Source organism: Schistocerca piceifrons, chromosome 1 (genome assembly GCF_021461385.2).
Source record: "Schistocerca piceifrons isolate TAMUIC-IGC-003096 chromosome 1, iqSchPice1.1, whole genome shotgun sequence".
Taxonomy (NCBI): Eukaryota; Metazoa; Arthropoda; class Insecta; order Orthoptera; family Acrididae; genus Schistocerca; species Schistocerca piceifrons.
This window is the reverse complement of record NC_060138.1, coordinates 839,341,720-839,630,077: the sequence shown is the minus strand read 5'-3', so window position 1 is coordinate 839,630,077 and position 288,358 is coordinate 839,341,720. Positions and strand designations below refer to the sequence as shown.

The window sequence follows — 288,358 nt, the reverse complement described above, 5'->3', positions numbered from 1 at the left end:
CTCGGCGCGCTGAGCAGCGCTCCGCAGGTGTTGTTTACTCGCTAGCGCGCAGTCGTGCGTCACTGTATTGACTTATAGTACCGGTACCGGTACCGACCCACCATAGCGTTATCATATCGACAAGCCACAATCAAACTAACGTTCAAAGCATCGTACATCAGACCGAAGGCCCATGAAATAGAACGCTTTCTTAGAGATGTCATGCACATAGAACCACGAGAACTGATAGGTATCCATTTGTCTATTGTATCTAGCACAGTGTACCTCAAACTGATTGACGAAGTGGCCTCCGACAGACTCCTCCAACGATCTAAAAACGGCTTCCGCTTCTGCCACGCTGACGGTAATGTGAGCGTGGTATTAATTGACCATGCTGGACTAGGGGTGCTTACCGTGCGCATCTTTGAACTACCGTTCGAAGTTCCCGCCAAACTTGTCGTTGGCGTGCTGCAGCCTTATGGCACAGTTGTGAGCCACACAGAGAAGAAATGGAATACGTTCGAAGCGTATCCTGTTCTTAACGGGGTACACGAAGTACGTATAGAACTTAAGAAGCATGTTCCATCATATGTTTTCGTTGGGGGCTGCCACGCGATTGATACATATGATGGCCAACTGAGAACCTACTCGGTCTGCGGCCAGGAGGGCCATGTTAGAACTGAGTGTCTGAAGCACCGCCTTGTTCAGGTGCCCCGCAATGAACTTCCCCAATGATCCACGGTGACCTCTCTCCCGCTCCCGCTAACGTATGATGTGACGGATGATCAAAACCTAATATCACCTCAAGCCGCTGCAAGCTCCGTTGGAGAGTCGGCACTGACGACGACGACGCCACCGCATCCAAACGGTGCAGAAGTTTCTGCAACCTCTGCCCAACGTGGCGTCAGGAGCACCCAGCCGCCATCACTCTCGGGATCGGACACAGGGATTCTCGATGACCTAGATCGTGTTGAGCCCCCGTCCGCTATTGGATGTCGAATCTCGGACAGGCAGGCAAAAATCACCCAAGCGACACAAGAAGAGACCATTGTCAGCTGAAGAACGGGAAAAGGGTGTGAGACTGATGGAAGACATCGACTCCATTGCCGTGTCTGAGGCTGCTGGAATCCGTTGCAACTGCAGTCGCCAGAAGGCGCCTGACGGTAAGGAACACTCCCCTACACCTCGTCGACCTGAAAACGAGGCGCATCGGGTAGACTCCCAAAATGTGGGTTCCTGTGAAAGTGGCCAGCCAGCATGACCTCCTAATCCTCTCTTGGTGATTGGGTGGACGACATGGAGGCAGATCATGCACAGAAAACATCGTTTACTCCTCCGGAGCCCATGGCTGACATTGAGCCCAGAGGGCCCTGCCAGTCAAGGGGATCATACGACACAGTAATGCACGTCATGCGGTCGGTTGGCTGTGTGGTGTACGAGCTCACCATGGTCTTGCACCCGTACATTGCCTCCACTGCTTGATACGTCTCAGGCATACCTTGTGGGAACAGTCAATGTCAATTGTGTTCACTCCATTGTTAAGACCTGCATGTTACACGACATGAACAGAGTGACAGACTTGGACACTGCCCTCCTCCAAGAGGTCCATCCCGAGCTGCGTTTAGACCTGTATGGCTACAACACCTACAGCCTACCATCTAGTGATGGCGCAAGAGGAACGGCCATCCTTCTCCGAGATGTCATGGAAACGACGGGCGTAACATACTTGCCGAACGCGCGAGGCATCGCTTTCACACTTGGCGCAGTCTGCCTCGTTAAGGTCTACGCTCCCTCCAGTACTTTACACTGCGGTTACAGGCACGTCTTCTATTCGGAGGAGGTCGTCCCACGTTTGCAAGGAAATGTGGACCATTACACAGTGGGCTGCGATTTTAACAGTGTTCTGCGGCCCAAAGACCAGATACCGCATTACGTTCCATGCCCGGCTCCACAAGCACCGGTACGTGACATCGCGCTCCACCACGCATGGCTCTTACATCATGGGAACCAGCACGGACATACGCATTTTACCGGCCACTCTAAAAGTCGTCTGGACCGGATATACGTCTCGCATGGCCTCCGCACAGCGACCCATGATGCAGAACTCTGGCCGACGGCCTTCACGGATCATGCATGGGGGCTTTATTAATTAAAATGCAAATATTTTTGGTAACTGTATGTCCGATTACGCAAGTCTCGTAAACGGTTGGCCCTGACTAGTATTATTACGCTATCTGACTGCATAGAACAACAACAAAGAATGAAATGAAAATTTTCGTTAACACAATTAATTAATTAAGTCCCCAGCAACTATGAAACCTACGAAACCAAAGCACAAGTATAACTGTTCTGTATGTGAAAGTATGACTCAACGCACATCTGGCACGGTTCTTCTTCAACAAGACAAGAATTTTTAAATACCAATTATACTGACGTGATAAAAGAAAATTAGAAATACTATAATTGCGCAAGAAAACCAGAATTACACTCTAATACAAGAACACACGCTAGATGCTTTGTTGACTGAACCTGTAATGACGCATTATTCAGGACACTGAAATAATGAGAGAGAAAAAGAAATTTTTTTTTTTACCTTCATTTATATTGATGGAAAGCACTCTAAACATTACAATATCTCCACAGCGACTTGCTACTACCACATCTCAACAAGAACTCTTCAGTATCACATCTCAGCAAGCACTCTCTGCTAGCACCTCAACAAGCACTCTCTGCTAGCACATCTCAACAGGCACTGACTACTACGAGACCTCGACAGGCACTCCAGTGGAGGCGGCTGAATAATACTCTTTGGCGCAATCTCTGGCGCTGTGGCTCAGTGTAGCCACCTTTCAATCATTTTGCGTATACCTGAACTATTCCCTTATCCCGACAACTCACTAGACGCATCATAGGTCCATGAATGCTAAATGTCACCCTCTTTGGCGAGGAAGTGTGTCGTCAATCAGTTAGTGACACGTGGCGTTGTCGTTTCAGGCGCCTGCCCATGTACGCTCCCACGTTGCTGTGGTAGCTGGGATGTGTCAAACCTGCACTCTGAAAGACCCTGATGGGTACGGGCGTGACAGATCGAACTGGAAATGGACAACATCGGAATTTTAAAGCATCAAAGCTCACGTACTTAGCATGAGGGCAGCTGGAAGGTGTTCGCATCCGTGCGCGAGTGCAAGACTGCATCCTCAACGAAAAAACTTACGTAATTATGACGAGCTGCTGCACGATTTTCCCTCTCCTAGGGATGAGGCAGCCGATGACACTCTGCTGTTGCCCATCACATCCGACGAGTTGACGTCGGCCTTGGCACGAGGAACGCTGAGCAAATCGCCAGGGCCAGACGGTTTACCCCTGGAATTCTAAAGCACTTTTTGTGACCTTATGGGCGATATGTGGTTCGCCATGATTTCACTGTCCCCACGGAATTCACAGACAGCATCTTGAGCCCAGTACCGAAACAGAGTGGTGGTTATAGGTGGCAGGACTTTCGCCCACTCCCGCATCCCGTGCGCGCGTCTGCACACTGCTATCGGGAAAGTCATCCACACCGATCAGACATTTTAGGTGGTGTCAGCAACATTCATACAGCGTAAGGAGCATACTGCGACACAATTGCTTTGACGGCGGCCTGCAAAATACGAGGCGCCCTTGTCGCCATCTATTTTGACCACGCATTCGACAGCGTCGACCACGGCTTCCTATGCGCATTTTTGGAATGCATCAGCCTCTCTCCAGAGTCTGCACAGGTCTGATCCACGGAGCGCGTTCCCTCATGATGGTGAATGGTTACCAGTCTGGCCACGTTGTTGTTGGACGGTCAGTGCGACAAGGATGCCCGTTGTCGGGTATATTATTTGCAGCAGTGCTTAAACTAGCTTTGCATGGTCTACGGAGGCGATTTGCATATGGGACGCGACCTTTCGTTGTGGTGCACTCGCCGATAATGTGGTGTTCCTGGTCAGATCAGACAATGAAATGCACATGGCGCTTCAGTGGCTACGACAGTACGGTGCGGTCGCTGTGAGCATCATAAACGTGAAGACGACAAATTACATGGATGTCGGAGGGGGCATTCCCACTCGACGGCAGTGCCCTTTGACGAGGTGCCCGTGCTCAAATGTTTAGGAGTGAAGTTCTATAGCATTGTTGACCGCGCGGCGGCGGCTACGTACTGCCGGCTGTTACACCAGACACGTGCTCAGATACAGGACAACAAACTGCGTCAAATGGACATGCTCCTACGAACACGTAATGTCAGCACCTATCTTGTCTCCAAACTGAACTATTTTGCGTATGTCATTCCCTTGACGGTTAAGATGGCTAACAGATTTCAGGCAGCAGAAGGACATTTCGTGAGTGGCTGTCTTGTTTTTAAAGTCCGATATTCCACCCTACATTGTAATTCTATCAGAGACAGTAAAGGACTTGGAAGAGCAGTTGAACGGAATGGACAGTGTCTTGAGAGGAGGATATAAGATGAACATCAACAAAAGCAAAACGACGATAATGGAATGTAGTCGAATTAAGTCGGGTGATCCTGAGGGAATTAGATTAGGAAATGAGACACTTAAAGTAGTAAAGGAGTTTTGCTATTTGGGGAGCAAAATAACTGATGATGGTCGAAGTAGAGAAGATATAAAATGTAGACTGGCTATGGCAAGGAAAGCGTTTCTGAAGAAGAGAAATTTGTCAACATCGAGTATAGATTTATGTGTCAGGAAGTCGTTTCTGAAAGTATTTGTATGGAGTGTAGCCATGTATGGAAGTGAAACATGGACGATAAATAGTTTGGACAAGAAGAGAATAGAAGCTTTCGAAATGTGGTGCTACAGAAGAATGCTGAAGATTAGATGGGTAGATCACATAACTAATGATGAAGTATTGAGTAGAATTGAGGAGAAGAGGAGTATGTGGCACAACTTGACAAAAAGAAGGGACCGGTTAGTAGCACATGTTCTGAGGCATCAAGGGATCACAAATTTAGCCTTGGAGGGCAGCGTGGAGGGTAAAGATCGTAGAAGGAGACCAAGAGATGAATACACTAATCAGATTCAGAAGGATGTGGGTTGTAGTAAGTACTGGGAGATGAAGAAGCTTGCACAGGATAGGGTAGCGTGGAGAACTGCATTAAACCAGTCTCAGGACTGAAGACCACAACAACAACAATGCCACCCCGACACCGCCGCGCCTCGCGGGCGGTATCGGTTTAATTCAGGTCTCTAACTGTGGCGATCGCTTTATCTCAACACTACACGTCGCACATAGACCTCAGCCCACGCCTGTCTGACGAGCACCCTGATAGCTGAAGTGGCACCACACTCTCTGCATTCCCCAGTTTCTGTAGGACACATTACACCGGCACTCGCCCACATTAGAGAGTTCTTTATTGACCTCAGCTACTTATGATCAGACCTTCCTACCACACGGATGCCCAGCACGAAAGACTATGATCGCCTTTATCAACAGCAGCTGCCTGTCAATATGGTGGCACACAGACATCCCGAAGTTGGCTGGAACACGGTGTGGCGAGCATTACACACGTCTTTTCTACCTACGACTGTGCGTTGCCGGCCGGAATGGCCGTGCGGTTCTAGGCGCTACAGTCCGGAGCCGAGCGACCGCTACGGTCGCAGGTTCGAATCCTGCCTCGGGCATGGATGTGTGTGATGTCCTTAGGTTAGTTAGGTTTAGTTAGTTCTAAGTTCTAGGCGACTGATGACCTCAGAAGTTAAGTCGCATAGTGCTCAGATCCATTTGAACCATTTGACTGTGCGTTCATTGTGGTACGTGGTTGTGAACAGGAAGGTTGCTACTCATCAGAGGCTACATTCCATTCATCTGACGGACGACCCCTTGTGCCCGACATGCTCAATCGTTGACACGGATGCACACCACCTGACTTGTGCCACGACCAGCGACTGCTGGCTATTCACGAAGCGCATGCTGGCATTACTCTTGTGGCGATTGCCAGAGTCTATCTCCCCTGATGGTATATTGCGCCCCGACGGCGTATACTTTCCACCGACCAGGACGAATGCCGTGAACTGGCTAAAAGGCATGGCCCTTTACCACATATTTCGTGATGCTCACAAAGGCACACTCGACTTTTGGCCCCTACTGATGTCGACACATGCAGGCTTCAGCCGCCACCCGAAGTACAGGACCCAACTCGCTAATTATATAGATTAATTATCTGCAGACCCTCCTGCTCACTGTGGCGTTCCGGGTATGAGATGCTGAAACTGAAGAAGGATCTTGGACCATATTGATCCTCTACGGACGGAATAGAAGGGGGGGGGGGGGGGGGGAACCCCTACCAACAGACGAGAAGACGACCCGGACAGTCGGCTGCGGAACTTGTGGAATCTTTTTTTTAATAAAACAAAATTCCATGTATACAAAAACAAAACAAAAAATAATATAAATAAAAATAAAATAAAGATAAATAAAACAAAATAGAAAAAGCCCGCTAAATCCTCTCCCCGATCCTTCGCTTCTAGAATATGTTGCGTGGATATGGCCTCGGGTGTCGACCCCTGTCCTACCCGTCATTCTGCTCCTGCAGCGGTTCCTTTAAAAAAAAAAAAAAAAAAAAAGTAAGGGGACTGCTTGCGTTGCGATAAGCGGAAAATCCGAGTTCGAGTCCCGGACTGGCACAAGTTTTCACTGTCGTCATTCCATTATACAATTAACAATTGTTCATATTCGCAACTACGAACACATGTAATGTATTTTATAACGGCTGTAGTCCCCGCAGTGCCTGTTTCTTGGGAAAAAATTAAAATTTTTCGTAAAGTCTTATGGAACCAAACTGCTAAGGTCATCGGTTCCTGAGTTTAGGCACTACTTAATCTAACTTAAACTAACTGACGCTATGGACAACAAGCACATACCCATGCCCGAGGGAGGACTCGAACATCTGTCGGCGGCAGCCGCCCGGCCTGTCTAACTTAAACTAACTGACGCTATGGACAACACGCACATACCCATGCCCGAGGGAGGACTCGAACATCTGTCGGCGGCAGCCGCCCGGCCTGTGACAAGACGCCTGGACCGCGCGGCTACCCCGCGCGGCGTTCATTCGGACACGCACGAATCTGTGAAGGAAATTCGCATCGTTCTTCCGAATAACACAGGCATTGCAATATCGTACACACAAATAGATTCTCGACATTAACTAGGTACAACAAAACGCTCAAATGTTACGTGTAAATATCGAATGAAGACGCTAGTTCTATTTTTCGTGCGGGAGGTCGGAAACCTCAACATAATCATCGACTGATTGATACCATCTCTTCACGACCACAGTCTTCGGCATCTTCGCTGCCGCTATTCTCATCGTCTGATTAAGAAATTACAATGGACTCTTCTCTTACGGCTTCTTCTATGTTCGCCCTTGTAAATTCTATCCACACATCGTTTACAACGTTCTTCCAAATTTCTCGCGTCATTCGTGTGGCAGCCTCATTGACCAGCTCCTCTGTATTTCACAATGTAAAGGTTTTATTTAATTCTGCGACATCTGATCTTATTTGAGCGCAGACAAGTTGGATGGCGTTCCAATGGCAGTGGTACGGTGAAAGACGTGTACCTTTGTGGCCGTGGTTCTCTTTTAACGTATCAATTAAATACTGCGTCTTCTTTGGATTTCACTAGTTCCAGAAGTTGCACTTTTCGCATATTTGTTCAATGTCTGTGTTACTGCTTTTCGACCAGCTGACTATTTCGTTTCTCCTTGCTGCAGCCTTGCTGCCTTATTTCTTTGTGCAGAATGACACGGAGCGTTGTGCATCGAGCAAAAACTACCAGAACTGACATTTCGTAGCAAACGAGTAACGAACTAGTCTTTAAATGTATCTGCATTCATTTGCTCGTGGTAATCGACAGTACCGGGCACAAAACCGTTCATAGAGCCAGCATGAAGAATGATTAGTCTCCTTTCCTCGCAAAGTTGGCACACTATTGTTCCGTGGCGCGTGTCATCTGTCCACGCGACGGATCGTTCATGACGCACGTTGACACATGTTTCGTCAATGCATATTACATTCGCCGGACTCACTGCTAGCAACTCAGGTCGGAAACGACACCTTCATGCCACAATGTCTCCGTGTTCCATTAGTACCTTTCTACCTGAGAACATTCCCCACCGAAAGCCAGTTTTCTTTAAAAAGTGGAGAGACTTGTCGATCTGCCTGTGAACACATCACTGTCCGACAATAATGCCAATTACTTTTTAAGTGTCATGTACTGCTTCCTGCTGTAGTACATGTATATATGTTGCCAGATAACACTTTTGCCAAAGTTGTCTGTTTCAGTCACACAACACGAGCTCTTCCTTGACTTTCCAGGCGCCACAATAACAGGACTCCCAGCTGAATTGGCAGCCTCTTTATCAGTTGTGACTCTCTGCACTTTCGCTGTAGAGCTGTTCAATGCTTTTACCACCCTGTCAGTCACTTTGATTACTGTTATCAAAGACCCACTATTGTCTCTTTCCCCTTGAAAGTAAACATGCAATCTTTATATAAATTCGCACGCTTGAGGTTTCAGTGTAGCTCTTTTTCCAAAAGATCACTTGTCTGTACTGCAGGACGCCATTCCCCACACATATAGCAAGAAACTCACAGAATTGGTGGAGTGCACACAAACCTGAAGAAAGCACGTGGCACCACTGTCTGAAAGCAGGGACCGCCTAGCGCTATGGCAACACTGTGGAGTTGCCACGGTAACATAAACAAAAGATCATGATCTGATCGGTCGTTGTGGACGTGCAAAGCCACTTCAACTGTCTAGCCGTACAGGAGTACAGGGTTGTGGAACCACAGTGTTTACAAAATTCTTTGCCAGTGTCGGAACTCGTGCATTGCCCTAACAATTCGCACCAGTCAACACATATGTGCTGAGCAACATCGCCGCAGATAGTGCAGACTTAGAAATTTACGGTAGCGGAGCATTGTCTTATCGAGTGTCACAGAATGTTGTATAATAATGAGACGCGAATGGCCAATGCGTCTCACTATTGGAATGCGTTTTAAAGGAATCTATCGAAATTAGGTTGCCAGGCAGCATTATAAATAGAGGCAAGAGTTAGCCTTTAAGTAAGGTTCATAGAATTTGGAACACTGTTTCGTCTTACATTAAAAAACAATGGCCATTGAACCGGCTGGCAGAATATATTGGCAGTGGTACTCCATAGCGATTCATCGCTTCTAGCCACCTTTCACCACTGGTATGCTGTACATTCACTTGCGCTAAGGGACAGCGCCGATAATTTCTGGCGTACGGGCTCTTGGCCTTCAGCAATGTATAAAGTGGCCCTCATGGTATGAAGCAGTTCCGGCGAGATTAGGATACAGCATTGTCACTGCAAGATGGTGGCCAGGTGGACCAGGAAGTATTACGTTTGGATGACTACATTATCCGGTTGCAGACCCGAGAAGAATATTATCAGAGAACACGCCGGCAAAGGCCATGCAGTCACAATATGGGTCAACATCTGAGAGCGTAAGGCTGCTCCCACACATCTGTTACCGAGCGACCTCTCTCGGACACCTCCACGGAAGATCTGCCAGCACTTACGCAGTCACTGCCCTCAGAGGGCGTAGCTTTAGTGTCCGTTATTGAAGCACAGTAGAGGGGAAGGTGTAGATCTCAAGCCAAGTAACACTGGCCCAAGTTGCAGTCCAGAAGAGAAGATGGAGCGATGTGAACAGCAGGGTATGAGTTCAGAGAGTAGCAAGAGTAGCGTTCGTCTACTGATGTAGGTCAGATACTTGTAACCTCCCCCTTACTAATCAGCCTACTCTGCTTGCGATATAAAATGTGACCATGGATCGCATGTATGCCTAATGGATTTTTACTAATTGGATAAGGCTATCTTTCCCGAAGAAATAATACCGGTAAGTACAAGGAGAGTGTACGACAGACCCTTCTGATGGAAAAGTCTACTAAAAATAAAAAGTAATTAAACTGAACAGGGTTGGAAAAATAAAAGTTATTTTGTGCATTCACTCACAAACAACACTGAACAGAAAAGGGGTACCACTGATCATGAATCCAAAAGTTACACTAATGAACGAAAAGGAAATAATTAACAGCCGCCTGCCCACTAGAGTAATTTACATCCAAAATCCTGTACAAGATGATGGGAAAGAAAAACGTGTATTATTAAACACTGACGTAGCAACTGAAGGTTGTCGCGTTTTTTTTATGCTAATTTTAAGTGAGTACGTAATGATACACAAAACTGAGAAGTCACTCTTACATTATGTTTGTCATTATATTTTGAAAAAAAAAATCAAGTAATGATTTGAAAATATGTAATTAAACTGTATGTTAGTATTAAACTTCATTACGTGAAAAATGAATTTCAGTGGCCTCAACGTAACGCCATCAAAGAAATTTAGAAAAAAAGCAAGCACTTTTAGTTTGCAGTTACTTATTTTGCTAATTGGATTTCAAATTATTGTCTGAACAACTGAGCCCTTTTTAATAACTTGAACAGAAATAAATAATAGAATACTTACCAAACCAAACAGGCATGTGCTCCAAGCTATATGTAAAATAAATAAAACTTCTGCACTCTTAATTCTTGCATTTCTTCAGATTTGGAATTTTTTTCCAGCGATTGATTCTGAAACTTGAGAAATGAAATTGATTTACTTCACTCATATACCGAAGCCTCTGTTGTACAACAGTTAATTGAAAGTAGACTGAGCCTAAAATTCTTAAAAGTGATATTATGCATTATTAAACTGGCTGTAACTATTCAATTTGTATCTTATGACACTCAGTTAGCATACAAGGGAAAAAAAGGAACAAGGACCGTGCCTGGTAACAATGATTGAAGACAATGAGGACACAATCGTCCTGAGTTTAACTGATTATTATTTAAATAAATTTTATCAATCAAATCACATTCAGTTGTGCTGCTGGGTTAGCCATTAATACTCTCTACCAATGAACAGTCTTCCTTCAGTGCTGTGCATACGACGAAACTCGGAGCCGACGACAAATCTGTGTTGGTGGAACTGCTACTGTTTTTGAGATGGTAGCATCTTGTGGAGCACGGCTAATTACAGGGACGGGCAATCGTAATTAATACAGCCTCTTCCGCCCGTCCACTGTCCTTACTGCTGCTACTAGATACCTGGCCGACGCGCGTACATGATGCCGCCGAAATGGTACACTCCACTGCGAGGGCGTTAACAACACTTTTCAGCACACTACAAGCGCTGGAACCCTTTCTCCGCGCGTTCCGCGCAGCAACTCCCTACCCAAAGACTTTACAACGCACAAGCACTGCTATTATCGTTGCTAGCCGATGCAAATAACAATTCTTTTAGCTTTTCCCCAGAGCTTATAAGTTTCACAGTAAGACACAGAAAAATACAGTGAAATTTCAACAGAGTTCTACCTAAATTTGCACTTACAGTGAAGCAATGTCCTTACTTATTAAAACAAAGCATTTAAATTACAAATATTTTCATACAATTCAGCAAAAAAAAAAAGTTATACATCGGTAGCAGGTGACACGCATCCTGCATTTTCGGTGTTACATTCTGGCACTCAAAATTTCTTCCACCATCATACATAGTTCACATTGTTTAATTTCATCATTCTGCCAATACAACCGATAATGAACAGTAAAAACAACGTTTAGGAGACGGCATCCTGTGGCCCATGATGTCATTAGATGTAGAGCACAAACTCCAATTTGGAAAGTATAGGGGAAAAAATCGGTAGTGCCGATTCAAAGGAACCATCCTGGCTTTCATCTTAATAAATTTAGGGAATTCCGCGGAAAACCTGGATCTGGATGCCAGGTTGGAGATTTAGCACCTCACCATCTTCTTCTGTTGATAAGAAGAGGCTGAGCGTAAATTTTCGTTTTTTCCTGTCTTTTCTGAACGATATGGCACTACAGATAAGGGTCATTACTCACTTTCAAAACTATCGTCTTTCGAATTCTTATCCAGAATTCACTATTTCAGTCATATGTACTCCTATGAACTACTTAAGGCATACACTGGGATGGTTCTATCAGAACGGACAGCCAATTTCCTACGCTCTCCTTCCAACTACACCAAAGTTCTACTTGCAGCGATAGCAATTTTTATTGTAACACAGCGCTGCTCTAACCATTTATTTGCTTTTAAAGCAGTCCTGCTGATTCGGGGTTATGTTCACGAGAAGTCTCAGAAGCCGACGGTACAGTAATCAAATGCAATGCGTTGATTCACAAAGAAAATCATCATTCTGCGCTTAGGTTCATCGAGAGGGAGACTGTCGTTAATAATATTGAAAATATGCACTTTAGAAATTGAGAAGCAATGCCGTAAGAATAACTGGAATGTTGGTGAAGAAATCAGTCGATTAGTGAAATAAAAAAAAAACTGCACTTAACTATTAGTACTGCAGAAAAAAGAACAAATCATTTTTGAAGGAAATTTGTTGTTGTTGTTGTTGTGGTCTTCAGTCCAGAGACTGGTTTCATACACCTCGCCATGCTACTCTATCCTGTGCAAGCTTCTTCATCTCCCAGTACCTACTGCAACCTACATCCTTCTGAATTTGTTTAGTGTATTCATCTCTTGGTCTCCCTCTAAGATTTTTACCCTCCACGCTGCCCTCCAATGCTAAACTGGTGATCCCTCGATGCCTCAGAATATGCCCTACCAACCGATCCCTTCTCCTAGTCTAGTTGTGCCACAAACTTCTCCCCAATCCTATTCAGTACCTCCTCATTAGTTATGTGATCTACCCATCTAATCTTTAGCATTCTTCTGTAGCATCACATTTCGAAAGCTTCTATTCTCTTCTTGTCTAAACTGTTTATCGTCCACGTTTCACTTCCATACATGGCTACACTCCATACAAATACTTTCAGAAATGACTTCCTGACACTTAAATCTACACTCAATGTTAAAAATTTCTCTTCTTCAGAAACGCTTTCCTTGCCATTGCCAGTCTACATTTTATATCCTCTGTACTTTAACCATCATAAGTTATTTTGCTCCTCAAATAGCAAAACTCATTTACTACTTTAAGCGTCTCATTTCCTAATCTAATTCCCACCCGATTTAATTAGACTAAATTCCATTATCCTGGTATGCGTTTCCGCTAGGGACCGTATTTTTCGAATTATTAAAAAAAATTAATACGTGGTAATTCTGCTGTTCAAATACATTAAGGTCTATATGTTTGGAAAAAAGGCGGTAACTGTCGTTTCCTCAATGCAGGTGCTTTATCTATGAAAAGCATGCAGATGGTATATCAAGGCGATCTGATGAGAAATCCAGGCCGGCCGTCACGAAACAGCTGTACAAATGACCCTACCAACCCGAGAAATGATCTATCTCTGCAGTCGGTATTATTCCTGACTCCCATCCTCGCCAGACACAGCTGTCTCTATCTCTGTGGACCTCTCGTCAGGACATTCACTTCGCTCTTGAAAGCTGTGTAAACCTGCAGAGCGTCGCCCTCGTCCTAGTGTAGGGCCTATTTAGCCACCCTGAACAACAAGCAGACAGAATAACTTTTCTTTTTATTTTACAAAAGTACAGTTTATTGGGTGGCAACGAATCAAACAAACAATTTGACAGTATACCAAAACATTCTAGCTTCTAGGTAGTGTAGTTCAGCATAAAAGAATACTATAATTTATCTGGAAGATATGTGAATCTGAATCTTTCTTTAAAAAAAAAAAGCCAAAAATCTACTTTAGCGTTAATTCTCTGTGACGCATGGCTCAAAGTATTTTTTTCGTACACCTAACATTTTTTGCTCAGCTTGACATTGTTCTGATCGGCGAAAGTTCACAAACTGTCTGTCTACAAGACGTATATTTCTTAGGCGTTCTTTTGTGGATCGAGGAGAAATGATCCTCCACACAGGCGGCCTGGGTCGAATCCAAATGTGTTCACAGTTTTTACATGGTAGGAGGAATGGGGCAAGCCTCTGGAAGACAACTGAGGATTTATACCAAGCGTATCTAGTGGCCACGATTTCGACAGCCGTCATCAACGGCCGAGAGAGCATTGTTCTAATTACAGTACATTGTTTTCCAGTGTGCTTAAGCTCCGGGTATGTCGTAAAATCTCTGAACTTTAAGACTGAAAGTAATCCAGTACACAGGGTGTTAGGGGTGTAAGTGCAGATGTTGTGGTCATTGGCATTTTAATATGTACCCATTTCAGTGTCTTAGTTGTTTTTTCCCTGTGTGTAACAATCTCTCCCTAAACACATCACACAATATACTGCCTGATGTTTTCTACACGGTCGTAATTGCCCCACGAGGTGGTCTTCGCCTGTCAGTATGGACTAGTTGTTCTGCGTCCAAGCCTTCACAGCTAAATACCCAGCCCGCTTCCCAGGCTGACTTGCTCGTGCCACGAGGGGAAGGGGAGTTACTAACGGACCTAAAAACATTCCACTCTTAGTAGCTATAATTATTAGTCTGCAAATTAAGTAAGTACTAATAGTATGTTGTTTAGTACACTGGCCACAGTCGTAATAGAAATACCTGCACTTATACCTCAAACGCTCTGCATATTGTTTAGATTCTGCTCTGACTTGTAGTAAGAGTTATCAAAATGCAATGAGCTTCTCATTTGAAAAATTCTGAACTGTAACACGAATTTAACCAAATCTATGAACGTTTTCCTCTGAACTCTAACAAATAAAATAATCTATGAAAATATAAACACCCTAACCTGTGTCAAAACTTCTCGGGTTGGTTGGTTGTTCGGGGGAAGGGACCCAACAGCGAGGTCATCAGTCTCATCAGATTGAGGAAGAAAGTCGACCGTGCCCTTTCAAAGGAGCCATCCCAGCATTTTCTGAAGAGATTTAGGGAAATCACGGAAACCTTAATCAGGGTGGCTGGACGCGGGTTTGAATCGTCGTCCTCCCGAATGCGAGTCCACTGTGCTAACCACAGCGCCACCCCACTCGGTGAGTTCTCGGGAAGTAGAATAAATCGCTAGTGGTTGCTATTTCTTATAGCAAGAAAGCACAACATTTGCACTCTCCTGTTAAAACGAGAAATAGCATGAAGGCCTTTCGAAATCAGGTCCCAAAGACACCCCAGCTCTATAGAGAACGATTTTGTGAGAAGCAAAGGTCTGTCGTTTCGTCTCTGCGCCTCGATAATGTGACTTGAATTATAAAGAGTGGTGGTAAGTTGCAAACACAGTGCTGCTTTTCACAATGACATGAAGTTTTCAGCAGTTAACTCTCTTCAAAATGTTGAGAAGTAAGGCAGCTTTTGAAGTATACGGAGCGAAAACGGTCAGTGGGCATAATATCAGGGACATAAGGGTGCTTGATCAGAAATTACGAGTGGAAAGTGTGATCGCGGTGCGGCTGGCAATATGTGACTCACAGTTTCCAATAAGTATCTTCATCTTGACACTTCAGATCCACACTGTCAAGAACAAGTAATTCAACGAAGTAGGAAGCGACTTCTTCATTCATACTCATTCAGCAGACGTGTACTGTCCCCCTTAGTTTGAGGCTTACCTAACGTAACAGTTGCTCAACAAGTTGCAGGGCGTAGCCTTGGATGGTACTGATCTGAGCTGTGTGAGGTTGATCTGTTATTCTGTTATTCTGCGCAACGGATTAATCTGAGATGTACCCTTTACCCTGTGGCTTCTGCAAGATGCAATTTCCACCCCCACACTACTACAGAAGTCAGACAGACGCTCCTAACGTTCTAAAGAGAAATGCCTGAAAATTTTTCAGCAATAAATATCTTCCGGAGTCGTCCGCTGTAATGAAATGACACAAAAAATTCACAAAATTTCTTAAGTAACTAGTGGGATACTTGGGTACTGGAGTAGTGCTAGTTAGTGTAAGAAAAACATGAAACTAACGAAAGTTATTATTTATTTTGCAAAGTTTCTGAGAAATCACAATGACACTTTTATTTATGAATTGAACAAGTTCTATCCTGGTTCTTTTCGGAATGTGAAGTTACCTTTCAAGGATAGGATTCGCTAATGAAATTTCTACACAAAGTTTAAGATGGTTGTTAACTTGGCAGAATGGCTAAGAGGCGCGCCTACTCAACTTGAATAATTATCCTTGTTAGGTACGGTCAAGGCTGTCGCGTGTGAAATGCAGTGAAGTGTACTGTTGTGGAGGAAATGTGGGGCTCGCAATAGCTGTAGCGCACAATACCGTAAGCTTCGATGACTGCTGTCTGCGCCGCTCGCTGCTGACAAATAAGATAACTCTCGCTCTATCTGGATTGACCTTCGCCAATCAAACTCTCCCTATGCCTTGATGAAGTCAAGGATTCCTATTCGGCCCTAGTCTGACTATTGGCGTGGTACACCGGTCAGATAACCAGTCCACCGCGATGCCACTCAAAATTCGCTCGCAGGCGTTTAACTATAACTCTGTCTGTTCACACCGCACAATAAGTGTGTCGGCCAACACAGTGAACAACGCTTAATTGCAAGGACTCCATATAGAGTCTCCCTTTAATTCGCTCTCGACAGAGGTGCTCTCCCAGTGAAGTAATGAGGAGAGACTTGTTCCTCGCTCTTTCGAGTACACGTACGAGCGCGCACGCTCTGCAAGAGCGACAACGGAACGGCGCCTCTCCATGCCAGACGTGAAGGGGTATATCTTTCGGTCTCTTCCATTATTCCTTCAGCTCAAGGCGTCAGAAATATCGTCTACCAATCAGCATTGCTCTTTTAAAACGGGAGAATGACGTTTCGTTTAAGGCGACCAATCTGGACACTTGTAGCTTTGGCGTCTGGCGTTTGCTGTCTCCCTGTGAAAATCTCTGAAACTGTGTGCTATGTGTAATGAATGCGTAGGCTGGCCACTCCCACACAATGTAGCGGAATTTGCTTTTAAGCCAAACACGGGGCTGTTCCCCCTTTCCACTCGGGCCCATGCTGTCTGCTACGAACGGTCACTGGCCGACATGGGCTGGGTCGTCCTCTGAAGGGCCTGGCGTCCCGTTGTGCGGCCTCTCTCCCGAACTAAAAGCCACTGTGACCGTCGTTTCTGGAATGTATGTATGCACGCCAGCCTCGAGTATTTCAACCACAGTGCGCTCACTTGTCAATTGCATATCGTTTACATGAATTCATACAACATTGACTTTATCTTATCGAGTTTGGGTTCGAATGAAGCGTCTTGATGTGCGGAACATGATTGTGAGGGCGGAATATGTAAGCAATGAAGGTCAGGAGACCACGACGTCTTACACTGTCTAAACTGTAAAATATTTCTATGAGGCAGCTGCTCGTCATCCTAAAATGCGAACATGACTAACTGTTGCAGCTCACTAGTTTATACGCTGGGTCAGTTGTAAAATGCTCTCACTGCTGCTGGGGTAATGACATGAGCTGCTGTAGTGAAATTAGCAAGTGAATCAAACGTTTTACCATTGTTTAAATACGAATGTTTTGGTTTGGGAAGTTTAGGCAGCACATCTAAGATAAATAAAAAACTGTTTAATCATTTAGCTTTATAATATTTAGTTATCGGTTTTAAATCAAGGGAGAACCAAAATACAGGAGAATCCGATAGTGTCTGATAAAAGGTGCATATTTTCCTTCATGAACATCAACGTGTTAAAGTTTTCAACAGAGAGCAAAGCTTATTTAAGAGACAAAATGTCTTTGCCAACAAAATAGTCGTTTGGCTGCAACACTCGAGGGTGTTGTGGGGGTATCATATTTGACAAATAAATTTAATAAAACCTGTTCCCCTGGAAACAACGCATCGTTGAATGAGTCTTTTGACTTCGTGCACAGACATATTTTGACTAGACTCTGGGCTTTACATTCTACAGTTGTGGTACTACTAGACTTTTATGTAGATTGTTGTGCGATTCCTTGATTTAGTTTCCGCAGTCAGTCCGCTAACTGAAAGTAGTACTTAATGCGAACATATTAAACAAACAACAATAAACAGCCAACACCCAGTTATCCTCGCTCGCATTCGATTGTTTACATGAATTCCGAGCACCACGGTTTAGCTTCATACCACTACATGATCAAAAGTATCCGGACACCTAGCTGAAAATGACTTACAAGTTCGTGGCGCCCTCCATAGGTAATGTTAGAATTTAATATGTTGTTGGCCCACCCTTAGTCTTGAAGACAGCTCCCACTCTCCCAGGCATACGTTCAATCAGGTATTGTAAAGTTTCTTGGGGAATGGCAGTTCATTCTTCATGGAGTGTTGCACTGAGGAGAGGTATCGACTTCGGTCAGTGAGGCCTGGCACGAAGTCAGCGTTGCAAAAGAGGTATTCTATAGGATTCAGATCAGGACTCTGGACATGCTAGTCCATTACAGGGATATTACTGTCGTGTAACCACTCTGTGCATTACGAACAGGTGCTCGACCATGTTGAAACAAGCAATCGTCATCATCGAATTGCTCTTCAACAATATAAAGCAAGAAGGTACTTAAAACATCAATGTAGGCCTTTTCTGTGATAGTGCCACGCAAAACAACAAGGGGTGCAAGACCCCTCCACGAAAAGCTCGACCACACCATAACACCATAACACCACCGAATTTTACTGTTGGCATAACACACGCTGGCAAACGATGTTCACCGGGTATTCGCGATACCCATACCCTGCCATCGGATTGCCACATTGTGTACCGTGATTCGTCACTCTGCACAACGTTCTTCTACTGTTCAATCGTCCAATGTTTACGCTCCTTACACCAAGCGAGGCGTCATTTGGCATTTACTGGCGTGATGTGTATCTTAAGAGCAGCAGCTCGACCATGAAATACAAGTTTTCTCACCTCACGCCCAACTGTCATAGTACTTGCAGTGGATTCTGATGCAGTTTGGCATTGCTGTGTGGTGGTCTAGATAGATGTCTGCCTATTACACATTACTTCCCTCTTCAACTGTCGACGCCCTCTGTCAGTCAACAGGCGAGGTCGGCCTGTACGCTTTTGTGCAGTACGTGTCCCTTCACGTTTCCACTTCAGTATCACATCGGAAACAGTGGACCTAGGGATGTTTAGGAGTGTGGAAATCTAGCGTACACGCGTATGACACAAGTGACACTTAATCACCTGACCAGGTTCGAAGTCCGTGAGTTCCGCGGAGCACCCCATTTTGCTCTCTCACGATGTCTAATGACTACTGAGGTAACTGATGTGGAGTACCTGGCAATAGGTGGCAGCACAGTGCACCTAATATAAAACGTATGTTTTTGTTAGTTTCCGGATACTTTTGATCACATAGTGTGCGTATATGACCCAAACTTGTCAGAATGTGATTTTGGCGGGCAGCGCGGCGTCATTTGTGTCATAAGTAGTAGGAACCTAATTAACGACTAACGGACTCAAAGAAAGTTAACGGAAGTTAAAGACTCACGTAACTTTTTCAAAAATTAAGTAAATAGTTAATACTTTACTCGAAAAGTTAACTTCGTTAATTAATGAGCTACGACTTCCAGTAATACAGTGTGTGCGCGAGGCTAAGTCCAAATAGCGACACAGTATTTGACTGTGCTGGTTGTAATAACAAGTCCGTTGCTACTACGATGTATTCCATGATGGCGTCCCAATAAATCCACTGCAACTGAACAACTGCCGGTCACGACTCCGTGATACGACTCCCTGATCTGAGCGGATCTGCAGCGTCGGTCACGGATCTGCAGCGTCGGATGACTACTGTGGAGTAGCGTGATTGGCCCCAACTATCGTAGATAGAAAGCTGGTCACTGATTACCTCTCCTCCCCCTCCCTGGCTGAATGATATCACCGTAGTCTCGGATTTGCGCTTGCTGCAGATGCGGCAAAGTAGTTCCTGCGCTGGAAGTCAGCTCTGTTGAGGAGCCATCGGATTTGCATGTTGCCTGCACGGCCTGCAACCCGGAACACAGAGATGTTAGAAGGGATGTATCGGGCAGGGGTAGCCGGAGTATCCAGCAGGTTCGTTAGAAAAGCACAGGTGCCGAGAAGCATTGCTATAAATCAGACGTCAGCATCCAGAGCACCTTGTCGGAGAAACGAGCCGCTGAGTCTGCCTCCACTGGGCCTGCTGCTAAGGTGTTGGTCTTGGCTTTGATTCCCCATTGATGTTATCTCAGTGGATTAGTTTGTAAGCGGTGGCGATTATATCGTGTCGCCAATGCTGGATCCTCTGCTTTCTTAGCTGAGACTGTGTGTATTTGTTAATTAAATCGTTAGCCTATGTATTTTGACTGCTTCTTTAAAGATAGTGTCCCAGTACGTGGAGGCAGACGAAAGGATCTTGCTCTCTCCGTAGTCTATAATGTGTACCCTATTAAGACAGAAGAAGAAACAGGAGTCAGTTTAGAAGAGATAGGGGATCCAATATTAGGATCAGAATGTAAAAGGGCTTTGGAAGACTTAAGATCAAACAAGGCAGAAGAAATAGATAACATTGCATTTCTAAAATTAATGGAGGAAGTGTCAACAAAACGACTACTCACGTTGGTGTGTGGAATCTATGAGTCTGGCCGTATGCCACCTGACTTTCGGATAAATATCATCCACACAGTGCCGAAGACTGCGAGAGCTGGCAAGTGAGAGCATCATCGCACAATCAGCTTAACATCTCAAGCATCCAAGTTTTTGACAGGAATAATACACAGGAGACTGGAAAAGAAAATTGAGGATATGTTAAACGACGATCATTTCGGCTTTAGCAAAGATAAAGGCACCAAGTAGGTGATTCTAATATTTCGATTGATAATGGGATCGTGGCTAAATAAAAATGAAGACACATTCATAGGATTTGGCGACATGGAAAAGTGTCAAATGGTGTAAGATGTTCGAAATTCTGAGAAAAATAGGGGTAAGCGACAGTGAAAACAGGTAATATACAATATGTACAAGGACCAGTAGGAAACAACACAACTCTAAAACCAAGAAGGAAGTGTTCCGAATAAAAAAGGGTGTAAGACAGGGATTTAGTCTTTCGCCCTACTGTTCAATGTATACATCGGAGAAATAATGGTGGAAATAAAATAAAGGTTCAAGAATGAAATTAATATTCAAGGTGAAAGGATATGGATGGTAAGATTCGCTGATGACGTTGCTATCCTCAGTGAAAGTGGAGAAGAATTACATGATCTGATGAATGGAATGAACAGCCTAATGAGTACAGAATATAGACAGAGTAAATCAAGGAGCCGTCCGGAGTGGCCGAGCGATTCTAGGCGCTACAGTCTGGAACCGCGCTGCCGCTACGGTCGTAGGTTCGAATCCTGCCTCGGGCATGGATGTGTGTGATGTTCTTAGGTTAGTTAGGTTTAAGTAGTTCTACGTTCTAGGGGGCTGATGACCTTAGCAGTTAAGTCCCATAGTGCTCAGAGCCATCTGAACCACAAATCAAGGAACGAAAGTAATGAGAAGTAGCAGACATGAGAACAACGAGAAACTTGGCATCAGGATTGGTGATCACGTAGTAGATGAAGTTAAGGAATTCTGCAAATCAACAACGGACGGAGCAACGAGGTCATAAAAAGCAAACTAGCACTGGCAAAAATGGCTTTCCTGGCCAAGAGAAGTCTACTAGTATCAAACACAGGCTTTAATTTGAGGAAGAAATTTCTGAGAATGTACGTATGGAGCACAGAAACTACTGAAACATGGGGTGTAGAATAACCAGAACAGAAGAGGATCGAAGCATTTGAGATGAGGTTGTACAGACAAATGTTGAAGATTGGGTGGATTGTTAGGGTAACGAATGGGGAGATACTGCGCAGAATCGGAGAGGAAAAGAATAAGTGGAAAACACTGACAAGATGAAGGGGCAGGATGATAGAAAGTCTGTTAAGACATCAAGGAATAGCTCCCATAGTACTAGAGGGAGCCATAAAGGATAAAAACAGTAGAGGATAACAGAGTTTGGAATATACCCAGCAAATTATTGAGGATATAGGTTGCCAGTGTTACTCAGAGATGAAGAGGTTGGCACAAGAGAGGATTTTGTGGTGGACCGCATGAAACCAGTCAGAAGGCTGATGGTACACGCAAAAAAAAAAAAAAAAAAGATGAAGACACTGTCCAGCGAAAGCAGATTTTTCTGGCTGGCTTACTTTATTGTAACGTCTATGTTCATCGCGTCTGTCTTAACGGTGTGAAACATCTGATTTCCCACACTGACATAGGATCCCGTTTTTTCAAGGTCTCCTTAGATCTATACCACTCTTCGATTCCCATGATAAGAACTACCCACTTTTTTTCAATGTACAAACACTTCATAGAAACTAAATGGACGAACAAAATAAATATTTTCTCTCTCTATCATTAGGTACAGTACAAAACGGTTTAGATTTTAGGCTTTCAAAGCATCCTCTCTTTGCCCTCAGAACAACTCCGCAAACTCTAGGCGTTCTGGAGACAAGATTTTGTAGTGTTTTTGCAGGTATTGCAGTCCAACGTGCCTGTAAATTATTCCATACAATTTTAACATTAGATAACCTCAGTTTTATGACCTTGTTGTCAAGTTCATCCCAGAAGTGTTCAATGGAATTTGAGTCAGGTACCTGACTTGGCCCAACCATATTCTTCATTTTCCCACGTTTCTCTCTAATACTGACATTCGCTCTGCACAATTTAGAAGCTTGTGTAGGATAATTGTCATACTGCGGAACAAACCCATGACCGAATAAGTCTCTCGCCAGATGGAACTGCATTGTAGAACCGTATCCTATGATAACCTTCCTTCATCAGTACTCCATTAATTCTCACTTATCACCGAAAAATATCCCCACTCCATGACCGACCGTCCACTATGATTCACCGTTGGCGTCACTCACTGATTCTTCATATGTCCTCCACGAAGTTGAGAAAAAAAACATTCGACAATGGCTAACAAATACTTCAAACTTTGTGACTAGCATCTTCCGCCATTGCTGCAAGCTCCATTTTTTATGTTGCTGTGCAAATTGCAGTCTTTTCATCTTGTCCGGTTTGCGTAATAAAGGTTTTTGGGCTCTATCCAATCCTTTAATCCTTGTTCACGAAGAAGGCATTGCACTGCTGAGACAGAGATTGGAGCTGCTCGTATACTATTTACTTTCTCGTGAATTTCAGGTGCAGTACGAGTCCTTTGGCGTTTACTCTGTACACATATGAACTGATCTTCTCTGAATGTGTTACTTGGTGTCTTCCACATCGCAAAACACTTACATTGGGAATTATTCCTGTGCTATAACACACTAAGTAATTGACCCAGCTGTTTTAATTGTTACCATGTTTGTTTCCTTGTTCTTAAGCGATGCGTTTCAATTTGCAACATGAATGGAAGCTTCCGTTGCGTTTTTAAATTTCTTCACTTATTTAAAGTGTCGTAAGCAGCTACAGTTATTGATCCAAGAAAACCAAGAAGTGTAATCAGTTTTAAATGTGAAATCACATGAAATAGGAACAATTACCGGGCTAAAAGAAAAAAGAGTCTTGAAGCTGTGTCCTTGTCTTCCACACCAACATATCAGCACGTGAGGTATTTGGGTCCACATATGTTCTAAAAGCAAAAGTAATTCCGTAATACTCGTGCTACTTGTTACATCACCCATCTCAAGAAGCAGATCATCATCAAAACAACATTTTCTTGACGCTTTAGGTAATACATAATCTACAACAGTTACTTAGCGTCTCCTCTGTTGTTGTTGTGGTCTTCAGTCCTGAGACTGGTTTGATGCAGCTCTCCATGCTACTCCATCCTGTGCAAGCTTCTTCATCTCCCAGTACCTACCGCAATCTACATCCTTCTGAATCTGCGTAGTGTATGCATCTCTTGGTCACCCTCTGCGATTTTTACCCCCCACGCTGCCCTCCAATACTAAATTGGTGATCACTTGATGCCTCAGAAATATGTCCTACCAACCGATCCCTTCTTCTAGTCAAGTTGTGCCACAAACTCCTCTTCTCCCCAGTTCTATTCAATACCTCCTCATTAGTTATGTTATCTAACCTTCTAATCTTCAGCATTCTTCTGTAGCACCACATTTCGAAAGCTTCTATTCTCTTCTTGTCCAAACTATTTATCGTCCATGTTTCACTTTCATACATGGCTACACTCCATACAAATACTTTCAGATACGACTTCCTGACAAATCTATACTCGATGTTAACAATTTCTCTTCTTCTGAAACGTTTTCCTTGCCATTGGCAATCTGCATTTTATATCCTCCTTACTTTGACCATCATCAGTTACTTTGCTTCCCAAATAGCGAAATTCATCTACTACTTCAAGTGTCTCATTTCCTAATCTAATTCCCTCAGCATCACCCGACTAAATTCGACGACATTCCATTATCCTCGTTTTGTTTTTGTTGATGTTCATCTTATATCCTCCTTTCAAGACACTGTCCATTCCGTTCAACTGCTCTTCCAAGTCCTTTGCTGTCTCTGACAGAATTACAATGTCATCGGCGAACCTCGAGGTTTTTATTTCTTCTCCATGGATTGTAATTCCTACTCCGAATTTTTCTTTTGTTTCCTTTACTGCTTGCTCAATATACAGATTGAATAACATCGGGCAGAGGCTGCAGCCCTGTCTCACTTCCTTGCCAACCAGTGCTTCCTTTTCATGTCCCTCGACTCTTATAACTGACAACTGGTTTCTGTACAAATTGTAAATAGCCTTTCGCTCCCTGTATTTTACCCTTGCCACCTTCAGAATTTGAAAGAGAGAATTGCAATCAACATTGTCAAAAGCTTTCTCTAAGTCTAGAAATGCTAGAAACATAGGTTTGCCTTTCCTTAATTTATTTTCTAAGATAAAACGTAGGGTCAGTATTGCTTCATGTGTTCCATCTTCTCTATTCAACTATAAATCAGTGAATATTATTGTTATGGAAATATGGGAAGGATTCGCTAATGTTCAATAACAATACTAGAAAATTACTACTAAAGCAGAGGTAGCCGTAAGTCAGATAAAAACAAAACGAATGCTGCCTCACAAACAATAGCTAAACGAAGTCAAAACTCGCGCAATGACAGCTACAGAATAGGCGCTATGCGAAATCGAAACAAAGTCTTATCTGCCTGATTTTCAAAAACTTCTAAAAAGGTTTTTTTGTACGTACACTAAGTTACCAAAATAGTGATCTGACCGAATGGCCATTGGTCTTGGTGGGAGAAAATCGGAAGATGAGAAACTTTGAGTTGAAATAGAATATTCTGTCTTTGGACACTACTTTATGGTAGAAAGAAAGAACGCAGATGAGAAATGGCTTATATACAAATAAATGAGCACGAAGCTTGAAAACAACTGTAATCATACACTAAAATAAAGGTCGCTGGTTTTGACGAGGTGACCATTACGTTGTATTTTGAATCTTTAGGCGATCTGGGACCTTTTTTGGCAACATATTATCACAAGGCACTGAAAAAACGTAGAGAGACTGGAAAAAAGCGTAGCAAATACCAATCCATAAGAAGGGTCGCTGGGCAGATGCGTTCAGCTCTAGGTGTGTCTCACTGGGTCAACATCGCATCTCAATATTTCTTCATTCTTTGAGGTTAGAATGCTTGCGTCGCAAGGAACGATATCCCTGAGATGCCGAGGAGTAGTTCCAGCTATCGAGCACGTACACGGTGAGGGCAGACTTACGGAATGTATTTCGTGCTACGAAATAATTCTGGACACCGAGCGATAATCTGTTATAAGATGAAAGCTGTCGGCAGGAAAAAAGAGAATAAGAATCAGAAACAGAAGCAATTGGACCAGTATTTCAAGAAAGTGATATTAAACCAATTGATATGAAATACGTTGTGTTTTAAGTGTAATTTTTTAGCCGGCCGGAGTGGCCGTGCGGTTCTCGGCGCTGCAGTCTGGAACGGCGCGACCGCTACGGTCGCAGTTTCGAATCCTGCCTCGGGCATGGATGTGTGTGTTGTCCTTAGGTTAATTAGGTTTAATTAGTTCTAAGTTCTAGGCGACTGATGACCTCAGAAGTTAAGTCGCATAGCGCTCAGAGCCATTTGAACCATTTTTTTTTTTTTTTTTTTGTAATTTTGTAAACAGAGTGTCACTTTCTTGATCGTAAGTTCGGGAAGCTGTTCCTAAACTGTGGCACTAGAGGCGAGCCGCACAACCGACGTGTTGAGTATACAGAAACAAAACTGTCACAGATATTAAATGAAAATGACGGTGCGTTTCGTAGTGACAGCAACTTATCTGTTTTTAATGAGTTTTTCAGTGCAAGCACTTGGGTTTGAAGTATTGTATTTTCTTTGGCACTACGTCATATTATATCTTCATTATATCGTAAGATAAAATTAACGTTATTCTCTATACTGCAGGCTGGGACAATGCCTGAAAATAACAACGAGGAAGCTAAACTACCAAACAGGTACACTCGGTTTGTATCGGACAGAGTAATTTCGGGTTTTACCAGATAACGCAGATAGCATATAGCATAAAAAGTTAAATTTTCACTGATTTTTTTCTTTAAAAGGCAAAGATGGAGAATTAAGAACACGCTTACGATGAAAACAGCATGAAAGAAATTTTAGGAAGAGGCATACTTTTTGAAATGACAGCCAGGGAAGTGAGTGAGAAATATTCAGTTGTAACACTCTTAAGGGTTTATGAAAAAATTCCCGTTCGAAGATTGTACAGTCCAAAATCATTATGTCAATCAGGCAAAATCGCCAAGAGGGCTGAGACAATCCTTCCACCGTCGCGCCAGGTTTAAGATATCCGTTTGATAAAACAACGTGTCCTGCTGCAATGAAGAAGTCGTCAAATACCTACTGCAGATCCTCGTCAGGTAAGAATCACCGACTCTCGAAGGCCCTTTTTAAGGGATCGAATGCGTGATAATCGCATGGCGCAGATCAGGACCCACACGTGCTGTCCCATATACACTCCTCATTGTCAGATGGTGTTTACTGGTGTTTGTCCTTCGTCAGCCAAGAATTAAAAACAGCTCGTTGGTGCCGTTTCGAAGCATTTGGCAATAACGTCGCCAAAGTTCACGTTTCCGCATTAACCGCACGGACTTCGAAAAGACACGAATGCCACACTGATCTCTTCCCTGCATGTCGGTGCTTATGCACACATAACAAAAAGTTTTGCATCACCCCGGTTCCCAGAACTCCTTAAGATAGATGTAGACTGTGGATATTGTATCACAGACACGGTCCATTTGACTGTTCAGAGATGTCACTAAACCCACCCGACGATGTAAACAACCATGTATGAGCAGCGTCTTTTCGACGGAGGGATTCCGATAGCCGATCAGTTACAGTCATTCCACCAGGAACGAGGTACACGGTTCGTGTTGTATGTAGTTCAACCATGCCTAGGCGGTCAATACCGCGATTCGATCGCGTCCACACTGTTACTTTGTGCCAGGAAGGGCTCTGAACAAGGGAAGTGTCCAGGCATCTCTGAGTGAACCAAAGCGATGTTGTTCGAACATGGAGGAGATAAGAGCCAGGAACTGTCGATCACATTCCTTACTCAGGCCGCCCAAGGGCTACTACTGCAGTTGATGACCGCTACCTACGGATTATGGCTCGGAGGAACCCTGACGGCAACGCCACCATGTTGAATAATGGTTTTTGTGCAGCCACAGGACGTCGTGTTGCGACTCAAACTGTGTGCAATAGGCTGCATGATACGCAACTTCATTCCCAACGTCCATCTTTGCAGTGCGGTACAGATGGGCGCAACAACGTGCCGAATGGACCGCTCAGGATTAGCACCAAGTTCTCTTCACCGATGAGTGTCGCATATGCCTTCAACCAGACAATCGTCGGAGACATGTTTGGAGGCAACCCGGTCAGGCTGAACGCCTTAGAGACACTGTCCAGCGATTGCAGAAAGGTGGAGATTCTCTCCTGTTTTGGGGTGGCATTATGTTGGGCCGACGTACGCCGCTGGTGGTTGTGGAAGGCGCCGTAACAGCCGTATGATACGTAAATGCCATCCGCCGACCGATAGTGCAACCATATCGGCAGCATATTGGCGAAGCATTCGTCTTCATGGACGACAATTAGTACCCCCATCGTGCACGTCTTGTGAATAACTTCCTTCAGGATAACGACATCGCTGGACTAGAGTGGCCAGCATGTTCTCCAGACATGAACCCTATCGAACATGCCTAGGTTTGAAAAGGGCTGTTTATGGTCGACGTGACCCTCCAACCACTCTGAGGGACCTACGCCGAATCGCCGTTGAGGAGTCGGACAATCAGGACCAACAGCGCCTTTATGAACTTGTGGATAGTATGCCACTACGAACACACGCATGCATCAATGCAACAGGACGTGCTACTGGGTATTAGAGTTGTCCGTGTGTACAGAAATCTGGACCGCCATCTCTGAAGGTCTCGCTGTACTGTGGTACAACATGCAATGAGTGGTTTTCGTGAGCAATAAAAAAAGTCGGGAATGACGTTTATATTGATCTTTATCGCAATTTTCTGTACAGGTTCCGGAACTGTCGGAACCGAGGTGATGCAAAACTTTTTTGATCTGCTCATATTCACATGAGAGTCGCGCTAAGTCGTGTATAGGCTGCAGCAACGCCCTCAAACGAAGACTTTCTGATCGCCCCTTATAATTGACAAACAATGAGTAGAGGCGGTTTGTTATTATTAAATACTTTAACTTGCTGATTATATTGCTCGAAGAGAAACTAGGAGAAATGATACTGAGTGACAGAACAGATGTAATATCTCAGCATGAGTCATTAATGGTGTGCTTCCATGTGTTTGGTGAGTTGTTGTTTCAGCTTGATGGATAAAATCATTAATAGAACAGATGATAGATTGTTCTCATGGAAGACTGGTATAATCGACTTTTAATTCGTTCTGAATATATTATATTGTCAGAATAGAAGGAAGCGAGCTAAACAAATAATCAGGTGGAATATCTGCCCTATGCTGGCTCTATTTCTGCCAGAATCAGTAGGATCCTGCGTAAACACAATATCAAGTGTGTTTTCTGTCCATCCAACAAGATCGGGGGACTGCTGGGGAGTGTCAAAGACGACCTGGGGTTACGAAAACCAGGGATTTACAATATACCTTGTCAATGTGGCATGTCCTACATTGGCCAGACGACAAGAACTGTGGAGATCAGGTGCAAAGAACATCAGAGGGACACTAGATTAAGACAGGTGACTAAGTCAGCCATTGCTGAACACTGTCTAGAACTAGATCATGCCATGAAGTATGAGGACACCAGGATTCTAGTACAAACACCCAGATTTTGGGACAGTGTTATAAGAGAATCGATTGAGATTAAAATGGCTGACGATCTTATGAATCGTGACACAGGGTACCAGCTAAGGAGAGCCTGGGATCCGGCTCTGGAATTGTTAAAGGAGCAACGGGGCCAGCTGCAACACTACACAAACAGAAGAACCAGAGACATGGAGATGGTAAACGAGCCCCTGACGGACTGCCTGGAGCACCAGACCGAAGATGGAACACCCAGAAGTGGGACTGGTGGGCGCGGACCGCAGAGGGAACATCCAGAGCCGCAGCAGACGAAAAACGGAGCGGCAACGCTCCAACAGGTCGTGGTGAGCGGGCGCGGACCGCAGGGGGAACGCCTGGTACCCCAGACCGTAGATGAAACCCCCAGGAGCGGGTTTGGTGGGCGCGGACCGCAGAGGGAACACCTAGAACCGCAGCGGACGGAAAACGGAGCAGCAACGCTCCAGCAGGTCACAGGGAATGGGCGCGGACCACAGAGGAAGCGCCTGCAGCCGTTGGTGGAGGGGGAAGGCCATAGGCATAAATACTGGACCAGGTCCACTCGAGGAGCAGTCTCAGGTCGCACCTGATGAAGGTCTCGAGCTACGTGACCGAAATGTAGTGCAAGTACGACGCTGATATCCGGTAGAACACCCGACAACCCAAGATGTCAGTTGTAAAACTGTTATACTAAACAGATATTTATTATTCTTATTTGTTAGCCAGTGCATAATATATTTTCCTTGTGTTCCTTTTAGACCATACATAGCACACTTTATCTGGAGATTTAGAATAAAAATGTTATAGATGAAGCAATGGTCTTGTACACAGCTAGTGTATTTATAACACTAAATGTGCGATGTTAATTCTCTGTAACTTTTTTTTTGAAAGTAGGCCAGTAGCAATTTTTGCATAACTTTGTTACTTAAGGCAATATTTCTTTTGGTATGTCTGTTCATTGACCTGAGGATGGTAGTTAAGCAATCGAAATTGCTCATCCCTTTGCAAATAATTTTTTTAATGTTAGCTGCGAAGGAGATACTATGTAGAAGGATTTTGAAAGTTTTAAAAGGTTTTGTAGACAGTTTTTAATATTTTTATAATTTCTCCTGAAAGAAAGGATACGTGGAGACATGGCTTAGCCACAGCCTAAGCCATGTCCCTGCATATCCTTTCTTTCAGGACTGCTAGTTCTGCAAGGATCGCAGGAAAGCTTCTGTAAAGTTAAGAAGGTGGGAGATGAGGTAGTGGCAGAAGTAAGGCTGTGAGGACAGGGCGTGAGTCGTGCTTGGGTAGCTCAGTTTGTAGGGCACTTGCCCACGAAAGGCAAAGGTCCCGAGTTAGAGTCTCGGTCTGGCACACAGTTTTAATCTGCCAGGCACTTTCATATAATATGTATGGTTCCTAGGTCTACCCTCATCCTGTGTTCGACTGGCACACTTTGACACTGGAGCCCTTTCTGTTCTTTCTCAAGAAACAGTCAATTCCACACAGCCCCCATTATCTGTGAAGTAAATTCTAGTGTATAATGGACCTCTGAACTATTAAGTGGAACTGAACACCCCAAACTCCCTAAAACACAAGTCAAAGAATCTGCAGCAGACAGTCACAAAACCATCTGAGCCTCTGATTCAAAACCCCAACTTGGCTCTGTACCAAAGGACCACAATTAGTGCTATCAAAAATGCTACTGATAGAGAGTGAGCTCTGCCTTCCTCTCACAAGCAAGAATTCCAGCAGTCTTTACCAACCTTGGATGACCAGCACTACAACCCCTCTTCCCCTCATCTCCTCCCAGCTGTTATGCCCATATATGAACAGAATGCACACTGAACTTCTTCCCCTCCTTGGCAGCTATATCAATGAAGGGAACAAATATTTACATAACACTGGAGCTCCAGCTACCATTAATCCCACCCTCTGTGAATACCCAGTTCTTGCAGGCTGAGAGGCTTCCTCTGAAATAGGACAATTGATGATGTCTGGCTGAGGATCTTTATTACCCACAGACAGCACCTGAAATACGTTTGTCAAGTGAGCTGGAAATGACTTTTACTTGGGACCACTGCCCATCTGACCATGAGTGCAGAGCCAACCTCAGTGTGGGTAGCAACTGGGTAGCCACAGTGATGCACAACTGGCGGGCACTTGGGTAGTGATGGATGTCTATTGGCAATACCCTCAGACAGACCAACAGAAGACAGCACCACCAAGTGCTGTGAGCAAGGAGTCACCAACTCAACTCCTATCTGAACACAGCAATCACAATTCCTATTCATATTAAATATGGTGGAACTATACGCTACACTGTTATTAAAACATGAGTCTGTGCCTAGCAAATACACAAATGAGCAAGAAATTCAAGAATTAAACTACTAAGCACACAGGTAAATGAAAATAAGTCGCTGTCAGCTTGTCTCCATGCCGCAGTATAGGTGTCGAGGAGCTGTTCCCATGGAAGACAATGGAGTTGCAACCTCCCATTGGCATGATGAAGAAGGTGTCAGGATTCATCAGACCATGGAGCAGTCTGCCACCATCCAGTGCCAATGGTCATGTGACCATTTCAGTCATCGTTCCTGATGCTGTTGTGTTAACTTCGGTACATGCATGGGTCGTTGGCTGCGGAGGCCCATCATTAGGAGTGTTTGCTGCACTGTTTGTTCAGACACACCTGTACTCTGCCCAGCATTAAAGTCTGATGTTAGTTCTCCCACAGTTCACTGCCTGTCCTGTTTTACCAGTCTGCCCGACATCTGACATATGTTATAAGGAAAGGCGCACAACCCCACAACATCTGGACGTGGTTCCACCATGTGCTGAAGACACTCACCACAGCATTCCTTGAACATTCAACAAGTGACAAGGTTTCTAAAATGCTCATGCTGAGCCTCTAGGCCATGACAATCTGACCTTAGTCGAACTCAGATAGATTGCACATCTTCCCCATTCTACACATTGACAGTAGATCACAGATACCGCATGCACTGTGCATGTGTCTGACTGACAGTCATTCTTCACCAAGTGATGCTTTTATCACTGGGACAGGTTTATATCAGTGGTAGGTCAATGCTCATAATGTTCTGTTGGTCAGTGTACGACGATTTTAATGAGAGGTCTCAAACTGAGAGAATTTAATTTATGCACTAGTTAGTTGTATACATGTGAAATTATTGTTTACATTGAAATGGTGGTCGTTTTGTAAATATTTCTATTGAATACAGCAGTAATCACATTATTATGAGGTTAATGTATTGCACAGAGCAGTACATGCTGCCTTTTGTTAGTGAGTTTTCAATGGAGGAGGTTGATGAGTGTATTTGGGTGGACAGAACACCACACTGCCTAAGACAGTGTCTGTAAATATCTGATGTCTCTTAATTGTATAATTAGAAATCTTTCAGGAATTAGAATAGTTTTGTGGGAGTGAGTTTTGAGCTTTAAATTCTGTTGGGCCTTAAAGATGTTCATGCGGCTTTCTTGTTCTTGTGTGATCACACAGACTTTGTTGACTTTGTTGTTGTTAGTCTTCAGACAGTTTAAGGCAGCAGTGAACTATAACATTTCAGTGCATTTGTTGTTGATAGTTGTGTGATGAACTTGTTAGTATTTGTCATGATGGTAATGGTGAGTAATAAACTGTAGTTTTCAATGTTACTGAGATTTCATGCTAATGAATTTTAAGATTTTGCTATGGGTTTTGGAGTGTTAAAGTGCATCTGTATGAATATTAAACCACACATTCTACTGTATTAAATAGTCTGCATGCGTAAACATAACATTTTGCACCACTGGTTTGAGTGCTGTTCAACTGAATTATCATTTGTCCTTGTAAGGCTCTCATTTGCTCATTTAAGTGCATATGTCTTGAACAAAAATTTATCTTGGATTTTAAACAGTTTGATTTAGCCTACATTAGTATCCTGCAGGATTTTATTAAACTCTATGCTCACATTTCAGCTATGTGTTTAATATTTTATGATACATTTTTGCCAACTTTTTGTTCTATAATTAAAATATTTGGAGAATATCATTATTACTTGCGTTAATGTTAGGCTTAAAATGACAATGCACAATTGCACCTGTAGACTTCAAATGATCCATGCTAAAATTTCAGATTGCACACACCAGTTTGCCAGACTGAAACATTGATGGGATTGTGGGTAGTGTTTCTTCTGGTTAGATGGTAGCACTGCAATTCAATTGACTCATCCAGATTTAGGTAGTACAGTTGTAATTGGATTGAGTCGTCCTGACATCTGATTGTTACATTGGACCAGATTTTGTACAGGGCCTTGTTGTAATGTGTACATTCCACTATTGGATGATAGCAAACAGGTGAAAATAAAAAGTCCAAAAATGCACAGGGAACATGACTACTAAATATGCTTGCTTTTTGTAACATATTTAATTGGTATTTTGCCACCTCCCCGTCAGCCTGGGGAGGAGCACAACTTTTTATTGTTAATTCTAAATTTTTCTACTTAAATTTACATCTTTAGAATTGAAGTCACATTTATTGTGGTCTACATGCTAAACAGAATCATCACTTCAGCAGAAGATGTTTGTTTCTCTAAAATATGCTGCCCAGCAATCCCCTATGCATCATTTTTTGAACAGCCAATAAGGAGTGTGGCGCAAGAAATTAAACCAAGAAAATTAGGTCTTTACAAAGCGGTGCAACACTGTTTTATTGTATAAAAGACAGGCTGGGTATCTCAACTGTAATTTTTGGTATCTTCTAGAACTTTTTTGTTAAATTATTTCTAGAGTATTCCTCTGCAGTGCTATACTTTAACAATATAATCCATTCTTATTTGCAAAGAACTTATTGACAACGTGAAAAGTCTTGATGCTACACATCCTTCGACAATTGCTATGACTTCAACCTATGAAAATCTAGGTAAGCTAAAATAAATTTCCTTTTAGTATCTTCTTCTACTTTTCACAGATTAGGCCAATTGACCTGTTTTTGTTACAGTTCCTTTGTAATATCTTTTAAATACAGGGTCGAGCCTAGGTAATACATGTCTTTTAAACTGATAGTGCTCAGTGGAGAGTAGGTTATTAACCTTGGACAACAGTTCAGATAACACTTTCTATTATTATGGAGCAATGGAGCACAGAGTATCATGTGTTTCCTGTTAAGCAGTTTTTATTAGAAACAATGATTCTGTGGCCATGATTCAACTTCAGTTCAACAGAAATTTTAATACTAAACATGAAGAAGGTGCACCTCAGATCGAAACAGCCTACTGTGTTCAGTTGACCCATTTAGAACTACTGGATCTGTGATGAAGAAAAATCACCAGGTCTTCCCCATTTAGTAAAAACTGTGGAAAATGATGACAGAGTGGAGCACTTCTTGCTACTCTGAAAGGATCCACTAGGCAACAGGGTATCAAACTGGGTATACCACATTTTTGATTCGTCACATCTCCATGATGATCACGAATTTCAGCCTACAAAACAATGATCATGCAGCAGCTAAGTGCTAGGTTTTTTTTCGCAACACTAAGAATTTTGTGGCAAAACAGATGCCTCTCTTATGGAAGATGTAGATGTCCTAACAACGATGAGTGATGAAGTCCATTTCCATCGGCATGGCTATGTTAATGTACAGAACCGTCTGTACTAGAGAACCCATGTGAACTACACCAGAGATATATACAGCTCAAATGTAAATGTGGTACAGTGTGTCTTTGCTTTTTTGAAGGGGGAGTGGGGCAGAGGAGAGGAAACCGCAGTTACTGTGATATCAGTGCAGTACATTGAAATGCTAAACAACTTCCTGTATCTGGAACTGGAAAGGTGAAGGAGAGAAAAATATGGTTCCAACAAGATGGTCAGGCAGCTCAAATGGTGAGAGCATCTATGGAAGTGGTTCAACAAATGTTTAACTGGATGCATCATTTCGTGATTCAGCAGTGTATCTTGGCCTGTGCACTCTCCCAGTTCGTCAATATGTGACTACTTTTTGTGGGGTTCCCTCAAATCAAGAGTGTATGTAAACAAGCCTTGCTCAATCACTGACCTGAAAATTCTATTCATCAAGGAATTGCAGCTATGTCAAATGAAATGCTGGAGAATGTCATGCAGAGTTTCAAGGAGGGACCCTAAATTTGCATCTAACAAGAAGGGTGTCATCTTAATGACATTATTTAATGAACCTCATTAATGAATGTATATTTCAAAAATGCAATAAAAATACTGTTAGTCTGGGTAAAAGTCTTTTCTGTTTGCAAAACAGTGGAAGTTATTCAGCACTGGCAAACATGCATTGTCTGTGCTTCACCCTTTTTATATCCTTTACTGGTGCCACTATTCTATCTTATTACATCAATTTTGTTTTTCACATTACATTATTGATTGTAATTAATTTATATATTTTAGTAAGAGTTAATTACATACTCACTGAACTACCAAAGGTAAGTGTAACAAGTCAAAGATGTAGTTATAACACAAGAATCAGTACTGCTCTGGTCTTACCATAAAAAAGAATAGCAAAAACAAACAATAATCACACCTACATGGCAGTCAAAATGCATAGCAGACTGTGTAAACACATGACAAGTATACCAATCAAAATTTAAGGGAATGGTAGCTAACCCACTTTATTTTTAGGAGATTTTTACAAATGCCAAATACAATAACATAAATAATGTAAGCATGTATTTTGTAATATCAGTAAGTAAGTGTACTGAAAAAGTGTGTTACATGTACAAATGCTGACTGACTAGTAAAGAATCTGAATCTTGTCATAGATCTGATGTCATAAATATGTAGAGTGATGACCCTTTAATGTGATGAGTTGGATATTTAGAAAAAGTAATAAATATCAGTTACCAATTTTATAATATGATTCATACAAGATACACAAATGAACTACTGCTGATCTTACAGGGCTAGTTTTTGGATATCATTGGTGTGAATCGCTATAATGCATTGTACTTTGACAGTGGGCTTACAGGAATCATAGTTCCCAAGCTGCTTGAAGAAATGGAAAACTGGAGGGAAAATTATAATAAACCAATAATGATGACTGAATATGGAGCTGACAGTATGGTGGGGCTTCACATGGTAAAACAAAGCATAGTAACATGAAAGTTTTCTGCTGAGAACATGAAAGGTATAATACAATTATGAGTTTCCTGTTACAGGCCTGTCAACAGTATAGATATTTAACTCCTTTTCCTGGGTTATGTGAAAAATAAGCTTTTGATGTCATTCTTATTGAAGGACAGGTTATTTTGTGGCTCTTGAAGTAGTGTAAAATCACCTTTACTGCTGTGTGGACCCAGTGTTAAAAGTGCAAGAACTTCATTGAATTTTCTCATGTTGAGACATGAGAAGGAACAATGTGTTTTACTTGGTAAGAGAATTTTCTATATCCAAGATCACATAAATATTTCTTTATTTTCAACAACCAGTTTCAACAAACTTTGCTATCATCTTTAGGTCTGTAACATAGTGCACTTAGATGGAATATATTTCACATTATGAATTATGACATGGTGTTTGAGAAAAGGAAAAAAAAGCTTTCGTTTGACATTGCAAGAAATGGAAAAGGAAACTGTACATTGCTAAAAACTGTGTCCATTGTGAGCTGGAGCGTCATGCCAAGTTATCATAGTAGTGGATAAAATCAAGCGACTTATGGAAAGATTTTTCACCAATAAAACATTTACAATCAAAAAGCATCTTGTGTAGATGGCCTTGTCCATACATGTAGCACTCACAGATGATTGTTAAGTCATAAAAATCACAATATACAATAAAATGCACAGTAGCACATCTGTTTATGTTGGTTTGACTTTCCCATCAATTGCTGATCCATCTTAGATTGATTATATGGTACAACTGGAAGTCAGTGTTTGCAAAGATAACATGTGTACAGTGTTGCAGCCATTAGTTGGCTCTCACATCGTTATCATAAGACCGTAACATAAGTTATTACATTTTCACATTTAAACTTACTTACTTTTCTTAGTGGTCTTTAAACATTGTTGTCATTGTGGTCTTCAGTCCAAAGACTGTTTGATGCAGCTCTACATGTTATTCTATCCTGTTACGGCATTACATTACATTTATCGTTTTCCATAGATCCCTTGGAGAGGAGTCTCTGGGATGTGGAAAGAGTCAAAGATTTTTTTTACTCAGGTACGTGGATTATACAATTCTAATGCAGACAGAGTTATGAGTTATAATCCTTGTGAAGATATTCATCAGTGGAGTAGAAGGAGTTGGCCACAGGAAGTTCTTTAATTCACTCTGAAACCGATCTTTATCACTTACAAGATCTTTGATATGCTCTGGTAAGTTATTGAATACTTGAGTACCCACGCATTTGACTCCTTTTTGTACTAATTTTAGACTTTTATGGTCCTTATACTGTTTTTGGTTCTGGTAATATAATCATGTTTTGCACTGTTTTGTGTAAAAAGAGACATGCTGGAAATGACAAAGGACATCAATGAGTATATGTACTGAGAAGTGGTAGTTAGACTACCAAGTTTCTTAAAGACATCTCTGAATGATGATCTAGGTCTAACACCAGATATAATTCTAATGACTCGTTTCTTGACAGAGAAGTTTCCCCAAAAGATGATTCCATAACTTATTAGTGAATCGAAGTAGGCCAAATTATCTAACTTTTTCCTTTTTAAGTCACTGATTTCTGCTATCATGTGTTCTGAAATGCAGATGGGCTAAGGTGTTTGTTTATTTATTTATTTATTTTATCCGTCTTTCAGCATTAACATGCAATCAATGTCATCAGAAGAATTACAGCTATTTGTACCCTATTAGCTTATAGCTGCCTCTACACCCATATCTATACGTAACAGTAAGCCTTAATTTATCAATAAATTAGGTCATCTTTACAACTATTCTGAAATTCTTCTATACTATAGAAAGCATTTCCTTCATCCACATTTTGGTTTTAGTTTTGAAAATATCCAGTGAAACCCATTGAGCCTGTAGAGGTAGTATGTTGAATAACTTTATGCCTATGTATTTATAGCTAGATTGGCTTTTCTTAAGCCTCATTGTCTGTCTATCAATCATATTTATTTGTTGAGTATTGTGTTGACGAACAGATTTCCTTATAGTGTAGTGGTTTAAGTCTTCTTTTATGTTTAATAGGAAACAATATATGTAAACACATGGAACTGTGAGAATTTTTAAGTCTTTAAAATAATGTCTACATGAGGTCTTGTTGTCAGTGATTCCATAAACGTGTCTAATTGCTTTTTTCTGTAAAGTGAAGTTTTTTTGCCTCCTGGGGAGTTACCCCATAAAAGAATGCCATATTCTAGATGGCAGTGAAAAAGGCATAGTATGAATGAAGTAATAAAACTTGTGTAACATGTGTGTAGTTTGGCTAGTAGGTAGATAACTCGTGACAACTTTCGACATACATAATCTGTCCCACGTTAATTTCAAGTCAACGTGTATTCTTAGTAGTTTAACAGATGATAACTCAGTATTACTGTTTGATAGACGGAAGATTATCTTGACAGTCTTTTCATGGTTCATAGTTAACTCATTAGCTTTAAACAGATAGGCATATTAGATATTTTGAGACATTCTTCACTTTTCTTCTTCAATTTGTTTATATCCTTTCCAAAATTAGCTAATGTTGTGTCATCAGCATAGAGGGTAGATTTACAGGCTAAGTTACTCGGAAAGTCATTTACAAATACTATAAATAGTGGAGGGCCCTGAGCCCTGAGGAACACTTCATTTTATACTTAGAGTCTGACTTTTGGCCATTACGCTTTACAATTTGTTTTCTATTTCTGAGGTATGATTCAATTAGTGAGAGTTCCAAATGTTCGATTCCATAGCAACACTGTTTTCCTAATAATAATTTGTGGTTAACTGAGTCGAAATCCTTACTCAAGTCAATTTCAATAGCTTCAGCAAATAATCCTCACTCGAATGAGCATAGTAAAAAAGAGATATGGTTTCCAACTGCTTTGACTGTTGATAAGTTTGACCTAAATCAATACTGAGAATCATTTAATATATTATTGCCTGATAGGTGTATGCATATTTGGTGCAGTATGCAATATTCTATTATTTTTGAGAGAATAGGCACAAGTGAAATTGGTCTGTAATTACTGATATGGGACTTGTCATAACATTTTACCAAAACAGGTGACAACTGTCTTTTTGAGACATTCTGGAAAGTGTCCACTAGAGAGCATCCAGTTTATCAGTAAGTAAAGAGGATACGATATGAGATCTACACTTTTTTTTAATTACAAAGTTTGACAGGCCATAAACATCTTCAGATCTGGAGTATCCTCATTAAGAAGTTGCTTTATTTATATCAATTACTTGTACTTCTCTCCATTTACAAGCTGACACTATGTTTGTAATGTTTTGTTGAAAATTTCTGCCAGATATGGGGTGAGAAATATATGTATGTGTAGAATTGGAATTCTGGTTGCCCTGAGTTGAGAGGCTAAGTTTGGCAGAGTTGACAAAAAAGGGATTGAAATCGGCAGCAGTGATGTTAGCAGCATTTTTGTTGTCTTTATAGTTTATATCCATACCTAGCTCTGCTTTTATTACTTTCCATGCAGCATTACATTTATTGTGTGATTTTTTAATGAAATCAAAATTTGCCTTACACTTGGCTATTTTAATTTCAGATCTGTATTTTCTTTTCAGGTTTTTGTAAGTTGCTTTATCTACTGCTCCCTTGCTGACCTTACTGTAACAAGTAATTACCAATAGTCTCCGTTTTAGTAACTGAGGTGAAAACCACTTCTGTTGAGTGGCTAGATTTCTTGACTTTTTTGTTTTTTAATAAGTGGACAGCATTTTTTGAAGATTTCAGAAATGATTTTGAGGAATGTGCTGAAGGCGTCATCAACATTTTTGGAGGAATGTATAACAGTATTCCAATCCATAGACTTAAGTTCTTCTCTATACTAGCTAATATTTCTACCTGTAAATAATCTCACACACTGAGTTTGTTCCTGGTCTTCTTCTGATGTTTCAGTAATTAGTTTCACCCATATACCTCTATGGCCCAACAAGCAATCGATATTAAATAAGCCTAGCTCAAAATCACATTTGTTATTAGATTGTCAAGACAGGAGAAATGTGTTGTAGGACTTTCATTAGCACAAACTAGATTATAGGATCTTAACATATTTACTAAATTAACATTTCTGGCTGTCATATTCCTAATGTCTATGTTTAGATCCCCAAAAATTAATATTTTGTTTTTAGTATACTTTTGTAAACTGCTCACAAGTTTTTCTAAACATTCTATAAATTGTTCTACATTACTTTCAGGAGTGTGATATAAAGAAACAGTTATGAGCTGTATACTAGGTATAATCAAAGCAGCTGCTTCAAAAACACCTTTAATGTGTAAGTCACTAACTTCAAGACCAGAAAACCTTAAATCTAGATCATTGCTAACATATATGCATGAAGCCCCATAAGATTCACTGGGTCTGTAGTACTTTCACTAAGTCTAGAGTGTGATTTTTCCAATTTAGGTTGTGGTCAATTTGTAGCCCTAAAAATTTGACACTATCTACAACTTTAATTTCATTGTTTGAATAAATTATACTTATAGGGCCAGGTAGTCTTTGTGAGGTACTAAACTGTATGTACTGGGTCTTGTCAAAATTCAGTGACAATCCATTTGCTGTGAACCACCCATTGATACTGGCAAATATTTGATTAGATGAGTGCTTAGTGAGATCATGGATACTGTTTTTTATACCAATACTTGTATCATCTGCAAATAAGACAAAATTTGCGTTTTGTGACACTGCTTATGGAAGGTCATTGATATACACTCCTGGAAATTGAAATAAGAACACCGTGAATTCATTTTCCCAGGAAGGGGAAACTTTATTGACACATTCCTGGGGTCAGATACATCACATGATCACACTGACAGAACCACAGGCACATAGACACAGGCAACAGAGCATGCACAATGTCGGCACTAGTACAGTGTATATCCACCTTTCACAGCAATGCAGGCTGCTATTCTCCCATGGAGACGATCGTAGAGATGCTGGATGTAGTCCTGTGGAACGGCTTGCCATGCCATTTCCACCTGGCGCCTCAGTTGGACCAGAGTTCGTGCTGGACGTGCAGACCGCGTGAGATGACGCTTCATCCAGTCCCAAACATGCTCAGTGGGGGACAGATCCGGAGATCTTGCTGGCCAGGGTAGTTGACTTACACCTTCTAGAGCACGTTGGGTGGCACGGGATACATGCGGACGTGCATTGTCCTGTTGGAACAGCAAGTTCCCTTGCCGGTCTAGGAATGGTAGAACGATGGGTTCGATGACGGTTTGGATGTACCGTGCACTATTCAGTGTCCCCTCGACGATCATCAGTGGTGTACGGCCAGTGTAGGAGATCGCTTCCCACACCATGATGCCGGGTGTTGGCCCTGCGTGCCTCGGTCGTATGCAGTCCTGATTGTGGCGCTCACCTGCACGGCGCCAAACACGACACGCATACGACCATCATTGGCACCAAGGCAGAAGCGACTCTCATCGCTGAAGACGACACGTCTCCATTCGTCCCTCCATTCACGCCTGTCGCGACACCACTGGAGGCGGGCTGCACGATGTTGGGGCGTGAGCGGAAGACGGCCTAACGGTGTGCGGGACCGTAGCCCAGCTTCATGGAGACGGTTGCGAATGGTCCTCGCCGATACCCCAGGAGCAACAGTGTCCCTAATTTGCTGGGAAGTGGCGGTGCGGTCCCCTACGGCGCTGCGTAGGATCCTACGGTCTTGGCGTGCATCCGTGCTTCGCTGCGGTCCGGTCCCAGGTCGACGGGCACGTGCACCTTCCGCCGACCACTGGCGACAACATCGATGTACTGTGGAGACCTCACGCCCCACGTGTTGAGCAATTCGGCGGTACGTCCACCCGGCCTCCCGCATGCCCACTATACGCCCTCACTCAAAGTCCGTCAACTGCACATACGGTTCACGTCCACGCTGTCGCGGCATGCTACCAGTGTTAAAGACTGCGATGGAGCTCCATATGCCATGGCAAACTGGCTGACACTGACGGCGGCGGTGCACAAATGCTGCGCAGCTAGCGCCATTCGACGGCCAACATCGCGGTTCCTGGTGTGTCCACTGTGCCGTGCGTGTGATCATTGCTTGTACAGCCCTGTCGCAGTGTCCAGAGCAAGTATGGTGGGTCTGACACACCGGTGTCAATGTGTTCTTCTTTCCATTTCCAGGAGTGTATAATAGGAACAATAAGGGACAAAAAATAGAGCCCTGGGGCACCCCTTGTCTGATGGTTCCATATTTTGAATCAATATTGTTATGTGGTAAGCCTGACACACTGTTTTCTATTAAAAAGATAGAATGAGAACCATGAGCCTGCTACTGCTGTTAGCCCATAATATTTTAACTTTTGTATAAGGATATCATGCTTAACACAATCAAAAGCTTTATCCTGATCACAGAATATTCCAAGTGCTAATATATCTTCAGTAAAAGTGAATATAGCTTGATCAGTTGACAATCCTTTCTGCAATCCAAACTGATTGTGAATGAGAATATTTTTCAGTGCTAAGTGTTTATAAAGTCTATTGTACATAACCCTTTCAAAAACTTTTGGAAATATTGACCATAGTGAAACGGGATGGAAATTTTTCATCTCCCTTTTCGTGTATTGAAGCCCATCTGGAAAAGTACCACTGTGGAGGGAAACATTACATAAGTAGCTCAGTATGCCACAAAGTTCTGAGTAGCGACATTTAATTATGGTAGTCCCGATTTCATCATAACCAGTGGAACATTTCTTTTTACGAGAGATAATAATATTAGAAATCTCTTTTGGTGAGGTAGGCTACAGTTGAATTATGTCAAACTTCTGCGGAGATGCATTTTTGAAACATTTTAAGCTGTCTTTTGAGGAACTATGTGAACCTAAGTTGTCTGCTACTGAAAGGAAAAAGTTGTTGGAAGTGTCTGCAATTTTGGAGGTATCTATAACCAACTCATTATTTATATTTAACATAATGTCCTCATTTGCCTGATTAATATTTACTGTTTTACTTTTTACTATATTCCATATAGTTTTTATCTTCTTATTAGAGGCACTTATTTTTTCTTGAAAATAAATACATTTTGAGGTTCTGATTACTTTGTTTAGAATTTTACAGTATAATCTGTAATGTTATTTAGCATTGTAGTCATCTTTTTCCCTTGACATTAAGTACAGTCTCCTTTTTATTTTGCAAGATACTTTTATTCCATTTTTAATCCAAGGTTTTGAGACATTTAATCTGTGCAAACTTCTTCATCTCCAGGTAACTACTGCAAACTACGTCCTTCTGAATCTGTGTACTTAGTGTCCCTCTATGATTTTACCCCCCCCCCCCTTTCCTCCAGCACTAAATTGGTATCCGTTGATGCTTCAGAATGTGCCCCACCCACTCATTCCTTCTAGTCAGGTTGTACCGTAAATTCCCCTTCTCCCCATTCCTATTCAGTACCTCCTGATTAGCGGTGTAATCTACCCATCAGATTTTCAGCATTCTTCTGTAGCACCACATTTCAAATGCTTCTATTCTCTTCTTGTCTAAACTGCTTATAGTCCATGTTTCTCTTTTACACTCCGTACAAATACTTTTGGAAAGGACTTACTGACTCTTAAATCTATACTTGATGTTAACAAATTTCTCTTCATCAGAAATGCTTTTCATACCATTGACAGTCTGCATTTTATATCCTCCCTACTTTGACCATCATCAGTTACTTTGCTTCCCAAATGGCGAAATTCATCTATTACTTTAAGTGTCTCATTTCCTAACCTAATTCCCATAGCACAACCTGATTTAATTACACTATATTCCATTATCCTCATTTTGCTTTTGCTGATGTTCATCTTATGGCCTCCTTTCAAGACACTGTCCATTCTGTTCAATGGCTCTTCCAAGCACTTTGCTGTGTCTGACAGAATTACAATGTCATCAGTGAACCTCAAAATTTTTATTTCTTCTCCCTGGACTTTAATTCCTAATCCAATTTTTCTTTTGTTTCTTTTGCTGGTTGCTCAATGTACAGATTGAGTAACATCGGGGATAGTCTACATCCCTGTCTCCCCCCCTGCTTAACCACTGCTTCCCTCAATCCTTATAACTGCCATCTGGTTTCTGTACAAATTATAAATAGCCTTTTGCTCCCTTTATTTTACCCCTGTCACCTTCAGAATTTGAAAGAGAGTATTCCAGGTAACATTGTCAAAAGCTTTCCCCAAGCCTAAAAATGCTATGAACATAGTTTGCCTTTTCTTAACCTATCTTCTATGAGAAGTCATAGGGTCAGTATTGCCTCGTGTGTTCCAAAATTTCTATGGAATCCAAACTGACCTTCCCCGAGATCAGCTTCTACCAGTTTTCAATTCTTCTGTAAAGGATTTGTATTAGTATTTTGCACCCATGACTTATTAAACTCATAGTTCAGTCATTTTCACACCTGTCAGCACCTGAAAAATTTTCTCATTTAAACTTACATACTTTGGTGAGTGGTCCTTGAACATTGTATTGATTACAAAACTGTACTATATCTATAAATCAAACATCTTTTGCATTCACACATACATACATAGTACAGTTTCATGTACAGTTGTTGTACAGTTTTGTAATTGTTACAGTGTTTAAAGACCACTCACAAAAGTATGTAAGGTTAAATGTGAAAGTTAATAATTTACTTTCTGGTCTTACGATACTGATGTTAGACCCATCTATTGGCTGTAAAATGCTGTAAACATGTTATATTTGCAACACTGCATTCCAGCTTTACCATACACACCATCTAAGATGGATCAGCAATTAATGGAAAATGTCAAACTAATATAAAAAGATGAGCTACTGTGCATTTTATTGTATATTGTGATTTTTATGAATTATCAATCATTTGTGAGTGCTACATATATGGACATGGTCATGTACACAAGGTGCTTTTTGACTGCAAATGTTTTATTATGACAAACCTTTGTATAAGCTGCTCCATTCCATCCACTACCATGACAACTTGGTGTGAAGTTCCAATTCACAATTAGTGATTTTGTGGGAAAAATTTTGAAGGTATGTAAATGTACAGTTTGCTTTTCCATTTCCTGTGATGGCAAACATTTTTTTTTTCTTTCCTCAAGTATTATGTTACAACTCATGATATGAAATATATTCCATGTATGTGTTCTATGTCACAGACCTGAAGATGACACAAAAGTCTGTTACAACTGGTTGTTGAAAATAAAGAAATTTTTATGCGATCTTGGCCTTAGAAAGCTTTTCTTTTACCAAGTTCTTATTAGTAAAATATGACTTTATTAAAAGGATATCAATTATTAGCATTATTGCTAGTTGTTGATGGAGCAATATCATAAATCACAGCCCTGCCTGAACTGAATAGAGCCAATTGGAAACATTCACACAGTTAGGCTTTTTATCAGGTAATGGTCATGGTATCTTTTTGACGGCCACATTTGAAAATATGCCTGTGTCTCTGACTCTTTCATAAAACTATCAAAGACCTATGAATCCACAATAGCTCTAAAATGTCTGAGTGCACGACTTCCGAACATTCTCCTCATGACTGCACTTTTTAATCTCGCTCATGAACGTATAACATTCAACCTCAGTTCCCACAGCTTCATCTTCTACCTTCTTTTGAAATTGTTGAATTATCCTTTTATACCTTGTCAGTATCCACCCTATTCCAGGTAACAGTTAAATTAAATGGGAAAAGCTACACTTTACTGTTTCCAGACTGTTCTTGCCATGGTGGTCACATGAAGAGGTAGTGATGATTTTACTTCACTCAAGAGCTTCAAGACTTTACATCCACTATTAAGCTGCTCACAGGTTATTAAATGCACCTATATTCTCTTACATCATAACAGTCATGCCATTCTCCTCGCACTGTGTGTTTCTTTGTTTTTCTTTCCAAAATGCAGTTCTTGAATGATATGATGAGAAAGTGCTGCAAATTTGGATAATTATGACTATAATGTCTATCCCTCTATCCCTATGTTTGATATGGATTTTTTAAAATCAAGATATGACTCTTGATACCCAGCTGCCATTTCCACTGAGTATTTCCTGAATTTTTAACATCAATATGCACTAAACGTGGATGGACAACAGCCTTTTCAGCAGTTGTAGGGGCAACAGTCTGGATGATTGACTAATCTCGGCTAGTAACATTAACCAAAATGGCTTTGCTATGGTGGTATTGCAAATGGGTGAAAGCAAGGGGGAACTACAGCCGTAATTTTTCCCAATGGAATGCAGCCTTACTGTATGGTTAAAAGAGGATGGTGTCCTCTTGGGTAAAATATTCTGTAGGTAAAATAGTCCCCCATTCTGATTTCCATGCAGGGACTGCTCAGGAGGATGCCGTTATCAGGAGAAAGAAAACTGGCGTTCTATGGATCGGAGCATGGAATGTCAGACCGCTTAATCGTGCAGGTAGGTTAGAAAATTTACAGAGGGAAATGGATAACATAAAGTTAGACATAGTGTGAATTATTGAAGTTCGATAACAGGAGGAACAAGACTTCTGGTCAGGTGAATACAGGGTTATAAATAAAAAATAAATAAAAAAACGCTAATGTAGGAGTTGGTTCAATAATGAATAAAAAATAGGAGCATGGATAAGTTGCTATGAACAGCATAGTGAATGCATTATTGTAGCAAAGATAGACCTGAAGCCCATGCCTACCACTGTAGTACAATTTTATATGCCAACTAGCTCTGCAGGTGAAGAGATTGAAGAAATGTGTGGTGTGATAAAACATGTTATTCAGATAGTTAAGGGAGACGAAAATTTAATAATCATGGTGAACTGGAATTCGATAGTAGGAAAAGAAAGATGAGAAAAAGTAGTAGGTGAATATGGAATGAAGGTAAGAAATGAAAGAGGAAGTCGCCTGGTAGAATTTTGCACAGAGCATAACTTAATCACAGCTAACACTTTGTTTAAGAATCATAAAAGCAGGTGGTATATGTGGAAGAGGCCTGGAGACACAGGAAGGTTGCAGATAGATTATATAATGGTAAGACAGAAATTGTGGAAACAGATTTTAAGTTTTAAGATATTTCCAGGGGCGGATGTGGATGCTGACCACACTTTATTGGTCATGAACTGTAGATTAAAACTGAAGAAACTGCAAAAAAGTAGTCTTGTTTTCACACAGCTCAATGTTTACAATGTCACATCTCCTATAATACATGTTGTACAATGACATAATTGTGTCGGTACATTCAGTGGCACATGTGGATACTCTCTGCAAAATTTGTTGCAAGTAGACTTAGTAGCAAAGAAGTAAGAAATTTAGACACCACACATGATCTTTGTGTTTATGATGTATTGCCTCCTTAGTATGTGTCACAAAATGATATAATTTTGTAGGTACAAGGGTCTTTTTAAAGTAAGAACCAGTAATGCATCATGTTCACACATCCTGTCACAAGACATATGTTCACGGTTGGCCTCTCTTGGCCAGTCTCTCACTACACTGCGATTATGTTTCACATCTCTGTTGGTGCTAATTGTATGGTTATACTGCTTTGTTTGTTGGCAAGTCAATCAGTTATCCCACCCATTGCAAAGTGTGCTCAGTTATTCAGTTCTTAAATGCAAAACAAGTTCATCCTGCTGAAATTCACTGATGTTGTTGATGTTTATGGTGCACGTGTAATGAATAATGTAAATATATCTAAAAACAAAGATAATGTGACTTACCAAACGAAAGCGCTGGCAGGTCGATAGACACACAAACAAACACAAACATACACACAAAATTCTAGCTTTCGCAACCAATGGTTGCTTCATCAGGAAAGAGGGAAGGAGAGGGAAAGACGAAAGCATGTGGGTTTTAAGGGAGAGGGTAAGGAGTCATCTCAATCCCAGGAGCAGAAAGTCTGATTTAGAAGATCAAAGTCTCTGGCAAAAGGAAGGAAAGAATGCTACTTGATAACAATGACCTAATAATTTGTATGTGAACTGCACTTCAGTCTTGCATATTTTACATAATTTTTCTTTGTACAAGTTACATTTATATTTCTTTTCTGACTTTATATAATTTTCTTCTTTTGCTAAGGAATATTGTATGTCACTTCACAACATGCAATAGATGGCAATAATCTGCAATTGCCTACGGGAGAAGAGACAAGGGAAGGTATCTATTAAATATGCAAAGCAATCATCTTCTGAGCTACCACTGACGTACACAGAAAAGGCCTCAGTCTTGGACTGAGATCCTTTTTCATATAGTTATGAAACATAAGTCCCATTTTCTCTGCTTTATGAGCTTCCATAGGAATATTATTTTGGCAATAACTCAGTTTCTTCAAACTTGTGACAGTGGCCTTTCAGTATGAATTGATTCACTTATGAAGGACAAAGCAGGATAAAATGAACCACAAAATAGATGTTTTCATATTTGCAAATAGCTGTCTCTTGAAAAAATTTTCATCGATAAAGAAATATGCCAATTCTTACCAAATTAGTGGAATGATACCATAATATATAAATGACAACATCTACACATCATTTTAATAATTTACTAAATTTGCTGAATTGCAAATGATGAATCGGTGATGTCATGCCTAAATGCCCCAATTAATTAAGTAAAGCCTGTAGAAACAATATCACTGTCTCAATATTTGTGTCAATAAGAGGTAAAATTTCAGTTTTATCACAATGGAAAAAACCATTTACTTTCTGTTTGCATAGGGAAGTTTGAACTAGCAATGAGATTTCTTCCCATATTTCTACAAATATTCAAGTAGGCCCTAATGCAGTAAATTTCTAAAAGATACACTTTGGTTGAATATTTCTGCTTTCTCATTCCTCTTTTACAAAAATAACAGTAAATAATATGTATCAAGATGAATTATTGGACTGGTTTATAGTATATGATCAAGTCCTTAAAAGCAACATACTGAAAGTGGAGTCAAATATATGCTCACATAATTCTAAAGTGATTTCTCCAAATTGTGAATCATTGTTGAATTATATTCTTTGCAAATCTGGAGTTATTTGTTGATATTGATAAACTGTCACATTCATTCACAGCAACCTGGATATCTTCGTTCTGAAGAGTACCAAGTGGTTCTGATGTCTGAGCACTTTAAGGCTTTTGACACTCTTCAAGGGAGATGTTACTTTATTGTAGAACTGATATGGTCCTTTGCTGATTTCCAAACTGGTCAGTGTAAGTACAACAGCCTTATATTTCCTATTCGTATGTTATTTGTCTAATGAAACATCATCCTAATGAAATGTCATCCAGAAAATGAATGCCAATGAAAATGCTATTAAGCCTAAATTATTCATTCTTAAGCTTTATAAATCCATGGAAGAGTGAACAAACATTTTTCGTTTGTCATTTGTAATACTGACATCTAATATGTAAAAGAATTAATTTTTGTCACTTGTGACAAATGCTGTAAACTAAATTTGTGTATGGGTTTTTTGCTTGGTGGGTACTAGATATCTCTCACAACAAACACTGCCAAAATATGGGATAGTGTACATTTTGATTTGTTTGTTGTACACATTATAATTAACAATGTAGTCAAGTGTGACAGCTACAGTACTGTGCAGTTGTGAAGGATATAAAGTGTCAGTCTATTGAAACTGACAATTGAATAATAAAAATCTATTGTAATGAATGAAGGATTTATTAGGAAACAGTTCCTGACATTTATTGAAGGGACTTTAAATGTATATGATAAACAATGCCAGCAGAGTATGTTTGAATAGTCAGCTTGGGTAAGAAGTGACTGAAGGACTGCATTAATTTTATGAAGCTGCACACTTTTTTACAAAAATTTTGAAGTCTCTTCTTCATGAAGTTCTTAGTGTCAAACAGAAAATTTGTATTTAACCTCCTTGAGCCAAAGTAAGAAATTTGATAGTGAATGTATAACCAGGAGATTTTTCTGGGATGTTTGGAACATGTGGAGAAGACTCAACAGCTGTTCAATCCAGCATCCTTACAAAGAAAAGAGTTAAACAAAATTATAATCATGTTTCCAATCACAGATCTGTATTGTTTAAGCAATCGTGAAGTCACTGGCAGTAATTATGGACCTATAAATCAATTAATTAAAATGTCAGTGAAATTAACCCATGAGTTCTTGCATTAAAACCAGTTTTCCCTGGCCAGCTGAAACCACTGATAGCCTGCATGAGTAGTGGGCTATCCAATGGTGGGGGAAGAGCAGTTTTTGGATCATCAGACAAGTAATTAATAGAATATGCAAGATAGTGAAAATGAGTAGAAGTTCTGGGGCTCTTACTTTCAGATTCTTGCCACAGCAGAACTGGTGTCGCCTCATGTTCACCAACCTGATCACTAGGGGTTTGAGATGCCTCCTTGGCTGGAAGCAATAAGAACTGTTTCTGTTAATGCCCTCAGTACAGTTGGCTACAAGGACCTTTTTCTATTGGAGGAGGCTCACTGCTGTGCTGCATCTTAGGATACAAAATTACTGAAAGACACTCACCAGCTCCATTTCACAGCATCTGTTAGAAGGTTCCACTTCATGAGTAGCAGTGGGTTGGTAGTTGCCACCATTTCCTGATACATGCAATGATGTGTGTCATTTTGGAAGCTACCATTTGCAGATAAAGTCAGTTCTAGTTAAAAAATTTCATTGTACGATGGTTCTGGCAACTTTGCTATTAAGCAGAAGATATGAGATTTGGACAGTGAGCATCCATGGTCATAGTTCTACCAATGTTAGAGCAGTATGCTTTGCCATGCTGACCCTGTCCATGTGCTCACATTATGTGACTCCTTGTGGTCAACTGCTTTTCTTTATGATTTTCAGGTCCCAAAATTCATCTCTGTTTTTCTGATTTTCACTCTCTCTAGGAATTGGACTAATTATTGCCATTTCTCATTTGATTCTGTATCTGTTTTAAGCACATTTGGCTTGACCTACAGTAAGCCAGTGGCTAGCCATTTACTGCAGAACTGTGTCAGCTAAATTCCATTCTTTGTGTCAAGCCTGTCTCACATTTGTGTGTTTTTATCAAGAATATAACTGATTTAATCACAGTTCTCTGCCTGTTACTGCTCTGTAGTTTCCACTTGTTCCCATTATCAATCAAGTCATTTACCTCAGCCAATGAATTTCCTGCTGTGGGTAATATAGCCTAATGTCTCCATGGTCCAGAGAATAGAAGATTATCAGGTGAGGTCATTTTTATCTGCTGGTAGGGTAAACAGTGTCAGGCAGCCACTTTTAGAGTCCAAAGTAACTCATTGATAACCTGAACTCATGATATTGTATGGTCTGTGCTGCTATTTGAACAGTCAAGTCAGAATATGATTTCAAGTTTTCCATTTCTGTCACTTTCCTTCTATGCTCTTCATTACTGAAGCTAATATCACCACTGATGTTCTTTATATAGTCATAGTTAGGCCTGTCCCTTATGTTGTCATATGTGTCCAATCATTCTGCCTCTGCAATTCACTATGTTCTTTAACATGTTGACTGCTGCATGCTAACAATAGATGTTTCATCACTAGGCCAGACCAAACACATGGCATTAGGTGTCAGGCTTTGCTGTGGATCTGCTAAGGCCACCAGTGGCCATAAGACAGTTAATGTGTTAAAAGCCATTTTTTGCTTACCAACTCACTGCAGAATGTCTTCATTCCTTACTCAACAATGTATCTTGTCTTGTAAATTTGAAACACTGCTGAGCCTTTCATTTCTCTTCTACCCATCATCAATGTTTTGCACCTATACAGAGCTAACCTCCAAACATAGTTTCTCATGAATATTTTTCTGGATCCAAGGTTTGTATTTTTGCACATTTCAGCTGTCTCTTTTTATGGAAAGCCTGTTCCTTGGGCAATCCATGCTACTATGTCATCACTGCACTTTACTTCTTTATCAATTATCCTTCTGAGATAATACAATTCTTTCACTTCTTTATGCAGTCTGCACCATACTGAATTCAAACTATCAGCTAGAAATTCATGATGATATGTCTTTTCTGGGAACACATGTGCTTCTAAATTTTTGTCCTTATTCATAGGATGTGTTTTGATGACTCAGTTATTTAATGGTGAGTAATTATGCTCCACATTATCTAAAATTTGTGTCATCCTCTGTTAAGGAATGTTCCCAAGAGTCATATATTGGCCAGGGATTAAGGAATTCCAAAATTTGGTACAAGGTAGAGTGTGCAGTTCATTTAGTACCAAGATTATTCCTCCTCCAAATTCCATAAGGTCAACTCACCTCACCATGTGGAGGGAGCCCTAGCTGTATTTACAACCTGTAAACAAACAAGTAGGACAAGCAGGATAGGTCTACACAAAGGCTAATGAAAGTTTTGATTATTATCTCTGAAAAATTGATAATGATAGTCCTCAACTGCAAATTCATCGTTCGGTGTGAAAAAATTTTCGCAATAATGGATGAATTGGCAGAGTGCTGTGTTGAACACCTTCATTTTTACTGTTCATAATACCTTCCATATCAAAAATCACTTTGTCATTGTGCGGAAACATCTGCCACTGAATGACTCCCTCATACAAGGAAAGAAGAAGTTACTGAGCTCAATGTAGGGAGTATACAGGGGGAAGGCAACATTTCATAGCCCAAAAAAGTAGTATGTGTGAATGTGTCCTGTGCGGAACGAACTGTGACACTGGGGATCCACATGGGGATGCCAGCCCAAAGCAGCAACACACCACCTATGTAGCCATTACTGGTGAGTGGCACACCAAGTGGATGACGCACAACCACCCGAAGACATCAATATATACCTAGCCATCACTGCCAACTGCAATGAGCTCTGAACACACACATGCTTTAAAATCTAAATAAATAACTAAACAAGGAAAACTTCTCTTGTTCTTAATGTCCACCTAAAAAGTAGTGTAGTTTATCTGCAAATTGGAAGCACAAGTAGTAGACTCCCCACTCTTTATAACCACTTATATCCATCAACATCTGCATCTACACTGTCCAGTCATATTAATGTGACTACTGCCTATGTTTGACGTCAGTGTGCAATAACTACTCGCAGATGGCAGGTGGTAGCACTAGCGGTAGAAAGTATACAGGGTGATCTTTAATAAAACCAACAAACTGCAGGGATGAATTCCTAACTGGAAATGGAGGGAAAACGGTCATGTGAATATGTGCCTGGAAATGAGTCATTGCCATGGTACATGGCGCTGATGAATGAAAGTTCCTCTGACCACATGTTGTATGTTCTTTGTGTGTTGCAAGCTGTGTGAGCAACATATTGCAAGCAGCAGAATGGTCTGGTATGCATGTTGGGAACAAGCCGAGACGATGTTTGTGTACAGCCAAGCAGATGAAAACTGTTGAGAGACAGCACAGCTATACCAAAACAAGTAGCCTCAAAGACACTAACTCTGTAATACAACACTTCAAGCCATTTTGGGCATTTGTGTGATCATGGGTCCTTTCAGACAGACGAGTTAGCAGAGAGGGTGCAGATTGTGCATACACTAGATTTGGGGCACAGGTTTCTATCCTGTAGGATTATTTCCATCTGCTTAACTGTACACAAACACCATCTCTGCTTGTTACTGACATGAACACCAACTGTTTGCATCAAGCTGTGTCAGAAACACTTCACGTGGTCAGAGGGACTGTCATTCATCAGTCCCACCTACATGGCAATGATGTGTTTCCGCACACATGTTGATAGGACTTTTTTCCTCCATTTCCAGTCAGGAATTCGTCCCTATAGTGTTCGGGTTTTTTAATGTTCACCCCGCATAAAGGATGTCCAGTGGACGTGGAAAACTGTGTAGTTGCTGTTGTAATGTGGAAACAGACCAATTTATCTTACATTAAAAAAAGGCATGGTCACTGGCTTTCAAGCCAGTGGTGGAAGCATTTCAGAGACGGCTAAGTCTGTAAACTGACTGCATTCTGCCATGGTTAAAGTATCATATTTTATGCTCCACTGAACAGATTGCCATTGGTGCCTATGGCATGAAATGTCTGAAAGCAAAAGCCTTGCAACAATCATCAGAAGATTCCAGGCCACAGGAGGAAGAATAATGGTCTAGAGAACGTTTTTGTAGCATTCCCTGGGCGATCTCATCATTCTGGAAGGTGCAGTGTATCAACAGAAGTATGCATCTTTCCTTGGGAACCATGTCCACCCCTACATGCAGTTTTCTTTCCAGCACGATGGCATCTACCAGGAGGACAATGCAACATGCCATGCAGCTCGCGGTGTACATACGTGGTTCTATGAGCACCAGGATGAATTTCCGATACATCCCTCGCCATCAAATTCCCCAGATTTAAACCCAGTTGAGAATCTGTACGAGTACCTCTATAGGGCTGTCTGCGCTATCGAGAAACTTAGTGCAGCTGGCCACTGTACTGGGGGTGGCATGACCCCACATCCCTGTCGATACCTTCCAGATCATCACTGACTGTCAACCTGCATATCTCGCTGTGATCTGCACTGCAAAAGGTGGTCATTCAGGATTTTGACAGGTGATGACATTAATTTGGCTGGATAGTGCATATTCTGCAAACCACTGTGAAGTGCTTGGCAGAGGACATGCCCCATTGTACCAGTTATTAGGGCTTTTTCCTGTTTGATTCATGTGTGCAGTGTGGGAGAATGACACTCTGAAAAGATGAATGAAATAAGTATTAGTGTCACTGGGCTCAGGAGCAGCTGAAATTGTTAAAACTGATCAAAGGTCTGGGGCCCGATTGAATTCCATTCATATTCTACATTGAATTTGCGTCTGAGTTAGCCCTTCTACTGTAGATCCCTCAAACAAAGAATCATGCTCAGAAGTAGGAAGAAAGCAGGGGTCACATGTTACTAGAGGGGCAGCAGAAGTGTTCCACAAACCCATTTGTTGTAGAACCTTCAAACATATTCTGAGCTCAAATGTAATAACTTAAACAGAATGACCTCCTCCGTGTCAACCATACCAGATTCTGAAAAATATAGATCACGTGAAATCCAACTTGCATTTTTCTCACCTGACATTCTGAAAGCCTTTGATCAAGATAGCCAGGTAGATACATAGATACATCTGTCTCAGTATCATATCTATGCTTATTATCAAAAGTAATATTATATGGGGTATCAAGCGAAATATGTGATTGGACAGGATTTTATGGCAGACAGGACACAAGTTATCGGGATGAACAGTCACTGACATGTAGAAGTAACTTTGGGTGTGTTTCTACCTTTCCTTGTTCATATTGTACGTTAATGACCTTGTGGACAATATTAACAGAATTCTCAAACTTTTTGTAGATGATGCAGTTATCCTTATGAAGAATGATCTGAAAGAAGCTGCAAAAATGTTCAGTCACACCTTGATAAAATTTCATAGTGGTGCGAAGATTGGAAATGTGCTTTAAATATTCAGAGATGTGAAACTGTGCGCTTCCCAAAAGGAAGAAATGTAATATCCTATGAATTTATCAATGAGTCATAGCTGGAATCGGTCAACTGATGCAAATACCTGGGTGTAAAACTTATTACAGATATGAAAAAATGGTTCATATAGGCTCAGTCATTGGTAAAGCAGGTTGCAGGGTTCAGTTTATTGATAGAACTATAGGGAAATGTTATCAGTCAACAAAGGGATTACCTGCAAATCACTTGTGCGATTCATCCTAGAGTATTGCTAAAGTGGGTTGGACCCTACAAAATAAAACCAGCAGGGGATATTGAACGTATAGGGAGAGAGGAGCAGCATGTATGGTCACAAGTTTCTTTAATACGTGGGAGAGTGTCACGAAGATGGTGAAGAAACTGAACTGGCAAATCAAAATTGTCCCAACATGGCCTTCTTACAAACTTTCAAGAAACAGCTTTAAATGATAACTCAAGGCATAGGATCTGAGTTTCTTTTTTATTGCAACAAATAAACTACCTCTATTGTTTAATTATACTTTTCCTCAAAAATTTCACTGCTTCTTAACTTGGTTTTTTAATCAACTTTGTGTGTCTAGTAATTATGCAAGCTTCAGTGCTTTTTAAGGGCACTTTAGATTTCCACACTTCATTGCAGATGTTTAGGTTCTGAACCACTATGATTTTAATACTCTCACCTGTGTGTGTGTGTGTGTGTGTGTGTGTGTGTGTGTGTGTGGTGTGTGTGTGTGTGTGTGTAAAGCTACCATTATCTAGACTTGGTGGAGAGTTGGCTAATCTAAGAAACTCTTGTATCCATCTCACACAGAGCCAGCTGCCCAGATAGCACCTCTTATGTGTAGTGCACACCTGAGCCATTCACCTTATAGTTCTCTACCCTATGGTGCTGGTCTAGGACGTTACAGCCTAGATTGTCACAGAACCTACACAGTCTCTTGTTCCTTCTTTCAAATCAACTCAAAAACAGGTCCCATGATCCATTCCTGGGACAGTGCTGCAGATTGTTAGGTTCGTTGGAACTCCAGGAGGAAACCTGGTATTCTCAACTTTCTCTGTCGGCCAGTCGATCCGAGTATGACCTTGGAGCCCAGACGACAGGCATCGTTAATCAGAACGTGTGCCACAATCTGCAGTTTGTTACACCCTGTTCACTAAATGGCTGCAGGAATAACCGCTTCAACACGTTAAATGAGTCCTGTTCCCCACCTCCCCCTCCATGTCCCCGGTCCCACCCCTTACCATCATGTCCTGAAGAGGTACCATTATTCGCCGTACATTTCAACTGCTGATGATGAAGAGGCCCCTATCCGATTGTGTTTTCCTCCTCTTGATATGGGACACAGGGTGTTCCCAACAGATAAAGTGAGTCTCACTGGCTCAGTTTCAGTTTGAAACAGCACCTCAGACGTTTTGGTCAGGAGGATAGGTATGACATCCTTAGTACTTCCTGGTACCTATTTTTCATGAACAGAATGCCTAGACCTACCACAGACACACCACTCACAGTTAAGTGGATGAGTAGTGACAGATCCTGTACTTCCTGAAGAAGACAGTGTCCACAGGAGAGGGTATCTCTTTTACATGACTTGCAGCAACCGTCCCAGCCCATTCATGCGCAGCAGACACCAATCACTAGAAGGTAGCCAGGGTGATTTCCAGTTGCTTTGGAACAACAACTATCTCATCCCATGCCCAAGAACACCACACAGTGGAGCTGCATTGCCTGGTGCATTTTTGTACTGAACAGTAAGCGAATCACTTTAACCCTTTCACACCTGATTTTTTTCTGGAGGATGGAAAATTTATCTTTATGTGGTAATTCTCGTAGCTGATTTGAATGATTTTAGGTGCAAGGTTTATATAAAAATATGTACCCGTTTCCAAAACAAACTTTGTACAATTCGCATTTATTTTATGGGCTGAAACAGCTATTAAACACCCTGCTAAACCTGCAGGACAGGACAGGTAGTTTAAATTGTGGAAAGGGGACAAAATAAGCGGCTGTCAGTTACACTCGAACATACAACTCCATTTATTTGACCAAATATTACAAAAGCCAAGAAGATTTAAAAAAAAAAACCCCACAGCATTATTATTTGGAACTTAACTATCCGCTGAATGCGCCGTATAATCTCATGCCTTGAAGGCAAGACCACTTTAATAAAAAATTGGCTGAAAGCCAATAACTTAAGATTCAAACCAAAATCAGAAATTGAAAGGCAGAAGGCCTTATCTTACATCAGTTCTTTCAATTAGGCTGAAGACAAAAACAATCTTAATCCATAAGGGCAAAACAACCTTAATTTTAAAATTGGATAGGAGCCATACAAATACAAAAAACAAGAACAAATAAGAAAAGGCAGTACACCCAACGGCGCTCAGAAGTTTCCAAGGGTTGGCCTGGAATTCAAACACTAATGCTCACTTAGGTGAGACAGGCAGTCGGAACAACCATTCTTGATCCGACGACAACCCAACCAATATCCAGTCAACGGACCCACCGACAAGATAACTCCACTCCAGCCAACCAGCACCCAACAGGGAGTTGAATGGAACAACGTAGAAGGTATTGGCACCCACAACCAATTATAAATTGAGCTATCAAACTACACACCGTGCTGGACAACACAATGAGGAAAATACACTGTCTGAATTTACGTCGATGGCCAGGGCAGGTAACCGTAACGTTAACGGCCACAAGGCAGAAGATTCCGCTGGTGCACTTTAATTCAAAATAACCAAGTACAGTTATACTCCACCGGAGGGTGGCTAAAATTTGCCAAACTGAAAACACATGTTGTTGCTCACGGGCATGTCCCAAAAGCCGACAACCAAATACAAATGACAAAATGTGAACAGTCATGACTTGCTGGTAAATAAAGTCAAAACTCAACTTGTGTGTCCAGGATCGGTGAGCCACGGACGCCGTAGCAATGAGAACAGCACCACACACTCCGACTGCGCGTGGACGCTGCCAGTGGCCTCGACCAAACTACACGCCACGGAGATTTCCTCATCTAGGGGACGCCAAGGAATTGGCTTTGCTGATTGGCCACGTCGTGCTATGACGTCATCTCCCACACCATCCATTCCAGATCGTTGCTACTTTCTGAAACGCGCTGTTCTTTAAACGAGGCCATTCGTCTGTCCGCTGTCGATACGTTGTGTGGGTAACTCGTTATAGTACTTCACTGTTGTGTGTTCTAGGCCTATGTCTATAATGGCAGATTGCAACATGTGTTTTGTGTGCGATAAAGCATTTCAACTTCAAAAAACTTTATACGTGCACATCAGGAAAATGCATGTAGGGCCAAATACAGAAGGTAAGATTAATTGCCCACAAGATGCCTGCAGCTATTCCTTCAATACATTGGCTAGTTTGAGAGCACATGTGGAGTAAAAGCAGTGCTTTTAACTACGGTCAACTGTCTTCAGGCTGCTGCATTCAGGTGTAATGGTGGCGAAGAAACTGGTGCATTGCTTGGAACAGCTCAGGTATCATTTGTTTCACCATAGGATCTGCTGTTGAGGCACCTTCTAGTGTATCTGATGTGGTGGGTCTGCCCTGACCATAGAGTGAGTGGCAGTCAGTAATACATTTGCATCACTTGAGGTAAAGGGTCAACGCTGAAACAGATCATTGGGACGGGGGGATGGATTGCTCATGGTAAAGTGAGCATTCATGATCAAGGAAAGATGTAATCGGAACATGGATTAAAGGTTGGGGCATGGAGGTGTACGAAATAAGAGCGGAAGAGAGGAATATCTTTGTTTGATTGTGGAACTACACTCCAAAAAATACCCTCTATATGTTTTGATGGCTATCGATGTCAACACTAATAGGTAAATTTGGATGTCATCTCATAATGATTGGTATTGGCAGTCATTAGGAGTAGTATGATGGTCTTTGTGATACTAGTCTGCCCTGTGATTTTGGAATCAGCTGAAGGCATTTTTCCTTCTACACTTGCTTTGATGTGTGTGTGTGTATAAATAGTATAAACAATGTTTTTTATCCTCATGATTATTATTGAATTGTGTGTGTTTGCATATTCAGCAAAGTATGATATTGTTTATAATGTTTGAATTCTTTGCAGTATTAGGCATGTAATATATGTATTGACTATCTGTGCAAATTCCCAGTTGGAAGTAAGTTCGCTATTAATTCAGATAGAACACTGCTGTATAAACTGGGATCATGCCTTATGACATGTAGTCTGTAGTCTTGTCATAATGCTGTGACATAATCTCTTTTGGTATTGTATTTATTATGACTCAGAACTACCCCCTGCCCCCTTGCCATCACCATTTAGTCACTATTTATTTTACTTATACCCTTGGCCACACCTCCTCACCTTCCGATTGCTCTTGCACAACCCCCCCCCCCCTCCCCCCAAACAAACATTCTGCATATGAAATTGGGTCAAATCTGTTCAAGAAATCATCAGCCAAGTCATTAGATTAGATTAGATTAGATTTACTTTCATTCCAATTGATCCGTAGTGAGGAGGTCCTCTTGGATGTGGAACATGTCAGAAAAACAACAATATATGACAAATATTTACAACTAAAACAAATAAGCTAATGTACCATTCCACAGGTCCCAAGTGGAATGATCGTCATGAGGACAAAGGCACAGCATGACTTCCATTCTGTGGTGCAATGGATAAGTTAGAGTGTATACAGGCAAGGAATCAGAAGAGTCTTTTTGTCACCGAGGAAAATTAAAGAATGGTTGTGACCTGACAAATTTACTCTCAGGCTCAGTGTACCAGGGATTTATAACATTCCTTGTGAGTATGGTATCAGTTATGTGGGACAGCCTATAAAAACTACTGCTAATTGCTGTGTTGATCATCACCTCAAGCATGAAAAACTGAAAATCAGTAGTTTTCGAGAACTGTTTAGTGAGTAAATGCAAGATAGCCTTTAAGTAGATGAGGATCTGGCCCATATTTCTAGCTGTTGGGTCTCTGTAATTACGGAAGCAGCTGAAATTAGATTATATGATCACAACAATACACACACTGGCTATGTAATTATCAGTTTATTTATTTGCTATTTTCTAATACAAGAACAGACCACATGTTGCACATGAGGCAGTATATATCAATATAACACAATATTTTCACACAATTTCAAATTAATTAGTATAATTAAGCAATGCATGTAAACATGCACTTCGGAAAGAAGAATTACAGAAAAAAACTTCACATAGTTCACCACCTATTACAAGTGACAGCACTGCAAGCTATGCTGGATAGCTTGCAAAAATGTGACCTATGGATGCAGATGGTGTTGCTTTAGCATATGCTTTCTCCATGATGTAATTTAGCCAACTGCATTGTGTCCATTGGGCATAAGTGTGAACCTCATTAATTTTATGACAGTCAGACTTGGCCCCTGACAATCGTGATGGAGGCAGTAATCAAATGCATGGGATTCTATTCAGATTTGATGTGGAATCTTATGAGAGAACTTTTTATCAACGTGAATAAGATTATTGTGTAAAACTGATAGTTTGACATCTTACAGAAGCCTCCTCATTGTCCTTGAGTTACACTCTCATGTCAATATATTAACCCCCTAATTTCATTTGGTATTAATAAGAAGTGTGAATTTAGGATTATTTGTGAAATTAAATGCCATAATACTTGCATAGACTGTTTCTCTGCCTGGGATTCAGAACAGAAATTTACATTCTGGTGCAAAATCAGAATTTTATCCATGATGGATGGTGCTGATCTCCATGACTGTTCCTTTATTTAAACCCTGTAGTCTAACAGGTTGCTGACAGGCATCAGACAGAAAACTGGAAACCCCAGATATTAAATAAATGTAAATACTTCTGAAACAGTGATTTACTGCCATATGGAGTTCTACTCCACAGACAGCCACTGCCAATGGGTCTGAAGATGACCACATACGTGGTTGAAACCAATGGCCACAAATAAATTCAAATTGTGATCAAGAATGATTTAAAGTAAATTATCCAAAAAGTAAAATAAAGTAAAAGAGTATCTCATTAGCCTCCACTCCTATAACTAATCATAATGTTTGGACTAAAGGATGCATGTACTGGATAACAGTAATGTTCATATTAAACAGATATTTTACTTTACAGTTCTAGGAACAGCTGATGGTGCTCTCTAAAAACTATAAAATGGTTTGTATGAACTATTAGAGGAAACAACAATTGAGAAAAAAAACTGTTTCTAGCTTTCTGTACTCGTAGTTCCTTCCTCTGGGAAGGTGAATACATTTGGGAAGACTGGGAATGAGGGGAGTGTCGCTCAGACCACAAGTTGAGAGAAACCCACCTGTATTGAACACTGATGCAATTCATTCTGGAGTACCACTTGAATTTTTGGGATCCCCACCAGCTCAGTTTAAGGAAGAAACCAAGCAGTTCAGAAGTGGGCTTCTAGATTTCTTACTGGTAGACTCAATCAACATGCAAGTATTATGGAGATGCTTCATGAACTCAAATGTGGTAACCTTGGAGAAACATGTTCTTTACATGGAACACTATTGAGAAAATTTAGAGAAATGTCATACAAGGTACCCATCACCACATACCGTATTGTAGCTAGCAGATTAGGTCCTATGCTTGTAATACAGAATATGGAAAAGAACTCAGAGTGAATGTCTAATACATTAAAACATATGGCATCACTCTGAAACTCTGTGATTTATTTCAAATGTTTTGTTACACATTTCACTGTAACTGATAAACTGTGATGACCAGTGACCTACATCTGTAACAGTCTCACGATTTGGAGATGTGAGTATTGTCTAGACCTATTAATCTATCCTCATTCAGCATTGTTTATCACAATGCCATATGAACATAACCCGGATTCTGAAAAACTAGATAACGTATAGGAAGATGCAGTTCGTGCATAACACTGACATATAGTTCTTTGTTTACATAACAACGACCAAAATGGAAGCATAACACATACTTTGCCAGAAGCACATTATTGGGACCCCCGCCCCCCCCCCCCTCCCCGTGGAATTCTATGGACTTCTCTATGATGTTGTCTGAGGCCTAGGTTTGTTGAAGGGTGATAATTTCGTTAGTTGTGGAACTCGTAAAGTTTGAGTGTGGGATAATTGTTGTGGTGACTAAAGGACATATGGCATTGCCTAATATTTACGTTTGCGTTATATTTGAAGGTACCATATTTATCGCACTTCTCGCAATAAAACCTAAAAGAACAAGGTAAAATCGGAAAACATAGTTAATGAATAAGCATTCAAAAATATTTTTATAATATTATGAACAATATCATACATAAACTGCAGCAAATGCAAGGAAAATGTATGTAACTTTTACATATATTTGGTCCGCTTTTCCGCATTTGCCACAGCAGCAACCGGGTTAGTCTGTCACCGCATTCGAACCAGGTTTTTACATTTAATTCCCACAAGTTAAGGTCCATTGAATAATATGGACTTATTTGACGTTCCAAAATGACAGCTGTGTGCAGATCTGCATGTAATAGCTTTTTGAACAACAGGCGAGCAACGTCACTAATGTCAATAGAGCTCATTACACTTCTTGTCACCAGGCGGCACTACTACACACGTTCTGTCTCCCTGATGACGTCATGAAACTCAACCAATCAGCAGACCCAATTCCTTGGCGTCCCCTAGACGCAAGTCTCACCAACCGAACAATTGCTTGCTACACCACAGCTGGAAACTATAAGCGCCGGCCCAAAGATAGTACAAGGTGGGAATATCGATACACACAACTGCTGCCACTCGTGGAGAGAGAGGATAACAGCATAGTTGCGATAACCGCGGGAGACTAAACACAGAATAGCAATCAAGGTTTTATCCAATGCATAACATGAGCCAGCCACGGCTGAAGTTAATTACAAAATACTCTCTACTGCAATACATAGTAAAATGGTGATTCAACAATTACCATGCAAAATAACACTAACAGTATTCAGTTATACAGTGGAATATAGCGAACCAACCACATCCATCTATTCTTATGGTCACGAGTTCATGCACACTTCTACATTCACTTGCTGATATTTTCTTAATAATGCCTATCAGTTGGCAGCACTTGTGCACGATGAAATGGTTGAACATTCTCAAATGTACAACTTGGGTTTCCATTGGGAAAAAAATGCTTGTGTTGCAGGTAGACACAGTAAAAGTCAGTGTACACATTTATAGTCTGAGAGTCTGGATTCTATTTGAACTTAAGTGTCTGGTATGCTGCAAATATTACCAGTAGTCTTTTATAACTGAAGCAGTTAAGAGCCAAAACAGCGTATCTATTGGGGGGGGGGGGGGGGGGGGAACTTGCCAGGGGGGCACTGCAGTTTCCGGTCCTGTGCTTCCATGTGTTTGTTTGATGTAGGTGTGAACCTCCATCACTGACTGTCTCGATCGCCACACATTTATGTTACCATAGTTATTTGGTGGAACCTGAAAATGAAACTTTGTGCTTCGAAACCAGTCGTGGAATAAATTAAGAAATTACTGGGAAGTGAAGCGGATTTTTATTCTATAAATGTTTAGTAACATTTGAAATTGTTACTAACTGGCAATGCTTTAAGACGGCCCGTTTTCGTGACGACAACTGTAGCGTGCGTGGCACATCTTCTCGTTTACAGACTTGGCGTTCATGCGTGCGGGCGGCAACAGGAAGGGCGCGTTCACGCGGTCGCGCCAGCCCAAGGCCGCGGCGCACCACCTGCGTGACCGCTACTGGCGCCTGGCGCAGCAGCTGGACAGCGCCCAGCCGCCTGAAAACGTCGACCCGTACCTGGCCGCCGCTGCACCCCGCGACGAACTCTGAACGCACTCGCGCTGTAAACTCCAAATAAACAAGTAAACACGGAACACTACTCTTGCTCTTAATGTCCACCTGAAATAGAATATACGAAGGATGCTCAATAAATAATGCAGTACTTTTTTCTTTCTTTCTAAAAGTAGCTCGGCTTTAATCAGCTTTAGAACACAACACATTATTCCCCAATCTTTTGGATACAAAACCCAGTTTCTAAACATAATCCCCGTTCAATGGGACTGTCTTACGCCACCTTACTTCGAGGGCCTGTATGCCTGCATGGTACCACTCCACCAAGCGACGTTGGAGATAACGTCTTGCACCATCAATAACCTCCCCCCTCATCCACGTACTGCTTCCCGTGTAGTGTATCCCTCATTGGGCCACGCAGATGTAAGTTGGAAGGTGCGAGATCCAGGCTGTAGGGTGGATGAGGAAGAACAGTCCAATGAAGTTTTGTGAGATCCTCAGGTGCGCAGACCTGTGTGAGGCCCTGCTCTTAGAAGTAGAAGGTCGTTTGCATTTTTGTGGTGGCTAACACGCTGAAGTCGTTTCTTCACTTTCCTGAGGGTAGCACAATATACTCCAGAGATGACTGTTGCACCACGAGGGAGGCCATCAAACGCAATAACCCCTCAGAGTCCCAGAGGACCGTCGGCATGACTTTACCGGCTAAGGTAGCAGTTTCAAAATTTTTCTTGGGAGGAGAGGTGATGTGGTGCCACTCCCTAAATTGATGCTTTGTTTCCACTTGAAGTGATGAACTCATATTTCGTTGCCTGTGATGTTTTTCGAGAAAAAATTATCATGATCAGCCTTGTAGCACACAAACAATTCCGCAAAGATGGTCCATCGTTGGTATTTACGGTATTCTGTTAGGCGGCGATGAGCCCAGCTGTTGGACGAGTATGTCACCATCACCAACAGCGACTCCCAGTTGTGCGGCGAGGTGTTTGATTGTGATCTGTCGATCAGTTCGAATGAGAGTGTCCGCATATTCCAACACTGTAGGAGGCACAACCGTGTGTGGTCGGTCGGCACGCGGGAGATCGAACAGGTTTGCGCGACCTGGTTGAGATGATGGCAGACACCTCACCCAACGACTGTCCGTACTTTTACTCACTTTAAAGTCTCCGTAGATATTCTGCAGGTGCCTATGACTGCAATGATCTGGTTTTCCACGAAAAGAAACTCAATGACAGCTCTATGCTTGGAACAGACCTCCATTACAGACACTATTTCGAAGTTATACAGGGTGTTACAAAAAGGTACGGCCAAACTTTCAAGAAACATTCCTCACACACAAAGAAAGAAAATATGTTATGTGGACATGTGTCCGGAACGTTTACATTCCATGTTAGAGCTCATTTTATTACTTCTCTTCAAATCACATTAATCATGGAATGGAAATACACAGCAACAGAACGTACCAGCGTGACTTCAAACACTTTGTTACAGGAAATGTTCAAAATGTCCTCCATTAGCGAGGATACATGTATCCACCCTCCGTCGCATGGAATCCCTGATGCAGCCCTGGAGAATGGCGTATTGTATCACAGCCGTCCACAATACGAGCACGAAGAGTCTCTACATTTGGTACCGGGGTTACGTAGACAAGAGCTTTCAAATGCCCCCATAAATGAAAGTCAAGAGGGTTGAGATCAGGAGAGCGTGGAGGCCATGGAATTGGTCCGCCTCTACCAATCCATCGGTCACCGAATCTGTTGTTGAGAAGCGTAAGAACACTTCGACTGAAATGTGCAAGAGCTCCATCGTGCATGAACCACATGTTGTGTCGTACTTGTAAAGGCACATGTTCTAGCAGCACAGGTAGAGTATACCGTATGAAATCATGATAACGTGCTCCATTGAGCGTAGGCGGAAGAACATGGGGCCCAATCAAGACGTCGCCAACAATGCCTGCCCAAACGTTCACAGAAAATCTGTGTTGATGACGTGATTGCACAATTGCGTGCGGATTCTCGTCAGCCCACACAAGTTGATTGTGAAAATTTACAATTTGATCACGCTGGAATGAAGTCTCATCCGTAAAGAGAACATTTGCACTGAAATGAGGATTGACACATTGTTGGATGAACCATTCGCAGAAGTGTACCCGTGGAGGCCAATCAGCTGCTGATAGTGCCTGCACACGCTGTACATGGTACGGAAACAACTGGTTCTCTCGTAGCACTCTCCACACAGTGACGTGGTCAACGTTACCTTGTACAGCAGCAACTTCTCTGACGCTGACATTAGGGTTATCGTCAACTGCACGAAGAATTGCCTCGTCCATTGTAGGTGTCCTCGTCGTTCTAGGTCTTCCCCAGTCGCGAGCCATAGGCTGGAATGTTCCGTGCTCCCTAAGACGCCGATCAATTGCTTCGAACGTCTTCCTGTCGGGACACCTTCGTTCTGGAAATCTGTCTCGATACAAACGTACTGCGTCACGGCTATTGCCCCGTGCTAATCCATACATGAAATGGGCATCTGCCAATTCCCCATTTGTAAACATTGCACTGACTGCACAACCACGTTCGTGATGAACACTAACCTGTTGATGCTACGTACTGATGTGCTTGGTGCTAGTACTGTAGAGCAATGAGTCGCATGTCAACACAAGCACCGAAGTCAACATTACCTTCCTTCAATTGGGCCAACTGGCGGTGAATCGAGGAAGTACGGTACATACTGACGAAACTAAAATGAGCTCTAACATGGAAATTAAGCGTTCTCGGGCACATGTCCACATAACATCTTTTTTTTATTTGTGTGTGAGGAATGTTTCCTGAAAGTTTGGCCGTACCTTTTTGTAACACCCTGTATGTAGCGCCGCCACTTATCGGAACTTCATGAAACATTTCCGAAGTTCAGCGTCCACCATAGCGTGCAATCAGACACTGTTGACAATATTGTGAGCAAGCTTTGAGCGTAGCACGAGACATGGACGACGGTAGCAGTGATATTTAGGGGATATATTTGGAAGTGTATCATCGGCACTCGAGCACAGCTGACAATGTCCTGTGGCAGCACAGCAGGTGAGGCGACGCTTTCGGCAGGCTCCAGCGGGGCGAAGCGATGTCGTAAGCAGAGTTCAGAGGCACTGGCGGTGAGAACACTGTGGCATAAGGGGCACTCATTCATTGAACTGCCACTATATGTATTGCCCGTGTGATGGCGCTTATTGACGTATTGTCAGTACTAGAAATATTGGCGAGCAGTATTTATGGCCCTCATTACGTTCTTAGTATTGTCAGTACATACTGAATATGTGAGTATTGGCTACCTGACAATATTCTCCACCTCGATGACTGAGGTTCGTGAACCAGCCACTAGGCGTTAGTGTGCACTGCTTATGTTTTTAATTTGCCTTTTTTGCAAATCATGCCTGAGATTCCACTTTTCGAGCAGTTCTATAGTACAAAACAATCTTAATAGGTCTATACCACTTTAGCACGGTAAAAGATGGATTTTGTGTGACATTACTCACTTCATTAATTCGAAAATATGGTACGGTATAGATTGGCGAATAACTTAGGAGTTTGGAAAATGCTTCCAATTCCGAAAATTCATCACATATCTGCAATGACTAGTAAAAGGTCTGCGAAATGCATATTAGTTTCACCAAATTATCACAAAACGTAAATAAATTGTTGAACATATCATAGCTACGTCCATGTAATTGCTTCACAGATTTCCATACAGTTTTACTGATTGTATTTGCGGATATTACAGAACTTAATTTCAAGCACTCGAATGACGTGCCTGTGGCCAGAAATCTCAAAGCTGCTGCTAACATCTCGTCAACAGCGACTCCTCTCTCATTAATGTACTTACTTCTCTGTTTGGATTTTCCTAGATTGCTGGGATGGTTCCTTAATCAAGGGCACGACCGACCACCTGCCTCATCCTTATGGGCTACCTGTTCTATCGCCGTAAAGCAAGTAATGTACGCTGTGTTGTATATTTTGACTTACTGATTTGTATCGTATTACCTTGACAAACCATGTAGCATTGTCAGAGGATCCTTGGCTGAATGAAGATAAATAAATAAATAAAACGGTTCGAAATTAATAATTTTTCGTACTTTGCAGGACCGATTAGCATGTTATGAAATCTTTCGGAAAAACGAATTTGATTTTAGTCAGTAAATTAAAATGTGATTTGTAGCTCCACTTTTTCGGTCATTCTATGACCAATTTCCTCTCTTTCGTGGTTTTCTGTTGTTACAGCTAACATAATTGGGGAACACGCTTCATTCTGAGTGTTCAACATCTTAACCTTGTAAAATCCCAACGACAGCTGACAATACTGACAATAATATTGATGATGTGTGGTGGTTTCCTCAATATACTGAAAATTTGAAAAACTAATATTTTTAAAACTAATGAACATGTGCAGGTTCCTTTAGTGTAGGTGGGAACGTTCTGTTCGAGGTTGTAAAATAATTTTTCCTTACTGGCAGAATAAAATTTGGGAAAAAAAATCTGGACTTGGTAAAAACATATGCAATGCATTTGAGAATGGTTTGTCACCGGAATAGCACATCACAAGTGCAATGGGACGATGCAGCTATCAGTGTAACAAGTTGAATTTTTGTATTTAACCTCACTGAATTACTTTCTACCATACTACTGCCATCGCGTGATTTTTCAGATCATGGCGACAGTTGTACTTTCTTAGTTGGTTGAAAGTATTCTTTGGCCGCGTGGATACTGTATTAATTTAGACGTAAGAAATGTATTGATAAGCATCAGTGCAGGTTCGACTTCGTATGTAAGCAATATTTAAATGACATGACGCGATATAGCATTCGGTAGTTTTGCTCTCAATCAGCACACAATCCTGATACATATTAATACGAACACAAAGAAACTGATATAACAAATTAATGTGACCAACTAAACGATTTTACAAATGATTTGTAAACACCTTTTAAGTATGAAGTTAACAGTTGTTATTGAACAATAAGAAGTGAAAATCAGAAAAGCAAGACGACGCTTCCTTGCTTTTGTTTCAAAAATGAATATCATTTAGATATAGTCTTTGGTGGTTTTCGCTATACACAATCTGTGTATAGTGGAGTGATAATGGAGCTTCTCCCGAAAACAAGGCCCCTCTGTTTAAAACAGCGCAACATCTTTCGGTTTATTCCTAGTGTGTTATACTGCAGATAATCCGAATGAGGTTGCATGTAATATGGGTAATATCGCAGAATCTCTGGTGTACAGTATTGCATTGTGTGCTGATATTCATTTTGGCTCGTGCGACGGGTAATCAGTAGTTAAGATGACAAAGCAGTAGTCTATCCTCCCTCAATTCTGGCTGTGCTATCAGGTGCGAATCGGAACCACATCTCAGAAATATCCACATATTCCGGAAGAACCCACAGTGGTCGGCGACAATAACTTTGCTGTTCGCCTGCTTCACAGTAATTGGAGCTGAACAATGAGGTTCCAATCTAAACACCACCTCGGAAAAACTGGCCAAGTGCGAGTAGGACTCAAGTATTGAGGGTACCATATATATAGTTCATCTTTATTTATTTATTGTTCCGTGAGACCAAATTAAGGAGACGTCTCCATGGTCATGGAACTAGTCAATACATGAAATTATAACACGATAGTAATCCTGGGAATTGAGAAGCTCAATGCTTTTTGGCCGTTATCGATTTCGATCTTGTAAGGTATCGGTCGCAGGAATCCTAAGACCGTATCAAAATCTCTGTGGTAGTTGCTCAACTAGGACGAGCATACGAAAAGAAGCAAACAGGTGACTTCTGTTTATACAGGGTGAATCACCTAAAAATTGGATCGAAAACGTTGCGGAAATGGAAAGTGCTGTTAATGTGCGGTTTTTACAGGATGGCCTGGTAGTCAGGGGCTCGTATTATTAAGACAAATAACAGATTGTAATAATGCTTAGAAACTGTATGTTTGTGCAAACTTACAACTTTTTCAATGGAACAACGCCTATTGACATTAGCAGACTAAAAGTAGAGTAAATTAGAATGTCAGTGGTGTTTGTTGCAGGGTTCTTAAGCGATTTGTTTGCGAGGTATCGTTTGGATTAGATTAGATTTACTTTCATTCCAATTGATCCGTAGTGAGGAGGTCCTCCAAGATGTGGAACATGTCAGAAAAACAACAATACATGACAAATGTTTACAACTAAAACAAATAAGCTAATGTACCATTCCACAGGTCCCAAGTGGGATGATCGTCATTTTTTAATGAACACTATATGAAAGTCATCTTACAAATACTAATGCACTGAATTTAAAATAAAAAAGTTTTTTATTTATTTATAAGGTAATAAAATGTAATACAACTACTATAACACTTATTTACAATGAACACATTACTGCACTGAAATGGTGCAGAAGTTAGATTGTACTTACACACACTGCACTGCACTGCACTGCACTGAAATTGCGCAGAAGTTATATTGTACTTATATATATAAATCAGTTGGTTTTACTGAGAAATTCATCAATGGAGTAGAAGGAGTTGGCCACCAATAAATCCTTTAGGCTTCTTTTAAACTGAATTTCATTGGTTGTTAAGCTTTTTATGACTGCTGGCAAGTTATTGAAAATGTATGTTCCTGAATAATGCACACCTTTTTGTACAAGACTAAGTGACTTTAAATCCTTGTGAAGATTATTTTGGATGTTCCCACATCGACCCTTGTAGAATACTGTGGTAGCACTGGTAGCACATGCTAGTTTCGTGGATTCCGTCCAGTAATGAGACAAGTGATCATCAAAGGTTGTATTCAAAATGACCACTGGAAGCCGAAATACACGCTTCATCTGATATGGAACGGCTGCGGCAAAAGCGCTAGCATTTCAGCGGAGATGTCCAAGCTGGCTGCAGTAATGTGTCGTTATATAACACCAGGTGCAGTTGCTGCGTCCATTTAGAATGCGTATTTCAGCTTTCCACGCAGAAAAAGTCTACAGGGGTCAAATCCGGGGAATGGGCTGGCCGAGGTGCAGGTGGTCTGTGTCCAGTCCAACGATTTGGACACAACTCGTGAAGAGATGTTTTAGTACATCGTGCACTGTAGACTGGACGGTCATCATGTTGGTACCCACTCTCGTAGCCTGCAGAGGAACGTCTTCTAGCTGCCGTGGAAAATGGTCCGTTAGGAGGCTCCCATACTTCTGCACTCTCAGTGTTTCGCCTGTGAGAAACGGGCCTATGATATAGTGGTTTATTATCCCACACCAGACGTTTACACTCCATGGGCGTTGATGTTCCACCTGACGAAGCCAATGGGGACTGTCAACAGACCAATAGTGCAAGTTTAGAAGGTTTGCCTGGCCATGATTGGTAAATGTAGCTTCACCGCTAAACAAGATACACGATGCATCTGGAGTATCCTGTCGTAATGGCCATGCATAGAACTTCACACTATTCGTATAATCGTTTCCATGCAGAGAGATGTGACTGGGACTGAACCCATGTCGATGAAGGATGCAAAGAGCACTTGCCTGACTCCTGCCACTCCCTCGCACGATTTCACAGGAGCTAACGCGAGGATCAACTGCAACAGCAGCAAGAACATTAATTTCCCCCTCTTCTACCCTCACTTGTACCCTCCTGTTAAGTTGTCTAGAAGTTTCTCTACAACTTCCACGTAACTGGTTGAAGAGGTTGATAAATAGTTGCCGAGATAGTTGACATCTATTGGGATATCTTGCTGCACACACCATACAAGAACGAACTGCATTCTTCCGTCCTAAACTCTCCATACACCACGAGCATGTCTCCTTTTGCCGCGTTGGTAAATCGCACCGTCCACTCATGACCTGCTGCTTGGACTGCCACACACTAACCAACTAGCAAGTCGCAGTGCCCTCAAGGAACACACAAGCACACTGTAAGCTAACATAACAGCGTACACAGCAGCTACACAGGTTGAATGGCACAGAGAAGTGTCAGTATGGAAATTTTCAAAATACGATATCTCTTAAATGCCTCCCACTAGAATCTTGCAATAAACACCACTGAAATTCTAATTTACACTACTTTTAGTTTGTTAGTGCCACTACGCATCGCTCCACTTAAAAAGTGCACACCTCAAATGAATTCGAAAATGGGAATAATGACTACCATCAGCTGTAGAATGGAACGATGACAATGAAAATCTGTGTCGGACCGGGACTCAAACCCGGATTTCCCTCTTATCGCGAGCGGTTGCCTAACCATTTGGCTATCCTTGCATGACGCACGGCCAGACCCAAACTTCCATGTCGTCAACCATACGTCTACGATCTGTACCTTATGTGTATTTCTGTACAGATCAGACGTTGTGCTTGAAAGTCGCATCCCCGGTATTGGCAAATAAATGCGATGCTTCAGTGCCTGTGTTATTCTGATGACGATGCACTGTGGCGACGACAGCCGTTACGAAACACATCAGATGAATTCACAAGTGTGAATAATGGCTGTCATCAGCTGTAGAATGGGATGACGAGTGAGTCGTGCACGGATAGCCAAATGGTAAGGCAACCGCTCGCGATAAACGGGGAATTCGGGTTCGAGTCCCTGTCCCGCACAAATTTACATTGTCGTCATTCCATTCCACACCTGATGGTAGTCATTATTCGCAATTGCAAAATCATCTGATGTGTTTCATAACGGTCGTGGTCTCGCAGTGCACCGTCGTGAGAATAACATAGGCACTCCAACATCATATAAAAAAGTGTATGTTTGCATAAAAATAACACATTCTAAGTATTATTACAATCTGTTGATTTTTTGGACAGTACAAACCCCTGACTACCAATCAATTCCGTGAAAACCGCACACCAATAGCACTTTCCGTTTCCTCAATATTTGTGGTGCAAGATTTAGGTGATCTACACTGTATATGCAGAGAGAGAAGATTTAATAAAACATTTATAATTTACCTGCTAAAATATGACTACAGCTTATATTTCATATTTGCATACAGTAATGTTCGTCTATCACGCTTTGGACTGCAATGTGTGTTCAAATGTCAAAATAGTTTTTTTATGTGGGATGATTATAATTTAACAAGTTTCAGACTTTTTTTATCTACCTATAACGTGAAATCTTGCTTCTTGCCGAATTTCATGATTCTAGGTCAGCGGGAAGGCCCTATGGGTTTTGATGAGCGAGTTTTAGAGTATCAAAATGTGTGAAATACCCTGAAGCTCCAAAGAAACTGGTATAGGCATGCGTATTCAAATACAGAGACATATGAACAGGCAAAAACCGGAACTGCGATCGGCAACGCCTATGTAAGATGACAAGTCGCTGGCACAGTTGTTGGATCGGTTACTGCTGGCAGATTATCAAGATTTAACTGAGTTTGAATTTGATGTTATAGTCGGCGCATGAGCGATGGGACACACCATCTCCGAGGTAGCAATGGAGATTTTTTAGTACAACCATTTCACGAGTATACCGTGAATATCAGGAATTCGGTAAAACCTCAAATCTCCGACATCGCTGCGGCCAGAAAAAGATCCTGCAAGAACGGGACCAAAGACGACTGAAGGGAATCGTGCAACATGATAGAAGTGCAACCCTTCCGCAAATTTCTGCAGATTTCAATGCTGAGTCATCAACAAGCGTCAATGTGCGAACCATTCAACGAAACATCATCGATATAGGCATTCCGATCCGAAGGTCCACTCGGGTACCCTTGATGACTGCACAACACTTGATGACTGCACAACACAAAGCTTTGAGACTCGCCTGAGCCCGTCAGCACCGACATTGGACTATTGATGACTGGAAACATGTTGCCTGGTCGGATGAGTCTCGTTTCAAATTATATAGAGATGATGGACGTGTACATGTATGGGTGCAACCTCATTAATCCAAGGACACTGTATGTCAGCAGGGGACTGTACAAGCTAGTGGAGGCTCAGTACTGGTGTGGAGCGTGTGCAGTTGGAATGATATGGGACTCCTGATACATCTAGATACGACTTTGACAGATGACAGGTACGTAAGCATCTTGTCTGATCTTCTGCATCCATTCATGTCCACTGTGCATTCCGACGGACTTGGGAAATTCTAACAGGACAATGCGACACCCCACACCTCCGGAATTGCTACGGAGTGGTTCCAGGAACACTCTTCTGGGTTTCAACACTTATGCTGGCCACCAAACTCCCCATACATGAACATTACTGAGCAAATCTGCAATGCCTTGTAACATGCTGTTCAGAAAAGATCTCCACCCCCTTGTAGTCTTACGGATATATGGACAGCCTTGCAGGATTCATGGTGTCAGTTCCCTCCAGAACTACTTCACACATTAGTCAAGTCCATGCCACGTCGTGTTGCAACACTTCTGCGTGCTTGCGGGGATCCTACACGATATTAGGTAGGTGAACTAGTTTCTTTGGCTCTTCAGTGTAAACGACAGTATCTTTTGGCTGAAGTTACGTCGATGCCAAAATTTTTACATTTACAGGTTACCATAGATCTTAATGCGTAACATAAATTTGAACATGATACGTCTACCCATTCCTGAGAAGAGGCTTCTGAACAGTAGGACAGACAGATAGACCGGCTGGTAGGCAGGCAACATAGCGATCCTATAGGGGTTCTGCTTTTACAGATTGAGGCACGGAACCCTAAAAACGACACAATTCCATTAAAGCGGTGTGAATTACATCACTTGATAATGTCTCGCTGCGTATAAAAATTATTATATTTATACATGAAGTATTATCCCCACAGTTTCCCATTATTACCCATGGCATAAGCAAGAGAACAGAAACATATGTTATCAACCAAACCTGAAATTCCTCAAAAGAAGATCAATACCATTTATTCTATCACTCACCATAGTGCGAAAAGAGAAGATTGTGTTCGTGTTTCTCGGCGGAAGGCCATATCTACAGTTTCACCTTGTTAAGTAGTTATTCTGTCTTCCACAGTTGATACTCTACCTTCTACTTCAGTGAATTTTGCTTGGAATGCATCTACTTATTTTTATTTTCCTCATTAATTTGCTTCACCAGTGCTTGGCCTCATGTAAAGTTCGGTTTATTTACTTGTTCTTTAATTTCTTTTATTGATTTATCCAACCCAGCTTGCACTGATTTCTCTCAGCTTAAGTTATGTGACCCGAAGCATCATGTTTTTTTTTCTACTTGTTACAACTTTCATCATTACCTCACACACAACCAAATATTCTCTTTTGCTTATTCTCTAAATTACACTTTTCTACATATCTACATAAATTATCAACATTTAGAAAAACCCTCTTTCACAATTCTTTTAACTTATTGTCCAGGTACACAACTATTATAATACTATTATGATCTATTATGATTCACCACAGTTTCTATAACTACTTTTCACAGCATTTTCTTCTTCTACCATGTACCTAACACCTCAAATTGTCATTTCTTTTATGAAACACTTAATTTTATTTAACTTATTTCCTACACCACTGTTCCTTATTTATGACAGTTCTTGGTTCACTCCTCTTACTTATTACAACTGTTCAATCAATATCTATAGGTATCTTAATCTCTTTTTCTATACAGTTTCAGCTCAACGATACTTCGTGTTCAATATTTATTTTTTGATTTTGGAAAAATTAAGTAAAAAACTTTGGTATAAAGAATGTCAGCTACCTCAAATGGACCTTTATGTGTTGTTGTTGTGGTCTTCAGTCCTGATGCTGGTTTGATAGCAAAACTCCTTTACTAATTTAAGTGTCTCATTTCCTAATCTAATTCCCTCAGCATCACCCAAATTAATTCGACTACATTCCATTATCCTTGCTTTGCTTTTGTTGATGTTCGTCTTATACCCTCCTTTCAAGACACTGTCCATTCCGTTCAACTGCTCTTCCAAGTCCTTTGCTGTCTCTGACAGAATTACAATGTCATCGGCGAACCTCAAAGTTTTTGTTTCTTCTCCATGGATTTTAATACCTACTCTGAACTTGTCTTTTGCTTCCTTTACTGCTTGCTCAATATACAGATTGAATAACATCGGGGAGCGGCTACAACCCTGTCTTACTCCCTTCCCAACCACTGCTTCCCTTTCATGTCCCTCGACTCTTATAACTGACATCTGGTTTCTGTTCAAATTGTAAATAGCCTTTCACTCCCTGTATTTTACCCCTGCCACCTTCAGAATTTGAAAGAGAGAATTCCAGTCAACACTGTCAAACGCTTTCTCTAAGTCTACAAATGCTAGAAACGTAGGTTTGCCTTTCCTTGATCTATTTTCTAAGATAAGTCGTAGGGTCAGTATTGCCTCACGTGTTCGAACATATCTACAGAATCCAAACTGATCTTCCCCGACGTCAGCTTCTACCAGTTTTTCCACTCGTCTGCTAAGAATTCGCGTTAGTATTTTGCAACTGTGACTCATTAAACTGATAGTTCGGTAATTTTCACATCTGTCAACACCTGCTTTCTTTGGGATTGTAATTATTATATTCTTCTTGAAGACTGAGGGAATTTCGCCTGTCTCGTACATCTTGCTCACCAGATGGTAGAGTTTTGTCAGAACTGGCTCTCCCAAGGCTGTCAGTAGTTCTAATGGAATGTTGTCTACTCCTTGTTTCGACTTAGGTCTTTCAGTACTCTGTCAATCTCTTCAAGCAGTATCATATCTCCGATTTCATCTTCATCTACATCCTCTTCCATTTCCATCATATTGTCCTCAAGAACATCGCCCCTGTATAGACCCTCTATATACTCCTTCCACATTTCTGCTTTCCCTTCTTTGCTTAGAACTGTGTTTCCATCTGAGCTCTTGATATTCATACAAGTGGTTCTCTTTTCTCCAAAGGTCCCTTTAATTTTCCTGTAGGCAGTATCTATCTTACCCCTCCATTTCAATTAAAATGTCATTCACATATACAGTTACTTTTTTACTCAACTCCTTCCATAAGACTTTATCCAGTGCTCTTATAAAAATTTACACTGATTCGTTGAGTCCAAAGGGTACCACACAATATTGGTAACATTTACCTCCAAACAAAAATGCTGTGTATTTTCTAAATTCCTCAGCTAATGCTATCTGCCAATACCCAGCGTTTAAATCAAGAAATCAAGACTACTCAAATATTTTACTCCATTAGAATTTTGTCTACATCTACATGACTACTCTGCAATTCACATTTATGTGCTTGGCAGAGGGTTCATCGAACCATAATCATACTATCTCTCTACCATTCCACTCCCGAACAGCGCGCGGGAAAAACGAACACCTAAACCTTTCTGTTCGGGCTCTAATTTCTCTTATTTTATTTTGATGATCATTCCTACCTATGTAGATTGGGCTCAACAAAATATTTTCGCATTCGGAAGAGAAAGTTGGTGACTGAAATTTCGTAAATAGATCTATCCGCGACGAAAAACGTCTTTGCTTTAATGACTTCCATCCCAATTCGCGTATCATATCTGCCACACTCTCTCCCCTATTACGTGATAATACAAAACGAGCTGCCCTTTTTTGCACCCTTTCGATGTCCTCCGTCAATCCCATCTGGTAAGGATCCCACACCGCGCAGCAATATTCTAACAGAGGACGAACGAGTGTAGTGTAAGCTGTCTCTTTAGTGGACTTGTTGCATCTTCTACGTGTCCTGCCAATGAAACGCAACCTTTGGCTCGCCTTCCCCACAATATTATCTATGTGGTCTTTCCAACTGAAGTTGTTCGTAATTTTAACACCCATGTACTTAGTTGAATTGACAGCCTTGAGAATTGTACTATTTATCGAGTTATCGAATTCCAACGGATTTCTTTTGGAACTCATGTGGATCACCTCACACTTTTCGTTATTTAGCGTCAACTGCCACCTGCCACACCATACAGCAATCTTTTCCAAATCGCTTTGCAACTGATACTGGTCTTCGGATGACCTTACTAGACGGTAAATTACAGCATCATCTGCGGACAACCTAAGAGAACTGCTCAGATTGTCACCCAGGTCATTTATATTGATCAGGAACAGCAGAGGTCCCAGGACGCTTCCCTGGGGAACACCTGATATCACTTCAGTTTTACTCGATGATTTGTCGTCTATTACTACGAACTGCGACCTTCCTGACAGGAAATCACGAATCCAGTCGCACAACTGAGACGATACCCCATAGGCCTGCAGCTTGATTAGAAGTCGCTTGTGAGGAACGGTGTCAAAAGCTTTCCGGAAATCTAGAAATACGGAATCAACTTGAGATCCCCTGTCGATAGCGGCCATTACTTCGTGCGAATAAAGAGTTAGCTGCGTTGCACAAGAACGATGTTTTCTGAAACCATGCTGATTACGTATCAATAGATCGTTCCTTTCGAGGTGATTCATAATGTTTGAATACAGTATATGCTCCAAAACCCTACTGCAAACCGACGTCAATGATATAGGTCTGTAGTTCGATGGATTACTCCTACTACCCTTCTTAAACACTGGTGCGACCTGCGCAATTTTCCAATCTGTAGGTACAGATCTATAGGTGAGCGAGCGGTTGTATATGACTGCTAAGTAGGGAGCTATTGTATCAGCGTAATCTGAAAGGAACCTAATCGGTATACAATCTGGACCTGAAGACTTGCCCGTATCAAGCGATTTGAGTTGCTTCGCAACCCCTAAGATATCTACTTCTAAGAAACTCATGCCAGCAGCTGTTCGTGTTTCAAATTCTGGAATATTCCATTCGTCTTCCCTGGTGAAGGAATTTGGGAAAACTGCGTTCAATAACTCCGCTTTACCGGTACAGTCGTCGGTAACAGTACCATCGGCACTGCGCAGCGAAGGTATTGACTGCGTCTTGCCGCTTGTGTACTTTACATACGACCAGAATTTCTTCGGATTTTCTACCAAATTTCGAGACAATGTTTCGTTGTGGAACCTATTAAAGGCATCTCGCATTGAAGTCCGTGCCAAATTTCGCACGTCTGTAAATTTTAGCCAATCTTCGGGATTTCGCTTTCTTCTGAACTTCGCATGCTTTCTCCGTTGCCTCTGCAACAGCGTTCGGACCTGTTTTGTGTACCACGGGGGATCAGTTCCATCTCTTACCAATTTATGAGGTATGAATCTCTCAATTGCTGTTGCTACTACATCTTTGAATTTGTGCCACATCTCGTCTACATTTGCATAGTCAGTTCGGAATAATTATTATCTCATTTAAACTCTCTGGCTTATCACACTCTCTTTCAATGATAGTATTCAGTTTTCGAGCATCGAGTACTACTCGAATACTCCCATCTTTTTTTCTCCACACACATAATTGGGTTATTATAATTACTATCACTTCTTTCAATTACTCATAACTTTTACATCCCATATAGTTCCTCATATACGAATGCTCTCTTAGCTATTGGTATCTGGAACGGTTTCTTATAAAGTGGTTCATGTGTTTTCACATGCAACCTACATTCAAAATTTACTATCCTTCCCGGTTCTTCTGAAAAAGTCCTCTCATTATTGGCTAATATCTGGTATAATTCCTCTTTCTGTTCTTCACTAATAGTCTGAATATTTTCTACTTTCTCTCTCATTTGTCCTCGCTTAGTGATTACCTCTCGATCTTCATCAAACAAGAGGTTCTCTGCATTTACCTCAGCAGAATAGTTTCCATATGGTAAATCTACTATTTGCAGACAACCTAACTGATCGCTTTCATTTATCACTTGTCCTATGAATTTAACTCTTTTCTCTTCATTTGCATTTTTAATAATTATCTGCTCTTGATCACAATCTATAATTATGAGGTTGTCATTCATCCAATCATATCCAAAAATTATGTTGATACTTGAGTTCAGTGTCACCAGAAATACACTTAAGAAATTTACATCGCCAATTTTAAAATATAAATACACCTGTCTTTTAATAGGTTTACTTAATTTATCTGTCGCACTGATAATGTTCAGTCCTGATACTGCCATATCAGCTATCTCATTCGTCTCCTTCAAATGTTTCCACAGTACTTCTGATATACCTGTTACTTCAGTTCCCGCATCCAACAAGGCATTTTCTTGACTCCCATATAACTCTACACTTCTTAATAGTTGTCTTTTAATTTCAGTTGGTTCTATGCAAGGTTTGTCAAGTAAGTCCTGTTCTATAGCTTTATGAGTCCAATCCGCTATCATTCGCTGTACTGACCTTTTACTCTTGTCTGGAGGTTTTTTCCTCCTCCCCTGTCTGTACTCTTCTTGGGTTATTCGTTTATTCTTACCTATTCTTTTTAATTCATCTTACTTAACTCTTATTATCTTATCTGGAGGTTTTGTCCTCCTACCTTCATCGAATTCCTCTGCTGTCCCTTCTTTCTCCTCGTCACTTGAAAATACTCCTCCTACACCTTCCTCCTCCTCTTCTGCCTCATCTGCTTCACCCTCACTGAACTTCAACTTTTTGTGTTGCTAATTTATCATTTGGGGTCTTTCACTATTCCTAATGTTTGAGTTTGCCTCTGTAACACTTTCCTTTACTTCTTCTACCTCTTTTCCCTGTAATATTTCATGCAATTGTTCTTTTTCGTGTATCGCCTCATCTAACTTTTCGCTAATTTCCTGTTCTCTGCTCACTTCTACTATTTCATCTTCATTACTCACAATACTACTATCTCTGCTACTATGATCACTATCACTAGTTATTTGGTCGTCTTCTTCACTACTTAATTCATTATTACTTTCAACCTTTTCTTCAATAACTGCAATGTCTACCTGACATCTGTCTCTCATTTTCTCCTCTCTGTTTCTTATATCCTCACCATTTTCTACTACATATTCTAAGACCTCCTCTACTGACCTACATAACTCCTTTGACCAGTGATCATAAATTTCATTTTCGTCAACATTGCTCGTTCTTTCTCTTATTATACTACCTACCTCTCCATTCAGTTTACAACCCCCCTCCTCTTTCGGTACACTTGATTTTTCAATCACGTTAATATTTTCTTCTGGGCATTGTTCATCATCTACATCAATCTGATACCTAATTCTCCAATTCTTGTATAGGCTCAACTCTTTTTCCCTGATATCTGTTGGTAATATTTGTACCCATTTTAACTTCCAATTCCATTCCCTTTTACCCCACTGCTTGATGTCTTTTTCACACCATGCATAAACGAGCTATCTCTAACCTTTATGCCTTCTTAAATTTCTTGTTTTTGCTGGTTTACATTGTGTCTAGATTGGGGGTTCTCTCTATCACCCGCTTCAGCTTGGCCCTTGTTGTGGCCGTTTTCCGATTCACTATTTTGGTAATGAGATCTGGCATGATTACTACCTCTGTTGCCTTGACCTCTTCCCCCCCTTCCTCTCATCACTCTAACATTATGATTCCCTTCATTATTATTATTGTTGTTATAATTTTGGTTGTAATTAATTATTATTTCTGTTTTGGTTTTGGAACTGGCTTTCATTCACCCTATTCCAAACATCCATTTCTCCTACTTGTCTCAAGAATGTAGTTCGGTTACGATCTCCTAAGCTCACATACCCTTGAACACGCCATGGTAACTTATTGTACAACACATGTAACAGATGTTCTTCAGTCACTAAACCTTTAACTGTTACACCTTCCTACATAGATCCTCACAATAGGTTCGCATACTTCGATCTTGGTATACTTCACTTTGTTTACTCTTTTACCAAAACTCTTCCTCAAATTGCGTCAAAAACTCGTCCAACGTTGTACAATTTTCACTTGCTTTGACAGCCCAATTCCTAGCGTCTCCTGCTAATTTGGATTCTGCTATTAAAATGCTATTGTTTTCAGTTATTTCTGTGGGGATCAATCTCTTACAGGCGTTAATAAATGTCATAGAGTGGATGCTGCCTTTTGGGTGAAATTTGTCCAACTCAGCTCCTATTTGATTTCTACATCCCCCTCCTACTGATAAAACGGTTTGTAACGCTTTCACAGTCTCCAGCCCTTTAATACGTTCGACAATACTGGCTGTGGCTATCTGTAACTCCTCTATTTCTTTCACATTAAACTTTGTGACTTTACGTTGGACCTACTCTTCTATCGCCTCGGTATTGTCTTTACAAATTTTATCTACTTTTGTACAAATGGTTTCATGGCCTGGAGCTAGCTTATCTACCTTCTTGCCCATATCTACAATTTCACCTTCTTCATTAGTTATTCTGTCTTCCACAGTTGGTACTCTACCTTCTACTTCAGTGAATTTTGCTTGGAATGCATCTACTATTTTTCTATTTTCCTCATTAATTTGCTGCACCAGTGCTTGGCCTAATGTAAAGTTCTGTTTATTTACTTGTTCTTTAATTTCTTTTATTGATTTATCCAACCCAGCTTGCACTGATTTCTTTGGTCTTCCATTGATTGGTTTAACCTTTCTTCCATTTTCTCCATTGATTTATTTACTTGGCTAAAACCCTTAATCATCATATCCATCATTGCCGCTAAGTCGCTATTTGTGTTCACATTCGACCCTATCGTAGTATTCAAACCACTGTCTTTGCTTGTAAACATGTCTTCAGACCCTCTTTGCCCTCCATCTTCACTTTCCTGAGTGAATTCACTTTCGTCTAAATTCCGAAATCGGAGCGTTCTATCTCCACTACTTCCAATTTTTGGCATACTAATTCGGGGCCCTGCATCACCTATCTCTCCGAGTCTAGCGCACCTTTTTTCTGCTTGTCGGCCATCTTGAATTTACTGTATTAGTTAATATGCAATTATTTCTACTTCCGAACTTCTGAAGTTCGTGGACACTAATTTCCTCAAATTAACGTACTGTCCACATGGTCGCCATGTGTGGCAGTCGCTGCACTCCCCTTGAATATTGATAATGTTACTAGGGCTAACCCGATAACTCATCGGACTTCGTATAGCGCGATTGCACACAGGCGCGACAGATTGTACCCAACGACCTGTCTCTTGGTGCCTGGAGTTTACAACCTTCATGCTATGTTTATATGAGTCAATTTTTAAACGTGGGGAATAATCTGCAAAACTTCACACAGTAAACTATGGGGCTGGCTCCTCTTGAGGTACGCTACTTTAATGATTCTTCCCTTAACCAGGGGTCTCGTTCACAGACTCGAACTTCCTTCAGCAAGGAACCTAACTTCTCTTAATACATCACCTGTCATATTGGTTACATTACACATACGTTATAACAATAAATAGTACTTGAAAATTACACATACTAATCTACAAAAATTTTTTCACTAATTACTAAATGTCTACTATGCTGTGGTGATCATTTTCGGTTTTAATCAAAGCAAATGTCTTTATACTACAGTTTTCATCACTTTACGGTTTCTAGTTGTTACTCTTCTCCCTAGTTTTGCACCCACAGCGTAGTATCCTGAAACTTGCAATTACAGTACCTTTTGTTATCTTCTGCTCCCAACTGCTCGGTGAATTCCACAGTTATCACTCAGCGTAGATATTTAAATAGCCATTTTCAGCCTCAGTAGACTGACCATGCTTCCATCGTAATTTTGTTGACACCATGACTTGTACAAAAGCCATGTATCATGTGGCAGGGGAAACGAGTTAACCATCGATAAAATTTACTGTTACTGCACTTTGATGTTAACTGTTTTAATATAAACTTTTCAGCGTAGCACAATATAATTACACTTCATTACACTTGAACATAAGTACTTTGGTTGGTCTTTGATACATGGTGTGGTTTCATACTTTTCTATCACAACACGTTGCGGGAAGCATCTTATTTGAACAAGCTTGACCAAGATAGTGCACATAATACAGTTCCTCTTAGTAGTTGTGGCGCCATACGCAATAGAGGATTCCAATTATGTGGTCATGCGCAGTTGCACTAGTCATTGCATTATTGCGCAACAACACACTTTGCCCATAAATGCTCTTCTTCTCGTTCTGCAACTTTGTGATATGTATCTTCCACGGAACCCCTCTATAAGACGTCGATTTTGGCGCTGTAATTTTAAACCATTAGCAACTTTTAGTGCACTTCTTAATCAGTCTTGGCCTGCTCGCGTACAATACGTCCACTGCCTTGCTACCCCACAGCTCAACTGCGCATTGTCCTTTTTCCCCACGGCCAGTTCGGGTGTTCCGTTTTGTTTACCTGGGTGACTCATCACGTTGATACTTTCATAAAATTAAATGGTACATTTACTTATATCCTATTTACTTTCATACATGCTTTTTCCATTAGTGCATATTAATTATTTCTATTCATTGACTTATTATGTATATGTCTTAAACACTATTGAATATTTACTAGGGGAGTACGGGTCGTATAGTAAGGCTTGCAGTTCCATTCATCTTTTGGCCGCTAGAGAACCTATATAGGGAGAGAGTGGCCAATCGGCCCGTAGCCGCCATTTTTTTTACCAGATCGCGCTCGGGACACGCAATTAGGTAGCGATGCAAGCAGAAAGCTAGTCACTTCACAAGTAAAATAAAGCACGTGTTTGATGCATGATACCAAAGCAGATCTTCTAGCTTAATACTTGTTACATGATTAAAACAAATGCCATTCGTCTATGTTTATATAGGCCTAATAAATATGTGAGCAAATGGAAGTATCGTGAAGCAGTGTGTATGTCTGCCGAATTTCAACAGCTGTATTTTATGATGCTATATAAACATTGACAACTGATTAATGAGAAAAAGAAGTTTCATTTAATGTATCTCAGAGTACTTCTGCCATCTAGCTCCGCTCCTTTACACTAATACTACTACTCTCAGAATTAGGAGCGTCTTGTAGCGGCACAAGCAGTAGTTAGTATCCTTAATTCACTAAACAGGCCTCTGCAGATTGTTCTTGAGTTGGCACCACGTATAACTCTTATTGCACGTTTTTGTGCCCGTAAAACTTTAGCTTGGCTTGATAAAATACCCAAAAAATAATCCCATATGAGATTATGGAGTGAAAGTAAGCATAGTATGCCAGATTTTTCATTTTTGTATCCCCCATTTCTCACAGAATTCGCATTGCAAACAGAGAGTTATTTAGATGCTCAGAAGTTCTGTGGTGTGCTCCTCTCAGATGAATTTATTATCAATCTGTAATCTGAAGAATTTAACACTGTCCACTTCTTCTTTCTGCTTGTCATCATATGTTAGGCATATACTCGTGGGACATCCCTTACAAGTTCTGAAATGCATGCCGTGAATTTTTTCAAAGTGACAAAGAACTGGCTATGAACCAGTGATTAATGTCCACAAATATTTTAATAGCCAATCTTTCTAAGACTACAGTTGATTTGCTCTTTATTTCAATGTTTGTATCATCGGCGCACAAAACAAACTTGGCACCTGGTAATGTTACTGATGAAAGGTCATTGATATACACAAGAAAAAGTAAGGGCCCAAAGATGGAACCTTGTGGGACCACACATGTAATTAATTCCCAACCGGATGATGCCTGATAGCTTAATACATGTCTCTTTCCGAATAACACCCTCTGTTTCCTGCCAGAGATGTAAGATTTGAACCATTTTGCAGCATTTCCTGTTACACCATAATATTCTAATTTACTTAAAAGAATACTGTGATTTACACAGTCAGATGCCTATGACAGATCACGAAATTTAATAGTTGCCTGCAATTTTTTGTCTAATGAATTAAGTACATTTTCACTGTTAGTGTAGATAGCCTTCTCAATATCAGAACGCCTTAGAAATCCGAACTGCGACTTTGGCAGTATGTTACTTGTAATAAGATGGTTATAAATCCGATTGTACATTATCTTTTCTAAAATTTTTGGGAATGCTGGCAGAAGTGAAACTGGACGGAAATTTGACGCTATTTATCCCAAAATTGGCTTAACTTCGGCATATTTCAACCATTCAACGGTTGTTATTGGCTATCACCAACTTGATGCGAGACGAAATTGCCAACATCCGCAGAATATGAGACGTCACCACCGCTCCTTCAGTTTTGTCGAAATGTGGACCAGTTCAAGTGCTGAAAAACGCTTCTCATCATTTCACAATTTGTCACTAAAAACCACTTTACAGGACAGCAAGCGAGTACAATGAGTAAGCCTTACTACTCATTCGACCTGTACATAAAAAAGGAAGACGCCAGTTTCTCCATTTATCGAGCATTCGGCGAAAAGAAATGTGTTTTTGAGTCTTCTGAACTTTGTTCTCTGTAACTGGCGAACTACGACAGTTACAAAAGCTTGATGAGTTTAGTGCATATACGTATCTGTTATGATTAAGTCAAACGGGAGGGGTGTACAACTCGCTACTGAGGGAAAGATAGGTGCCGCCTATAGGAGAATTAAAGAAATCTTTGGGGAATGGAGAAGTAGCTGTAAAAATATTAACAGTTCAGATAACAAGACAGTTCTAACCAGACAAGGCAAAGCTGAAAGGTGGAAGGAATAGACAGAAGGGCTGTGCAACGGAAATGAAGTTGAAGACTTTTTGTAGTACAGAAAGAGGGATTCGATGAACATGAGGAAAACAAAAGTGATATCTACCGTTCCCCAAGGAAGTGTTACAGGCCCTCTGTTGTTTTTGAACTACTAAACGATTTAGGAGACAATCTGAGCAGCCCTCTTAGATTGTTTGCAGATGAGGCTGTCATTGCCGTCTTATAAAGTCATCAGGTAATCAAAACGAATTGCAAAACGATCTAGGCAAGATACCTGTATGGTGTGAAAAGTGGCAATTGTCTCTAAATAATGAAAAGTGTGAAGTTATCCACATTAGCACTAAAAGAAATGCGCTTAATTTTGGTTACACAATAAATCACACAAATCTAACGGCTGTAAATTCGATTAAATTCTTAGGGATTACAGTTACGAATAACTTCAGTTGTGGGTAAAGCAAACCAAAGACTGCGATTTATTGGTAGAACACTTAGAAAATGCCACAGATCGACTGAAGAGACTGCGTACACCACATTTGTCCGCCCTCTTCTGGAGTATTGCTGTGCGGTGTGGGATCCCCATCAGACAGGACTCACGGAGGACACTGAAAAAGTTCAAGGAAGGGCAGCTCGTTTCGTATTATCGTGAAATAGGGGATAGAGTGCAACGGACATGATGCGTGAATTAGGATGGCAGTCAACAAAGGTATTTCTCGTTGCGGCGGAATCTTCTCGTGAAACTTTAATCAGGAACTTGCTCCTCCGAATGCGAAAATATTCTGTTGGCTCCCACCTACATAGCGAGAAATGACCATCACGATAAAATAAGAGAAATCACAGAAAAAAATACGTGCTCGTTTCTCCCGTTTCTGTTAGAGAGTGGAGCCGTAGAGAAATAGCTTGAAGTTGGTTCGATGAACCTTCTGCCAGGCACTTAATTGTGAGATACAGAGTAATCATGTAGATGTAGATGTATGTAGCATGTTTTGGGTATTTTTAGATGAAGATTTTTGCACAGGATAGAGTAGCTTGGAGTGCTGCATCAAACCGCTGTTAGGACTGAAGAGGACAACAACACACAAAAATTCCTGGTGATGCTTTTGGTAAACTAAACAGCGACAGAAGTATCTGAGAATGATAGTTTATAATCAGTATGTAGTACAGGTTTTGGCATGTTCCGGTGAGATGCAGACTTAAAATGTGATAACCAATCAACAACTGAGGGTTATTCAAAGACCAATGGCGAAATGGACGCTGGGCATTACTGCAAGATGGAGGAAAACGAACAAACAGATAATGGAACAGACTGGAGTGTTTGCTAGAGTACGGGAAATGGAATGGAGTTGGAGCGGGGGGGGGGGGGGGGGGGAGAAGGTGCGAGTACGCAGACAGATAGGCGCTAGATGGACCAAGGAAACTTTTCGGTGGATTGCGAGAGATATGGACTCACCGAGATGACGCCCTGTTGGCAGATGGATGGATGGTATCGGAAGTAGCAGAGGTTTAACATGGATGCACATTTCTCAAACCGAGACAACGTCTTCATGCAGCCATTGATGTAGAATGGCGGATGGTGGGCCAAATTTCAGACAATTTCCTAGTGACTACAGGATTATTGTGGCACCTACAAACGAGTCCCCTTAGAGAGACTTATTTTTTACATTACGTTATTGTCATCTTGTGTTTCTGAACTTCATAGGTTTCTTTCATTTCATCGTTTCCATGGGCAGCGTTACATACTTACCCTAAATAGATTGAAGAGAAACTGGCACACCTGCCTAATATTGTGTAGGGACCACCGCGAGCACGCAGAAGTGCCGCAACATGACGTGGCATGGACTCGACTAATGTCTGAAGTAGTGCTGGAGGGAATTGACACCATTAATCCTGCAGGGCTGTCCATAAATCCGTAAGATTACGAAGGGATGCAGATCTCTTCCTATATAGGCGCTGCCTATAGCAGCGCCGTATTCTTCCTGTTTACATGTCCCTGTATTGGAATATGTATGCCTATACCAGGTTCTTTGGCGCTTCAGTGTCAGACACTGTGGAGAGGCCTGGTATTTACGCAGGGACATTTTCTTTCATACCGACGGTCAAGAATCTCTTTCCTTTGGCGATGGGATTCTATTGATGAAAACAGTTTCACGACTAGGATTCGTACTTATTCGTTCGTGATGGAACATCACCGGTTTCCAGAACGTATTCTAAGTTCTAGATGCCTTTTAGGTGGAAACAAAGTAACTAGATATATATTGTGGATTACAAAAATAATGATCCTTCGAAACTCAAGTGGCGCTCTGCACGCGTGGTAGCCAAAGTTCTAAGGATAAAATGGAATCAGTCTACAAAGGAGACTGCTGACAAAACGGTCGTGTGGCTGATACTAGAATGATGCACGAAGTGTGTGGATTGACACCAGATAGGATTATCATGGGATGTTGACTGTGCGCTAAAAACGGCAGTACGAATGGACTCAGGCTCGTTTGACCCATGAGAGAGTGTCATGGAGGTCCATATAAACCTGAATTGGTAGATGCTGGAGGATAGACGTCAGCTAAAAAAATGGTTCAAATGGCTCTGAGCACTATGGGACTTAACATATATGGTCATCAGTCCCCTAGAACTTAGAACTACTTAAACCTAACTAACCTAAGGACATCACACAACACCCAGCCATCACGAGGCAGAGAAAATCCCTGACCCCGCCGGGAATCGAACCCGGGAACCCGGGCGTGGGAAGCGAGAACGCTACCGCACGACCACGAGATGCGGGCATAGACGTCAGCTGTCCAGATTAAGTGAAGAACCTAGGAATACTGCTGTCTCATACTTGTCGCTTATGTAGGGATCACGAAGACAAGATTAAATTAATTGCAGTGCGAGACATTTAAGAATTCTTCTCGGTTTCATACGCGAACGGACTGGGAGAAACCCTAAAACGCTCTACACTGTCCAATCACATTAATGTGACCTGCTGTCAAAAGCCCGAAGAACCATTTTTTGCAGCGCGCACAGATACGGGACATGCAGGAAGAGAGTCATTGAGGTTCTAGGAGTACTGGCGGGGATGTGAAGCTGACTCGTGCCGTGACCAACTGCGCTAAGTTTGTAGGTTGAAGATCCATGACAGATGCAGCCCAATCGAGGTGATCCCACAGATTTTGGCTGGGTTTAAATCTGGGGAGTCTGGTGACCAAGAGTGTCCTGGTGTTTTCGAACCACGTACATACACTTTGAGCTGTATGACACGTTGCAGTGTCCTACTGGTAGGTGCCACCATACCAACGAAAAACAAACTGCATGTAGGAGTGGACACGGTCCACAAGAGTACATGCATAATTGTGGTGATCTATTGTCCCTTCCAGAATGAAGAGTACACTCAGGGCGTGCCCTTCGGCCGGCACTGCTGCAGGGTGTTTGTTTTTTGACGTTTCACGTCGTACACGCCATAGGCCATAAAATGGAGCATAAAATGTGATTCATTTGAAAAGGCCACATGGTGCCATTCAGTGGACGTCTAGTTGCAGTACTGGTGTGCAAATTCCAGACTTTGCTGCCGGTGAACAGCAGTTAGCATGGTTGTTGAATGAACGAGGCGCCTGCTGTGGAAACTCATACGCAGCAACGTTCGTTGGGTGGTCGTTGGGGAACCACTGGTGGTAGCCTCTAAGTTCATTTGGGCGGTCAGTTTGTAACGCCGGAAATGCATATCCTCCTATTTCCATATATTGTACTATAATTTTTTTTCCTTATTTTGTTGCCTGAAGATATGAAATTTCTATGTCTTTATATATTGTGATTGTTTTACTATATATATATATATATATATATATATATATATATATATATATATATATATATATATGTTGGTTTGTTTCGTAAATACTATTTGTATTTTTACGCTGGGTCTTGCCTAGGGAAAACTATGCTATCGAACGAATACATCGATAGGTCGTGTGGAGAACCAAAGTGTTTAGGATCTATGGTAGTGTGAACTCTGCCGCGTGGAGCGCGGGCAGAGCAGAGTCTGGGTGGAGGAGGTCAGTGGAGCAGGTGTGTTGTGTGAAGCTCCCGCGAGTTGCCGCGCTTTCGGTGTTTGACAGCATGTAATTGCGCTCGACTTGCTATGTTAGTTTCTGACATGGTGTCGCGGACGGGAAGCGTTAGCTGGCACACATCAAGAACCCGTTTCGGCTGGAGACGGTGTCGAGAAGAAGGCGCGCCAACATCCAGCTTCTGCAACAGCGACGGCCGACAATGAGTGACTGTCGCCACCTCCTCGATCGACGACTTCAAACCTTCAATCAGCCAACAAGGAAGACTGGAAGCACGTAAACTTTTAGAACTGTATGGCAGACCTCAGATTTTCAAACTGTTAAATTTTTCTCACTAAATTACAGCAACGTAGCATGAACCTTTGTTGCTCATTGTCCCAATTGCATTAGCAAGCAGGGCCCCTTCCTTTTCCGAAATGAACCCGAGTGTCGTTGAAATTCAAACGCCAGCATTAAAGTAATATCATTCCATTTCACTGCTTTAATTTCAAAGTTCAGTTAAAGTATTCATAGCTGGCTAGAATATTTAGATTACACAAGCACAAGTTAAGAGTGCGAGTTTTGTTACCATATTTCAGCTTACCTGTGACTGCAGCTCAGCTTTGTACGTACTAAATTTTACTGTTGTTAATTGTTCAGAATCATTTAATTCAAGTTCAAAGTTAAATCTCTTATTTCTAAATTGCGTAGATTCAAGTAGCTTTTGAGATGATTGTTGAGGTAGCTCAAGACGAAGCTTATTTTATTGAATTTCGTAGTGCTTTAGAAACAAAGTTTACTATTAATTTCAGCCACTAAATTAACTTTCAATTTTCCGGTTTAATTAATTCTTTTGCTAAATTAAGTCAGAGTGTAGCGAAATTTATTACTTCTGACAAATATTCAGTTTTCACACAACACATGTCAACCTTCAGTTGCCACGCTTTTAGTGCTAATTAAATGTGCAATAAACGTTCTTTTTCAGTTGTTATAGTAGTTGTCCACAGGACTGGCGACCGTAATTTTCCGCAAATCTCAAATATCTAATTAACGCCAATTAATTGTTAACGTAACGACTGCACATTTACTTTCTTTATTAATTTTACCCTTTTCTCGAAATTAATTTCCACCAATTTCATTTGTATTTATCCTTTCATTTAGATGTAACCCTTTCCTCCCTCTTTACCGACAGATTAACTTCGGTGACGATTGCTTTCCCAAATTTTCATTAGGTACACGCGGTTTAATTTTTCACTGTCATTAAGGTCGATAAGTGAGGAGGAGGTTACAAGTTGCCCAACAGTTGCACGTCTGTTCTCCCGTACACATCTACGCAGCCGTCGTTCACCCCTGTCATCTATGACCTGTGGCGCACCAAGTTCCCTTGGCGCCAGTTTTGGATAGAACATGGTATACTTTAATTACGGCAGCATGCGAATAATTATCGGTTTCGGAAATGCCTCCGTCGTTGGCGTGAAAGCCAATGATATTGCGCTTGTGGCTGCCAGATAAATCTCTTCGTTCCCGAATGACGACAGTACTGAATTGTGTTCGACGTATCCCCGACACACTTTACATAGTCGTAGTAATGCCACCTGGCGTCTGTGAATGAGTATTACACGTTGACGTCGAACGTAAGCGGTGGTCATATTAATGTGACTGGATCTTGTACAATGGGAAGTATCCTCTGCCGTGCACTTCACAGTGGTGAGATACACTGTTTGACAAAGAAAACTGAAGCACCGAGAAAGGGAGGAGGAAACGAAATGAAACCTAGTGGACTGATTAAGGGACGTAATGTTGTTTCGGTACTTATAAAATCGAGTCGAATTGAGAAATAACTTGGCAGTGAGAGATATTCTTATGAGTATGACATTATACCCCTCTGGCCTGGATGTATGCATTGATTCGGTTGGGAAGGATGTGATATCTACATCTACATCTACATCCATACTCCGCAAGCCACCTGACGGTGTGTGCCGGAGGGTACCTTGAGTACCTCTATCGGTTCTCCCTTCTATTCCAGTCTCGTATTGTTCGTGGAAAGAAGGATTGTCGGTATGCTTCTGTGTGGGCTCTAATCTCTCTGATTTTATCCTCATGGTCTCTTCGCGAGATATACGTAGGAGGGAGCAACAAACTGCTTGACTCTTCGGTGAAGGTATGTTCTCGAAACTTTAACAAAAGCCCGTACCGAGCTACTGAGCGTCTCTCCTGCAGAGTCTTCCACTGGAGTTTATCTATCATCTCCGTAACGCTTTCGCAATTACTAAATGATCCTGTAACGAAGCGCACTGCTCTCCGTTGGATCTTCTCTATCTCTTCTATCAACCCTATCTGGTACGGATCCCACACTGCCGAGCAGTATTCAAGCAGTGGGCGAATAAGCGTACTGTAACCTACTTCCTTTGTTTTCGGATTGCATTTCCTTAGGATTCTTCCAATCAATCTCAGTCTGGCATCTGCTTTACCAGCGATCAACTTTATATGATCATTCCATTTTAAATCAGTCCTAATGCGTACTCCCAGATAATTTATGGAATTAACTGCTTCCAGTTGCTGACCTGCTATATTGTAGCTAAATGATAAGGGATCTATCTTTCTATGTATTCGCAGCGCATTACACTTGTCTACATTGAGATTCAATTGCCATTCCCTGCACCATGCGTCAGTTCGCTGTAGATCCTCCTGCATTTCGGTACAATTTTCCATTGTTACAATCTCTCCATACAACACAGCATCATCTGCAAAAAGCCTCAGTGAACTTCCAATGTCATCCACAAGGTCATTTATGTATATTGTGAATAGCAACGGTCCTATGACACTCCCCTGCGGTACACCTGGAATCACTCTTACTTCGGAAGACTTCTGTCCATTGAGAATGACATGCTGCGTTCTCTTATCTAGGAACTCTTCAATCCAATCACACAATGGTCTGATAGTCCATATGCTCTACTTTGTTCATTAAACGACTGTGGGGAACTGTATCGAACGCCTTGCGGAAGTCAAGAAACACGGCATCTACCTGTGAACCCGTGTCTATGGCCCTCTGAGTCTCGTGGACGAATAGCGCGAGCTGGGTTTCACACGACAGTCTTTTTCGAAACCCATGCTGATTCCTAGTCTCCAGAAAAGTCATTATACTCGAACATAATACGTGTTCCAAAATTCTGCAACTGATCGACGTTAGAGACATAGGTCTATAGTTATGCACATCTATTCGACGTCCATTCTTGAAAACGGGGATGACCTGTGCCCTTTTCCAATCCTTCGGAACGCTACACTCTTCTAGAGACCTACGGTACACCGCTGCAAGAAGGGGAGCAAGTCATAAAGCCGTTGTGTACCCTCTTGAGGCAAGCTGCCCCACAGATATTGTAACTGGTACTTGATACTGTGAATATTGCCAGTGGGATGGGGTTGACGTCCGAGCTGGGGCAGATCTGGTGATCTTACTGGCCACAGAAGTAGCTCAACGTAACGCAGAGATGTGTCGTGTGCGAACGAGCATTGTCCAGGTGGAAAATGGCGCCACTATAGTGTCACAGGAGACATAAGATATGACGACGCAGGATGTCTGTGATGTACCATTGTTCCGTCAGAGTTCCTTCAGTCATTACCAGATGTGACCTGAAGTCATGCTCGATGGCTCCCCACACATGATACCACGACTAACGTCAGTGTGGCTGTCCAAACTGTTGGAAAAATGGGACCTCTCCCGAGATCGCCGCCATACTCGCCGATGATAGTCGTCCAGGGTAGTAAAGAACAGCGATTCGTCTCTGACAACAAAGAAAAGCCATTCATCAGAAGTCCTTGTTTCTTGGTCACGGCGCCACTCCAAAAACAGCCATTTCGATTGTGGTGTAATGCCAGCTTACGCATGGGACGGTAATTTATAATCCGCTGCTGCTAGACTCCAACCAATGGTACAAGATGACATAGAACTTTACAGGCAGTCAGTTGCTGTTTCTCGGGTTGCTGGCGGAGATGTGAAGGGGTAACGACGAGCTCGGTGCACAATACCGCAATCCTTCCTTGTGGTGGTCAGGACTGGTCGACCTGAACCTTGGTGATGAGTATGCCTGCCCTCCCTTTCCCATGCAGTCCAACAAACATGGAGCCACTGTCACATCCGATTGCGTCAAAAATATGGATACTGCACAATTCGACCAACTGGACAAATGAAGACCCACAACGTAGCCTCCTTCAAACCTTGTAAGATGCTGATAACGCTCTTTCACACGAGTTCGTACCCTTCAGAGTGATCACTCACCATCTGCCGCTGTTCACGTCCCTTGTGGATCCCACCACACCAGGTAACAACACTAAACACTAACAACAATGTACTCGGTGGCCATTCAATCTGTCACAGAGCATTGCAGCTCTAATAACTTACATATATGCCTATGGTATTTAGCCCTACGTGTACGAAGTTACATTGACATCTGACCATGTCTTCTGGGTGCTTCACTTCTTTGTCAGAGATGATAACTAGGCACAGACAACGTTTCTGAACTTCTGAAACGCTTTTGAATCACAAACTAGCTGATAACTACTAAAGGGCTGGATTGAAAATTTCTTGATGTGTAGTACAGTGCACATCATTCTTGTTGCTGAGTAATCTACAAGTAAGTTATGTACTTTACGTAATCTGAAAATGTAGCAGTGAGTCACCGTTAGGAACATTCAAGTCACACAAAGCCAGAGAATAACAGGGAGTAGAGCTACGAACAGTCCCGAATTGGAATATTATTTTCGGATTCTGTTATGACTTGACGAAACTACCAGGTGTACCGGTATGAAATGAGCGTTAAGATACAAATGTGTCGATAGGGAACATTTGTTGTGAACGAGTCTTAATTTTGTTTGTTTGGTTGGTATGACATCTGTCAAAGATATTTAGTATACATCAAGTCATGGAACAAACACCATCATATGTTTTCATCGTGTTAACAATGTCGAATTTTGTACCAGACAGTGATGATTTGCGGAAAGCATTAATCTTTTGTTTTCATTTGAAAAAAAAAAGTGCTGCAGAGTCGCATCAAATGCTTGTCGAGGCATATGGTGATCATGCTCTATCAGAAGCAACATGCAAAAGATGGTTTCAACGGTTCAGAAATAATGATTTTAATGTAAGAAATGAAGAACGTGGAAGACCACCAAAAAAGTTCGAAGACGCCGAATTGCAAGCAATAATGGGTGAAGATGATACTTTGAGTTAGAAGCAAATGGCAGCAATGCTAAATGTTGCGCAACAAACAATTTCTGACCATTTGAAAGCTATGGGATGGATCCAAAAGTGTGGAAAATGGATGCCACATGAATTGAATGAAAGACAGATGGAAAACCGAAAAACCATTTGTCAAATTTTGCTTCAAAAACATGAAAGAAAGTCAATTTCGCATCGAATTGTTACTGACGATGAAAAATGGATTTATTTTAAGAATCCTAAACGGGAAAAATCATGGGTTAATCCGGGACAACCATTCAACATTGATTGCAAAACCAGATCGATGCGGCAAGAAGACAATTCTCTGTGTTTGTTGGGATCAGATAGGTGTTGTGTACCATGAGCTTCTAAAACCCGGTGAAACTGTGAATACTAATCGCTACAGACAACAAATGATCAATTGGAACTATGCACTGATCGATAAAAAACCAGAATGGGCCAGAAGACATGGCAAAGTAATTTTCTTCCCGACAATGCATCAACACTCAAAGCAAAACTGGTTCAGGATACAATCAAAACACTTGGCTGGTAGCTGCTACCCCACCCGCCGTATTCACCAGACCTGGCCCCTTTCGACTACCATTTGTTTACATCAATGGGACACGCATTGGCTCAGGAACACTTCGATTCCTACGAAGAAGTCGAAAATTGGGTGTCCCATTAGTTTGCTTCAAACGACGAACATTTCTATTGGCGTAGTGTCCACAGATTGCCAGAAAGGTGGTCAAAATGTATAGAAAGCAATGGTCAGTACTTTGAATAAAATATTTTTACTTTTCAGTTCAAAATTAGTGTTTCATATTCACAAAAAACCGCTCATTTCATACCGGTACACCTGGTACAATAGTCCAGCATAGCTGTGGATTTTTTGATTACTCTGAGAGATGGTGGAGCATAACTACGACGTATCAGACATTAGTTCACTTAATTACAAAAAAACATAAGAAGATTTACTTAACTTCGTACAATCCATTGCCAAAGCAATGTGCCGAATATTTACAAATGTCTTTGAATATTACAGCTCCACTTGGTACACACATTTACTAAGCTCATCTGTTGAAATATAAAGTTCACGAAGTCCAGAGTGACAGTTCAATCCAAGACACGAGTAACACACGTGTCCTAATTAGTCGATGTTGTCTTCTTAAGCGGAGGTCACGAACTGGCCTGAGCCTCCCCGTGCTCGGCTGTACGTCAGCCTCCGTGTGGTGGCGCTGCGGAGCTGGCAGAGAGGGTGTGACGTCATCAGCGCCTCCCACTCGTCGTTGCGAAATGCAGCGAGACATCGCTGGCTTCTGTGGTATCGCTGCGAGGTTCCGACTTCGTTCCGTCATCCCGATCTTGGACAACAGCACAGATGCCACACGAGGTCGAATTAACAAGGTATATTTAGTGCTTACTCGCACCATATTGGGCGGAGGCATACAAGCAGTCTTCCATTGATCAAAGAAAGGAACGGTAAAAAGGAGTACACGGACAGTAACGATGGTGGTGACGTTAAGTACTATATCTGCGGAACAAAAACAACTTACATGTACTGCTGCGTTAAGTATAGGCACCATAATGTGATATTAGATGTGCCTCAAATCATCATCATCATCATCATCATCATTTAAGACTGATTATGCATTTCCGCGTTCAGTCTGGAGCATAGCCCCCTTATAAAATTCCTCCATGATTCCCTATTCAGTGCTAACATTGGTGCCTCTTCTGATGTTAAGCCTATTACTTCAAAATCATTCTTAACTGAATCCAGATACCTTCTCCTTGGTCTACCCCGACTCCTCCTAACTTCTGCTGCTGAACCCATGTGTCTCTTGGGTAACCTTGCTTCTCCCATGCGTGTAACATGACCCCACCATCTAAGCCTGTTCGCCCTGACTGCTACGGCCAGCCGGGGTGGCCGAGCGGTTCTAGGCGCTACAGTCTGGAACCGCGCGGCCGCTACGGTCGCAGGTTCGAATACTGCCTCGGGCATGGATGTGTGTGATGTCCTTAGGTTAGTTAGGTTTAAGTAGTTCTAAGTTCTAGGGGACTGATGACCTTAGAAGTTAAGTCCCATAGTGCTCAGAGCCATTTGAACCTGACTGCTACATCTATAGAGTTCATTCCCAGGTTTTTCCCGGATTTCCTCATTGTGGACACCCTCCTGCCATTGTTCCCATCTACTAGTACCTGCAATCATCCTAGCTACTTTCATATCCGTAACCTCAACCTTATTGATAAGGTAACCTGAATCCATCCAGCTTTCGCTCCCATACAACAAAGTTGGTCGAAAGATTGAACGGTGCACAGATAACTTAAGTCTTAGTACTGACTTCCTTCTTGCAGAAGAGAGTAGATCGTAGCTGAGCGCTCACTGCAATAGCTTTGCTGCACCTCGCTTCCAGTTCTTTCACTATGTTGCCATCCTGTGAGAATATGCATCCTAAGTACTTGAAACCGTCCACCTGTTCTAACTTTGTTCCTCCTATTTGGCACGATGTTTCTCAAATTAATAAAATTTTTAAAATTAATATGCGAAACATTAACACAATAGCGAAAACAACAAGCAAATTACAGGTGACAGTATCTGTTCTTTTAAGTGTAGCTTCGATATGGTTCACGCTGAAAGTAATCAGTCAACCAAACCGTTCATTGACTGATAGTAATGAGCAACCAGAATCGCTGTAGATCAGACCAAACTAATGAATAGCACAGGGATTATTTGCCACTACTTCCGCATTTAGGAAGCGAAATCAGACCTACATCGAAATGGTGTATCGGGCTAACGTGTTCATACGGTTTACTGCATGCGATTATCAATCACCTCGCACTTCTCTTTATCGTGCTTTGCTTCTGTCTCATATATACATTACTTTTTCTGAACATAATCATTAGTTGTCACCGTACGTTTTTCATGACTGTTTTGGTTCCCTTATTTTCTCAGTGTTGTGTTTCGAAACGGAATAAGAGCTTAGAGCCCGGAAATGGTACCAAGGAGGTCGTAGAACACAATGCCTCCGCCAACACACCAGTGACAAATGTTCTCACCACGTAACCCATCAGGAAGATAATGATCTTGAGGTTCAAACTCTTTTGTCTGTGTTTGCTTTAATAATACATATGTTTCTGGATGGGGTCCGCCTTTAGCAAATCACAATTCAGTGACACTGACAGCTCGACACACTGAAGTTCACAGTGAAGAAGATGAGAAGAAAGAAAACGTAAGTGAAACATAATGTAAATAGATACACACACACACACACACACACACACACACACACGCACGCACACACACACACGCACACATACACACACACGCGCACACAAACAATCTTTCACATAAAGTTAATTAATGTCAGGAGTAGCCATAACAGTTTAGAAATCGTAATTTTTGCGTAAATATTTAGTCTACATTAAGATGTATATGGTTGCAGATGACAAACTGTAAAAGAAAAACAAACTCTGTAAAAACATAATACAGCAGAAAAACCACACCATGTGCTAAAAAGGTATGAATAAATAAATTTATGTGCTCATCAAAAATCTGTAATTCACATTTAAAAACTAAAATTTACATGTGTGTAAACAGTAAAGAACATTCTTTATGTTTAACAGCCATAAAATAAAAAACCCACTGATGATGCCGCAGCTGCAGTGAAATATGTTTCGGATAAAAGACAGAACTGCGTTTTGCTAAAGGCGGACCCCATTCAAGAACATCTGCATTGGGAATATATTAGAGTTCTGGCACTGGCGCACAGACCGATGATCAGGAACAAAACACTATAATCCGTGCTCCTATCGTGAGCCAAATATATGTATGAAAATATCTTCTTAGAAATTTGGAATCTGATATCGTTATTAGAAGCTCCACAGCATTAAATGAGAAGGTAACCTCGGTATGGAGACGAGTTAGTACGAGACAAAAAGTGGTTTAAGTGAAAATCGCTGCTTCTGAGTGTTCACGACTTTCCTCTGCAGCCTAAGTAAAGATTACATTTGGCAGTAGGGAGGGTATCGCGGGTACAGAAATGAACGTCAGCCTTTGGGCGGCCGTACCAGTGAGAATTAAGAGAGAGAGAGAGAGACAGAGAGAGAATTATCGGAAGAAATGGAAAGCCGAGCGTACGACGATGTAACAAAATATTCGGACGATGCAGAGCGCTAGGTCGTCCTTGTTTGCTTTACCGCAGACCGCAGTGACGGCCCAAAACGCTTGTAGCGACTTTCTCCAAGCGACATTTGATACACAATGAGGCGGCTGGAGTCTGCTCCAGGGGGCTCCCAGTCTTCTGAATCAAGTAGAGGCCATTGTTTACAATCCACTTCCATTCCGGAGGAGGACTGCGATGTTACTTTTCAAACGTGGTGTACAAATGCACGAGGATAGGAGATGTGGTACGTGTTTTCCATTTAACGTACAGCGACGTAGAAATGAACTTTAGAAATGAACACATGGCACCAAAAAAGCTGTGACGTCTGCATTTGGTGCTCGTTTTACTGTGCAGTTTGTACCTCACAGCGCACCAGTATCGCTCTGCCCCTTCTACGTGATTGGCAGATCGTGTGGGCGAATAACGGTTCAAATCTATTTAATTTTAACGTTAAGAAACTTACGCGAGGTGTGTGTGGATGAAGTTTTATTATTATTGATTCAGCTTGGAAATTATGGTCTGGAAATTATTAAATTTTAATTATAAAATAAAATATGTGAACCTTAACTATCAAGAAAAAATCTTTTCGTAAAGCATGTATTGCTTATAGCAGCTTGTTGAGCATTTCTATGGCACTTTAGAGGCAAGTAAACAAATCTGTGAGCAGTCGTGCAGATCTTCTCTCTCTGCTCCGTTTATCCAACTTGGTCGGGGACACACAATGGCTCACAACACTCAATAATTGGTAAATATCCTCCTTCGTGGCTAACGAAAGCTTCCTTAGGATTTTTCCAATGTATCTCTCTTTGGAAACTGCCCTCCACTTCCTGCAAATATACTATCGAATGTGTCACGAAATGCGAAGACGTAAATTCCATAAACAACTGAAAATATCGAATCGAACTTTTCATTTAGTCGCGGTACATAAAAAAATAAGTATCTAGTTGCCTTCTAATATATATATGTACCGAAATCTGTGGCAGTTTGAATGAAGCGAGATACCTTTTATTAAGAGATTGAGTAGTTATAGAAACGAGAAGTTTAGAGGTATTTCACTCGATAATTTTGCTGTTAAATATCTCGCTTTCATAACCAGAGAAGTGCTACGTGTGAAGATGGAGTCTACAAGCACACTGAACTGTACGTACATGTGGCATGAAGCTGCCTCGTGTTTAATACTCCACCCAGTTGCTTTTGAGAAATTTTTAAGTTGAAAAGATGGGGACGCGCCGCATCTATAGAATTTTCTTATACGGAGATATGAACACCTATGCACTCGAGAAGACTGTGAGTCCTCCCAGCTACAGATCATGGGAGGTCTTTTCAGTTGTTTACATGCGTTACAGCAGAGTTTCTTAAAACGAGAATGAACTGCTACTAATCTCCATCCAAATATTGTTCATGTAATCTCTCTTAATGTAACCACTTTGTCCACGAACAGTCCAATAGAGCTGCCGATGTTAGCTGTACGGTCATTTATACTAGATAAATATGGATAAACAGAAATTTAACGTCAAATGGTACGATATTGGACAGGGGGAAATCTTATGAGCCTATGTTACCAACATGGCGGAGATTCTGAATGCGGCCATCTTGAATTAAACTTTTAATTTTCAAATGTAAGGTGACCATGTGACATAACAAATGGAGAATTACCCCTCAAAAATAATAGTGCCTTTTACTTGAGGACAGCTTTATTCATTCTGAGTAACTAATTAACTAACTCAACGTATCGGTGCTGTCATTTTCAAAGGAATAATTTCAACAACTGCCCTAATGGATATAGGGGAATCAAGGAAAACTTAAATGTGGATCTTAGGACTGAGATTTGAGCCTATCAACTGCAAGTCCAATTTGTAGTTACTTTCTTCGGTCGCATGCATACTCTGGTACTGCCCGTTACTGAAAGAACGTAGGTATGCGACGTAGAACTGTGTCATCCAAATACAATGTCCGAAGTTTAGCGATGGAATCTGACTGATAATATATTTTTATGTGTTAATGAGAAGTAACACCCAAAGCTGATTCTGGCGGTTATGAGATACCCTCATTTAAGTAAGGTCAGATACAAGTTAACGATCATTAAAAAAACAGCCATTTTACTTTTCTACTTGTGTTCCGCCCATCATTGTCTCCAGATGAAATGTCAAATGATGACGCCATTGTCATTTGACTGATGATCAGAGACGATTTCTCACCTTGTATAAAATAATTTATCATTTGAAGTGCTCTTTTCGATGTTTATCATGAATTAGGGGCGTTTGTCTTTCTACAATTATTTCGTTGTAATATACACATTAAGCTACAAAAACCTGGAGAGGTGTTGCAGTAAAATTCCTTCTTCTGGGCGATAAATGAATAACAAATCACCGAGTGTATGCTATTAATAGTCACAATAGTTCGAATGGAGAGATTTACTTCATAATTAAACAATAGTCGATACGATCTCTAGTTTTACTTTGACATAGATGCTTAATGGAGAAGTTAGAAAGTAAACCTTTCCACATGAAAAAGTCTCAACAATAGTGCGATGCGGAGAATATGAGTCTGTTCTGGTCAGCTACTGGCATTCCTCTAACATAGCTGCAGGCACTGAGGCGCCTTATATCTCTCCTCCCCCCCCCCCCCCCCCCCCCCACCATGAACAATAGACCTTGCCGTTGGTGGGGAGGTTTACGTGCCTCAACGATACAGATAGCCGTACCGTAGGTGCAACCACAATGGAGGGGTATCTGTTGAGAGGCCAGACAAACGTGTGGTTCCTGAAGAGGGGCAGCAGCTTTTTCAGTAGTTGCAGGGGCAACAGTCTGGATGATTGACTGATCTGGCCTTGTAACACTAACCAAAACGGGCTTGCTGTGCTGGTACTGCGAACGGCTGAAAGCAAGGGGAAACTACTGCCGTAATTTTTCCCGAGGGCATGCAGCTTTACTGTATAGTTAAATGATGATGCATCCTCGGATAAAATATTCCGGAGGTAAAATAGTCCCCCATTCGGATCTCCGGGCGGGGACCACTCAAGAGGACTTCGTTATCAGGAGAAAGAAAACTGGCGTTCTTCGGATCGGAGCGTGGAATGTCAGATCAATTAATCGGGCAGGTACGTTAGAAAATTTAAAAAGGGAAATGCATAGGTTAAAGTTAGATATAGCGGGAATTAGCGAAGTTCGGTGGCAGGAGGAACAAGGCTTTTGGTCAGGTGAATACAGGGTTGTTGTTACTGTTGACTTCAGTCCTGAGACTAGTTTGATGCAGCCCTCCATGCTACTCTATCCTGTGTAAGCTTCTTCATCTCCCAGTGCTTACTGCAACCTACATCATTCTGAATCTGCTTAGTGTATTCATCTCTTGGTATCTCTCTACGATTTTTACCCTCCACGCTGCCCTCCAATGCTGAATTTGTGATCCCTTGATGCCTCAGAACATGTCCTACCAACCGGTCCCTTCCTCTTGTCAAGTTGTGCCACAAACTCCTCCCCAATTCTATTCAATACCTCCTCATTAGTTATGTGATCTACCAATCTCATTTTAAGCATTCTTCTGTAGCACCACATTTCGAAAGCTTCTATTTTCTTCTTGTCCAAACTATTTATCGTCCATGTTTCACTTCCATAAATGGCTACACTCCATACAAATACTTTCAGAAACGACTTCCTGACACTTAAAATAATACTCGATGTTAACAAATTTCTTCAGAAACGCATTCCTTGCCATTGCCAGTCTACATTTTATATCCTCTCTAATTCGACCATCATTAGTTATTTTGCTCCCCAAATAGCAAAACTCCTTTACTGCTTTAAGTGCCTCATTTCCTAATCTAATTCCCTCAGCATCACCCGACTTAATTCGACTACATTCCATTATCCTCGTTTTGCATTTGTTGATGTTCATCTTATATCTCCCTTTCAAGACACTGTCCATTCCGTTCAACAGCTCTTGCAAGTCCTTTGCTGTCTGTGACAGAATTATAAGGTCATAGGCGAACCTCAATGTTTTTATTTCTTCTCCATGGACTTTAATACCTACTCCGAATTTTTCTTTTGTTTCCTTTACTGCTTGCTCAATATACAGGTTGAATAACATCGGAGAGAGGCGACAATCCTGTCTCACTCCCTTCCCAACCGCTGCTTCCCTTTCATGCCCCTTGACTCTTATAACTGCCATCTGGTTTCTGTACAAATTGTAAATAGCCTTTCGCTCCCTGTATATTACCCCTGTCACCTTTAGAATTTGAAAGAGAGTATTCCAGTCAACATTGTCAAAAGCTTTCTCTAAGTCTACAAATGCTAGAAATGTAGGTTTGCCTTTCCTTAATCTATTTTCTAATATAAGTCGTAGGGTCAGTATTGCCTCACGTGTTCCAACATTTAAGCGGAGTCCATACTGATCTTCGCCGAGGTCGGCTTCCACCAGTTTTTCCATTCGTCTGTAAAGAATTCGCGATAGTATTTTGCAGCTGTGACTTATTAAACTGATAGTTCGGTAGTTTTCACATCTGTCAACACCTGCTTTCTTTGGGATCGGTATTTTTATATTCTTCTTGAAGTTTGAGGGTATTTCGCCTGTCTCATACATCTTGCTCACCAGATGGTAGAGTTTTGTCAGGACTGGCTCTCTCAAGACCGTCAGTAGTTCCAATGGAATTTTGTCTACTCCCGGGGCCTTGTTTCGACTCAGGTCTTTCAGTGTTCTCTCAAACTCTTGACGCAGTATCGTATCTCCCATTTCATCTTCATCTACATCCTCTTCAATTTCCATAATATTGTCCTCAAGTACATCGCCCTTGTATAGACCCTCTATATACTCCTTCCACCTATCTGCTTTCCCTTCTTTGCTTAGAACTGGGTTTCCATCCGAGCTCTTGATATTCATACAAGGTGCTCTCTTTTCTCCAAAGGTATCTTTAATTTTCCTGTAGGCAGTATCTATCTTACCCCTCGTGAGATAAGCCTCTACATCCTTACATTTGTCCTCTAGCCATCCCTGCTTAGCCATTTTGCACTTCTTGTCGATCTCATTTTTCAGACGTTTGTATTCCCTTTTGCCTGCTTCATTTACTGCGTTTTTATATTTTCTCCTTTCATCAATTAAATTCAATATTTCTTCTGTTAGCCAAGGATTTCTACTATCCCTCGTCTTTTTACCTACTTGATCCTCTGCTGCCTTCACTACTTCATCCCTCAGAGCTACCCATTCTTCTTGTACTGTATTTCTTTCCCCAATTCCTGTCAATTGTTCCCTTATGCTCCCCCTGAAACTCGCTACAACCTCTGGTTCTTTCAGTTTATCCAGGTCCCATCTCCTCAAATTCCCATCTTTTTGCAGTTTCTTCAGTTTTAATCTACAGTTCATAACCAGTAGATTGTGGTTTTAAATTGTAAGACATTTCCAGGGGCAGATGTGGACTCTGACCACAATCTATTGGTTATGAACTGTAGATTAAAACTGGAGAAACTGCAAAAAGGTGGGAATTTAAGGAGATGGGACCTGGATAAACTGACTAAACCAGAGGTTGTACAGAGTTTCAGGGAGAGCGATGGGAACAATTGACAGGAATGGGGGAAAGAAATACAGTAAAACAAGAATGGGTTGCTTTGAGGGATGAAGTAGTGAAGGCAGCAGAGGATCAAGTATGGAAAAAGACGAGGGCTCGTATTATATATATTGAATATAATTGATGAAAGGAGAAAATATAAAAACGCAGTAAATGAAGCAGGCAAAAAAGAATACAAATGTCTCAAAAATGAGATAGACACGAAGTGCAAAATGGCTAAGCGGGCATGGCTAGAGGACAAATGTAATGATGTAAGGCTAGGGGTAAGATAGATACTGCCTACAGGAAAATTAAAGAGACGATTGGAGAAAAGGTCAGATGGCAACCCAGTTCTAAGCAAAGAAGGGAAAGCAGAAATGTGGAAGGGGTATATAGAGGGTCTACACAAGGGCGATGTACTTGAGGACAGCATTATGGAAATGGAAGAGGATGTAGATGAAGATGAAATGGGAGATGTGATACTGCGTGAAGAGTTTTGACAGAGCACTGAAAGACCTAAGAGGAAACAAAGCCCCGGGCGTAGACAACATTCCATTAGAACTACTGACAGCCTTGGGAGAGCCAGTCCTGACAAAACTCTACCATCTGGTGAGCAAAATGTATGCAACAGGCGAAATAGCCTCAGACTTCAAGAAGAATATAATAATTCCAATCCCAAAGAAATCAGGTGTTGACAGATATGAAAATTACCGAACTATCAGTTTAATAAGCCATGGCTGCAAAATACTAACACGAATTCCTCACAGACAAATGGAAAAACTGGTAGAAGCCGACCTCGGGGATGATCAGTTCTGATTCCATAGAAATATTGGAACACGTGAGGCAATACTGAACCTATGACTTATGTTCGAAGCTAGATTAAGATAAGGCGAACCTACGTTTCTAGCATTTGCATACTTAGAGAAAGCTTTTGACAATATTGACTAGTATACTGTGTTTAAAATTCTGAAGGTGGCAGGGGTAAAATACAGGGAGCGAAAGGCTATTTACAATTTGTACAGCAACCAGATAGCAGTTATAAGAGTCGAGGGACATGAAAGGGAAGCAGTGGTTGGGAAGGGAGTAAGACGGGGTTGTAGCCTCTCCCCGATGTTATTCAATCTGTATATTGAGCAAGTAGTAATGGAAACAAAAGAAAAATTCGGAGTAGGTATTTAAATCCATGGAGAAGAAATAAAAACTTTGAGGTTCGCCGATGACATTGTAATTCTGTCAGAGACAGTAAAGGACTTGGAAGAGCAGTTGAACGGAATGGACAGTGTCTTGAAAGGAGGATATAAGATGAACATCAACAAAAGCAAAACGAGGATAATGGAATGTAGTCAAGTTAACTCGGGTGATGCTGAGGGAATTAAATTAGGAAATGAGACACTTAAAGTAGTAAAGAAGTTTTGCTATTTGGGGAGCAAAGTAACTGATGATGGTCGAAGCAAAGAGGATATAAAATGTGGACTGTCAATGTCAAGGAAAGCGTTTCTGAAGAAGAGAAATTTGTTAACATCGAGTATGGATTTACGTGTTGTGATGTTACAAAATAAAAGTGATGTTGTTATTCAATGGAGAGTTGGAAATTGAGATTTAGCTTACTGTTTTATCAATCACAATTGGCGTAAGAATCATGGATTGACCATTGTCATAAAATATTGCATTATGAGATGTGAATAGTTTTTACTTGCAGCTTCGCGTGGCTTGAGGCAGTCACAACTAGCGTGCTATTGATTAAGAAATCGCATTATCGTCTTTCTAATTACTTCATGATCGTAGATACGATCATACCCGGTTGTGTAGTTATTGTTATGACAAAACAATTTCCTAAGGGACCAGAAAGTTCTTAAGGGCGCAAAAACAACTGTAACATCACACAAAAGGGAAATTCAATATTAAAGCTGATGCAAGAAGACGATAAAATAGTTTTCTTTTTATCAATGTAACACGCACATTGGACTGCTGATCTCCGTGTCTGTAATCTTAGCAAAATGCATAATTAAAATGGAAATAATACTGAGGAGATGATAGGAATGAGCACTGCTAAATGATTCAGTATTCCCAGAACAAATATTTATTATAAACTAAAACATATATCGTACCTTAAGCTTAGTACTACAATGACGGTAGAGTTTTATGTCCGTATCACGTCCATTGAGCGCTCTTCTATATAGCCATTGTCCTCTTGAGTCGCTCGTGCGTCGTCACGATAAGTTATAACAGTTCTTTACACTTCACTCAAACTTAGACATAACACGTTTTTATACATTTAGTAAAAAATTAGATCAGACTGCCACAAATCTGCGTCCGTCTTACTTGAGAAAAACAGTACAAGTCTTTAGCGCTCAAGGCTTCATTTGTTCTCCAGCGAACAAAATAGTGAAGGATCGCATATCTATCCGTATTTTTCTGTTTGCCGCCCAAAGACAACGAATTACATTATTTAGAAAATTCCAACGTCGCCATGCGACGCCTCATTATACATTAATCATTATTTACAAACAAGTATTTGCCTTCTGGCTGAAAGTATTAACTACTCGTATTTGCTGTTTTAATGTAGTCAAAAATAGCGAATATCACATTGCCTCCCATGAGGAGAGAGGGAATGCCGAAGGATTACCTCGATCCTCATGTCCTCATGAGATATTCGTGATTTTTGGTGTGACATTTACATAATGTTACTGGCGTACTATGTACTTAAATTGAAATTACATTTATAAACATATATGAGATATTTATCATTTTTCAAAATAAAGTTTTTCATTCTTTGTTCATCAGTCACTTCATTCCATAATACCAAGATTAAAATTATTTGCATATTTAAGTTTGGTTCATATTTGCTTATAACAATAAGTGAACGTTCATTTCGCTCTTCAGGGGATAGAATTCAGAAATTACTTTCTCTTGAGCTTAACAACTAATACATGAGTACAGTGAGTGCTTATTTTCACTAAACTAGAATGGACAATGTTCGAGCATCTGTTGACTCATTGTGGTTCAATTACAGTTTAATAACGTAGCACTACACTTCGTTATGCTTTCACTTTCTGTGTTAGCTGTCTACTTCGTTCATCATGCAGTACATCTGTCCTTTCCACTGTGGTGCCAGGAATTCAAGTGGCTTCCCGGGTTTTTATTTACAATATGAAACAGAAGAAGTGGAAAATTATTAGTATAACTTACAACCTATTGGATACATTTGTTAAGGATCGGGACTGGTCTGGAGTTTAGGGTCTTCCTATGGTACACATTCATTTTCTTTGTCCATCAAGAGACAGGATTATAATTCATTTTAGCTGTGTTCAGGAGTGCCGGTATTAATGGCTTTAAGGCCTGAGTAATCTAACAATCTATTTCTCACTCATCTTAACTTCAACTCAAGAAAATTGCTTAATTTACGTATGAAAATGTAGTCATACAAGTGTACAAATGTCTTTCCTCCAGTATGTACGATGGAAGTCATGGCGGTTAGCAGTTTAAAGTTTGGATTGTTTCGTCACCCACACGTCAGCCACTCACAGCAGCTGCACAGTGTTGCGTGAGCTCCAATACTCAGTATCCGTTCGCCCTCAGGCTGTAACAGAGCTGCTGGTCGTCGATTGCTCCTTTTTTTTTTTTTTTTTTTTTTGTGAACTTCGTATCACACGCGTGTATCGACACAAACACCTCGCGCGCGTTTTCCATCGGAGGAGCCGGACACTGAAGCTGCCTCCATACTTCTCTGTCAACTGCCTCCCATGAGGCTCACAGGTAAGTGACGACGAATGTTTTAGCTGTCGCTGCACTTAGAACAACACTGAACTTTGCGTTGCACCTGTTGTCGTAGCCTTGACTTCTTTTTACACTTGCAGTACAACACTACCACTAATATACAGTGAACAGTTATTTTTATTATGCACGTCGCACATTAGTGTGCATCTTCACACAGCATTCGTGCTTAGTTCCTTCGCCGATAGAGTTCATTTACAAAACAATCAATTTTGCAGGTTTCCTCCATTGGTACAGAAAGACTTATATTCTACTATTTACAAATGATCACTTACGAGCTAATATTTACAATTAATGGTCACTCCTTTTGTTAAGTCCAGTGAACAACTGCTTTATGAATGGACTCTTTATATCTCAAGGTTTACTTTCACTAGTGAACCTAAAAATATTCTTTCAAACTTTCTTTTAAGGGCTCATCTCCTCATTATGAAAACTACAGGTTTCGCAACACTCGTTGCATTTATTCTTTAGTGCACCCAAGATCATTTTCTACTGCCACGCAGCATATCTACTACTTAACGAGTACGCATTTAACGCTGAATCTTTTTTTTTGTGCTTTCCTTTGTGCTTGCCAATTTTTTTTTTTTATATTTGAGGGCAGACTGGATAACAATAGGTCTCCCTCTTCGCTTCATGTACTCAGCAATCGTTCTCTGTTAAAAAAAAATGGATATCGTGTGTCTATTATTTTTCGCATGAATGGAATTACCGACAGTTCACTGGGTTTACGCAACCGGTCCATAACAAACATTACCAAAGCTAGCGAAGTTCATCACGCTACGTGTCTCATTTCTCATAAGCAATGCTTTGCCCCGAAGCACACGTGCCTTTTACAAGTCGACCCTTGGTCTGGGTTAATGAAACAGGATCAAAAGGAACGGGCACAAGGAAAATGGATTTCATAAGAGGAGTGTCTTAGGAGACATTTTTGCAATAAAATCTGCATGTAAATAAAATTATCATAATAAACATAGGCGCATATATAAATTTCAACCTCTTTCATTACAGCATGCTTTGCTACTTCTACGACTTACTCTGGTTATAGTCAGTATTAAGTTTAAACATCACTGCATTGCTTGTTCTTTAGATTAGCCTTCAATTAGGGTATTGAATGGTCGCTAGATTACACTACAAATCTTCTGAAGATCTTTACTTGGACTTATTTATGATACAGGGGGCTTGCTGTGTGGTTATTTAGTACCTTGATTCTACTGAAATCAATTCGTCAGCTAATATTCCTCATATACTCTTTACATTGAGCTCAGATCACATGGAAATAGTTTACTTTCATAGCAATTAATGGCCTCGTGGAGTACTTAGGCTACATTATTGATGCTTCTTGGTTTGCCTCTATTTGTACTGTATTTCACCTAACTTAGTTTACTACAGCTTATTGTCTCCTTGCGTGAACACATGTGGGTTACCACTTGTTTTTCCATTTAACAGCACACTTTAACTGAACTTTAAGCTATTTCTTCTACTCCTGTCCGCTGTCTGGACTGTTTGAACATGTACCTTTTTTTTTTTTTTAAGCAGGTAATTTGGGCTTTTACAACAGAACTTCAAGTACTTACATTACTAAAAATAAATCTATAAATCTTCTTGTACCTTGAGAGAAGTGCTTATTTACGCATCCTCCTCCATTTCTCACCTTTACATATTTATATAGATCCTGGCAGTCACCTCGCAAGCACATTTTTTTTATACTAACTTAAAGCTAAATTGAAATTCTTTCTGCAACCTAAATTTCCTGCTTCAGCTTGTTGAAGAAATATCAGTTCATGTCCATCACTATAAACAATTTTTCCATACATAGCATTTAATACTTAAAGTTTACATGTAGTAGCCGTTACCATGTAGTCAGTGCGCTGTTCAACACAATACTTATCATTAACAGTTCACACAAGGAAATTTCCAGTACGCAAGAGGCAGGAAACCGAAACAGATTCTATCTGCAGTTGAGGCTGTGTCTGTAAACTAACTCTTTGTTTCAATGGACCAATCGCTCCCGATGTGGAGCAACCCTGAATCGGCAATGATAAAACTTTTGAAACAGAAGACACCTGTCTGAAGAAACATGATGACATCACATTGATGTTTGCTTCTGTATAAACAATGGCTGTGACAGGAATGTTGGCAATAGAAATCTTAATCGAAGCCTGGGCCTGTTCATCATAAATGTCATTAATGTCTTGAGCTTCTAGGTCAGGTGCAAGGTCATCTCGTAAGTCGGTCTCATGGTCGTACCGTATCGCATTAACATACTCAGAATCAGAGTTTTCATTAGTGCCCCCACTCAAAATCCGCAGCGACCTCTTGGAGGCTGAAAGGCGCTGCCTCTAATTTTCCGCAGGATGTTTAACCTGTTTGTCATTCATGGCCTTAAGTGTTTGTTCCGTTTCATATTGGTGCTGGTTATGTGGTACAAATGCCGGTGTAAAGGGGTAAAATCCACTGGGTGCATTCACTTGTGAATACAATACCGAGACGGCTGCTGTCGCCCGATCTTTTGGTTGCCGGCAGAACCATTTCCTTGTGAAGGAAAGTTCGCATTTGGTACCGTTTGAAAATTGTTCCGCGGTCCTCTATCCTGTGAAAAGTTGTTCTGATGTTGTTCTGGGTGGCCTCCGCCTTGCCCATGCCACTTGCTCTTTTTCGACCTATAACTTTGATTGTACACTGGTCCATTTGAAAAATTACCACTCGTTTGTGGAGAATTTCCATACGGCTCAGGCGCAGAATTAAAGAGCCGGTTGCCATACTGCTGTTGTACCTGGTGGCTATAGATTGGGTGGTATCTCCGCTGATTACTGTAATCGGTTTTCTGCTTCCGTTTAAAGTTATTGCAGTTTGTGTTTTCATAACGGCTGGCAGGTTGGTACCAGCGATCGCAGTAGCGCGCTCTCTCCTTCGGCGCATTGTTGTCCGCGTGCGATGCATTCTGCTGGCTGCCAGGGAAGAATTTGCCGCTGCCAACCTTGGAGCGCACATCCTCGCTAATTAAATCTAAGGAATCCAGCACAGAAAGGAATGCATCCGTGTCTTCTTCGGACACATTTACTAGTTTCTCTCCAATAGACACAGGGAATTTGCTTTTGAGAATCATAATTACGTCCTTGGAAGAAATCGGAGAATCCCAGAATTTAATTTTTGCTAGGTACTTCTCGAAGTATCGCCGGAGACTTCCATGCTTCTCATTGAAAATTTCCGCGCCATACACCTCCTTCCTTAATCTTTGCTGTACCCCATTACTCCAAAATTTTGCCAAGAACATTTTCTCAAACTCTTCATAATTCCTACACGTGTCTACCATTTCCGTTCCCCATGATGCTGCATCACCAGAAATAAAGCCAGTGACGAGCTGAATACGCTGTCTGTCTGTCCAGCTCCTGGGAAATATGCCGGAAAAATTCTTTAGGAACACGATGGGGTGTATTTCTCGCTTCTGCGGATGAAAAACAGGAAAAGTGCGATGCTTAATCACACTTTCCTCTTGCATTAAACTCACGATTGTGGGCGGATCATTTATTTTCCCTACTTGGGACTCAACAGGACTGTTGTTTTGCATGTAATCAGGCGGTGAACGACAAGGAGTTGACTGAAATTCGTCACCGTCTAAAGAGTTGTTCCCTATAGTTTGCGTATGCGTGTGCGGATTTTCTACCCAGTTTCTCAGCATTCTGACTTCGTCCACTACTTGCTGCTTCCACTCGGGAAGATCCCGTGTAAGTGTCCTCCGAATCTGTCCCAATTAAGAAACCACTGTGTCTCCCGACTTACCAGGAGCAGCTAAGATTTCATAAGCTACATCCTTGACAGTCTCCCTAAGCTCCTCCCTGACCTTCTTTTCGATAAAAATATCTTTACCCTTTATCCATTCACCGTAGTGTTCCGACAATGCCTCCGCGTGTGCTTTCACGGTGTTCTTAACCTGTTCTTCAATATTGATTGAGTCTATCTGCCTCGACAGATCCTCCACTACAACTGCATTTCTAGCTGAGTTTATTTCTTTGGTAGCTGCCTGAATTTTTGTGTTTAATGTTCCATATACTTCAGCTATTTCACTTTTCACCTGTTTCTGCATTTTCTGAATTTGATCACTGATCTTAGTTTGCACCTCACCCAAATGGGTATTTAATTCAGCCGTAATTTCTTTATGCAGATCTGTTTTGATTTTGCCCAGCTGTGTTTTTAATGATTCGCTTACAGCATCTAATCGGACGTTAACAGCCTCAATTTGTGTTTTTACTGATTCGCTTACAGCATCGAATTGGGCGTTAACAGTCTCATTTTGTGTTTTTACTGATTCGCTTACAGCATCTAATCGGGCGTTAACAGTCTCATTTTGTATTTTTATAGTCTCATGTTGTGTTTTTACTGATTCGCTTACAGCATCTAATCGGGCGTTAACAGTCTCATTTTGTGTTTTTATAGTCTCATTTACTGCGTCAAACTGTTGTTTGAGCATTTCCATTAACGCACCGAGGTCATTTGTAGCTGCAGCGGGAAGAATTTGGACTTTAGGGTCACTTTCCCCTGTTACAGACATGGTTAGTTCAGTTTTCACACGGGAACCTACCGTTCGCGATCGTAAAGGGTATGGAATACTATTAACGTCTTCACTCCCGTCTCCTGTTGTCACCTGTCTCTGTTTACTATCTGCCATTTTCGTCAGTAAATTACGTGCTACGCAAGGCTTTCGTCGTTTGTCAGTGACGTGGTGAGTCCGCTAAGAGCACCGCTCTCGCGTGAGCAACAAATGAAATTCTATCCGGCGAGAAGACAAGATGGAACCTAAACGTTTCAGACAAATGAATGAAGATGCTCTTCACTGCAAATTGCACACACTATCCACCATGTTGAAAATGTAATACAGCTATACTAACAATGGGGGAAAAATAATTTCTATCATCAGACTACGAAGAATTTTACTTTCAAAGATAAAATAAAGCAGATTTTCTATAGCGGGAAGGAGATAGAAAGGATGTGGATCGACTTGGAAAAGCAACGTTGCTACTGAAGCACTACACTGCGTATGCAAAATTCTGACTTCCTTTATGATGGCTTGATTACCGCTATGTTGTCTCAGCAAATTCACGTCTCTTTTCTTTTCTTTTCTCTCGGTAATTAAACTGCGTTATTGACCAGCATATTTTCCGTCATTGTCACAGAGAGATGATGTGTACATGAAACGACAGAACATTTATTAACACAAGCACATAGAAAATTTTCCAAGAATTTGAACTAATTTTTGGTCACGTCCCTGTTCGGGCGCCAAGTGTGATGTTACAAAATAAAAGTGATGTTGTTATTCAATGGAGAGTTGGAAATTGAGATTTAGCTTACTGTTTTATCAATCACAATTGGCCTAAGAATCATGGATTGACCATTGTCATAAAATATTGCATTGTGAGATGTGAATAGTTTTTACTTGCAGCTTCGCGTGGCTTGAGGCAGTCACAACTAGCGTGCTATTGATTAAGAAATCGCATTATCGTCTTTCTAATTACTTCATGATCTTGGATACGATCATACCCGGTTGTGAAGTTATTGTTATGACAAAACAATTTCCTAAGGGACCAGAAAGTTCTTAAGGGCGCAAAAACAACTGTAACATCACACAAAATGGAAATTCAATATTAAAGCTGATGCAAGAAGACGATAAAACAGTTTTCTTTTTATCAATGTAACACGCACATTGGACTGCTGATCTCCGTGTCTGTAATCTTAGCAAAATGCATAATTAAAATGAAGATAATACTGAGGAGATGATAGGAATGAGCACTGCTAAATGATTCAGTATTCCCAGAACAAATATTTACTATAAACTAAAACATATATCGTACCTTAAGCTTAGTACTACAATGACGGTAGAGTTTTTATGTCCGTATCACGTCCATTGAGCGCTCTTCTATATAGCCATTGTCCTCTTGAGTCGCTCGTGCGTCGTCACGATAAGTTATAACAGTTCTTTACACTTCACTCAAACTTAGACATAATACGTTTTTATACATTTAGTAAAAAATTAGATCAGACTGCCACAAATCTGCGTCCGTCTTACTTGAGAAAAACAGTACAAGTCTTTAGCGCTCAAGGCTTCATTTGTTCTCCAGCGAACAAAATAGTGAAGGAACGCATATTTATCCGTATTTTTCTGTTTGCCGCCCAAAGACGACGAATTACATTATTTAGAAAATTCCACCGTTGCCATGCGACGCCTCATTATACATTAATCATTATTTACAAACAAGTATTTGCCTTCTGGCTGAAAGTATTAACTACTCGTATTTGCTGTTTTAATGAAGTCAAAAATAGCGAGTATCACAGTGTCAGGAAGTTGTTTCTGAAAGTATTTGTATGGAGTGTAGCCATGTATGGAAGTGAAACATGGATGATAAATAGTTTGGACAAGAAGAGAATAGAAGCTTTCGAAATGTGGTGCTACAGAAGAATGCTGAAGATTAGATGGGTAGATCACGTAACTAAATAGAATTGGGGTGAAGAGGAGTTTGTTGCACAACTTGACTAGAAGAAGGGATCGGTTGGTAGGACATGCTCTGAGGCATCAAGGGATCACTAATTTAATATTGGAGGGCAGCGTGGAGGGTAAAAATCGTAGAGGGAGACCAATAGATGAATACATTAAGCAGATTCAGAAGGATGTAGGCTGCAGTAAGTACTGGGAAATGAAGCAGCTTGCACAGGATAGAGTAGCATGGAGAGCTGCATCAAACCAGTCTCAGGACTGAAGACCACAACAACAACAACAATATCACTCCTGTCTAGAGCCTGTGCATCGGGAGAATAACTCATGCGTGCACAGTGACAGATGGTCTGAAGCGGGTTCGGTCGAGTACGTAGTTCTAATTTTCATCTGCTGGAGGACAGTTGTGCACAGAGACATTCAAGGAACGGGTCAGGAGAATGTTTTTGAGAATTGTTCTGTTTATTTCTTGAAGGATTTTTTGTTTATTTATGTTTGTACAGTTCTGTATATGCTTTTAGTAGTGTGAATGATGCGTGAATGTGGTCTGGAGTAAATATGATTAATATGTTGATAATCGTTCTAAACGCTGTACGAACTAGCGTGAGAAATTTTTAAAACAGTGTGAATACAGACGACGGGGAATTTTGTATCATAATATGTTAAGTAAGTTTATAGCAAAAAGAAAGCTAATTCGAGTGCAAATGAAAGTAGTTTATAATGTAAAGTGTAAACAAAATAACAGAATATATAATATTTATTTCGGGAAGAACTACAGGTGGAAAGTGTATTATTTTTTGATTGGTTAGTCACGAAAAGTGCGGATTAACGCGGGAGAATAATGTTTTTCTAGTGGCCTTAAAGAGAACTGACCAATCAGAACCGAGTATTCTTTGCTCGTCTGTTCTCTTGAACTAGAGAATGCTTACAGCAGTCTAAAGAGTCGGAGCTCAGCCTTTCAATGATACGGTCGTGTGTAGTATGAGCTCCGAAGGAAGTTATAATCTGTCGGTTTTAGTTGTGCTATATGTTCCAAAAGTGCTTTAAAATGAATGCATATTTGCCGGCCGAAGTGGCCGAGCGGTTCTAGGCGCTCCAGTGTGGAACCGCGCGATCACAACGGTCGCAGGTTCGAATCCTGCCTCGGGCATGGATGTGTGTGATGCCCTTAGGTTAATTTGGTTTAAGTAGTTCTAAGTTCTAGGGGACTGATGACCTCAGATGTTACGTCCCATACTGCTCAAAGCCATTTGAATTTGGGGGAATATTTATTTCGGTGTGTATTTTAGAAAGTATGGATTTTTAAGTAATTTTGTAATTGAGAAAAGGTAATTTCGCGTGGCATATTGAGGCGATCAGTGACAACAAAGTTGAGTGCATTATACACTGATAAACTTAACAGTATGGCGAGCATTTTCATTTAAGAACAATCCGTGCTTAGTAGCTGTACACATTTGGGGAACTACGTTACCATGAACTTGCTAACGTGAACGAAAGGGTTTGTGCCTGACTGTGTTAGGATTAACACGGGCTTGGCAGTGAACGTATAATCATCGTCTTCAGAATGTACCGAAGTTTTGCCAGTATTTCCACCTTTCATTCAAAATTAAGACTTTTTCACGATTCTTGTAATAGAAACATTGTATGAAGCCTGGTGCGTGTTGCAGTACGGTAGCTTTCTGCTCAGCTTTCCTACCGGCGATCTGCTGCAACGAGTTCACAGGTAGCTGCAGGTAAAAGGACTGTTCACTTTTGTACGTCAGCCCATTATACGAGTAGACTGCGCTTGAACTGGCACACGATTGTCGTTTGTCATCTCGCAAGTACTCCAGTGAATGAGCTCGGGAAGTCCATGGCGGTAGGTGATCTGCAGGGCATCGACCCAGGTTGACATCCTGCTGAGTAGCTTGTCCCGCTCGGCAAACAAGGAGGCTATTAATTCTGGCGTCAACTGCACGTCCATATAAAGCGGGATAAACACATCGTTTGGCCGTCGTTACACTCGACACATTGCATCGAATGAAAAGAGGCAAAATCATGACTAGTCGGACCACACTACATGTCCCTAGTCAGCTACCGCCCAGTTTCTGTGTTGTTGGCGGACTGAAGACGTGCAGCTAATTGAGGCACAATGAGCAATGGCCTCTTGCGAGGTACACAGGCTTCAGATGTCCACTGCATGCACTTGCCTTCGCAATATTCGCTCAGAATCCACTTGAGATGGACCAGCTTTCACTGAGAGCAGCGATTCTCATTGGGTTATCATTGACAAGTCTTGACACTCCACTCCGCTTCCTGTTGGTTTATATCTTTCTATGACCACTGTACTTACAATGAGGTGACAAACGCATGGGATAGCGATATGGACATATATAGATGGCGGTAATATCGCGTACACAAGGAATAAAAAGGTAGCGCATTGATGGAGCTGTCATTTCATTTGGCCTCAGGTGATTCATGTGAAACCGTTTCCGATGTGGTTATGGACGAACGACATTAACTAACAGATTTGAACCCGGAATAGTAGTTACAGCTAGATGCATGGGACATTCAATTTTCGAAAATCGGTAGGGAATTCAATATTCCAAGATCCTCGCTATCAAGAGTGAAACGAGAATACAAATTCCACACATTATCTCTTACCACGAACAACGAAGTGGCCGACGGCCTTCACTTAACGACTGAGAACAGCGCCGCCTCCGTAGTGCTAACAGACAAGCAACACTGCGTGAAATAGCCGCAGAAATCAATGTGGGACGTACGATGAACGTATCTGTTAGGTTAGTGCGGCGAAATTTTCCGTTAATGGGCTATGACAGCGGATGACCAAAGCGAGTGCCTTTGTTAACAGACCGACATCGCCTGCAGCGCCTCTCCTTGGACCCCAGACGACTGTAAAATCATGGCCTGGTCACATGAATCCCGATTTCAGTTGGTGAGAACTGATGGTAGGGATCGAGTGTGGCAGTTTCTACGAAGCTGTGGACCCACGTCGTCCACAAGACACTGGGCAAGCTGGTGGTGGCTCCATTATGGTGTGGGCTGTGTTTACATGGAATGACTGGGTCCTGCAGTCCAACTGAACCGATCATTGCCCGGAATTGATTATGCTCTGCTACTTGGAGACCATTTTCAGCCACTTACGGACTTCAAGTCCCCAAACAACTATGGAATTCTTATGGATGACAGGGCGTCATGTCACCGTACCATAACGGTTCACGATTGGTTTGAAGAACATTCTGAGCAATTCGTGTGAATGGTTCGGCCATCCAGATTTGGCCATCCAGATCGTCCGACATGAATGCCTTCTAACTATTATGAGACATAATCGAGTGGCCAGTTCGTGCACAAAATCCTGCACCGGCAACACTTTCCCAATTATGGACAGCTATAGAGGCAGCATGGCTCAATACTTCCTCATGGATCTCCCAACGACTTGTTGAGTCCACGCCATGTCGATCTGCTGCACTACGCCGAGCAAAAGGAGCTCCCATGACTTTTGTCGCCTCAGTGTGTGTCGTGCTACCTGGCTATGAGTGGAACACTATTCCTTTGTAGACACGCTGGGCAGTACACATTGGCGAGCCCAAAGAATCAGATACTTTCATTCACAGTGGATCTTGGGCACGAGGTATCAAGACCGCTTCTTTCTGACATTTTGCCACGTCCCGGCATCAACCCACGTTAATACGCCGATTCCATATAGCCGACTGGCACATACACACCAGTCCGCTGCTGTAACTTAAAACAGTGATCACATCACTGCCTGGTAACAGATCTGCACCATCCATTGCGCTAAAAATCCAGCAGTGTACTCCTTTAAGCAGATGTCTAATGGTTTTATTCGGTGGGCTTAGAATTGGTCTCTTTGCAGAGTTTACAAATGTTACAAACCCATTCGCTCAGACACCACTTGTAACTCTGTTATTTCTTCATTGTAGCAGCCTGCGATACAGTATAAAATAATAACAGCAGAGAATAAGTTACGTTATGATCTGTAGTTCTGCATTCAGGCTGACTGGGTCACAGTGGCAAAAAAATGGCTCTGAGCACTATGGGACTTAACATCTGAGGTCATCAGTCCCCTAGAACTTAGAACTACTTAAACCAAATACACATCCATGCCCGAGGCAGGATTCGAACCTGCGACCGTAGCGGTCCCGCGGTTCCAGACTGTAGCGCCTAGAACCGCACGGCCACACACAGTAGCAAAAAGTAAAACATCAGGCAAGGAATGGCTTTATTGCTCACACGACGCATTTTGGAATTTATCCATCATCAAGTACCCAGGAGGCGCGAACGGCCTTGCCACACTGGTTACACCGATTGCCGTCACATAACTGAAGTTAATCGCTGTCGGGTTTGGCCAGCATTTAGATGGGTGACCGCCCGGGTATTGCCTGTGCACGTGCATTTAAGGGGCGCTATGAGGTCTGTAGAGGTGAGTCGGTCAGTCGAGGCGAGTTTAGTCAGTTGGTCAGCCGGCTCAAGGTGGGGCAGTCAGTGTCTGTCTGTCGTCGGAGTACGAGTATGTCTGTCGTTTGGATTAACTTTAAGCCAGGAAATGAGAGTCTTGCCACTCCGCCAGTAACAGCTAGTGGTCGCACGGTCATGGCTCAGTTCCTGCATCTGAGTCTGCGCGTTAGGCCGCCAGTCTGCTCGAGTTTCTCGGGCAACGGTCATTGGCGGTTGGATTGGTCGGTTGGTTGGTCGCGCACTGAGACACGAGATGACTTGTCCGCCTTGAGCGTCGGCGCATATGAGGTCCCCACGTGAGTCCAGTGGGCAGCGCCGTATAGAAAGGGGTAGTGGTTTCGCGATTCACAAGAGAGCAACAGGAGCGGAACCACATCGGGCTGGCCGGCGCGAGCTGCGACGCCGTGCGACGGGAGATCGGCGCGCCTTCCTGCGTCCGTTGAAGCGGCTGGCAGCGGACGGTTCGGGAGAGCGTTGGGGGTGCTGCGCCAGATCTTCGCCAGAAATCGCAGTTTATTAGAAGTTAAGTGATTGGAGATATGTTGTTTCATTTACTTGTTAAATTCTACTTGTTTTGGGGTCGTCCCACCATTCTTCTCCGTTTGCCCACCCGCGGGAAGGTGATTATTGTGAATTAGGTAGTCCATTTCTCCTTTGTGGATTGGGGAGGTTTAGAGCAATCTGCGGTTCGGGTTGTTTAGTAACCCCCCCTGTCAATCTGCCATACGTTAATAGCTGCCTCTGTCATGTTTGTCGGATTCGGTGTTAACGAATTTATCTCTTAAAGGCCGAATTCTTGAAATATGTTTCTATCTTGCTTATCATCTTGTGAGGTTGTATATGTGTAATGTAGAGCATGTTGTACATTTTATGTAAGTCTGCATTTTATGGGTTTTATTTAAATAGTCATTTTAGTTTATAAGTTTGCCACCCTTCCACCATAAGAATCCTTTAAAAAAATTGCACTTTCGGTGGCAAATAATTTGAGGGTTGTACCATTTCCATTCCTCTTACGGGGTGCATAGTTTACATGTTTGTATGAGTTGTTAAAATTTTTCGTTTAAAGTAATCTGGTGTGTTGCAGATTTGCACCAGTGTACTCTTTCAGAGGTTGTTATGAGCGGTCGTGACTACGGCCGTGTTGAGAGGGAACAGGCAAGCATCTCAGCCCGAAGGCTCCTAATGTTAATTTTGTTCTTGCCACTAAATAAAACTGTAACTTGATATTTCGAGGGTGCTTTTCTGCTTACAAATTTAAATCTGTTTTGAAAAGGCTTTTAGGAATAAAATTCACATTTGTTAAATTGTGACTTGATATTTCGAGTGTGCTTTTCTGCTTATAATTTTAAACCTGTTTTGAAAAGGCTTTTAGGAATAAAATTCAAATTTGTTAAATTGTGCCGGCCGGTGTGGCCGAGCGGTTCTAGGCGCTTCAGTTTGGAACCGCGCGACCGCTACGGTCACAGGTTCGAATCCTGCCTCGGGCATGGATGTGTGTGATGTCCTTAGGTTAGTTAGGTTTAAGTAGTTCTAAGTTCTAAGGGACTGATGACCTCAGATATTAAGTCTCATAGTGCTCAGAGCCATTTGAACCATTTTTTTGTTAAATGCTGACTTGATATTTCGAGTGTGCTTTTCTGCTTGTAATTTTAAAACTGCTTTTAGGAATAAATTCACATTTGTTTAAGGTAATTTTCCATCAGTTACTTCCTGGCAACTACTTCCACGCTCACCTAGTGTGATTAAATGTGTCGATGTTATTGATGAATCGCCAGTAACTAAAGTAAATTCTTTAAGAAAAGATTTTGAAAGTAAATTCACGGTTCAATGTTCTGTGAAAATATTTCACTGTGTAACCATTTTTAAAGCTAAATCTTTGAAAACTGATATTTGGCTTTTCGGTTTCAAATTAAAAAATTCGTGTTTCAGGGTTTTTGGAAATTCAACCCCCAAGAGGGTGACATAAGGCCAGACACTGACTCTTTATCAGTCCGCTAGGAACAGAAACTTGAAATGTGGAGAGGATATGGATCTTATACTGGAGGCACAGTTCTGAAGGAAATTTTCGAAATTCAATTCCTAAGGGGGTGAAATAGAGGATGAAAAGCATTTTGAAAACATGTCGCTGAAAAATGTTTTTAGAAACGAAATACATAATGTGTTGTCATCACATACCCCTTCTGCTGTGCACATACCCCTCCACATAGTTTTCTTAACGCAGTACCACCTGGGTGAGGAGATTGGGCGATATTTTGCTAATTTGTTTATTAATGATAGAACTTTGAGCAATTTTTTAAAGACACGTAACCATCATCGTTTGGTGAAAATTTCGTGGATCAACACGATATTTGGGCGACACCAAAATTTTTATGCACTGATTTCATTTTAATGTTATTTGTAATGATGTTTACCGTTCAGTTGCCTTGTGAAACACTGAAAAACTACAACTCCAAAGTTGTGTCAGTCTTCAGACAACGACTCTAGTACTAAAATTAATCTGTAATAGATAGGTAATTAGTCTATTATCGTAGTGCGGACATATTTTTAACTTACCATAACGATAGTGGACGAATCAAAATCGGTTTTCCTTTACCTTCTTGTTACAAACTTATTCATAATTAGAAGCTGATACAACAGAACACAGCAATAAATAACTAAATAAACGCCAGCGCCTACGTTACATTTAAGCGCAAGTAAGAACTGGACTGATTACCAGAACAACAGTTGTGCTCAAGTTAGGCCAACAATGTACAATAGTTGGTCTTGGGTAAAGTAGGGATGTAGATAGCCGATAGTACTATCGATATATCGTCACTTTCAATCGATAGCTTTGTTGAGTATCGATTGTGTGTATACCTTTTACGTCGTATGATTGAAAATCAAAATATCTGAATTTCACCACACAGCAACTAGGTCGAGTGTAATTTCATTCAGGTGATAGGGAGGGTCCAGACACTCCAGCCCCCCCCCCCCCCCCCGCCCCCTCCCTTCCTTTTGCCTACGTCCTTGCGACGACGGTCTTATCGATCACTTACGCTTCGGCGCTCTCTTATCCTCCCGCCGGCAGTTGTCAGCCGGACAACGTACCAGTGTCCCTCAGAGCTGTCACGGATAACGGAGGAATCAACGCGTCGCGCTCACAACCTGACGCGACTCCGGAACTGTTACCAACACTGACGACTGCTGTTCCTCTCCCGGTCGGTAACATGAACGTCACGTCGCTTATCGTCTCCGCAACGGCCTTCATCCCGAACCGCCGCGACTCACTTCCGTCTTTCGACACAGAGGGATGGACACGCTAAGAAGGTTCACCTAAAAGATGCATGAGGAGTCGTCGCACGGTCTCGGAACGATGCAGCTCACCTCCTCCTCACCAGAGGCCTGGCGATCATCATCATGGAGACGCGTATCATCAACATGTAGACACGACAAAGCACGTTTCTACTCGGAAGAAACCGTCCCTTTATTTCTTGGGCGTTGCGACCATTACTTGCTTGGGCTGATTTAATTGTGTTCTGCACTCTAAGCATCAAATATCATACTTCAAAAACTGTCAATAACTGCAATTTGTCGTCCGTGATCTGTTGCTCCGCGACACTTACGAAGTTCGGCACGACGATGTACCTGGACATACTTACCACATAGATCACTTCGTGAGCCGCCTTGACGGGATTTACATTTCTCGGGAACTCACAACTGCACTCCAAGGTGCAGAACTTTGGCCCTTTGCCTTTTCGGACCACTGTCACTACATTTTCAATATTCTCCTGCCACAACAAGTGGGGTAGTGCAGTAGTGCGCCATGGGAGTTAAAAACCTCCCACCTGTATGATCCTGAATGTCTTCAATGCGTTACCAACACGTGGGCTACCTGTGAACGTCGCTTGCCTAAGTGCTGCACAACCTTGACTTGGTGGCTGGAATGTGCCAAATCCGTACCCCGATTCAGTATCGCAAGGATGTAGCTACGTGGCGCCGGCACACTACCGACTATTTCTACGCCGTTCTCCGCGACCTAGACGCGCAGTGCTCACCCGTAAAATGTAGAAGGAACGCAGCAGGATGAAGCCACTAATCGTGACACTGCCACACCGTAGACTGCAGGGGGAGGTGGCGAGAACCAGACGTCAAGTGTCGGCGGAGCAGGAACAACCCGCTATGCACCATAGCCCCTCCGAACGGAAACAGTAACGACGTCTCATTACTGAGACCTAGACCCGTCATGCCCAGCAAGTCACTTGTCAACGCCTTTGTAGACCACTATCACACAACGTACCAGGAGTACCATGGTGACAGGTTGTGTTATCATATGTCACAGGCTCCCTCGCCAGCAATGAATGGACGAACTGACGGGGCCAGTTACGTGCGACGAGTAGACAATGCAATCAACAAAGATGTTCTGAATAAGTCTCCTATCGTCGACGGATTGCCGATAGAATTTCGTTGCTGTAGACGAAATAGTTTCATGAACAGTTGTCGACGGACAATGCCACTCCGCCAGTGTTTGTCATAGGAATTACTGTGCCGATCCACGAACTGACTCCGGGAGTGAAGACAGCACATTATCGCCCCTAACTCTGCTTAATGCTGACTATAAAATTTTTGCACGACTCCTTGCGACGCGTTACCTCAAGATGCTCCCTTGCATTATATTCCTGGCACAGACAACTCGGCGTGGCCTACTTAACATACAGACAGCCACATGGGAATGTCGCGATTTAATCGCACTGGCAGCGGCGGGCAGATCTCGCGAAGCGGTTGTTACCGTTGACAGCCAATTCGACAAAGTGTGGCATCGTTTCTTATTCTCCGTAATGGGCCGAATGGGTTTTTTACTCACCATTTATTGCTATTATCCGGCACCTGTACGCAGTCTTGAATACCTGATTCAGGTCAGTGGCCATGTGGCGGGCCCATTCGCAGCTCTGTAAAGCAAGGCTGCCTGCTTGCAACAGAACTCTATGCCATAAGCCTGGAGTCTCTCAATGGGAGCCTGACAACCCACCTTTCCAGTCTCACGTTGCGACCGCACACTTTCCTTCGTCATGCTTATATAGATGACCTCCTCCTCCTCCTCCTAGTCAACTAAAGGACCGAAACACAAATGGTACTCAATTTGATATCAACGTATGGACTGCATCGAATAGCACTATGAATGTGGCTAAATCCTCATCAATGCCCATTGGGCGCAGCCTCTCACATGACGACCCAGTACCCCTCCCGTGCATGCAGAACATACGATACCTCGGTATCACTTTCGCTTCCACTGTGTGTCCCTCTCCTGCCATCAATTTTTGGCCTACTCACCAACTTTCCACAAGGCAGTACACAAAGTCTCCTCCGGCGACTCGATCCTTTACAACGTGTTGAATACCTCAGTCAACTTGTCGCGTCCAAGATGGTCCATATCGCGTAGATATTCCCACCGCCATCAGCTACTAGATACAGCCTCCAGGCCGCGTTCGGATACTTTATTATGGCAGCTATGCTCTTTATGGTCCACTACGAAATGCTCACCTTCCCCTCGCAATTGGGGGGCCTCGACCTTGTCAATGTGCAACTCCAAGTGACGTTTTTGTACATGGCCGCCATGCACATTCAATGGAACGGGAGCTCCTCCTTGATGCACAGATTGCTGGACATTCATATACCAACGACCATAACTCTGCTGATGTCAGTAGGCGACATCTGGCCCCATCTGGCGAACATTTCTGATTATATAGTTGACTTCAGTTACACTCACTTACCGAGCATTCACCTTCCTCAGACCAAGGACTTCTATACCCTAATAATTTGTTGCATATCCTGCAACAACGTCGAACTCAAACATTCATCGACGTGGTGGCTCACGGTTTGGCGTCATGTCCACCAGCCTTACCTTCCTTCCAACGTCTGGGCAACGTGGTACCGTGTCGCATGTGGAAAATTCGCCACAAGTCAATGTCTTCATGCAACCACATTGTCCGACATTCCGCTCTGTACTGTTTGCCATCTATTGGATGATGACGCACGCTACTTCACTTGTTCTACCACCAGTGATGTCTGGGAACTAGGTCAACAGTTCCTTGCCTGCTACTTTCACTTTCCACCCGACTCGATTGACTCAAGGACTTTCATCCATCCTGAGGATACTCATTTCCTCACAACCGAAAATCAAGCTATTGTGTGGGTCAAGGATGGACAATCACTTACCTGTATAGCGATTGCAATAAATCACTCCTTGACCTCTGGCAGTACTTGAAAACCACCCACAATGAAATCGAGCACCACTGTGCTACTGTCCCTTTTTCTCCAATTACCTTCGTGTGATCTTTACGTCACCCCCGCTCAGGTTAATGGTGCCACACACGGTCGACACTCCCCACTCACCCCCCCCCCCTTCCCCGGCACTACATTTCCATATCATAACCCACAATGGTGTAGGTGCATGGACACACGCCCCTTTCTTTTATCCACTATACCAGACCAAGCTGGGCATTCTCCCAACTCTACTGTCCCCTCTTCTTTGCTTCCAGTCTCCTCCTTTCATGCGCATGTGCCCTGTAGTGGAGCCAGGAGCACTGTGACCAGGTCTCACATGTTGACCACTGCCCACTCTGCCCCCATGCTCCAGCTGCCAAGCAGGTGGATACCTGTAAGTCTTATCATATCCCAGTCCCTTCTTCTCTCTTTTCCTATGGCATCACATTTCTTAGCTTACTTTCTTTTTCTCTTCATAGCTCCCGCACCTCATTAATAAAGACTTCTGCATACCTTGTTTGGGTGCAGCTGGTTCCTCTGGAAGGACAGACTCTACATTGTATTCATGCTTGTACGAATAAAGAAGTTTTGTTTAACCTGCTTCTTGATAAAAAAAAAAGCCAATAGAGCACTTGCCTGTGAAAGGTAAAGGTATCGAGTTTGGGTCTTGATCTACCACACAGTTTTAATCTGCCAGAAAGTTTTTATTTGAAAATTGTTTACGCTGGGAGAAAGCAAAAAGGCACCCTAATTCTGCAACGGCCTTATCCGAGAGGGTAGAGGAGTGGACAGAGGTTCAGGGCACTTTTTTATTCTTCGAGCGGCAAACTTCACCTATAAGGCAGAAGTATCAGCAATGGTCCACGGCATGAGAATGCAGAAGGTAATGGAAACCACAGCATTGAAGATACACAGTGTGTATTCTCATGACATATGGACTGTAATTGAAAAAGTGTCATGATGATGGTCTCTCCATTTGCAAAAGAGTCCAGACTAGTCCCCTACTCGGATCTCTGGGAGGGGACTGCCAGGGGGGAGGCGACCAAGAAAAGATAATGTTCCACGATTCGAGGCGTGGGATGTCAGATGTTTGAAACTGGTACAGACTCTATAAAATGTGAAAAGGGAAATGCTAAGGTTCATGATAGATGTAGTAGAGGTCAGTGAAGTAAAATAGAAAGAAGACACTGATTTCTCGTCGGATGAGTAAAGGGTAATATCAACAGCAGCGGAAAATGGTATAACAGCAGTAGTATTAATTGTGAGTAGGACTGTCCGGCAGAGAGTGAGTTACTGTGATAGGGTTGTTCTCATCAGAATCGACAGCAAACCAACACTGATACCAGTAGATCAGGTGTACATGCCGATGTCAGAAGCAGAAGGTGGAGAGATAGAAGGGATACTGAACGGTTAATTCAGTCTGTAAAGAGAGATGAAAACCTAAAAGTCATAGTGGACTGGAATGCTGTTATAGGGGAAGGAGCAGAAGAAAAAGTTAGGGGAGAATATGGGCTTGGTAGTGGGAAAGAGAGAGAGAGAGAGAGAGAGAGAGAGAGAGAGAGAGAGACTAATTGAGTTCCACAATAAATTTCAGTAGCGAATACTCTGTTCAAGATTTACAAGAGGAGGAGGTATATTTGGAAAAGGCCAGAAGATATGGGAAGATTTCAGTTAGATGACGTCATGGTCAGTTAGAAATTCTTAAATCAGAGGTTGGTTTGCGAGGTGTACCCAGGAGCCTATATAGACTCAGGTCATAGTTATGATGAAGAATGGGCTGAAGAGAATAGTCAGGAAGAAGCAGTGTGCAGGGAAGTGGGACGTGGAAATACTAAGGAATGGAAAGGTACATTTGAAGTTCTGTGGGGTCATAGAGTCTGTGATGGTGCACATGTCATTAGGCAGTTCAGTTGAAGAGGAATGGACATCTCTAGAAAAGTTGGTACAAAGAAGATTACTTCGAAGAGAGCATCGGTAACAGAAGAAATACTTCAGATGATCGATGAAAAAAGAAAGTAGAAAAATGTTTAGGGAAATTTAGGAATACAGAGAAACAAGTCAGTTACACTATGTGATAAAAAGTATCCGGACACCCACAAAAACATACGTTTTTCATATTAGATGCATTTTGCTGCCACCTACTGTCAAGTACTCCATATCAGCGACCTCAGTAGTCATTAGATATAGTGAGAGAGCATAATGGGGAGCTCCGCGGAACTCACGCACTTCGAAAGTGGTCAGGTGACTGGGTGTCGCTTGTGTCATACGTCTGTACACGAGATTTCCACACTCTTAAACATCCCTAGGCCCACTGTTTCCGATGTGACAGTGGAGTGGAAACGTGAAGGTACACGTACAGCACAAAAGCGTACAGGCCGACCTCGTCTGTTGACTGCAGACGCCGCCGACAGTTGAAGAGGGTCGTAATGTGTAATAGGGAGATATATATCCAGACCATCGCACAAGAATTACAAATTGCATCAGGATCCACTACAAGTACTATGACAGTTAGGCGGGAGGTGAGAAAACTTGGATTTCATGGTCGAGCGGCTGCTCATAGGCCAGACATCACGCCAGTAAATGCGAAACAACGCCTCGCTTGCAGTAAGGAGCGTAAACATTGGACGATTGAACAGTGGAAAAACGTTGTGTGGAGTGACGAATCACGGTACACAATGTGGCGATCCGATGGAAGGGTGCGGGTATGGCGAATGCCCGGTGAACGTCATCTGCCAGTGTGCGTAGCCCCAACAGTAAAATTCGGAGGTGTTGGTGTTATGGGGTGGTCGTGTTTTTCATGGACGGGGCTTGCACTTGCGTGGCACTATCACAGCACAGGCTTACATTGATGTTTTAAGCACTTTCTTGCTTCCCACTGTTGAAGAGCAATTCGGGGATGGCGATTGCATCTTTGAGCACGATCGAGCACCTGTTCATAATGCACGACCTGTGGCGGAGTGGTTACACGACAATAACGTGTCTGTAATGGAGTGGCCTGCACAGAGTCGTGACCTGAATCCTATAGAACACCTTTGGGATGCGGCCAGGTTGGCTAGTTGACGGTTTCTGGCCATCCAGTCATAGAGATGAGCTGTGTCACTGGAAAAGGGTACACTCCAGTGCTGGGAATTTGGACAGCTGCCACTCGCATGGCCTTTGTGCAACAGATAATGCTCCAGGAAATGGGGGAGTCTGAGACAATCGTAAGGATGGCCAAGTTACAGCTTTCTGAACTTCGACAGTAAGTCACAGTTACATATTAAAGCGAATCTGAATACATCTGCAGTCTGAGAAAAATGGGGCACACCCAATGACACAACCACATTTAATATAAACATCTCTGGATTAACAACTTTTAATTCTTCATGCGACTTCAACAAATAGTATTTCAGATGGTAGCATTGGACTATAGTTATCACCCCTGAAAGCTACGCATCTGTATCTATTTCATTTATTGATTTACAAGACATTTTATGTCTCTTTTTATTACACAAATATTTGTCATAACATCGAATTCTCCACATTTACAAAGAAAAATGAGCGCAGCATCAGTACCTTATATTTTGTCATACTTGTGTTTTTGTTTAATAAATAGTTTACCAATTTCCAGCAACTTTATTTAAATGTTGATTCCAAGTGCTATTAAAACATTGTGCCAATTTAAAAGTCGTCAATCGCATGTGCTAGCTGACACAACAATTGAAAAGAGAACTAAAAGACACTTGTTTCAAGAAGGCATGAATAATTATTTGAACAAAGTTTAGCGACAATTCGCTGTCATTTAACGTGAGCGCACTTGTGCAAGTATGCTGCCTTATTTATTTTTGGACAAACCTTTATTTACAATTACCGTAAAATATCTAAGTGTGATAGAATATTTATAACATTTTTTTATTTAACTATTTTTGTAATATATTAATGTGGGAAAGTGGTCAAAGTGAACAGATCATGTCTGTAGAGCTTAAGGACGATGTATTTTTGACGGGAACGGCCTTCAGCCAGTGGAGAGGTGGATAGCAGCAGATCACTCCGGGAGTCCAGCGCAGACTGAACTTTTCAAGTGACAAGCTCAAGGGAGCCATTGTGGACACTTTCACGCGAGTTCTGGAAGAAGGAAGACCTGACTAGATCAACGGGCGCGATTCCGTCGTCTAAGTGATTGATTCTGAGCAGTGAACGGCCGCTATCACATTTTCTTTTGAAGGGATTTGTATTTCGAGAGGTATGAATGTGCTTCAGAACAGGACTCTAATCCTTTCCGCTTACATTAAGGAACTGAAGATAGACATAGTACGAGTTACTGTTCCTGGTATTGCATGTGTTAATTTTTGAACCATCATACTGAATGCTGAACTGTTTTGAGCTGGTGAATATTTCGTGCGTTGTGGTTGCTAAGGGACTTAGTTTTTGCATGTCTTTGATCACTATTTAATCTGGGGAATTTCCTACCATTTTTTAACGCTCTCAACGTAATTTTGCTGCAGCTGATGAGGGTATAGCCCGTCTGTATTTTAAAAGAATATCGTAGAACCACTTCCAGTTTATTTGAGATGTCCTTTCTCGAATATACATTGTTCAGTGCAATTCCCTGCCATCTACAGGAATTACAGACGTTAGGACAGACCCCCTTTTATTAAATTATTCATTTATCTTTATTTTATATTTCTGGGTATTTTATTAACTCGTAGTCCTAGCCAATGCATAGGCTATTTGTACTGCAGGATCACAGCTACACGTTATTATTTGCAGTGATTTAACTGCAGGGCATGAAAGCAGATGTGCACGGCTCGACCCTATGCCTACATGAAGCTATTCTGCAAAAACAGAGCAGTCCATAGCCCAAGTACCTAAAGTACGAGTAAAGAGAGACTAATCACCGCTAACCGTTGGGTACCGCCGCACAGTACCAGAAGCAGAATTTAAAAGAACTTTCGGGGACTTAAGATCGAATAAGGCAGAAGAGGTAGATAATATCCCATTGGATTTACTATAATCTGGAGAATGTGCCAACAAAACGACTATTCACGTTGGTATGTAGATTGTATGAGACTGGCGCAAACATCATGCACACAGTTCCGAAGATAGCAATAGCCGACAAGTGCGAGAATTATCGCACAGTCAGCTTAACAGCTCATGCATCCAAGTCACTGACAAGAATAATACCCAGAAGAGTGGAAAATAGGATCTAACAGATGACGATCAGTTTGGCTTCAGGAAAGGTAGAGGCACCAGAGAGGCAGTGCTAATGTCGCAGTTAATAATGGAAGCAAGACTGAAGAGAAATAAAGAGATGTTCACAGGATTTGTCGACCTGGAAAAAGCTTTCGACAATATACAATGGTGCAAGATGTTTGTAATTCCGATAAAAGTAGGGGTAAACTATAGGAAAAGACGGAAGATATGTAACATGCACAAGAACCGGGAGACGACCACAAGAGTGGGAGACCAAGAATGAGGTGCTCAGATTAAAAAGTCTGTAGGACTGGGATGTAGTCTTTCGCCCCTGCTGTTCAATCTATGCATCGAAGAGTCAGTGACGTAAATAAAAGAAAGATTCAACTGCAGAATTAAAATTTAGTGTGAAAGGATATCAGTCATAATATTCGCTGATGACATTGCTGTCCTCAATGAAAGTGCAAAAGAATTGAATGGACTGAACAGTGTAATGGGTACAGAATGTGGATTGAAAATAAACCGAAAAAACACGAAAGTAACGACAAGTAGTAGAAACGACAACAGCGTGATACTTCACATCAGAATTGGGTATCATGATGTAGACGAAGTCAACGAAAGCTGCTATCTACACAGCAAAATAACACATGACGGAGGGAGCAAGGAGGACATAAAAAGCAGACTAGCACAGGTAAAAAGGGCATTCCTGGCCAAGAGAAGTCTACTAGTATCAAATATAGGCCTTAATTTGAGGAATAAGTTCTGAGAATGTGCGTCTGGAGCACAGCGTTGTATGGTAGTGAACCATGGACTGTGAGAAAACCAGAACAGAAGAGAATGGAAGCATGTGAGATGTGGTGCTACAGAAGAATGCTGAAAATTAGGTGGACTGTTAGGGTATGGAATGAGTTCATCCGAAGAGTCGGCCAAGAAAGGAATATATGGAAAACACTGACAAGTAGAAGGAACAGGATTGTAGGACACCTGTTAAAACATCAGGGAAAAACATCCATGGTATTAGAGGGAGATGGAGAGAGCTGAAACTGTAGTGGAAGGCGGAGATTGGAATACGCCCAGCAAATAATTGAGGACGTAAGATGCAAGTGCTACTCTGAGAGGAAGAGGTTGGCACAGGCGAGGAATTCTCGAAGGGCCGCGTCAAACCAGTCAGAAGACTGATAACTCAACAAAAAAGTCTTGTCTGTGTGTGAAATCTTTTAATCGATTTCAGATATTTTGATGAGATTATAATAGGGAAATTGTAGTAAATTTCAGTTCCTCCTCACGTGACTCAACCAATATATATTGCTTCCTCCTATGCATGTCTCGTGAAAAAACCCTGAAGATAAAAGTTAGAGAGAATCGATCTCACACTGAGTCTTACCAGCAATGGTTCACGCCGTGAAGCTTGTGCGACTGGGACAGGAAAAGGAGGAAACAGCAGTGATGCACAAAGTACCCTCCGCCACATGCCAGAAAAGAAAGAGCGTTAGTATTGCATTAACATCCAGTTCTGAGCTACCGGGTGATCAAAAAGTCAGTATAAATTTGAAAACTGAATAAATCACCGAATAATGTAGATAGAGAGGTACAAATTGACACACATGCTTGGAATGACATGGGGTTTTATTAGAACCAAAAAAATACAAAAGTTCAAAAAATGTCCGACAGATGGCGCTTCATCTGATCAGAATAGCAATAATTAGCATAACAAAGTAAGACAAAGCAAAGATGACGTTCTTTACAGGAAATGCTCAATATGTCCACCATCATTCCTCAACAATAGCTGTAGTCGACGAATAATGTTGTGAACAGCACTGTAAAGCATGTCCGGAGTTATGGTGAGGCATTGGCGTCGGATGTTGTCTTTCAGCATCCCTAGAGACGTCGGTCGATCACGATACACTTGCGACTTCAGGTTACCCCAAAGCCAATAATCGCACGGACTGAGGTCCGGGGACCTGGGAGGCCAAGCATGACGAAAGTGGCGGTTGAGCTCACGATCATCACCAAACGACGCGCATCTGTCGGACATTTTGTGAGCTTTGTTTTTTATTTGTTCTAATAAAACCCCATGTCAATCCAAGAATGTGTGTCAATTATTACCTCTCTATCTACATTTTTCCGTGGTTTATTAAGTTTTCAAATTTATACTGACTTTTTGATCACCCGGTATGTTCAAATTTTCTAGCTCATCGGTAAGTTAGTTTAAAACGAATTGTAACATTTTTACCGAACACACGAACAGACTAGAAAGCGGCCTAATAAAAACGTGCTAAAACACTAAGCGATGAGGAAGAGCTCGTATGATTAGATGCAGTGATGTCATCGAGCGTCGGCGCTGTATTCCTGCCGCATTCGGCGCGTGTTCTGACTACTCACCTACTAGCCGTGGGGCCTGACCCGGTTCTCCGAACAACCGATTTCCGCTTATGTGAATCGTGAAGGGATTAACCGAAATGGCGGGAGAAACACTGTGCCTTACGCAGGCCTACTGAAAGGGAAAGTCCTATCGTCACAAAACGGCGGACTAGTACTCAGAAGTAGAAAATAAACGTGAATCACAGAAATCCTCATCGGAGCTGTTGTGCACAACCAAATGCAATGGCGGTATGGTGACCAAACATCACAGTCATTAACCGTGAAACCATAACTGGCGAAAATGATGGTTTCCCATAGCCTGTGCTTGTTGCAGCGTATGGATCACTGTCCAAATCTACGCAGGTTAGAAGACGGAGACACAACCCACACCGAACAAAACTGAAATTCGTGACGTATTTCACATGCAAAATGGAATGAAACAAGAAAGGCATGGTGGGCAACAGAAGTGATAAGCTTTTGATCAATGTGCATGTTATTGGGAAACTGCAGTCTTGAAATGGGACTGCGTATTAAATGCTAGTTAAACCTGAACTACTGGTCTCAGAAGTGTAAAGGCCAAACCACGTAGGAGTGTGTAACGACGTCAGGATGTACAAAGAAGGGCAACGTGAACCAACATATTTTTTTTAAGAACTGACATTTCTTGTATAGATTGGTATTAAACACATTTAATAGCGTTGGCGATTTTGGCTACTGTGTCGTCCTCGAGTAACAGCTCATTATGATGATCGTCAGTGCTTGCTCACTCCTCTCAAGAGGACATCGCCTTCGTCTAACCAGTGTTTATATGCATAACAAAACAGGTTGGTTGGTTGATTGCGAGGTCATCGGTCTCATCGGATTAGGGAAGGATGGGAAAGGAAGTTGGCTGTACTCTTTCAGAGGAACTATCTTGTCATTTGCCTGAAGCGGTTTAGGAAAATCACGGAAAACTTAAATCAGGATGACCGGACGCGAGAATGAACCGTCGTCCTCTCGAATGCGAGTCCAGTGTACTAACCACTGCGCCACTTCGCTCGGTCTATAACAGGCTTGACCATGGTTTTGTCGTGCTCAGTCTGCCATACGTCTTCACATAGTCGATAGAAGCTGTTTAGCCATGTGTGTCTCATTATCAAATTCTCTTCTTTTACTTATCGGTATCTTCAAAGTGAATATATTATCCATGGTTGTTCGCCAAAATCTAAATCCACTCTGGTCTTCAGTTAAAATTGTTTTAGTTATTGATCTTTACCGTAGAGTTAAATTTTTTGCGTGTTCTTTAGATCCAGCTGTTTGAACACTTGTTTCCTTACGATTATGGTAGTATTTTCCTTCTTGTGCTTAAAAATTGAATACCTAGGGGGGTAGGACGTCGAACGGGCCGACTTGGAACAGGAGAGGCGCCACAGGACATTTTAATTTACACTGTCTATGCTTTTACAAATAAATTCATAAAACTTTGTCAGTATGACCAGGAAGGATTCAGGATTCACACTCATATTAGTGGAAATTCAAAAACATAACGAAGTATTTTTTTAGATGTGAATTTTCATCAGTTTTTCTCTTACTATCGACTGCACTTGTTGCTATAGGTACACTTTCCTTCACAAGTGAGACAGATTCTTCGACGGATTTTGCACGGCATACAAACCATACTTACAAGTGTATGAAACTGTAGAATTTATTTAATTTACACTGACATTTAATTTACATTTTAAACTTCATGTTTAGAAAAAAAAATTTGTAGTTAATTATCTCAATCCTTACCACAGTTTTAAGTAGATTTGGAAAATTCTAGAGTTAAAATGGTTCAAATGGCTCTAAGCACTATTGGACTTAACATCTGAGGTCATCAGTCCCCTAGAACTTAGAACTACTTAAACCTAACTAACCTAAGGACATCACACAAATCCATGCCCGAGGCAGGATTCGAACCTGCGACCGTAGCGGTCGCGCGGTTCCAGACTGAAGCGTCTAGAACCGCTCGGCCACAGCGGCCGGCAATTATAGAGTTTCATACACATGCAAGTATAGTTTGTATGCAGTGCAAAATTCATGGAAGAATCTCTCCTACTTATGAAGAAAAGTGTACCTATAGCAACAAGTGTTGCCAATAGTAAGTGAAAAATGATGTAATTTCACGTCTAAAAAAAATTATTTTGTTATGTTTCTGAACGTCCACTGCTATGAGTGTGAATCCTGAATCCTTCCTAGTCACGCTGACAAAGTCTTATTAATTTGTTTGTGAAAGTACAGACAGTGGAAATTAAAAATATGCTATGGTGCCTCTCTTGCTCCAAGTCGGCCCGTTTGACGTCCTACCCCCCCCCCCCCCCCCCCCCGCCTTACGTAAATAACTCGCTGCTAATGACATCTATACCAGCTGACTTTCTGTTTTCACTCTGGTCAACATCACAAGAAAATAGAATTCCTCGACATTTCATATGCTCTACAAACATGTTGCACAGTGAACCTACATTTGTAATTACAGCAGGGAACAAAATAAGTAAGAACGACATTATAACTAACCAAAGAGTCAAAGTAGTTTGCAGTCTTCCTCGTTTTTTTTTTTCAATTCAGTAAAAATGACACGATTAGAAAGAGGACTTAGCAAAAACCAGAAAACAACTAGATAAGGACCATCGTATGTACGAATATTGACGTGCGATGACGACCGGACTGTAATAGCCACTTAAGGAGAATTCTTAAATCAAAGTTATAATTTCAAGATATCTCTTGAAAAGGCAAGTAACGTCCTCCCGTGGTAAACAGCAGCTGTGATTAAAAATAGAGATAGAAAACAAAGTAATGGAGCAAGTAAATACTTTTGACTACCTTGGTTGCAATATGTCTTTTGATAAAGCTAAAAGTGTAAATAATAATAGGAAAGCAAAATGTCAGTAAAAAGAACATTAAATGAAAAGAAAGCTAAAGAAACGCACCTGTAATTTATAAAACACTAGCTGTCCCATTGATACTTTACAGATCCGAAGCTTGGATAGCAAACAAGATAGTCGTACATCGAAGAGTGCCGTCACAAATGAAATTTCTCAGGTCAGCTAAAGGATATAATCTAGAAGATAGATTAAGAAACGAAGATATTACAAGTGAGACATCTTGCGAAAAGATATTTAGAAAAATTCGAGACTCGGTTTTGTGGGAGAAATGTAGCAGTGTCCCGTGTGAGTAGAGATATCAGAAATACTGTATTAGTCTGATGACGGCTCGCACGTGCTTCTCACCCACTATCGATGAAAGGCACAGGCCGTCACCCTAACTGGTGCCATGCAGTTCACAATTTCGCGTATAGTACGGAGTACTACGAGGGACGCTGAAGAATAATGGTGCCGAATCTTTTTGTATGAAAACTCAAGCTTTTTAAGTAACACAATCATTAGTAACAGTCCACATCTTTATTATCCATGTCTACATATTAATTTCTTAAGATAGTTACCCGGACGACGGACACATTCCTCCCAACGAGAGACTAGTTTGTTGACAACGTCACTGTAGAATGTTTGACAGTGTTGAGGGAGCCACTTCACCTCTTCCTGCACCGCTTCATCACTATAAAAGTAAAGTTCTCGAAGGTGTTCTTTAAGTGTTGGAAACAGATGAAAATCAGATGGGGCCAAGTCGCGACTGTATCGAGCATAACCGTTGACAGACAACCCATGGCGTCAGATTGTTGCAGATGTCGCAGCTCTCCGTGCGCGGTCTCGCAATGCCGTGCTGAAGGTGGGGCTGCTCCATGTGTGGACCAAGTCTTGGAATTCGAAACTCGATTACATTTCTCTAATGCTCCGGAAATTACCTCTACATCTGTCGATTTTGTTTTGTTAAGAGCGACGTTATTCGAACCTTTTTTCTCATGGTCACCTATCCTTTGGCAGACCCCGTCAGGAGATACAAGTGGGGGGACTTTTTCAATTGCAAGAAATTTGTCCTGTACATACACATCACGTGTCTTTAATACAGTGGTTTCCATTGCGTTCTACACCCTCATGCCGTTGTTTATTGTTGATTCTTCGTCTTTCAGGAGCAGTTTTCACTCCAACCTCCGTCCGTCCTCTTTGACAAGGCCGTTGGCAGAACGAAGGTGATTTATTATGCCGGAAGTCTTCTGCGGCCATTGCTAATTATTTTTATTCAAAAGTCGAAGACGCTACCCGTAGGGCATGGGTCAGTACCATGATGGATGGAGCAAGAACATTAAAAGCAGACTATCACTGGAAAAATGGGCTTTCCTGGCCAAGAGAGAGATTTTTTTTTTTTTTTTTTTTTTTTTTCCGGTCATCAGTCTACTGACTGGTTTGATGCGGCCCGCCACGAATTCCTTTCCTGTGCTAACCTCTTCATCTCAGAGTAGCACTTGCAACCTACGTCCTCAATTATTTGCTTGACGTATTCCAATCTCTGTCTTCCTCTACAGTTTTTGCCCTCTACAGCTCCCTCTAGTACCATGGAAGTCATTCCCTCATGTCTTAGCAGATGTCCTATCATCCTGTCCCTTCTCCTTATCAGTGTTTTCCACATATTCCTTTCCTCTCCGATTCTGCGTAGAACCTCCTCATTCCTTACCTTATCAGTCCACCTAATTTTCAACATTCGTCTATAGCACCACATCTCAAATGCTTCGATTCTCTTCTGTTCCGGTTTTCCCACAGTCCATGTTTCACTATCATACAATGCTGAACTCCAGACGTACATCCTCAGAAATTTCTTCCTCAAATTAAGGCCGGTATTTGATATTAGTAGACTTCTCTTGGCCAGAAATGCCTTTTTTGCCATAGTGAGTCTGCTTTTGATGTCCTCCTTGCTCCGTCCGTCATTGGTTATTTTGCTGCCTAGGTAGAAGAATTCCTTAACTTCATTGACTTCGTGACCATCAATCCTGATGTTAAGTTTCTCGCTGTTCTCATTTCTACTACTTATTACCTTCGTATTTCTCCGATTTACTCTCAAACCATACTGTGTACTCATTAGACTGTTCATTCCGTTCAGCAGATCATTTAATTCTTCTTCACTTTCACTCAGGATAGCAATGTCATCAGCGAATCGTATCATTGATATCATTTCACCTTTTATTTTAATTCCACTCCTGAACCTTTCTTTTATTTCCATCATTGCTTCCTCGATGTACAGATTGAAGAGTAGGGGCGAAAGGCTACAGCCTTGTCTTACACCCTTCTTAATACGAGCACTTCGTTCTTGATCGTCCACTCTTATTATTCCCTCTTGGTTGTTGTACATATTGTATATGACCCTTCTCTCCCTATAGCTTACCCCTACTTTTTTCAGAATCTCGAACAGCTTGCACCATTTTATATTGTCAAACGCTTTTTCCAGGTCGGCAAATCCTATGAAAGTCTCTTGATTTTTCTTTAGCCTTGCTTCCATTGTTAGCCGTAACGTCAGAATTTCCTCTCTCGTCCCTTTACTTTTCCTAAAGCCAAACTCATCGTCACCTAGCGCATTCTCAATTTTCTTTTCCATTCTTCTGTATATTATTCCTGTAAGCAGCTTCGATGCATGAGCTGTTAAGCTGATTGTGCGATAATTCTCGCACTTGTCAGCTCTTGCCGTCTTCGGAATTGTGTGGATGATGCTTTTCCGAAAGTCAGATGGTATATCGCCAGACTCATATGTTCTACACATCAACGTGAATAGTCGTTTTGTTGCCACTTCCCGCAATGATTTTAGAAATTCTGATGGAATGTTATCTATCCCTTCTGCCTTATTTGACCGTAAGTCCTCCAAAGCTCTTTTAAATTCCGATTCTAATACTGCATCACCTGTCTCTTCTAAATCGACTCCTGTTTCTTCTTCTATCACATCAGACAAATCTTCACCCTCATAGAGGCTTTCAACGTATTCTTTCCACCTATCTGCTCTCTCTCCTCTGCATTTAATAGTGGAATTCCCGTTATACTCTTAATGTTACTACGATTGCTTTTAATGTCACCAAAAGTTGTTTTGACTTTCCTGTATGCTGAGTCTGTCCTTCCGACAATCATATCTTTTTCGATGTCTTCACATTTTTCCTGCAGCCATTTCGTCTTAGCTTCCCTGCACTTCCTATTTATTTCATTCCTCAGCGGCTTGTATTTCTGTATTCCTGCTTTTCCCGGGACATGTTTGTACTTCCTCCTTTCATCAATCAACTGAAGTATTTCTTCTGTTACCCATGGTTTCTCCGCAGCTACCTTCTTTGTACCTATGTTTTCCTTCCCAACTTCTGTGATGGCCCTTTTTAGAGATGACCATTCCTCTTCAACTGTACTGCCAACTGCGCTATTCCTTATTGCTGTATCTATAGCGTTAGAGAACTTCAAACGTATCTCGTGATTCCTTAGTACTTCCGTATCCCACTTCTTTGTGTATTGATTCTTCCTGACTAATGTCTTGAACTTCAGCCTTCTCTTCATCACTACTATATTGTGATCTGAGTCTATATCTGCTCCTAGGTACGCCTTACAATCCAGTATCTGATTTCGGAATCTCTGTCTGACCATAATGTAATCTAATTGAAATCTTCCCGTATCTCCCGGCCTTTTCCAAGTATACCTCCTCCTCTTGTGATTCTTGAACAGGGTATTCGCTATTACTAGCTGAAACTTGTTACAGAACTCAATTAGTCTTTCTCCTCTTTCATTCCTCGTCCCAAGCCCATATTTTCCTGTAACCTTTTCTTCTACTCCTTCCCCTACAACTGCATTCCAGTCGCCCATGACTATTAGATTTTCGTCCCCCTTTACATACTGCATTACCCTTTCAATATCCTCATACACTTTCTCTATCTGTTCATCTTCAGCTTGCGACGTCGGCATGTATACCTGAACTATCGTTGTCGGTGTTGGTCTGCTGTCGATTCTGATTAGAACAACCCGGTCACTGAACTGTTCACAGTAACACACCCTCTGCCATACCTTCCTACTCATAACGAATCCTACACCTGTTGTACTATTTTCTGCTGCTGTTGATATTACCCGATACTCATCTGACCAGAAATCCTTGTCTTCCTTCCACTTGACTGACCCCTACTATATCTGGATTGAGCCTTTGCATTTCCATTTTCAGATTTTCTAGTTTCCCTACCACGTTCAAGCTTCTGACATTCCACGCTCAGACTCGTAGAACGGACTTAATTTGGGGAGGAAATTTCTGAGAATCTACGTTTGGAGCACAGCATTGTCTGACAGTGAAACATGGGCTGTGGGAATATCTAAACAGAAGAGAATCGAAGCATTTGAGTTGTGGAGCTACAAAAGAAACTTGAAATTGTTGTTGTTGTGTTCTTCAGTCCTGAGACTGGTTTGATGCAGCTCTCCATGCTACTCTATCCTCTGCAAGCTTCTTCATCCCGCAGTACCTACTGCAACCTACATCCTTCTGAATCTGTTTAGCGTAGTCATTTCTTGGTCTCCCTCTACGATTTTAGCTGGACCGATTTGGTATGGAATGAGAAGGTTCTCCTTGGAATCGGCGAGGAAAGGAAAATATGGAAAACACTGGCAAGGCGCAGGGACAGGATGAGATCACGGAGTAACTACCTCGGTACTAGAGTGAGCTGTAGAGTGTAAAAGTTGTGCGGGCAGGCAGAGATTGGAATACATCCAACAAATAGGACGTAGGTTGTAAGTGAGATGAAAAGGTTGGCACAGGAGAGGAAATCGTGGAGAGCCGCGTCAAACCAGTCAGAACGAGTGATGACTCAAAAAATCGATGTGTTGAGTTCTTTCAGCAAGGAGGTCTTCAAAACAGTTCCAAACCTATTGCGATACTCGGTGAGCATGTGATTTTTCTTACTAAGCGGCAGTGCTGCATGGGGACAAATGCCTTCCTGAAATCAAGGAGCACTGCGTCAGCCTGAGCGCGGTTGTGTACAGCGCTATGGAACTCATGGACGAACAGACCTCTGTTTGCAGAATTCGTGTTGATTTTTATAGCGGAGATTTTCATTCTCCAAGAGCGTCATAATTCTTGACCATGTTTTATAATTGAGCAAAAGACTGACGTCAATCCCATAAGCCTTGCATTATGTCCATCAGTCCTGCGATCCTTCTTGGAAATGGAAACGATCTACAATTTTTCGAATATCTAGCAGCAGCTTATCGTAGTGTACCTTGTTTGCGCCATTGAAGTACGATAAACTGCTGCTAGATATTCGAAAAATTGAAGGTCGTTCCCATTTCCAACAAGGATCGCAGGAATGATACACATAATACACTATAAGCCATTAAAATTGCTACACCAAGAAGAAATGCAGATGATAAGCGGGTGTTCATTGGACAAATATATTATACTAGAACTGACATGTGATTACATTTCCACGGAATTTGGGTGCATAGATCCTGAGAAATCAATACCCAGAACAACAACCTCTGGCCGTAATAACCGCCTTGAGACGCCTGGGCATTGAGTCAAACAGAGCTTGGATTGCATGTACCGGTACAGCTGCCCATGCAGCTTCAACGCGATACCACAATTCATCAAGAGTAGTGACTGGCGTATTGTGACGACCAGTTGCTCGGCCACCATTGACCAGACGATTTCAATTGGTGAGAGATCTGGAGAATGTGCTGGCCAGAGCAGCAGTCGAACATTTTATGTACCCAGAAAGGCCCGTACAGGACCTGCAACATGCGGTCGTGCATTATCCTGCTTAAAGGTAGCGCTTCGCAGGGATCGAATGAAGGGTAGAGTCACGGATCGTATCACATCTGAAATGTAACGTCCACTTTTCAAAGTGCCGTCAATGCGAACAAGAGATCAGCACGTTGTAGGTGTCGCCACCGGCGCCAACGTTGTGTGAATGCTCTGAAAAGCTTATCATTTGCTTATCACAGCATCTTCTTCCTCTCGGTTAAATTTCGCGTCTGTAGCACGTCATCTTCGTGGTGCAGCAATTTTAGTGGCCAGAAGTGTATAACGCCTATGGAGTTGACGTCAGTCTTTTGCAGATTTATGAGACATGTTTTGTGGTCAAGAACTGTGACGTACCTTCGTTGCGCCATTGAACTACGATAAACTGCTGCTAGAAGAGGAGGAAGTTCTTTCGTATAATCTATGTAGAATCTCACAGTTATCTTATTTGATCCTGATGCCTTTACACAACTAAGCGATTGTAGTTGCTTCCATTGTGTGAGAAATCTTGAGGACGTACTCTCCAGGGCAACTATCTAAGACCCTCTTTGTAGTTAAAGATCAGGACAGCACGGGCAGCATACGGTCTTGCGTTATCTTGCTGAAAAATATCGTCACAGAGACTCTAAAATAGGGTGCACCCACTGGCCCACGGCTGCCCATATTACCGGCTATGCGAACCAGAGGTGACCGTATTGGGTACCCAGTGGAAACCCATACCCTAACTTCAGATACTGGACCCTTATGACGATGACGAATTCAATCTGGAAGCTCGAGCCTCCACACGTGGGTAAAATCACCGTGATGCTGCATGCAGAGTGCAGACTTGCCTGAAAAGACGACGCAGGACCGCACCAGCGTTCAGTGTTGTCGTTCGGCTCACAGTTGTCTGGATATCTCTCTGCTGCCGCTGACAATCCGTTTTGGATGTATCTAAAGCTTCCTGCCTGCTCCCGCGTGCCAAACATACATCCTTGATGATGTTACACATTTTCAGGAATGATGGAGAAGGGTAATCTATGTGAGTTGAGGGACCTTGGTACGTAAGCGAACGAGTCTAATGTTACAAGCGAAAATCGTTCTGATACATCTGTCAGTGGAATACATGTCGACACTGTCGTTGAAAAGATTGTAGAGTAGGTAACTTTCAGAGGCTGTAGTATGGACACAGCACTTCACCAGACATTCGAAAAGTGTGAGCCCTATGAACTATTCGCTTTTTGTAATATTCATAAGAGCAACCAACTGACAAGCAGAAAATATGTAGTAATATTCAATACTATACGAGGTGATTCATACACCATGACCCACAGGACAAATAGGGTGAACCAGAACTCCAGTGACAAACTTTCAGAGGTGGTGGTGTGGATCAAAATAAGAAAGAAATGTCTAATAAACAGGGGTTCTGAAACGCCTCCCTCAAGAACAATGATCACTTCTTCACCTTCGATCCCCTGAAACAGTAAGCTCTTCGCTTTCCATATTTTGAATGGTGGTAGTATGGATCAAAACAAGGAAAAAAAAACTCTAGTCAACATTGGCTTTAAAATGCGCGCCTTACGACCTACGAGCCCTTGTTCATCTTCGCTAATGTGGAACACATCACATTTGCGGCACAAGTGCTAATAGTTCTTAAGGTATGCACTTTAGAGCATTTGTTTTCTGAACATTTGTCTCCTGCTTTGGCCCATACTACCACCTCTCAAAATATGGAAAGCGAAGAGCTTGCAGTAGAAGAGATTTGTTTCATAGTCTCGAAGTTCGAAATGTGCTCATAGCTCTTGAATGTATCCATTTCCGAGCCTATTTTTACTAGCCATTTTTTCTTGTCTTTGTCAGTATTACCAGCTATAGATGTTTGTCACTGGAAGTCTGTTTCATCCTGTTTGTCCAGTGGGACACGACTTTTGAGTCATCCCGTATGATAGTGCTTCTTTTGTGGAATTTCTGGTGAAGCTGTGTATTTACGAAGCAGGAATATTTTCTAAAATATTTAATAACTACCAGGCTTGCTGATTGAGCTTTACATTACCAGTTATAATGACCAGCGATAAGATAAATAAGGTCACTGATGTACTGGGCAGCAGTCTGTTAGCCACATGTGTGATGCCTTGTACTGAGAAGGCTACTCTAATCATAATTCGAGGCATCTGTGAATAGTGGTCACCTGTTCTCTTTTTTCGATAATTTGCATGAATATGAAAACGTTTTTGCGCTATTTAACAGACCCAGCTTTGCAGACTGGCGGAGGAGCAGACTTAGGTATACACCGGACAACATTGTCACTGAGATTCTCAGCCGCTGTACCTAATTGACGCACAGGTCGCATCACGTGTCTCGTCCCTCTACGCATTGTTATTAGTAGCTAAGGATGGGTGTGCCGGGAACCGTCAATATGGGGACAAATGGTTAGCTGGTGTAGCAGCGCAGGCGAAGTAAACTTAAATCTATAACCGAGTAATCGAGCTCAAAAACACTGAAAATAGAGAAACTGCGTTGAGCTATGGCTCCTTGAAGCTGGTTAATAAAACTGGGAATGAATTACAATTACTTCTTACAGTCTCTGTGGTTCGTGTCAGAAGTGTTTGAATGCTACTGCCAGAAAGTGTACCCAGATATCAAAGTCGCGAGAAGTTTTATTAGAATGGAAGAATGGCATGTCGCAGTTTAACGTTTAGTCCACACTAAGAGCACTGTAAATGGAGCATTCGGTCCTTGGGATTAGATACAGGAATCAACTGAAGCATTGCTGAAGGAACTGTCCCAGCACTTGCCTGAGTGATCAAGGGACAGAATAAGAAATCTAAACGAAGGTCGCTCGGTGGGCTTACACTCCTGCCTTTCCTGAGTTAGAATTCAGAAATTTATCATTAAATGGTTCAAATGGCTCGAAGCACTATGGGACTCAACATCTGAGGTTATCAGTTCCCTAGACTTTGAACTACTAGACCTAAGGACATCACACACATCCATTCCCGAGGCAGGATTCGAACCTGCGACCGTAGCAGCCGCGTAGTTCCGGACTGAAGCGCCTAGAACCGCTCGGTCACAGCGGCCGGCCAAATGTATCATTAACCAACGTCGGTCGGTCATAAATTTAGGCAAGGTATAATGTTGGGAAGACAGGGACACTGTATCGGCTGTCTAAGACGTGCACGTCGTTGCCGATAAAACTGCAACGAACAGCATCAGTTAGCTTCGAAAACAACTCGTGGAAGATAGTTACTGTCAACAGATAGTCAGTCCTTACCGGTAAAGAGACAGAGCCACGGGGATTTGAACCGTCGTCCTCCCGAACGCGAGACCAGCGCGCTAGCCACTGAGCCACCTCACTCGGTATATTATTCGGAACTATTCTGCTATGGAATAAGCAACCCGGCCTCCCTCACACATTTCTTGGTAATAGTACGTCACAGGCAGAGGGATTAGCACAGGCACTGGAAAAGTGGGTCTCTTCAGGAACTCATTCGGCTCTGACTTCATTTTATGGATGATGATGCGCGACCCTATAGAAACAGCGTAGGTGGAGGGGCTCTGGGGATGATCGGTGAAAATGCCGCAGTGCCGTTCAATAACAGTAGGAAGGTACCCTGCGGTGGAATAATGTCTGCGGTGGAACGTGGGTAGTCTACTTTCAAAAATTACGGACGGGGGAAGAAGAAAATATTGTAATCACTAAACCAGATGAGAATGTAGATCCAGTGTCCTTGGAAGAACTGGAAGATGCAAATGGGTTCACGAGAAACAGGAAGTGCCCCAGAGAAGGCAAAATAAATTCGGAGCTTATTAACTACCTCCCCCCCCCCCCGATAATATTAACATTAAGCTTTTAAATTTTATAAATCTGTCCTGAAGGATTGGGTATGCTACAGTAGGTTCGCAGTCCTTGAGGAAGGAGACCGAAATGACTGCAGTAGCTCTAGATGCATGAGCCTACAAAACTGTCGGTATAAGATACATGTCAAGACTCTTTCCAAAAGATTAAATTCTTTAACAGAGGCCGGCCGGAGAGACCGTGCGGCTCTAGGCACTACAGTCTGGAACCACGAGACCGCTACGGTCGCAGGTTCGAATCCTGCCTCGGGCATGGATGTGTATGATGTCCTTAGGTTTGTTAGGTTAGTTCTAAGTTCTAGGGGACTGATGACCTCAGAAGTTGAGTCCCATAGGGCTCAGAGCCATTTGAACCATTTCAACCTTTAACAGAGACTTTTCTGACAGAAGAGCAATCTGTAGGATCACGTATAGATTGTGTTTTGTCTATAAACCAGAAAAGCATGGAATATATGCGACTTCAGTCTTTCTCGACATATTCCACTGATGAATTCTTCTCGGGTTATCAGCCGAGTGGTGGCGTCGTATTGTCGCAACGTTTCAATGGGTTTCGTACCCATCATCTTTTGGTGAAGATGATCTTCACCAGAAGATGATGGGCACGAAACCCATTGAAACGTTGCGACAAGATCACGCCACTACTCGGCTGATAACCCGAGAAGAATTCATAAGCATGGAATACTTAATCTCCCAACATACGTAGATTTTGTGATTACGGAAATGCCTTATGAGAAGTTTTAGGAGTGTATGGTGTTAACACGCTTCTGTTCCATGCCATGAAGACTTACGGGTTCTCGACTAGCCACCGTGTCATCCTCTGCCTTTCAGTGTCATGCGGATGTGGTATGGAGGATCATGTGGTTAGCACATCGTTCTTCCGACTGTTTTGCCAACTTTACAGAACGTCTAGCCGCTACTTCTTAATCAAGTAGCTTCTCACTTGCCATCACGAGGTCGAGTGCATCCCGTATCGGCCCTCTCAGCAAGGAAAAATCCCTGGCAAGAGGCCTACCGGGAATCGAACACGGGCCCTTCGTTTGGCAGCTGTCTACGCTGATCTGTCAGTTACGGAGATGGACAGCGTCTCCAGTTCCTCAGCATTTAATAATGCCAACTCAGAATTTGATTGCCGCTAGCAATGTTAAGATAAGTGTCGGCTCAACCGTTAGTACAGGAATGAGGTGAATCAAGCAAGGAATCAAACAGAGGTGTCCTCTATCGCCCACTACATTTAACGTATGCATGTATGTTACATTATCAACAAATGACAAAAGAAAAAGGAAGACTCCCACCCACCGAGATATTTAACTCACTCTTTTTTGCAGATGATCAGTGATACTGACGGATACGAAAGACAACCTGCAAAGTGCTGTATGGTATTACATACGATGGAAAAAGAATATAACTTAACTATACTCCCAAAGAAAACTACAGCTACAGACTTTTGTGAAAAAGAACATTTTAGAGCTGAAATCATAATCGAGGTTAACATACTGGAAGAAATCAATATATTCAACCACCTGGACTGCGATATATGTCATGCGTACGATAATGATTCTGAAAAGAAACTACGTAAAAGGTTACTTGCATATCTTAGCTACGATTTAGAGAACGATCCTGAACAAAATCAGGAGATTTCTATTGTACTATTACTGTGCCTCTACTACTCTATGGATCCGAAGAAAATAGACCTCAACGAGCAAACAATTACGGGGAATTGAAACGGCAGAAATAAAATTTTAAGACCTTTGGCTAGATACAAATTAGAAAATCATTAGACGAATACAGATAAAAGAGAAGCTCTATGTTGTAGGAACAGTAGGAAAGATTCTACACAACAGAACATAAAGGCATGAACATCTACTACATATAGATCAAAGCTGGATACTGAGCAAAATCTATGACTACAGATTCAATGGTAGGAGAAGGCTAAGACGACCACGAAGAAGACGGTGCGATCAGCTTTAAATTGCCGAAAATGTACATGATGATACTGACCAAGACCATGTCACACGCTATTAACATGATGTCTCCTGGTAGTGACTAATTTTTTGACCGATGTGCTTAGTACATTCCGGAGTTCCTGCGCTTGGTTTCTGGTATTTCACTTCTGGCCACAAACTACTGAAACACGCATCCATGTTAATGAATGCTTCGTACTGCATTAGGTCATACGAATAAAAGAATAAAAAAGGGAACAATCTTCTGAAAAAATTCTCAGAGGAAAAGAACTTCCTCTGGAAAAGTTACCAATTTCACATGACTAAAAAATTCGAAGCATATATCCTGACCAGGGACATCTTTCTCTCTACCTACCCGCCTCCTTGAGAAAGTTCTCGGTGTGTCTGTTAGCGTGCCACGTCCGTGATAAAACACACGCGTAGTCTTAAATTTCGTTCAACTCGATCAAACAGGCAAACTATTCAGTGTACAAATATGGAAATCCCATCAATGTGTTTTGGAAAAGCCGCCCTGTGTTTCGATTTTAGTTTTATGTGCGGTAGTAAATTATGAAGACGTTATACGGACAGTTTACGAAAATTCATTTTCCGAGGATGTAACCGAATTTTCGAATGCGGGAGCTTTCTTGCTACTGAAGTTAGATAAATACACTATGCGAACTAAATGTGGAGAATACATAATATTTTCATCTACTACGAACCGGAACTCTGTCAGAGTTTACCAACACAAGGTAATTTTGGTTAAATATGATACGCAATAGTCCACTCGTGCGTCAGGCACTAACTGGTTGTCCGTGTAGTTTCATTGTAAGTAACAGGTCGCTAGGTTTGTAATTAAACAGTTATTAATTTTTATGATTCATCTACTTGTTTCTAACATAACAGAAAATAAGATGTATGCTGTGAGAAGAATCTTACATAGGCCACATGGTATTGGGGTAAAGAACAAAAGCGATGAGAATGAATCCCTAAATTGAGCTTAATTTCGAATTAATTACTTACTTATAAGGCCTTCTTATTGTAATTTCAAAACTTGCGATAAAATAATTCTATGTAGCTACTTACAATTATTGTAAATTACGCACTCCAAACATACAGCTGAATCTGTGTTTCATTTCTATGGTGATAATGGAAAAACTCCACTGACCTCACTCTCTTCGCTATGACTGATACTTTTTAACTGTCCCTATTATCGAGACTGTAGTTATTTAATGAAATAACCAACTCCTTCACCGAATTTTCTAAAACAGCTTCATTCTGCCATGCTGAAGTCTGTTGTAAGCTCTCTCATCTGGTGTTTATGGCTTCTTGAATGGTGTCATTATCGATGGTGCAACGTCATAGTGTTCATCTTCTAAAATTAAAGCATTACACTGGTTCTCTCCTGTTATCTGGCATACATTAGCCTTCCATATCCTAGTACCATGTACAACGCAGGCCATGTAGCAAACACACTAGTAAACATTTAACTATAAACGCATATCGCCTGCGCATTGATACTAAGAAAGCCCTTTCGGTCGGTATATTCGTCTCCATGTACAGAAGGCTTTATGACTGGTATGTGCTTGGAATCGAGGGCCTCCACCAAGCATGGAAACTAATATGTTGATTGCCACCTAACTATTATAGTTTCCAGTTGTCCTACGTTTCTGGGAAATCGTGTCCACAAAAGTATTTTTTTGGTACCACGATGAAGAACCGAGAATTTCAGTGACAACGTTGTCTGGTGTATACCTAAGTCTTCTCCTACGGAGAGCTGGGTTTGCTACATAGAGCAAAAATGTTTTCACTTTCACTTCGTTTGAAAGGGCGCGCCTTCTTCTTACATGATTTTCGAGAAGAAAGTGATTCATAAGTCAAAATGTTTTCGTTGTTAAACATGTATACACTCCTACAGATTCTCTCTTCAGAATTTCTTCGGATTTCTTACTGGAATGGTCGTTATCGCTGAAACAACCGTTTTTCTGTTATATCGTTTTTTTTTTCAACGCTACTTTAACTTGAGCGTGGAAACCGCTCAAATTTACCAGTTTCTTAAGTAACCGATTTTCGATTTTTATACCCATTATTTCCTGTAATAAACGTAGAAATGGAAAAAAGATTGAAAAGTTTTGGCGTCCTCTGGGTTTGTGGTACATAGAATTAAAATATTAAATTAATTATGAAAAGAAAAAAAGAAAACTTAGTCCGTCAACTGCTCGCTGCTTTTCTCTAAAAGTGATAACAGGGTGAATACTACAAAATATCGCCAGTTTTCTGCTATTGATTCCAATTTTTTAAACCCTTCTCAAAACTCGTGTTGTAATCGAGGACAATATTACTGTTCGGCATTACGTATAGTCAGTGCTAAAGGGTGAAAACTGAGTTTGAAGAATTATATTTTTTATGTCGATTCGTCCGGTTTCAGACGTTACAAACAGGTAAAGCTATATTATGTAGACACAGGCAACAGAGCGGGTACTTTAGATTTTTATTGTAAACTATGAATGAATTGTTAAGTTTTATCTCCTATTGTTATGTCGCAAGTTTGTTTGTGGCTCATCCCGTCCTTAATCTTTTAAGCCAAGTGTGGCATTGTACTTCACTGATACTGCACTTTGTAAAATAGTTCCTGACTAGGGATGGTGCCAGTCTGTAACACAACTAATGTTCGACTGCAACAACGAGAAGCTACCATACAGACCATGTAGGGCAAGCCTTGCACACTGCAAGTACATGTGTGCCATCCAATAGACCATGCCACGATAACAGGTACATTATTATCTCAGCAAAGCTGTATCAATTCTTATGCCATGTGTTTGTTGCTCGTTTTTGTCGGTATTGTTATTGAAACAGGACTGGTCGCTTTTCCATTTTATATAATAACGCATTATTTAAAAGCAATAGAAATTTTGCGAATAAAAATTATTCGTTTTTTTTAAAAGTTTAACTAGGAACCAAAAATTTTAGCACTTTTGTTATGGCTAATTGAAATTTCGTTTTCTTTAGCCGATTGTTGGTAAAAAATAAAAAGTACCTGTTATAACCGGGCCGGCAGGTGTGGCAGAGCGGTTCTAGGCGCTTTAGCCTGGAACCGCGGGACCGCTACGGTCGCAGGTTCGAATCCTGCCTCGGGCATGGATGTGTGTGATGTCCTTAGGTTAGTTAGGTTTAAGTAGTTCTAAGTTCTAGGGGAGTGATGACCTCAGATGTTAAGTCCCATAGTGCTCAGAGCCATATCAACCATTTTTTTGTTATAACCGAGACCAAACAAATACCCAAAAAAACTGGTTATTTAGGAGCAAAATACGGGTATCGGTTTTAACCCTTCGATTTTTACCATCCCTAGTTAGGCACATGTCTTTTGCCTTCGGAGGAACATCAATTCTCCCATTTTCATTACAAAAAAATCTGTAAAACTTAATCTCAACAGAACTACTCAAATGAAGTTTGCTGCAGGGCCCATTTCAAAAAGTGTAGAACCGTTCTGTTGTGGGAAACTTCTCTAGTTTTCTTCATACGAAATCGAAGAATGTTCGTCGGGAGGAACTTTCTCTATTCTTTTACTCAAGCTAAGAACATTGTCGGGTGAAGTACTATATTTTACAAGTCGCTTTATTCCTGCGAACCTGCGAATATTCTCCGTAATTCTGTGAACAAAGTACATTCTCCGCTTTATTCATACGACTCGTTGAAACGAATGTTTGTGGCTTGGCTAGGAGTAGATTGAGGGGTGGGAAGAGGGGGGGGGGGGGGGGCTGACCAGTAGCGGGAAGCCGCGGCGCGACGTGTGCGGAACCACTCGACCGGCCGGCGGCCCCTGTGCCCTGCGTGGGCGGCTGGTGTGGTGTGTGGTGTGGTGTGGTGTCTCCCGCTGTGGCGGCCCCCTATAAAGCGGCGCTCCGCCCTCGCCGCCGCACACCTGTACTGCGCGCAGATACCCAGCCAGCGTCGCACGAGACAGAGGCGTCGCCGCGCGCACACACGTACACACACGCGCCACCGCAACCGACGCCGACGAAACCGCCCATGACTTTACGCAGGTACGCGCCAGCTTTGCCAAGCTAATATACTACTTGTAACGTTGTCTCTGCTCAGCTGCTTTACACAACACGGTTATATGCACAGGGGTAACGAACGTGCTGCCGTGCCACTTAAGGCATCGATACCTGATACTACCGCCAAAAACAAAAAATACACGAAATACATTTTCCTTTGCGAATACGGACGACTGTCCACTGTGCAGTGGAATAACGACAATGAAAATTTCGGCTGGACGAGGACTCGAACTGGAACTTCCCGCTTACCGTGGGCGGTCGTCTTACCATTTTTTAAATCTTTTTTTCACATTTTGTTCGTTGTTTATCGTTGTGTTTGGTCGTTGCGGACGTCACATGACATCCGCTACAGCTCGTTTGCTGATCCTTTCATTCAGATTTTTATTACAGAGGCCAACCAGCTCTCTGACCGAACACGCTGAGCTACCTTGCCGTCATATCAGACGCTTTTTCACAGGTCAGCACGTTGCCACAGAGCTAGCGAACAGGTATGGTCCGGGACTCGAACCCGAATTTCCCGCTTACTGCGGGCGGTCTCCTTACCATTAGGCCGCCCGAATACAGCTCGCGGCTAGACCCAAACATCCATATATCGTCAATAATGTGAATACAACCTGCGTCGTACATTCATTATGTATGTTCCCGTATAGGACAGCAATTTCACTGAGCGAGGTGGCGCAGTGGTTAGCAGACTGGACTCTCAGGTGGGAGGACGACGGTTTAATTCCGCGTCTGGCCATCCTGATTTAGATTTTTTCTGATTTCCCTAAATCGTTTCAGACAAATGCAGGGATGGTTCCTTCGAAAGGGCACGGCCGACTTCCTTCCCCATCCTCCCCTAATCCGATGAGACCGATGACCTCGCAGTTTGGTCTCTTCCGTCAAATCATCCCAACCCAACAGAAATTTCCTCTGTACTCCTATACATTGTGCAGTTTTCGCGTTTAATTGTATTCATGTTAGGCAGTCAGGCAGTTGTGCGTTCAAATTCAAGCGGCCCACCGGAGATGGTGTCGCAAAATGTGTTCTTCGTCTGGACCCCTTAGGGGTCCGCCGGCTCTTTCTAGGGGGTCCGCGGCCACCTCTCACCAAATCGTGTAAAATAATGAGTAAAATTATTGAATAAAAATGTGAAAATCAAATTCATCACTTTTTTTTCGTGTGAAAAACGTGTACTTTTACTTCAGGTCGTATTCCCAAGCAGCCTTTGCGGTTCCTAAGGGGAGAACGAATACACAGTTTAGTGCCGGAGAATGCTGCTTATCTGATCGACTGTTTCGCAACAATACGGGGGTCGTTTGTGCGCCGGCTCACGGAGGTAGATGCGCTGAAACCTTTTACGCATGCGCCGAGCGAGCTTTGTCGACCAACCACAGCGCTCTCTGGCACGTAAGCGGCCACAGGCATCATTAAATGTTAAAATTGCTTTGTCGGTGCACTACCTATTTCATAAGTCGATTTTTGACCTTCAAGTTGTTTTCATTCATCTCTAAACCAAAGACTATTGATACTTCTGGGGGGGGGGGGGGGAGAGGATGGAGAGGGGGGTCATTGGGAACATGAAACTTGCATTAAGAAGCTTTCAGTTCCCATGGGTTTCGCTCTGAAATTTAAAGTTACTGTGCTCTTGACTGACTAGGGGTCCACCATGGATTTTCGTCTGAAGATGGAGGGCACCAGCTGAAAAGGTTGGGAAGCCCTGATCTATACTATGAGAACAACAGACACTAACTGTTTCTGGTGGGCAGCTTGAATTTGCGAGGGCAACTGCCTATCCTGCACACCATTCACGCTGTTCCTGACCCATCTGTATGTACCGGGTGCCCCTTCTAAGAGTCGTCAGGCGCATTCGCTCTGGTGTTTCGGCAGACATTTGCAATTTCGTATTTGCAATGTGTAGGTGGAGTCAGACCAAATTACTGATGACGTCTTTCATGCAATGCCCAATGTCGACGGAAAGCGTCGGTTTCTTTCCCATCACGAACAACAAGAATTTTAAAGTGGAATTTTGTGCATCAGTTTGATAGAGTGGTCCCAAATTAACCCAGTGCGAGTGGTCCCAAATTAACCCAGTGCGATATTCGTTTCATCGACATATATTAACAGGGACTGTAAAACACGAAGAATAACCAGTACCGCAGCAGCGATGGCAGCTCCCGGGCCCGCGCAGACTGCCAACGCCATACAGCAGCGCTGAAGGGGGACTCGTTATTCTTCGTGTTTTGCTGTCCCTGTTAATACACACTGGTAAACAAATATCGCCAAGGTTAATTTGGGACCGCTCTGTCGAATTGGCGCGTAACATTCCGCTTTAAAACGAATTTTGTTTATAACGGAAAGCAAACCGACGCTTGCCATCGACGTTGGGCGTCGCACGAAAGACGCGATGAGCAGTACCTGTTTTGGATGACTATTGCTACACACCCCAAGAACGAAATTGTTAATATATGTGGAAACACCAAAGAAAATACGACTGACGCCTCTTCGCCCGGAGGACACCAAATTTAGGTTATCTTGTACTTCCATGAACTCCACGTGATGCCGTGATACTTGACACAGGAGCTCCCACTATGGCCTGAAAATTTGCGATTTTTGTAGCGGATGCACCACTAAGACAGCATCGACAATTTGTCATTGCCGTCAGATTTCTAAGATTCACAAATGGTGTAAACACAGAACTTACACTTTGTCCGGATCGTTTCAAATATTCGATGTCTTTTGAACCCTTGTAGACTTTTTGTGGAGATAACTGTCTAATTCCAAGTTCTTATTATATTCAGATTTGTAATACGTTGTAAGATTTGTTAACAGACGAGTCTCAGAGCTCTAGATCCATTACTGAGTTACTAATTTCTGCTACTCTTCTACTGCCCTGTGACATTATTTTTCTTTTAGCAGTTTCCAAAAGTTATATTGATAAGGGATTTATGAATATTTGGGTTGGCAGTGAACTAATTTAGGTGGATGTTTCGTGTAAAGCATGACAGAGATTCATCAGGAATTCTGGTCCTTGTAGAGTTTCAGAGACTTTCCAGCATTTGTTACTGTTGTTTACATGACTCACATTAAAGCGGTGCGATAGTCGGTGCTTCCTTAGTGAAGGACCGTTGGACAACATGGGAAAGATTTCTGCCATCATTTGCGACTGCTGGTTCCAACCTGGACACTAATATTAGTGCCATTAACAAATGGTTCAAATGGCTCTGAGCACTATGGGACTTAACTTCTGAGGTCATTAGTCCCCTACAAACTACTTAATCCTAATTAACCTAAGGACATCACATACATCCATGCCAGAGGCAGGATTCGAACCTGCGACCGTAGCGGTCACGCGGTTCCAGGCTGAAGCGCCTAGAACCGCTCGGTCACTCTGGCCAGCAGTGCCATTAACAACATTAACACAACCAAAATTGCATAGGATTACGTGAGAGATAATGTAGCCATTGAATGTTTGTTGTTCATTGGAGGCCGCAACCGACTTCTTACCTAGCGTCACATTTATTTTATCCGAAAATTCTTTGGTTTGTATGACTCTTGTGCCTCTTTTTTTCAAAAAGGACAGGTGCATTTCGACGTGTGATTGCTCTGCAACTTACTTGTTTCCAACTACTGGTATTCATGTATAACATTAGTTTCTTGGCTATTTTACATTGTTCTCTCAATGAGAACAAATATCTTTAGCATTTCTTTCTTTTATTTGCTACAAGCGGACCGGCGAAATCATCCACAGACAGGAGACGCTCTCTCCCTGGACGACCGAGCAGCTTCTGTGGGAGAAAGTGCCGTCCTCCCACGTCTCAGATGTCTATACTGCTGAGCAATGTCTGAGTTCTCTGCAGCATCAAGTTCTAATGTGGAGCGACAGCACTTCATGATGCCTAGAATTATTCCGGGATACTGCTGGTGTCATAGTATCCATAGTTCCATCGTGAATGAACTTTGTGGTGATGATGGTACCGAGTGGAGCTTTATACCTTTAACGTATTGCCATCATGGAAATGAAAATATGAATATGCTCTCGTCTGATAAGGGAAACTTGCAATAAAGCAATTTAGGACATGTCCTGCGACGGTTTGTCCGCACGTTAATACCGATGGTCGCTTTGTCCCCTGCTACTGACAGCTGTGTTCGCGATTTTTGAGGAGTGCTTGAGAAAACACTACGAGGAATGTCTTCTTAACACGCACAGTAACATGCGGAGATGTTGAAATCGTTCAAGAACAAAAAGCGGGAAGAGAGAGAAGGAGTTGATTCACTACATAATAGCGAAAGTCGAAAGTAAATTTATTTTTGTTGCTTAAGTCTCTCATGTAAAATGTGTCTCATAAACCCAGCGTTAATTGGATGTTGTATAAAATAAAAGTATAGAAAACCATTGATAATGAGGTAATTTTCTACAGTAACGACACATTAATCCCTAAGAACTGTCATCTTATATTTGCTCTTCGTTGAATCAGCTCTATTTCGGCTGTTGCTCTGCCATAAGTTCAGTTGCCAGTTACTCCTGTGCATTTGCAGTTACTGCTTCGTGCTGTTCTGTTTTTTGAGTTATTACTGACCTTGGAGTGCACAGCTCCTTATGTTTCATTGAAGTCAAAACACTCGAGAGCTGTTAAAGTGTCCTCACGATGCAGAACACCACAGCTACCGAAAGAACGAAAGGAAGATTAGAGTTCAACGTGCCGTCGACAATAAGCTTATTATAGGTGGAGCAAAGCTCGGATTACAGAAGGATGGAGAAGTGAATTGGCTGTGCACTTTTCAAAGAAATCAGCACGGGATTTGCCCTAAGTGATTTCGGGAAATCAGTACACAGCTACCGACAAGTTGAAATTTTCGAACGAAGTAAAGCTTCAAATACAACAACGGCTCGATGACGCATTTAACCCACATTGTATGGAGGGTATAGTGCAAACCGGAGATTGTTCTGTGATGTTTTGGGGCCCTCCATCGGTGTTGCTGGAGTTCAATCTGGTGTTGGCCCACCTTTAGTCTTGATGACAGCTTCCACTCTCGCAGGCATACGTTCAATCATGTGCTGGAAGGTTTCCTGGGGAATGGCAGACCATTCTTCACGGAGTGCTGCACTGAAGAGAGGTATCGATGTCGCTCGGTGAGGCTTCGCACGAAGGCGGCGTTCCAAAACATTCCAAAGGTGTTTGTAGGATTCAGGTTAGGACACTGTGCAGGACAGTCCAGTACAGGGATGTTATTGTCGTGTAACCACTCCGCCACAGGCTGTGCAATATGAACAGATGCTCGATCGTGCTCAAAGATGCAATCGCCATTCCCGAACTGTTGTTCAACAGTGGGCAGCAAGAAGTTGCTTAATACTTCAGTGTAAGCCTGTGCTGTGATAGTGCCACGCAAAACAACAAGGGGTGCAAGCCCCCTCCATGAAAAACACGACCACACCACCGCCTCCGAATTTTGCTGTTGGCACGACACACACTGGCAGATGACGTTCACTGGGCATTCGCCATACCCACACCCTACCATCGGATCGCCACATTGTGTATCGTGATTCGTCACTCCACACTAAGTATTTCCACTATTCAGTCGTCCAATGTTTACGTTCCTTACACCAAGCGAGGCGTCGTTTGCGGTTTACTGGCGTGATGTGTGGCTTATGAGCAGCCGCTAGACCATGAAATCCAAATTTTCTCACCTTCTGCCTAATTGTCGTAGTACTTGCAATGGATCCTGATGCAGTTTGGAATACCTGTGTGATGGTCTGGATAGATGTCTGTCTATTACACATTACGACCCTCTTCAACTGTCGGCGGTCTATGTCAGTCAACAGATGAGGTCGGCCTGTACGCTTTTGTGTTGTACGTGTCCCTTCATGTTTCCACTTCAGTATCAGATCGGTAGCAGTGGACCTAGGGATTTTTAGGAGTGTGGAAATCTCGCGTACAGACGTATGACACAAATGACACCCAATCACCTGACCACGTTCGGAGTCCGTGAGTTCTGCAGAGCGCCCCATTCTGCTCTTTCACGATGTTTAATGACTACTGAGATCGCTGATATGGAGTACCTGGCATTAGGTGGCACCGCAATGCACCTAATATGAAAATCGTATATTTTTGGGAGTATCCGGATACTTTTGATCACATAATGTAGGTGCTATCCTGCATATTTGACGTAGGAAATGTGAGGTTATGGGAGTGACAGTACAGAAGAGCAGGATATTTAGCCTGCATTTTCTAGACTGTGCTAGCAGACGATGTAGACGATCTGAGCTGTAGGATAACAAAGCTTTAGGAGGAATACAATAATGCAGGCCAGCAGGTGAACACCAAGAAATGTGAGTACTTGGCCGCTGGAACGGAAAAAGTAAGTAATTTGTAGGTAGATGGAGTAGTTACTGTAGATGTGGAAAAGGCAAAATATCTTGGGGTAGTCTTTAATAAAGAATGATGAAATCACTGGTAGGATTAACAAAGACCGAGAGGTGGCAAGAGCAATGAACTCTGTTTTGTGGAACAAAAAGATAAGAAGAACAACGAAGAAGAGATTGTATGCGTAGTGCAGCTTTGTAAGGAGAAAAAAAAGATATCTTGCCACTGAGGACTGAAATGGATTACCTAAGACGAAGTTCGTGCTGTACTAGGATGGACGGGATAAGAATCCGACAAAGGATGAACACTAATTGAGATATCTGTGACAACGTCCAACGAAAACAGCTGCTGTCGTTTGGCCATGTGAATAGGATGAATGACAGAATATCAAATAGGATAGTACGGTGGAAGAAAAATGGTCACCCACGAAGCAACTAGCAAAACGATTTGGAGGAGGCAATGGAAGCAAGGAATATGTACGTTGAGGAGAGTAGAAAATCTGATAAGAAATTAAAAGAGGGGACATAAGAGTATAGACCTAAAACCTTGCAAGCTGCAACGATATAGATATAATAAACCTGCTGACAGGTAAGAGGAAAGCTATGGACAGATCGAGAGAATATATTTTGAAAAATCTTGGAGGGCTATCACAGTAACAGGGAGCAACGGAAATAACGTACAGCTGAACCAAAAAGAGACGTGTCTTCTCCTGCAGAAGTATAGAACGTGGTCAATTTAATAAAAAATCACAAATCTCTGAGAAATGGTGGAATGAGTGCCGAGCTTCTAAAGAGGGGCGGCACTACTTTGAATAAAGGTACACATAAACTAATGTGTTTAATCTGGAATCAAGGAATAATTCTAGGAGAATGGACTACGATGTATTCCAGCCCCTACATAAGAAAGGCGACAACGCATGTTGCTGTGACTACTGAGGGACAGCTCTGTTGATGGTCGCATACAATGTTTTATCGGGAATCCTGTAAAATAGACTAGTCTCATGTGTAGAAGATATGGTGCATGTTTATCAGTGTGGCTTTAGGCCTAATACATCAACAATCAACCGCATATTTGTACTGAGACAAATACAGGAAGAAGTATATGAATATGATATAGAACTGAACAACATCTACGTGGACTTCAAGCAGACCTTCGATAGTCTAAATAGGGAAGAAATGTTAGAAGATATAAAACCGCTTGGCATGCATTCAAATATATTTCGATTATTATGGCAAATTTTGGTAGGTCCCAAGGCATTGGTGACAGTGGGTGGGGAAGTAACCGACTATTTCGATATCAATAAAGGACTTAGACAAGGTGATGTTCCTTCCGTTATGCTTTTCAATTTGCACTTAGAAGCAATTATAGAAAAACTGCAAATACCTGCGAACATAGGTATAAGGACCACACAGTTGGCTGAGTATGCTGATGCGTCGCAGTTATTAGTGAGCGATAGAGAGTAGTTGTGGAACTGTAAGAAGCCACATAGCATAGGCGACTGGAAATTAAAGAATCAAAAACTAAATTTAAGGAACTCCATAACAAAGTGACAGCAACATGGACAACCGATCAGCATCAGGTTTTAATTTTTAGCATATAGGGAAATGATGGACTCCTTAGAGGCAGTCTTGTTACATTGTCGTCTTCGTTTCTGGTGTAAGCAGACGTCACGACAGTGAGGGGAGAAGGTCGCGGAGACTGCTACAAGAAGAGCGGCATCACGCAAGTGGACCACTTAGCACATTAAATATTTTTGAAAAAAAAATGTGAAGAAAGGTGAGTTCATTTTGTTAAACTAAACTTAAACTCCGCCAGAACAGGCCTTGGAAGGCCCAACAGCATCGACCGGCCGCCATGTCATCCTCAGCCCACAGGTGTCACTGGATGCTGATATGGAGGGGCATGTGTTCAGCACACCGCTCTCCCGGCCGTAAGTCAGTTTACGAGACCAGAGCCGCTACTTCTCAATCAAGTAGCTCCTCAGTTTATCTCACAAGGACTGAGTGCACCCCGCTTGACAACAGCGCTCGGCAGACCGGTGGTCACCCATCCAAGTACTAGCCCAGCCCGACAGCGCTTAACTTCGGTGATCTGACGGGAACAGGGGTTACCACTGCGGCAAGGCCGTTGGCCTTGTTAACGTTTCAATTAATGATGAAAAGACTGTCACCTTCTCTGTCCAACAACCGTGAGAATGGGTAAGCAGCTCCAGACATTCGATTATGGACTGCGGGATTTCTTCATTTATGAGTCAACCTCCCTTCCAGATTACTGATTTTGGTGCTATACTACAAACAAAGGACAGCTGAAAATAGCACTGCCATCTCTGATGATACAGTTCAGTAAATGAATCAAATAAAAACAATTCAAGACGCTGATTTTGTCTGACTCCACTTCAACTCTTATGTACAATTTTTAAGTAAAAAAAGGAGCAATAGTCTCCAAGAAAATTTAGTTTCCCGCCAGCGTCTTTGTCTGAGGCTAAAAGATTATTTGTAAAGAATAAAAAGTTATACGATCATAATGACGCAAAATTCGTTATCAGCTTTAGGATTTGGTACCATGGAATCGACTGTGATCGTCAAATGAACTTCGATGCTATAATTCACATATTTTCCGACAGAGAAGTAGGAAAATTTCTTCATGTGCTTAATGGTCAATAATACATATAGCTCTCTTACATTCATTTACAACAGTGTACATTAGTATGTTGTGTGTTATAATATATGAGAAATGGCGCATCCCAAAGCATACTTTCCAATGTCATCCTACATACTTTTGCGATGTGAGAGTTGTTTGTTGTGCACGTTTATTTGTCGAAATTGTTTTATTGCGTTTTTACAGACATTGAAAACAAAGTAACATAGATATGAAATCAGTTAGACTTATAAGTTTTGACAATGGTACAAACATCGACAGCTTTGCTTTGTCTTATTTAAAGACACTCAGGTCACAGTGTCAAATTCTGTAACTGTGTTACAGCGCGCTCTGGTTCAACTGAATTAAGTACTCGAACAGTACAGTTTTAAAATCTGATTGCATTAAATATAATCTATTGCGTAATGTGGTCCATTTTGTTTGCTGCAAGTAGTTATTAGTTGGTTAATTACATATTCCATAGATTATTTGGACGATTCTTTCATCGAAATTATATAGAAAGAATCAGTTTACAGGCTATGTATATACGATTAGGGTTAACATTAACGAACAAATTTTTATTTTAGTTATACTAATGCAATTACACTTAAAAACAATTTTTATTATATTTTATTTCTTACTGGCAACCAGTTTTTAAGTAGAAATTCACCAATGAAATAAAAGGAATTGTTCATGAGAAACGATTTTATGTTAGATTTAAAACTTGCTTTGTTGCATGTTAGCCGTTTTATGTTATCGGAAAAATGATCAAAATTTTTTGTGCTGCATATTGAACTCCTTTCTGAGCAACTGACAGTTTTATTATGGGCAATAAAGGTCATTTTCCCTCCAGCGCTGTAGGTATGGACATCATTGTTCTTTTCAAATTGTGATGGATTAAGACACAAAGGAATTACAGACAATAGCTGCGAGTACTCATTGATTTAAGTCAATGGGGAAAGTGGAAAATTTGTGCTGGACCGAGATTCGACCCGGATTTCCTGCTTACTAGGCAGATGCGCTGACCATAGAGTCATCTGGAGATATTGGTCATTGCAACGGCATGTACATATCCGAAAGAACAAACACCACATGTATATGATGGATTATTTATGACGAATTTCACTAGCGAATGTATGTACTGTGACAGCACAGTTAAAATACCTAGCTCCTTGAAGAGGTGCCAATACGACATCTGCGTTTGTGAAATCAATACTTCATTTGTAAGTGACGAGTTATCCTAGAAAATTATTCGTCAAGACATTATTGAGCGCAAATATTAAACAAAATTTCAGGAGATAGATACATGTTCTCCAACATAAGTAGTTATACGAAGAGAAACAGTAGCTGAACTCAACTGTTTGAGAAGTTCAGTAATATGCTTCTCCCAGTTAAAATTTTCTTCAATGTATACAGCTAAACATATGCTACATCAATTGTTGGTATGATTCTATTTGGTGTACAGAATTGAATATAGTGCTTTTTTCAAAATTTAGAGAGAATCCGTTTTCTGAGAACAATTTCATAATTTTTTGGAAAAATAATTTACTATCTCTTCTGTTGCTTTATCTCTAACGGAACTGATTACAAAACTAATATTGTCTACGGAAAGTATCAATTCTGCATGTTGAATGCAACATAGGTCATTTACATTCATAAGGAATAAGAGTCGATCAAAATTGAACGCTGTGGGACTCCATTTTTGGTGTCTCCTCAGCTCAGTCACTAGAATTTTCTACCCTTCAAACATTGTTTGAATTAATTTGCATAACCTTTTATAATCTGTTTGTTAAGTATGATTCAAACCAGCCATGTGTAAAGCCACCAGTTCCACAAAACTTCAGTTTTCCTGAGACAGTGACATGGTCTACACAGTCTAATGGCTTGGAAAAATCACACATTCTCAGTTGAGCAACCCTTCTGGAATCCGGACTGTGGTATTCTAAGTAAATTGTTTCCTCTTTAGTGTGACTACATTACTTTTTCGAATATTTTAGAAAAAGATATCAGTAAGGAAACTGGGTGGTAATTGTTTAATTCTGTCTTGTCACCCCTCTTATGAAGAGGTTTAACAGTTGCATTTTTAACTTGTCTGGAAGAATTCCCTGTACCATTAATGTATTGCACATTTTACTAAGTACATTAGTTATTAAGGTGGATAAAATTTTCAGAATTCTGTCTGAAATATCATCAACATCACACGAGTTTACTTTTTTGAGAATTTTTGTAAATCTTTTAATTTCAGTGACGGATGCTGGTGCTAGTTCTAGTTGACTATAAGTTTTGTGCAATATCTTTTAATGTATTCTCTTGCTTCTTCAATCGAACCGTTTAACCCTATTTTTCCTGCTATATTTAAAAAGTAGTTGCATCTTATGAGTTATGAGTCACATCACTGTCATTTACTTTAATTGCTATGGTATCTTGTACACTGGCTGGCTTTCCTGTCTCCCATTCGACCTTATCCCTTATAGTTTTAATCTCATTATCTTCATTATTTATTTCTGGCAGGACGCGCAGACTTCTGGACGTTTTAATAATTTTGGCTTAAAATACTAGAGTATTTTTTGTACAGGGTAGTATGCAAATAATATGGTAGCTTGACTTTCGCTGGCCTTTATATAAAGATACCTCTCCCAATTATATGAGATTTTAATTCCCTTAGTTATCCATCACTTACTAATTTTTAGTAAATCTTCTGAATATTTTTTAGGAAATCAACTTTTAAAGTTTGATACAAAATTATCAAGGAATAAACTGAATTTAACATTAGCATCTCTTTCTATATATTCCTCATCATATACCACTTCTTTTAACCTACTTTTAAAACATTGCATTAATTCTCATTAATAAGCCTTAATGCATTGTATGAATCTGCCTGAGGGTTAGAAGGTGCTACACTGTTTATTTCTATTAACTGTGCATCGTGATAAGGTAGTCCACTAACAACTGGCTACACAATTGTTTCTATTAAAATTTTGTCAATCAGTGTCCTACTATCTTGTTGTGCACCAGTTGCAAAACTGACTTCTGAATTTAGATTGAAACAACGAAATAATAATTGTAGTCCATTTTTCCTGTCTATATCTTTTAAGAAATCTACATTGAAATCTCTGCAGACTACTGCTTCTTGTTGTCTGACAGGTGGCCCAAAAATGCATCTGATTTTTCAGAAAAAGCTGAATATTTCCTAGAGGAATCTGCGAATGTTTACTAGAGGGAATCCGTAGACTGTTACAATTATTAGAGAAGTATTCTGCAGAAACAATTCACAAGCACATGCTTCTAGATTATAATCAGCACAAAAACGATTTCTTGACTTTGTGTCAAACTTTTACTCATGATGCAACTCCTCCTTTTTACATTAATAATATATCAATTAAAAATTGCGTGACCTCACCCAATTTACTTTCGTTGGTTGCTCACTCTCACCTATTGATAACGAAACGGAAATTGGAAAACATTAACAGACTCTGTGGTGTAGTAAGAAGAACCCTCAGAAACAGAGAAAGGACGGAAACAATGCTGAAGTTCTTCAAGAATACGTTTGTGCCAGGTGGTTTCTACAGGACTGAATTTTGGGTCCTCACTAGCAAGTCAAAAGCCTCTGAAATGCAATTTCTTCGATCAGGCACGCGGTAAATATTCAACATTTGTAGCTTAAATGACGAAATCTTAGATTATTGTCAAAATTGGAGATATCATATACATGATTAGCGATGAAAGCTGGTCAAAATGTGCCTACAGGTATAAGCGTAGACGATTCCATAGAGTGCGCATATCAAGAAAAAAGGTGGAAAGGTATAGTTTGATACTGGCAATATGTCTAAAGTCCTAAGACATGAAGAAGAAAAAGAAGAAGATGATGATGATGATGATGATGACGATGGTGATGATGATAAGTACTTTTGTAGCCAAGTGACCGCCACTGCTATTTTTGCTGACATTATATGGTGTCATGAAGAAGGTAACCCGAGAGAAAAGGAAAGGTATACAGTGGACTCTATATGATCGCCCAGAGGACCTGGACTTTGCGGACATCTGCCTTCTGTCCCGCACTTTCAAGGATATGAGTGAGAAGCTTAAGGAACGTTCGCCCAGACATCTCTCGGAAAACCATTGCTCTCCTGCAACAGTATCAGTGGAACATAATCAGCCACCCACCCTGTAGTCCTGACTTGGCGCCCAGTGACTATCACCTGTTCCCTAGGTTAAAAGAACATTTGGCCAGAAAGCGATTCAGCTCCGACGATGAGGTGAAAGAAGAGGTTCATAACTTTCTGAACAGCATGGCGGCTAGCTGGTATGACATGGGCATACATAAACTGCCACAGCGTCTACAAAAATGCATCGGCAGAAATGGTGATTATGTCGGAAAATAGCTAAATGTTCAAGCTGTAAACTGATGTAAACCATTGTAGAAGGAAACAGGTCTATGTACTTATAAAAAAACAGGAGATCTTACTTTTGGGATTACCCTCGTACTATCAGAAAGGCAAAAGGAGCCTTTGCCGAGGTGCGACCAGTTTGGACTTCTCGTGAAATATTGTTGAAGGTAAAGCTTAAAATCTTTGACTCAGATGTAAAATTTGTTCTCTTTTACGTGTGTGAGACGTGGAAGGTGACGGCTCAAATTAAAACAGATGCTTGAGGACTATACTGGGAGTACGCTGGCCAAATGTTATTTCAAACCAAGAACTATTGCAACGCATCCAAGAACGGAAAGCCGAGATAACCGTCAAAGAAAGGAAATGGAGATGGACTGGACACACCCTGAGGAGAAACCCGCAACATATGCCAAAGCAGGCCTTAGAATGGAACCCACAAGGAGCAAGGACGAGAGACAGACCGAGGTCGACCTGGCGCAGGACTGTTGAAGCTGAGGTGGCAGCCTTTGGCCACTTCTGGAGTACCATGAAGAAGATAGTAACGAGCAGTGTCAGATGGAGAGCTCTAATATGTGCCCTATGCTGCACATCGGAGTAAAAGGAATTAACTAAGTCAAGACAAGGTATGACGAGATATAACCCAGGGTCCGCCGTGGCTCTCCACAGGTCTGGGCTAAGTACGGCACACGAGAGAAGACGCAATGGCTTCTAGTCAGGTGGTCGAGAGAGCCAGGACAAGAGCTGCGACGTTGCGGCAGCCTAGGCGGATGACACAGCGACACGAGTGTCGCGCCGAGCGGCTCCGGAGTCCCGAGCACGTGTCCTCTTCAAGAAGCGGCCGTCGAACTCTGCTCGGGGAGCGCAGTTTGCACAACTGTTTCCGAAACCCTCGAAGCACGTCCCGCTCTCGAGAAACCTAACACTCTTCCTCCCTGCGGCGCACTCCGGCGTCACTAGTCGTACATCTCGACTGACGGCGCCTGGGCGGGCTACAGGCCTCGGCTCTTTCAGAAAACCAAACAACTCCTTTGCGGTATTCCGTGAGACCACAGTCATCGAGTCCCACTCGCTAAAAAAAACCACGCCGTGGTATATCGACAACTAGGAAATAGGAATGTTAAGATGCAGCTCCCTGTAAAGAAGGGGGTCCACTTGGATTTTTCATTAATGGGTTTAGTGAAGCATTTTCTATAAAGAATTGAAATAACATACCCAGCACGTGTTTCATAATGATGCATTTGATATTTTACATCTTACTATGTAAATAACTTTTTTTCAAATATTAATTCGTATCAGTAACAAAGCTCAGAGCTAAAACTAGTAACACCAAGGTCATCAGAAATGGAGTATCAGTGCATTGAGGAAGGAAATAACAATAATGATAATAGTAATAATAATTGTCAAAGAAAATAATTAATGCCATAAGACAATCAATACGATTTAAAGGCCGGCCGAAGTGGCCGTGCGGTTAAAGGCGCTGCAGTCTGGAGCCGCAAGACCGCTACGGTCGCAGGTTCGAATCCTGCCTCGAGCATGGATGTTTGTGATGTCCTTAGGTTAGTTAGGTTTAACTAGTTCTCAGTTCTAGGGGACTAATGACCTCAGCAGTTGAGTCCCATAGTGCTCAGAGCCACTTGCACCATTTGAACGATTTAAAGTGTGAATCTGATATCATCGTTTGTTGCATTCAAATGTCAGAATCTTAACTATAGAACTCAAAAGTTCTACATTATTTTTGAAACACCCTTATCAAAATTCTAGTTTTAAATCCACTTATGAAACTTAAAATTTCCAGTATCTGGGTAAATAAAAGTGCCTCACTCGTACTGTAAGTGTTGCAAAGCGTGAAATGTTGAAGAAGCTTTTCCACAAAACAGATACCCTTAAAGTATTTTGTAAATTGTCAGTGATAAGTGGCTAACTTATATATATATATATCAAAGCTGTTCGTGAATTACCTATTCTAGTTTCCCCATATCACTTTTATATACCCAACCTGCTGGGAAGCTGCTTAAATTCGCAGCTAGTACTCTTATCACTCCAATATCCAGTCGCACTAAATTAAAAGAACTTAATTAGGCTTCAGGCTACTCCTGATTTGGATTTAGTTCCATATATCACATCCTTCATTTCGAGGAGACGTCCAAGGTCTTGTTCCGGCTCTTTGTACTGGACGACTACAAAGTACTGTATCTTCCGCGTACTCCTCTGTGCTTAGCCTCAGGCCGTAGCAGAACCTGGAGGGACTCTGGTTTATGTCTCACCAAACCCTCTGTCTTAGCTACGAAAGTACTTCACCATTCGTTTGATCTAATTGTGGTGTTTGGACATCCAATATTTCACTTTGTATGTTGTAGGCTTAGCATCTTTCGCAAAAACTTCGCTCAACAATTTCAGCAAGGTAAGAAACAATTTGGCGTGGTTATATGAACACAGACGTTTTGATACTTCACAAAATTTATAAAATTAAATCTCAGCTGACTGATCATTCAAGTAGTGAAGAATTTCTCTGCAAGATGTGTTAGCTACTGCCAAATCTTCTGTGTTGAACTTCATGGTCCATAAAACTTTCTCGTTCCTGATGCTGAATCCAGAGCTGCGCTGGACATCTTCGAAGGTGCTCCTTGTTCAGCTCATTCTTACCGACTGACGGGTCCGATGTACATACGTACTGTGAAGGGACGAGGTAGAAGTATAGACGTGATGGGCAGACATAATCCTTGTCAGAGATAAAGCTTAACTGTCGAACTGTCGTCTGTCAAAGGTAACACTTAGTCATTGATTCTGTAGAATCAGTTTCATGGCTTCTTCTTTTCTATTAAATTAACCCCAAGTTTATATATATCTCTATGGACTCTCTATTGTTCCTGTATATAAAATTTTGTTTTCGGAACATCTCATATTTTTTTCTGACTGAAGAGCGTGTTTCGATACAGTTGACTTTTTTTCTTTACCCAGTTGACAAAGACTTTCATGATCCTTCTGTCATGTATGTTCTTATTGGTTTTAATGCAGACCTCATTAGAGGTATATATATCTCGCATGCCGACAGAGGAGGGCGTCTATGCTATACAAATCTCAGGCGTTGACATATTTTCTTTGTTGATAAAATGAAGGGGAGAGAAACAGTCTTATTCCATCGTTGTGTTTTATTCTTGTCCTTCAGTAGACTGCTCTTTGTTCGTAAAATTCTATTTGCTTCTTTTCCTGAATAGCAATTTTTCTCGAGAACTTACTTCAGATATTTTAATTCGGAGTCCAGGAGTTCCAGCGCCCAAATTCCTTTCGCTCTACCGACAAGACTATTGATGACACTCCTCTTTTGTTGTGGATGGGCGTTAGTGTTCTTATGTAGACGTTTTCCCTTGCGTGTACTTAACGAAAAACTTTATATTCCGACCTTCTGTCTCATAACTAAAACATCCAAGAAGGATACTTCATGTTCACTTTACAGTTACATGGTAAACTAGATTATCTGATTTATGTTATTTTGATAGCAAACAGTTCTTCTAAAGCTGTTTTACCGTGTTACCAGGCGACAAATGTTTCATCCTGAAACCGATACCAATGATATAGTTTCTTATTTGCTTTTCCTAGAGCTGATTTTTCCAGGGTTTCCATATAAAAATTAGCGATTACGGGATCGAATTGTAGCACCATCAACTTGCTCATAAAATTCAACATTCCACTGGAACTGACTAGAAGTCAGGCAATGTATGAAAAGAAAAGTCAAATCCGATGGGGAAACTTGTATCATATAAACCATAACTTCGTTAACCGGATCATAGTAAATAAGGCAACTATGTCGAAACTTAAAAGAGTATCTCCAGGAACCAAAATATCCCTTCAAGTTTCTCGACGAAAAGGAGCGAGTCTTCCATGTATGAGCTAGTTTTCCCAATGTACGGCTGTAAACGAGTTGCCAGATATATTGCTATTTGATATGTGGGGGAACTGATAGAACCAACAATGACTCTCAGTGGAGGATCAAATGTTCAAATGTGTGTGAATTCCTAAGGGACCAAACTGTTTAGGTCACCGGTCCCTAGACTTACACACTACTTAAACTAACTTATACTAAGAACAACACACACCCCCATGCCCGAGGGGAGACTCGAACCTCCGGCAGGAGGGAGTGGAGGATCTATTTTATGAATTTTACGCAGAAAATTATGCCTGTAACACAAAACTTCAGGCTTAAATAAGGGTTTTTATCTTATTTTTGAATTGAAAGAGAACATCTGATTTCTTTAGTGCGCCAGTTGTAGGGTCTTGAGTTTTTTTCGTATAGTTCTGACGTTAAAAGATTCAAAATTTTGTTTCGATAATCTGCTTTATTCATAACAACAGTACCATTCCCTTTGTCAGCAGGAGGAAGCACTACCTCTTCATCTGTGTTTAAATCATTGAGAGTCTTTCACCTTTCGTGAAATTAGTTATGAAATGTTTACTTCGACTTAATACTCTTGGGATTTCGATTCGACTTGCATCTGCAATTTCTTTAAGGAGAATTTGTATAACTACTTCTACATTCGCGTTAAACTCAACTGAGACTTTCGTAGGTGTCATAGCACAGTTTGCTGTTTCTGCAAGGACGGAAATCTTGTCTTGAGACAACAGTGACTTACTAATAACAGTACTAGACATGACCATATTATTTGCATTTCCTACATTACTTTGCAGTTTTTCGAAATTCTTCTTACGCCGTGTAGTGGCTGTTTCCTTTATAACTTCCACAGTTCTATCTGTGTTTTACTAGCAATGAATAAAAGCAATTGCAGCAAGTTGTGATTAACAGAATCCATTTCCCGTACAGTGTATCCTTTCTCGGCCTAGTGCTGCTTTTGTATAAATAAATAGTAGAACTCCAGATGTCCAAATGATTCTCTTCAGTTTTAAATATATCGGTATAGAAGACGAGTCTCTACAACGTCACAAGAAAGTAAAAACACTAACTAAAAACCCGCTCTCTTCTTAAGTAAAACTTCCAGACGTCTGATTCATTTCCTCGTATAGTCTTTTGATCACACCGTCAAGGCTTTCACGACCAGATGTCATAGCGGCGGGTGAATCTTCCAAGTGTCGTGGAAATGAAACTTTTTAGTTCTTAACGTTTCGTCCAGAGCGGCACTATGCAGAGTAAATGATAGATATCAATTTTAAATAATATCAGTTCAGAAACGTCTTGCGATTACACACAGTTTCCGCCAACTGAGAGAAATTGAAATGATTTAGATTCTACTTATATCTGTCCCAGAGATATAAGGAATCCTATTGTTCATCGGATATTCGAGTAGTTTATTTTCCGGGAGGACGGAAGTTTCTGCAAGTCATGGTCTCCGCAATGAAGCCGCCGAGCGTTGACATCTGCGAACGCGTAGTAGCAATTAGTGACTCAGTGTTTGCTCTTTGGCCGCCGCTGTCGCTAGCAAATGGACGGGGGCAGGCGAGCTTTGTTTGGTGTTTACGACAGCGGCGGCGGCCCTGCACACACACAGCGCCGTGGGACATCGGGAGTGGCCCATAGCGACTTCCGCAATGCCGCGGCGCGTAGGCACCTCACATCGCCGGTGAATTTGCATTTCTTTAGTGTCGGAAATGTTACACAGTGTCCGCCCCCCATTGTAGCGGCATCAGGCGAATACATGAGATGCAATTTTGTCATATGATGACATGCTGGAGACCGTGGCTGTTTTTGAAGACAAATGTTGATGGTGTTAGGACAGTAACCAGCCACAAATTTACTTTGAGTTCCTTTATTCAAAGGAAACCGTTACCGGTTTCGAATCGTTGTGATTCATCATCAGACGGTTTACACGCTTTCTTTCTGACATTTGGTGTGTTTTTATAGATTAATTGTTCTAAAATATAAATACAACATAATTATAAACACGTCACACACAGATGGTTGCGTTACAGATTTTCGTTGCATGTGACTTACGTGAAACGTCGGTTTCAAAATGGTTCAAATGGCTCTGAGCACTATGGGACTCAACTGCTGAGGTCATTAGTCCCCTAGAACTTAGAACTAGTTAAACCTAACTAACCTAAGGACATCACAAACATCCATGCCCGAGGCAGGATTCGAACCTGCGACCGTAGCGGTCTTGCGGTTCCAGACTGCAGCGCCTTTAACCGCACGGCCACTTCGGCCGGCAAACGTCGGTTTCGAGTGATTGTTTTCATAACGTTCGTCCAATCGATGTAAATGCATTCCCACTGCATCCTCGTTGTTGCACACGTAATAGATCTCACTGTACACTTTAGATTTGTCGCTGAGATCATTTCAACCACGCACCACATGTTTTGATACATACAAAGAGCTCACAAACATATTAACATGTTTGTAAGCTCTTTGCATGTATCAAAACATGTGGTGCGTGGTTGAAATGATTTCAGCGACAAATCTAAAGTGTACAGTGAGGACTATTACGTGTGCAATGCTTCATAACATAACATGTTTGTTGTGAAAAACGACATCCCCCTGTGACATAGACAAAAGAACTGCATACAAAGAAGTGTGTATAAACAACTGAGGACAAAGACTTTGTCTGGCGCGCACTTTTTTTGATAGCTATATATAATTTACTATTGTCGCCAGAATCTTCTAGAAAACCTGAGCGCCAGCCGTTGTGGCCGAGCGGTTCTAGGCGCTTCAGTCTGGAACTGCGCGACCGCTACGGTCGCACGTTCGAATCCTGCCTCGGGCATGGATGTGTGTGATGTCCTCAGGTTAGTTAAGTTTAAGTAGTTCTAAGTTCTAGGGGACTGATGACCTCAGATGTTAAGTCCCATAGAGCTCAGAGCCATTTGAACCAAAACCGTAGCGTCACTTCAGTTATTTTAACTACATCCGGTTGTTAGGTGAATTTTAAATTTAAAATTCGCGCAGAAAAATCAAATAACTAAAATAGTGGCAGTAGTTATTTTGACTAGATTTTAAGTTCGAATGTTGCACAGTGGGAACCCTATGGGTCTTTCTTTACGTATTGATGTTACGTAATTTTCCACTAAATAAAATATTTTGTGCAAAGCCAACTAAATTTCAATAATCAAAAAGTAAATGCCGGCTGGTGAACTGGAGCTACTCTCAGAGGTCTAGTGTGGGTTGTCATTATCGTATGGTAGCGAAACTTGGTACATGTTGTAATGCATAAATGCCGAACCGATTGACGCTGAAAACCAATTTGTTCCAAATCTGGCCATCAGGTGTAAATCTGGCGCTGTGAATGCAGGAAAGACGTGTAGAAATGTTTGCATGTATGATGGATTAGGAACAGGACGTGGGAAAAAAAGGTCAGACACCTAAGAAAAGCGTAATGTTCATTTTATTATTAACTTTCACTCACACAGTTATTTCAATATGAACACTGGAGACGTCGACGAGGTGCTGTACAGCGCCAGATTTTCATCTGGTGGCTAAAACTGGAACTAATTTTTTTTCCAGCGTCAATCGGCTCAGCATTAACACCTTGCGTACCTACCAAGTTTCGTTGCCGTACAATAATTACAGCCCACACCAGACCTCCATGGGTAGATGCATTTTAATTGTAAACACCCGCTATTTAGCCAGCGAATAATAATGTGTGTGAAATCTTATGGGACTTAACTACTAAGGTCATCAGTCCCGAAGCTTACACACTACTTAACCTAAATTATCCTAAGGACAAACACACACATCCGTGCCCGGGGGAGGACTCGAACCTCCGCCGGGACCAACCGCACAACGAATAATAAATTTTGGTGTTGAATAGTTTAAATAAAATTTCATATTCTCGTAAGTTCACATAACATTCATAACATGCCCGCATCGGAGTAGTGGTATGTCTCATATACGCTGCAGCAACACTCTCAGATGGAAACTTTTTGAGTGCCCCTTACACATCTAATCTACACCAAGTGGCTAGTTCTATTGCTATTCTACATCTATGCTGCCCTGCAGATGTGGCTGCACCCTTTGCACACACTTCAGGCCCATTGCTGAAACTAACATTATAGTACACTATCAAGTTACAGTTGTATTTTGCTTTGAAAATATTTCATAGCATTATTTTAATGTTAGTTATTACCTAAAGATAAGTGTTTGATTTCTGCCAGATGTTCAACAGCAGTTTTTTTCCCCTTGGTCAGAAAGCGGCGTAAGAGCGAGAGTTTGGGAGGGTGTGATTACATTATCACTAGCGCAGTCCTCGCTTAAAATGAAGTTATGTTGCGATCTCGACTGAAAGCTAGAGGAAACTCCAGATTACCAGGATGTGGATTATCCAGCTTGCGGGTTACCCGATCATAGTGTGCCAATTTCTAAAAGAAATTAAAATAAAACATGAAGTATTCAGTTAGAATCCGTGCGAATATATTGCTTTGGAACACAAATATCTGGTAGCAGAAACGCAGATGACTATAAGCTCCTCAACTGGATAAATAGTGGTGTTTATGAGGCAGGATTTGAGCAACTAAATGACGCGGACGCAGTGAACAAGGCGTATTCGGCAGACGAAGAGAGCGAAGCTGAAGCGACCGAGGGACCAGTTATGTTTACTGAGGCACTGAAATGCTTTGATGTGTTATTAGAGTATGCAGAACAAAATCCCTTTGACTATACCGATGATCTGACTCTTCGAAAAGTGAGGACGACCCCGTCGTCAGGAGAAAAAGTTACTGAAAATCAGAAACCGAAACAACTTGTCCATTATTTTCCAAAAGACAGATTAAAACAAGCGGTCTGAAATACAGTGTAAATTTTCGTCTAGTAAATCATAAGTTAGGGGAGACTGGGTGATATCGGACGCGGTTAATATTGGACAAGAGCCATTTCTAATCTCGGTCGCTATAGTCGGCTCCTATCGCACTACTGCTGTGTGAACTGTGGAGGAACGAGATATGTAACGCGATTCTGAATCAAAACAAGTGTGTGCTTCGGATTGCCAAGAAGTTATCTGCTTCTAGTGAATTTTTTAGTTCTTGCAGCTTTGGAGTTTTGTTTTTTGCTTGATAGTATGTAATATTGCATTTTTATCATATCTTTAGATAAAAGTGACATTATTCTCTATAGTGAAGGCTAAGAAAATATCTAACGATAGTAAGAATAATGGGAAAGCAGAAATAATAGTAAAACAGTCCGATCTATTGTTTGGTAGTTATGTCAGTGTGACTCCACAGACGGCGCTGATACCAAGGACTTCCTTCATCCGCCAAACAGTTCACAGATAAATATTCTTCAGCCGACAGCAGATTTAGGCGGCCTCACCACTTCATTCGGCCAGTTCCCGTTCCTGTTATGAACGAGTCACCAACATTTGTCAACGAGTAACGTTCCATTTTCGCAGTTGATGCTTGATGTCGCAGTGTGTAGCTATGAATTGAGGCCGAACTAAATTACTGTCACCGACTGCAGTCTTTCATTGAGATTGATTAGACCAGTTCAGAGCTCTTACTTCAGTACCACGTCCTTTTGTCAAACTAAATCTGCGTCTTTGTCGTCAACATCCTTTTAACGGATGAGTGTTAACTGTTTCTCATTATGTTGCCAACGTTATTTATATTTTGGTATATCGTCGCCCTGTGACTGTAGAGTTGCAGCGTATAAGGCAGAGGCGTACACATTCCGCTTTTAACCTGCCTATGCTTGCCTCTTAGCCAGGCAGGAAGGTGGCGCTTGTTATCAACAAAACGGGGGGGGCTGCTCTCTGCTTCCATCCAAGCCTAGCTATGCCCAAACCAAGCAGGCTAAAGGAGTCTTGTTTACCCGCTCGTCTCCCGCTGTTCTATGCTACCTTGCAGTTTATTCTGTACGCTTTCTTTGTAGTGTTATGAGTAGGATTCGGAAGTTGATAAAAAGTCTTTCTTTACCCGAGCATCACAAGACGAGAGTACATGAAATATATATTCATTTTGTGTTATTGCAGGCCAGAAAATGATGGATTTTATTTGTTCTGTTCTTTAATTCTGGGCTCATATCGTGTTTACGGATTTATTTCGGTATGAGTGGTTTTCTCTACAACTTCACGCTCTTTCGACTAGTGTTAGCTAGTCTCAATTCGAACCACAATCAGGTCACCTGCAATACATGTTTTGTATAGTAAGAATAACCATATCAAAAAGTGGATATCTTTTGGGCATAAGAACCTGAAGATTTCTGTTATAATGCAACGCTAACTAAAGTTTTGAAAGTCTAGTTTCTGCAGCCTTAGTGTGTTGCAGCCAAATATGACCGTAGTTTACCATCTTTAATTAGTTTTCCAGAATGTTTATTACAGGTTCTTTTAAATCCTCATCGCTGTCTTTTATGTCATCTCATTGTCTCTATAGAGCTGTACCATGGGAACAAGGAGAGGATATTGTTTGGTGCCCAGTATCCTCTTCCTGTAACACAAACTGCACGCAATTATTAACTCGGTTCTTTATTCACAAACTAAGAGATGCTTAAGCTTCCACGTGCTGTGGTACAAGCTCTTCTGTATAGTCCAATCTAGCCTCAATGCTGTTGAAGTACAAAGCCCGATATGTACACTATTCTGCCTGATTCTGAGCTACAGCCTGTGACTGCAGCTCCGACTCGGTGCCATGCTGGAACTCACTCGGTGCGACAGACTCGAAATAACCAGCCCTCCGGTCAGCTGCGGCTGTCTAAATACTGGCGGCCGAGGGGGCGTTGGCGCCGCGTTTCCAGCCAGTCTCTCGTTGGCCTTGATCGATCTTTTTGTGACCTCTACGCTGCATGGTGTGCTGAAGCCAGCTTATGCCAGCGCAGGTTCTCTGAATTCATTCTAGGTGGCCAAAGTAGTTCATTCTAAATTCTCCAAATGCATTTTAGTATACACGAAATTTGAAACTTCTGGAAACACGAAATTTGTTTTCCATATTACATTAATCTGAAAAAGTACATGTCTGAAAGAAGAAGCTTTTCATTCCTAGTAAGCATTCTTCACACTACTTCGCATACCACCAGAATGTGGTTTTTAATGTCAATTAATCTATATTTTTTTCCTATTCCAGTCAATGTTTGCCCTAAATTTTAAAAAGACTGTATACTGCTGAATGGCCTAAAGTCCTTATCACGCAATTCCACACACTTGTCAGCCACTAAGTTTTTGTCCTCTTTCAAAATATTTATGCAGTAAAACTGTTGGTAAAATTTACAAACATATCGTAGCACACTCGTGTTTCCCGAATGAGTTTTAAGTAACTTCTTAAACAATTTTCAATGTGAGACACTTACCGATTTCGAGCAGTTTCATGAACAAAACAGAACATTTCTTTACTGGACTTTGTTTGATCACGAGTATACATTCCCAATTTTTAATTTCTGCTCAATCACATTTAAATTTGGTTTCTTCATTTTGTTGCTCCCACCATTAGGATGAACGAGCTGCAGTGAAATTACCTATGCAAACACATACCTTGCTAGTCATGTAGCGTTGAGAGTGCAACCCTCTGTAGTGTGCAACAGGCCACATGGGTCCCGTGAAGCTTGCCAGGCTTGCCGAACCCGAAGTCGGCCTGCTTCAACCACCGTGCTCCAGTACACATGTACGCTTGTGTCTCCTTTGTGGCAGGCTGAGCTGTTTTAACAGTTGTGACAGACATAGGGGCAGGCAGGTTGGAAGAAGAATTTGTAGATCTTTGGCTGTGAGCACGACACCTCAGTGAAGCAACAGCTTTCTATGTTACGGAGATGGCTCCTGCTACCTTTATGTTAGTTACAAAAACTGTGACTAACGCATCACAATTTCATGTCTGATACAACCCGCCAAAAATTTAAACATCCAAATTCAAAGGATGGAAAAAATGTTAAAAAGTCAATGAACATATATGCTAATGACACTGAGTTTTATAGTTTTTTTAATCAATGATCATAATACTGTTTAGTGTGAGGACTGTTCCAATAAAATCTTTTAAAAAATGTAATATAGAAAAAGCTCACGTGTCCAGTACTATCCAGGTCTCCCTTAAAGAAGAGGGCTTTCTAATGTGACAGGTAACATGTTTGGATAAAACAGCAAACCACGGTACCTGCGCGATCCTTTCTCACATTTTATAGTTGTTAATAATGACAGTATAATGTTACTTATAATCCGTCTTGATTGCAAATTTTTTTTATTCATATGACCGGTTTCGGTTTATCCTGGACCACCTTCAGATCTGATATTTCAGTTACAGGAGTAACCCGTCCAAATCCAGCAACTTTCACATGCTGCGTCACATAAAATTGGTTGGCAGAATGCACTTCATTTATATTAATTATAACACTATTACCGACAGGTGTCGTCTGGTATATTTGTTACATTCCATTTATACATATTGTATTGAGTAGATTTTTTGGATTAACTTTTATCTCCAAAAATACTTCATTAAAATCTGTAGTATGGAGAAGCCGGAAGAAGCATACAGCGCCTGGCGTTGTTGACGGGGCCCTCCTGCACGGCCCTCTTGCCCACGGCGATGGACATCAGGCAACTGAGCGGATCGCGGCACAACACCGAAATGGCGGGAGCCACGGAAGCAGGCCATAGAGGAAAACAAGTCTACACCGGCGCCATAGATATAGAAATCGACCTATGCTTTTTAGATCGTATAACGTTGATAATTTTACTGTTATTTAATTTTGATAAGTACAGATTTTAACCTTGACATCTACAGATTTTAATGAAGTATTTTTGGAGATAAAAGTTAATGAAAAAATCTACTGAATACAATATGTGCAAATGAAATGTAACAAATATACCAGACGCCACCTGTCGGTAATAGTGTTATAATTAATATAAATGACGAGCATTCTGCCAACCAATTTTATGTGACTCAGCATGTGAAAGTTGCTGGATTTGGACGGGTTACTCCTGGAACTGAAATATCAGATCTGAAGAAGGTTTAGGATGAACCGAAACCGGTCATACGAACAAAAAAAATTTTGCAATCAAGACAGATTATAAGTAACAATATACAATCACTGATTGCTGCTATCCCATCAGGCATTATGTCTGTTTTTGCAAATAATGACAGTATTTGGAATAAGTGTAGTCGTTGGGATAAGAGTAGTTGTGGGAATGAAGAGAAACCAACCGTAAAATGAACTGAATGACATGAGATTTTATAATAATCATTAATTTATCACACATCCATATACATATACAGGGCGTTACAAAAAGGTACGGCCAAACTTTCAGGAAACATTCCTCACACACAAATAAAGAAAAGCTGTTATGTGGACATGTCTCCGGAATCGCTTAATTTCCATGTCAGAGCTCATTTTAGTTTCGTCCACCTACGCTCAATGGAGCACGTTATCATGATTTCATACGGGATACTCTACCTGTGCTGCTAGAACATGTGCCTTTACAAGTACGACACAACATTTGGTTCATGCACGATGGAGCTCCTGCACATTTCAGTCGAAGTGTTTGTACGCTTCTCAACAACAGATTCGCTGACCGATGGATTGGTAGAGGCGGACCAATTCCATGGCCTCCACGCTCTCCTGACCTCAACCCTCTTGACATTAATTTATGGGGGCATTTAAAAGCTCTTGTCTACGCAACTCCGGTACCAAATGTAAACTCTTCGTGCTCGTATTGTGGACGGCTGTGATACAATCCGCCATTCTCCAGGGCTGCATCAGCGCATCAGGGATTCCATGCGACGGAGGGTGGATGCATGTATCCTCGCTAACGGAGGACATTTTGAACATTTCCTGTAACAAAGTGTTTGAAGTCACGCTGGTACGTTCTGTTGCTGTGTGTTTCCATTCCATGATTAATGTGATTTGAAGAGAAGTAATAAATTGAGCTCTAACATGGAAAGTAAGCGTTTCCGGATACATGTCCACATAAAATATTTTCTTTCTTTGTGTGTGAGGAATGTTTCCTGAAAGTCTGGCCGTACCTTTTTGTAACACCCTGTATATTGTTCCATGCATATAATTTTGGAAAAACAACTTTACAGTGCATTACAATACCCCGGTGTAAAAAATATTTGACGTAAGAATGTAATCTTTGTGTTCTGTTCGTTCTTCATTTTTTTTAAGAGATAAGAAACGTTAGTTGATTCAGCAACCCTTGAAAAGGCTACAGACAATTGTCTGTGAGTAAAGACAGGATTTGTGGGTGTAATGTCACTCTTTGAAGTGTTTGTCCTTGCACTTGCTCGTAGTGGTCGCAAATGTTAAAATTAAGTTTTAGCGCAAAAGCAGGATGCAGTGTCAGAAGCCGGTTAGAAAACCTCTCTAATGATATGATACCTCATTCATCCGTATACGACTATTATGCATTGAGAAAAAGAGATGTTGACTTGAAAAATAATATACAGGGTGAGTCACCTAACGTTACCGCTGGATATATTTCGTAAACCGACGAACCGATTCCACAGACCGAACGTGAGGAGAGGGGCTAGTGTAATTGTTTAATACAAACCATACAAAAATGCACGGAAGTATGTTTTTTAACACAAACCTACGTTTTTTTAAATGGAACCACGTTAGTTTTGTTAGCACATCTGAACATATAAACAAATACGTAACCAGTGCCGTTTGTTGCATTGTAAAATGTTAATTACATCCGGAGATATTGTAACCTAAAATTGACGCCTGAAACCTCCGACGTTCAGTTGCGTGTTGTAACAAACACGGGCCACGGTCGGCGGGCAGCATCTGCAGGGACATGTTTACGATGACGACCGTGTTTACGAGTGTGGCTGTAGTGCACTGTTGTGGTTTGGTCTATCTGTCGCAGTGTCCGCATGTAGCGCTTGCTGCTATTGTTATTCTGCATTCATCTCCGCACGCAGACCAACTGTAGTACACAGTGTTACCAGACGTCTGTGATAGTGTAGTGTTGTAGGAACTGTGACCATGGTGTATTCGAACTCTGAAAAGGTGGAGATGATACTCATCTATGGCGAATGTCGACGAAATGCAGCTGAAGCCCGCAGGGTACCCGGACAGAGAGCATCCAACGTGCCGCACATTGCAAAACATCTACCGCCAACTGTATGCAACAGGTATGGTCGTAGCACGCAAATGGGTCCGTAACAGGCCCGTCACAGGAGAAGCGGGTGCAGTTGGTGTGTTAGTGTCATGCGCATACTGTATCGTCACCGCTTTCACCCGTTTCATGTGTCGCTACATCAGCATTACATGGTGATGACTTTAATCATCGAGTGCAATTCTGTCGATGGGTATTACCAGAGAATGCGTTGCAGTTCTACCTGTTTACCGATGAAGCGGGTTTCACAAACCACGGGGCAGTGAATCTACGGAACATGCATTACTGGTCCGTGGACAATCCTCGCTGGCTCAGACAGGTAGAGCGACAGCGACCGTGGACTGTAAATGTATGCTGCGGAATCATTGGCGACCACCTCATTGGTCCTCACTTCATTGCAGGGGCCCAAACAGCTGCAACATACATCCCGTTTCTACAGAATGATCTGCCAACGTTGCTCGAAAATGTCCCACTGGAAACGCGTCGACGTATGTGGTATCAGCATGATGGTGCACCTGCACATTCCGCAATTAACACTAGGCTGACCCTTGACAGGATGTTCGACGGGCGTTTCATAGGACGTGGAGGACGCATAAATTGGTCAGTCCGTTCTCCTGATCTTACACCTCTGGACTTCTTTCTGTGGTGTACGTTAAAGGAGAATGTGTACCGTGATGTGCCTACAGCCCCAGAGGATATGAAACAACGTATTGTGGCAGCCTGCGGCGACATTACACCAAATGTACTGCGGCGTGTACGACATTCATTACGCCAGAGATTGCAATTGTGTGCAGCAAATGATGGCCACCACATTGAACATCTGAGATGTCGGGACACACTCTATTCCACTCCGTAATTGAAAACGGAAACCACGTGTGTACGTGTACCTCACGCCTCATGGTAATGTAGATGTGCGTCAGCGAAAAAGACCAATAAAAAGGTGTTAGCATGTGGACGTAATGTGCTATTCCAGTCTCTTCTGTAACTAAGGTCCATCACCGTTCCCTTTGGATCCCTAAGTAATTCGGTGCTCTCCGATACACACGAACGAACAGCGGAGGAGTGGTACTCAAGCGTCAACTTTAGGTTACAAAATCTCCGGATGTAATTAACATTTTACAATGCAACAAACGGCAATGATTACGTATTTGTTTATATGTTCAGATGTGCTAACAAAACTAACGGGGTTCCATTCAAAAAAACGTAGGTTTGTGTTAAAAAACATACTTCCGTGCATTTTTTTTATGGTTTCTATTAACCAATTACACTAGGCCCTCTCCTCACGTTCGGCCTGTGGAATCGATTCCTCAGTATTTGATGTGGTTTACGAAATATACCCAGCGGTAATGTTAGGTAACTCACCCTGTACATGATAACAGTTTCCGGCAAAACCATTTGTGTTGTGGATTATCCGCGCAATCTCGGGTCCGTAATAACCAGGACAAGTGGGAGCACTCCGTGTTGCGCGGCAGCTGAGGTGCGTGTTGCGGGCTGTGTGGGCGCCACCCAGCGGCGGTGCAGGGCGCCCCCAGAGTGCGCCGTGACGATGCCCGACCTGTCGCCGTAGGGATTGCAAACAACCGACCTGTTAATATCGACATCGATACTTTAGTTCTGAATAACCGATTTTTTGAGTATTTGTTTGGTCTCAGTTACAACAGCCTTATTTTTACACAGAGTACGCAAAGGAACTTGCCCCCCTTCTTGCAGCGGTGTACCGTAGGTCTCTAGAAGAGCGTAGCGTTCCAAAGGATTGGAAAAAGGCACAGGTCATCCCCGTTTTCAAGAAGTGACGTCGAACAGATGTGCAGAACTATAGACCTATATCTCTAACGTTGATCAGTTGTAGAATTTTGGAACACGTATTATGTTCGAGTATAATGACTTTCCTGGAGACTAGAAATCTACTCTGTAGGAATCAGCATGGGTTTCGAAAAAGACGAGCGTGTGAAACCCAGCTCGCGCTATTCGTCCACGAGATTTAGAGGGCCATAGACACGGGTTCCCAGGGAGATGCCGCGTTTCTTCCGCAAGGCGTTCGATACAGTTCCCCACAGTCGTTTAATGAACAAAGTAAGAGAATAGGGACTATCAGACCAATTTTGTGATTGGACTGAAGAGTTCCTACATAACAGAACGCAGCATGTCATTCTCAATGGAGAGAAGTCTTCCGAAGTAAGAGTGATTTCAGGTGTGCCGCAGGGGAGTGTCGTAGGACCATTGCTATTCACAATATACATAAATGATCTTGTGGGTGACATCGGAAGTTCACTGAGGCTTTCTGAAGATGATGCTGTGGTGTATCGAGAGGTTGTAACAATGGAAAATTGTACTGAAATGCAGGAGAATCTGCAGCGAATTGACGCATGGTGCAGGGAATGGCAATTGAATGTCAATGTAGACAAGTGTAATGTGCTGCGAATACATAGAAAGATAGATCCCTTATCATTTAGCTACAAAATAGCAGGTCAGCAACTGGAAGCAGTTAATTCCATAAATTATCTGGGAGTACGCATTAGGAGTGATTTAAAATGGAATGATCATATAAAGTTGATCGTCGGTAAAGCAGATGCCGGACTGAGATTCATTGGAAGAATCCTAAGGAAATGCAATCCGAAAACAAAGGAAGTAGGTTACAGTACGCTTGTTCGACCACTGCTTGAATACTACTCAGCAGTGTGGGATCCGTACCAGGTAGGGTTGATAGAAGAGATAGAGAAGATCCAACGGAGAGTAGCGCGCTTCGTTACAGGATCATTTAGTAATCGCGAAAACGTTACGGAGATTATAGATAAACTCCAGTGGAAGACTCTGCAGGAGAGACGCTCAGTAGCTCGGTACGGGCTTTTGTTAAAGTTTCGAGAACATACCTTCACCGAAGAGTAAAGCAGTATATTGCTCCCTCCTACGTATATCTCGCGAAGAGACCATGAGGATAAAATCAGAGAGATTAGAGCCCACACAGAAGCATACTGACAATCCTTCTTTCCACGAACAATACGAGACTGGAATAGAAGGGAGAACCGATAGAGGTACTCAAGGTTCCCTCCGGCACACACCGTCAGGTGGCTTGCGGAGTATGGATGTAGATGTAGACGGAAAAATTCGCGGCAGCAAGATGGGGTTGTGTGATATATACGAAACTTGGTAAGTGTGATTCTGCATCTGAAAGATGATGTCTATTCAGTTTTCACCCCGGTGGCATAAGAGTGGTGATAGTAGCGCCATTGTGTGGATGGAAATCAGGTAAATACATGTTGCCACGGTATCGAGCGTTAGTCATGTTCGAGACTGCATGAGGTGAGTTGGTGTTAAGTCAAGATTGGCTTTAAGGCAACAAAGACCTCCTTGTCAACACCTCACTGAGTTTGAACGAGATCGTGCAACAGCGCTACAAGAAGCTGGATGTGCCGTCTGCGATATTGCAGAAAGACTTGGTAGGAACATAACTTCTGTACATGATGGCTGACACCGGTGGTCACGACACTGTACAGTCGCAAGAATGCCGGGCTCTGGATGTCCACTTCGCACTATCGTTAAAGAGGACCATAGTGTTTGGCGTCTGCTTCTAGCGCATCGTACCGCATCTGGGGCAGTAATTTGAGCTGCAGATGGTCCCATGATGACACAACGAACTGTTACAAATTGGGCACTTCAAGGACAGCTCCGAGCAAGAGGTCTCGTAGCGTGTCTTCCATTGACCCCAAACCACCAACACTTCAGACTTCAATGGTGTCAGGCGAGAGCTCATTGGAGCGCAGGGTGGAGGTCTGTTGTGTTTGCTGATGAGAACTGGTTCTGCCTCGGTGCCATTCATGCCCATATGTTGGTTAGAAGGATGCCTCTTGAGAGACTGCAATCAAACCGTATGTGTACCTGACACACTGGACATATACCTGGAGTTATTGTCTAGGGTGCGATAACGTATTACTACAGGAGTATTCTTGTGGCAGTCTCACACACCGTGACTACAAATTTGTACGTATGTTTGTTGATTCGACCTGTTGTGCTGCCATTCATGAACAGCATTCCAAGGAGTGTTTTCCAACAGGATAACGCTCACCCACATACCACTGTTGTAACCCAACATGCTACAAACAGTGTCGGCTCGTTGGTTTGGCCTGTTCGATCACAGAGCTGTCTTAAGTCGAGCACGTATGGGACAACTCCAGCGTCGTCCACAAACAGCTTTTAACTGTCCCTGTACTGAGCGACGAAGTGCAACAGTCATGGAACTCCATCTCACAAACTGATATCTGTCACCTCTACAACACAATGAACGCTCGTTTGCATGCTTGCATTCAGCATTCTACCGGTTACACCGGTTATTAATGAACCAGCATTTCACATTTGCAATGGCTTATCTCGTGCTTAGGTTAACCTCTGCTCTTGCAATGTTAACCGCTCTGCATTAGTCTACATTAATTGTTTATCGTTTAAGATGGTCTGTGACTTCTGAAGGTTTGGTTTCTTGTTTGAATGATAGTTTCCGATGAAAGCTGTCGACTTACAAATCAACCCATTATACAACGAGTGTTTATGAAGATACTGTACAGTAAATATCGGGCATTGGATTAATTCATTAGTCAAGTTTTAACTGTTCCCATGTAATTGTTTCAGATAAATGTTCTATTTTCAATACTATCTAAAGACTTCCTTTCCATTGTCGAAAGAGCATTCTGAATTTTGTCATCAAAAAATGAATAGTATTCAAATACATGTTTAAAAGTAAGTTAATAATTTGACTATAAAACTGGCTTTGTTTAATTCAAAATAATTAAAGAAATCAAAACGCTAGAAGTTGTGCACAAAAACTTCTTACTTGTCTGCCATTTCTAGGAAGTGATAAAAGTGTAAGGAAATTAAGGTAACAATAATAAGTTAAAAACGCAAGGATTCATTTATTGTTTATAAAAAATAAGAAGTATCTTATCTGCTGCCTGTGTCTAGGTTTATCTATTTCTAGCCCTTGGAAACGCACAACACTAAAAGTAGAATTATCCAACTTCAATTTTCATTCTTTAGCATTAATGCCCAAATAGTATCACAATAGTTCTCCTCTTTAGGCCAGTGATCAGTGCATCGGACTGCCACCCAGCGGGCTCAGGTGGGTTCCTGGCTGGGTCAGAGATTTTGGTCATCAGTGCTATTCGACCATTTCATTTCAATATTATGAGTCTCGATTTTTGAGCAGACTTTCAGAATGTTAGAGTCACGAGGACAATACTGCTGATTTACATACATCAAAAAAAGTTTTGCATCGTCCCAGTTCCTAGAACTCCTGAAGATAGGCGTTGACTGTGGATATTGTATCACACAGTCCCTTCGACTGTTCAGAGATGTCACTAAACCCTCCCATAGGTGTAAACAACTATGCATGAGCAGCGCCTATTAGACGAAGGGGGTCAGACAGTCGATCAGTTCCAGTCATTCCACCAGGAAGGAGGTACACAGCTTGTGTTGTCCGTAGTTCAACCATGCCTAGACAGTCAATACCGCGATCCGATCGCGTCCGCATTGCCACTTTGTGCCAGAAAGAGCTCTCAACAAGGGAAGTGTCCAAGTGTCTGGGAGTGAACCAAAGTTCGGACATGAAGGAGATACAGAGAGCCAGGAACTGCCGATGACATTCCTCGCTCAGGCCGCCCAAGGGCTACTACTGCATTGGATGACCGCTACCTACAGATTATGGCTCGGGGGAACCCTGACAGCAACGCCATTATGTTGAATAATGCTTTTCGTGCAGCCACAGGACGTCGTGTTAAACTATGTGCAATAGGCTGCATGATGCGCATCTTCACTCCTGAGGCCAAGGGCGAGGACTAGCAACCACGACACCATGCAGCTCCGTACAGACGGGCTCAGCAACATGCCGAATAGACCGCTGAGGATTGGCACCACGTTCTCTTCACCAATGAGTGTCGCATATGCATTCAACCGGACAATCGTCGGAGACTTGTTTGGAGGCGACCCGGTCGGACTGAACGCCTTAGACACACTGTCCAGCGAGTGCAGCAAGGTGAAGGTTCTCTGCTGTTTTGGTGTGGCATTATGTGGGGCCGACGTACGCCGCTGGTAGTCATGGAAGGCGCCGTAACGGCTGTACGATACGTGAATGCCATCCTCCGATCGATAGTGCAGCATATTGGCGAGCCATTCGTCTTCATGGACGTCAATTCTCGCTCTCATCGTGCACATCTTGTGAATGACTTCCTTCAGGATAACGACATCGCTCGACCAGAGTGACCAGCATGTTCTCCAGACATGAACCCTATCGAACATGCCTGGGATACATTGGAAGGGCTGTTTATAGACGACGCGACCCACCGACCACTCTGAGGGACCTACGACGAATCTCCCGTCAGGAGTCGGACAATCTGGACCAATAGTGCCTTTATGAACTTGTGGATAGTATGCCACGACGAACACACGCATGCATCAATGCAAGAGGACGTGCTACTGGGTATTAGAGGTACTGCTGTGTACAGCAATCTTGTCCACCACCTCTGAAGGTCTCATTGTATGGTGGTACAACATGCAATGTGTGGTTCTCATGAGCAATAAAAAGGGCGGAAATGTTTAGGTTGATATCTATTCCAATTTTCTGTATTGGTTCCGGAACTCTCGGACCGTGGGGGGGGGGGGATGCTGCAAAACTTTTTTCGATGTGTGTATTACAGTACAGTATTCAACCCCTGATTACTTGTCGAGAACAACAACGAACAGTGTGCGGACTAAGTTTTATTTTGTTTAACTGTTTTTTTGACATTTTGATTCGAGGTACCTTTAAACTTATAATGCAGATGTATGAGGAAGTCTTAGAAATTTTTGGTCATTGTTGGATGTGTATGCCTGTTACCGGAAATAATAACAATAAGAAGCCGGTAATTGGTTATTTAAGTAACTGGTTATTTTGAGCGGTTTTAAGAGTCAGGTTAAACTGGAGATGAAGAAACCGGTATAACCAGAAACCGGTTGTCTCGACGATAACCGGCGCCCCTGTGTTGCAGGCCGCTGCCGCGCCCGTGGCTGGCGCTCTCCCTGTTGGCCGCCGCCGCCGCCTTCGACCTGCCGCTCGGCGTTCCCGACCAGGTCAGTCGCACCGGCCTCCACACCTTCCAGCCAGACAACTTGTTGCTAAAAAGTATCACCCTAAGTAATCTAGCATTCACGCACCACGAAGTGCAATACTGAAGACACCGAAAGCCCACACAGAACTATTCTGTTTCTCTACTTACTCCACACGACAGGTAGCGTTCTTGTCTTCTGTATCAAACTCACTGTTAAATTTAGTTAGCGTTTCCGATACTATAGAGGACTCACGTTTCTGCAGGCCCTCACTATCTGATTCATCTTGGCATCGTTACCTTGTAAATTGTCTGTCTCTTCTTAGATTTAACAAATATGACGTCCGACACAACAGATACGACTGGTGTTACAACGGCCATATAGAACCAACGCTTAAGAGAAGTCGCAACAAGCCATTTACAGGTACTGAAATAAATCAACGGTGAAGGTTAAAAATTTATGCCGGACCCGGCTTCGAACCCGGCTGCTCTACTTCGCTACAACGGTTGGCTTAACCGCCTTCTTCTTTTTTCTTTTCGGTATTGTTCGTTGTGTTTGGTCTGGGCAGACGTCACAAGACATCCGTTCAAGTTGATCGTTGATTCCTTTACTCAGTTTTTTTATTACAGAGGGCTAGCAGCCCTCTGACCGAACAAGCTGAGCTACCTTGCTGGCACCGCCTCGTGCATCTGGAAACGCTTCCCGTCTGACCAAATTCTGAATCTGTCACGCGCAAGTAGCCCCCTTATCCTTTAGCAACATTGCACCACTGCTCGCAGCATTCGCTAAGTCTCGCAGGGGTTCTGAATGTATCATGGCGTATCCACACTAAAAGTACCAACAGCCATCCTTACGCACGGATATACATGTGTGGTATCTTTTCTGTCGGCCATGTCCGACCACACGTCTGTCTATACGAGTCAGGGAGGGTGTTGGGACTTTCAGTGCAGATGCACTATATATTTCGTACCCCTGCGAGATTTAACGAATGCTGAGACCAGTTGGGCTAATGGATAGGGGAGCTACGTGACAGGTTAAGGATTTGGACCAACGGTGAAAAGTGTGCAGACGGCCGAGGCGGTTAAGACAACCGTTCTAGAGAAGCAGAGCAGCCGGGTTCGAAGCCCGGTTCGGCACAAATTTTCAGCCGTCACCGTTGATTCACTTTAATGCATGTAGAAGGCCAAATGTCCTGATTTCTCTTAATTATTTATACTAATTTGTGTTAGTACGTTGCTTGTACACTTTCTGATCTAATTTATGCAGACACGCCTATGTAATGAGGAACTGATAACTAGGTATCACCAGAGGTGCACCTGCCAGTATGAAAGGAGTCGGGGTCTTTTGCCTGTACAGAAGCAGTAGCTCAGTGACTTCCAGCGTGGACGAGGCAGTGAATGCCACCTGAGAAACTAATCCATAAGACAAGATTCAGCCCTTCCAGAGCTACCCAAGTCGACTCTTGGTGATGTGATTGTGAAGTGGAAAGACGAAAAAACAGCCACAGCTACACCATGTCCTGACAGACCTCATATAATAAGGGATAGGAACCTTCGGCACTGCAAACAGTCGTTGTAAAGTATCTCAGAAAATCAGCGAAAGGATCACTCGCGAGTTCCAAGGTGCTACCATCGGTCCAGCTAGGACAATGACTGTGCTTAGGGAGTTAAATAGAATGGGGTATTATGGTCGAGCAGCTCCTCATAAGCCACGTTACCTGCCGACGCGCGTAGCGCCATTAGTGAACGATGTTGTGTTACGGTATGGGGAAGTTTTTCTTGGTTATGGCGTGGTCCCCTTATTGTGGTTAAACTAAATGCGGAGTAGTATGAGCACACTTTACTTCATTGTATACTGTGTACAGCAGAGGAACAGTTCGGAGACAATGACTGATTGTATCGCCAAGGCAATGCACCATGGCGCACGGTCTAGGGCGCCTTGCCACGGTTCGCGCGGCTTCCCCCGTCGGAGGTTCGAGTTCTCCCTCGGGCATCGGGCATGAGTGTACGTGTGTTGTCCTTAGCGTCAGTTAGTTTAAGTTAGATTAAGTAAGGTGTAAGACTAGGGACCGATGACATCAGCGGCTTGGTCCCATAGGAACTTACCACCACCACAGTGCACCACGTCATAAAGCAGCTTCTGTGAGGAAATCGTTTCTGGAAAATAACGTTCATGATTGCCCTGCCTAGACTGTCGACCTGAAGCCAATGAAAGACACTTCAGAAACTTGTTTCCTCTTGCTTCGGCTCTTGAGGAAAAATGAGCTGCCATTGCTCTGCAGACATTCAAACAACTCATTGAAAGTGTCCTCAGCAAACCTCAAGCAGTAGCAAAGGCGATCCCTACTAGGTGTCCGGAGACTTTTGATCAGATACGTTAGGAAATCTCACCTTTCTGAATGGTCTTTGCCTTCGTTATCCAGTCTTACGTCTTACCTTTTTCACATATTGTTTTGAATATTCCGCAATTTAGATACCTATACTGATCTTCCGTCTGCATTACGGTAGCAAGAATAATCTAGAAAGGTAGTGATAGAAGCCGATACAAAGCGTTGCTCACGCTCTCTTCCTCACCAGCTTCTTCCGGAGCGCGACACCTATTCTTCAGATGAAACTGTTGAGGCTCTGAAAGTGCCGTTACCGACAGAGCCGACACGCATACCTTCCAAAAGCGAGTCGGTGACAATGTGGTTTCACCTTCACCACTGTGCAGAAAGAAGTGCAGAGGTTACTGTCAAAACAACTCAACGTGCACTGTGACGTTGATGAACTGTCAACAGTGTCGCATTATTAGAAGCTACGAGTTATATGAAAGTAAGTTCTCCATCCTCGTAAATAGGCCGAGATCACACTTCGTGGCGAAATGTCCCTAGTACGAAAGTATTGAGCGAACCCTGGATCTTGACTTCTAGATCGGCACGCTGATAGGTCGGATATTATCTGTTCCCACCATCTCCAACGAACTTTTTTACGTCAGATAAATACACTTCTGAATCCGTGAATTATTAAGTGAAGGACTCATTTCGGCTACCATGGCTCAACAGGATGCCCGTAAACATTACCTGATACTCATAAACGCTGTGACCTGAGTACCACGTACCAGCTGTGAACGGAATAAACAGAGAGGAGGAGGGTTCGTGATACGCCAAAATTGAACGTCGCCTTTAAATTAATATGTAATAACTTCTTAATATACTGCCATAATGCTAATATACTATGGCAATGGTTGTTGTGATAATAAAATACTGTAATTCAATGTAATAACTGTAGACTGGAAAACAATAACGAGCTAAGTGCCTTTTTTTTAGTTAGACCCGAAAAACCAAGCTAAGTGCCGACCACCTGAAAATCGGGCTAAGCACTATGACCACTTCTAGTAGTGCATGTGAGGTCCGACAGATAGCATGAGCGGTATGTGCCGGCCCAATGGTCAGGCTACAGCGGGCCATATGGCACAAAGCTTTGTAATTGTCTGCAGCGTACGACAGGTTTTGTCTAGATTGAAAATTGTAAGAGGCTTGAAGCATGTCAGAGTGTCAAGTAACTGAGGACCTCGTAAAAATTATGGAGAAAGCGACACCTAACAATCCAGCCTGAGGACTTTTTATTTTAAAAAAAAAGCAGCCAATATACAAATTAACACAACGAAAATAAATATTTCAAAATTTAATTTGATTGAAGTGGAAAAATTGCCCCTGGTTTCGTCAAGATGAGAACAGTGTTTAACGATCTTGAAGACTGGACCCAGAAAGGGATCCCCACTGACATAATAAAGAACTTTGTTTTACCGTCACAACAACGTAAAAACAACTTGTCAGCTGAAGAGAAAAAAGGTCTATGCTGCCGTAGTAGAAAGTAGGTAACAAAACATTTTTCGAAGAGTTAATCAAATAAAACTGCTTTGTGCTGTATAAAATTAAAAGAAGAATTAAACACAATTTAATCACAGTATAGTGTATCTGAAAATGTCTATTATTAGCAAAACTGATAAATGCTTGAAATATCTTTCATTGGCTCTTACCTATTTTTGCCGATACCTGTATGGCATGAAGCACGTTCTGCGTTTTTCAGAATAAAATATTTATTTTTTTTTTTATAAAAGGAAGGCAAGTTAAGAAATTGCAATAGTTTTGTGATTCTTACTGCAGACAATACGTAAAAAATGTTGTTGAGGTTGTTTCACGAGAATATTGTTGTAAGAAAAAATGAATAACTCGGAATCAGGCTTTTGTCACTTATCCCGCTCTTTGCTTCTTGTTTAGCACACCACGTACAACAGACATGAAGCACAGAGCTGAAACGGACGTAATCTGGTCCCTCTCGCAGTTTCTCTGGTGAATTGGTGTCTCGGTTGCACTCTTTAGGCTTACCATGCCCATCTTGGCAAATGCATGGACGTTATATCATAACATACGAACAGTTAAAACATTCAGGGCGCAGATGATACAATTAGCAAACATATTGGTGCATTACGCTACTTTCTAAGCAAGTTTAAGATGATGCTACGTCCACCGGAAGAACAGCTGCGAAGAGAAATAAAACAGACATCCAAGATTAGCCAGGAATACTGCAGGCTACTACCCAATTAACCTTCTGTCTGTTACTTAAAAACAAACAGTATTTACAGAAAAAAACGAAAATTCAATGTTTAATTCAGGTTTTATTCGAAAATCGTTTATTTGTAACGTGAAACAAAGCGCTTTTGTAGCAAAAATAAAAAAAAGTCACTACACGTTATGATGTAGCGGTAGAAAACATATTTCCTCAAAGAAAAAAAGGTAAAATTTAAAAGAAACGCACAACAAAAAATATCAAAAGTCGCTTCAGTACTTCGTGAAGCCCATATAAAACGTGTTTCTGTTATTCACAAACAGCATTTATAAATAATAACAGAAAACTCTTGCCTTCAATCGTGATGAAAAACGTTCCATTGAGTACAAAATAACAATAATGATTACACAGTTTTTTAAAATGTTTTGTATGTAAGCTGCACTTCCATCAAAAGTAATTGCTTTGGTTACATAAAAGTGCAGAAGTAACACGATCAACTAATTTCCATCACTGTCCGCCCCGATAGCTGAATGGTCAGCGTGGCGGACTGCCGTCGTAAGGGGCCCGGGTTCGATTCCCGGCTGAGTCGGGGATTTTCTCCGCTCAGGGTCTGGGTGTTGTGTTGTCTTCATTACCATCTCATCCCCATCCGGCGCACAGGTCGCCCCATGTGGCGTGGAATGTAATAAGACCTGCACCAAGGTGGCCGGACCTGCTCCGTAAGGGGCCTCCCGGCCAATGACGCCAATCGCTCATTTCCATCACTTATAAAACGCAATTTGCATTTTGTAAGGATATAACCGAAGAAACTGCAAAAAGGTGGGAATTTAAGAAGATGAGATCTGGACAAACTGATTAAACCAGAGGTTGTACAGACTTTCAGGGAGAGCATAAGGGAACAATTGTCACAAATGGGGGAAAGAAATACAGTAGAAGAAGAATGGGTAGCTCTGAGGGATGAAGTAGTGAAGGCAACAGAGGATCAAGTAGGTAAAAAGACGAGGGCTAGTAGAAATCCTTGGGTAACAGAAGAAATATTGAATTTAATTGATGAAGGGAGAAAATATAAAAATGCAGTAAATGAAGCAGGCAAAAAGGAATACAAACGTCTCAAAAAAGAGATCGACAGGAAGTGCAAAATGACTAAGCAGGGATGGCTAGAGGACAAATATAAGGATGTAGAGGCTTATCTCACTAGGGGTAGGATAGATACTGCCTACAGGAAAATTAGAGACCTTTGGAGAAAAGAGAGCATCTTGTATCAATATCAAGAGCTCAGATGGAAACCCAGTCCTAAGCAAAGAAGGGAAAACAGAAAGGTGGAAGGAGTATTAGAGGGTCTATACAAGGGAGACGTACTTGAGGACAATATTCTGGAAATGGAAGAGGATGTAGATGAAGACTAAATGGGAGATACAATACTGCGTGAAGAGTTTGACAGAGCACTGAAAGACCTGAGTCGAAACAAGGCCCCGGGAGTAGACAACATTCCATTCCATTAGAACTACTGACGGCCTTGGGAGAGCCAATCCCGACAAAAATCTACCATCTGGTGAGCAAGATGTATGAGACAGGCGAAATACCCTCAGACTTCAAGAAGAATATAATAATTCCAATCCCAAAGAAAGCAGGTGTTGACAGATATGAAAATTACCGAACAATCAGTTTAATAAGCCACAGCCGCAAAATACTAACGCGAATTCTTTACAGACGAATGGAAAAACTAGTAGAAGCCAACCTTGGGGAAGATCAGTTTGGAATCCGTAGACATACTGGAACTCGTGAGGCAATACTGACCTTACGACTTATCTTACAAGAAAGAGTAAGGACAGGCAAACCTACGTTTCTAGCATTTGTAGACTTAGAGAAAGCTTTTGACAATGTTGACTGGAATACGCTCTTTCAAATTGTAAAGGTGGCAGGGGTAAAATACAGGGAGCGAAAGGCTATTTACAATTTGTACAGAAAGGAGATGGCAGCTATGAGTCTAGGGACACGAAAGGGAAGTTCGGTTGGGAAGGGAGTGAGACAGGGTTGTAGCCTCTCCCCGATGTTATTCAATCTGTATATTGAGCAAGCAGTAAAGGAAACAAAAGAAAAATTCGGAGTAGGTATTAAAATCCATGGAGAAGAAATAAAAACTTTGAGGTTCGCCGATGCCATTGTAATTCTGTCAGAGACAGCAAAGGACTTGGAAGAGCAGTTGAATGGAATGGACAGTGTCTTGAGAGGAGGATGTAAGATGAACATCAGCAAAAGCAAAACGAGGATAATGGAATGTAGTCGAATTAAGCCTGGTGATGGTGAGGGAATTAGATTAGGAAATGAAACTCTTAAAGTAGTAAAGGAGTTTTGCTATTTGGGGAGCAAAATAGCTGATGATGGTCGAAGTAGAGAGGATATAAAATGTAGACTGGCAATGGCAAGAAAAGCGTTTCTGAAGAAGATAAATTTGTTAACATCGAGTATAGATTTAAGTGTCAGGAAGTCGTTTCTGAAAGTATTTGTATGGAGTGTAGCCATGTATGGAAGTGAAACATGGACGATAAATAGTTTAGACAAAAAGAGAATAGAAGCTTTCGAAATGTGGTGCTACAGAAGAATGCTGAAGATTAGATGGGTAGATCACGTAACTAATGAGGAGGTATTGAATAGAATTGGGGAGAAGAGGAGTTTGTGGCACAACTTGACAAGAAGAAGGGACCGGTTGGTAGGACATGTTTTGAGGCATCAAGGGATCACAAATTTAGCATTGGAGGGCAGTGTGGAGGGTAAAAATCATAGAGGGAAACCAAAAGATGAATACACTAAGCATATTCAGAAGGACATAGGTTGCAGTAAGTACTGGGAGATGAGGAAGCTTGCACAGGATAGAGTAGCATGGAGAGCTGCATCAAACCAGTCTCAGGACTGAAGACCACAACAACAACAATAAGCATATAACATATACAATGAACTAACAGTGAGCTATGTGAGGCACTAACTATATATTAAAAAATAAAAGAAAAAAAAAGGAGGCAAAGAGAAGTAGTCGCCGTCCAGTTTCTTCCTCATACATTCACTTATGTTTCTTTCTCTGGCAATGCTAGCAATACTGCCATTAATCCTACCATTTACTACATCGTCTATGTTCTCTTCCAAAAATAACGAACCATAGTTGTGGTAGAGCGCCACTCTAGCCAGGGCCCGTCACCTGTGAGCAGACATGTTGATCGGTGTGCCTGTTGTGTGTGTTGCAGGAAGCAGACGTGCCAGGGGAGCCCATCTCTGCCAAGGAGTTTGCGCTGTCCGCCACCTCTGCCGCAGGTGCGTACCGGTGCTTAGCCGCTTTAGAAGAACACACAGTCATATAAGCATTTTTCCTTTTCACACTCCGTCGTACATTGGAGGAAACAAATTTTAACATTCTTTGCTCTCTGATATTCAGGTTGCAGATGTAAGTTGTGACGTTTCAAAGTTATTCATCTCCGCCAATTTAACTGGATATTTACAGACATTGCAGTATTATTTGCGAGTGGTATGTCAAACACGTAAGCTTTAACGGTCCCCTCCAACCAAAAGAACTTATTTGCAGTTGGTGACATAATTTATTTCATTAAGTTTGCCTAGAACAGTTCGAAATGGCGTGGTATACTCCTGGGCCGGGATGTACGGCTTGGTGCTACCTCGCTATCTGCGCAGCCCTTAGAGTTCGGAGCCAGCAGCGCGATGTGTTGTGTTGTGTGGTGTTACAGCGCTACTGCAGCCGCCACTGGACGACGGCTCCCCGGACCCCATCCTTGCTGCGGGGCTCTTCGAGGGCGACATCGCTGGGGTCTCCCCGGAGGACGTTCTAGTGGTGAGTGGGTGCCGACACAGCTTACCGCCAACCGTCGATCGGAAATCCAGTACCGTCTCCGAACCAAAACTCGTTGTCCGTGAACATACCAGGACATAAACATTGTTAGACAGGGTGTTACAAAAAGGTACGGCCAAACTTTCAGGAAACATTCCTCACACACAAATAAAGAAAAGATGTTATGTGGACATGTGTCCGGAAACGCTTAATTTCCATGTTAGAGCTCATTTTGGTTTCGCCAGTATGTACTGTACTTCCTCGATTCACCGCCAGTTGGCCCAATTGAAGGAAGGTAATGTTGACTTCGGTGCTTGTGTTGACATGCGACTCATTGCTTTAGTGTTCATCACGAACGTGGTTTTCCAGTCAGTGCAATGTTTACAAATGCGGAGTTGGCAGATGCCCATTTGATGTATGGATTAGCACGGGGCAATAGCCGTGGCGCGGTACGTTTGTATCGAGACAGGTTTCCAGAACGAAGGTGTCCCGACAGGAAGACGTTCGAAGCAATTGACCGGCGTCTTAGGGAGCACGGAACATTCCAGCCTATGACTCGCGACTGGTGAAGACCTAGAACGATGAAGACATCTGCAATGGTCGAGGCAATTCTTCGTACAGTTGACGATAACCCTAATGTCAGCGTCAGAGAAGTTGCTGCTGTACAAGGTAACGTTGACCACGTCACTGTATGGACAGTGCTACGGGAGAACCAGTTGTTTCCGTACCATGTACAGCGTGTGCAGGCACTATCAGCAGCTGATTGGCCTCCACGGGTACACTTCTGCGAATGGTTCATCCAACAACGTGTCAATCCTCATTTCAGTGCAAATGTTCTCTTTACGGATGAGGCTTCATTCCAAAGTGATAAAATTGTAAATTTTCACAATCAACATGTGTGGGCTGACGAGAATCCGCACACAATTGTGCAATCACGTCATCAACACAGAATTTCTGTGAACGTTTGGGCAGGCATTGTTGGTGATGTCTTGATTGGGCCCCATGTTCTTCCACCTACGCTCAATGGAGCACGTTATCATGATTTCATACGGTATACTCTACCTGTGCTGCTAGAACATGTGCCTTTACAAGTACGACACAACATGTGGTTCATGCACGATGGAGCTGCTGAACATTTCAGTCGAAGTGTCCGTATGCTTCTCAACAACAACAGATTCGGTGACCGATGGATTGGTGGAGTCGGACTAATTCCTGACATCAACCCTCTTGACTTTCATTTATGGGGGCATTTGAAAGCTCTTGTCTACGCAACCCCGGTACCAAATGTAGAGACTCTTCGTGATCGTATTGTGGACGGCTGTGATACATACGCCAATCACCAGGGCTGCATCAGCGCATCAGGGATTCCATGCGACGGAGGGTGGATGCATGTATCCTCGCTAACGGAGGACATTTTGAACATTTCCTGTAACAAAGTGTTTGAAGTCACGCTGGTACGTTCCGTTGTTGTGTGTTTCCATTCCATGATTAATGTGATTTGAAGAGAAGTAATAAAATGAGCTCTAACATGGAAAGTAAGCGTTTCCGGACACGTGTCCACATAACATATTTTCTTTCTTTGTGTGTGAGGAATGTTTCCTGAAAGTTTGGCCGTACCTTTTTGTGACACCCTGTATATCAACTTCTTGTTGACATGCGTTGGTTAGAGACTTTGAGAGATTTGTCAAAGAAATAACTGTGCCCATTTTCTCTTTGCGTTGATTTATTTCTTTATCATTGTTTAAATTTTTTTATTCGCTGCTGTGAGTTGCACTCTTGAGAATCTACTGCAGTTCGAAGACTTGCAAACAAGAGGGAAATCGCTCCTATCGAAGCACAATAAATGCGAATTTGTTACTGTTTATTTAAAAGAAAATTGAGGTACCTGCTGTCTCATTCTAGCTTCCTCTGTACCTTTAAAAATATTTCCAAAAATTTTAGCATGTTAACAAACTCGCGCTTTTTTCAACACGCAACGCACCTCAAACTCCCACAAGCTCCCCTAACTAACACACATACACCAGTTCATCGCTGTTAAGTCGCTCATATTCATCCACTCCCAGCTGTCCTTCCTCTCTCACTCTTTCAGCCCAGCTCGTTGTCGTTATCTCTTCTGTCTCTCTGTTATTGTCCCTTGTGTCATAGCCATAGTCCCCTACGTTCTGTGTTAACGTAAGGTCGACGGCGACTAGACAAAGATAGAGAGTGAACTCTTCCTTGTCCTTTACAACAGGAAACCCCCAATAATTCTATATCTTAAAGCAACATATACATTGAATGGCACTGAAAAACGGTCACTTCGACTATAAGTAAGCGAGAGAAACTCTGTATCTATATGGAACATACATACAACTCTTAGATCAAAGTCTGGTAACAGTCGAACATATTTCCATGTCCAGCAACACTCAAAATATTTATGATTCCAACTGCAGTTGGAATATTTCCAAGTCCCAAGACCTAGCAATTATCATAATTTCTTGAAATCAAAAGAGTGCCGAAAATATTGCAAAGTCCAACACTAGCCAACTAGCAGAAGTTTTTTTAAGTCCATACGTGACAGTTTCATCACTCATTCCACAAACTAACATGCCTCTCTATAACCGTGTCCAGCAAAAGACTGCCCCCTCAAAAGTTTCTCTCGCATACTTATAGTCGAAGTGACCGTTTTTCAGTGCCATTCAATGTATATGTTGCTTTAAGATATAGAATTATTTGGGTTTCCTGTTGTAAAAGACAAGGAAGAGTTCACTCTCTATCCTTGTCTAGTCGCCGTCGACCGTACGTTAAACCCTAACCATCCTTCCTGTTTGCAGATCTTGAACATATGAGCGCACTGACGAGATTAAACAAAAGGTGGTACTTTGTTTATAGGGGCAGGTGTGCGTTAGCCCACGTGCACTCAGTGTCCAGTGAGAAAAATTGCTCCATTCATTCCTAGCGTACTACCTTTATAGTACTTACCCGTATATGGTATCGACTGTGAACGAGTGTCCGCTTCATGAGGTACTGTTAAATGTCAAAGCGCAGGGACTGGACAAAGAAAAACGAGCACCCCGTTTGGGATGTTCCATATCTGGATCATGGTTGGTGTTATGTTGCATTGTCTGGAAATTACATGGTCTGGAGATTATCAGTGATGGCCAACAATCACTGGATTTGCCAATACTTCTGTGTTCACTGTGGCGATCTAACGTCATGTCGGTCCTTGCAGACTTCCAAGACTAACCAATATTTCCGCTCAGCTGATGCATGAGCGACAGCAGTCTCAAATGTACAGGAGTTACCTGGGCTGTCTAGGGAAGTCGAGAGTAGTGATACCGTAAAAATTCTGTGAGACAACTTCGCCTGCTAGTAATTGAATAAAAGCTAAGTTTGTTGGTGGAGACAAGAGCGTATTACAATGATCCTTGCGTTTAGTTAGTACGAGGAGAGTCCAAAAAGTAAGTTACTCGCTGTTATAACAGGCCATGTAAATTTTATTGAATGCTACACTACACTTCAAAATGACACATACACATGGCATTATTTTTCAAAATAGTCACAAAGTCTGTGTAAACAACAGTCAGAACGTTCTGTCAAACGTTCAGTTCCTCGACGATAGAACTCCACTGCTTCGACACGGAGTCATTCGAGAACCGCAGTGCGGAGCTTCTCACTACTGGAAAATCCGCGACTGACGCGAATCGTTTCCTCGATGTCGAATGTTCGAGGTCTTGTGGCTAACGTTTCTCTCTCTCTCTCTCTCTCTCTCTCTCTCTCACTGTGTGTGTGTTTGTTGTCCTCATCATCATTTCGTCATCATCGAAGTGAAAGTCAGCGAAGTGGCGTCAGTTAAAAGGTGGCCGAACGTTCCAGGTGGTGTCTCCCAGCCAATATGGCATACGAATATTTCATCATCTCAACTGACTGGATATTTTCGTCTGTGGTCGATGTCTATGGCCTTTCTTCCCATATCACCTATGTCTAAATATTGGCGCCATTTCACTGCGATTGGGCGTTACATTGCATATGGTCCACGTAACGCCCGAATTTCACACTGATTGTGTGTGAAATTTAGACATCTTTCTCACAAGCATCGTACAGTACCGCGTACTTTAACTTTGGAGTACATTTCCATTGACGCCCTGCTTCAGTCGCACGTTGTGATACACCTGTTATCCGTACCGCAACAGGGCTGTGTCTACAGGAAACGCAGAATATGTACTCTCTTCTGACAGTGCGCTATTCCTGTTGCCCTACGGTGTTTGCGTGGGACGACATGTTTTACTTACTTTCTGAAGTCTCCTCGTATAATGCCAAGAAGGCCTCATATGAGTTAACTTGTCTCTACAGAACACAGTGTGAATCGGAATAAGATGTGAATATCCCCAAAAAAATCGTACGTTGGGGCTACTGCCAAACATATGCGAAACAAAGTGAATGTCAGGAGCAGACATAAGTCGTGCAGTGTGCACAAAGTCGGGACTACCTGCTACAGTAATTTGTAATTTGCTCCTATGAATGCGCTACCGCACTGTTCGCTATCATCAGTGAGTTTCAGCCGTCCTACGGTCTCATTGAAAGGAAAGGTAGCTCCTCAGGCCTATGAGAACACTTTAGGTAAGCACATTCACTGACAGATTCTGGAAAAGGAACTTCATTCCCCAAGATTTGTTTGATGCACGTAATAATGAGAGATGAGCACCTACACCTCCACAAAACTGTGATTTTAAAGTTATAATTTACGACTGCATTGGATCACAGCAAAACATCAAGCAAGTCTGAAGTCCCATTACGACATCAGCCGAAAATCCCCTCACTATGCTGATAGCTATGAGGAGTTGATTTTACATCATACTAGTGCATTTTTGTATAACATTCAGCTGACGAAGTCATGGGGTACTTGCTGATATCTTGTTGGACCTCGTTTTGCCGATCGTAGTCCAGCAAGTCGACGTCGCTGTAAGTCCCCTGCAGACTTATTGAGCCGTCCATAATTGCAGGGTTTTGTGCACAAACTGACCTCTCGAGTATGTCCCATATCTGTTTGATGGGATTCATATCTTGCGATCTCGGTGGCCAAATCATTCGCTCGAATTTTCCAAAACGTTTTCCATCCAAGTCGCCAGCAATTGTGTCCCAGTAACATGGCGCATTCTCAGCCATAAAAATATCATCGTTTTTTGGGACCATTAAGTATATGAATGGCTTCAAATGCTCTCTAAGCAGTCGGCCATAACCACTTCCAGTCAATGACTGGTTCAGTTGGACCTGAGGACCTAATCCATTCCATGCAGACACAGCCCACACCGTTATGGAGCTACCACCAGCTTGCACAGTGCCTTGTTGACAACTTGCATCCACGGCTCCGTGGGTCTGCGCCACACTGAAACCCTACCATCAGCTCTTACCAACTGATATCGGGACTCATCTGACCGTGCCACGATTTTCCAGTCGACTATGGTCCAACTGATATGATCACGAGCCCAGGAGAGGCGCTGTCTTCCTATTACCAAAGGCACTCCCGTCGCTCGTCTGCTGCCATAGCCCATTAACGCCAAATTTCACAGCACTGTCCCAAGGGATATATTCGTCGCACGTCCCACATTGATTTCTGCGGTTATTTCACGCATTATTGCTTGTCTGTTATCACTGACAACGTAAACGCTGCTGCTATCGCTCGTTAGGAGAAGGTCGTCGGCAACTGAGTTATCAGTGGTGAGAAGTATTACCTGACGGTTGGTATTCTCGGCACACTCTTGACACTGCGAAACCTGGAATACAGAGTTCCCTAACAATTTCCGAAATGGAATGACCCATGCGTCTAGCTCCAACTACTATTCCGTGTTCAAAGTCGGTTAATTACCATCGTGCGACCATAATCATATCGGAAATCTTTTCACATGAATTAATTGAGTGCAAATGGCAGTACAGCCAGTGCACTGCTCTTTTATGCCTTGTGTACGCGATACTACCGCCACCTGTATATGGGCATATCTCTATACTATGACTTTTGTCGCCGGAGTGTATTTTACCGAGCCCTGGATCTGTTGCCATAATTAATTACGACTGTGAGCCACGATAGCAGTTCTGGATACCTGGCATGAATGACGTGCCTTCGAGGTGAGTGTTTGGAGTGTTCGGTCAGTGTTTTAGCTGTGTCGCAGTGCTGAGAGCCCGCTGTGTGGTGTGTGTTTTCCAGAACAGGAACGCCGCCATCCGCGACGGCTCGACGCGGCGCTGGGAGGGCGGCGTGGTGCCCTACGTCATCTCTGCTGCCTTCAGTGAGTGTCGCCACCGCATGCCGTCTACAGACCAGTGCTTACGGCTGCCAATTCCGCGCAGTTACACAGAGCTTGTGATTCATGTGAACAGGTTTAATTTGTCGATTCAGAAACAATTTTTACCTGGGCATTTACCCTGAACTCACGATAATTTACATATGTACGCGTCCGTTCTGAGAATGGGCCATTATACACTACTGGCCATTAAAATTGCTACACCAAGAAGAAATGCAGATGATAAACGGGTATTCATTGGACAAATATATTATACTAGAACTGACATGTGATTACATTTTCACGCAGTTTGGGTGCTTAGATCCTGAGAAATCAGTACCCAGAACAACCACCTCTGGCCGTAATAACGGCCTTGATACGCTTGGGCATTGAGTCAAACAGAGCTTGGATGGCGTGTACAGGTACAGCTGCCCATGCAGCTTCAACACGATACCACAGTTCATCAAGAGTAGTGACTCGCGTATTGTGACGAGCCAGTTGCTCGGTCACCATTGACCAGACGTTTTCAGTTGGTGAGAGATCTGGAGAATGTGTTGGCCAGGGCAGCAGTCGAACACTGTCTGTATCCAGAAAGGCCCGTACTTGACCTGCAACATGCAGTTGTGCATTATCTTGCTGAAATGTAGGGTTTCGCAGGGATCGAATGTAGGATAGAGCCACGGGCCTTAACACATCTGAAATGTAACGTCCACTGATCAAAGAGCCGTCAATGCGAACAAGAGGTGACCGAGACGTGTAATCAATGGCACCCCATACCATCACGCCGGGTGATACGCCAGTATAGCGATGACGAATACACGCTTCCAATGTGCGTTCATCGCGATGTCGCCAAACACGGATGCGACCACTATGATGCTATAAACAGAACCTGGATTCATCCGAAAAAATGACGTTTTCCATTGGTTCACCCAGGTTCGTCGATGAGTTCGTCGATGAGTACACCACCACAGGCGCTCCTGTCTGTGATGCAGCGTCAAGGTTAACCGCAGCCATGCTCTCCGAGCTGACAGTCCATGCTGCTGCAAACGTCGTCGAACTGTTCGTGCAGATGGTTGTCGTCTTGCAAACGTCCCCATCTGTTGACTCTGGGATCGAGACGTGGCAGCACGATCCGCTACAGCCATGCGGATAAGATGCCTGTCGTCTCGACTGCTTGTGATACGAGGCCGTCGGGATCCAGCACGGCGTTCCGTGTTACCCTCCTGAACCCACCGATTCCATATTCTGCTAACAGTCATTGGACCTCGACCAACGCCAGCAGCAATGTCGCGATACCATAGGCTACGATAGGCTACAATCCGACCTTTATCAAAATCGGAAACGTGATGGCACGCATTTCTCCTCCTTACACGGGGCATCACAACAACGTTTCTCCAGTCAACGCCGGTCAACTGCTGGTTGTGTATGAGAAATTGGTTGGAAACTTTCCTATTGTCAGCACGTTGTAGCTGTCGCCACCGGCGCCAACCTTGTGTGAACGCTCTGAATCATTTGCATATCACAGCATCTTCTTCCTGTCGGTTAAATTTCGCGTCTGTAGCACGTCATCTTCGTGGTGTAGCAATTTTAATGGCCAGTAGTGTAGATCTTCTGATAAACGATTAAGAACACGTATAAAACAACGTGTTCTCTCGAAGAAAAGCGTCTATTGAAGCACAGTCAACACGGATTCAGAAAATATCGTTATCGTGAAACACAAATAACTCTGTATTCACACGACGTAAGGATACAAATTGATTCTATTTTTCTAGCTATCCAGAATGCTTTTGACACCGTCCCTCAAAACCAACTTCTAGTCAAATTGTGTGTCTATGGATTATCGCCGTGCGGAATTAGCCGAGCGGTCTAAGGCGCTGCAGTCATGGACTGTGCAGCTGGTCCCTGCGGAGGTTCGAGTCCTCCCTCGGGGATGGGTGTGTCCGTTTATCCTTAGGATAATTTAGGTTAAGTAGTGTGTAAGCTTAGGGACTGATGACCTTAGCAATTAAGTCCCATAAGATTTCACACACATATGAACATACATGGATTATCCTCTCAGTTGTGCGACTGAATTAGTGATTTCCTGTTAGAAAGGTCGCAGTATTTAGTAATCGACGGTATATCGCCGAGAGAAACAGAAGTGACACTTGGCGCTCCCCGAGAAAGTGTTGTAGGCCCTCTGTTGTTCGTAATCAACATAATCGATTTAGGCGACACTCTGAGCAGCCCTCTTTAAGTGGGACGTAAGCAAAAGGGACGAAAATTGTGAACATTTTTTTATTGAACCTTCATTTACTACACAGTATTGAAATTTCAATTCTTGAATATTACGTTCGAATTCCACTTCTACGCGGGATAAAAATGACAATTAACAAAAGCTTGCAGGGGGCCACGCACCCTTGTTGTTCTGTATTTCGTCATATTATTTATTCCTGTGGTGTTTTCTTCCAGTTTTATGCGGCCATAATGTGGGAATAATTCGGTGTTAAGCATATCCAGAACTCCTATAAAAGTGTATTCATGGAAAACTATGCCCAAAGACAACATTTGTTTAGCGTATAAGGCTTGTTTAGTTTTTAACTGTGCTAATCCTGGCAGACTATCGACTCCACAGAGGCTAGGCTTTGATCCAGGACCTTTCACGCCGTCTATATTGATGGAAACTGATAACAGGACAATTTATTCTGCTGACCTTATTGTTGTTCAATTTCAAAATCACCTTAACCTAAGGAAAGAAAAAAATGCTTGAGGATGAAGAGGAGAATGCATATGGTTTGCTCTACTTCACTCAGATAAGGCAATGCCTGATGCTAACACTGTCAAATCTGTGATTCAGGTTTTCCGAACTTATGTTTTGGCAACTGTTGTACCTTTTCCTCTCAACCCACTGACATTATAGCACTTAACTTCAGCACCGCTGTTAGTCAGTACTGTAGTGAAACATTCTGTGGAAGGAATTACCATTTGCTACAGTAGGAAGCCATTTACGTAAGAGAAAGTCCTAAGATTTGGTCAATTTTTTTCACAGAAATTTAGAGAGCTTTAAAAATATAGCAGAAGAAGATACCAAATTCTGTCCAACAGATATTTGTAATATTGGTATGTCAAACTCTCTAGAAAAATACGTTAATTTCCTTCTGACAAAATTTTCAAAAAAGAAACGTTTGTACTCACCTTGTTAAAAAAATTTCAACTGGTTATGATCGAAAACGTGTAACATCGACAAGCATGAAAAGATTTGTGCGTATCCATATGACATTCCTTAATAACTCTACCGAATTTAGTTACGTATTCGTGAAAACTTTGGACTTTATAACTGATTTTTTGAAAGTATTGCAAGTTCGCATACGCCCCCCCTAAATTTTTTTTGCAGATGATGCTGTCACTTACCGTCTAAAAGTGCAAAATGACAGACACGATATCTGTATGGTGCAAAAAGTGGCAATTTTGTCTGAATAAGGGGAAGTGAGAGGTCATCCATATAAGTACGACAAGAAATGGCTTAAATTTTCTGTTACACAATAAATTACAGAAATCAAAAGCTTGTCAATTAAACTAAATACCAGGGATTTATTATGATTATAATGAAGTTAAACTGGAACGATAGTTAATGTTGTGGGGTAGGCAAACGAAAGACTTCGTTTTATTGGCAGGACACTTAAAAGATGCAACAGGTCTACTAAAGAGACTACCTACACCACGTTTGTTCGTCTCAGCTACAGTATAATTGTGTGATATGCAATCCTTACCAGATAAGATTGAAAGGAGGATGTCGAAAAGTCCAAAGAAGAACAGCTCGTCTTCTATTATATCGAAATAGCGGAGAAAGTGTCACGGATATGATAAGTGAATTGGGGTGGCAATCATTAGAATATGTGTTTTTCATTGCGGTGAGATCTTTTCACTAAATTTCAGTCACTAACATTCTCCTTTGGATGTGAAAATACATAGGGAGAAAGGATCATTGTAATAAAATAAGAGAAATCAGGGCTCGTACAGAAAGATTGGAGCCTTCATTTTAACCACGCGCTGGTACAGAGTGGAACGGTAGAAAAATAATCTGAAGGTATTTCGAAGTACCCTCTGCGATTGTGAATTGCAGAGTAGTCATGTATGTAGATAAAGATGAAAACCAAGAAAATAAATTTACTCACAACGGTGTCAATACTTCTCGGAGAAACGTTTCTTTCATTAGGAGGAATTAACTGCGAATACACTTGATTATGAGTTTGAATCGCAATTTACTCTTTGGTACTGTGGTGCACGTTATCGTTAATAATTTAGCACGACGCACGTTTTTCTCGGTATGGGCGTAATTGGCTTAGTAACCTACAAGTCGTGCCTTGGGAAATTTGATCTAGTACTGAACCGATGCTGCAGTTCATACCAAAGATTTTCGGCGGCTTCAGTCTAGGTCTCTGCACAGGCCAGCGCGTCAGCTACTTCGTACTATGGTGCAACAGTTGACTGGAGCATAATCACTTTGGGACAGAAAATGTTCAATTACAAACGGCTGCCACAGATTAGGAAACAATTCATTGTTAAAGATACTTTTCTTTTGGTAAAAACCAGTACTAAGGGCCTAAACGAGAAAAAAAGGTCCCAGATTATCAAACCACCACCACCACCACCACCACTGGATTTCTCTGTCGCCTCACTACACTCAGACAGATACAGTTCGGCAGGCAGCCGCCGTGTCCATAACTCGCCCACTCGTATTCATACATGCTCGCCAGATTTTCAGGATCCTTTTGTACCGTAACATCTGAAGTAATTCGAGTCTCTCTTTCCCTCGTTTTTAAACGGGGAACGTTCTTCAGAAACTCCCTGTCATACGTAATAACAAGAAGTCTTTTGTTGACGAGCTAGCTTTCATCGCTGTTGCCAATCTGTTTCTACGGTGTTCCTATCTCTCACATTATGCAGTAGGAAGGAACCGATGAGTATTTACTTAAACCTCTCATATAAAATCCGATACGGAATTGGCCACACACAACTCACAGGAGCAGTATCACCACAATCTCTGTTCGTTCGGCGCAAACATGTAGTATATTTTCGTGGGCGGGTGTCCTCGGCACATGCAAACCTCTGATAATGGCGGTCGATACCGCTGACCCACTGCAGTGTCGTCGGGCTGCTTTGTGCGAAGCGTGCTCCTATATTGGTTTCCACCGTTTGGTGTTTGCCTACAAAATGGAGATTGTAATCGATATAGCTAGTTCATCAAATGTACTAACGAAAAAAACTCGCAACACAAAAAATAATTAATGTAGAAAGATGAAATTTCGGCAATGCATTATCTAGGTAACATATTTAGGTGATTAACATTGCAAGATTACACGTTAATGTAAACGCGAGATAAGGCATTGCAAATGTGAAATGCAGGTCCATTAACAATCGGTGTAACCGCCAGAAGGTTGAATGCAAGCATGCAAACGAGCGTAATTTGTGTCTTACAGGTCCCGGATGTCAGTTTGTGGGTTGGAGTTCCACGCCTGTTACACTTTGTAGGTCAATACAGGGACCGTTAATGCTGTTTGTGGATGACGCTGGAGTTGTCGTCCGATGATGTCCCATGTGTGTTCGATAGGAGAGACATCTGGTGATCGAGTAGGCAAACACAACATGTCGGTTGTGTTACAACACCAGTATGTGGGCGAGTATTCTCCTTTTGGAATACACCCCCTGGGATGCTGTTCATGAATGGCAACACAACAGGTCCAATCACCAGACTAACGTACAAATTTGCAGTCAGGGTGTGTGGGATAACCACGAGAGTGGTAATGCTGCCGTACGAAATCGCACCCCAGACCACAACCCCAGGTGTAGGTCCAGTGTGTCTAGCGACAGGTTGGTTGCAGGCCCTCAAATAGCCTCCTTTTAACCAACACAAGGTCATCACTGGCACCTAGACAGAACCAACTTTCGCCGCGCGGGATTAGCCGAGCGATCTAGGGCGCTGCAGTCATGGATTGTGCGGCTGGTCCCGGGGGAGGTTCGAGTCCTCCCTCGGGCATGGTTGTGTGTGTTTGTCCTTAGGATAATTTAGGTTATGTAGGGTATAAGCTTAGCAGTTAAGTCCCATGAGATTTCACACACATTTTATTTTTGACGAACCAACTTTCATCATAAATCATACAGACCTCCACTCTGCCCTGCAATAAGCTCTCGCTCGACATCACTGAAGTCGCAAATAGTGATGGTTTGGGGCCAGTGGAATGCACACTAAAGGGCGCCTGGCTCGGAGCTGTCCTTGAAGTAACCGATTAGTACGAGTAACAGTTCGTTGTGTGTCTGTGGTGCCAACTGCTTTTCAGGTTGCTGCTGCAGATGAAGTACGATGCGCTGGAGCCATACGCCTGTCGGTAGTACGACGTCACCGTGCAGTGACCGGTCTTCTTGTGACTGTACATTCCCGAGAATGCTAGCAATCACGTAGCTACATTCCTGCCAAGTCCTTCTGCACTGTCGCAGAAGTTTATCGTAGCCTCATTACACGACCTCGTTCAAACTCAGTTAGGTGTTTATAATGGCGTCTTTGTCAGCTTAAAGGCGTTCTTGATTCACATCAACTTACCATTTCCAACCTCAAAGATAACTAACGCTCACGACCGTTACAGAGTGTATTTAAAGCAAACCTAGTTACATCCTCACTTACGCAACTGGCGCGAAACTGCAATAGACATCAGATTTCAGATGTAAAAACGAACCTACCAACTTTCGGTTATGTCGCACAACTCCTTTGTGGTGTTCCGATACTTTTTCGTCAGTGTACATCTTAAAAAGTCTTTATAAAGACTTAAAAATCTTTTGAAATAAAAGTTTTTTGTTGCGTTCAGTACATGTGCGAGCCGCATACAAAGTGCAGCTGATAGATCCTGTGTTGAGAGTTGTGTTATGCTCCTTCTTTCCCGTCTTCAAGAAATTTCTATTCTCGAGCTATTCCAGATCCCATGGTTACCATCTCTACCTTTTTAATATATTGGTAAACCGTTTCCCATATTGTGTTGGTTTCGATTCTACACTCCTGGAAATGGAAAAAAGAACACATTGACACCGGTGTGTCAGACCCACCATACTTGCTCCGGACACTGCGAGAGGGCTGTACAAGCAATGATCACAGGCACGGCACAGCGGACACACCAGGAACCGCGGTGTTGGCCGTCGAATGGCGCTAGCTGCGCAGCATTTGTGCACCGCCGCCGTCAGTGTCAGCCAGTTTGCCGTGGCATACGGAGCTCCATCGCAGTCTTTAACACTGGTAGCATGCCGCGACAGCGTGGACGTGAACCGTATGTGCAGTTGACGGACTTTGAGCGAGGGCGTATAGCGGGCATGCGGGAGGCCGGGTGGACGTACCGCCGAATTGCTCAACACGTGGGGCGTGAGGTCTCCACAGTACATCGATGTTGTCGCCAGTGGTCGGCGGAAGGTGCACGTGCCCGTCGACCTGGGACCGGACCGCAGCGACGCACGGATGCACGCCAAGACCGTAGGATCCTACGCAGTGCCGTAGGGGACCGCACCGCCACTTCCCAGCAAATTAGGGACACTGTTGCTCCTGGGGTATCGGCGAGGACCATTCGCAACCGTCTCCATGAAGCTGGGCTACGGTCCCGCACACCGTTAGGCCGTCTTCCGCTCACGCCCCAACATCGTGCAGCCCGCCTCCAGTGGTGTCGCGACAGGCGTGAATGGAGGGACGAATGGAGACGTGTCGTCTTCAGCGATGAGAGTCGCTTCTGCCTTGGTGCCAATGATGGTCGTATGCGTGTTTGGCGCCGTGCAGGTGAGCGCCACAATCAGGACTGCATACGACCGAGGCACACAGGGCCAACACCCGGCATCATGGTGTGGGGAGCGATCTCCTACACTGGCCGTACACCACTGGTGATCGTCGAGGGGACACTGAATAGTGCACGGTACATCCAAACCGTCATCGAACCCATCGTTCTACCATTCCTAGACCGGCAAGGGAACTTGCTGTTCCAACAGGACAATGCACGTCCGCATGTATCCTGTGCCACCCAACGTGCTCTAGAAGGTGTAAGTCAACTACCCTGGCCAGCAAGATCTCCGGATCTGTCCCCCATTGAGCATGTTTGGGACTGGATGAAGCGTCGTCTCACGCGGTCTGCACGTCCAGCACGAACGCTGGTCCAACTGAGGCGCCAGGTGGAAATGGCATGGCAAGCCGTTCCACAGGACTACATCCAGCATCTCTACGATCGTCTCCATGGGAGAATAGCAGCCTGCATTGCTGCGAAAGGTGGATATACACTGTACTAGTGCCGACATTGTGCATGCTCTGTTGCCTGTGTCTATGTGCCTGTGGTTCTGTCAGTGTGATCATGTGATGTATCTGACCCCAGGAATGTGTCAATAAAGTTTCCCCTTCCTGGGACAATGAATTCACGGTGTTCTTATTTCAATTTCCAGGAGTGTATTTAAATACTTCTTCCAGGACAAGCGTTCATGAAATTTTGCCATACATGAGAAACAGCATGCTCGCCAGGGAATGGAGTCACATACTTCTCAGCTATTGAGATCGGTGGGAAACGTAGACCTTTTTTTTGCTGGGGTTTGGATTCAAGTGATTAGTAGCGTGAGGTAGAGTGTGCTCAGAGATGACACCGTATTCTCTTTTACTTCTGAAAGCTCGAATCTTGCTCACTGATGGCAGACTATAGTCTCACGTCAAATAAAACAGCCTTCGGCGGCTGACAGTGTCTTATGCGATTGTCAGGTTGATGAAGACCTCTCCCGTGTATCTTCCTTTGCTTAAATCCGACCTTACAACCTTTGTAGCTTTGGATGACTTATAATCAAATAAGGGAGCAGGGCTAGAAAACATCCTACAGGAGGAATAATATACACAGGAAGGGAAAAGAAAATGAGGCCCTGCTAGAGAACCATCAGTTTCACCCTAGAAAAGATACAGATCGAAGTAGCACACTGTACTCGCATTCGAGAGGATGATAGTTGTGATCGCCGTCCGGCCATCCTGATTTAGGTTTTCCGTGTTTTCCATAATTCGCTCCAGGCAAATGCCGCCATACAAGTGGTGCATATTCCTTCTACAGGGTGGTCAGAAACTGTCTAAAGAGCTTTTAAGAGTGTTACAGGATAGATTGTGATGAGAAGTAACTGTTAAGAAAAAAATTCGATACGTAGCGCCCTTTTAGAGTTGATTAGGATTGGAGTTATCCAATCAGGGTGTTGCGCTCGCAAATTCAAGAGTTTCTTAAAACCGAACAAGAAAGCGATAAAAAAATTGGATATGGGGCGGTAGTAAGGATAGAACCGGTGCCAAAGGCTGAGGAGTCTCGTGCGCTATCGTTTACCCTATGAGAATAACTGAGACTAATTGCATCTGGCGGACCGCTTGAATTTGGGGCGCACTACGGCCTGATTTGCTAACTTCAATGCGAATAAACTCGGAAAAGGCACAACCTATCGAATCTTTTTCTTATCAGCACAATCTACCCTGAAACACTCTTACAATCTTCTAAGATTATTTATGACCACCCTGTACAGCCAGCAAACACACTGTCGTATTTCTTGGTAAACGTATGCAAAATCTGTACTAGCGAGCTTCCATCGAGACTAGTTCCAGGCTGAACAACGCCACACAGCTACGAGTTACTGAAAATCACAAGTTCGTCTAACACTTTTACTCAGTGTGTGGCGTATGGTGTCATCTGTTGTGCTTTCTACTAGGACTTCCAGAAAGGGGAGGTCCTTATAAATGCTCGAATTACGATTGTTTTGGTGAATTTCGGAGCCATCTGCGTCCTGTAGATTTCCATTTATGTAGCTTTTCGTAGGTCCATCAAGGACCTACTACCGGGAAATCTTTAATTCTGACGGTTACTATAAATCGTCGACGAATGTGTCGCCACAGACTTCAAAGGGAACTCGATAAAATGCAGTGTAAAATCTGACTTCATCAAAACAGCAAGATGGAAACAAGTTTACAGCTTATTATCGATGTCTTAGAGCCGGAATTCTTATCGTACTGCAATGCTATCAGTCCACAACATTACTCGGAAGCATTGCAGAAGTAAATCGTATAAAACACGTTATTAGTGTCAGGACAGACTATTGTATTCGCGTAGGTTTAGGACTGTGGCAACTTGGAAGCTGGTGACAGACTGTGTACAGATACTCCATAAATTGTGACAAGCTCTGAGTTTTTTCACTCTGTCAAGACGAGTGTCTAAGTCGTCCGAACTAGAAATCGTGGCATATTACATAACCGTTATGATAAGGTCAAGAAGAGTTGTGGTATATTATGTCTCAGATGAAACATATTTTGATAATTGTAACTTAGTAGTCAAAAAATACACAAGCACTTGTGTCGACAAACAGTCACTAGCTAGGTGAGGCAAATACACTTGTGGCCATTAAAATTGCTACACCAAGAAGAAATGCAGATGATAAACGGGTATTCATTGGACAAATATATTATACTAGAACTGATATGTGATTACATTTTCACGCAATTTGAGTGCATAGATCCTGAGAAATCAGTACCCAGAACAACCACCTCTGGCCGTAATAACGGCCTTGATACGCTTGGGCATTGAGTCAAACAGAGCTTCAACACGATACCACAGTTCATCAAGAGTAGTGACTGGCATATTGTGACGAGCCAGTTGCTCGGCCACCATTGACCAGACGTTTTCAATTGGTGAGAGAACTGGAGAATGTGCTGGCCAGGGCAGAAGTGGAACATTTTCTGTATCCAGAAAGGCCCGTACAGGACCTGCAACATGCGGTCGTGCATTATCCTGCTGAAATGGGTACAGTCACGGGTCGTAACACATCTGAAATGTAACGTCCACTGTTCAAAGAGCCGTCAATGCGAACAAGAGGTGACCGAGATGTGTAACCAATGGCACCCCATACCATCACGCCGAGTGATACGCCAGTAGGGCGATGACGAATACACGCTTCCAATGTGCGTTCATCGCGATGTCGTCAAACACGGATGCGACCATCATGATTCGGTAAACAGAAACTGGATTCATCCAAAGAAATGACGTTTTGCCATTTGTGCACCCAGGTTCGTCGTTGAGTACACCATCGCAGGGGTTCCTGTCTGTGATGCAGTGTCAAGGTTAATCGCAGCTATGGTATCAGAGTTGATAGTCCATGCTGCTGCAAACGTCGTCAAACTGTTCGTGCAGATGGTTGTTGTCTTGCAAACGTCCACATCTGCTGACTCAGGGATCGAGACGTTGCTGCACGATCTGTTACAGCCATGCGGATAAGATGCCTGTCATCTCGACTGCTTGTGATACGAGGCCATTGGGATCCAGCACGGCGTTCCGTATTACCCTCCTGAACCCACCGATTCTATATTCTGCTAACAGTCGTTGGATCTCGACCAACGCCAGCAGCAATGTCGCAATACGATAAACCGCAATCACGATAGGCTAGAATCCGACCTTTATCAAAGTCGGAAACGTGATGATGCGCATTTCTCTTCCTTGCGCGAGGCATCACAACAACGTTTCACCAGGCAGCGCCGGTCAATTGCTGTTTGTGTATGAGAAATCGGTTGGAAACTTTCCTCATGTCAGCACGTTGTAGGTGTCGCCACCGGCGCCAGCCTTGTGTGAATGCTCTGAAAAGCTAATCATGTGCATATCACAGCATCATCTTCCTGTCGGTTAAATTTCGCGTCTGTAGCACGTCATCTTCGTGGTGTAGCAATTTTAATGGCCAGTAGTGTACATTTGGAATTCAGATTATAAGAAGCTGTCACGTATTCCATTACAAATACCAACGGTATGGTGCAGACGAAGGTACCTGAACTCAGTGCATGAAACGAAAACATCTTGTTACGTTACAATGGACGTAATTAGCGTAGTACGAAAAAGTTTCGGAGAACGTGCAGCCTGCAGAGTTTGCGCCGTCTTCTGTTGCAGCCCTGAAATCCCCCGCTCTCGAGAGTTGCTCCCCGGCAGAGAGGCAGGGCTCCGGACCGCAACCTGACAGGGAATAGCGGCACAGGCGGCGGTGAGTGCTCCCAACTCACACACTTTAAACTATCTCATACCTCATTCTGAACCAAAATTTTCTTGTATTATGATAGAATGGTGCGGGAAAACTGTCTCACAACTGACGGGGCGATACTGAATCCTTGCTTATCTTTTCGATCTAGCCGGCATGTGCAACTGTTGCATCTGGAATCAAGGCCGCACGATATCGTTAGGAATTAGTCTACTTGGTCTCGTGGCACTTTTACATACGAGGGTAATCCCAAACTTAAGGTCTCCTATTTTTTTGTAAGTACATAGACCTGTTTATTTCCACAATGGTTTACATCAGTTTACAGCTTGAACATTTAGCTATTTTTCGACATAATCACCATTTCTGTTGATGCATTTTTGTAGACGCTATGGCAGTTTTTGTATGCCCATGTCATACCAGCTCGCCGCCATGCTGTTCAGAAGGTTATGAACCTCTTCTGTGTGATCTCAGATGAAAAGTGTTATGCCCAGGTTTCGTCACCCGTGACAATTGAGTCCAGAAAGTTGTCCTGTTCGGCTGCAAGGCTGTGAAAAAATGCGTGAGAAGCATCAACTCGATACCGCATGTGGTCCTCAGTCAGCATGCGTGCCACCCATCATGCTCACACCTTCCGGTAGTTCAATGTTTCCGTTAAAATTCTGTGAGCGGTGGTTCGGGAAACCTCAGGAACCAACGTGCAGAAATCATCCAGGGTGATCTGCCGATCTTCACGCATGCTTTGCTCAATCCTCAACACTGTCTCCTCAGAAATTGACGGTCTCCCGCTCCTTTGTCCGTCTTGAATTTCGGTCCGACCAGCTGCAAACTCTCTACACCACTTACGAACATTTTTGATATCAATGCACGACTCACCATACACTTCCGTCAATTCGCGATGGATGTCAAGCGGCGCAGTGCCCCTTGCGTTCAAAAACCGAATAATTGAGCGCAAGTCGCACTTGGTCGTAACATCCAACGGGATCTCCAATCTCAACGGCTGTCAAGCCAAGACTGAGCGCTTCAGCGTGAAGCACTCTTCATAACAGTGTGACCAACTGCCACACAAACAGAGTTCTGTACTTATAAAGAAATAGGAAACCTTACTTTTGGGGTTACACTCGTATTAGAGAACCTTCAGGACTCAAATTACAAACAGTTATTAGGTGCAGGTAAACACTGCCAGATGCTAACTTACGCTGCATCTCCATGATACTCCCATTCATGTCCAGTCACTCCAAAGCTTGGCGATATACCTGTATCACGCTATTAAGAATAAGATTAATACTGACTGCTGGTAACAGGCGAAATCAATTTCCCATGTCAAAGCCTAACTGCAGATCAAGGTCGCAATTTACGCAAGTAATACATATCTTAGAAGCTAGACTAAGGAAAGGCAAACCTACGTTTCTAGCATTTGTAGACTTAGAGAAAGCCTTTGCCAATGTTGACTGGAATACTCTCTTTCAAATTTTAAGGTGGTAGGGGTAAAATACAGGGATCGAAAGGCTATTTACAATTTGTACAGAAACCAGATGGCAGTTATAAGAGTCGAGGGACATGAAAGGGAAGCAGTGGTTGGGAAGGGAGTGAGACAGGGTTGTAGTCTATTCCCGATGTTACTCAATCTGTATATTGAGCAAGCAGTGAAGGAAACAAAAGAAAAATTCGGAGTAGGTATTAAAATCCATGGAGAAGAAATAAAAACTTTAAGGTTCGTCGATGACATTGTAATTCTGTCAGAGACAGCAAAGGACTTGGAAGAGCAGTTGAACGGAATGGACAGTGTCTTGAAAGGAGGATATAAGATGAACATCAACAAAAGCAAAACGAGGATAATGGAATGTAGTCGAATGAAGTCGGGTGATGCTGAAGGAATTAGATTAGGAAATGAGACACTTAAAGTAGTAAAGGAGTTTTGCTATTTGGGGAGCAAAATAACTGATGATGGTCGAAGTAGAGAGGATATAATATGTAGACTGGCAATGGCAAGGAAAGCGTTTCTGAAGAAGAGAAATTTGTTAACATCGAGTATTGATTTAAGTGTCAGGAAGTCGTTTCTGAAAGTACTTGTATGGAGTGTAGCCATGTATGGAAGTGAAACATGGACGGTAACTAGTTTCGACAAGAAGAGAATAGAAGCTTTCGGAATGTGGTGCTACAGAAGAATGCTGAAGATTAGATGGGTGGATCATATAACTAATGAGGAGGTATTGAATAGGTTTGGGGAGAAGAGAAGTTTGTGGCACAACGTGACTAGAAGAAGGGTCGGTTGGTATGACATGTTCTGAGGCATCAAGGGATCACCAATTTAGTATTGGAGGGCAGCGTGGAGGATAAAAGTCGTAAAGGGAGACCAAGAGATGAATACACTAAACAGATACAGAAGGATGTAGGTTGCAGCAGGTACTGGGATATGAGGAAGCTTGCACAGGATAGAGTAGCATGGAGAGCTGCATCAAACCAGTCTCAGGACTGAAGACCACAACAACAACAACAACAACAGCACATAAACACTGCAACATCGCAGCAATCTATGCAGTGGTGATAAAAATTGCGATCTCTTTCATTGCTTCACTGTTGCTGATGCGCTACCCCCTTCCGACTCCCCCTTCCCTTCGATTGCGGCCACAGCCCTCACCCCAGAATCTATTAAAATCGTCAGTAGATAGAGGGGCGTTCAATAATTAATGTAACGCATTTTTTATCGGCAGATTTCGGTTCAAAAATTGCGCTCTTTTTTGTGGGACATTGTGAAAATTGTCGCTTCGGTTCCTTTACTTTCATGAAGTTCCCATACGTAGCGACGCTACACATTACCTTCAAATTGCGCCTGTAACGGATGTGCGTTTCAAGCAGAGACATGTCATTGATACCGAGCGAGGTGGCGCAGTGGTTAGCACACTGGACTCGCATTCGGGAGGACGACGGTTCAATCCCGCGCCCGGCCATCCTGATTTAGGTTTTCTGTGATTTGCCTAAATTGTTCCAGGCAAATGCCGGGATGGTTCCTTTGAAAGGTCACGGCCGACTTTCTTCCCCATCCTTCCCTAATCCCATGAGACGAATGAGCTTGCTGTTTGGTCTCTTCCCCCAAACAACCCCAATCCCAACCTGTCATTGAGTTTCTCTCCGCGGAAAAACAGAGCATAGCAAGTACTCACAGGCACTTGCCGAATATCTACGTAGACCTGGCAGTGAGCAAAAGCACAGTTAGTCGTTGGGCAAGACTTCTGACGTCATTGAGACGAGGTCACGCAAACCTGTCCTGTCTCCCGCGTACTGGCCCGCCGCACACAACTGGGACACTTGCAATGTTGGAACGTGTGGACACTCTCATTCGAGATGATCGACGGATCACAGTCAAATACATCGCTGCTCAGCTGGACGACCCTGATGGTAGCGCTGACACACTCGTCCACCAATTGGGATACTCAAATGTGTGGCCTCGCTGGGTTCATCGCCGCATAACTGAATACCGTAAAGAGCAACGAAGGGCCATCTGTGCGGAATTGCTTGCGATACAAGACTGGTCGTGACAATTTTTTGCAGAAATTTGTCACAGACCACGAAACGTGGGTTCATCTCTTTGAACCGGAAACAAAACGGCAATCCGTGGAGTGGCACCACACCACCTCACCTCTGAAGAAAATGTTCGAAGCCGCACCATCAACTGGTAAAGTCATGGCGACTGTCTTCTTGGGCTCTGAAAGGGGTTATTCGTTTGATATCTTCCGCCATGGTGCAACTATAAACTCTAAAACTGTATTGTACTACCTTCGGGATACTGAAGAAACCACTTCAGCAGATTCGTCACCACAAAAATGCAAACGAATATCTTCTTCTCCTGACAAAGCAAGGCCTCGCAAAAGTCTGTGTACTCGTGAGGAGCTCACAAAACTTCATTGGACTGTTCTTCCTCATCCACCCTACAGCCCAGATCTCGCACCTTCCGAATTCCGTCTGTTTCGCTCAATGAAGGATGCAGTCCACTGGGAGCAGTACGTGGATGATGATGAGGAGGTTACTAACGTAGCAAGTTGGCTCTGACGTCGACCAGCAGAGCGATAGCATGCGGTCATAAAGGCGCTGCCAGTGAGGTGGCGAAAGACCGTCGCATTTAACGGAGGTTATGTTGAAAAAGAGGATTTTGTAGCCAGAAGAGTGGGGAACAGTAAGGTGTGTTCCAATCATGAATGAAACCAACCTGCATATAGAAAGAAAGTGTTGCATTACTTATTAAACGGCCATCGATCCTGGGATGAAGTCGTTAATATAGCTGGCGGTAGTATCATGTAAGTCAGGACCAGCCATGGGGTGCCGAACTTCGCACGTGCAGCGTGGCGAACCGCGGGTGGGCCGAGGCCCGGCCTGGCACTCGGCTTTGTTCGGCACTTCACGGAAGCACCCGGCACGGCGCCACGTTTCAAAAAAAATGGCTCTGTGCACTATGGGACTTAACTGCTGTGGTCATCAGTCCCCTAGAACGTAGAACTACTTAAACCTAACTAACCTAAGGGCATCACACACATCCATGCCCGAGGCAGGATTCGAACCTGCGACCGTAGCGGTCACGCGGTTCCACAGTGGAGCGCCTAGAACCGCACGGCCACTCCGGCCGGCACCACGTTTCATTTAGCATTGCGGCGCGGCATTTTCCGGTCGTTACAACTCTCCGACTTCGACAGAATCGTGTTGTTAGCGTTATTTAACCTTCGCTAGTTGTTTATGATGTGAAGGACATTCACAAGTCCAGTGCTCGTTTGCACAAAGAGAGGCAGTCTTGTGATCTATCTTTGCAATCCTTTAAAAAGAATGGGAATGACAGAGGGAGGGATGAGAATTCTCTGTTACGCATTTGCTACTAAATGACATTACAGTATCATACAGAAAGAATCTAAAAATTTCGTTGATAATCAAAGAGCAAGGAATTACAACGATCGACACACGGATTTAATTGTTCTGTACATGAAAAAACATTTTGTGCTAAATTTGAAGACCTGGAGCTGTTGAAGAATTTGATGGCGCAAACAGCAAAATTTTTGAAGTCGCTTGCATTATTTCGTGGTCAGTTGCAAAAGTTTTCAGTGGAACTGAACGAAGAGTATGGATACTTCATACATTAGTGCAAAGTATGTTGGTCAAGATAAGGGGCTTGCCTGGAACGACTTTTCGATTTAAAACTCACTGTTGTTGAATTTATGAAGGACAAAGAAGTGCAAGGACGAAACTCAGAACATTCGGAATGGAGTGTAGACTTCGCATTTTAAGTGTACTTGACTGCACACTGTATGCATATGACACTGCATGGTAATTTTTTTCTTATTTGTTGCTGATTCATTTAAAAACGAAAATAGCGTTGTAGAAAGGCACATTCAGAGGAAGGCAGTCCAGTTTCATAAGCTCACTGGCTTTAAGGTAAACGTGAAGTTTAAAGACTTCATTGTGGCGTTGAAAGAATTACAGGGATAGTTTTACAAAGATTTTGGGGACACTGTCAATCTTACATCTATTTCCGAGCTGTTTTTGTTGCAGATGTAACTGACTGACCAGCAAATTAACTCCAGCTTTGATGACAAATCTTTTAACTTTCAAACTGTCCAGGACGTCTACATTCCTTTCCTCAGATGGAGTTCCCAAGTCACCATAATGAGGTTGCAAACCTGCGACAATAATTCGATATACACATTTGGGTGAAAAACATCTTTCCGATTACGAAACTAAATAAGTCACGATTACGTGGCAACTTAAGTGGGAAAGTCAAAGTAAATGTCTGCGTCTGTCTGTATGTCGACAGTTTGTACCACATAAAATATCATGTCTTGAGAGTCCGAAAAATAATTAAATTTTGTTTTTTTGTGAGCTCTGTTGGTGAGAGATGTGAAATATAAAACCAAGTAGTATGCAGTGAGACTAGAGTGCTATTTAAATGCGGCGCGTTCGCTGTTGTCCCCTCTTCCCTCTCCTCCCGCTCAGGCAGCATAGTGTGGCTGTAGGGGAAATGTGAAGCAATGCTAAGCGCTTTCGCACTCCTTTCCAGGCACAGCCCGAGAGCCGTAATCTTCTCCACTCCTGATTTAAGTGAGTAGGTAGCAACGCTACAGAATATAGTAATTTAGCCATTGATTCACTTGTCATTATTCATGTATGTGGTCTAGGTTCCATAGTGACTCAGCACGCTGTCATTTAGGTCCTGTATGCCCGCAGGGAAATGTATGTGTAGGCATACACGTAAGTGTGAGTGTAAACAGAAGACAGCGAGGCACTGGAAAAACAATTCTTAAATGTCACATTATGATCTGAATGTTTAATGTCACTTGTTTCATAGTATGGAGCTAGTGAACTCGATTCTATCTCCCCTAGAAAACCAATGCATTCGATCGATACAGGCATTAATGTTTCTAAGAATACCAGAGATGGAGACAAGTAGCAAGTTCTGGAGTTAAGGTGTGGATACAGAGTTCGGTTCTGATGGGGTCATAGTTTGTTACTATCTTCACCCCTTCCACACCATTCAATGTAGCTTGTTGTCATCCCTATTCCTAATATGTCTCAGACGCATAGGATGTAAGTAATAATAAGAAAAAATGTACAGACTTATATAATAATAACAATAATAAATTGTTTACATCAGTTCTTGACACGTCACTTTAGTAGGACTTCAAGTTTTCAATTTGTAGGTTTTCATGTGTTACGTAATTTATTTAAGAACTATAATGGCAACAAGTTCTCACATAATTCACAACTTCGCAATTTACACGGTCTAAAGTAGACACGTGTTCCCACCATTATCAATACTTTCCACTTCAGTATGGCTGTGAGCACAGATATATACCATCGTGTAAATGGATGATGGCAGGGGGAGGACGCTGTTACTTCAGGAAGGCCGGTGGTTGTGTTATTTTGTTTTTCATGGTGGTGGGTACTTGGCTTTCTTTTCTGCCTTGTTTTATGTGGTTTCCAGGCTCCTGCGGTGGCTCACAAAGCCACTCAGATTCGTTGTTGGTAGCAGGTAGTCAGGTACGGTCAGTCTGAGGCGGGTGCCGTTTCCTCGCTTGAATATTTACTGCTGCTTGTCAGGCTACATACGTGGCCACGTGGGCAGGCTCTCAGACAAGCAACTGGGTAGTGTCTTATGATAACCACAGCGTGTAATTATGTATAGTCCCTTCCCGCGTCCGAGTTGTTTAGTTTTCGTGGTAGTTACCTCAGAAATCCGGAAATGGATAAGTGAGCTATATGATCAAAAGTATCTGGACATGTCATTGTAAGGCGGAGAGGATCCAACCGCTTAGAAGAGGGCGACAAGTAGTGTGTTGTGCGAAGAGAAACAGAAACTGCAGAATGGGTCAGCCAGGTGGGCTCAGTGACTATGGATGTGAACTAGTCACTGGATGTTACTTTAGTAACAATACCTAAGGGAACTTTTAGCCCTTCTAAAGCTGCCCAAGTCGACTGCTGACGACGTAATTGTGAAATGCAAATGTGAAGGAACAGCCACAATTAAATGAAGAACAGGCATACCTCATTTGCTGATGGAGAAGGACCGTCGAGTGTTCCACGAAATCAGCAGAAAGAATCACTTGTGAGTTTCAAATTACTATACCAGCAGTCCAGCTAGTAGCAGAATCACTGTGCAGAGAGTGCTAAAAATAATGGGGTACACTGGTAGAAAAGCTCCTCAAAGGCCACACATTTCAGTACTCCATGCTGAGTGGCACTTGAGGAACTGGATAGCAGATGAGTGGAAACAAGAGACTTGGAGTGCTGAATCACGCTACACGCTACGGCAATTTGATGGAATGTTTTGGATTTGTCGAATACTTTGAAAACAATACCTGCCAAAATGTGTGGTGCCATCAGTGAAGCATGGAGGAGATGATGATGATGATGAATGGAGATGTTTTTCGTAGAGAGAATGTGGTTCTCTTACTGCCCTTAAGAAAACGCTAAAAATGGTAGAATATTAAAACAATATTATGAAAAGAAAAGTTGCTACTCACTATATAGTGGAGACACTGAGTCTCAGATAGGCACAACTAAAAAACTCTCACAAATAAAGCTTTTGGCCAGTAAGGCCTTCATCAAAAATTCTAATTTGCATTCTATGTGGGCATGACCAACAAGCTGTCTGTCCACATGAATGGCGACTGACGAACTGTTTCCACGGAACAAGTGGACCATCCTGTTGCTGAGCACACTGCTATACATGACATCCTTCATTTCAATGACTGCTTCACAGCCTGTGCCATATGGATCCTTCCCACCAACACCAGCTTTTCTGAAATGCACAGGTGGGAACTTCCCCTGCAATACATCCTACATACCTGTAACCTTCCTGGCCTCAACCTTTGTTATCCACTGTCCTCGCCCATCTTGCCCCCTCAGTGTTCCCATTACAGCACTACACAGCCCTCATTCCACCATCGCACCCAGTCTTTTTACTTTTCTCCTTTTCCACTACCCCTCTCCCCACCGCTCCCCTTCTGTCTAACCTGCAGCACTTCACTGTCCGCCACCCCTACCCTACTATCCCTCCCCCTCCCTGCCCCAGCCTCCTCCACCCTACCATATTTCCCCTCCCCACCCGAGCCTCCTCCTTACCCCCACCCTGTCGCCATTCCCACCACCCACTCGTACTGCTGCTCATAGTGTGGTTTCAGTTGCCTGAGACTGCAGTTGTGTGTGTGAGTTGTGTTTGTGCGCGCGCATGTGTGTGTGTGTGTGTGTGTCTGTGTGTGTGTGTGTGTGTGTGTGTGTGTGTGTGTGTGTGTGTGATGTGTTTTTCATCTATTTCTGATGAAGACCTTACTGGGCGAAAGATTTATTTGTGACAGTCTTTTTGTTGTACCTCTCTATGACTCAGCATATGGTGAGCACGAACATTCCTTTTCATAATATTATTACATTCCAACCTGGATTGTTTGAGGGATATTAAAACATGGATTGTTTGAGGGATATTAAAACATTTATCAAGATTATGTACCACATACAGTAAAGGAAGTTGGGAGACGATGATTGATTGCATTAGTACGACAGTGCACTCTGTCATAAAGAAACGTTTGAGAGGATACGGTTTCTGAACATTGATATTCCTGAAATGGACTGGCCTGCTCAGAGTCACGACCTGAATCCAGCGGAACAACTTTAGGATAGGTCAGAACGTCGACTTGGTTGAAGACACAAGCGCCCAACATCGCTACCTTCTCTGGTTTCATCTCTAGAGGGAGAATGCGTTGCTGTCCCTCCACGTAAGTTCAGACACCTCGTTTAAAGTGTCCCAGCAGAGTCCAAGGCGTAAGAAAGCCGAAGACTCGACACACCGGATACTCACTAATAGCTGTCCGGATCCTTTTCATCAGATGGTGTATACTGTAGTAACATCCCCCCAATCACACCCACACACACACAGACACACACACACACATTTGGATCTGTAAAACTGGTGAAGTTGCGGCACGGCGCAGCACAGCTGGAAGGGCAGAGAGTGCAGAGCGTCTCTGTAGGGTTTTTGTGTCTCCTCTCTTTGCAGCGGGCGGCGAGCGGCTGGTGGTGGCGGCGGCCTTCCGGGAGATCCACGAGCTGACGTGCGTGCGCTTCGTGCCGCGCGCCAGGCACACCAGCTACGTGCACCTCCGCAAGGGCGCCGGGTGAGTACAGCCCAGTCGCTGCAAGCTTACCCACGCGTGGCTTGTCTAAGTACAGCGAAGAAAATTCCAGCTCTGACATAGTATTCGTTATTAAAGGCTAACGGCCACGGGGGTGAATTGTACATCTTCAGCAATTTTAGTGCAGTGAACTACAACAAAATGGCGTCTGAAGTGTCTGAAGATGGAGGATTAATCCTCTGAAGCCAGCAGTATATAAAACAAAGGAGCTAGTAGCAATGGTGGAATTTTATGTACTGTGCAACACAGTATCTGTTGCACAGGCACACGATGAGCAATAATCATGGACCCCTACCAACTAGTCTACAGGGCCATCTGAAACTCAAGAAACCTTCTAAGGATCGATGCAAACAAATTTTGGTTATTCGTTTGACCACCTGATTATACGGTTCCACACAGGTCGTTCTGAGCCAGTCTTGATTGATTGACTCACACACCATCACCAGGATGACGCTCAGAAAAAAATGACTTTTTCGAAAAGGATTGAACTCGCCGAGGATTAACGACTCTAGCCACCGACCAGCGAGATTTACAACTATCCGACTAATTCAGCCGGTGATCAATGAGGAATTTGTGTCAATGCTGTGGTTCCCTCAACTCGAACACGAGCATGCAAACTGCGTTTAACAGTCGATTCATCACAAAGTTCAGAAAAAAATACTCAAAGTCCAGCAGCGTAGTTTATCATTATTAATTACAACATAAAACTAAAGTTCTTTATCCTACGTAAATGACCGGTCGTTGTGGCCGAGCGGTTCTAGGCGCTTCAGTCTGGAACTGGGCGACCGCTACGGTCGCAGGTTGGAATCCTGCCTCGGGCATGGATGTGTGTGATGTCCTTAGGTTAGTTAGGTTTAAGTAGTTCTAAGTTCTAGGGGACTGATGACCTCAGATGTTAAGTCCCATAGTGGTCAGAGTCATTTGAACCATTTTGAACCTAAATGATCACTGTGAAAACAAGCCAACAATTACTTCCCACGTGAGTCTCTGTTAACTGCAACACCATAGATAAAGTACTCAGCTACATCGAGTCCCACAAATAAAGTTAAGCGCGCTGAAACTTAATTGTCGAAACCACCATCAAATTCTCTAAATCCTGTGTAAAGTTAATTATGACCCTATGCTCACCCGCAACTATTCGAAGTCCAACGAAGCATTAAAGTAATCCCACAATTATTAAGTCATTTTGCGACCTCCTGCTACAAAAACAATGCAATATTAACTCAGTTATTTGGTCAATTCATAAACATGCTTGCATCTCGTTTTTACAGTGCGAAAGAATAAAATGAAAACTACAAAAAACGTTTGGCGAGCTTGAAGGAAGAACATTCTTCTGCCCTCTAGACATATGCACTTTTGTGCACGTGTTTTACTTGTTATTCACAGCTGCACAGCTATTTAATATAACTTTTATTGATTATCATTAAAAAAATTCGCCTAAAGTATATCTAACAGTTAACTGTAGGTAACCATTATCTGGGATCATTTGGTGAGAAACTAAGTGACTGACGCTGCCTTCATACTATCTGTAACTGTTGAGGATTTGTGGTTGTGGCACATACGCGTATCTATCTTTTATAATAACGTCTGTAACTTTTGATATCAGGTTACATTTGATACTTTCAGCCTTTATTTGATACTTCATTTGATGTGACCGCTCTAATGGTGTAATTTTTATCAGGGGACCCGTGTGAAACTTTCGCACTTTTATAGTAGTAAATCATGACAGTACTTTGAATAAGTATAGTCATTGGGATAAGGATAGTTGGCGACAGTGAGAAATATGTTTCTCGTTCCGGAAAGTATATTCGTTTAGAAAAGTCAGCTTGTACGACAGTCAGAGATAACTGACACCACCGCAATCGTCACTGTTATTATCTGAGACATACTGTATGATAAGTACTTCAAAAGGAAGGAAATGGTATTTGTAAAAGATAATATGAAAAAGGTGTATGTTATACGTGATTAATAAGTTAGCTTCGTAAAATATTGGTATGAAGATGGGCATCCATGATGGCCTTTTGCCTATGACGGTTAAAAGCTCTTTTGTGTTAAAATTTTTCACAAATAGTAAGTTTTAGCGCAAAACCGGTACGCAACGGCGAAGTCGATTAAAAAGCCTAACGATTTCTCATTAAGCCCTGTACGATTAGTATATAGTGAAAACAGCGGATGTTGATATATGATGAATTTCTGTTGCCCACGCTGTCTTAATATTTATCGCAGAATTTTGCCTAAAGTTGCAATGGACTCGTCTACTCGCTGTAATTTTTATGGCCTATATGGTTTTACTACGTCATTTTTGAACGGTTTGTGACAGTTTTCAGAAACGTGCATTAAGCATCTTATATTTCGTTCGCCGTAAGCGCCATTGTGTCTTCCTCTCCTCACGCATGCCTGCCTGGAGCCGCCCTCCACTCCGCTTACCTGGGCCACCTTGCTCTCTTCGGCCTCTGCGCTGACAGTAATTACCCTTCTGCCAGCTCTCGCTAGGCGAGACGAATCCTCGTAGTGTCATAGTCTAATATGATATTTTGGTTCCGAGGCTGAAGAATTCCTTAATTTCGTCCTGCACATGGTCCCCAATTTTGGTGTCAAGTTTGTCGTTAGTTTCATCTCTGCTACCACTTAATATTTTCGTCTTTCTTCGGTTTAGTCTCAGTCCATATTCTGAACACAGTGGACTGTTGAATCTATTCGACATGAGCTACAATTCTACCTCCCTTGAACAAAGGATAGTAATGCTATCACTGAATCTTACCATTAACACTCTTTCGTCCTTAAGTACATCTAAATATACAGAGATACTCCGGAAGCGACCGTGTGGTGCGTGGCGGAGGTTACTCTGTACCACTACTAGTCATTTACTTTCCTGTTCCACTCACAAACAGAGCGAGGGATAAACGACTGTCGATATGCCTCTTTACGAGCCTTAATTTGTCGTATATTATCTTTGTTGTACGTTGGCGACAAAAGGATCGTTCGTCATTCCTCTGAAAATGACGTTTCTCTAAATTTTCTCAATAGTGTTTCGCGAAAAGAATGTCGACTTCCCTCCAGGGCTTCCCATTTGAGTTCCCGAAGCATCTTTGTTACACTTACGAGTTGTTCGAACCCGTCGGTAAGAAATCTAGCAGCCCGCCTCTGAATTGCTTCGACGTCTTCCCTCCATCCAACCTGGTACGGATCCCAATCACTGGAGCACTACTGAAGAACAGGTCGCGACAGCATCCTATATGCTGTCTCCTTTACAAGTGGACTACACTATCCTATAATTCTCCCAATAAATCGAAGTCGACCATTCGCCTTCCGTACCAAAGTTCTCACATGATCGTTCCATTTCATATCGCTTTGCAACGTTATGCCCAGATATTTAAATGACTTGACTGTGTCAAGCAGGACTCTAGTACTACTGTATCCGAACATTACAGGTTTGTTCTTCCTGCTCATCCGCATTAACTTACATTTTTCTACATTGAGAGCTAGCTACCATTCATCAGAACAACTAGAGGTTTTGTCTAAGTCATCTAGTGTCTTCCTGCAGTCACTCAACTTCGACACCTTGCCGTACACCACAACATCATCAGAAAACAACCCACCCCGTCCGCCAAATCATTTACGTATGTAGAGAACAACAGTGGTCCTACCGCACTTCCCTGGAGCGCTCCTGACGAAACCCTTGTTTCTGATGAGTACTCGCCTTTGAAGACAACATATTGGATTCTATTACTTAAGAACTCTTCGAGCCACTCACGTACCTGTGAACTTTATCGAATAAGTACCTTCGCGAACAGTCTGCAAACGGGCACCGTGCCAAATGCTTTCCGGAAGTCTAGAAATATAGAATCTGTCTATTACCCTTCGTCCTTAGTTCACGGTATATCATGTGAGAAAAGGGCAAGCTGAGTTTCGCACGAGCGATGCTTTCTAAAACCATGCTGATTCGTGGACATAAGCTTCTCAGTCTCAAGAAAGTATATTATATACGGACTGAGAATACGTTCACGGATTCTGCAGCAAATTGAGATAGGGATATTGGTCTGTAATTTTGCGGGTCTATTCGTTTACCCTTGTTATATACTGAAGTCACCTGCACTTTTTTCCAGTCGCTTGGGACTTCGTGCATGGCGAGCGATTCACGATAAATGCAAGCTAGGTAAGGGGCCTATGCCACCGAGTTCTCTCTGTAAAACAGAGAGTGCTCCATCTTGACCCGGTGATTTTCTGTAACTCCGCTTCTGAACCTTTCTTTAATTTATGGTTTGGTCTGCGAAACGCAGGTTGAGTAGTAGAGGAGACATGGTGAGACTTGATTACAGGTTTAAGAGGCGGAAACTGCCAGCAGCGCTACGGCAAGTAACTCTGGTCTCTGTGCGCTCTGGCAGGTGCAGCAGCCTGATCGGGCGCGTGGGCGGCGAGCAGACGGTGAGCCTGGGTCCCGGCTGCGTGTACAAGGGCGTCGTGCAGCACGAGCTGATGCACGCCCTCGGCTTCTGGCACGAGCACAGCCGCGCAGACCGCGACGCCTACGTCACCGTGCTGCTGCGCAACGTCGTCCCAGGTAGGGATGGCAGTTACTGCTGAAATAACCGGTTTTGGACTATATCGGGTTTTTCAACACCAGTTTCTTTTGAGCTAAACTCCGTTCTAACAGGCGTTGAAGGCCCAACGGTACCAACCGATCGCCGTGTCATCCTCAGACCATAGTCGTCACTGGATGCGGATATGGAGGAGCATGTGGTCAGCACACCGCTCTCCCGGCCGTCTTCAGTTTTAGCTACAGGCGGCGCTGCTTCTCAGTCAAGTAGCTCTTCGATTGGCCTCACAAGGGCTGAGTGGACCCCGCTTGCCAACATTGCTCGACAGGTCGGACGGTGGCCTATCCAAGTGCTAGACAGCACTTAACTTCGGTGATCTGACGGGTACCGGTGTTACCAATGTGACAAGGTCGTATGTAACGCGAAGGAAATACGCTGCTGGCCACTAAAATTGCTACACCGAGAGAAATGAAGTTGATAAACGGGTAATAATTGGACAAATATATTATACTAGAACTGACATTTGATTACATTTTCACGCAATTTGGGTGCATAGATCCTGAGAAATCAGTACCCAGAACAACCACCTCTGGCCGTAATAAAGTCCTTGATACGCCTGGGCATTCAGTCCAACAGAGCTTGGATGGTGTGTACAGGTACAACTGCCCATGGAGCTTCAACACGATACCACAGTTCATCAAGAGTAGTGACTGGCGTATTGTGACGAGCCAGTTGCTCGACTACCATTGACCAGACGTTTTCGATTGGTGAGAGATCTGGAGATTGGGCTGGCCAGGGCAGCAGTCGAACATTTTCTGTATCCAGAAAGGCCCGTACAGGACCTGCAACATGCGGTCGTGCATTATCCTGCTGATATGTAGGGTTTCGCAGGGATCGAATGAAGGGTAGAGTCACGGATCGTAACACATCTGAAATGTAACGTCTACTTTTCAAAGTGCCGTCAATTTCGAACAAGAGATGATCGAGACCTGTAACCAATGGCACCCCATACCATCGCCAGTATGGCGATGACGAATACACGCTTCCAATGTGCGTTCACCGCGATGTCGCCAAACAGGGATGCGTGCGACACTCATGATTCTGTAAACAGAACCTGGATTCATCAAAAAAAAAAAAAAAATGACGTTTTGCCATTCGTGCACCCAAGTTCGTCGTTGAGTACACCATCGCTGGCGCTCCTGTCTGTCATGCAGCGTCAAGGGTAAAAGCAGCCATGGTCTCCGAGCTGATAGTCCATGCTGCTGCAAACGTCGTCGAACTGTTCGTGCAGATGGTTGTTGTCTTGCAAACGTCCCCATCTGTTGACTCAGGGATCGAGACGTGGCTGCACGATCCGTTACAGACATGCGGATAAGATGCCTGTCATCTCGACTGCTAGTGATACGAGGCCGTTGGGATCCAGCACGGCGTTCCGTCTTACCCTCCTGGACCCACCGATTCCATATTCTGCTAACAGTCATTGGATCTCGACCAACGCCAGCAGCAATGTCGCGATACGATAAACCGCAATCGCGATAGGCTGCAATCCAACCTTTATCAAAGTCGGAAACATGATGGTACGCATTTCTCCTCCTTACCCGAGGCATCACAACAACGTTTCACCAGGCAACGCCGGTCATCTGCTGTTTGTGTATGAGAAATCGGTTGGAAACTTTCCTCAAGCCAGCACGTTGTAGGTGTCACCACCGGCGCCAACCTTGTGTGAATGCTCCTAAAAGCTAATTATTTGCATATCACAGCATCTTCTTCCTGTCGGTTAAATTTCGCGTCTGTTGCACGTCATCTCCGTGGTGTAGCAATTTTAATAGCCAGTAGTATAAGTTTTCTCTTCGTATTATGTCACAAGTTTGTTGTGGCTCCTTCTGTTTCTAATCTTTTAAAGCGAATCGAGCATTGTGCTTCACTCATACTGCACTTTGTAAAATATTTGCAGTGAAGGGGTGGTCACGTTCTGTAATACATCTGATGTCTGATGACGACAATGAGAAACTAAAATATAGACCAGAGAGGGCTAGTCTTCCACACTGCATGTAGACGCCCAACATCTAATAGGCCACGCCACATGTTAACACGTATGTAATTGTCTCAGAAGTGCTGTGTCAGTTCTTATGCCATTTGTTTGTTGCTCGTTTCGGTCATCATTCTTATTAAAATAGCACTGAAAAACACCGGTTATTCAGAACCAAAATACCGTTATCGGTTTTAACTGGTCGCTTCTTTTCCATCCCTAGTCCCATGCCGTCGGGGCATTTGAAGCGTGCGACTCTTCACAATACACTACACGCTACCAGTCAGTGTTCAGTTTCTGCGTTGTCTGGCCAAATGAAGATGTGCAGCTTTATGTACCTACTGTCTCTCTCTCTCTCTCTCTCTCTCTCCGTCACACAGACACACACGCCGGCCGAAGTGGCCGTGCGGTTAAAGGCGCTGCAGCCTGGAACCGCAAGACCGCTACGGTCGCAGGTTCGAATCCTGCCTCGGGCATGGATGTTTGTGATGTCCTTAGGTTAGTTAGGTGTAACTAGTTCTAAGTTCTAGGGGACTAATGACCTCAGCAGTTGAGTCCCATAGTGCTCAGAGCCATTTGAACCATTTTGAACACACACACACACACACACACACATAAACGCATGAATACCACCCACCCACGCAAATCCTACACAGAGACCTACGTAAGGAACAAAAGTCGTAAGAATTCGAACTACAAACGGAGGAATTTGCTAACAAGGTACACAGAGCACACGAGAGCTCTAAAGAGTGACATCACACATTCCACTTTCTCAGGGCACTTAATAACTGTAAACCACCACCCAATAATTATTCAATATTTTCACAATTCGCTCACGATACAGCTTGCCAACATTAAGATGGAGTAATATATTAATTATGACCAATCTGAAAAGGTATAATTACTGGATATAAAGTCCGCTTTTTATGCAAAACACAGTTTCTTCATGTGACCGAAACATGTTTCACCACATCTGTGGCATCGTCTGTTGGTTTTCTTTACTGAAATACGTTTTCCCTTTTGACATATGTTCACATTTCACAGATTTAAATAAAGAAAACCCACTGACAGTTCGCAGTAATGGTGTGTTGGATGATACGCCAGAACTTCGATACATAGGCGCTTCATTTTCGACATTTTAGTTAGCTGACCATAATTATGCATTTATATACCTTTTACAGTGTTCATTATGCCTGACATCTTTTTACTTATTTTGACTTCAGACGCTAATTTATACTTGGATATAATCTCCAGAGCTGTGTGTACTGCTTCGCTTTGGATCGAGAAGCCTATGAGTTCTGCATACGCATTACACACAATTTTTCCGTTTCATATGTAATCCTTGTAATTTTTCTGATATACTGGTGAGCAACGATTCGACAGCAACGGCGACAAGTGCCGTGGAGATCGAGCATCCCTGTCGCATGGAGTCGTTTCTCTTTATCTCTGAGTTAGTTGTCCATTGACTATTATTTGGCTATACCACTACATAAAATATTTTGTATGATACTGGTTAATCGGCACGGGAGACACAACGTGCGAAGATGGTGATATGCAAAAATTGCTCCATCAAACGCTTGCTCTAACTCGGGGAAGACCATTGCGCACTTCATTTGAAAAGGTTCTAAGGTTGATGTTATATCTCCGTATTCACAAATATTATGGAGGATTTTCTTGTCTCTTCCGAAGTTCGTTTGGTACCGCCCAGGCTGTTGTGTCCATCGCCGTTTTCAGCCTTTTTAACTAAGAGCTGCACCATAATTTTGTAGTCGCCATTCAAGAGGCTCATTGCCTTTAGACTCCCAACTGTTTTTTCCTCTCTTTTTTCGGTACTGAGACTATCATTTTCTCTAAGAGCACAGTCTGGATTCCACTGTTTACATTTATTATCTCATTACACGTACATAGCAGTTTAGTGTTTGTGTTTTGGACTTTGTAAGATAGCGTCTTCGACCTCGTCCTCATCAATTTCCATAGTGAAGTTTTCTATCTCTTCGGCACCGAATACTCTTCGTTCGTTGCTTGTTAGTACCTACTGAGCATCTTCATCAGAGAATTGTCTGGTCTTTAGTACTATGAGTTGGTTGAATATGGCTGTCCCAATTTCGTCTTGTGTCGTGAGCATTTTCCCATCGTTTAGTTTAATTTCAGTGAATATTACCGCATTTGTTCTTTTAGTCTGTCGTAACAAATGGTGTATCGACATTTAATCTTTGTCTGTCTTGCCCGCGCTCTAGATCTTATTTTGTTGCCTTTTGTTTGTTGCCTCTTCAGTGTTATTAGTTTTACTATAATTTGTTTTATCATCGCATAATTTCCTATTACTTGTTCTTCTGAAAGGTGCAGATCTCTGAGGCAATTATAAAAGAATTCCGTCGTCTTTCTAAGCCACATACTTTTATCTCTTGAATAACACATGATAATCCAAGTTGTGTGTCATGCCTCAATTCCTAAGTATCAGTCAACTGTAGTTCGCGGATTAGACCGTCTAATTACGTCGATTTGTTAAGGTTGGGTGTTTGGTCCCTAAGACTGAATACCCGGTTAAACTCTCCTGCGAGGATAATTTTTTCTTGAATTCTGCGCATTTTTTAAGGCTCAGTGTTTGGTCCTTACGACTGAGTTGCTGTTACTGTGCAGCTCTCCGTGCCGCTCTATCGCTTGCGAACCTCTTCATCTCTAAATAACTCTTGCAACCTACGTCCTTCCGAATGTTATTATTGTACTTTCCTCTTGGTCTCCCTCTACGATTTTTATCCCCCCCCCCCCTCCCACACTTCCTTCAATACTAAACAGATGATCCAGTAATGCCTCAGAATGTGTCCTATCAACCGATCCCTTCTTTTGATCAGGTTGTGACACTAATTTCATGTCTCCCCAATTCTGTTCAGTACCTCCTCATTTGTCTCGTGATCGGCTCACCTAATTTTCTACAGTCTTCTGTAACACCACGTTTCGAAAGCGTATATTCTCCTTTTGTCTAAACTGTTTATCCTCCATGTTTCATTTCCACACATGGCTACACTCCAGACAAAAATCTTCAGAAGAGACGTCCTTACACTTGAATCTATATTCGATGTTAACAAATATCTTTTCTTGAGAAACTCTTTTCTTGCCATTGCCAGTCTGCATTTTATATACTCTCTACTTCGGCGTTCATTGTTTTGCTGCCCAAGCAGCAAAAGTCATCCACTACTTTAAATGTCTCATTTCCTAATCTAATTCCTTCCAATCCATATGTGGCATACAGCAAACCAGTGCTTAACAGTATTGGTTAAAAACAGTCTTGGTTGCAATTTTAGTTTTTTTATTTTTCAACGACGCGTTTCGCCTTATTTAGGCATCTTCAGGTTATCTTTTCAGGTGGATGCGAGTGACACCAAGATCTGCATAACGCGTTCCCGTTCACAGGAGCGAGTAACAGAATAAAATGGGGGCTCAGGTAGTAAGCATAATACACCACAGCGTCGTGTGCTAGTACCATAAATAAAATTAAAAAAGCTAAAAAACTAAAATTGCAACCAAGACTGTTTTTAACCAGTACAATAATCTAATTCCCTTAGCATCTCTTGACTCAATTAGCATACATAGCATTACCCTTGTTTTGCTTTTTTTTATGTTCATCTTACATCCTCTTCTCAAGACACTGTCCATTCGTTCAACTGCTTTTCCAAGTCTTTTACTGCCTCCGACAGAATTACAATGTCATCGGCAAACCTCGAAGTTTTTGTTTCTTCTCCCTGAACTTTAATTCCTATCCCAAATTTTTCTTTTACTTCCTTTACTGCTTGTGCAGTGTACAGATTGAATAACATTGGGGGTAGGCTACAATTGTGTCTCACATCCTTCTCAACCGTTGCTTCCCTTTTATGCCCCCCTACTCTCTTAACTGCCGCCTTGTTTCTGCACAGGTTGTAAACAGTCTTTCGCTCCATGTATTTTACCCCTTCCATCTTCAGAATTTCAAAGAAAGTATTTCAATCAACATATTCAAAACTATAAGTCTGAAAATGCTAAAACGTAGGTCTGCCATTCCTTAATATACCTTCTAAGATAAATCGTATGCTCAGTATTGCCTCGCATGTTCATATATTTCTCCGGAATCCAAACTGATCTTCCTCGAGTCTGGCTTCTACCAGTTTTTCCATTCTCCTGTAAGGAATTCTGGCTAGTATTCTGCAACCATGTCTTATTAAACTGATAGTTCGGTAATTTTCGCACCTGCCAGCAATTGCTTTCTTTGGAATTGTACTACATTCTTCTTGAAGTCTAAGGGTATTCTGCCTGTCTCATACATTTTGCACACCAGATGGAAGAATTTTGTCACGTTTGGTTTTCCCAAGGCTATCAGGAGTTCTGACGGAATATTCTCTACCCCCGGGGCATTGTTTCGACTTACCATAGATCTTTCAGATCTCTGTCAAATTCTTCTCATAGTATGATATCTCCCATCTCATTCTCATCTACGTCCACTTGCTTTTCTGTAATATTGCCATCAGGTTCATCTCGCATGTATAGACCCTCTATATACTCCTTCCATCTTTCAGTTTCCCTTCTTTGCTGAGGACTGGCCTTCCATCTGAGCTCTTGGTATTCATACAGCTGCTTCTAACTCCTTCCATCTGGTCTCTGTCCACTCTTGTTTTGGCCATTTTTCACTTCCCCTCAATCTCATTTTTTAAACGTCTGTATTCGCTTTCGCCTGCTTCAGTTGCAATATTTTTGAAATTTCTCTATCATCAATTAAATTAATTATTTCTTGTGTTACCCAAAGATTTATACTAGGCCTTGTCTTTTTATGTATTTCACCCTCTGTTGCCTTCACTACTTTATCTCATAAAGGTACGCATTCGTCTTCTACTGTACTCTTTCATTTTCTAGTCAACTATTGCCTAATGCTCCCTCTGAAACTCTCAACAACCTCTGGTACTTTCAACTTATCTAGGTCCCATCTCCTTACTTTCCTACCCAATTGCAATTTCTTCAGTTTTAATCTATTGTTCATAACCAATAAATTGTGGCCAGAGCCCACGTCTGTTCCTGGAAATGCCTTACAATTTAAAATCTGGTTCCTAAATCGCTATCTGACCATTGTATTATCAATCTGAAAACTTCCGGTGTCTCCAGGTCTCTTCCACATGTACAACCTTTATGTATGATTCTTAAACCAAGCGTTAGCGATGATTAAATTATGGTCTGTGCAAAATTCTACCAGGTGACTTCCTCTTTTATTCCTTTCCTCCAGTCCACGTTCACCTACTATTTTTCCTTTTCTTCTCTTTCCTGCTACCGAATTCCAGTTCCCCGTTTCAATTTAATTTTCACCTCCTTTAACTATCTGAATAATTTCTACACAGTTACAAGTCTCCTGCAAATATGATATTTTCATAAGATTTGCCGAAAGAAGGAACTGTTTCATCTTTAAAGAGGTCCGCTCTCTTGTGCATATTATTACTTCTGGACTGTGCACAGATATTGTTGATTTTGCTTTTGTTGAAGGTACCGGCAATTCCTCTACTGTCTGGGAGCTGTTCTGTTTCTTGTAATGGCATTCCTCCTCTCTCGAGGGTGGCCATGTCCATTGTTTCCTGGTCTCATTATGGTATTACAGTCTCTTAGTTCTTCTAATTGGATATACGCTACTTTCTGCAGCAAGGCTATGTCTATTTCCGCAGAGAATAAGAAATCTTGCAGATTATTTAATTGTAACGCTGAATGTACTTCAATGATATTTACTGTCTCAACTCTATTCGCTTGTAATTAGTTTATGTAGTGTTTCTCTTGTGTAGTTGATACTCGCCGTTGCAGAGACGCTTTGGTGCTTCTCTTTCTGATTTCCGTTCCATTGAAGTGTTGTCCTCTCTCAGCAGCTAGTGTATTCGTTGGCAGGCTTATTGTTTCAGGTTTCTCCATCACATCTGCATCCTCGTCGTTTTCCTCAGTTTCGTCTGCACACTCCCCTGTGAACGTTGTTTTGGATTGTTTCTTTGTTACTGCCGTTCTCTTTATGGTCAGGGGCGAAGCTTTTCATTCCTGCAAACGTTTTGCCAGTTGCACTTAAGGAGGAAAGTCTTTCTTCACTCTGAATTGCTTTTAGCACACCCATTGTCATGTTGTCTTTGTCAGAGGTTTACTCGATTTGTTTGTTTCCGACTCTTTTAGCTTTACATTAGTGCAGTGTCCGAATTTACAGTTTCGGTGGAGTTCGACCACTGTTGCATTCACATATTGCGACTACCAGTATACAACGGCTATACGATTTACTAGAGTCCCGATTCGGCACAAATTTTCATATGTCAGTAGTAGTTCGTGTAGCCGTTGTAAAGTCGTATCTGCAATTTACGAATGCATTTCGTAGACTTTTAGCTTCCTCGCATAGTAGTTCAGCCATGTGTTCAGTGCCTTGGTGGGCTATACGCCGCTTCTAATTCTTCTTCTTTCTTGGAGACGAACTTCCGGTGATGTTTTCAGATTCTGTTGTGGCAGGTTTTGGTTGCTGGCTCGGGTTGTGATCTTCATCAGAGACAGTATCGGATTCTTTCTTCTCTTCTGCTTGTAGTTGAGCTTAGGTAGCTGTGTTTGTTTCTGTGTCGTGCTTCTTAGGCGGTGGTGTCTCTTTCGGCTCACTGATTTCTAAGAGTAAAAAAAAAAGGAGAAAGGAAGATTCCACGAGTAGTTCTTGACAAAGAACGGTTCATGTACAATCTCATCTGGAGTCCCAGTGCCGGAGTAGTGATCTGCTGCTGCTGCGTAGGTTAACGGCAGTGTTGTCGTAACTGGGAGTTTCATACACCATCACCAACTGGAAGCTGGGCAGCTCTGCACTGACACCATTTACAGCTGGGAATTTGTGGGCAGGGGCCACTTCTGGACGAAGTTGTTTATCCCCTTGCTATATGGGGAAATCGCTGCATTTATTTGCTTAGCGCTTATTTCAAATGGAAGTTAGAAGATCCGGATAGTGCGAAGAATAGGTCGTGCATGGATCACAGTAACTTTACTCGCGTTTCCATCGCTACATTTGAATTTCATTGTCCCCTCCACAAAATTCAACCATTTTGTCACAGAGCTCAGTATTGTTCAGCTTTGCGTACCCCAACACGTTTCACAAGTGAATCATGCATGCGTACTATGTATTCAAAGGCGATTTTCATCGGTTCTTGGAGCTAGGATTCGGTCGCATAAAGTTACAGTCTAACTTTACTTTCAATATACAGGGTGTTTCAAAAATCACCGGTATATTTGAAACGGCAATAAAAACTAAACGAGCAGCGATAGCAATACACCGTTTGTTGCAATATGCTTGGGACAACAGTACATTTTCAGGCGGACAAACTTTCGAAATTACAGTAGTTACAATTTTCAACAACAGATGGCACTGCAAGTGATGTGAAAGATATAGAAGACAACGCAGTCTGTGGGTGCGCCATTCTGTACGTCGTCTTTCTGCTGTAAGCGTGTGCTGTTCACAACGTGCAAGTGTGCTGTAGACAACATGGTTTATTCCTTAGAACAGAGGATTTTTCTGGTGTTGGAATTCCACCGCCTAGAACACAGTGTTGTTGCAACAAGACGAAGTTTTCAACGGAGGTTTAATGTAACCAAAGGACCGAAAAGCGATACAATAAAGGATCTGTTTGAAAAATTTCAACGGACTGGGAAAGTGACGGATGAACGTGCTGGAAACGTAGGGCGACCGCGTACGGCAACCACAGAGGGCAACGCGCAGCTAGTGCAGCAGGTGATCCAACAGCGGCCTCGGGTTTCCGTTCGCCGTGTTGCAGCTGCGGTCCAAATGACGTCAACGTACACGTATCGTCTCATGCGCCAGAGTTTACACCTCTGTCCATACAAAATTCAAACGTGGCAACCCCTCAGCGCCGCTACCATTGCTGCACGAGAGACATTCGCTAACGATATAGTGCACAGGATTGATGACGGCGATATGCATGTGGGCAGCATTTCGTTTACTGACGAAGCTTATTTTTACCTGGACGGCTTCGTCAATAAACAGAACTGGCGCATATGGGGAACCGAAAAGCCCCATGTTGCAGTCCCATCGTCCCTGCATCCTCAAAAAGTACTGGTCTGGGCCGCCAAAGGAATCATTGGCCCATTTTTCAGATCCGAAACGATTACTGCATCACGCTATCTGGACATTCTTCGTGAATTTGTGGCGGTACAAACTGCCTTAGACGACACTGCGAACACCTCGTGGTTTATGCAAGATGGTGCCCGGCCACATCGCACGGCCGACGTCTTTAATTTCCTGAATGAATATTTCGATGATCGTGTGATTGCTTTGGGCTATCCGAAACATACAGGAGGCGGCGTGGATTGGCCTCCCTATTCGCCAGACATGAACCCCTGTGACTTCTTTCTGTGGGGACACTTGAAAGACCAGGTGTACCGCCAGAATCCAGAAACAATTGAACAGCTGAAGCAGTACATCTCATCTGCATGTGAAGCCATTCCGCCAGACACGTTATGAAAGGTTTCGGGTAATTTCATTCAGAGACTACGCCATATTATTGCTACGCATGGTGGATATGTGGAAAATATCGTACTATAGAGTTTCCCAGACCGCAGCGCCATCTGTTGTTGAAAATTGTAACTACTGTAATTTCGAAAGTTTGTCTGCCTGAAAATGTACTGTTGTCCCAAGCATATTGCAACAAACGGTGTATTTCTATCGCTGCTCGTTTAGTTTTTATTGCCGTTTCAAATATACCGGTCATTTTAAACACCCTGTATGTATTCGCGTTGGTAGCGACATTATACTATTATACATCAAAAACTCCTTGAATTGAGTACTTGCTGTCTACAATAGCAAGGCGCTTAACTTTCCCATCGGAGTGTTGTTGACTGCAGACAGCAACGAGACGTGGCTGGTCTGCATACAACTGTTACGACATGCAGACTGACTGACCACTCGGCTAGGGAAGACGGACAAGATGAGGGTACTCTCCTAGCATTTGTTGATGTGGAGGAAGCTTTCGTTAGTCTGTGGTGAAATAGGGTATTCACCGTCCTTAGAAGATTGCGGCTAAAGTGTGGAGACAGACGAATAATACACAACGTATAAAAAACGCATAGGTGTGATTATAGAAGGTAAAAAGAGACAGGTTCGCCTTAAGAAATCTGCCAGGATTACAGCTTATCGCCGCTGTTGTTTAAATTGGGCGTCGAAGAATAAACAAACGAACTCAGGGAGCGTTTCATAACGCAAATTTAAAGTTCTAGGGGAATAGGTAACAACGCTAAGGTTCTCAGACGACATAGCATAGCCCCTCTGGCCACGTGTAAGGAAGACTTAGTTGTAGTGAACTCGAGAAATTATTTTCTGACATCACATACCATGAAAATTACCAATCAGGTGGCCCCACGTTGGGCGCCAAAAATGTAGTGAATTCGAGAAATTAAATGAAATGAAACACAAATGTTTCGTCATTAAGGGGTTCATGTATGAATGTAAGAGATTGCATATATGATGAAAACGTGAAACAAATGTATTTATTTTTGTGCTGTTTGTACAAACTAAAACAAAACTATGAATCTCAGTACCGCTATGACTGGGCTTGGACATGACTCCGTGATTAAGGGGAAGGAGGAGGGACGAAGCGTCTGACCATTATTCATTATCGTTCGTGGTGTAGTGCTGTCGGAGGCAGGCGCTGCGTCGGTGTGGCGTGTCGTGTCGGAGCTGTGCTGCGAGTGTCGGCTGCCCTCAACAGCAATCGCGGCGTTGTGGCGAGTCCCAGGTATTATATGCGCGTTGTCTGCCCATAGTCGGTTGCGTGGCCGAAGCTGTACTGGCGGATGTTCGCGCTGGCTGGAAGAGCGCCCATGCCTCTCGCTTCGGCGGAGTTTCCATGGCTCCCGCTTTTCGCTTCTCATCCATCTCTCAGCTCAACTCCTCTTCGAAACGTTATTCCTTTCGGCGTGTCATTGGCGGACGAAATTTTCAATGCAGCCCAATGGCAGATTACTGTTTCGTTGCCACGCCTTTCCGTGCAGGGTGGAAATTTTCTATCTGACGTGGTCTGGTATGTGCCTCGTGAATTGGCATCTTTCTCACGATTTCACATTCTCAAAATGGCTGGCTCTGAGCACTATGGGACTCAACTGCTGTGGTCATAAGTCCCCTAGAACTTAGAACTACTTAAACCTAACTAACCTACGGACATCACACACATCCATGCCCGAGGCAGGATTCGAACCTGCGACCGTCGCGGTCGTGCGGTTCCAGACTGTAGCGCCTTTAACCGCTCGGCCACTCCGGCCGGCTCACATTCTCAAGATGTTTTCTTGCATTCCGAGGCTGTTGGGAGAGCAGCTACACCACACTTCTTTATAACCGCTCTCTGTGTGTGAGCTCTGGACAGAATCATGTTTGGGCTCCGTCATTTACAAGCAATGTCCTCACTGTCGAGGAAAACATCTTCATAAGAATGCTGGTTTCTTTCACACGCCTCCTTGCGCCGATTCCCCGCGCTTTTTGCACGTACCTTCCTGTGCCCGTGGGGTGCTGGAATTGTCGGCACATCCCTGTTTTCTAAGGCAGGTGAAATGACTGCCGCAAGGCCAGAAGAACTCTGATGCTGTCGCGCATACATTCTTGACAGTTCCGTCCTAATGGCTGCAGATGTCCATCAGCTTTCGGCATGCTTCCCGTTGTCAGACGGGCCCTTCGCATCGTGTCCCTTCTTGAGCGAGGCGAGCACGTCAGCCCGGCTTCCCCCTGTGTGCTTGCAGACTGACTGCACCCGGCGACTCGCCCCAGGCAGTCCGACCCCTTCCTCTTCCACAGACGCTCACGGCGCCTTGACGAAAGTGGCTGCGGTATTACATAGTAGAACACCTGTTGAAAGGACTGGACAGCATAGTTAGAGCGGAATGTGGCTTAAGGATAGACGGAGCGAAGTCGAAAGTGGTGAAGACTAGGAGAAAGGAGCACAATAACTTGCTTAACATCGGAACTGATAATGTCTCAGTTGTGGAAGTATCCTCCAGTCTACGAATCGAGATTTCACAGACGACCAGAATCAATGAAGGTATGAGCAGTCAAATGGTGCAGAGGAAGAGAGCTTTCTTGTGTTAAAGAGCACTATTGATATCATGTATTGATGTGTAATCGAGGAAGTTTCTGCAGGTGTACGTTATAAGCACAGAGTCGTGTGGAAGCTGATCCTGGTAGTCAACAGAATGGAGAACTGGAAGCATGTGAAGTGTGATGCTGTCGAAGACCGTTAAAAATTTAGTGGATGGACAACCTGCTAAAAGGAATATGTGAGGATAGAAGTAGATGGAGAACACCTACCAGAAGAAGAGACACGTTAGGGAGACATCCAAGAAGATTAACCTGGACTGGGAGGATCAGTGCAAGAGATAAATACCACAAGTAAACCGAGACTAAAAGAGATTACAGAGCTTGAGGGTATTTTTATTCTGTTGTTGCAACTACAAAAATGCGTGATTTGTTTCACCAGGCGCGTTTCGCTTTATTGAGGTAAAGCATCATCAGTGGTCTGTAGAAAGTTATTTATATTTTGATTTGCTTTTACATCGAAAAACAGTTCGTTGTGTGGACATAGTGTCCGCAGTTGCTTTACAATTCTTGAGGGTATTTTTGTTCCGTCATTGCAAATCAAAATGTAAATAACATAATTGCAGACCACTGATGATGATTTACCTCAATAAACTGAAACGCGTCTCGTGAAAGAAGTCACGCATTTTACGACAGAAGAAAGATACCCTCAAGAATTGTAAAGCAACTACGGACACTATGGCCATACAAATGAAGAATTTAGTGATGAAGAGGTCAGCACAAGGTACGAAAGTGTAGGAAACACAGCATACCAGCCTAAACACTAATAACTTAAAAAACAATAGTCTAACTACTAATTACGCAAAGAGTGAGCATCATTATCTTTGCCTGTTTTACTTTGTCGCAGGTTTGGAGCACAACTTCCAGAAGTATAGTTGGCAGATGGTGCAAAGCCTCGGCCTGCCGTACGACACTGGTAAGTCTAGTATAAAAGCCTGACAGATGGCAGCGCTTTCATCTTACTGTGTAATATGATGTTTCCAAGTTATACACAGGATATATAACTAAGTATCAGCTTATGTGCACAGCTCTTACACAACGAGACAGAAAACAATCGCGTAGTGTCTTTAGTTTGTAAGGAATGATAGAGCTTAACATCCTGTCGATGGTATTAAAGGAGAAGCACCGATACTGCTGCCTCGGACCGAAAGGATACCTGCCATGACTTTGTCGAAGAGCCGTTTGGCCATTCAATTTGGAAGTTTGTGGTAAGTTCCTATGGGACCAAACTGCTGAGGTCATCGATCCCTAGGCTTACACACCACTTAATCTAACGTAAACTAACTTACGCAAAGGACAACACACACACCCATGCCCGAGGGAGGACTCAAACCTCCGACGGGGGGAGCTGCGCGGACCGTGGCTAGGCGCCCTAGATCGTGCGACTACCCCGCGCGGCTCGGTCATTCACCTCAGGGTGTTAGAGACGTCGCGGTATACCGAATGTGCACGGCTGGGCAGCATTTCAAGCCTGCTCCTACAGAACTCTACTAATCGGTTACGGAATGTTCTGACCGATATTGTGCAACCATTTCCTGCGACACTTTTATTTCTTGTACTGTGAGTAACTAATATCATTAACTTCACTGGAGTGCGTTTATCGACGCATTTATTATTATGTTAAAAGAGAGAAATCTTTGAATCCTGCAGTTTTTCGCAATATTATGCTTGTATGTATTATGTATTTTTACACATAATTCTCAGTAGCGAGATATAAATGCTACTTAAGTCGTTATCTTGTAGGCTCATTCTAATCTGAAATTGTTTTCATGATGCCTCTTCTGGTAGGAGACAGCTGATAGGACGTAAGCAATTTTTTTTGTATGTGTAGACGAGGATGCTAAATAAGCTAGCCAGAATATCCAGAAATGTTAAAGATGTAATGAAACATCAGTGTACAGTGGAGTTAAGCTTTATTGTGTAACGGATGTTTCTGATACTAAATAGCTACCAAGTTACAATGTTTTATTACTGCACCTTTCACACGTTCCTTAGAAGTGGAGTTCCCCAGATCGAACGGCTATAATCGAATAAAAATTATTTTAAAATATAAAGTTCTGTATGTTCCAAGTTCTGTATTCGGACACAATCGAAATTTGATGGATAAAAAATGGACTTCAGAAGCATGAGTTGCTGGAAAAAAAAATCCTTGTAAAAGGAGTAAGGTGCAGCAGATTCCCAAAACTCGAATGTTAGATATAGCGAAGTAAAAAGCTAAACATCTGCTTAAGACAATACCAGTTACCGCATGGAGTACTTACAAAATCATGTTTTCCAAAACAGTAGTTGCTTTGTTGTCGTACATTCTTCCCTTATTCGTCTTTGAAGTGCAAATGTGGATCTTCAATGAAGTGATTAAAACACAGCGGAATTAAGCAATTGGCACGCCTGATACTCGAACATTCTACATAATTTTCGATGTATCGGGAGGGCAGTAGTACAGTAAGAAAAGCCACAATGATGACATTATCCAAATCCTTACCTCGATCTGTTCCATCTAACCAGACACAACTAAATGTAAAAGACGTAACGAGGAATAAACTGAACACGTTGTTAACTAGACTGACATTTCTGGAATATCATGTATCTATTATTTTGTATGTTATCATTATTATTATTATGTACAGTTAATGTACTTCATCTATGGTAATGTAAACTTACTAAAATTAGTAAGTTATCGTTACAGTAGATGAAGTACGTTAACTAATGAATACTACTTCTACATGAATACATGATATTTCAGAAATGTTAATCTAGTTAACGCTGTGTACATTATATTCCTCGTTACGTCTTCATTATGCGAATAATGACTCCCCTCAGGAACGTAATGCACCAGAATTAAACGAATCTGGAGAAGAAGTTGACTGGACTGGAGAAGAGCAGATACATATTAAAAATACCTACAATCCTCCGCTTGCGATCAAAGTTTTGCAGAGGGTTTCCATTGGTTTTCAGGTAACGACAGAATTGGAAACCCCTTCTCAAATATTCCCTACTGAGGATCGTTATGTCCCACTCGCAGCTTCACAACGGAAGAGATGGGGAGGGAGGGGAAAGCTTTTTTGCTGCTACATCAGCCACTCACTAAAACATAAGTACCACAATTCTGCTGAAGAAAAATTTTGGCTATAATAATGATTACAAGAATTACTTAATAGTGATGTCTAGTGGTAATATCGAAATTGAGAAAACAACTAGGTTTGCGTACACTGGACAGATTTTCGACGAACGTTTTTCATTAATTTCTTGTCGCAGTTCACCTCTCAAAGGTCCTGCCTGCGCAAATGAACACATGCTTCCATTGTCGTCTCAAGGTCGCGCTCGGAATTACTGGTTCGTCTCTAGCTGAAGGAAAAGTTCTTACTCATCAAGATTTGGCCGGTAAAGTGAAGCGAGTTGGTAGCGTACTGTTCCTGACTATCAACATTGGCGTCAATACCCTGGATCAAATCCAAAAGCTGTCTTCAGTGTCCCAAGGGATGAGGGCAGGTGACACCATGATTGGGGACCTTTCAGTTGGATGGGGGCATTAAAGTCTATGGCCCCCTACTTCTTGGATTTTTATTTATACAAATTTTATGTCATACGACTACTGTAATACTGTAAGTTTTTAATGTAACGTTGTCACATATTTGCGGATGATATAGCTACGTTATCGGCTAATAATTAATTGCAGTGAATAATAATAATCATCTGATAGTGATTCTATTCCCCCTTGCGTTTGCAGATGCCAGTTTACTAATAAGTGAATGTAGTAAAACGTCATCGACTTGGATAGTACGTACAAAGATATTACATTAAAGGTACAGCCCTAAATTAGTCACGGGAGGTGAAAGCACATGGACATCAATAAATGGAGAACGAAAAGATGCCTCCAGTAGACAAGGATTTGAAATTCCAAAGAGCAGACAGCTGTAAATACATGAGAAGATTTTCAGTGAATGCAAAGCTGGAAAGCCGAAATTAAGGCAAGACAGTGAGCAGCGACGAATGGTTGAACTATTTTAAAGAGAACAAGAAAGCAAACACTTTCTGATATTATGCAATTTTATTTATCCATAATCAGGTCTTCGGCTTCCTAGGTCATCATCAGTTGACTTGAATGCCGCAACCGGAGAATACGTGTCACATTCACTTCTGACACCAATCTCGGAGTCGGGATCGCGTTGTTCTCAGGAGGTCGAGGGCAGAGCGGGGGTGAGTTATCCTATAGAGGGCCGGGCCACCAATGAAACATCATTCAATTGACAATCATTTATTGGCTAGACTTTTACAATCCGTATTCTTCCCGGCGGTGCCTAGCAGCGACCGTACTGAGTCCGCGCTGCTTGAAAGCGCGGACAGCACGGATTGTAGCCTCGTTTTCTCAGCCTGTCAGTGCTCTTGGCTGATCTAGTGTTTAACTTCAGGGTTTCAGAGCGTTCCTTTATGAGAAGTTTGCCTCCTGAAAGGCGTTCTTGTGGCATCTCTAAGTAAAGTTACTATATGTAGCCTCATTACAGTAGCACGAAGCCCGCCCGGCTAGCCGCGCGATCTAACGCGCCGCTTCCCGGGCGGGAAGGCGTGCCGGTCCCCGTCCCCGTCTGGCGGATTAGTGTCGAGGTCTGGTGTGCCTGACAGCCTGTGGATGGTTTTCCACCGACCTCGGCGAATGCGGACTGGGTCCCCTTATTCCGCCTCAGTTACACTGTGTCGGCGATTGCTGCGCAAACACCATTTCCACATACGCATACACCATAATTATTCTACCACGCAAACATTTGAGGTTATACTCGTCTGGTATGAGACGTTCCAGGGGGGGGGGGGGGGTCCAGTGGGGGCCGAACTTCACAGTAACCCTGGGTTCGGTGTGGGGCGGCGGTCGGTTGGGTAGGTGGACAGCTGCGGCCTGTTGTGGGGTTGTGGACCACTGAGGGCTACGGCGGGACGAAGCCTCTCCACCGTTTCTAGGTCCCCGGTTTAATACATACAGGAGCACGTTCTGTCTGTTCCGTACTGTTTTTGAAGTGCTGAATCGGTTGTTCTTGGCATCCCTCTCTCACAGTCTGATGAAATCAGTTCACAGCTTATTCGTACTTCGGGTCACCCGTGTTGACATTGAATTAGGATGTCGTTGTGTACTCGGTAGACGGCAGAAACGCCCCACTTAGCCACCTCGTTTGGTCCTTAACAAAATTTTATACCTGCACTTATTTACCATTCTACTCTGAAACCAAATGAGGGGATTTACGAAATTCTAGGGAAAGAAATTTTACATTTACATTTGTAACACGCCCAGTACTGTCATTCTTCTCTGGTCATCGTTATTTGTGAGGGAGCTAGAAGTCATCACTACAAATAAAAGTACTGAATTGGTTCTTTCTGGCTTTCCCTCGCACGTTTCGTGTCAGGAACTCCATAGCTCTGATGGATAAAGCTGAACATATAATGTTTCATCCTGTTCCGAACTTCTAACACCACTAGCTTACTTATGAATTACCTACCGATGAGTGCGTTAATATATCTGCCGACTTTTTTTTCATATACCTTCAAGAAGTCCCATAGAATTAGATGACATAAGATTTGCTATTAAAAAATGCGTAAAACATCATTCTTTCCAGTCTGAGAACTCTTCTATAGATTGTCTCATAACCTACCCATGACTTTCCCTTTCAGTCTCACACTGTGTGAAATTTTCGTAGGTAACTTTGAACAAGTTTTCTTACATAAAGCACCCATGAAATGCAAAATTAAATACTGTCTCAGATATGGATAATGTGCTGTGCTAGTGTGCAGGTGCAACTCGACAATTAAAAACATTCTTTCAACATTAAATACCAATATTATTCAATCATTGCACAATGAGCTATGAGGTTGTTCTATAAATTTGTCGGACTTTAATACAAACACCAACACAAAGAAACTCTTTTTTTTGTATTTATAAAAAAACAGCGACGTTATATTCGCTGCAAGCTAGCAGCACTCAGAAAATCACTAACACGTAGCTTTCCATTTCAAAGAGTATGGCCACGTGTATCTGCTCCATTATATGAAAACTGCCTTCCGAAAATAATTGTGAACAATCAGACTCATTGTGCCCTGCAATGGCTATAGCTATGACCTGACTGATAATGTTGAAAGAATCAAATTTAATGAAACCCTACACTTCTGTACGCTGCGCAACATAAACCAGTGGGTAATGACAAAAACTGGTGCTCTGTTCCAGGAGTTGTCAAACTTTCATATAGCCTTACAAAAAAGGTAAAAATCTTGCAGTTACAGTCGTGCGTATTACAAGTAACATCGCGAAGGTAATATTCAAAATATTCAAATGTAATCCAAACCTTTGAGACAAAGTGGGGTATGTATGGTCGACTGCAAGAACTGGCGAAAATTATATGTTGATCTGACAGGCAGAGCTGTTATACTTTGGTTGTCAGAATATGAGAGTAGCTGGATCCTAGGGAAAATAGATTTAACTTTCGCGAAAATATGTTTTACCAGAAAAGGGTCATATGATGTATACTGTGAGTTTCTAGACACCGTTAAGAGGTGACACTAATGGAAATACTCGAAATCAATGAAAATGTGGCACAGAATGCGAGGTTAGGTTTTTCTTCTCTGTTAAATTCTTCTTTGTAATTTGTTAATGTTATGCCTTTACTTGTAAAAACTCCGAATCTGTAAAATCTGTGTACGTCACACGCCATTTTATTCGAAATTGAGACGTTTTGTTTCACTATATTCTGGCCTAAGAAACCGAAAACCGGTTTGTGAACAAATAAATAACAGTAGCAGAACATCAAGTGTTTACAATTTCATTATGATTGTCATACTATATGAGGTACCGACGGAGATGTAATTTAATGTCCACAATAATGTTTTTATATAAGATATTAACTTCACATTGTTTGTAGTGTACAGTGACCAGGGAAATTAGCGGCCAAGGCGCCAGGCTAGTAACGAATCCAACAATAAATATTTGAGAAAACCGAGGAAAAGCTATATGAGTTGACTGGAGTTGGTAACAGTCCAAAATTTGGATAAAAGGAAAATATTTTCTTTATGTCACTTATTTTAGTAAGCAGCACTAACAAAAGTCATATTAAAGTGTATCTTACAGAGTACGGTGACATTATGATTAAGGTATTGGACTCATAGTCGGAAAGAGTAAGTTCAAATCTCCGGCCACCCTACAAGACGCAAGATTTCCGCGGCATCCCTAACTCACGTACTTGAATGCCAGAATGGTTCCTTTAAAACACTTACAGCCAATAATCCGCTCCATCGTCGTGTAATGCGACCACACGTTCCATCTTTAATTACTTAGAGATCGATAGGGCGTTAAACTCTGAATGAGTGCCCAGTGGCGCAGCCGGTGTAATCCACGGGGAAACGCCTACGTGGCGCGCCACCACACTGCCGACGTCTCCCCTTTCGCAGTTGCTCAGTCTGCTTATTCCTTTATTGAGTTCAACATGACTTTATAATGAAGTAAAAGGTGCACATTCCAGTCATTGTTTTTTCAAGCAATTCACAGCATGGAACAACACACTGTCCAAAATCGCTCTGTTTACAACAGTAACACGATACTGTTTTCACTGTTTTATTGCTGATAACTGTGGTGTTTCAATCAACAAAATATTAAACACAGAATGTACTGTTTACATTTAGTTGCGTTGGCGTACTTGGCCTCCACCTACAAGTCGAGAATAAGACAAAAACATCTCCTTACCAAGGAAATGTAGGTCTTACGACACTCTCGCTCAGCACAGTCCAATGAGAGTCTCTTCTTGATATCCTTCTCAGCACCCTTTATATTTGATTGCCCTCTAGCACAATCCCTTATTCTATTTCTTCTTCTCCTCTTTCCTATTTCCTACTTTAGCCCTTCCTCATTACTTTCAGTCGCCATAAAACCGAGTCCAGACGGAAACTGCATCCGGGGCACGTCCCCCCCCCCCCCCCCCCAGCTTCTATAATTTAGATAAGCCACTGCCCTGAATCGTTTCACTTCTTAGTCAAACGGGCCATACGCACTTTGTCACCGACTGGTTCCAATTATTATGGGAGCCTGTTGTTGAAGGTATGCTGCAGCGTAATGCGCTCTTTGCTCAGAGATATAAGACAAGCCTCCCAAACACATGACCTCTCTGCCAGTCTTCCGTAAATGATTGCAGCTGTTCATTCCATACATGTGATGGATATCGTTTGTTTTTCATAAGTGGATAGATACCTGTGAAGTGACTATAATGATGCTCAGTTAAATAAATTGTGACCTATATGAAGGCTGCGAATATAATTTTGTGGTCTGGATAGTTAGTCGTTGCACAAAAATGTCACAGGATGTGCATATGCAGAGACCAAACGAAATATAACAAAAGTTTGGTTATAAATAATATAATATAATAATATTACCTCTTGTTTCCATAAAACAGCAACTTACGAGATTTCGAATGAACTAAATCGAAACTTCCTGGCAGATTAAAACTGTGTGCCGGACCGAGACTCGACCTCGGGACCTTTGCCTTTCGCGGCAAGTGTTCTACCGGCAGAGCTACCCAAGCACGACTCACGCCCCGTCCTCACAGCTTTACTTCTGCCAGTACCTCGTCTCCTACCTTCCAAACCTTGCCCGCGAAAGGCAAAGGTCCCGAGTTCGAGTCTCGGTCCGGCACACAGTTTTAATCTGCCAGGAAGTTTCATATCAGCGCACACTCCGCTGCAGAGTGAAAATCTCATTCTGGGAACTAAATAGAATTTATCTTTCATCATTCGAAAATGAGTGCGGTATTTTTTTTTTTAATTGGAAAGATTAGTTAGGTGCTAAACTTTGTTGGGCTGTAATGTTGGGCTATAATGTTACTTATGTTGGGCTATAATGTTACTTATAATCCGTCTTGATTGCAAAATTTTTTATTCATATGACCGGTTTCGGTTCATTCAGAACCATCTTCAGATCTGATATTTCAGTTACAGGAGTAACCCGTCCAAATCCAGCAAGTTTCACATTCTGCGTCACAGTAACTCCTGTTACTGAAATATCAGATCTGAAGATGGTTCTGAATGAACCGAAACCGGTCATATGAATAAAAAATTTTGCAATCAAGACGGATTATAAGTAACATTATACAATCACTGATTGCTGCTATCCCATCAGACATTATGTCTGTTTTTGCAATATTTGATCTAGTTCAAGGATAGTGGACCCAGGAGAGATGGAACCCCTGTTATACACAGCCAGGAGTTTTTTTTTCTTTTTTTTTTTTGGCTCAGTAGGCTTCGTGGGACCATACTAGCCAAAGCTACTCGGTCGAGGAATGAGTCAGTACGTGGTATACGTACGTAACGGTGATTAGAAACTTTATAAACAATAAAAACAAGAAAGTCATAATTCATGGCGTGTGGTTTGCATATGTCACGGCAGTTAGGTAACAGTGGTTGTACTGTTTGGAGTTTTTGCTTGCGTCTTTTATAAGTGAAAAACACACTTGACAATCAACAAAATGGAATTGTATGTTTATTGCGTACCTGTGCGTCCCAGTGCTGTTCGTTGGCTTTGTGAGCGCAGAGACGTTGTTGAGATCTGCAGCGGCGGCGGTGTCCGCGTGTTGCAGGCTCGCTGTTGCACTACGACAGGCTGGCATTCTCGCGCGACGGCCGCTCGCCCACCATCGTGCCCAGGGACCCACGAGCCGCCATCGGCCAGCGGCGAGGCTTCAGCGAGGTGAGTCACGACTCGATCAGTGGTGCACGTATGGATGGTTTCAGAAGCGCATATTGCGCACTGAGAACTTATAAAACAAGAAGTGATCGAGGAAGTTGGGTCACAAGCTCAATGAACGCTTCATTTTTCGAGGCGTTCAGTTGTTGGAAGAAAAAGGGAGAGTAGTGAAATGGACGATGAGGAGTAGATGGCGACAGCAGCACTTTGGAGTGTCAGTGTCAAAGGAATATGTAATGAGTTATAGGTGTCTGAAAAAGTAATCGCTTTCCCCCTCTTTCCTTTCATCAACCGGATCGTAATTTATTTGAAATTCCCTCTCATTTCCGGTACAGAAAGGTACTATTCCTGACGATAAAAAAAGGAAACTAGAGTTTCACGTCCGATCGACTACGTGTCATTAGAGGTGGAGCACGAGCTCGGATTACGAAAGGAGGGGGAAGGAAGTCCGCCGTGCTCTTTCAAAGGACGATTTGCCTTGAGCGTTTTGGGGAAATCACGGATAAAATAAATCCAGATGACGTGACGGGGATTTGAGCCGTCGTCCTCCCGAATGGGAGTCTAGTGTTCTGAACACTGCACCACAGACCTCGACCTGACGAGAAACATTGTATCTGCTGTATTTATTCTCAGTCTGATGATGGCGATAGCTGAAACATCTGAAGTCGTACAAGATGACAACAAATTTTGAATCTGAACTGAACATCGTTAACACACATGGCGCAATATTTTGCGTAGGAGCTTCAGCTCGTTATTATGTGTACGAAAGAAATATATGGCAGCGTAGTACGAGGGGGAAACATTTACTACAGAGACTTTTGCACATGGTATAAAAGGGCAGTGCATTGGCGGAATTGTCATTTGCACTAGGTGATTCAAGTGAAAAGACTTCCGACGTGATTATGGCCGCAGAAGTGGAATTAACAGATTTTGAACGCAGAATGGTAGTTGGAACCAGACGTATGAGAAATTCTATTTCGGAAATCGTTGGGGAATTCAATATTGCGAGATTCGGAGTGTCAAGAGTGTGACGGCAGTACCAAACGTCAGGCGGTATCTCTCACCACGGATAACGCAGTGGCCGACAGCCTTCACTTAACCAGGTACAGAGACGAGGATTGTTTAGAATTGTCAGTGGTAGCAGACAAGCAAAACTGCATGAAATAAGCGGAGAAATCAATGTGGGACGTACGACGAACGTATCTTCCAGCACATTGCGGCGAAGTCTACCGTTAATGGGCTATGGCAGCAGACGTCCGATGTGAGTGCCATTGTTAACAGAACGAAATCGCCTGCAGCGCTTCTCCTGTGCTCGAGATGATATCGGTTGGACCCTAGGCAGCTGGGAAACTGTGGCCTGATCAGATCACACCCGATTTCAGAGATAGGATCTGATTGTAGGGTTCGAGGGTGGTGCAGACCCCACGAAGGAAAGGACCCAAGTTGTCAAGAAGGTACTGTACAAGCTGGGGGAGGCTGTGTGTTTATATAGATGGACTGGGTCCTCTGGTCCAATCAAACCCATCATGGACTGGAAATAGTTATGTTTGGCTACTTGGAGACCATTTGCACCCATTCATGAACTTCACGTCACCAAAAAACGATGGAATTTTTATGGATGACAACGTGTCGTGTCACCAGGCCACAATTGTTCGCATTTGGTTTGAAGAACATTCTTGACAATTCGAGCGAATGGTTTGACCATCCAAATGAATCCCACTGAACATTTACGGGACACAATAGACAGGTCAGTTCATGTGCAAAATACAGCAATCAACACTTCCGCAATTATTGACGGATACAGAGGCAGCACGGCTCAATATTTATGCAGGGGACTTGCAACGACATGTAGAGTTCATGCGAGGTCGAGTCGCTGCCCTACACCGAGAAAAGGAGGGCCGACACGATATTAAGAGGTATCCTATCACTTTTGTCGCCCCCTTTATAACGCCACTAAATATTCGGGCCCATTAAGCTATCCACGTGGTTGTTGGGATTGGTTCAGTTGTGAAGACGTCCACATCAAATAGTGAGGAATCGACCACAGCCTCTCAACTCGGAAGTTGAAGTAATACTTGGCTGTAATACTAGTAACCTAACTTTCCTTGTATTATCAGGTGTTCGTATTATTTAGTCCAGTCACTGTCAAAATAGTCCGCGACAGCATGATAAGATGTGGAGCTACCGTTGCGAGCTGGTGACGTGCGCGCACGTGTTGCAGGTGGACGTGGCCAAGATCAACCTGCTGTACGGCTGCCGCAACACACTGGTGAGGCCGCCCACGCCACCCACGCAGCCGCCCCCGCGCCCTGGTGAGTACCCTCAGTGTTTCTCGTTGCTGACGTGATGGTGAGCGCGCCCTGCAGACGCCTTCCTCTGTTCCAGCAGTCTGCACCGACAGCGACCGCTTCTGCAACTACTGGGCACGCATCGGCCAGTGCCGGCGCAGCCCCTACTGGATGCGGACACACTGCGCGCTCTCCTGCCGCTTCTGCGGTGAGTTTCCAACTTTAAGTGATCCTCTTGCCAAAAATATAAGAAGTTCTTGCAGCTTTTATCAACATTTACGTACTGTTTTAGCTCATAAGTGTGCTAATGTAATACATCCAAAAGTTACGCAAAGAGAAGTCCCCCCACCCCTTAAAATAGAATTTTATGAAAGTTATTAGAGTAAGATAAGTACTCATTATTTCGTTGTTAGGAATGTCTTGCTCGTCGCCCTCCTAGGAGATGACTTGGTCCTCAGGCTGTTTATTCTTCAATGAAAACACTATTCTTTGACAATTCTTCACATTCTGTTGCACATCTGTCTGGTCACAAAAGTAAAACGTATCATTCAAATTGTTGCACAAACGAGAACTTACTGTGAAACAATTTTCAGAAGAGAAGACGTATTACTGTCGCTCAGAGACAACAGAGAAAAATGCGAATAGCAGACAGATTGGCTCCCAACACTCGACTGGACTGATTACTACGGACTCCTCACTACAGACTGATTCCCACTGGCTACTCTCTCTTTCGCAGCACATTCAATTCTGTGCAACACAGAATTATTTTCCAGAAAGTTCTCAAAGACGTTTTATCGAAATAATGTTTTATAGCAGCATCCAGTTTTACAAACAGTAATCACCTTTAGCTTTTTATGGTTACAAAAACGTGAGAATAAAAATAATAATAATAATAATAAAATTCTCTCGGCTTCCAGCCACATAAAGTGGTTTAAAATCCACGAACTTTTGGCCCAATACTGCTCGGCCATTAGCAAGTGGTGACTGTCTTTGGTTGCGGCTACCGCCCTTAGATAGCCGCGCTGCCTTTGTTGACGTGACTGATGCTCGCTCCAGCACCATACAAGGCAATGTTTTCGTTGCCTGTCTGCCGCAACCGCATCTGTCTCCCGACGGTCGGGTCCCAGACCGTGTTTAGCTGCAGGCCACCATCTTTATTGAGTGCTTTGTCACAAATTTTTATTGAGTGCTTTGTCACAAATTTTTATGACGATCGCTTCTTTGACTACGCTGTCCCTGAAACTGCTAATACAGAGACATCAGTTATTACACGGACTAGTAGTTTCAGGGATTGCGTTATTAAAGAAGCGATCGAGATAAAAATTTGTGAGAAAGCCCTCATTAAAGACGGCGACCTGCAGCTAAACACGGCTTGGGACCCGGCCGTCTGAAGACTGAAGCGGACATGAGGGACATGCAACGAAAACTTTGCCTTATATGGCGCTGGAGTCTGTACCAGTCACTTCACATAAGGCAGCGCGGATATATAATAACGGTAGGAACAACCAAAGGCAGTCACGACTTGGAAATAGCCGGGGGGTACTTGGCCGAAAGCTCGTGGATTTTAAATCACTTTACGCGGCTGGAAGTCGAGAGAATTTTATCATTACATGTCGCCGCGAAACCATGCATGCAGAGATGATAATGACAGATATTTTACATAGCCATAAAATAGAACATACATTTCAAGATATGCCTCGTCACAGTGTTTGTTTACATTTTGTTAAACAAAAATTTTACATGGACATAAACTGTTTACGAAGAAGTTAACTGTGTTTTTTAAATATAATAGTGGTTCTTTGTCTAGTGATCAATGCATTGCTATTTGGTATTAAGTAAATTAAATTTGGAAAACAAAGTCCACGTGGTGTTTGTTATAAATGATATAAAAAAAGAAATCAAATTACATTTCTCATAGTTATAAAATCTTCTGATTATATTTTTTTAAGTTAGATCTGTAGCATGATTGTATTTGTAATGTTACACTTTCACACTGTAGTTTGCAAAAATATATATAATTTCGTAAATACTTCAGGGTATAGTGTAGTTATGTGAAGATAATGAATCCCCGTATTTTACGTTCGAAATCAGAACAAACATTGCCGTAAAGAGATGTGGAATCGCAGTTTTCGATCAGTTGAGGATGGTACGTAATCTCGGTTGCCATAGGACCCATGAATCTTCGTTATAAAGTGTACGGTATTTCCAGTGCAAGAAGGTGAGGGTGGCCTGAGTGCTTATAGACCTCACTGCAGGTCGCGATGACGATGCGAGGTGTTTGGCAGGGCAGCAGGTATGTAGAACCAAATGGACGAACGCCATAACGTCGTAGAAGCAAGGAGAACTCAATTGCACTTTTATTCATTATGAGCAGCACAGCAGCTGACGTGACATGCTGCAGTGAGAGTCCAGCAGCGCAGACTGGTCCCAGAGAGTAACGGGTGTGCTCACTCGCTAAACAGAACAGTCGTGATCCAATGAAATGCAGGGCCGTTGCAAGTTTGTCAAGCCGTTCGTCGCAAATGTAGGGTCAGCTTAGGGAGAACTCTGGCACAGAATCGAACTGAGCGACCACAGCATAGGATGGAACTTTGTGTTAGCAAAGTGCGTGAACGCGGGTAGAGGTTGTGGCTAAGTAGTAAGGGTGCGTGAACGAACCCTGGAGCTCCGGGTCGGTGCCGTGAAGCTGAAGTCAACCAGCACATAGCTCCCACCTGGAAGGCAACCATTCGGCTCCTGGCAGCATCAGGCATTGGCGCGCCCCCTAATTTCACAACTAGCGGAGTCGCCGTCTAATAGTATCAGGCTGTATGATGCAGATCGGGTCCACGACTGTCGTGGAGTATCTCTCGGTTCTGGCTGCAGACGATACTGCATAGGCCGAGAGGATGGTATTCATGATCGCTCGACCCCACTCTGATCTCACAGGACATTATTTTCGATCGCGTAGACCCCAGGAGCTGCGCAATGCCAGGAATGGTCAGGGCGCAAACCGGTCCACCACTGTGAAGGCCTGACCCTTGTGTCACCAGCGTTCCAGCCCCATCAGCAGCAACGCGGCCTCGACGTGTGGTAGCTACTCTCGATTTAGCGCCAGAGCGGAGACTCTCGAAATGTCAGTGCGGCCTCTCTCTGCAGCTTCTTCTTGCATCAGAACGTGGCAACGTCTTTCTGGTTGTTTGGCCACAGGTTACAGACGCCAATTTCAATGGAATTTGTTAGTTATGAGGTATCACAAGCATGTTTGCATAACTCCTAACTACACTGAGGTGTAGTGGGATAGCGATATGCACATATCCATATGGCGTGGGTATCGCCTACACAAGGTATAAAAGGGCAGTACATTGGAGGAGCCGTCTACTGTACTCAAGTTACTCAAATGAAGAGACTTCTGACGTGGTTACGGCCGCACTACGGGAATTAACAGACTCTGAACGCGAAATGGTAGTTAGAGCTAGACGCATGGGACATTCCATTTCGGAAACCGTTAGGGAATTCAATATTCCGAAATTCATAGCGTCGAGTGTGTGCCAAGAATACCAAATTTCAGGCATTACCTCTCACTACGAACACATTGCCGACGGTCTTTACTTAAAGACCGAGAGCAGCGGCGTTTGCATGGAGTTGTCAGTGCTAACAGACAAGCAAGTAAAATATCTACAGAAATCAATGTGGGACGTACGACGAACGTATCCGTTAAAACATTGTGGCGAAATTTGGCGTTAACAGGCTATGGTAGCAGACGACTGACACGAGTGCCTTTGTTAACTGTGTAGCATCACCTGCAGCGCCTCTCCTGGGCTAGAACCATATCGTTTGGACACTAGAAAACAGTAGCCTTGTCAGATGAATCCCAATTTCAGTTGGTAAGAGCTGGTGGTAGAGTTCGAGTGTGACGCAGACCCCACGAAGCCGTGGAGATAAGTTGAAAAAAAAAAAAAAAAAAAAAAGAATGGTTCAAAATGCTCTAAGCACTGTGGACTTAACATCTGAGGTCATCAGTCCCCTTGATTTAAAACTACTTAAACCTAACTAACCTAAGGACATCACATACATCCATGCCCGAGGCAGGATTCGTACCTGAGACCGTAGAAGCAGCGCGGTTCCGGACTGAAGCGCCTAGAACCGTTTGGTTGCAACGGCCGGCTCACTTTCTTCGTTTCTACTCTTCTCTCTATATATGTTACGCAGTTAATTCCATCATACATTCCTTCATAGCTTTTTCGTTTCACTGCAGTTCTTGTGCATTCTTGCACCTGGGTATTCGTTGTTTCTTTTCCTTCTACTCAGATAAGGCCTGCTATTTACTATTTGCAATGACTGCCTGTTTCTACTACTACAACTACTATTATTGTTATTATTATTATTATTATTATTATGAGATTGAATTACGTTACATTGTGGTCTCTTATTCTGACCTGCTTCGCTACAAGCACTTACTGAAACCATGACTCGTTTTCCCCCTTGAGTAATGTATACTCTCTTGGTGTCCTCTTCTAAACCATCCACAACCTCTGTTACCTCTACTACTACAGTCATTTAGATCCATCTCATAGCATGCGTCCCGTCGTCATGAGTTCCGTCATTCTGCTTAATATCGTATCCATAATTATCTACACCCCATATATCAGCTTTACTCACTGTCTTCAGAAAATCATCAATTTCCCTATACACGGCGGCGTATAACATTGTTGATAAGTGACAGTTTCTCCATCAGATTGTCTATCATATCGTTATTATCAAATAGTTAGTCCAAATACGTTCGCCCTACCATTACATATTTCCTGACTGCATACTGTAACGAGCTGCCTGTGTGAAACCTCTTTGCGCAACATTCACAGACCAAATTTTCTCTACGAAATCATTTGTAAGTTCTTTAAAAATTTTATATCTTCCTGGTGTGTTCGTACCTGAGTGAGCATTAACTCTCTTTAATGAAGCTCTTGCTTGTGTAGCTTATCCTTATACGACCAATATAATTTATATGAACCTGCCTCTTAGCACATTAATGAATGCTACAGCATATAAATTCCTCTCAGATCAATGTCTAAAAAAGAGGGGTCGAAATAAAATTGACACAGAAAACATCTGATACACTTTAACCAGGAAACCAAACTTACATGATGCGTCCCAGATGCAGATGATGTAAGCTCCTGTCTTGAGGTGCATGAAATATTTTCTGGGACAGGTTTATTTTACCTACTCTGTAAATTGCAAAAACGGTTTTTCCCTCACCGCTATCATTTGTAGCCTCATTGCCAACCCTTTCCACTGTACTTTCTTCTCTGAAGTACCCACATGTCCTAGCATTTCTGAGGTGATTTCTTCCAACTTTCTCTTACCAGCTATTGGTGTGCTCGAGGATCGGATGAACATAGATATCTTTAATTCCATGTTTTACTTTCTTGCGGAGAAGAAGGAGCAGAAGATAAGTGTTTAACGTCCCGTCGACAACGTGGTCATTCATTAAAGACGGTGCACGATCTCGGATTAGGGAATGTTGGGGAAGAAAATTGGCCGTGCTCTTTCAAAGAAACCATCCTGGCATTTGCCTGAAGCGATTTTTACTTTCTCGCACTTATTTGCCTAGTGTTCTAGTTCTTTATTCAAATATTCAATTTCGGTGTTACTGTTTCGCCCAACTCAGATTGCCTACTGCACAATTCCCCATTTCCTTCTCTACTATTTTGATCCATCTCTTATTTGAATTTTAATAATACCTTCTGGATCTGTTCATTCAGCAAAGAGAATTTTGCAACCTGTTGTCCAGATCTGTTTTTAAGACGTCAATGATTTCTAAATATTTCTTTTCAAGTTTTCCCATTATTCTCTTATATTTCCGTCAGACCATTTTGTCTATATTTTCTCTGTAAGATCGTTTTAAGAACTGTACCTAGCTCATTTAATTGTTGAACCATGTGAACTGACTTTCGCTTACATTGTCGTCCCATGTGAGTTGACTTTCGCTTGCATTGTCGTCCCATGTTTGACGTTTTATACTATAGATTTCATTTTTGTGTTTTCTACATTGAGAACCTGAAAGCTATTGTCTTTTTCCTTTTTGCTCCAGTTTTGATTACCAAGTCTTATGTTTTTGAGTTCAAAATTTTACTCAAATTTTTCCATAACTTTTGTAATTTTGCTTCCAGAATTGCAATTTCAGGACTTTCTAGCAGTTGTTCGTACAGCTTTAGCACAGCGCAATTATCATGTGAAATGTCAGCGATCGTATGATGCTATGACTACGTCCTGTCGCCCTATAGTAGCCACGTGTAGCGTAACTTCTATATTAAGTTGCTACCAAAAATGGCTTTTACCCGAAGTTAACGCAACGGAAGACTGACCGCGTTAATGTCAAGCTAAACTGCCTCAGTGGGAATATCACGAGCTGTTACCACCTCTTTCTTGACGGAAACATAGGACACTGCAATTCAGTGACGCATTTTTGATTCCGTTCCCACTGATAAACTAGCTACATTGTGCAATTAAATGTTGTTGTATGTGGTTGTGGCATGTACTATCGTTGTTGTGCATCACAAACAATCTATATAAAGTTATCTCCTCGCAAATATTGATACAAAACATGTAAATAAAAGAAAAATAAAAGGTAAATTAACTGAAGAGTTTTCTCAAAAACAGTGGCAAATATGCCATTTTGTCTAAAACTGACATGGTGAGACGGTGGCTGTGTACAATTAATGTAGGTTCATTCTTACAAAGCAGAAGACAGTAACCAGCCACTACTAATACTGCTATTTATTTAGGTAACTAGCACCGTTACCGGTTTCGAACTGGCAAGTTCATCATCAGACGGCTGTTCACATCATTTTTAAGATACACTTCACATTATTGTCCGTTTCCGATTTTTATTCTTGCACTGTGGCGAAGTATTTTTGGTGTGTTGGTACCCTACTGTAGAAAACAGTGTTAGAAGCGCCCTATGTGAAAATAACTAACCTTCAAACGATGAAATACAGAATAAATAAATATGTGAGGTTAAGTGGTTATGGTACTTACGTCGAAAATTACGCGCGATTTTGTTGCGAAGTTGCAGGATTGTATTTTTCGAAAATTCCAAAATATATCCAGCACTTATGTAATTTGTACATCACCATATTGTGCAATGCACCACACACTGACACCAATAAGAATTTGTCACAGTTATCACAAAGATCGCAGATTTACAAATACAACAGTGTCAGAGACGTTCTCTCTCAGAGACATCACAATATACAGATTGCTTTCATTTCACAGTACGACTGTTTTTAAAGAATAACATAACGCAATGAAAATTAAAACTCAAAGATAAACCTTACATCATGAGCATATAATATTACAGATGAAGTTGACAGATGTAATAACCGGCTTGTGTGAATGCTATTTATGTGGTATTATGTAAATACTGTGCTATATACAAGGAGCAACATAGAGGTGAGATAAAATGAATAATATGACAATAACAATTATATTGACATCTATGGTGCACTGAAATTTTGAATCTAGTATAGTAGCAGTAAAGTTTTTTTTCCAAGGAATCAAGGTAGCATTACAAGTATTTATATTACAAAGAATTCCATATTTAGTGAGCATTAATTACAAATAAACTGGGAAAATGTGATGGCCAGTTTTATGAATGTTACTTATTGTGTAAATACAATGCAATAAACAGGTGATAACATATACATGAGATACACGAATAATGTGACGGTAGTAATTATATTAATGTCGTATGGCACACCGCTTTTATTTTTAAATCAGTTTTACAGTTGCAGTAATGTGTGATTGAGAAGGCAGCCAGATTATGATGTAATACTTTATTTGCTTTATTGATTACATGTTGTTGTTAAAAGGAGTAGTGTTTATTTATGTGTTACACTGGATAATAGGTTAGTGAAGTTTGGTAGAAAGGGTGCACTGACTAGCTCCGTCTGTTCATTAAGAATATGATGAGGTGATTTGCTTTTATGTGTATATATTTCTATCTCTTCAAGCAGACTCATGAGGCTACCTTTCTCAACATGATGCAATATTTGAATGTGGTCTTCAATGCTTTTTACTCCATGTTTATTGAGAGTTGTGTGCATTGCAAATGCAGATTTTGAAGGATCGTTCAGACGTATGGCATCTAAATGTTTTTTGAATCGAATCCCAAAGTCTCTCCCAGTCTGTCCAATATAGAAGGAAGGGCAATTTTGGCATCTGAGTTTATATATACCTGATCTTTTGTATGTGGGGTTGTTATTCTTTATGCTATGAATGATTAGCTGCTGAAGTTTATGGTTTGTGTGAAAGCTTATACTTATGTTTGTGTTTTTGAAGAGATTACTTATTTTATGGGATATGCTCCCTAGAAAAGGAAGTGAGACATATTTTCTGCTGCTTTCTGCAGACTTTTGTGTTCACTGCATAGCTGTCTGGTGTGGGGCTCTGTTGTTTGCTGGACTTTTTGTGATAATTTATCAATGATGTGTGGGTTATATCCATTGTTTAGAGCTATGGCTTTGATGATATTGGTTTCTTTATGTTGTTCAACTAGTTCCAGTGGAATTTTATGCAGGCAATTGAGCATGGACTTGAAGTATGCCATCTTATCTTGGTTTGGATGGCAAGATGAGCTCTTGATGCACACATCTGTGTCTGTTTGCTTTCTGTAAATTTAAAGTGATGTTTCTCGTTTTCACTGGAAATTTTTAAATCTAGTGCTGTTATTGGATTCATGTTCAACAGTGAATTTGATGTTATTGTGCATGCTGCTCAGCTTGATTGCTAATGTGTCAATTTCTTCATTAGTGCCGTCAAAAAGAATAATTGTAGCATCTACATACCTTTTATAGTAGATGATTTTGCTGTTGATGTGACTGTTAGTTTTGAAAAATGTGTTCTAAGTGGTTTATATAAATGTCTGCTAACTTCCCAGCTCGGCTGCTACCCATTGCCAACCCATCATTATGTTTGTAAACTTTGTTATTTTTTAAATTTTTTTGTAAATTTGTAAAATTACTTCAGGTTTAGTAACAAAAACTTTACTGCTACTATAGTTGATTCAAAATTTCAGGGCACCATAGATGTCAATATAATTGTTACTGTCATATTATTCATTTTATCTCACCTCTATGTTGCTCCTTGTATATAGCACAGTATTTACATAATACCACATAAGTAGCATTCACACAAGCTGGTTACTACATCTGTCAACTTCATCTGTAATATTATATGCTCATGATGTAAGGTTTATCTTCGTGTTTTAATTTTCATTATGTTATGTTATTCTTTAAAACAGCCATACTGTGAAATCAACGCAATCTGCATATTGTGATGTCTCTGTGAGAGAACGTCTCTGACACTGTTGTATTTGTAAATCTGCAATCTTTATGATAACTGTGGCAAATTATTTTTGGTGTTGGTGTGTGTGTGTGTGTGTGTGTGTGTGTGTGTGTTTTGCGCATTGCACAATATGGTGATGTACAAATTACATAAGTGCTGGATATATTTTGGAATTTTCAAAAATACAATCCTGCAACTTCGCAACAAAATCGCGCGTAATTTTCGACGTAAGTATCATAACCACTTAACCTCACATATTTATTTACTCTTTATTTCATCGTTTGAAGGTTAGTTATTTTCACATAGGGCGCTTCTAACACTGTTTTCTACCGTAGGGCAACAACACACCAAAAAATACTTCGCCACAGTGGAAGAATAAAAATCGGAAACGGACAATAATGTAAAGTGCATCTTGAAAATCATGTGAACAGCCGTCTGATGATGAACTTGCCAGTTCGAAACCGGTAACGGCGCTATTTACCTAAGAAATAGCAGTATTAATAGTGGCTGGTTGCTGTCTTCTTCTTTGTAAAATTAACCTACATTATTAGTGGTAAATATTGTTTTTGAGAAAGTACTTCGGTTAATTTACCTTTTATTTTTATTTTACATACATGTTTTGTACCAGTGTTTACGAGGATATAATACATTTATTTGTAACGCTGGTTCAAGACGTCGATTCGGCCACGATGCAGCTATATCTCAGGAAAAACCCTCCGATGGAAAAACAAAAACACATTCATTAAAGGATTAGCGCCAGCATAAAACACTTAACTCACATGCTTGCAATCATACAACAATGAATACATTAAATGGTACTCCGAACGACTAATGGAATCTACGTAAGACCAGTATAGCGGCTTAAAAAAATCATAATTTGCAGCGCAGACTGCTAGATGCAGTAAGCATGATTCAGATGAATGTATTTGAGCCTTCAGTGTTGTACGCAAGCTTCTAATATCTGATTATTCAGATGAATACTTGGACTATGAGAACAATAATGGCTCATGTTTTTTTACTATCGTTCAGGATAAGTACACTTTTCAGACAGAGACAAAATAATTAACTACAGTCACAATTTTCTGAGATTAAGGGTGCAATAGGAAATGTTCCGGCGCTTCAGATTTCGGTAATAATCGGATCCTCACTCGCTTGTTGTCCTGAACAAATATATAACATATACGAGTCGCCCACGACGCAGCAGTATCTCAGCCAAACAAACAACCATCAGAACAATGTATTCTCCAGAAGCGGTAAGAGCACGTTATGTGTAAGATTATCATCTCGATATTTCTTGCTGATGGATGCCCTCCACTCAATAACACGCCAACGCACATTCAAGGCTAGCGCAGAACCTCGCTTTGCTGTTGAATGCATGTCTTTGTCTCACACAAAACAAACAGTAATATGAAATTACAGTGCCTTATTGCCACTCGCTAGTATAAGTGGTGTTCATGAAGATTTTTACACAAAGTTTTGCAATTTGTTTCGATATTCTCACGACAAACTAATGTACGTATCAAACAACAATTAATTACACTAATTTATAGGAGAATAATTTTATGTATTTCACGTAGTCACAAACGTGGTGAACAGATGAAAACAGTGCCTTGTCAGATATCGTACACGCGCAGATCGTAAAGGCAAGAAAACCACTATTTATAAGTGTAGCCTTAGTACTCGAATGTCAGGTTGTACTCACAGCAAACACTGCGAGTGCATCAAGTATGGCAGCACAAAAGGTGATGCACTTCATTGACTGGCGAGAAATAACAACAGAAATCCTGAAATACCTTAGTTGGCAGAAATTTTAAGGGAAACTCATAACATTTCGCAATAAACTACTTAGAAAATGCCTAGAATTGATTAGTCTGGTGGATCCCACAACTTCTCTTCGGTTCTCTACATACCACTCTCCGAGGGGCTTTGAAAATTGTCCTATCAATAGCTCATCCAAAGGAATACCAATACCTGTACACCATACCTGCAGCCGGCCGGTGTGGCCGAGTGGTTCTAGGCGTTTCAGTCTGGAACCGCGCGAGCACTACGGTCGCATGTTCGAATCCTGCCTAGGGCATGGATGTGTGTGATGTCCTTAGGTTAGTTAGGTTTAAGTAGTTCTAAGTTCTAGGGAACTGATGACCTCAGATGTTAAGTCCCGTAGTGCTCAAAGCCATTTGAGCCATCAGTCTTGCAACTACCCGACCAATAACTATAGAACAAAATCACCCGAATTCGAGGCGTCTGCATCACAATCGACAACCATCTAATTGGTCTAACTAAAACTCTAAAGCACCTTGGACTGACACTCGATGAAAAGCTATCGTGGAATCACCGTCTACAAACCACCTAAAACATAAACGATGACTGACCAAATATAGGGACTATATTCCTCTACGATCATACGTACCTACTAGATCATCATTCGGCCCAACTTCAGCTACACAGATGACGCATGGGTCTCCCCACCTGTCCCATGTTTTAGCACTTGCTTGGAATCATTGATCGTTATGCACTGCGTCTCACTTTATGTATCCATTTATCCTTCCCCACCCATGTCCTGTACCAGGTTATGAAGTTCCAACACTCTAAATAAGTGTAACATCCTCTCCAATCCTTTGCCTCATTTATATCTCCCATCAAAGAACACCCTGTTGCTGCAACTCTGCCACCGTCCCATCGACTCGACATCTCTGCATACTCTGTATCATTTCCCACGGTAGTTTCGAACGATTTCCCTTCCCAAATGATGAAATCGTTCCTATAATCTAACGATCCTGTAAACTATAACCTGCAGTATCTATTCCATTCCCGAATGAACATTTCAACCCACCCTTTCCCTGCGTAACTTTAATCCTATACGAAACGTACCAGCTCTCGACTCTTCCCAGGACTCATCGCACATCGTTTCTCATGTTACTTCCTCTCCAATCCCATTTGCATCCAAGTACCTCAGGTAGCAAATGTTTACTAGAAGCTCACAGCAACATCATCCATAGAGACCTCTACCTCAAAATTTACAACCATGCGATTCATCTACGTCGGCATATGGACGGAAGCAGACAATTTCAGGTTTTCGCACTCAGGTAGTCGAGTAATTGTGACTTATTTAGTTTCATAACCAAAAAAACGTATTTCACACACATATGTTGATCGAAATGTTGCAGCATTTTTGCAATATCGTTATGCAGAGGTGTAAAGTCTACCTGAGGAAAGAAATGTAGACGTCCTAGACAGTTTCAACGTTAAAGATATCAGTCCTTAAACTACCTTGCAAATCAGTCAGTTACATATGCATGCGAACAGGACGCTTTCCGCTGAAACGGCAAACGGTCCCTAAAACAGAATGAAGTCATATGTAAGATTTTGCAGTGTCCTCAAAACGTGTAGGAAAACATCCTTGTAATTATTTCAAGGCCACGACGAATTCTTAAAACCTCGCTATTTCTTTAACGTCAGTGAGATTTGTCAAAATGTGTCCCTTCTATAACGCAATTTTCTTTTTAAATGCACCCCCATCAAATCAGAAAGAAGTTACCTTGCAGTGGCGTACTATGGGCAGGATGCCGTCAAGTCCGTTTAGAATGCGAAGCCTGCAATCTATTCAGAATGTTCTAATTTTCGTCACTGCGTGCCTTTTTCCTTCGTAAATTCAACAACAGCGAGTTTTAAATCTGATCTGACTGAATACTTTTGCAGCTTCTTTCCGCCAGTTCGTCATTATGGGTAACTGCATCATCTGCGATAATTCTGAAATTGCTATTAATATTGTCCGCAATGTCAATAATAAGGAACATGAACTGCAAGGGTCCAACTACATTTTCCAGGGGTATAACCGAAGTTACCTCTACATCTGCCGATGAGTCTCCACCCATGATAAGTTCCTGTGTCCTACCTACCAAAAATCTTCAAGCCAATCACAAATTTCGCATAATAACCCATGTGGTTGTACTTTTGATAATAAGCGAAGGTGTGGTAATGAGTTAAGTGCTTTTCGAAAATCGAGAAATTATGATCCAAGGATTTCCGGATGTAATGTGTCGGACCTTGTGACCTAGCGGTCCGGCACGGTAGCTCAGTGCATTCGGACAGAGGGTTGGCGCTCCCTGTAATAAAAAAAAAAGTATGAGTGCAGTCTTTAACGATGGAGTTGAAGGGGTGTCTTGTGACGTCTACCTCTACCAAGTGATGCGAAAAATGACGAACAAGGTAAAGGAAAAAAAGGAGTAAAGGGCTTGACTGTAAACTAAGCGGTCGCGGGATCGAATCTCGGTTGGACCTAAGATTTTTCAGTCTGCCTTTTAATCTAGCACTCACCTCTCAAGTACTTGAGAAGACGCCAGAAACGGCACGTCGTTCTGATTCTACGTTGAGCTGTAGGTCCCCTCTCCGCGGTTGGATAACTGGAGTTTCTTAGGGACACGCAAGTCGCCGTAGTGGCGAAACTTCTAAAGAAACAGACACTATTACATAACAGATGTGAAACAAGAGACAGCGCTATAGATAGAAAAATACTAAATGAAAATCGTTTGGCTGTCAAGAGAATAATGGACGAAATCTTGAATGACTACCATAGCCGAATGTTGTCGAAAGGTCTTTCACACACACAGTTCGGCTGTACTCTTGCCCTACCTCTCGTCACTGACACACATCTTCAGTGTGTGAGTTTATTTGACCATGTGACAAGACAACTGGCAAGGCTGAAATAATGCAAACACATTTATTGCGTAACATAACAGCCACTGGGCCTTATAGCCCAAAAAATATTGAAAGAAACCTTGAATGGCTTTCATCGTCAAGTGTTGCGTGCTGTTGGTCATGTTAAATATCATTTACTAAGAGAAATGTTCTATTTAGTCCTTAAAATCAATGCACATTTAAATGCAGTATACACAACTAAGTATTCCAGGGGTAATCTTACATACATCGAACTCTAGCGCCTCCGGTCGTATGGCGATCCCCTCTAGTTTACTATGCAGCTTACGGACTTCAGTGTTCTGCTCTTGCGGCTAAAATTTTCATGTACTCGTATATTTGGACATCCAGGTGATGTTAGGCATTTCGTTAATCTGTTCTTCTGATTTCCTGGGTTTCCATTATAAACAGGTATCTTATTATATGATGTTCAGTCACAGTTCTGATTTGTTCCTTATTGGTAAGCTGTGTTAAATACATCGTAGCTAAAGATATAGGAATAATTAGGAGATTTGCATTTGTAGGGTATAATAGCTAAATTAATTTTGGGTATACAATAAGTGAAGGAAGCCTGGAATGTGGAGGGGATAAGGGTTCGCCTATAGTACAATACACTTCAGGGTTGATCGTTACACCATGAGGGTGAACATCAAACGGAGTAACCCCTTCAGAGTCCCAGAAGACCATCGCCATTATTTTACCGACAGAGGTTGCGGCTTTGAATCTTTTTCTGGAGCAGAGGTGATTGGCGCCTCTCCATGTGTTGCTGTTTTGTTTCCAGTTCGGAGTGATGAACGCATGTTTCATCGCTTGTGTTCATGTTCGACGAAAAATAGTCACCATAAGCGTCGTAATGCGCGAGCAATTCCGCGCAGATGGTGCTGCGTTGCTCTTTACGATCTACTGTTAGATGTCGAGGAATCCAGATGGTACACGCCTCTGTGTACCCCAACTGGTGGGCGAGTGTGTCAGGTCTACCAACAGAAATGTCCAGTTGAACAGCGACGTGTTTTGTTGGGATCCATCGATCACCTCGACTGAGAGTGTCCGCACGTTTCAAAATTGCAGGAATCACAGTTCTGTGTGGCTAGTCGGCACGCGGGACACCTGATAGGTTTGCGATGATAACAAACGCCTCGCTTAACGACTCACTGTGCTTTTGTTCAACGCCAGCTCTCCCTAGTCATTCTGCAAACGCCTATGAATATCTGCGATGCTGTGGTTTTCCGCCGAAAGAAACTCAGTGATAGCTCTCTGCTTGAAACGCAGCTCCGTTACAGACGTCATTATGATGGCTACGTTTAGCACCGCTAACTGTTGGAACTTCATGAAAAAATAGGGGCTGAAGTGGGAGTATGCCACCATGTCCCATATCAAATTCCGCACTTTTTCAATCGAAACTGGCAGAGAAACCTCGTATAAAGAATAGCAGAAATTATGCTAGTAACTTTCCGTCCTTATTAAATGGAAGTTGTTGGGCGTTTTTATGATTTTGGTGACTAAACAAACTGTTGAGTGACATCTGCAGCTGCGGCTCGTAAGAGACGCTGTCGAGTCATGTCGTGTTGCAGTGTCGAGTCGTGTCGTGTTGCAGGCGTGGCGTCGGACCGGGCGTGCGTCGACGAGAACGAGCACTGCGAGCGGTGGGCGCGGCTGGGCGAGTGCGCGACCTCCGCAGACTACATGGCCGCCTTCTGCCCCGCCGCCTGCGGCACCTGCTAGCTCCCGCCGCTCTGTACATAGCCAGCTGCCGCGCTACTACTGCAAAAATAAATTATTGTTAACAAATTGGTAAAAATTGTATCTGATCTCCTGCTTTCCTCTCCAGTCCAACAGCTACGTCACTCAGGTGTCCATATGAGTCGAGTGAATGACTGTATGACCGAGATTACAGATTATACATTTGTGGCGCAGGGTTTTAGTGGGTGTGGAATTTGGCTGGTTGTTGTACAAGCGTGGGCTCTGAAACAAGTACATTGATTTGTTAACACAGAACTTACAATGCCACAGTGCATGCATAAGTAAACACAGCAAGCACTTGTGTTCAGTATACCAAATTAACTTCCGATATAACAATATAAAGTTGATAAAATATAATTACTCACTCACAGAATTAGAGAATTGAAACTGCAATGGAACATCAAAGATGATACAGTAGAAAACTTACTCTAAAATACAGGTATAAATAAAAAGCATTCCTTCGCCCCACTTAAAGTAACTTTGCAGAGGGAAAACTGATAATTCTGCAAAAACAACACGAGGTCCCCAGATATTACAACAACAAATCCAGCTACAACCAATACATTAATTAGACACCAGACCTACCGACACACGCGAACAATGCAGTCTACACTGACACACAAACCGTCATTTATTTCAAGATACAAAGGAATTAATGAGTGGGCACTGATTAACATCACTGAGTACAGTTGAAAATTTGCGCCAGACTGGAATTCGAACCCGTGCCTCCTGCTGACTGGCCAGGCGCTCTGATCGCTAAGCCGTCCAGGCACAGTGGTCATCGCAACTGCGCGGACTACGCGAGCACGCCTCCCGTCAGACGTGACTTCTCAACTTATCCATACGCTACTGACGTAATGCCTCTACCCATAATCCTCATTACTCGCGGCATTTTGCCGATTCCGCTAAGTGTTCGAACGTGGCGTTCATCTCCACTGGAGCTATCAATGGCAGGCCTCGCCTTACTTGTGTATGTGGTGTCTGTTCTTTCGGAGCTGTTGGAAAGGTCTGATACCACATTTACGGTAATTATTTGTTTCCTGTTTCTTTTAGTCTTTTACCTAGATACAACAACAGACCAAATGTTATTCCTGAATTGGCATGAACATATCACATTATTTCAAATGTGTAAATAAGCACTATGGTGCTTAATGGAAAAAAATTACATATATCTTAGTAGAAGAAAAAATAGTTTTAAAAAAGAAATATCTACAAACACCATTTTCCCATCTGGCACACAGATATATGTTCACCTGGAACCCAGAATCCACACGCTGTTGGTCTACTACACTATGCTCACTGCTCTATCACAAATGTTGTAATTTATAATTCTGAACTATACTACTGTACAACACTAAACTACACATCTCTACACTACTATACTAGGTATCAGAACCAAGATACATTTCTCATTTGTCCGGCTGAGGTACAGTTCACGATTCACAGGGGCTGCGCTTCTGTGCCACGCAAGGCGTAGAGGTTGGAAGATGACTGTCACTAACATACAGTCAACTATAAAGGTACGTAAACTGGCAATAGTCTCACTGAAGCTTATCACTAAGATACAACTGGATCACACCACGACCTTGAGTTTATCAAATAGAGCACAATTACAGTAAAATCGGAGCTCTCCACGGCCTCGCCATGCCTTTTCGATTCGAGTACAATTTGATGAGGCACTGTTCTACCAATTCCGGCACACAATGATTTCTGTGTGTCTTGATAATTCAGCTCTCAAACAGACATTGATGCGAGCGCAAATGCTTTTACCATCACCACGCAACGGCACAAGTCACTCTTATGCCCTGCGTGCCAATCGTCATAACAGAAACTCTCTTCGAAGATACCTCTACGGCTCCCAGCTGTCGTATCCTCTGGGTGTACAGAGGTGAACACCCTCTGCTGCTGCAGCTCAACGACCCCCTCCGTTACTGACTTCCACGCCCCCTGTCGGCCGTTCTGAGTCCAGCTGCTCTGCTGCCTCCACTTCAGCACAGTTCGATGTGTCCAGGGTGCACACACTTTCGGCGGCGTTCCCCAACTGTCACTTGGTACCGCGACCGCTTCACCTCATGGCGACACAGCCACATGCCCTCCGACATCACGGAACCACCCCCCTCCGAGTGCTCCATGGGGCAACTAGGCTAATGCAAAACAGGCCTGACAGTGCACCGCACCAGAAGGTGCACCCTGCGTGGCTTCAGTGCCGAACCCAGTCGCTGCTCGCGTCGGATAAGCGCCGGCAACAAGCTGAAGTGGATTGCAGGGTCGGCGGGAATTCAAACGTGCCGTGGAATGCTGTTACATGACAGAAGAGTGATGTTACGTTCGTTTTCTGTAAGCATTTATGGAAACTGAACAGAGATAACTTATCAATGCCTAATGGTCTATAATAGCAGCAACGGAGATATTTGGAAATTTGTGGTAAAGTGTTATGGGACCAAAATGCTGAGGTCATCGGTTCCTAAGCTTACACACTACTTAATACAACTTAAACTAACTTACGCTAAGGACGACACACACACCATGCCCGAGGGAGGATTCTAACCTCCGACGGGGAAACCACGCGGACTGTGACAACAACGGAGATAAAAACATTGATTTTCCCCATCTGGCATACAAATTAGCACCAACACTTTGACTCTCTTAGGAACACTACTTAGAGTCTGATATAATCCACGCCATTGGCACATGGTCTAATGGAGATAGCCTTTAGTTGCATAAAATAAACCTGCCCACAATATGAGTCAAAGTTCTCAAAGAACTTAGTGAAAAATTGGGCGTGAAACTAACGAAGCTTTGCCGTCATGTGCTGACGACATATTTTATTTATGACAATTATTTTTAAGAAACTGTGGAAGTGGATTTTGGGAGCACATTATCCTCCATAGTCACAAACTTATTTCTGGAAGATTTTGAAGACACAGCGCTGAGGACTGCGGTTTTAAAACTTAACTTTTTGTGAACGTAATTTGACAATACTTTGATGACATGGCCACATGGATTAGACGCTATGAACTGTCTGCTAGATCATTTTAATTACCTTTCTCCCTGCATCTAGTTCACGATGGTGGTTAAAAGGAATAGAGAGCTTCCATTTCTAGACATACTGGTTTACAGAAAGGACGATAACACTGTCTTCTCTGTACGGGAATCTACATGATGGGTGTATGAGTACAGGTTGTAGACACGCGGTTCACGACATATGGAAGTTTTGCGGTGGTCATGAGTCTTTGTAGAAAACGTTGCACGTGGACCCGTATCTATATGCAACCATTTCCTATCCCAAACTTCCATATGTTGTCAACCATGTGTCTACAACATGTGCTCGTACATCCATTATCTGCATTCGTGTACAGGGGAGACATATTAGTTGAAAGTCGCTTGCCCGGTGTCGGCGGATAATTACAATATTGAAGTCCCTGTCTCATTCTTAATTACGATGCAAAATTCCTTCAGACGTGCATGTCTTCTCTGTACGGGAATCTACATGATGGGTGTATGAGTACAGGTTGTAGACACACGGTTCACGACATATGGAAGTTTTGCGGTGGTCATGAGTCGTGCTCAGGTAGCCAAATGGGAAGGGAACAGCTTGCAATAAGCGGGGAATCCGGGTTCGAGTCCCAGACTGGCATAAATTTGATTATCGTCATTCCATTATACACCTAATGGTTCTCCATATTCGCAACTACGAACACGTATTTTATAACGGATGTAGTTCGAGCAGTGCCTGTTCCTTCGGACATGCACGCTTGTGTTCAGGAATTTCGCTCCCGAATAACACAGGCACTGCAATATCGTACATACACGTACATTTTCGACATTAACAACGTACAGCAAAATGCACAGATGTTACGTGTAAATATCGAATGAAGACGTTACTTTTTATTTTTCGTGCGGGAGATTGGAAACCCCAATATAATCGTCATATGATCGATAATATCTCGTCACGGCCACACAGTCTTCGGAAACTTCGCTGCTGCTATCCTCATCGTCTGATTAACAAATTACAGTACTTTGCAGGGACTCTTCTCTTACAGCTTCTTCTATGTTCGACCTTGTAATCTCCATCCACACATGTTTTACAACGTTCTTTCCAATTTCTGACGTTATTCGTTTGACAGCCTCATTTACCAGCCCCTCTGCATTTCGCAACGTAAAGGTTTTATTTCACTCAGCGACATCTGTTCTTATGTGACCACAGACAAGTTGGATGGCGTCCCAATGGCAGTTGTATGGCGAAAGACGTATAACTTTGTGGCTGTGGTTCTCTTCTAACGTATCAATTAAATACTACGTCTTCTCTGGATTGTGTCATTTCACTAGTTCCAGAAGTTGCATTTTTCGCATGTTCTCTTCAGAGTCTGTTTTACTGCCTTTCGACCAGCTGACTATTTTGTTTCTCATTGCTGCAGCCTTGCTGCCTTATTTCATTGTGCAGAATGGGTGCACGGCGCGTTGTCCATCACGCAAAAACTACCAGAACTGACATTTTGTAGCAAACGACTAACGAACCAGTCTCTAAATGAATCTGCATTCATTTTCTCGTGGAAATCGATAGAGTTTTTTCTTTTTACTGGAACATCATCACAGCACCGGGCACAAAACCGTTCATAGAGCCATCATGAACAATGATTAGCCTCCCTCCCTCTCAAAGTTTGCACACTATTGTTTCGTGGCGCGTGTAGTCCGTCCACGCGACGGATTTTGCATAACGCACGTTGAAATACGTTTCATCAATCTATATTACATTCTACGGATTCATTGCTAGCAACTCACGTAGGAAACTAAACATTCGTAACGCAATGTCTCCGTGTTCAATTAGTACCTTTCTTCCTGAGAACTTTTTCCACCGAAAGCCAGTTTTTTTTAAAAAAAGCGGAGAGACTTCTCGATACGCCTGTGAACACATCACTGTCCAACAATGATACCATCTACTTTTTAAGTGTCATGTACTGCTTCCTGCTGTTGTACGCGTATATATGTTGCCTGTCTCTTTCAGTCACACAATACGATCTCTTCCTTGTCATTCCAGGCGCCGCAATAACGGGGCTCCCAGTTGAATTGGCAGCCTCTTTATAAGTTGTGACTCTCTTCACTGTCACTGTAGAGTTGTTCAATGCTTCTACGATCCTGTTAGTCACTTTGCTCACTGTTATCAAAAGTCCACTACTGTCCCTTTCCCTTTTAACGTAAACAAGAAATCTATATAAATTCGCATGCTTGAGATTTCAGCGTAGCTCCTTTTCCAGAAGTCCTCTTCTCTGCTCTACAGGAAGTCATTTCCCACACACACGGCAAGAAACTCATAGTATTTGTGGAGTGCACACAAACCTGAAGAAAGCACGTGGCACCATTGTCTGACAGCAGGGATCGCCTAGCGCAGTGGCAACACTGTGGTGTTGCCGCAGTAACATAAACAAAATCTCATGATCTGATCGGTCGTTGTGAACGTGCGAAGCAAGTGCGGCAAGGCTACTTCAACTGTCAGAGATGTTCTCTCTCCGTACGGGAGTACAGGGTTGTGGAGGCCCGGTGTTTACAAAATTCTTTGCCACTGTTGGAACTCATATTCTCCTGACAATTCGCACCAGTCAACACATGTTCTGAGCACCATCGCCGCACTCGTTTGATGTAGATTTAAAAATTTGCGATAGCGGAGCATTGTCTTATCGAGGGTCACAGAATGTTGTATAATAATGAGACGCAAGTGGCCATTTCGTCACGCTATAGGAACTGTATTTTAAAGGAATCTTTCGAAATTAGGTTGCCAGGCAACAATATAAATGGAGACGAGAGGTAGCCTTTTAAGTAATGTTAATAGGATTTGCAACACTGTTTCGTCTTAAATTAAAAAACAATGGTCACTGACTCGGCCGGCAGAATATATTGACAGTAGTACTTCATAGCGATTCAGCGCTTCTCGCTAGCTTCCACCACTGGTATGCTGTACATTCACTTGCACTAGGGGACAGCGGCGATAATTTCTGGCGCTCGGGCTCTTGGCCTTCCGCCGTGTATAGAGTGGCCCTCATGGTATGAATCAGTTCCGGCGAGATTAGCGTACAACGTTGTCACTGCGAGATGGCGGCCAGGTGGACCAGGAAATATTGCGATTGGATGACTGCATTACCTGGTAGCAGCCCCGAGGAAAATATTATCAGAGAACATGTCGACAAAGGCCATAGAGTCACAATATGGGTCAACATCTCAGAGTGTAAGGCTGCTCCCACGCTTCAGTTACAAATCGACCTCTCTCGAACACCTCCACGGAAGATCTGCCAGCACTTACGCAGTCGCTGCCCTCAGAGGGCGTAGCTTTAATGGCCGTTATTGAAGCACAGTAGAGGGGAAGGTGTAGATCCCAAGCCAAATAACACTGTCCCCAGTTGCAGTCCAGAAGCGAAGATGGAGCGATGTGTATAGCAGGGTATGAGTTCAGAGAGCAGGAAGAGTAGCGTTCGTAGCATGCAACGTGGCTCCGAGAGAGCAACGTGGGTCAGACTTTACCAACTTGTAGACAGCACAAGCTCGCTAGCGTCACCGGACGGCGTGGCATGCTCCGGACGCGGTGCGTCACCCACTGCGTCATTCGAGCCCGATATCTTATTGGTGATCAGGAATTTCACTCCATCTGGTCTCCTGCTGCCGGCCAGATACTTCCACTCAAAATCACTTCCACCATCATACATAATTCACATTGTTTAATTTTATTGTTCTGTTACTACAATTCATAACGAGCAGTAAAAAGAAAGTTTAGGAAACGGCATCCTGTTGGCCATGATGTTAGATACGGACCACAAAAACCGATTGGGAAAGGATAGGGAAAAAAATCGGCTGTGCCGTTTTAAAGGAACCATCCCGGCTTTCATATTAATAGATTTACGGAATTCCGCGAAAAACCTGGATCTGGATGACAGGTTGAAGATTTAGCACCTCACCACCCTCTTCTGTTGATAAGAAGAGGCCGAACGTAAAATCTCGTTTTTTCTCTTCTTTCCGAACGATATGGCGCTTGAGATGAGTCATTACTCACTTTCAAAAGTATCGTCTTCCGAATTCTTATCCAGAATTCAGTAACTCAGTCATATGTACTCTATTAAACTGCTTCACTCATACACTGGGGTGGTTCCGTCAGAACGGACAGCCGATTTCCTACGCTCTCCTTCCAACTACACCAAAGCTATACTTGCAGCGATCGCAATTGTGATTGTAACACAACGCTGCTGATTCGTGTTTGCGTTCACGAGAAGTCGCAAAACCGTCGGTACTGTAATCAAATGCAACGCGTTGATTCACAAAGGAAATCATCATTCTGCGCTTAGGTTCATCGAGAGAGAGATTGTTGTTATAATATTGAAAAGATGCACTTTAGAAATTGAGAAGCAATGCCGTAAGAATAACTGGAATCTTGGTGAAGAAATCAGTCGATTAATGAAATAAAAAAAGAAAAAACATTATGTTAGTAAGTCTTTTAATCTTATACTGGGTGATTCAGGTGATTTATGCAACCTGAAAAGCCTTCAAATACCAAGGGCAATATTTTCATATTCTCTCGCTCGCTACGCGATAGCTATTAGTCCTACAGAAAAAAGAACAAATCAGTTTTAAAGGTAATTTAATGTAGTTATATTTTGTACTGGGATGCGCTTCCGCTAGGGACCGTATTTTTCGAATTATTAAAAAAAATAATACGTGGCAATCCTGCTGTTCAAATACATTATATGCTTGGAAAAACGGCAGTAACACGATTTCCTCAATGCAGGTGCTCCATCTACGAAAAGCATGCAGACGGTATCTCGATTCCGACCTTGATGAGAAATCCAATACTTGTCCAGGTCGGCCGTCACGAAACGGCTGTACAAATGACACTATCACCCCGAGGCGTGATTTATCTCTGCATTCGGTATTTTCGCTGACTTTCTTCGTCGCTAAACACAGCTGTCTCTATCTCTGCCGACCTCTCGTCAGCACATTCACTTCGTTCTTGAAAGCTGTGTAAGCCTGCATAGCGTCGACTTCGTGCTAGTGTAAGGCCTATTTAGCCACCCTGCACAACAAGCAGACAGAGTGACAGAATAACTTTTGTTTACAAAAATACAGTTTATTGAGTGAGAGGCACGAATCAAACAAACAATGCAACAATATATCCAAATATTCTAGCTTCTAGGTAGTGTAGTTTAATAGTTCAGCATAAAAGAATACTACGACAATTTGTCTGTAAGACATGTGAATCTGATTTTTTTTAAATCTACAATAGCGTTAATCGTCTTTGACGTATGATTCATAAAGCACTTTTTTCGTACACCTAACACTTTTTGTTCAGCTTGACATTGTTCTGATCGACGAAAGTTCACAAACTGTCCGTCTTACAAGACGCATATTTCTTAGGCGTTCTTGTATGGATCGAAGAGAAATGATCCTCCACACAGGCGGCCTGGGTCGAATCCAAATATGTTCACAGTTTTTACCATGTAGGAGGAATGGGACGAGCCTCTGGAAGACAACTGAGATGTAAAGCGTATCTAGTGGCCACGATTTCGACAACTGTCATCAACGGCCGAGAGAGCATAGTTCCAATTACAGTACATTGTTTTCCAGTGTGCTTAAGCTCCGGGTATGTCGGAAAAACTCTGAACTTTAAGACTGAAAGTAATCCAGTACACAGGGAGTCAGGGGTATAAGTGCAGATGTTGTGATCATTGGCATCTTAATATGTACCCCCTTCACGTCTTAGTTGTTTTTTCTCTGTGCGTAACAAACTCCCCCTAAACACATCACCTAATTTACTATCTGATGTTTTCTGCGCGTTTGTAACTGCCCCACGAAATGGACTATACCTGTCAGTATGGACTAGCTGTTTTGCGTCCATACCTCCACATTTAAATACCCGACCGGTTTCCCAAGTTGGCTTGTTTGTGCTATGCGGACTAGGGGAGTTACCAATCAACCTAAAAACATACCACTCTTAGTACCTATGATTATTAGTCTGCAAATTAAGTAAGTACCGATATTATGTTGTTTAGTACACTGTCCACAATCATCAATAGAAATTCCTGCACTTATACCTCAAACACTCTGCATATTGTTTAGATTCTGCTCTGACTTGTAGTAAGAGTTATCAGAATGCAATGAGCTTATCATTTGAAAAATTCTGAAGTATAACACGAATTTAACCAAATCTATGAACGTTTTCCTCTGAAAATCCCGAACTGTAACAAATAAAGTAACCTACGGAAGTGTAAACACCCTAACCTGTATCAAAACTTCTCGAGTTGGTTGGTTGTTCGGGGGAACCAACAGCGAGGTCATCGGTCCTATCAGACTGAGGAAGAAAGTCGACAGTGCCCTTTCAAAGGAACCATCGCAGCATTTTCTGAAGAGATTTAGTGAAATCACGGAATCCTTTATCAGGGTGGCTGGACGCGGGTTTCAATCGTCGTCCTCCCGAATGCGAGTCCATTGCGCTAACCACTGCGCCACCCCATTCGGTGAGTTCTCGGGAAGCAGCTTGAGTAAATCGCTAATGGTTGCTGTTTCGTATAGCAAGAAAACACAACATTTGCACTCTCCTGTTAAAACAAGAAATAGCATGAAGGCCTTTCGAACTCAGGTCCCACAGACATCCCAGCTCCACAGATAACGATTTTTTGAGAAGTAGAGTTCTGTCGTTTCTGCTCTGCACATCGATAAGGTGACTTGAACTGTAAAGAGTGGTGCTAAGTTGCAAACACAGTGCTGCGTTACACAATGACGTGAAGTTTTCAGCAGTTAACTCTCTTCAAGAAGTTGAGAAGTAAGGCAACTTCTGAAATATACGGAGCGGAGACGATCATTGTAGGTGTAATATCAGGGACATAAGGGTGCTTGATCAAAAGTTACGAGTGGAAGTTACGATTGGCAACATATGACTCACAGTTTCCGTGACACTTCAGCTCCACACTGTCAAGGACAATGGAATTCAACTAAGTGGGAAGCGAACATGACTAACTGCTGCAGTTCGCTACTTTATACGCTGGTTCATTTGTGAAATTCTCTCTGCTGATGAGGTGCGTCACTCTGAATGACTGCACCAGCGTAGCGTTCTGAAACAACTACCCAATAAATTAATCCAAGTTCAGACTCACAAATACCTTGATAAGAACTCTGAACATAAGTACACAATACTTCCAGTACAACTGGGAAATGGTAGTCAAGAAGTTAACTTCGCTAGTCATTAACCCATTAAAAAAAGTTAACTTCGTTACACGTGAAAGAGTTCCTTTATAGGAGATTTATTGGGTGTTAAAGTTGCTAACTCGTTGTAATAAAGTTTATGTTGTGGGTGTAGTTAAATGAGCAAGTGAATCAAACGTTTTCCGTTGCTTAAATAAGAATGTTTTGATTTGGGAAGTTTAGGCAGCACATCGATAAACAAAAAAAAACCAGTTTAATCATTTAGTTTTATAATATTTACTTATCAATTTTAAGTTACGGGAGAATCAAAGTACAGGTGAATGAGATAGTGTCTGATATAAGGTGCATATTTCCCTTCATGCACATCAACATATTAAGGTTTTTATCCGAGGGCGAAGCTCATTTAAGAGACAAAATGGCTTTGCCCACAGAAAAAAGTTGTTTTACTGCAGCACTCGAGGATGTAGGGGTATTATATTTGGTAAATAAATTTACAAAACCTGTCCTCCAGGAAATACCACATCGTTGGATGAGTTTTTTGACTTTGTGTCCAGATATATATTGACTAGACTCTGGGCTTTACTGTTTACAGTTGTCGTACTACTAGACTTTTCTGTAAATTGTTGTCCGATTCCATGATTTAGTTTCCACAGTCAGTCAACTAACGGAAAGTTGTACTTAATGTGAACTTAGTAAAAAACAGCAATAAACAGCCAATACCCAGTTATCCTCGCTCGCATTCGATTGTTTACACGAATCGCGCGCACCACGGCGTAGCTGCATACCTACGTAACCCGAACTTGTCAGAACGTGATTTCCGCGGGCGGCGCAGCGTCATTTCTGTCATAAGTAGTGGGTACCTAATTAGCGACTAACGGACTCAAAGAAAGTTAACGGAAGTGAAAGAGTCCGTTAACATTATCTGAAATTAACTAAAAAGTTAATACGTTACTCGAAAAGTTAACTTCGTTAGTCAACAAATTAACGATCTTGTGCCTAGTTACGACTTCCAGTAATACAGTGTGTGCTTGAGGCTAAGTCCAAATAGTGACACATTATTTGACTGTGCTGATTGCAATAACAAGTCCGCTGTTACTACGATGTATTCCATGGTGGTGTCCCCATAAATCCACTGTGACTGAACAACTGCCGGTCACGACTCCGTGAGACGACATTCTGATATGAGCGGATCTGCAGCCTCGGTCGCGAGTTACAGCACAGGGCGGACGATTACTGTGGAGTAGCGTGATTGGCCCCAACTATAGTAGATAGAAAGCTGGTCACTGATTACCTCTCCTCCCCCTCCCTGGCTGAATGATATCACCGTAGTCTCGGATTTGCGCTTGCTGCAGATGCGGCAAAGTAGTTCCTGCGCTGGAAGTCAGCTCTGTTGAGGAGACATCGGATTTGCATGTTGCCTGCACGGCCTGCAACCCGGAACACAGAGATGTTAGAAGGGATGTATCGGACAGGGGTAGCCGGAGTATCCAGCAGGTTCGTTAGAAAAGCGCAGGTGCCGAGAAGCATTGCTATAAATCAGACGTCAGCATCCAGAGCACCCTGTCGGAGAAACGAGCCGCTGAGTCTGCCTCCACTGGGCCTGCTGCTAAGGTGTTGGTCTTGGCTTTGATTCCCCAATGATGTTATCTCAGTGGATTAGTTTGTAAGCGGAAATGCTTATTTCGTGTCGCCAATGCTGGATGCTCTGCTTTCTTAGCTGAGGCAGTGTGTATTTATTAATTAAATCCTTAGCCTATGTATTTTGACTGCTCCTTTAAACATAGTGTCCCAATACGTGGAGGCAGACGAAAGGATCTTGCTCTCTCCGTAGTTTATCATGTGTTCCCTATCAAGACAGAAGAAGAAACAGGAGTCGATTTAGAAGAGATAGGGGATCCAGTTTTAGGATCATAATTTAAAAGAGCTTTGGAAAACTTAAGATCAAATAAGGGAGAAGCAATAGCTATCTTTGCATTTCTAAAATCAAAGGGGGAGTGACAACAAAACGATTATTCACGTTGGTGTGTGGAATCAGTGAGCCTGGCCATATGCTACCTGACTTTTAGATAAATATCATCGACACAGTTCCGAATACTGCAAGAGCTGACAAGGAGAGAATTTTCGCACAATCAGCTTAAAATCTCAAGCATCCAAGTTTGTAACAGGAATAATAAACAGAAGAATGGAAAAGAAACCTGAGGATATGTTAAACGACGACCATTTTGGCTTTAGCAAAGGTAAAGACAGCAAGTACATAATTTTAATGTTGCATTTGATAATGGAATCATGGCTAAATAAAAATCAAGACACATTCATAGGATTTGTAGACCTGGAAAACAGTTCTCCAGTGTCAGATGGTGCAAGGTGTTCGAAATTCTGGGTAAAATAGGGTTAAGCTACAGTGAAAGACGGGTAATATACAATATGTACAAGGACCAGGAGGGAACAATAGGACTGGAAGACCAAGAAGGAAGTGCTCTGATTAAAAAGGGTATAAGATAGGGATTTTGTCTTTCACCGCTCCTATTCAATCTGTACATTGGAAAGCACTAGTGGAAATGAAATAAAAGTTCAGGAGTGAAATTAATATTCAAGGTGAAAGGATATGGATGATAAGATTCGCTGATGACGTTGCTATCCTCAGTGAAAGTGGCGAAGAATTACATGATCTGATCAATGGAATGAACAGTCTAATGAGTAGAGAATATAGACTGAGAATAAATTAAGGAAAGACTAAGTAATCAGAAGTATCAGAAACGTGAACAGCGAGAAACTTGACATCAGGAGTGGTGATCACGTAGTATATGAAGTTAAGGAATTCTGCTGCCTAGGCATCAGAACAGCAAATAACGGACGGAGCAAAGAGGTCATTAAAAGCGGACTACTACTGGCATTCCCGGCCAAGAGAAGTCCACTATTATCAAATATAGGCTTTAATTTGAGGAAGAAATTTCTGAGAATATACGTATGGATCGCAGCATTGTATGGTAGTGAAACATGGAGTGGAGGAAACTGAAGAGAATAGAAGCATTTGAGATGTGGTGCTACAGACGAATGTTGAACATTAGGTGGATTGTTAGGGTAAGGAATTATGAGCAAAATCGGAGAGGAAAAGAATATGTGGAAACACTGACAAGAAGAAGGGACAGGATGATAGAACATCTCTTAAGACAGCAGGGAATAGCTCCTGTAGTACTAGAGTGAGCTTAGAGGATAAGAACAGTAGAGGATGACAGAGTTTGGCATACATCGAGCAAATAATTGAGGACATAGGTTGAAAGTGCTACTGAGGTTGGCACTTGGCACAAGAGAGAATTTCATGACGGGCATCAAACCAGTCAGAAAGCCGGAAAAAAAAGTGAAGACAGTGTTCAGCAACTGCATATTTTTCTGGCTGGCCTAGTTTAGTGCAACGTCCATGTTCATCGCATTTGCTTTCAACAGTGCGAAACGTCTGATTTTCCACACTGACACAAGATCCTATTTACTCAGGGTCTCCTTAAACCTATATCACGGGTCAAAAATTTTCGATTCACATGAAAAAATTACATTTTTTCAATGTACAAACTCATCATACAAACTAAATGGACCAATAAAATAAATATTTTCTCTCTCTATCATTAAGTAAAGTACAACATGGTTTATATTTTAGGCCTTCAAAGCGTCCTCCCTTTGCCCTCAGAACATCTCCGCAAACTCTAGGCATTGTGGAGATAAGATTTTGTAGTGTTTTTGCAGATATTGCAGTCAAACTTGTCTGCAAATTATTCCAAAATTTTTAACATTAGTTGAGCTCAGTTTTATGATCTCGTTGTCAAATTCATCCCAAAATTGTTAAATGGGATTTGAGTCGATTAACTGACTTGGCCTAATCATATTCTTCATTTCCCGACGTTTCTCTCTCCTATTGACATTCCCTCTGCACAATTTAGAAGCTTGTCTGGGATCATTGCCATGCTGCAGAACAAACCCACGACCAAATAAGTCTCTCACCAGATGGAACTGCATTGTTGATCCGTATCCTGTGATATCCTTCCTTCATCACTGTTTCATTAATTCTCACTTATCACCCAAAAAACTCCCCCACACCATGACCGACCGTCCACTATGATGCACCGTTGGCGTCACGCACTGATTCTTAATACGTCCTCCACGAGATCGATAAACAAACAGTCGATAGTGAATTACAAATATTTCAAACGTAGATTCGTCCGTGACTAGCACAATGCACCATTACTGCGCGCTTCATTTTTTATGTTGCTGTGCGGATTCCAGTCTTTTCATCTAGTTTGGTTTGCATAATAAAGGTTTTCTGGACTATATACAACCCTTTAATCCTTATTCAAGAAGAAGTCATTGCACTGCTGAGACAGAGATTAGAGCTGCTCGAGTACTATTTACTTTCTCGTGAATTTCAGATGTAGTACGAGTCCTCTGACGTTTACTCTGTACACATATGAGCTGATCTTCCCTGTATGATGTTACTCGGAGTCTTCCACATCGCAATACACTTACATTGTCAGCAATTCTGGGAATTGTACCTGTGCTTTAACACTTCGACTAAGTAATTGACTCAAGTGTACTAATTGTTACTATGTTTGTTTTCATGTGCTTAAACTAAGCGTTTCAATTTGCAACATGGAGAGAAGCTACTGTTGCGCTTTTATATTTCTTTGCTTCTTTAAAATGTCGGAAGCAGCTGCTGTTTATTGATCCAAGGAAACCAAGAAGTGTAATCAGTCTTAAATGCGAAGTCACATGAAATAAGACTGATTTCCGGACTAAAACAAAAAGACACTTGAAGCTGTGTCTTCCGTATCAACGTATCAGCACGTGAGTTATTTGACTCCACATATAAGTTCTAAAAGCAAAAGTAATTCGTGGTACTTGCTACATGGCTCATCTCAAGAAGCATGTCATCATTAAAACAACGTTTTCTTGGTGCTTTAGGTAATGCATAATTTACAACAGTTACTTAGCATCTTCTCTATTCAACTATAAACCAGAGAATATTATTGTTATGTAAATATGGGAAGAACAAACTAATGTTCAGTAACAATACTAGAAAATTACTACGAAAGCAGAGAGAGCTGTAAGTCAGATAAAAAAAGCCGAATGCTGCCTCACAAAAAATAACTAAATGAAGTCAAAACTCGCACAATGACAGCTACAGAATAGGCGTTACGGGAAATCGAAACAAAGACCTATCTGCCGGATTTTCAAAAATTCCTAAAAAGGATTTTTTTGTACGTAAACTCAGCCGAATAGTGATCTGGCCAGATGACCATTGGTCTTGGTGGGAGAAAATCGTGAGATTATAAACTGAGAGTTGAAATAGAATATTCTGTCTTTCGATACTATTTTATGGTAGAAAGAAAGTAACGCAGATGAGAAATGGCATATATACAAATAAGTGAGCACGAAACTTGAAAACAGCTGTAATCATACATTAAAATAAAGATAGCTGGTTTTGACAAGGTGACCGTTACGTTGTATTTTGAATCTGCGGGGGCTCTGGGACCTCTTTCGGCAACAAGTTATATCAAGGCACCGAAACAACGTAGAGAGACACGAGACTGGAAAAAAGCGTAGCAAATACCAACCCATAAGAGTGGTTGCTATGCAGATGCTCTCAACTCTAGGTGTGTCTCACTGGGTCAACATCGCATCTCAATATTTCTTCTTTTTTTGAAGTTCAAATGTTTGCATCGCTATGGATGATATCCTTGAGATGCCAGTGAACAGTTTCAACTATCGAGCACGTGCACGGTGGGGGCAGACTTAGGGAATGTCTTTTGTGGTACGAAATAATTATGACCCCGAGCATTGATCTATTATAAGATAAAAGCCATCGGCAGGAAAAAAGTGAATAAGAATCAGAAACAGAAACAACTGGACCATTATTTCACGAAAGTCATTTTGAAGCAATTGATACGAAACACATTGTCTTCTCAGTGTAATTTTGTACACAGATTGTCACTTTCTTGATCGTAAGTTAGGGAAGGCCGGGTAATACGGAGAGCGGCTTTTATCGCACAAAAGCTGTTCCTAAACTCTGGTCTTAGAGGCTGTTCCCGTTGCACAACCGATGTCTGAAGTATGCAGGAACTAAACTGTCACGTGATGTTAAATGAAAATAATGGTGCGTTTCGTAGTGGCAGCAACTTATCTGTTGTTAATGGTTTTTCAGTCCATGCACTTCGGTATGAAGTACTGTATTTTCTTTGGCATTACTTCATATTATATCTTCATTGTATAAAAAGTACTCCGTCTTCAGGCCACGAATGCCGTCTCATTCTCAGCTGAGGATGAGGATAGGAGGGGCGTGTGGTCAGCACACCGCTCTCCCGGTCGTTACGGTGGTTTTCTTTGACTGGAGCCGCTACTATTCGGTCGAGTAGCTCCTCAGTTGGCATCACGAGGCTGAGTGCACCCCGAAAAATGGCAACAGCGCATGGCGACCCTGATGATCACCCATCCAAGTGCCGGCCACGCCCGATAATCTGTTATTGCCATGCCATATCCGCCATATTTGCCAAACTTCTCGTCTTGCGATTTTCTCTTGTTTCCGAGAATGAAAAGGCAACTGAAATCAAAACTTCATCAAGGTACTGCAGACATCCAACGGTCTGTGACAAACGAGCTTACAAGCATTGCAGTTGAAAATTTCCCTCCTTGCTTCCAAGACTTCCAGAAACATTGGCAACCGCGTATAGATGGCTAAGGGGGCTACTTCGATAGGGGCTAGAATCATTTTTGGTGCCATTTTCAGTTTTTAAAAAAAAGCTGTAACCAAAATCAATTACATATTACCAACATCAGTCATTTTTGGAGAGCTGTCACCGGATTTTTAACCAGCCATATACTTAGATTTCCTTAGCTAACCGTATTTTGGTCCCAAATAACCAGTGTTTTTGGGTATTTGTTTGGTCTCGGTTATAACAAAAAAATGGTTCAAATGGCTCTGAGCACTATGGGACTTAACATCTGAGGTCATCAGTCCCCTAGAACTTAGAACTACTTAAACCTAGCTAACCTAAGGACATCACACACATCCATGCCTGAGGCAGGATTCGAACCTGCGACCGTAGCGGTCGCGCGGTTCCAGAATGAAGCGGCTAGAACCGCTCGGCCACACCGGCCGGCTCGGATGGTGTTTACCGGTGTTTGTCCTTCTTCAGCCACGAATTAAAAACAGCTCGTTGGTGCTGTTCGGACGCATTTGGAAATAACGTCGCTACAGTTCACGTTTCCGCTTTTATCGCACGGAGTTCGGAAAGACACGAATGCCACACTAGTCCCTTGCCGACATGTCGGTACTTACATACTCGCATCACAGTCGCACTACGTCGTGTGTACGCTGCAGCAACGCCATTAAATGGAGACTTTCTGATCGCCCCTTATAACTGACGTACAATGATTAGAGATAGTTTGTTATTATTAAATACCTTAACCTGCTGATTATATTGCTCAAAGAGGAACAACGAGAAATCATATCGTGTGACAGAACAGATATGGTATCTCAGCGTGACTGATTAATGGTGCTTCCGGGTGTTCTAGCGCCATTAATAGAACAGATGATAGACTGTTCTCATGGAAGACTGCTAAAATCGTTGTTTAGTTCTTTATTGGATAGTTATTTAATGAATATATCTGTCAATGTCAGAATAGGAGGAAGCGATCTAAGTAAATACTCAATTGCAATATTGATGGTCTACACACATTTCTTATTCTTATTTGTTTACCAGCACGTAATGTACTTCCCATATGTTCGTTTTACGCCGTACATAGCACATTTTACCTGGAGGTTTAGAATAAAAACGTTGTGGACGATGCAATGGTCTTGTATACGTCGAGTGCATTTATAATAATACATGTAAGATGTTAATTCCTTTAACATTTTTTAAAAGTAGGCCAGTAGCAATTTTTACATAACTTCGTTACTTAAGGCATTGTTTCTGTTGGCTTGTCTGCTCTCAGATCTGAAGATGGTAGTTAAGCTGTCGAAACTGGAAATCACTTTGCAAATAATTTTTGTAATGTTAATTGCGAATGAGACAATACATAGAAAAATTCTGTAAGTTTTAAAAGGTTTTATAGAAAGTTTTTTAAATTTTTATAATTTTACAAATGGAGTGACTGTGTGCCAAAGCGAGCAGCAGTGAGTTAGTACACGCATTTTTTGTACTAATGAGTTCACAATTTATTAATTACAAATGGTCACAACACTAAAATTCGGCTCGAAACACACACAGATGAATTCCACAATGCGCCGTAATTAAAACGGTGCGTTACGGAACAACGAAAAAA

The 288,358-nt window shown here is 42.3% G+C and overlaps 1 protein-coding gene and 1 pseudogene across 1 annotated transcript; one reads left to right on the top strand and one right to left on the bottom strand.

Moving 5' to 3' along the window:
* Nucleotides 1–161,064: 161,064 nt before the first annotated feature.
* LOC124729118 lies at nt 161,065–161,181 on the bottom strand (annotated as a pseudogene).
* A 4,463-nt stretch (nt 161,182–165,644) lies between these two features.
* Nucleotides 165,645–269,851, top strand: LOC124775553 (zinc metalloproteinase nas-6-like). The gene is made up of 14 exons (XM_047250386.1): nt 165,645–165,759; nt 182,522–182,612; nt 188,060–188,141; nt 195,907–195,973; nt 196,402–196,496; nt 200,803–200,816; nt 202,689–202,765; nt 224,310–224,427; nt 228,831–229,006; nt 242,967–243,035; nt 251,716–251,825; nt 254,044–254,134; nt 254,208–254,318; nt 269,724–269,851. Exons 1-14 carry the CDS (start codon nt 165,645–165,647, stop codon nt 269,849–269,851), a joined length of 1,344 nt encoding a protein of 447 aa, XP_047106342.1.
* The last annotated feature ends 18,507 nt before the right edge of the window (nt 269,852–288,358 follow it).

Excerpts from the sequence above, each read along its gene's own strand:
- LOC124775553 (XM_047250386.1), top strand. The coding sequence starts at position 165,645 with ATGAAGAAGGTAACCCGAGAGAAAAGGAAAGGTATACAGTGGACTCTA. Across the intron at positions 195,974-196,401 it reads GTCCGCCACCTCTGCCGCAG|CGCTACTGCAGCCGCCACTG; the intron begins GTGCGTACCGGT and ends GTGGTGTTACAG. Across the intron at positions 243,036-251,715 it reads CGGCCTGCCGTACGACACTG|GCTCGCTGTTGCACTACGAC; the intron begins GTAAGTCTAGTA and ends CGCGTGTTGCAG.